Source organism: Oryctolagus cuniculus, chromosome 15 (genome assembly GCF_964237555.1).
Source record: "Oryctolagus cuniculus chromosome 15, mOryCun1.1, whole genome shotgun sequence".
Lineage (NCBI taxonomy): Eukaryota > Metazoa > Chordata > Mammalia > Lagomorpha > Leporidae > Oryctolagus > Oryctolagus cuniculus.
The window spans coordinates 65,865,391-66,152,934 of NC_091446.1; the positions used below are offsets into that span (position 1 = coordinate 65,865,391).

General features: G+C 44.6%; 4 protein-coding genes across 21 annotated transcripts in view; 2 read left to right on the forward strand and 2 right to left on the reverse strand.

Moving 5' to 3' along the window:
* Positions 1-15,022: 15,022 nt before the first annotated feature.
* Positions 15,023-219,026, forward strand: KAT6B (lysine acetyltransferase 6B). Of its 16 annotated transcripts, XM_051823155.2 has the most exons (19): positions 16,473-16,511; positions 28,150-28,219; positions 31,096-31,974; positions 109,233-109,318; positions 139,238-139,346; positions 152,912-153,027; positions 153,394-153,475; positions 156,203-156,335; positions 159,117-160,045; positions 161,029-161,150; positions 162,840-162,955; positions 166,018-166,159; positions 169,446-169,607; positions 172,929-173,022; positions 204,495-204,726; positions 205,028-205,187; positions 205,785-206,114; positions 210,072-210,363; positions 215,089-219,026. In XM_051823155.2, the coding sequence occupies exons 4-19, from the start codon at positions 109,307-109,309 to the stop codon at positions 217,644-217,646; spliced, it is 5,589 nt and encodes a 1,862-aa protein (XP_051679115.2). In that variant the 5' UTR covers positions 16,473-16,511; positions 28,150-28,219; positions 31,096-31,974; positions 109,233-109,306; the 3' UTR covers positions 217,647-219,026. The 16 variants fall into 16 exon arrangements, with proteins under 16 accessions (XP_051679112.2, XP_069913969.1, XP_008268147.2 ...); XM_051823152.2 differs by lacking the exons at positions 16,473-16,511; positions 109,233-109,318 and adding an exon at positions 15,023-15,409; XM_070057868.1 differs by lacking the exons at positions 16,473-16,511; positions 109,233-109,318 and adding an exon at positions 15,023-15,409 and having other exon boundaries at positions 159,117-159,499.
* A 5,384-nt stretch (positions 219,027-224,410) lies between these two features.
* On the reverse strand, positions 224,411-262,060 carry DUSP29 (dual specificity phosphatase 29). Its single transcript, XM_051823183.2, has 6 exons — positions 261,714-262,060; positions 256,783-256,909; positions 252,231-252,483; positions 250,763-250,996; positions 234,903-235,123; positions 224,411-224,994 (listed from the first exon to the last, which is right to left on the reverse strand). Exons 3-6 carry the CDS (start codon positions 252,452-252,454, stop codon positions 224,747-224,749), a joined length of 927 nt encoding a protein of 308 aa, XP_051679143.2. The 5' UTR covers positions 252,455-252,483; positions 256,783-256,909; positions 261,714-262,060; the 3' UTR covers positions 224,411-224,746.
* Positions 234,999-287,544, forward strand: part of SAMD8 (sterile alpha motif domain containing 8) — a 128,504-nt gene continuing 75,958 nt past the window's right edge. Inside the window, exon 1 of the mRNA XM_070057881.1 lies at positions 234,999-235,140. The gene's annotated coding sequence lies outside the window, so the exon portion shown is untranslated. The remainder of the gene's footprint in view (positions 235,141-287,544) is intronic.
* The window catches only part of DUSP13B (dual specificity phosphatase 13B), a 14,396-nt gene continuing 7,171 nt past the window's right edge, over positions 280,320-287,544 (reverse strand). For all 3 annotated transcript variants that reach the window (XM_017348694.3, XM_008269933.3, XM_008269931.4), the window contains 2 exons: positions 284,843-285,063; positions 280,320-284,176 (listed from right to left, as the gene is read on the reverse strand). In XM_017348694.3, the coding sequence (XP_017204183.1) occupies positions 283,974-284,176; positions 284,843-285,063 (424 nt within the window). In that variant the 3' untranslated portion in view covers positions 280,320-283,973. The remainder of the gene's footprint in view (positions 284,177-284,842; positions 285,064-287,544) is intronic.

Sequence of the window (287,544 nt, forward strand, 5' to 3'; positions counted from 1 at the left end):
AAAGAAGTTCGAAACAGGGAAACAGACAACCAAAGGCAACAAGTGACCCTGGAGGGGCTCAAAAGAGATGCTTATAAAACATTTTCATGGGACAGTTAGTAAAATTTGGATATGAATTTGGGATTAGATAGCAGCAATTTAAGAGCCTTAAGTGTTATACATTTCATAATTGTGCCATGATTATTTAAGTGGATGTCTATAACGTTAGCAGCAAAAATGTTAATAGTTAGGGGTGGAAATCTACAAATTGCTCTCAAATATGTTCCTTAAAAATATGATACTACTAGGCTGGCTTTGTGGCATAGTGGGTTAAGCGGCTACCTGTGACGCCGGCACTCTGTCCTGGCTGCCCCACTTCTGAGCCAGCTCCCTGCTACTGGCTTGGGAAAGCAGCAGAAGATGGCCCAAGTGCTTCGGCCCCTGCCACCCATGTGAGAGACCTGGAAGAAGCTCCTAGCTTAAGCCTGGCACAGCCCCAGCAGTTGCCACCACCTGGGGAGTGAATCTCTCTCTGATTTTCAAAATGAACAAAGACATCTTTTTCTAAAAAGGATGATAATGCAATATACTGTATCCAGAATGATGAAGTAAAAGTGGCAAAAAAAAAAGAACAATTGGTGAACCTACATGGGAGTTTTCTGATGGTTTTTGCAATTTTTCTGTAAACTTAACTTTTTAAAAAAAATAAAACAGTTGAAAAGAAGGAAAGTTTTTAAGACATGCAAAGGAATGGTAGGGCTGATTGTTAACAGTGTCTCCCTCATGCTCTCTGGGCAGAGGTATTGGATGCCTCAGCACAGCTTTCCTGATGCCACATTAACGTCCCTTGCCCCTGGATGTCCCTAGTGCCTCCCTGATGTCTCTGGCTCTTGGAATCTGTCTCTTAGAAGATGTTCCTGATGTCCAAGTTCCAAAATGAAATCCGTTTTAGGAAGGCAAAGTTTCATTTCTGCCCAAAGTTGCCCCTGAATTGCAAGCTGTGTCTGAGCCCCTGGCAGCAGTGGCTGGCCTAGCACCCACTGGGTAAGACACTGGGGCTTAGTCTGTGCCTTCTCCCTTCGCACGTTTCCCCCTCCTCCCAGTTTCTTCCTGGTGAGGGCAGGAATGCTCTGAAGGTTCCATAGATTAGAGTTAATCATTTGCATAACACAATCTGGGCCACCCTGTACTTTCCTGTTAGAGAGGAGCCTTCCTTTTCCTGCTCCGCCAGCAGCTGTGCATGGGGGGTCATTCCGGCAGCGCAGCCAGTGGGGCATCGGGAGCGCAGTGAGTCTGGGAGCTGCCAGGGGAGCGGGCGGATGTGGGGCTGCGCTGGCCCCGTGCTGGGGGTGAGCCTGTGTACACTGCCGTGCCTTTGAATGTTGAGGCTGCTCACCTGTGCAGCTGGGGTCATACCTTGGAAAATCACTCTCTGTTTGCTGCAAGTTGAACATGACTGTTTCGTGACACAACTTGATAGAACATGGGACTGTCTTTTCCTTGTGTACTTTGTAGATTTGCCACAAGTTCTTGGCACTCACATAGAGAAGAACAATAGTCACTGGAAAATATCTACTGAGTGCCTTTTTGGGGTTTAAGTCACGAATGAGTTAGAGTCACCGGCCCTGTCTTCCAGGATTTCGTAAAGAGAGCAATCACTGGGATGTCACTGTTGTAGCCTAGAACAGGAAGAGCGGCTACGGGGAGCCCACATGCGCGAGGGGTCTGCAGAAAAGTTCATGGAAAATGAGTATCATGAAAAAGCTGTGCATCAGTTTCAAATGTTTTGTGTTACACTACTTGTGTTTTAATTCCATTTTCCATGGACTTTTTGAAGTTCTCTTATTTGTAGCCTCAGTTTTTTTTTCTTGATTAAAAAAAAAAGGTTAATGGCAAAAACCACCTCAAAAAGTCAAAAGACAAGTGGAGGAAAAATATTTGCATATTTGTTAGCTGCAGGGCTAAGTCAAGGTACAAAAAGGCCCATTGGAAACTGAGGCCAGTGGTGCTTGAGTAGACAGTTCAATGAAAAGGAAATACAAATGGCTCTTAAACATATGAAAGGGAGCTCTGGCTCACTCATAAGAGAAATGCAAATCGAAATTTCAATGGGAGGCCACCTTCACATTGACTGAGAACAAAGCGTTGATGACACTTTGTGGAGGGCTTGCAAAGCTGGCTGTTCCCAGTCTCTGGTGCAAGCCTACATGGCAACCACCTCTATGCTGGGTTAGCGCTCCAGCGATCAAAATTAGAAATGCTCATCCTGGGGGCCGGTGTTATGGCACAGCAGATTGAGTCTCCACCTGTGATGCCAGCATCCCATATTGGCTCTGGTTCGAGTCCCGGCTACTCCACTTCCCACCCTGCTCCCTGCTGATGCTCCTCGGAAAGCAGCAGAAGATGGCCTAAGTCCTTGGGCCCCTGCAACCCTGTGGAGACCTGGATGGAGTTCCAGGCTTCTGGTTTTAGCCTGGCCAGCCCTGGCCTTCGTGCGCATTTGGGGAGTAAAGCAGCAGAAGGAAGTCTCTCTCCCCTCTTACCCTGTAACTTTGCCTTTAAAAAGCAAAACAACTCATTCTGTAACCCAACAGTTCCCCAGCTAGGGCTTTATCCTGCAGACACACTTACAGTTTGCAAACCATCACGCTGCTAAGTGAAAAAGCCAAAGTACAAGACAGTGTGTTTCCTAGGAGGGAGCTTCAAAAAGTTCATGGGAAATGTAATTTAAAATTTATGCATGAATTTCAATAATTTTATATACCAAAATAAGCATTTTTAAATTCAGTTTTTCCATGAACTTGGGGGAAATTATTTATTTATTTGAAAAACAGAACAAGAGAGAGAGATCTTCACTCCCCAAAATGACTGCAGCAGCCAAGGCTGGGCCGGGCTGAAGCCGGGAGCCCACCTGGGTCTCCAAACATTTGGGCTATCTTCACTTGTCTTTCCAGACTCATCATTAGGAAGCTGGATTGGAAGCAGAGAAGTACCTTAGCCAGCTTCCACTGCCAGACTGTCTACTCTGGTATGCTGTCACTTGAGTTTATATATACAATTCTGTGGCTGTGCCATAATTTTTCTGCTATTGTTGATATTGTATTGGCCCCATGTCTTTAAGATTATATCCTAATGCAGCAATAGATATCTTTTGTGGGTGAATTTTTGTCCACAACTCTGATTACTTTCTTGGGCTAGCCCAGAATACTGGGCCAAGGGGAAAGAAAAATGCATTTATGATAGCGGCTGTTACCGTTAAGCAATCTGTATGGTCTCTTCATTCTTATCGAAGTCCTGTGAGGGAGGGGGGAGTGCCCCCATCTTCTCCTTGGGGAGAGGGGTGCAGAGGAGGGGGGGTGACTTTGTGGGGAGGTGCACAGTAGGAATGCAGACATCAGACCAGCTCTGCTGTGGAGTCCCTCACCTCTCTGTCTGCCTGGGACAATTTTTAGGACTCTTGATGAACCCTGGCAAGCTGTTCTGGAGAAACCCAGCACCAGTTTGCACACCTTCCCCTCCCACGGAGAGAGCCAAACCTACTGTTCCCAGGCCACCTGGGCAGTGATAATATTTTCATTCTGCTAATAGGGGAAAAAATAGACTCTGGTTGCCATGTCTTCTAGAATGAGTGAATCCAAACAGTTTTCATACACTTATTAGATGTGTGTTTTCTTCTTTTGTTCATTGCTTATGTTGGACTAAATATCCTAGAAGTATATCACACATTGTTTAAAATGTACCCTGCCCGTTCTTAGTCTCAGGAAAGACTCGGCTCACGTGGGCCCAAGCATCAGCCAAGTCAACCAGAGGGATTGTTGCGCCACCAGGTTCTTGGCTTTTCTAAGTCCAAGAGGCCTCGGGTGCGTCTGGATTGAGAAAGGTGGCAGCAAGGAGTTGGGTTTGAGGCTTAGACAAAATCACGCAGGTGCTCCTGGCTGTAAGAGTAGCCAGTGTCTGCAGCCACCATCATGGGACGACCTGCCCCTTCTGCTCAGTTGTCAAGGCCAGGCTGGTGACGGCCTCGGGGCTCTCCGGCTGGGACCTGTGCCAGGAGCGAGCCCATCGGTTTCTAGAGCCTTCCCGGCCTCCTGCGCCTGCTCCTGCGCAGGCTGCTGCTGTAGCGTCTCCGGCCTGGCGGGGAGAAGGGAGGCTGAGGGCTTTGGCATCCGGACTGGCGTGCGGACGGCCCTGTTCAGTTCTGTGCGCCTGACAACGGCTCTGGAGCAAGGTGCATTTTTCTGTTTGCTTTGCGGAGAGGGGCTCGTGCTCTTGCTGCCAAGACGTCAGGGACCTATTCTTGAATGCACACCAAAATTTAAAGGAAAACAACAGGCTAGCTGATGTAGCCGCTGGGGAGGTGCTAGCGCTCCTTCCCTGCCCAGCCTTCCGGGCGCGGCCCGCCCCCGCCTCTGGGGCTTCCCGAGAGTTATTTTGTATCCTGCAGCTCTAGGCCTCATTGTGACAGCTGAGTGACTTAGCTGGCACCGTGGGACGCGGAATGACAAAAGGGGCAGAGCAAGGGGCGCCCCGTGGCCTGGCGGGGAATGGCGAGGGCAGGCCAAAGAGGGCCGCGGGGCTCTGTGGAGGTCTCGGTGGGGCTGGGGGAGACATAGGGGCGTCCTTGCTCGTTCGCTGCTCTGTAAAATTATTCAGTTAATTACGGGAGAGGCCTTTGTAGTGAGTGCTACCTGCATCATCCTCCCAGCCTGGAGGTGTTTGGGTCAGATCCCTCCTCCCCAGGCCTGGCCTCCGGATGGTTCTTTTGTCTGTCGCTGCCAGTTGCACCTTCTCTTTTCATCCATGAAGTGCCCGGACACCGTTCTGTCCTGAAAGCCATTTCACCTGCCTTGGCCTGCCCTCTCCTTGCCTCCCCGGCCCTGGTGGTGCCAGCTTCCTCCTCGCCCCATGGACTTCGTGTCTGTGTGAAGTCCTGGGTTTGTTCAGGTTGCCTCTGTCCCCTGGCCCTGTACTGGCAGTGCCCACCCTGCTCCTGAACAGTCCTGCTGGGGCCACCCTCAGAGTCCAGCTCCAGGCCTGGACTTTGAGTTCAGGCCTCACTGACGCAGGCAGAATGTAATGATGACTGGTCTGGCTGGGAATTCTGACCACCTGCCAACTGCTCAACACCTCAGGGCTACAGTTTTCTTGTCCTCTTGTAAGATGGGGATCACAGTAGCATTGAGAGAGGACTGTTGTGAGAATCTAACCAATGCAGGGACATCACTGACTGCTGAGTACTCTGTAAGTGTTAACTCTCATTAATCATACTGTTAGGGCAGCACTCCACAATCATGTCCTGCCAGCACGCTGCCTCAGTCCACTTCAGCATCCTGAGTTCCCACACTGTTTATCCGCAGAGGGTTTGAGTGGAGCCACAGAATGAGACACCATCATACCCAAATATTTGTTAGGAATAAAGTGTGCTTCCTCAGGCCACCTTGTAAATAAGCTCCCAGACCACTGCCATTTCTTAGAACTCCCGGACAGGCTGAGAAGCTGTGGCAAGGGCTCAGCGCAGAATTTCTTTTCATTCTTTCCGCCCTCCCTTCCTCCCTCCCTCCCTCCCTTCTTTCTCCCTCCCTCCCTCCCTCCCTTCCATCCTTCCTTCTTTTGAGAGCAGAATTTCTTTCTCTGAATGTGCAACTGTATTCCCAACATCAGCAATGGTGAGAATGCCAACAAACTGATTTCTTAGTCCATTTTGTGCTGCTTTAACAACATGGCAGAGAGAACAGAAATATTTCTCGTGGTTCTGGAGGCTAAGTCCAAGATCAAGACGGCTGCATTTGGTGAGAGAGGGCTGCTGTTTCTGAGACCGTGTGTTCCCCACCGCATTCTCAGAGGGGAGGAACCCTGTGCTTTCCTGTGGCCTAAGATGGAGGGTGAAGGGGTGTGTCTTTAAGAAAGCTGTTTGTAAAGTCTTGCCTTTAGGGAATATATTAATTTACAGCGTGATCTGCTGCAGTAGACAAACTTCAGCATCTCTGTGGCTTAACACAAGATTTAGTTCTCCTCTTAAGTAGAAAAGCAAGTGAGCACCGTCTGGTGCATCCGTTCCTCTGGGGTCCCGGCTGCTGGCAGCTCATCATCTGGAATGCGTGGTTTCTGAGATGCTGCGAGAGAGGAAGACAGAGGCCTTATTCTGGTTCTTCCTGAACCGGAAGTGACACCCATCACTTAGGTTTGCCGTTCAGCAGCTGAAGCTGGCCACGTAGTTGTAACCTAATGGAAAGGAAGGCTGAGAAACATGAGGGCAGCACAGGGTGCGCTTGGTGAACACTCATCTTTCCATTGCAGGGAGAGATACTACAAACTACAAATAAGTTGAACCTGGAGTTATTTCAGGTCAATGGTTATGATTCAGGAAACAAAATCTAGGAGTTATTACTGACTGTTTACTGAAGGTTATCACTGCATGTGAGGCATTGAAATTGAAAGGAAACAGATCCCAACCCCAGCAAGTAGGTATGCTGCGGGGTATCAGCCACCAAAGTGAGGTTCATGGGGCAGAGCAGTGGGCTGCAGACTCCGAAAGGGAGCAAACACAATATTGTGAGAGCAGAGAGGCTCCTCAAAATAGAGTGCTCTTGATCTTGGGAAGAAAATGTGAGACAGGAGCAGTTCCAAGTCCATGTACATACATGTAGCAAATACAGAATGGAGTGTAATAAAATAGGACACACCCATTGGTCACATGCTAAAATGTTAAGTGTTTAAAGACACTGCTCAGCAAACACTTAGAAAAAGTGGAGTTAGATAGGGTATCAGGAAGTCCTGCTGGACAGTGGTTAGGAAATGGATTCATCCAGCCTTCATACATTTAAGAATGCCTCCAATGTGCAAGACACATCTTTATGCTTATGAGGTTTATGGTCTTTAAAAATTATTGATTTATTTATTTCCATTTTTATTATTTGAAAGGCAGAGAGACAGATGGAAAGAGATCGTCTACCTGCTGGTTCACTCACCAAATGGACAGCCAGGGCTGGGCCAGGCAGAAGCCAGGAGCAGGGAACTTAATTTGATTTCCTGTATGAGCATCAGGGACTCTGGTACTTGAGCTACCCTGTGTTGCTTCCCAGGATTTGCATTCGCAGTCATGCTCTTTGGGACGGGATGTGGGTATCCAAGCAGCAATTTAACCACTGCACCACATGCCTGCCCTGAGATTTATAGTCTTCAATTTTTAAAAGGATTTGTCTTTTAAAATATTATTTATTTCAAAGTCAGAGTTACAGTGAGAGACACACACACAAAGAGATCGTTCATTTGCTGGTTCACTCCTCAGGAGCCCAGAGATTCTCTGGATCTCCCAAGTGGGTGCAGGAGCCCAAGGACTTGGACCATCCTCTGCTGCTTTCCCAAGCTATTAGCAGGGAGCTGGATTGGAAGTGGAGCTACTTGGACTCAACTAGCTCCCATATGGGATGCTGGAGCTGCAGGTGGCAGCCTAAACTGCACTGCCACAGAACTGGCTGCTAATGTGTGAATTTTAAAAATGTTTGTTTTCAACAAATGTTTGTTTTCTACTTGGAAGGCAGAGAGAGAGAGAGAGAGAGAGAATGAGAGAGAGATTTCTTTCATCCACTGGTTTACTCCCCAAATGCTGGCAATAGCCATGGTTGGTTCAGGCTGAAGCCAGGAGCCTGGAACTCCATCCAGGTCTCGCATGTGCATGGCAGGGCTGCAAGCAATTGAGCCATCATCTGATGTCTCTGAGATGTATTAGCAGGAAGCTGGATTAGAAGTGGAGTAGCTGGGTTTTGAACTGGCACTCTGATGCTTAGTGTTGCAAGCCAGGATTTAACCCACTATTCCACAACCCAGGTAGAGCTGGGTCATGCTGCAGCCAGAAGCCAGGAATCCCATCTGGATTTCCCATGTGGGTGGCAGGGATCCAGGTACTTGAGCCAGTATCTGCTGCTGCTGCCCAAGGTATGCCTTAATAGGAAGCTGGATCGGAAGTGGAGGCAGAACTTGAACCAGGCACTGTGATATGGGGTGCAAGTGTCCCAGGCGGCGGCTGTACCACAGTGCCTGCCCTCCAATGGAAATACTGAGGTAACAAAACTAGAAGAATATGTGCTAAAATATTATCTTTCATATATAACTAATCCCCCCTTTTTTCTCTTCTTATTATGCAAACTTTCTGTGATAAATGTGTCTGAGATTTTATACTAAAAATCATGGTAGGAAAAATGTTCTGAACCTCAGGAGTTCTTTTGTCAGTTCTTTAGGCATTTTACTTACAGGGTGAGTTAATACAAAGGTACTTCAAAAAGTTCATGGGAAGTGGAATTAAAAGATGACCTTATTTTGGTGCAAAAACTTTTTGAAATCCATTTAAGTTTTTATGAATACTGCTTGCATGCGTGGATTTTAATTTTGTTTTTATTCTCCAAAATAAACTTATTCTCTCTCTCTCTTTTTTAAAGATTTATTTTATTTATATGAAAGACAGAGTTACAGAGAGAGGTAGAGACAGAGAGAGAGGTCTTCCATCTGCTGGTTCACTCCCCAGATGGCCACAACGGCCGGAGCTATGCCGATCCGAAGCCAGGAGCCAGGAGCTTCTTCTGGGTCTCCCACATGGGTGCAGGGGAGGGGCCCAAAGACTTGGGCCATCTTCTTCTTTTTTTAAGATGTATTTATTTTTTTGAAAGAGTTACGGAGAGAGAGGGAGAGAGAGAGATCTTCCATCCACTGGTTCACTCGGCAAATGGCCGCAATGTCCGAAGCTGCTGTGATCCAAAGCCAGGAGCCAGGAGCTTCTTCTGGGTCTCCCAAGCAGGTGCAGGGGCCCAAGGACTTGGGCCATCTTCTGCTTTCCCAGGCCATAGCAGAGAGCTGGATTGGAAGAGGTGCAGCCGGGACTAGAACTGGTGCTCGTATGGGGTGCTGGCACTTCAGGCTAGGCCTTTGCTGTGCCACAGCCCCCAACTTATTCTCTTTTAATTCCATTTTTCATGACCCTTGTGAAGTACCCCTGTAAGTTACTCAGGGCAGAGTTCACTGTTTAAATAAGTTGTAGGATTTGAGGGCTGGCTGAGACTTTATAGAGGCTTTATTAAGCCTAATCGTTAATTTGTCAAATATTTCTTCATCATCTACTACATAACAGGAACTACCCCAGGCTCTGAAGATACAGTTTCCCATATTTTGGGTATGGTGTGAAAACTCAACACACGTACTTAGTATGCGAAGATCCAGCAAGGTTCATTAGCATTTCCATCTTAAATATTGTTTCTGAAAACATTTTTAACTAACACTTAACAATGACACATATTTATGGGGTAGAGCGTGACATTTCAATAAATGTACACAAGGTATGCTGACCATAGCAGGGTAATTAACATTTCACTCTCCTTGTCATTATTTATGATGGGAGACTTTGGGCTCCTGGAAACTCAGCTTCTAAGGTAAAGCCATCAGTGGTTTGCCTAACTCATTGGTTGCTGCCAGAGATGGATCAAAATCAATCTGGGTGTTCTACTCTTTGTTTGGTGCTCTCTCTTCTATGTCACTTTGCCATGGCTGTGTGAGGTATGTATTTTCCTTCTGCATTAAAGATAGAATAAGACGGCTCACTAGGCTAATCCTCTGCCTGCGGTGCCGGCATCCCGGGTTCTAGTCCCAGTTGGGGCACCGGATTCTGTCCCGGTTGCTCCTCTTTCAGTCCAGCTCTCTGCTGTGGCCCGGGAGTGCAGAGGAGGATGGCCCAGGTCCTTGGGCCCTGCACCCGCATGGGAGACCAGGAGGAAGCACAAGGCTCCTGGCTTCAGATCGGTGCAGTGCGCCAGCCGCAACGTGCCGGCCGTAGTGGCCACTTGGGGGGGTGAACCAATGGAAAAAAGGAAGTCCTTTCTCTCTGTCTCTCTCTCTCACTGTCTACTCTGCCTGTCCAAAAAAAAAAAAAAAGAATAAGAAAAAGCAAATCTTTTCAGTTAGATGAGCACACTGGGGAAAATTGTCAGTAGTTAAATTGAGCTTGACTTAGACTGATCTACCCTTGGAAAAGTATAAAGTAGTCCAGCGATTGGAGAGTATGTCTTATTTTGGGAGTTAAAATATCCTTTGTTCTATGAAATGATGTGAATGGGAGATGGCCATTAAAAATGTTCATAAAATCAAAATTAAAAGTTGGCAGGGTGGGCGTTTGGCCTGTGGTAAAGCTGTTACTTAGGGCACCTTCCTGGTGATGGCTCAGGTGGTTGGGTCCCTGCAACCCATGTGGGAAACCTGGACTGAGTTTCTGGCTCCCAGTTTCAGTATCAGCCCAGGCTTGGCCTCTATGAGCATGTGCAGAGGGTATTAGCAGATGGACTCTGTCTCTCCCTCTTTCTTTCAAATAAATTTAAAAGAGGGGCCGGCACTGTGGCATATGGGTTCATCTGCCACCTGCAATGGGTGGCATCCCATATGGGTGCCGTTGGAGTCCCAGCTGCTCCACTTCTGATCCAGCTCCCTGTTAATGGCCTGGGAAAGCAATGGAAGATGGCCCAAGTGCTTAGTCCCCTGCACCCATGTGGGAAACCTGGAGAAGCTGCTCCAGTTCCTTTTGAAGTTTTACAGGCCTACAAAATCCAAATTAAACATTGGGGTACTTAAACTTTGGTGCAGCCTCATGCTAAAAGCCAAATCTTTATTAAGACTACTTGATAATAATGATTACTGAAAGGTTACCTCATTTTTCAGTCTCAAACAAAAAAGATCCTTGAGAACTCCGTCCTGTCAGCAACATTTACCTAATCCTACAGCCTCTTACTGCCCTCTTGTCTTGCTTGGGGTCTCTCACTTGATGCCAAGCCTTCTCCCTGTCTTACAGAAATTGGTGGCTGTCCATTCTGACCACACTGGGCACTTGGAAGAATGCAGATAAATAATGGGCTCCGACCGCAGATGTTTTCATTTAATTGGCAATAGGTGGGACTTAGGTTCTAGGCTCTAGGTTTATTCAAAATCGGCTCAGGTGATACTCAGGTGTGGAGGGTATGTCTTTATTTAGTAGCACCTATGGCACTCCAGCAGTTACACAGAAGAACAAGCCCGTGTGCATTAGAAAATCTAATCAGGGCCGGCGCCACAGCTCACTAGGCTAATCCTCCGCCTAGCGGCGCCGGCACACCGGGTTCTAGTCCCGGTCGGGGTGCCGGATTCTGTCCCGGTTGCCCCTCTTCCAGGCCAGCCCTCTGCTGTGGCCAGGGAGTGCAGTGGAGGATGGCCCAGGTGCTTGGGCCCTACACCCCATGGGAGACCAGGAAAAGCACCTGGCTCCTGGCTCCTGCCATCGGATCAGCGCGGTGCGCCGGCCGCAGCGCGCCAGCCGTGGCGGCCATTGGAGGGTGAACCAATGGCAAAAGGAAGACCTTTCTCTCTGTCTCTCTCTCTCTCACTGTCCACTCTGCCTGTCATAAAAAAAAAAAAAAAATCTAATCAGGAAAATAGGCAGAATATGACGAGAGATCGAGACAAATGCTATTGTTCATTCTAGAATTCAACAGATACTAAGCACTTAGGCACCAGGGCATGCTCAAAAGTTCAGGCATGCTCAAAAGTGCTAAGAGCCACATGCAAAGACCAGGAAAACGGCATGGAGGAGCCCCCTGGGAGGTGCTCATCAGATAAGGGGTTGGGGGTGGGGGAGAGCCTGGCAGAGGGAACAGCCTGTGCTGGGCTTCACGGAGCACTGCGGGTTTGGAGAAGCCAGAGATGAGATACTGGCTGGGTGTGGATCTGCAGCCAGACTCAGGAGTGACTTGAGCCAGGATGCCTTTAGATGACAGTAGAGGTTTTTAAACAAGAACACAGAAGCAGGGCCTAAGTGCTGAATACTGATTTTCAAGATAACTCAGGTTGTTCCTACATGGAGACAGGGCTTGAATTTGCTAGCCCATTTCATGGTTTAACTAATGGTCCCCACTCCTCCTGCCCTTGACTGGAGGGACCAGGCACGGAGACTCAGGCTTGAGTCAGTGAAGGAAGAGGTAGGGAGGTGTAGGCTAACACTTTTTAAGTGACTAACTGTAAATTGTAAGGCAGCCACAAAACACACCAAATACCAGAGTAAGGGGAAGAGTTTATTGGGGGAAACTCAACGGACTGGAAGGAAGAGGTGAAGAAGGAAAAGAGGGAGAGGAGAGCGTAAGAGAGAGACAGAGACAGGGACAGAGAGAGAGGTCAGGAGACAGAGAGGAAGAGAGACAGAGAGAGAGACGCACATGCATGCACACACGTGTTCAAGAGCAGGTCCTTTTAAAACTTTCCTGGGGGGTGGGCAGGGAAGTAGGAACAGCGAATCCCATTAGGATGGGGGTGCGGCTGACACCGGTGGTTGGGCCATGTGGCCACCTGGCTTCCAGCAATGGCAGCGGGGGCTAGAGCCCAGGATGGTGTCAGGGTGTAGATCGCATCATAGATAAGACTGCACTGTTTGACTAACATAAATAGAATTCATCCTTGGGCAGGGCCCTGGAAAATAGGTTTAGGGTCCCTGCCTGCTGCCTTTCTACCCAGTTTCCTTCAGGACTTGTGAGTGTGTGCTCCCTCTTATCAGTCTGTTTGTCTGACTTGTCTCTGAGCAAGTAAACAAACTCTGAAGATCAAACCTTCTGGTCCCAGCTCTTCTGCACTCTTTCTTATGCTTACTCAACACTCAAGGACAAGTAGGTCAGAGCAGGAGCCATCCCAGTGCTGGGGACTGTAACCTTCTGGCCGGCCAGGCACTCACAAAAGGATCACTCAGCTTAGTCCAGTGGTTCTCAAATTCAGTGGCTGTTAATTTCAAGACGGATCATGGGCTGAAATGATGTAGACTGGGGGCCCTACTCTAGACTTAAGGAACCAGCGGTTCTGGGACTGGGCCAAGGAACCTGTGTTTTGAACATTCTTCCCGGATCACTGTGATTCCAGCGATCCCTAGATCACACTGAGCAGCAGCATGTGACAGCTCCCTGCTCCTGCTCGTGGAGTGGCAGGGCATGGGTGCCTCATTTGTAATCCTCCAACCTGGTCAGCTTGCAAAATTTTTCACCACGCTTGGTTTTCAATTCAAGTTATTTCTAGGAGCACTTCTTAATGGAGCTATTTAGCTCAGCAGAGGACCTGAGATAGCTCAGGTGAGAGGGAGATTGAGGAGTGGGCACTGAGCATCTCTGGCTGTGTCCCTGTTAGCCTTTGCAGTCCCACTTATCTGAATGCTGCATTTCTTAAAGGACGGGAAACCCTAGAGGGGAGTCTCACTGGCAGAGTCACAGATTGCTCTCCTCCTGACACCCCTGCTAGAGAACTATGTTTGTTAAGAACAGGACTTTAAAAAACATGAAGATGTTGGAAAGAGATTTGTCTGTAAGTCGCGCTCCTGGTAAGTTTAAGCAAACACGACCTATTTCTAAGGTGTCCCTTCACTTCTCGATGCCCTGGAAATCCTTGTCCATACGCATTCGATAATCAGCTTTCGATGCTCGGAAGTCCCCCAGAATTCATTGGCTGAAGACATCTTAAATGTGGGCAATCTGACTTTTTACTGTCTTTAGTTGCTCCTTTCACGTACTTTGAGTGTACAGATTTGGGGTTTTAGAACTTGCTTTTAATTACGACATAGTTTATTTTTATTGCTTGAGATAACATGCAGTCTGAGGGACTCCAATGTAATTTACAAAATAAACTGCATCCGAGCAGCCCATAAGAAAGAAAGAAAGAAAAGAACTTGAAGGGTAAAGTGCCTGCCAGGATGTTTACTTACTAACTTCTTGGAGAATAAAAATGCTGGCACTTGCATTATTAAAAAAAAAAAAAAAGCACACCTTATAAATGTCCTTCTCTTTGAAATACCTAAATGAACTAGACTGAATTATAAACTAATGGCTTGTAAAAATTCACCCTGAGCAACTTCTGAAGATACTAAACCAAAGAGGTAGGGAGCCACTCGGAAGCAACCCAACCTGCTGTTTGTTTGATCTGTAATGTAACTCAAAAGTAGCCAAGCAAGGGCAGAGAGCTTTCCTTGTGTTTCACTTCCCTGGGCTGAGCCCGTGAATGCCAAGATTTAATCTAAAGAGGTTTATGTTTTAAAAACTAACAACCAAGTAATAAAACACCTATAAAAGAGGTTTATAATGGAGCTGGTGACAGTTCTGAGTGCAGGGTTACACCTCTTCTGTTCCCCTCTCCCCTCTTCCATCCTTTCATCCAGCTCTGGGCCCTTTGTCTTAGCTCCTTTCTCACCTGGCTGCCAAGAAGCATGGGGGGGGGGCTCCATTCCCCAAGGGGCAAGACCTTCCTGAAAAAGCCAAGTGGGCCTGCACCCTGCGTCTGACTTGACCGCAGCAGGGCTGCTTGTTTTGTTCCCCCAAGATAGGAACCGAGATAAGTTGCCCTGGCTCACTCCCCACCTGGTTGTCCAGAGGTTTCTACTGCAGAGGCGGGAGATGCCCCCTGCAAGTGTCAGTGTCGAGAAGACGCCAGGGCCCCTGAGGGCAGGAAGCCTGGGGCTTCCTCTCCCGGGCACCTTGCACCTCCCCTTCAGGGCCCAGGGGCACGATTCAGGCAACAGGTGGTTCTCCACCCAAGGCCACCAGGCCTGAAACTTGGTTCTCTTTCAAAGCCACAGTTCTCCTCCCCCTCGCGAAGAAATGGCGCCTGGGAAGGGAAACTTCGGGCTCAAACTCTGCAGGAGCCATTTCTCCAGTCTACCGTTCCCGAAGTCCCCTGTGGCGGCATCCCACCCAACCTCCGGGAAGAACCAGGGACAGAGTCCGGAGGGCGCCGGGAAGCGTGTGGGCAGCGGCGGAGTGGCCTCCCCCGGGCGGCCAGCGGCGCCCCCCAGCCTCCCTCAAGCGGGCCTCAGGAACTCGGGGGGCCTAGGGGAAGCCTGGAAGCCCAAACTTCGCCATCAGCCTGCCTTAGAGCGCCGGCGAGGGGAGGGGAGGGCCCCCCAGCGGCCTCCCCCCGCCCCCGCCGCAGCACCTCTGCCACCCATCCGGCCGCACAGCCCGAGCAGGCGCTCAGCGCAGCCCAGCGCCCGCCCGCTGCTGCTCGCAGGCCAGGAGAGGGCATCCTGAGGGGCAGCGTCCCCCGCCAGCCCGAGTCTGACAGCCCCACTCCCACCCAAGGATGCCGCCGCCGTGCCCTGTCCGCAGTCGCTGAATGTCACTGCTCCCTCTTCCTCCTATCAGGGTAGACACAGCTCCCGAGGCGCCCCCCACCCCAAAACTGCCGCGGCCGCTCGAGGGCCCAAGGCCGGGGCGAAGGACGAAGTTTGGGGCCCACGGCGGCGGGAGGGGGGCGCGTTGGCGAGGATCGCACCTCAGTCCCAACCCTGGCGGGTACATTCCCCGCCCCAAACGGCCCAGGCGTCCCCATCCTCCCGCGGACACCGGCATCCCCGCCCTCCCCCGAGGGCGGCGAGTGGAGCCCCCCGGGGCGGAGGCAGGTACCCCCGGGGCGGAGACTGGGGCGGGCGGGGTCCGGGCTGCGCCCCCGGCCGGGCCGGGCGGGCTAGCGGGCGGCGCGGGGGGAGCGGGGCTGGGCGGCGCTGCCTCGGGCTCTGTGCGCTGCAGCCCGGAGCCGAGGAGGAGGAGGCGGAGGAGGAGAAGGAGGCGGCGGCGGTGGGTCCCGGGCGGGGGGAGCGCGGCGCTGCGGACCCGGGCGGCTGGCAAAGGACGAGGCGGAGGCTGAGGAAGGCAGCGGGGAGACCTGGGCTGCAGCAACAAAGGGCAGCGAGCGATTGGCCGGGCTGCAGGCGAGGTTAGCCGGGGACCGGGGTGGCCGGAGGCAGCAGCGAACGGTGCACGTGCTTGCAGACACGGGCGAGTGTGGAGCCGGGGGGTGCACGCCCGGCGGGTAGGGGCTCGCTCCCCCTCGGCACGGGATGGCGAGGAGGCTGCAGCGACATCATTCTGCTTGCACCCGACCTGGGGCTTGCAGGGTAGGGGATTGTGGGGGGTAAAGGATGCGAGCCAGGGGGCGGGCGAGTAGTCGCCCGGGACGGGACGGGAGAGAGGGTGGAGGAGGGGGCGGGATGGAACGCTCCGGGCGGCGCGCCCGTCCGCGCGCTCCACCGCGGGAGCCAGCGACTGAGAACCTCGAATTTTAACTTCGCGTGCCCGCCCGCGCGCGCCCGCCCGCGCCCACCCCTAAATCCTGCGGCCGCCGCCAGCGATCAGCTCTCACACAAACTTTAGCTGCGGGCTAGGGGGTTTGGGGTTGAGTGGGGGAGGGGAGAGGGAAAAGGCCTTCTGATTGGCGTTGCCTGCAGCCAATAAGGCCAAGCGCCTCCGCTGCGAGTAGACCCAATCCATTCCTAGAGGTAGAGGGGGCGGGTGAGTGGAAGTAGAGGTGGCGCGGTGTCTGGGAGAGAGAAAAAGGGCTGGACCAATAGGTGCCCGGAAGAGGCGGACCCAGCGGTCTGTTGATTGGTACTGGCAGTGGACCCTCCCCCGGGGTGGTGCCGGAGGGGGGATGATGGGTCGCGGGGCGTGTCTATGTGGAGGCAAGATGACCGGCAGGAACTTGCCCCAATGGGCTGCAGAATGGTTAGTGAGTGGGTGACGGACAGACCCGTAGGCCAACGAGTGGCCTTAAGTGTTTGTGGTCTCATCCAATGGAGCAGCGCCGGGGCGGGGCCGCGGCTCGGGTTTAATGAGACTCCATTGGGCTGTAATCAGTGTCATGTCGGATTCATGTCAACGACAACAACAGGGGGACACAAAATGGCGGCGGCTTAGCTCCTACCCCTGGCGGCGGCGGCAGCGGTGGCGGAGGCGAAGGCACCTCCTCCAGGCGGCAGCCGCGACTTTTTTCTTAGGCAGCGTCAGCGCCCTCGGCAGGCGCGGTGGCGGTGGCGCGCGGCCAGGTCTGTCACCCACCCCGCGCGTTCCCAGGGGGAGGAGACTGGGAGGGAGGGGGACAGGCGGGGGGGCATAAGGGGCTTGCGACGCCCCTCCCACAGGCCTCTGCGCGAGGGTCACCGCGGGGCCGCTCGGGGTCAGGCTGCCCCTGAGCGTGACGGTAGGGGGGCGGGGGATAGAGGAGGAGGGACAGGCCCCGCCCCTCGGCAGGGCCTCCAGGGCAAGGGGCGGGGCTCGAGGATGGAGGGGCGGGGCCCGGGGGTGGGGGCGGGATTCGGGGAGTTGGAAGGCGGGGGCTGGGAGGGGATTTCTGAGTGGGAGTGGACTGGTAGGAGCGGTGGGGGGCCAGCGAGGGTGTGAGGAGGATTGGTGAGGGGCGGCTGGAGGTGTAGAAGCAGGTGGAGGAGCGGAGAGGGATGCCGTGTGGCAGATGTGGAAGGGCAGCTGGGGTGTGTGTGAGGCAGAGTAAGGGTGGAATTGGGTGTGGTGGATGTGGATGTGGTGGAGTTGAGCCGGGAGTGAGTAGAAGGTGTTGGGTTGGGCGAAATAACGACCCACGTGAGGAGGAGGTAGAATTGCTGTGATGGCAAAGAGGTATCTGGCATGTAGGGATAGGAAGGTTTGCTAGCTCTGGAGTCTATGAATCATTAAAAAAAAACAACATGGAAACATGGGATGGTTGTGCTTGGAAGAGTCTGTGAAAGATGATGCTAAAACAGCAGGGCAGACTTGACTGTGAAGTGAGGGATGGTGAGCTTGCTTGCGAAATAGGTAACTTGTATCAGGAAATCTGAGGACAGGATTCAGGGAAGGGGAAAGGCAGGGGATGTGAAGAATGTGGGTGGACCTGGTCAAGGGTTGTTCCATGGGTGAGGATGTGACAAAAAAAAAGGTGTTAGTTTGCAAAGTTGTTTGGAAGCATCCATTTCTTGGGGGAAACTTGGGCTGGAGTTTGCAGCCAAGGCAGGAGGGGTGGCTGAGGTGTCCCAGGAAGAGGTGTTGAGTGTACTACCTTGGGAAAGCACATAGCATGTTTTTGAATTTGCTGGTGCTTTGGCAGAGTGCATGGAGTGGGAGGGGACAGGACAAAGGCAGAGGAATGGCTGGATTGCAGATGGCCCTTTCTGCTCCTTGAAGGAATGTAGGCCTGTAGTTCCAGGGTGTTGGGATGTGGGAAAGAGAATATCCGGCAGAGATTGTGGAGGGGTAGTGATAAAGAATTACAGATGTGACAATAAAGAAAAGAACCATTAAAACAAGTATATTTGGGCTGGAGGAACCCGGAAATTCAAGGTAAAAATTGTATGAAGATTGTTCATGTATGAAAGGAGGTAGAAGAAGCAAATGGGAATTAGTTGTTTGGGGCTAGTGTTCTGTGGTGCTCAGGAATTTTTTCTTCTTCAAGTACAATGTCTCTGTCTTACTTTTTATACCCTAGATTTTCTGACCTGAAACAAAACACTCCATCCTCTTATTTGCAAATTCTTCACATGTGTATCAAGTTGACATTAAGCATTATTTTATGTTTCTAAGGAGGAAAAGATAATATTGCCTGTTTTGGACAGAAATCTTTTCTTAAGATTTTATGTATTGGGGCTGGCACTGTGACATAGTAGGTAAAATCCACCATCTGCAACACTGGCATCCCATGTGGGCGCTGGTTTGTGTCCTGGCTGCTGCTCCACTTCCGATCCAGCTCCCTGCTAATGCACCTGGGAAAGCAGCCGAGGATAACCCAAGTCTTTGGGCCTCTGCATCCACATGGGAGACCCGGAGGAAGCTCCTGGCTTCCGATCAGCTCAGCTCCAGTCATTGCGGCCATTTGGGGAGTGAACTAGTGGATGGAAGATCTCATGCTCTCTCTCCGTCTCTCTTTGTAACTCTGACATTCAAAAAATAAGTAAATAAAAACTTTTCTTTTTAAAAGAGGAGGTCTTCCATCTGCTAGTTCACTCCCCAAATGGCCACAATGGCCAGGGCTGGACTGATCCAAAGCCAGGAGCCAGGAGCTTCTTCTGAGTCTCCCACGTGGGTGCAGGGGCCCAAGCACTTGGGCCATCTTCCACTGCTTTTCCAGGCCATCAGCAGGGAGCTGGATTGGAAGTGGAGCAGCCGGGACTCAAACCAGCAACCAAATGGGATGCCGGCACTGTAGATGGAGGCTTAATCTTCCATGCCACAGCACCATCACAGGACAGGATTCTTATCTGAGAAACTTCTGAGTAAGATAAAAGGTTGAGACGCATCAGGTTAAGCCATTCTGACACCAGCATCCCTTATCTGAGTGCTGTTTTAAGCTGCTCTGCTTCTGATTCAGCTCCCTGCTAATGTGCCAGGGAAGGCAGCAGAAGAAGGCCCAAATGCTTGATCTCCTGCCATCTACATGGGTTACCTGGTTGGAGTTTCTCACTTTCGGTTTTAGCCTGGCTCTGCCCCAGTTGTTCCAGCCATTTGAGGAGTGAACCAGAGGATGAAAGCTCTCTCTCTCTTTATCTCTCTGACACTCTGCCTTTCAAAAATATATTTAAAAAAAATCTTTAACTGTTGTAGTATAGTGATTAAAAAGAGAGAAGATAAAGAGGGAAGAAGATCTTAACATCACAGGAGGAACTTAGGAGATGCCTGACTGACAGTGATGACAGGGTAAGCAGAGATTCTGCCCGCCATCTGTGCGAGCATCTCTGAGTAGGGTGAATGTTACCGTTGGAGTTATACCTGTTCATTTCATGAACTACTTGTGAAGATTAAGGTGGAAACTGTCAGATGTAAGGGATAATTTGAATGGGAGATAAGTTGAGAAAGTTTGATAAGACATTTTAATGTGCTTCAGAAATTTTCATAGATTTTCATATACCAGTTAGGAGAAAGACAACGAAGTCATCTGGCTTTCCGTTTGTCAAGTAGTTCTCTGCACCATACCTTTGGTTTTCCATGTGCATATGCATGCCTGCATTTGTATTGAGAAAACAGGATTTTTTAAATGAAAGTATGGATATAGGCTGGCGCCGTGGCTCACTTGGCAGCGCCGGAAACCCCTGGTTCTAGTCCCGGTCGGGGCGCCGGATTCTGTCCCAGTTGCTCCTCTTCCAGTCCAGCTCTCTGCTGTGGCCCGGGAGGGCAGTGGAGGATGGCCCAAGTGCTTGGGCCCTGCACCTGCATGGGAGACCAGGAGGAAGCACCTGGCTCCTGGCTGCTGCGCCGGAAATGGCAGCCATTTAGGGGGTGAACCAACAGAAAGCAAGTCCTTTCTCTCTTTCACTGTCTAGCTCTGCCTGTCAAAAAAAAAAAAAAAAAAAAGTATGGGTATAGAGGCTAGTGTTGTGGCATGGTAAGTGATGCTTGAATTGGAGAAGTGGGGTAATGGGGGTATTCCTTTGCTGTGATGCTTTAGTTTGCATTTCCAAAGTCCTTTTTATAGGACTTCACCATCTTTTGATACTGTCTTCTAGTAGGCCTGAGACATACACTATAGTTTTTATATTGTCCCTTCTACTCTTGCTGGGTATTTGAATTGTTTCCAGTTGAGGGCAGTTGTGAACAGAGTTGCATTCAGCATATTGGGCCCCTTGCACAAGTTTCTCTAAGGTGTACACCCAGGAGTAAAATTGCTAGTTCATAGGTGGCCGTTTATGCTGATTTATGCCTGTTGTTTCAGTGCAAATGTAACCAACACCTTTAATTCCTAGAATTATTTGGTTTTGGATGATGAGTTGTATGGCTGCTGTAGTGACAGGGTGTGTTGGTCTTCCTGTTTACCACCTACCAAACTGTTTTCCAAAGTGTTCTATCAGGTTAACACTCCCTCCAGCCATATACGAGCATTCCCATTACTTCTCATCCTCTCCAACTGTTGGTCTTATTAACTTTTAAGATTTTAGCCAGTGTGGTAAGTTTTGCATTTGCTTGAGTAGTAGTCAGGCTGAAAGTCAGCTTTTCATTTACTTGTTAGCTATTCGGATTTCCTTCTTTGTAAAGTTCCTGTTCAAGTCTCCTACTTTTTTTTTTTTTTTTTTTAAACTAGCCCTTGTGTCTTTTATTGCCAATGGGAAGTTCTTTATTTACTGCCACTACAAGTCCTTTGTTGTGTGTATATGTTACAAATACAGTCTTCTGTTCTGTGGCTGGCCTTTTCACTCTTTATGGTGTCTTTTAATGAACAGAAGTTCTTAATTTTAATAGAGTCAAATTTATTGGTCTTTTCTTTATAGTTAGTGCTTTTTGTGTCTTATTTTAAGACTCTCTTCCTACCCTGAGGTCAGGGGGATTTTCTTCTATACAGTATTATCTTCTAAAAGCTTTATTGACCTTAAAAGATGTTTAACTGTGAGTAAAATATGTTCTTCTTGACCCCAATCTTGCCATTACAAATCTAGTTTTGCTATCCTTTCCTTTCCTTTCCTTTTTTCTCTTCTGTCTTGAATTTTTACTTGTCTGTAACTATCACGAACATTCGGGGGCTGATTTCCCTGTCTGTTAGGAGAAAATGGTCATATAGACAGAAGTTCAGCCAGATTAGATTTTACAGCTCTCCAGCTGACTGTATTGCCCTTTTTCCTTTTATGAGCTAGCATTTTATTGTGTCCCTATGTGTCTGCCACCATCCTAGCTTCTTTCATATTTGTTATCTCTTAACAGTTCTGTAAAACAGGCTTGTATTCTCATTTTCACACGTGAGAAACTAACAGACTTAGATTGATTTAGTAACATGTCTAATATCCCACAGCTTAGAAAGCTGGCGAAGTGGTGACTGGATCTCTGAACTCTCCTAAGATAATTCTATGATAGCACACCTACTTGTTGAATAAGACTTCAGAAGTCTATTAACGTGCTTACTTGTCATGTAACATGCCCTAATTAAACCACACAAAGATGACTGTTATGAAACTGGATAAGATACCTCTCTGTGCTGTTAAAGTCAAGTAGAGAAGCCAGTGGATGTTAAGAGCTCCGTGAATGGGTGATGGTTGAAAATGTGTGTGTATGCATGTGCTTATTTTTAAAGTAGGTACATCACTTTCCTGAGACTCTTAAAGGATAATGTTAATTTATTTTCAGATTCTACTGGATAGCTGGTATAAAGACATGAATTCTGAAATGATTTCTCTTTTCAAAATAATTTTAAAAATTTCAAGTGTTTATTACTTTTTTTCTTAGTACATTGTTCTCAGTTGATGTCATTAGAAACTGACTAATGCTAATTTGTAATTAGGGAGACATCTAGGATTGAATTTGAATTTTTAAATGCCAAAAAAAAAGACATTCTAAATTTACTTGATTATTTCTTAAGTGAAAGTGCTTAGTTATAATATCATTATTACTAATCAGTGTACCCTGGCTCTAAAGGCCTGATGACTTCAAATGACTTTTCATCTTGTCTCTAAAATCCTCTGTTTTACAAGGGATCAGATTTCCTGTGAGGTTCCTAACATTGTGATTAAATTTTAGACACTGAAACTATTGAGCACTTTGATGCAGGGATGACTATGCAAACCTAATTCATGGTTTTCACCAGGAGATTTGGGACATGTCTCTACTAATTTATGATGATGATGTTGAAACTAATCTTTGCTGGGGATTATGGAAGCCATAATAGTTTATTGATGGTTCAGTTATTGTTTGTTGAAGCAGATTTATACAATTATAGTTTAATGACATAACAGGGATATTGTCAACTAGGAGAGCATGACATGAAAAATTAAACTTCCAATTAATATAATATGTATTAGTTGAGATGATAATTTTCATGGTGATTTAGCCTCTTAGAAATCCTTGGAAAACATTATTAGCTTATGAATTTAAAACTTTCTGTGTTAATGAGTAGTGGAAAGAATTTAGTATTACTCTAAAAAGATGGGGAATTAAATATTCAATTCAGCTAACAGTAAATTTACTGAGTGCCTGCTCCAGGTTTGCTGCTCAGTTTGACTAATACGAGTTGTTCAAGATTGATGTTTGGAGAGATGAGATACTGGTTGCTTTTGTTTCTTCTTTCAGTCACTCTTTCCTCCAGTCTGTCTTGGATGGATATTGTTACCAGAATGAGTCAAGCATTCAGCAGATTGGTGCATGTATGTCTCTGTGTGGCATTGTGTCACCTGCTCCTGCTTGTCTGTAACTCCTGCTGGGGTTTCCTATTACTGCCTCTGTCCTGGTCCTGCACCACAGCCTGCTTTGTTTCGCATCCCTCTTTGACACATACCTGTCCCTTTTGTTTGACAGCTCATTCTTAGCTTCCATGCATTCTCCTCTGTTTCCATCATTGATTCACTTATGCCTTTATTTAATAAATAGGCATTAACCCTCTATTATGATCAACTTGTAATCCTGGAAAATCTTGAGGTACAAAGATGAATCAAGTGTAAATCCTGTTCTTAAGAATTTTGCAGTCAAGTAAGGGAGATGAAGTCAGCACCCATATAATCATAGTACACAGTGGGCAGTGAATACCTAAATAGTAAATAGTAAGGAGAGAAAGTAGTTAAAGAAAGCTGAAAACTTCCTGTTAGACAAAGAGATGCAGGACTTCGGAGGAGGTGTGATTGGCACTGGGCCATGAAGGTGTGCATGGAGGAATCGGGCAGTGATCCAAGTTCTGCATGGTCTTTTTTTTCTTAGATTTATTTATTTATTTATTTGAAAGAGAGACCTAGGGGTAAGGGAAGGAGGGGGAGAGAGAGAGAGCAATATTCCATCCAGTTGGTTCACTCTCCAAATGCCTGCAACACTCAGGTCTGGGTCAGGAGACAGGAACTCCATCTGGACTCCACATGTGTGACAGAAACCCAAGTACTTGGGCCATCATCCACTGCTTCCCAGTTACGTCAACAGGAAGCTGCTTTGGAATCCTGGCGTTTATGGGACTCAAATCAAGCATTCCAATATGGATGGCTTAACCTGCTCTGTCACAACACCTGTCCCCCGTGTTGTCTTTAAGCCCACTTGGAGTCCTGTCCATCTGAAGGATCTGTACCTATCCATGCTACATGTGGTTTCAGCAAGTGGTAGTCACAGTTTGTTTTCAAACTATTCGCCTCTGTACTCAAAGGAACGCTGTCTTTGAACGGGATCTTATGGGGAGACCCAGTATATACAGCAGTTAAAGTGGAGCCTCCTTTGGGTGCAAGGTGTTAGGGTGGCCCTAGAATTTAACCCACAAGGAGTAGCTGCATGTAATATCTCAGGTGCTTTTTTCTTTTTCTTTTTTTAAGATTTATTTATTTATCTGAAAGTCAGAGTCAGGCAGAGAGAGAGAGAGAGAGAGGGGTCATCCATCTGCTGATTCACTCCCTAACTGGCTGGAGCTGCGCCGATCTGAAGCCAGGAGCCTCCTCAGGGTCTCTCACATGGGTGCAGGGGCTCAGGCTCAAGGATTTTGGCCTTCTTTGGCTGCCTTCCCAGGTCATAGCAGAGGTGGAGCAGCTGGGACATGAACTGATGCCTTTATGGAATGCCCGCACTGTGGTGGCGGCTTGCTAGGCCACAGTGCTGGCCCCCTGAGGTGCTTTTTTCATGAGAGATCCAAAAAGCCTCATTTGAAAATCACTGGTGGGAGAAATAGGTATTTGGTGCAGTGGTTAAGATGCCAGTAGGGACACCTGTGTCCCATATCAGAATGCCCAGATTTGAGTCCCAGTTCCACTTCCAGTTCCAGCTTCTTGCTAATGTACACTCTGGGAGGCAGCAAGTGATGGTCAAATAGTTGGGTACCTGCCACCCATGTGGGATACCTGGATTGGGTTCCAAGCTACTGACTTTGGGCTGGCCCAGCCCTAGTTGTTGTGGGCATTTGGAGGGTGGTTGAACCAGCCAGCAGATACAATACCTCTTTCTGTCTGTCTCTGCCTTTCCAATAAAAATAAATTTTAAAAAAAGAAAGTACATTTTAAAAAATTTCAAAAAAAGAGAAATAAAACTGCTGGAGAGACATGAGTTTGGGTCTTGGGACTTGAATTAAAATCCATCATGACTTACTTGCTCAGAAATCTTGGCCAAGTAAAGCCTCAGTTCTCCTTTTGTAGAATGGGGTGATGATGCTACTTTATAGGATAGCTAAAAGTATTTCTAATAATCTATCAAGTACCTGGACCACAGTAGGTATCAGAAAATACTTGGTATTATTATTATTATACTTTAGTGCTTTGTTATTTCTTATTTAAAAAAGTTTACTGAGGTGAGTTTCACATAACGGTAAGGAAAATGAAACATTTGCACTTGCATTTACTACATTCAAAGTACTGTGACCGCTGCCTCTGTCTACTTCCAAAACATTCCTATCCAAAATAAGCCCTCATCCATTCAACTATTTTTCCTGTTTCCTTCTTCCCTTGGCTTCACCAATCTGTTTTGTTTGTGAATTTATCTTTTCTGGGTGTATCATATGATTTAAGTTATTATTATTTTTGACAGGCAGAATGGACAGTGAGAGAAAGACAGAGATAAAGGTCTTCCTTTTGCCATTGGTTCACCCTCCAATGGTCGCCGCGGCCGGCTCATTGCGCCAGGTGCCTCTCCTGGTCTCCCATGCGGGTGCAGGGCCCAAGGACCTGGGCCATCCTCCATTGCACTCCCTGGCCATAGCAGAGATCTGGCCTGGAAGAGGGGCAACTGGGACTAGAACCTGGTGTGCTGGCGCTGCAGGCGGAGGATTAGCCTATTGAGCCGCGGTGCCAGCCATGATTTAAATTATATGTAGTCTTTTGTGTCTGGCTTCTTTTATAACATAGTATTCATGTTGTAGTGGCATGTATCAGTACTTTGTTCCTTTCATGGCTGAGTAATATTCCATTGTATGGATATGCCATGTTTTCATCCATTTATTTGTTGGTGGACATTTGGACTGTTTCCACCTTTTGAGGGTTGTGATTAGTGTTGTTATTGAGTGTGTACACAAGCTTATTTGAGTAGTTTTGGTTTTTAGGGATGTGTACCCAGAAGTGGAATTGCAAAGTCCTATGTAGTTCTGTTCAACTTGTTCAGATACCACCGGAACAGGGGTTTGTTACTTAATTGCTTCTTGGGTGTCCTCTCTCTCCAGCTTTGCTTTGTATTTCCCAGAGTACTGCCCACAGGACTGGGTGTTGGGAACATCATCTCCCTAAATATCTATTTGTTGTTCTTTGATGAATATTTATAACTTCTCCCAATTGATGTATTTTGGGCCTCAATCATTAATTGTAGGGAAATAGATGCTATGTACTTGAAAGTTAGCAAATATTAATACATGGATGGTGTTTGATACTATTAGACAAGAGATACTGAGGATGCTGTTCTGAGCAATTGTCCAACAGGCTGTGCTCCGTGGTACCACAGGGAAGGGAAGTCATGGTTCCTCGCCTTCAAGCAGTTTATGTTGTGTTTCAGAAAATAGTATTCGGATTTGTGGGTGTTCACTCAGTCACACAGTGGGTTTTGAGAAAGTCCAGGAGCTTCTCAGAGAGCTAAAAATAACTTTGCAAGTACAACTCAGGATGACAAAAGAATAAACCCTATTATTAATCTTTATTTTTTCTACCACTGTTTTTGGCTTATCCATAATCTCATAACTTGAGTGTTATGACATTGATTTTGAGACAACACACAGCTTTAGTGAAAGCTTAGATTAGGCCTCACATCATGTTTATGATCCAGGATATTTTGACTCTTATGCTGACATGAATATTTTTGAATAGTGTTGATGTTTATATTATGTCAGTGAAGCTAAAAACTCAGTGTTGGACTAAGCGTTTCTCTACATCTGTTTAGAATAGTTTGTAATGAATGCTATAAACAGTGTTACAATGTAAGAAACAGCCATATAATTTACTAATATTTTGTAGTTAAAAACAAAATGATTCACAATCTTAGAAAATAGATTAATTTCATTTGGGTAACATGAATCCTCTGAATTAATTTAGAATGATTTGCTACCTTTTTGATAACTTTTTAGTCCAACTTTCAAGTTTTTGTAAAAAAATGATAAAAGAATAATGAATTTAGGGTTTTAGCTTGCGATTGAATATCGTGTATGTACATATGAAACCAATCCCAGTGCTCTAAAAAAGAGAAGTGGTGTGGATAATTCTGAATCATAGGAAAAAAAATCATTTGTATTTGGCTTTTGAATGAATTATGCATTTTTTTCCTGTAGGTGTCTTTCTAGTTGGGTACTGTTTAGACTACAGGGAAATTGGTTTTCAATCTATTCTGTTAGCTTATACAAATTTACACTGGGACCAGTGGGATGTTGGAAACAAATCAGCCCAAGACTAAAAAATTTGCAGTGGATAATGTACAAAGTGGATAATATATATGTGTTTAGTTGAGAATTGGCTATAGATAAGAGACTTCTGATTTTTTTCCTCTACTAGCTGTGGATTTTTTTTTTTAAACACTGTGATTCTGCTTGTAGCTAAGAGCTGCTGAGTTACATCTGCTTCTGCCTAATTAACTCTGTTGGTTGGTGTCAGATGAGAGCTAATTTTGAGATTAAATTGAGGAGTGGGGTGTGTGTTGGTGACTGGGGGAGGGGAGAAGGCGGATCTAAGGTTGTTGGTTGTTTTGTTTAAGACCAAAATGCAGGCATTGACAGCTGTTTGAAATCTGTCTTTTGAAGTAAATGTGATTACTACTATCCTAAAATGTGACCTGTGTCAATACATATTTACTATTGTGGAAACTGGTACATGCTTCTCTTAGGTAATTTGTTGGTCATACCTTGGTCCAATTAGTAGTATCTAGGTGCCAAGTGACCTTTGGGACAAATAATGAATGCTCCTTGGGAAAGTTAACACTGACCTTAAAACAATTTTTGGTTCCTTTTTATTTCCTCTCCCCAGATAAAAAGTTGTATCTCCCTGGCTATTTGAATAATAGTTGGGTTCTTCTCATGATGGGATTCTTTCTTAGGAATTTATCACAAACCTGATTTTTAAAATGTGGAGAACAAGTCTGGCCTTCAAGAAATGGAATTTACTTCTTTTTAAATTAACATTTGAAAGGCAGGCAAAGAGGGAGAGGGAGGGATCCTCACTGGTTTGCTTGGGATGCTGGTTTCCTAAGCCTAACCTGCTGTGCTCAGTGCTTGCCCCTGCAATTTACTTCCTCACTGCCTTCCTTGGAACTTCATTTTCTGTCATGAGTTTCTGGTTTATACATACTTTCTAGTGGAATCAGAGTTAAAATAGCACCAAAACGTGGTATGCTGACAAACTCGTTGCTGCTATTTGTGTTAGTTGTCGAGTTGTGCTTGCATTAGATGGTGATAGTTGGAGAGATTCATAGATGGTTGCTGAATTTAAGGGCTGTTCTTAAGCCTGAATGAACGTTTACTTTATTCTTTTGGCAGATTTACCTGAAGACCTGGGCAAGCCTAATTTTTGTCATGGACTGTTACTATGTTTGAAGTTCCAATTCTGGTAATTTTCCTTATTTTATTACATTTTCCACAAAATGTCAGTCTTATTGAAATCTGTTGGCAAAAGATACAAAAGATTATTTTTGATTGTGTGTAAAGATTGTGGTAAAAGCTTGTCCTGAGATATATTTTGGGTATTTATTAGTTATGAAATGCACTGTTTCAATGTATGTTCATTTGCTTGTGTAATCAAAACGCCTAAAAGCAACTTTACAGTATTGGACACTTTCCTATGACCTCTTCTGCTTCCTGCAGTTGTGTTTTATTCGATCAAATTAGATTAGTTGTGATTCATCCTGAATAAATGATGAAAGATGAAATAATTACTTGGATACAGTGAAATGTCTTCTAATGAAATTTTGCCCCAAACCATTTTACTTTGGAATGATCAGTTTCCTGTTCTAAACTTACTGACACAGAATGATTCCTGTGTTCTGTCCTGAAAGTGGTTATGCTGTGAAAGCCAACAATTTCATTCCTAAACACACTGTGTTCCAAGTCTAGCATTTTCGTCAGTGGTTTATAAAATGACACAAAAAAAGAGTGCTTATTAGATTTGCAGATGACAAAGATGACAGAATCAAGATTCAGAACACTCTTTAGCAGGTTGGAAGATAGACTCACACCAACAAGATGAAATTCAACTCTAATAAACTTTAAATCCCAGCATTTGAATTTGCACAAGGAAACGGATGGAAAAACTACGTTTGACAGCATTTTTGAAAAAAGGGTTTGCATATTTGGCTGAATTGCATGCTCAGAATGGCCGGTGTTGCAGGACTGTTAAGGAAGTTCTATAATTTTGGGTTGCACTTGTAATTGGATAATGCTGGGATTGTCAGATTTTAAGACAGGCATTGGCCAAACTAGTAAGCAACCAACAGGAGGTGGTGTCTGGAAGCCATGTGATATGTGGAGGGGTTAAGGAACTGGAATATTAGTGGCTCAATGGTGAGACAGAGGTAGAGTAGGATTTGGTGGTTGGTGGCTTTCTGAAGGTACCTATTTTCAGATATTTGAAGGCCTGTCATATTGAAGAAACAGTAAAATTGTCTTGAGATTGTTCCAGGGGAGCTAGGACTAGTGGGTAAAAGTTATGGAGAGATAGATTTTTGCTCCAATGAGCAAGAAGTGTATTATAGCCAGAGCTATCCAACCGCACACTGAGCTGCCTCAAAAAGTGACTAATTTTCAGTTACAAGAAGTATTTTAAGTAAAGATTTGATGGCTTATCTATTGGGAATATTGGACAGATATCTTTTACTGAGTAACTAGAGGTTGGACTGGATGACTTCTAAAGTCCCTTCAGCTGCAAGTTTCTGATCTGAGGTAAAAAATAAAACTGAATCTATAGTTTACTGGTCACAAAGGGGGCAGGACTGTTTATACTGCCTCTTTCTAGGTTCACTTAGTCCTCTCAGCAGTCCTATATGGGCTGCCTGCTAGTCTGCCCACATATCATGGGTTTGCTTCCCACTGTTTGAGTTACCTGTGCTCAGCTGCTGTCTAAAAATAGTAAATGGAAAATCCTGCAAATAATGTATGTTTTAAAGAACTTTTATTGCTATAATTGTTCTATTTCATTATTATTATTAATGTCTTACTGTGCCTAAGTTATAAAGTAAGCTTTATCACAGGTCGTACATTTGGAAAACAACATCATATTGTATGCATGGGGTTCTGTTCTGTCCATGATTCTTAGGCATCCCCTGAGGATCTTGGGGTGTGTCCTCTGTAGATAAGTGGGGACTGCTGTATTAGTTTTGACTAGAGGTAAATGATGGTCTTTCCTACCAGACATTCGTAGAGCTGAGGTTCAGACCCTGGTTCATCTGTCTACAGAGGCAGAACTAGAGCAGACGATTGAGGCTCATGTAAGGATGCTGAACTTGAGTTTTAAAATAATGGCTTTTGAGCCTTAAATCTACTACAGACCATTACCTTGGGTGAATTCCATCTTCCCCTGAACATCAGTTTACCCACAGAATTGTCCTACAGATTTAATGCAAGTTACATATGAGTACACTGTAAATTTTTAACTATAAAGAGTTAAGATCTATTATCATTTGAGAACAAAAGTAGAGCTTAGGTCTAATTCCCAGGCTAAGCTCTTTTTCCTGGGGTTCTTTGTAGGTATAGTCAATACCAGTTTGGAGATCTGGGGCAGTTTTTTGCATACATCCCAGGAGTCTCTCAAAGAGCAGTAACGTCACTGCCCTCCTGGAGTTAGATTTGAATGAACTTGCTTTCTACCGAGCTTTTTAAGGTACTAACTGGATGTTAAGGTAGCTAGAATGGTACATTAGTTAAAGGTGAAACATTACATTAGTATGTTAGTTTCATTTTCCAACCTGGGGGTTAGAGTGGATTACCCTTTGCAGAGGGGTGGGAAGATACAATTCTGTACAAGTGGCTAGATGGGAAATTTTCTTATGCATGAGACTTGGGAAACGCAATGCTTAGTTGAAACCAAGATTTTTGTTTTATTTTACTTAATTTTTTTTCTTAAGCTTAATGTGCTTCCATCAGATTTTTTTTTGTTATTGATTTTGTTTGCAGTACACATACCTTGAGGCACTTTTCATATAATTTTATTAATTTCAGTAAAGGTAATCCATTAAATATATGGCTTAGATATGATCTCTTAAATACCCCATAAGTGGCTTCATATAAATAAGAGAAAATTTGAGATAAAATTCCTTCTTAGACTGTGACCTAATTTCTGGTTGGAAAATACAGTGACTCTGGCTGTATTACATAATACCTGCCTGTTATTACTTCTTTGGTCATTTTGTATCTGAAAAAGCAGTACCAGAAATATTTTAATTTTTAAAAGTTCTATTACTAAGAGCCTTTTCCCCCTTTTTATCCTTTAAGGTCGTGGTTTCCTAGTTAAAGATGTTTTTCATCCAAATGCTGTCTTTCCTGTTGGTAAAATAAGACAACTATCAACATTGCCAGTTTGTCCTCCTTTGAATCTCTTAAGGATGGATGTTTGTAAGATGTTGCTTAACATGATCTGGAATACTCTGCCCATTTGTTAAATGGTAAATGACTTTCAAATGTGCAAGTCCTGTTAAATACAAGGAGAATCTCTATGGGTAACTTTTGTGTTGAAGAAGTCATTTGTCAACCATGGTAAAACTTGCAAACCCACTTTATACAGAGTGGATTCTTGAAGCTATACAGAAGATAAAAAAGCAAAAGCAAAGGCCCTCTGAAGAGAGAATCTGCCATGCGGTCAGTACTTCCCATGGTTTGGATAAGAAGACAGTCTCTGAGCAGCTGGAACTCAGTGTTCAGGATGGCTCAGTTCTCAAAGTCACCAACAAAGGCCTTGCCTCCTATAAGGACCCAGACAACCCTGGGCGCTTTTCAGCAGTTAAACCAGGCACTTTTCCTAAGTCAGCCAAGGGATCTAGAGGATCATGTAATGATCTCCGCAATGTGGATTGGAACAGACTCTTAAGGAGAGCGATTGAAGGACTTGAGGAGCCAAATGGCTCCTCCCTGAAGAACATAGAGAAGTATCTCAGAAATCAGAGTGATCTCGCAAGCACCACCAACAACCCAGCCTTTCAGCAGCGGCTGCGACTGGGGGCCAAACGCGCTGTGAACAATGGGAGGTTACTGAAAGATGGGCCGCAGTACAGGGTCAATTATGGGAGCTTGGATGGCAAAGGGGCACCCCAGTATCCCAGTGCTTTCCCATCCTCGCTCCCACCTGTCAGCCTTCTACCCCATGAGAAAGACCAGGTAAGTGAAGAAGGAATGTTAATACATTCTAAATATTATCCTTTTGACTTTGACAGTTTCCGTCAAGTTCTGTATGCATGAAAGCTTTAAGTAAAGTTTGATAAAAGTTACAGAAAGGGAGGGACACACACACAGAGAGAGAGAGCGCGCCTCTGTTTGCTGGTTCATTCCCCAAATAAATGAACCTGCCTGGAGTTGGAGCCTGGAGCCTTCTTTAGATCTCCCATGGGAGCTGGATTGGAAGTGGATCAGCCGGGTCTTGAACCAGCACCCACATGGGATGCTGGTGTCGCAGGCAGTGTCTTAACCCGCAATGCCACAACACTGGCTCTAGCTTTTATATTGTAAAATACATATATTGTCTTCTAGTATAAATTGTTTTATATTATGCAACATTGAGGGCTTTCTCATTGATTGGCTAAGGATTTAATGGGACAATCATATGGTTTGTTTTTTAAATTCTAATTGCTAATTGATGAATGCTTGAGGGGAACCAGGATAGATAACTATAATTCTTTCTCTATGCAGAATATATATATATATATATATATATATATATATATATATAACCTACTGTATATTTTTCTCTTTGTTTTGAAAAAGAAGAATCTGTAGACTTCTTGTTTTAATATTGGTAATCTATGCATTCCTGAAATTGTTTTAATGTGATCTAAATTCCTCCTGTTTACGTTTAGGGTCATTTTTTGTTGTCCAGTTTTTAATGATTATGGGTAAATGTTATTTTGTCTCATACAGTTGTCTTTTTTGTGTTTGGTTTCTCTGGGCCCTGTGTTATTTCTGTATTACTTAGAGATATATGATTGATTTCTTCGTAAGCTACTTTGGTTCAGTCTTTAATTGTAGCTGGGAGCTGTATGTAATCGAGCCCTCCAGTTTTAAGGCATGTCTTGTCCTTTGGGCCATTGAATTTAGTGTCAGTTAATTTTACATTTTGTAAACTGTTGAACTGTTGTTGATAAAAGAGGTGGTTGTGTCTGTTAACTACAGTTTTAGAAACAGTTGAAACCCGAGTATTGGGAAAAGTTGTGCTCTGATGGCTTGCTTTTCCTGTTTGGATTCCAAGAACCATTGAAGTTAACCCTGTTTTCCCTCTGTGCTTTAGCCCAGCTCTGGAAATTGGGGGGTAGGATCAAGTGGTTTGTCTTTCCATGGACTGATCTAAAGCCTAGTATGTATTTCTTCACTGTATTCTTATTTTATTAATCTTCCATAACATTTATTTAATCCTTTGGTGGTAGTTACATTTGTGTAATCAGCCCACAGTTCTTTGTAGGAGGGTGTGGGTGTAAAGAAAGACATAAACTTGGGAAATTTTCTTAGTAACATTGAAAAATATGTTTTTAAAAAGTACAGAAATTGACCCAAATCCTGATTCTTGTCTCTGACACAGCTACATTAAGCACTTCTGTTTCTCATTAAGTGTTTTTATAAAGCTTACATGTATCATGAAGAAAATCATAAAGGAGGTATAGCACCATCTTGATGGATTTGGATATCTTTGTTTTAAAAATATACACATTACCCTATATGTTCACGTTTTACAATTATCAATCAATATGCAAGTGAAATCAGGCGGTATTAGCCAACTTAATAGTATCTTTTGGTAGTTTTGTGATCCACTGTATAATTGTGCTTGCGATAGAGGAGTCACTACAGATTTCCTGGAGTCCCTTTCCTGGCCTTCTCTTTAACTTTGACCATCATTTGTTGCTAACTTTGTATTTTTTCCAGGCAGCTCCTGTACAGAAACATTTTTAGTCTAAAGGAAAATGCATGTCTGAAAGTGTCTAGGATTGAGAAAAGAGTAATTTAATGCTTAGCGTGCAATTGTTACTGCTCTTTTTATGATACTGATCTTTAAATTGTCAGCTATGATTGTCATAGAACAAGGAAAGCTGAGAACATGTGTCCTAGAATTTTTACCTCATGAAATTTGGAATTAGTAGTGTCAAGTAGTCATAATCTGATTCTTAAAAAAGAACAAATAAAATTAGTAAAAATCAGTTCAAACCAATTTGGCAGCATGTTTGTATTTGCAATAAAACTACATCATAATATGTTCCCTTTTGAGATTAAAAGTGATAGTTTAAAACCATGTAAACTTGTTAAATAAATGTAGTAGATATTCTTTACCTAGAATCTATGGGTGAACCTGGGTCATAGTCCATAAATTCTGTGATATCAAATGTAAAGTGCATTCACATGTTTTTTAAACATTTATTTATTTATTATTTGCAACAATGAGAGAGAGGGAGAGAGAGAGGGTGGGGGGTAAGATACATAGACAGAGAGAGATCTTCCATCTGCTGGTTCACTCCCCAAATGGCTGCAACAGCCAGGTCAGGGCCAGGCTGAAAACAAGAGCCGGGAATTCCTCCTCAGTCTCACACATGGGTGGCAAGAACCCAATTACTTGGCCCATCATCCACTGCCTTCCCAAGTGTGTTAGCAGGGAGCTGGATTGGAAGTGGGAGAACTGGGGCTTGAACCGGACTCCAGTATGGGATGTTGGCATCTCAAGCTGTGGCTTAATCCACTACACCACAACACCTGCTCAGTCCACATATTTTTGTAGGGTCAGGGCCTGTCGCTCTACCAGATTCTTGAAGGGATGTCAAATAGCCGAAGTGAACATTTTTTTGTACTTTAGGAAATATTAGAAGTCTTTTATACTTATAACCATAATAGGGAACATTGTTCACTTTGATTTTTCTTGCTTAGGCTGCTGAACTTAGATCCATATGTGTGTGTACATGCACTGTTGTCAAATAGCCAAAGTGAACATTTTTTGTACTTTAGGAAATATTATAAGTTTCTTATCATTATAACCATAATAGGGAACATTGTTCACTTTGATTATTCTTGCTTAGGCTGAACTTAGATCCATATGTGTGTGTACATGCACTGTTGTTTCACATATGTGGTATATGTGGAACTTCTTCCAGGATATTTGAAAGTAATTGTCCTTGATATGCTAGAATTTGCAGATTTTTCATTGTAGGAGAAAATTCAAGATATAAATGGGATGTTTATATAAATGATATAAATAAAGCCGGTGTTTAATACATTCACATCCCACATCAGAGTTCCTGGGTTGGATTTCTGGCTTTAACTCCTGACTACAGCTTTCTGCTCAATCAGATCCTGCAAGGCATCAGGGATGGCTCAAGTAATTTGGCTTCTGCCACCCACATGGGAGACTTGAATTTTGATCCTGTCTTCAGCCCTGACCCAGTTTCAGCCATTGTGGGCATCGGGGGAGTGAATGAGTACGTAGAAGTTCTCTCTGTCTCTCAAATAAATTAAAAGATTTTCTTTTTTAAAAGAAGTTGATATTCTGGTTACTTTTGAGCAGTTGTGCTTAATTGTAGAATAGTGAAATTATAGTTGTTAAATGTTGGTACTATTCTGAGTACTTACCATTTTATCTTCTGGAATCATCACAGTAACTTCATGGAAAGTACATTACTGTCCTTATTTACAAATGAAAAGCTTAAATTTTTTTTTTTTTTTTTTGAAAGGCAGAGTTACAGAGAGGCAGAGAGAGAGAGAGAGATATCTTCCATCCACTGGTTTACTCCCCAAATGGCTGCAATGGCCAGAATTGGGCCAATCTGAAGCCGGGAGCTGGGAGCTTCTGCTGGGTCTCCCACATGAGTGCAGGGGCCCAAGCACTTGGGCCATCTTCTACAGCTTTCCCAGGCTATAGAAGAGAGCCGAATCGGAAGTGGAGCAGCTGGGTCTGGAACTGGTGCCCATGTGGGATGCTGACACAACAGGCAGCACCTTTACCCGCTGTGGCACAGCACTGGCCCAGAAAACCTTAAATTTTAAGGCTCAGATCTTAGGTATTCAAAAATCACTTACTGAGCTGATAAGTGGTGAGGCCAAGATTTCAAGACATTGTGACTCAGAGCTTTTTACTGCTGGTCACTACATTGGTCAACAGTGGTGGAATGAGGCCGGCGCTGTGGCATAGTGCGTAAAGCCGTTGCCTGAAGTGCCGGCATTCCTTATGGGTGAGTCCTGGTTGCTCCTCTTCAATCCAGCTCTCTGCCATGGCCTGGGAAAGCAGTAGAAGATGGCCCAAGTCCTTGGGCCCCTGCACCAGCATGGGAGACCTGGAGGAAGCTCCTGGCTCCTGGCTTTGGATCAGCACAGCTCTGGCTGTTGCAGCCAACTGGGGAATGAACCAGCAGATGGAATACTCTCTCTCTCTCTCTCTCTCTCTCTCTCTCTCTTTCTCTCTCTCTCTCTCCCCCTCTCTTCTCTCTCTGTAATGCTGACTTTCAAATGAATAGATAAATCTTTTTTAAAAAAAGAACAGTGGTGGCTTTTCACTGGCAGTGAAAGTTTCCTTTAGTTCTTCAAACTGATTAGAAGCAATTTTCCCCCAACAAATGGACTCCCAGCATTTTAAATTGAGTGGTTGCAATGAGCTTATTACATTTTTTAAAGCAGGTACTATTTATAATATTAGGAGTTTGGGAATGCAGTAAGGAAAGTAGTAAATCTGTGTCTAATTAGATTTAACATCATCATCATTCCTGTGCATGACTGCAAGTTAAAATATAGAAGAGCTCCTTTCTGCAATGTAATTACATGTCTTCTAGAATTCAAATTGGGTATTACCACACTGGCTCCTTAGCGTGAATTCTTTGTATTTATTTTAAAAAGCTCTCTTTGGTGAGGTGATATGGAAATGAATTAGACCATTTACGATAAAACTTTATCTTTTACTTCGTGAGGAAACTCCTAAAGGATAGTATTAGTGTTTCTCATTAAAAGTGGTAAAGCTCAATTAGGTCAGATTATGCGGACTTTGGAAAGTCAAACATTCTAAGAGAGACTTCATTTATCACCATGTAGTTTGTAGCCTTAAGATTCCATTTGAACATTTGAGCTTTAGCATTTTTATAAGATCAGTTTAGTTGAATTTTAAACAGATTCCTTGGTATTTGATTTTATTGAATATTTTCCTAAAATTTATGAAATAGCAAGTCTGTGTTTCTAGTCCAGCTATAATGTAGGAACTGGTATAACTGGAACGTGGGGCACTGCTAATATCAAATAGGGCTTTTGATTTTTCTTTTTAAGATTTATTTATTTATTTGAAAGGCAGAGTTACAGAGAGGAAGAGGCAGAGAGAGAAAGAGATCTTCCATCTGCTGGTTCACTTCCTAGATGGCCACAATGGCCAGAGCTGTGCCAACCTGAAGTCAAGAGCCAGGAGCTTCCTATATATAGGTCTCCCACCTGGGTGCAAGGGCCCAAGCACTTGGGCCATCCACCACTGCTTTCCCAGACAGGCCATAGCAGAGAGCTGGCTTGGAAGTAGAGCAGCTGGTTTAAGTCCCAGTGCCCATATGGGATGCTGGCACTGCAGGTGGCGGGTTTACCCACTACGCCACAGCACCGTCCCTGATTTTCTTGAACAAATAACTGAAAATCTGGGGCCATTGTTATGGCACAGTTCCTGTCCATCTCACTGCTAATGTGCCTGGAAAAGCAGCAGAATAAGGCTTGAGTGCCTGGGCCCATGGCACCCACGTGGGAGAACTGAATGTAGTTCCAGGCTCCTGGCTTTGGCCTGGCCCAGCCCTGACCATTGGGCTGTTTGGGGAGTGAACCAGTGGATGGACGACCTCTCTCCGCCTCCCACCACCCCACTCCATAGTTCTGCTTTGCAAATAAATAAGTAAATCTTATAAAAGTTTTATGAAAAATCATCAAGCATAATTACAAGAATAGTAATTACTGTCAAGAAAAGAATGAAAATGAGTTTCAAAAAGAGCACAGGTGGTTTGAGATGGCGCTGAAAGACAGAAACTATGATAAAAATCACTTGTGGTCTTGGTTTGCAGTTTATTCTACTTGTTCCCACCCTCTTTTAGAGCGGTATTTTGTTGGACTTAGTGGTGATGTTATCAATATGATATATATATATATATATATTTAAAAAGATCTGTTTGTTTGAAAGTCAGATTTAGAGAGAGGGAGAAACAGAAATGTCTTCCATCTGCTGATTCACCCCCCAAGAGGTTACAACAGCCAAGAGCCAGGCTGCAGCCAGGATCCAGGAGCTTCATCCCAGTCTCCCATGTGGGTGCAGGAGCCCACGCACTTGGGCCAACTTTGCTGCTTCAGGCCATTAGCAGGAAGCTGGGTCAGAAGTGGAGCAGCTGAGACATGTCCTCTGTGCCCATATGGGATGCTGGTGTTGCAGGTGGCAGTTTAACCTGCTATTCCACAACGTCAGCCCCAATATAAAATATTTCTACAAATGGAAATATATATTCTGCATCAATTTCTTGTGTTGTGCAAATGCCATAAATTCAAAAACTTGTAGATTTTCCTTTCTTTTTCTGTGCTCTGCCTTCTCCTTTCCATCCCCATCATTCCTGACCTAGAGCCAGATCTTCCTCACCTGTACCTGGGACTTTTCCAATCACCTGCACTTTGTCCCTATTGTTCTTTGATGTGGTAGGCTTCCAGAAGTCTCTCAGTCCTTGGGGAATCATTCATGCTCTCAGATGACTAGATCTTTTGGGCAGAAATGCATATATTTAAAATTTTTTAAATGTACATAATTTATTTGAAAGAGAGAGTCAATGCAAGCTCTCCCATCTGCTTGTTCACTCCTAAGAGCCCACAACAGGCAGAGCTGGGCCAAACTGAAGTCAGGAGTCTGGAATTCAGTCCCCGTCATCCTTGGGGTGGCAGGGACCCAACTACTTGTCATCACCTGCTGCTTCCCAGGGTGCACATTAGTAGGAAGTGGGAGTGGAGCCAGGACTTGAACCCAGGCACTCTCCAGTATGGGATACGTGCGTCGCAACCAGTGTCTGAACCACTGTGCTAAACACCTGCCCCAACAGTGTGTTTATTTTTCATCTGCTAATTATGGAGTCTAAATGTTCTCCTGTTAGTTCACCTTCTTACCTTTGTATACGTGCTGCCGAAGCGAGCACATCACCTTCTTACCTTTGAATTGATGTCTGTTGTGTAGTAGATGTCACATTTCTCAGAGTGCTTAGTTAAGTATATTCAACTGAGAGTTGAATTAAGCTCTAAATATTGTATAGTCTGCAAAATAGCTTGAATTTTGGAATTGGTATGGTTAAAAGTCAATTTTAGGATCACTGATGTCAGACAGAAACCTGTTGTAATGTGAGAGACTAGATGGATCCAACACTTGCTGTTCCAGGGCAAGGAGGAAAGAAGGTAATGGTTCATGTTGTTCTTATGATTAAGCTTCAGAGGTTTTCAGAATAGCAGAGTGCTGAAGGACTGCTTTTGTGAGCAAGTAGTACCAGAGGTGGGAGCAGTGTTGAGAGAACACTTTGTCTCTGACTATTTAGTTGGGTCAAGGGAAAGATAAAATGAAGAGTGAATGAGTCTTTCTGTTGCACTCAGGCATGACAGCTTGTTCCACTTTGGAGCTTTTATCAAGATGGGACTTGTCTCGACTTCTAAAGAAATAGGCTTTGGGTAAAGCAGAAACATTGTGTCAGAGTATTTTGATTGTTAAAACAAATGTTAAACATTCCTTTTAACTCTTTGGATCTGACATATATTTGATAATTACAATACCATTTCTGCAACACGTGATCCTGTTGTGAATGACTGACAGCTTTCAGGGATTTACCATCTTATTCCATTTACCTGTTTGACTTATAGCAGCTACCTTTGGGATACTTTCATGCTGACATAGTCAAGTGCTGTTTGCTGATTCATTTTGATTGTATCTTGAATGGCAAAAATTTTATTTATCCTTTCCCTCCCAACTTTATTTAACTAACAGATGGGTGCATTTTGTCCCAGAATGGAAGCATATATGCATTTTACCTTTGTATATTATTCCTTTTTTTTTAAGATTTATTTTATTTATTTGAAAGACAGTTACAGAGAGAGGTAGAGACAGAGAGAGGTCTTCCATCTGCTGGTTCACTCCCCAGATGGCCGTAACGGCTGGAGCTGTGCCAATCAGGAGCCAGGAGCTTCTTCTGAGTCTGCCACTCAGGTGCAGGGGCCCAAGGACTTGGACCATCTTCTGCTGCTTTCCCAGGCTATAGCAGAGAGCTGGATTGGAAGAGGAGCAGTCAGGACTAGAACCGGCACCCATATGGGATGTCAGCGCTTCAGGCCAGGGCTTTAACCCACTGTGCTACATTGCTGGCCTTGGGTGGCTGTTATTCCTAAGACATAAGAAATGTGATTGTTTTGTCCTTGCATTAGCAAGTATTAATTCTAAAACTCATGACTTTTTGTTTATGTTATAAACTTCATTTTCTTGGTCCTGTGCATTAAACTACAGTAGATTTGGTGAAACTGTTCTCTAATCATACCGACATTCAAAATGTGAATGAGTCTTGGGTGCTTTGATCTCTCCAATCTATTATTTCTAAGTACATAAACATCAATTAGCTCACCAAATTAAAGTTAGCAGATGAGTCAGTCATGTAATTTGCTTTTGGCATTTTGAGTTAGTAGGGCTGTGAGGGAAGTATGTTTTTATTTGTGTGTGGGTGTTGTTATCTCACTGTCTTTCCGTGGGAATTTTATAAGTGTTACAAAAGGAGGAATAGCAATGTATACTGTGAAATGCTAAATATACTTAGGCTTCTGCTTGGGAGTGGACCACTTTCCCAGAGAAGTCTCTATGAGTTGTAAACTTATGTATAACTGTTTTTCTTATAAGTGAACCTTTTAATTCGTGGAATATAATGTAGTATGTACATTTTAAATTTTGTTTTATGAAAGGTAATGTTTTGAAAAATGAATGATTCAGAGTTCTAAAACAATGATACTACATTTAAACTGTGAGGTTGGTCTCTACGGTACAAAATAAATACTAATCAGTGGTCTAAGCAAAATCCAGGAAGGATTTGTGTTAATTTGACAAGTAGGTTTAAAATTCTTTAGCCACTATTTTCAGAGACCAGCTTTGTTCATACATCCTTTGTCTAATTTGCTTCACTTTTGATCTTTGATAAACCAGCTGCAATTTTGTTTCATTAACAAACTTAACTGGTTAACAGATGTTTGTTTTGGCTTGATTGTGTCCTTTCTATTAGAAACAGCATAGGCATGCATAGAAACCATGCTGGGCCTTTTCCTGTCTACCCTAGACAGACATTTCAGAAAAGCAACTTCATTGTATTTACAAGTTTGGGTTTTGTTCCTCAGTGTTATTGTTGAAGGTATACAAACATTTTAGCTCTTGTTCTCCCCATCAGGGAGGTCTCTTGCTAATCTTTAGTCTGGTAGTGCAATACATTTCCTCACTGCCCCCCTTTCCCTGACCCGGTGTTTAACATTACAGAATCTTAGCATGCAGGGTAGAAGGTGTTGCAGAGAGGTAATTGAGATATCTGTGACTTCCACAGTTGAAGGGAAGGAATAGGAGTGGGCTGGCGAATTTAGATACTTTCTTCCACCTTCTTTGATGTCATTAAGCTGCCATATGGAGAGCAGTGCGACCCTCTGGAAGGAGGTGAGCTTTGGTCTGTGCTGCCTGTGATGTTCAGAGTGATGTGGGCTGGGAGCCAGAGGTAGCACTTGATGAGTTTTGTAGTACTTTCTGATGTGGCCAGTCCTGCTTTTTGTCCGTGGTTTCCTGCCATGCTTATAACCCTCTCTGATCATAAATGCGAATGATGAAGTTCAAGAAACAGGGCATAGAAATTGTATTGGGTAGAAGAATGCATGAGCTCAAATCCAGTAATATGAACATCAGAAGACTATTCGTACTTAGTGTTTGACCTAGTTCCAGAATTGGTATTTTAATATCACATAGATGCTGCTATCTTACAACAAAACCCAACTGCAGGTCTTGAGCCTAGTTGTGGGTTAAAGCTGCAGAAGGTAAGATCTGCTGGTGGAAGATTATACTGAACTGTGTGAGGATTATCAGCTGTCCCTGTGGAGCTCCTGGTAGTGTGTGTAAGATCAGCAGAGACTGGCAGGGGAGGGAACCAGCAAACTGTTTTCCCCTTTGTAATTTACAGAATTATAATATTTCAGAAAAGTTGAAAGACTAATACAGTAAATGCTGTATTTTTTTTTTTTACTGTTAACACTTCATGGCATTTATTATTTTTCTCTTTTCCTGTATGTGTGTGTATATATGTGTGTATATACATATATACCTACATATATTCATGCTTTGTGGAAAATAAATGGCAGATATTGATGATATTGCAACCTTAAATATTTAATAATATGTGAAAAGCATTCTCATATACCATAATATTGTTATCTCATGGGAAAAATTCAGTAGTGAAATAAGGGTATTATCGAAAAGATAGTCTGCGGGGCTGGTGCTGTGGCGCAGAGGGTTAATGCCCTGGCCTGAAGTGCCAGCATCCCATATAGGCGCTGGTTCAAGACCCGGCTGCTCTGCTTCTGATCCAGCTCTTTGCTATGGCCTGGGAAAGCAGCAGAAGATAGCCCAAGTCCTTGGGTCCCTGCACCCACGTGGGAGACCTGGAAGAAGCTCCTGGCTCCTGGCTCTGGATTGGTGCAGTTCCGGCCATTGTGGCCAATTGGGGAGTGAACCATCAGATGGAAGACCTACCTCTCTCTCTCTCTCTCTCTCTCTCCCCCTCCCTCTCTCTCTCTCTCTCTCTGTCACTCCTCTCTCTGTGTAGCTCTGACTTTTGAATAAATAAATCTTTAAAAAAAAGATAGTCTATATTTTTCTGTCTCTGGAATGTCATAACTTTTGACTTTTGATGTTGGATGCGATCAGGTGTTGTGCATTGCATTTGGGTGCTAGGTCTCCTCTAACAGAGAGCAGTGTTCCCTTGTTTGTTGCTTCTGAAGACATTGCCGTTTTTGAAGAGTCCAGGCCAGTTGTGTTTGATAATCTGCATTGTTATTTGCCTGATTGTGTCCTCATGATTAGATTCAAAGTAAACATTTTTGGCAAGAATACTACATGGGTGATAGTGTGTATTTCCACTTGTATCATGCTAGGAGATAAACAATTTCAAGTTTCTCATTGTTTAGGTGGCATTGGCCGTATCTACTTTATAAAGGCACTTTCCCCTTTTATAATTGGTAGGTAATCTGTATACTTAAGACCATGTGAGTAACCTTTCAATCCAAAGTATATTGGTTTTCTGTTCTTACTGTATCAAATTATACAAACTTGGTGGCTTAAACCAACACAGATTTACTGTTTTTTATGTCAGAATTCCAACATGGATTTTAGTGGGTTAAAATGAAGGTGTCAGCAAGATTGCATTTTTTCCTGGAGGCTGTAGGAGAGAATTTGTTTATTCACCTCTTTTTGCCTTCTAGAGGCTACCCACATTCCTTGGCTCATGACCCCTTTCCTTCACCTTGAAAGTCCACAGTGTTATGTATCTCTGACCGTTTACCTGTAGTCACGTCTCCCTCTGTCCAGTCAAGCCCGGCTAACCTTCCTATCTCAAGATCTTTCACCTACTCAAACCTGGAAGGTTATTTTGCCATATGAGGGAACATATTCACAGGTTCTGGCCATTAGAAAGTGGTTGTTTCTGAGGGGCAACTATTCTGTTGGCCATACAGTGGTTTCAGCAGCCTTATATAATTGAAATTTTGCACTGGGGGTTGCAAATCTTTGATGATTCTTGATGTACCATGACCTAAATCTGCTTAGAAAGGTTTATGTGAGCAATAGGAATAAAGAGGTGAAGTCAAGAGGCCAAGGTTCTGGGTCTGGTGGTTCATCTGGATTGTTTCCAGAAGGGCAGGGGGAACAGGGGCTGCCTCCTGCCTGCCTGCACTCACAAACTGGAGAACTGAAGAGTGGATTTGCCAGGAGCAGCATCATGGTTTTTAGTGTAGGAGTTTAGATATGCAGAATGCCTTTTGAGAAATATATTTAAAAAGTAGAGAATAATTGTTTAAATACTTACAGAATACATGAAACAAAATAAGGCAATTTAATAAGATAGGCTTTCTGAATATTTCAAAGATTAAGTAGCATCTAAAGAATTTTTTTTAAAGATTTATTTATTTACTTGAAAGTCAGAGTTACACAGAGAGAGAAGTAGAGGTCTTCTTCCATCCGCTGGTTCATTCCCCTGTTGGTTGCAGCGACTAGAGCTGTGCCAGTCCAAAGCCAGGAGCCAGGAGCTTCTTCCAGGTCTCCTACACGGGTGCAGGGGCCCAAGGACTTGGGCCATCTTCCACTGCTTTCCCAGGCCATAGCAGAGAGCTGGATCAGAAGCGGAGCAGCCGGGTCTCAAACTGGCACCCATATGTGATGCTGGCACTGCAGGTGGCAGCTTTTCCTACTACGCCACAGCACTGGTCCCGCATCTAAAAAATTTTATGTCTATTATTTAATTTATAATCTTTCAATTAGAGGCTTCTTTTTTTTTAAATTTTATTTTATTTATTTGAGAGGTAGAGTTACAGACAGTGAGAGGGAAAGACAGAGAGAAAGGTCTTCTGTCCACTGGTTCACTCCCCAAAATGGCCGCAATGGCCAGAACTGTGCTGATCTGAAGCCAGGAGCCAGGAGCTTCTTCCTGGTCTCCCATGTGGGTACAAGGGCTCAAGGACTTGGGGGCCATCCTCCACTGCCTTTCCAGGCCATAGTGGAAAGTTGGATGGGAAGAGGAGCAGCCGGGACTAAAACCGGTGCCCAAACGGGATGCCGGCGCCGGGGGCAGAGGATTAACCTACTGGGCCACAGCACCGGCCCCTCGATTAGAGGCTCCTAAATGGACTGAAAAATAAACTGCCTTATTTTAAAAAGATAGAAGAATGGGATGGGCATTGTAGTGCAGCAGGTTAAGCTGCGTCTTACATTGGAGTGCTGGTTTGAGTCCCAGCCAAGCTGTAAGCTTCCTATTAATGTACACTCTGGGAGGAAGCAGATGATGGTTCAAATACTTGAGTACCTGCCACCCACATGAGAGACCTGGATGGAATTCTGGACTCCTGGCTTCAACCTGGCCCAGTCCTGGCTGTTGTAGGCATTTGGGGAATGAACCAGCAGATGGAATATTCCTGCACGCTTGCTCGCTTGCTCTCTCTCTTTCTTCTCTGCCTTTCAAGTAGATAAAGACAAATACACATTTACAAAAATCAGAAAAATAAGCTTGAAATGAAGGCAGCGAACCTCTGGAATCCTTAATTTCATAATGTTTTAGTAGAGTCTTAGGCAGTAGCCGCAGTTACTGAAATGCTTTGGAAATACTGACTGTCCCAGTTGTTACAGAAACACTATTTAGTTATCTGCCTATAAATGTGCTTTCTGAAGCTGTTAAAAAAGATGATCTTTTCATCTGATGAGTCCTGACCTTCTGTAAACCTTCCAACTTATCTCATTTCCCACCAGCCACTGAAAAGTAGCAAGATGCCAGCAATTACATCCTCACAAAGCATTTATACCAACTTACAAAATCACCTCTTTATTGGAAAATTGTGTAATATCTTGATTTCAATTTAGCATGGCATATTGGTTTGCAATAAATCTTGCTAGTGTGTGAACACGAGCCTGCAGGCAGTTGAGAACATTGATCAGGTGTAAATTGTATGTATTTTTCTAGCTTCTAAAAATTTCAGAGCAAAATGAAATAAATAGCTATCATTTAGAGCACTGCTTTTTAGGTTGGTTTTTATTTTGACATGTATCTTGCAAAAAAGTGCCTGGATAGTCCTGAAATCCATGATTGGGATACAAAACAAAAGGAGGCCGGCGCTGCTGCTCACTAGGCTAATCCTCCGGATTCTGTCCCGGTTGCCCCTCTTCGAGGCCAGCTCTCTTCTGTGGCCTGGGAGTGCAGTGGAGGATGGCCCAAGTTCTTGGGCCCTGCACCCCATGGGAGACTAGGATAAGTACCTGGCTCCTGCCATCGGATCAGCGCGGTGCGCTGGCCGCAGTGCGCCGGCCATGGCGGCCATTGAAGGGTGAACCAACGGCAATAGGAAGACCTTTCTCTCTGTCTCTCTCTCTCACTGTCCACTCTGCCTGTCAAAAAAAAAAAAAAAAAAAAAAAAAAAAAAAAAAAAAGCAAACATAGTTAAACATATATTTGCATTTTGCAAATTGTGCGTTATAAGCATTTCACATTATATTTGAAGGCTTATAGGAGATCTGCAGGAAGATTTTTTTAAAAAAATATTTATTTGTGTATTTATTTGAAAGGGAGAGCTGCAGAGAGTGAGGGGGAGAGAGAGAGAGAGAATGAGTCTTCCATCTACTGGTTTACTCCCCAGATGGCCACAACTGCCAGAGCTGAACCGATCTGAAGCCTAGGAGCTCCTTCCAGGTCTCCTACGCGGGTTCAGGGGCCCAAAGACTTTGGCCATCTTCCACTGCTTTCCCAGGCCGCAGCAGAGAGCTGCATCAGAAGTGGAGCATCTGAGAATCAAAACAACGCCCATATGGGATGTCGGCAATACAGGTGGAGGCTTACCCACTATGCCGTAGCGCCAGCTGCTGCAGGGAGATTTCAGTGTCACATACATTGTGCTATACCAGTTGATTTTGTAAGCATGTTATATATACAGAATAATTTGATATGAACCCTGAGATATATAATATTATTATTAGCTGAAATTTACAGTGAGGAAACGGGCCAAAGAAGGTGAATTGCCCAAGAATACTCAGGAAGTGTTGGAGTCAGTGTTTCAGACTTCGTACACGGGCTGTGTATAGTTTAGGCTCTTCATCACTCTCTATGTCTTTATATATTTGGATAAAATCGATGTGTATCTATTGAATTCTTGTAAAAGCACTGTATTAGACACTATGGAAGTTATAAAAACTAAACTATATTCAAATGGTAATGAAGATAACTGGTTGAGGGGCCGGCACCATGGCTCACTTGGTTAATCCTCTGGCTGCAGCGCTGGCATCCCATATGGGCACCAGGTTCTAGTCCTGGCTGCTCCTCTTCCAGTCCAGCTCTCTGCTGTAGCCTGGGAAGGCAGTGGAGGATGGCACTTCCCGAATGGGAGACCAGGAGGAAGCACCTGGCTCCTGGCTTCAGATCGGTGTAGCTCCAGCCATAGCGGCCATTTGGGGAGTGAACCAATGGAAGGAAGACCTTTCTTTGTCTCTGTCTCTCTCTCACTGTTTAACTCTTATCTGTCAAATTATAATTTTAAAAAAAGGAAAATAACTGGTTGAAATATGCTAAGACACATAGCTATGTGATCCCTCCCCTTCTCAATTGACTAGTGGGATGATCTTTGCTTTTAGAGTGATTGAAAATTTCTTTCTTTCTTTCTTTCTTTTTTTTTTTTTTTTTTTTTTGACAGGCAGAGTGGACAGTGAGAGAGAGAGACAGAGAGAAAGGTCTTCCTTTGCCGTTGGTTCACCCTCCAATGGCCGCCGCGGCCGGCGCACCGCGCTGATCCGATGGCAGGAGCCAGGAGCCAGGTGCTTTTCCTGGTCTCCCATGGGGTGCAGGGCCCAAGCACCTGGGCCATCCTCCACTGCACTCCCTGGCCACAGCAGAGGGCTGGCCTGGAAGAGGGGCAACCGGGACAGAATCCGGCGCCCCGACCGGGACTAGAACCCGGTGTGCCGGCGCCGCTAGGCGGAGGATTAGCCTAGTGAGCCGCGGCGCCGGCCGAAAATTTCTTTCTTTTAAGAGTGAATGATGGGGGACTGGCACTGTGACACTGTGGTGTCAGCATTACATATGGGCACAGGTTTGAATCCCAGCTGCTCTACTTCTGATCCAGCTCCCTGCTCATGTGCTTGGGAAAGCAGCAGAAGATGGCTCAAGTACTTGGTGCCCCTGTACCCATGTGGGAAACCTGGAAGAAGCTTCAGCCTGGCCGAGCCCTGGTCATTGCGGTCGTTTGGGGAGTGAACCAGCAGATGGAAGATCTCTCTCTCTCTCTCTCTCTTTCTGTCTCTCAATGTCTGCTTTTCAAGTGAATAAATAATTTTTAAAAGATTTATTTGAAAGGCAGTGTTGTATTTGTGTAATATTGTGTATATTTTCTAAATTTGTTTTTTTTTTTTTTTTTAAAGATTTATTTGAAATGCAGAGTGCCAGAGAGAAGGGGATAAAGGAAAAGGGGGTGGGGAGAGCGAGTGAGCTTCCATATACTGGTTCACTCCTCAGGTAGCTGCCATGACCTGGGCCAGGTCAACCCAAAGCAAGGAGCTAGGAACTCCATCCAAGTCTCTCACGTGGGTAACAGGGGCCATAGGGGCCTAGGTATTTGGGCCATCTTCTACTGCCTTCCCAGGCTCCTTAGCAGGGAGCTGGATCAGAAGCACAGTTTCCTGGACTTGAACCATTGCTCTAATTTGAGATGCCGTTGTTGTAGGTGGTTAAGGTGGCTTAACCTGCTGTGCCACAGTGCCAGGTGCTAAAGATAGAACTTTGGTTTGGTAGAAGATGTTTCTGGGGGCTGGTGGTGTTGCATAGTAGGCTGAGTTAGCCTTGGCCTGCAGCACCAACATGCCAAATGAGTACCAACCAGTTCCTGTCCCCGCTGCTCTTTTTCCAATCCAGCTCTCTACTTATGGCCTGGGAAGGCAGTGGAAAATGGCCCACATGCTTGGACCCCTGCATCCGCGTGGAGACCCAGAGGAAGCTCTTGGCTTCTGGCTTTAGATCAGCCCAGCTCTGGCTGTTGTAGCCAATTGGGGAGTGAACCAGCAGATGGAAGGCCTTTCTCTCTGTCTCTCCCTCTCCCTGTCTACTTCTCAAATAAGTAAATAAAATCCTTTAAAAAATAAAAATAAAAAAAGATGTTTCTGTGTCCTAAGATATTTGTTTCAAATGGAAGAATGTTTGATCTTTAGATTTGAAGGACATTAGTATTAGTAAATTGTATTATCGCTAGTACTTATAGAACTCACTGATTTAAGAAAGGGTTGGTAATAATTTCATCATCAGTATCACTGGATTTCTCAGTTATTTGATGCAATCTCTTACTTAGTCTTTAAAAGCAATTTAATAAAATATGTAGTTCCTTGGGGATGGGTGGTATGTTGCAGCAGGTTAAGCTGCCACTTGTTACACTGTCATCCCATTTTGAAGTGCTGGTCTGAGTCCTGGCTGCTGCATTCCTAATATAGCTCCTTGCTAATGCACCTGGGAAAGCATCAAAGTATGTCCCAAGTGCTTGGATCCCTGCCATCCATGTGGGAGACCAGGATGGAGTTCCTGGCTCCTGGCTCCTGGCTTCAGCCAGGCTCAGCCCGGCCCTGCCCTGACTTGCTGTCATTTGGGGAGTGAACCAGTGGATAGAAGATATCTCATCTTCCCTGCTCTCTCATCCCCCAGTCACTCTGCCTTTCAAACAAACAAATCCTTGAAAAAATACACAGCCTGGCCTTCATAGATATGTCAGTTCAGAAAAGATACTTGGAAGTCCAATCTAGAAGGATGCTCTGTAAGACCAGCGTGGACCTTCTCCATGGGGGCAGGGAAGTGTGGTGGAGGTCACACTGAGCAAAGGTTTAGAGAGCTGAGTTCTAAGGTAGATGCAGCTGAGCATCACCTTCCTCATTTGTAAAGAGAGCAGCAGGAATTTTGAGTCTATTACCTGGCTCCGTATTTTGTAATACTGAGCCCCTTGAGTAATGTTTAATATTGTTATTAATTGGGTTGAAAAAAAAATAGTGTTTGGACCTACAGAGCTGAGCCTTGACATAGAGATGTCTCTACAGATAGGATTCTTGGAGACACATACTTTCAAATGGTTCAGCAAAAATGTAGCCAAAGAGAGTGTGTATACCTGCACATGAATACATGTGTGGGTATAGATAGAAACTGGTATCGCTTAAGATATGAGGCAAGTGAACAAGGGGCTGGCACTGTGGCGCAGTGGGTTAAAGCCCTGGCCTGAAGCACTGGCATCCCATATGGGCGCCGGTTCTAGTCCTGGCTGCTCCTTTTCCAATTCAGCTCTCTGCTATGGCCTGAGAAAGCAGTAGAAAATGGCCCAAGTCCTTGGGCCCCTGCACTCACATGGGAGACCAGGAGGAAGCTCCTGGCTCCTGACTTTGGATCGGCTCAGCTCTGGCCATTGCAGTCATTTGGGGAGTGAACCAGCAGATGGAAGACCTCTCTTTCCCTCTCTGTCTCTGCCTCTCTCTGTAACTCTTTTAAATAAATAAAAATAAATCTTTAAAAAAAAAAAAAGAATTTGAACAGTTGGTGAATCTAGGTGAATGGTATACAAGTGTTTATTATACTACTTAAACTTTTCTGTAGAGGTGACTTTTTTTTCAAGCTGTAAAGTTGGAAAAATAAATGTAATTAGAGTTTTCATTAAAAATTTAGTTGGCCCACTTTCTTTACCTTGGTAGATTTCCTGAAAGAGGAGTTTGTATGATTACCATTAAGTGGCATTTCTTGCTATAAATAGAAGGTGACTAGTCTAAGAGTTTTTTTTTTTTTTTTTTAAGTTTTATTAAAATGTAGCTGGATACTGTTGTCTGCCAAGGCTCTGAGCCTGAGGCCTTGCTCTCTCAAAAGATTAGCAAGCATTAGAGAGGTGTTAAAGATGTATTAGCACCAAACTGAGACTTTCTCTTTGATTTAATGGGAGGGTATGAAAGAAAATTGAAAAAGGAACAACTTTCTCACTTTGTGTGATTCAGATCACCTCAGATCACCTCAAGTCTCACCTCAAAGCACCTTGAGTATTACTGGTGATAGAATCCCACACTTTGGGAAATCCTGCATCAGGTGATTTAAGTGTAATGTGTTAGCAAGAAAATAAACCTCTAGATTGAATTCTGTTTATAGTGCCTATTATGGCTTTCTTTTTTTTTTTTTTTTAACCTATGTTGAATTATCATCATTATTATTTGGTAGGTAAATGCACATTTAGTTGGGCAGTGTGTTCTGGCTTTGGGCACATGTAAGGTATTGCAATCTAAATTATTACTGGTTTCATGCTCTGCTGTTGCTGTTGTAGTTGGGGTTTTTTTCTTTCTTGTCTTTTCTTTCTTTCTTTTTTGTTTCCTGACCACATTGTTCTTGCTGTTATTTGGAAGGCACTAGGCTGCTTTGCCTCTTGAACAATGAAAGGATCCAGATCGTGTCTGTCTCACATTTTGTTATCCTGGTACAAGACCCAATTGAATAAAACATATTACCCATCTGGCCTGGAAATCTCAGTGGCACTCAAAATAACTTACTAACAAGTTGTTGGATCATGATATCTTCAGATTTTCTGAAAGTTCAGCTTCTTTTTAGCTGTTGCTAAGAGAAATTTCATTGACATGAGGGACACGAGGACATGTCTGCACACTGCCAGTTGTTTTATAGGCATTTGGCTCTGCCGCCTTGCAGATGGTTAGACTCTGGGTGGTGGGTAAATGTGTGCTGATTATCTTATTGAATTAAGGTAACCTTTTGTCGTTCATTGAATTCTGCAGACCAGTTGGTCAGTGAGCAGCTGCTCCGTGTGGCTTGGTTTGGGTTTTCAAGTACACAAAGACTATATTAAAGGGTGGTCAGTCTAATCCAGGTATTCAACAAAACAATATTGAAAGCCTTCTTCCTCTTTTGACACTGTTTTCTGTTCTGATGGAAGTGAATGAACAAAAATGTTTTTACTTTTTCTCAGTGAACTAAATTATTAAGGCAATGGTTTATTGACTGTTTTGCTGAGAGCTTGGGAATTTTTTTACCTAATGTTTTAAGTTGAAGGAAATGTACTTGGGTAATATTCAATGTCAGAAGCAAGGGTATGATAGAGTAGTAGAGGTTTTTTTTTTTGTTGTTTTTGTTTTTGTTTTTTTTTTTTAGTTTACTGTCACGAATATTCTAGAAATTAAAAGCATCCCTTAGTGGTATAAACTGTTGGCAAATTCCAGCTACCTAACTTTTTATTTGTAAGGTTGTTTTGTTTTTAAACTGTCATATTTCTATATGGATTCTATCATATACTAGAAACTTTCAGAAGGTTCATTTTAATAGAATTCTTAAATGTTTTTAGTAAATTGCTGAGATTGTGTGATTCATTTCTCCTGTAGGAGAATTTTTATTAAACTGATCCATTTGCTTTCACTCATGCTGTAGTGTAGGTGGCCTCAGAGAAGGTGACTGTAATCATTAGTGCTTTACTTATGGTGAGAAATCATTTAACGGTAGTTGAGAGAAACATTTAATGTTTTTAGGTTGGTCATCTTTTGGGGCTTAGAGATTTTTGATTCAAAGTTTACTTGTTAAATGTTTGGATTTTTATGGTAGGAGTGATAATGATGTCTACCGACATTCTATGCTGGGCACTGGACTTGCTGTTTTACATATGCTCTTTCATTTTGACCTCACAACAACAGCTTTATGAGGAAAGTCTCATTAGCTCTTAGAGATGATACAACAGCGTCTGAAGAGGTTCAGTAACTGGTCCAGTACCACACAGCCCACGGAGAGCTGGCTCAAGTTGAAGTCCAGGGCTCTCAGACTTCAGGGCCTATGTGCCATTCTGTCCTGCTGCTGTTTTATTATGAAGATTAGCCTTGTTACTGAACCACTGTTTTATAATCGAGCTTAAGAAGGAACCAAAAATTCCCAGGTTCTCCTTCAAACCTTCAGATTCTAAGTCTCTACTTGTCTTATTGATGGTTAAAATAATGTGATAACAGTAAAGAAAATTTTGAATGGTGAGACACTGTCTAGAATCTTGGTACTGTTTTTTTTTTTCCTTTCAGATTTGTCTACGTGTGTACCCTTTTATATAACTGAAGTCAAAGCAGATTTGTATCTATGCATTCTGTTTTTTATTTTTCTGCTTTTAAAAAGATGTGAGAGACAAACAAGAGAACTCTCATTTGCTGGTTCACTCCCCAAATGTCTACCACACCTGTGGCTGGGCCAGGCCCAGTCCAGGTCTCCCATGAGCTGCCGTCACCTGCTGCCTCATAGGGTGCATATTAGCAGAGAGCTGGAATGGGAGTGGCAGTGGTTCTCAAACCCAGGCACTCTGTTATGGGATGCAAGTGTCTTAACTTGTCTCTCTCTCTCTCTCTCTCTCTCTCTCTATATATATATATATATGTATGTATATATATATATTTATTTATTTGAAAGGCATAGTGATAGAGGGAGAGACAAACAGATACCTTTTATGTGTTGATTCATTCCCCAGATATCCATCATCGCAGAGACTGAGCCCGAAGCTGGGAGCCAGGAACGCCATCCTGGTCTCCCATATGGGTGGCTGGAATTTAAGTACTTAGACCGTCACCATCTGCCTTCTAGGCACAATAGCAGGAAGCTGGATCATAAGCTCAGAATAGCCAGGACTCACCATACACTCTGATCTGGGATGTGAGGCAACTTAACCTGTTGCTCCACAACACCCACCCTTAACTGGTATATTCCTGTGCTTTTGTTTGTTTACAGAAATTTGGGTTGCTTCATAAATGTTTTCCATTTTAAATGTCACTCTTTAAAATAAATCTTTCTTATTCTTTGAATCTCCCTTTAGTAATTCCCACGAAGTACTCTATGTGTTTTCTTTTTTTTTTTTAAGATGTATTTTTTAAAAGATTATTTATTTATTTATTTGAGAGGTAGAGTTACAGTGAGAAGGAGAGTCAGAGAGAAAGGTCTTCTGTCCGCTGGTTCACCCCCCAAATGGCTGCAATGGCTGGAGCTGCACCCATCCGAAGCCAGGAGCCAGGAGCTACCTCCGGGTCTTCCCAGCAGGTGCGGGGGCCCAAGGACTTGGTCCATCTTCTACTGCTTTCCCAGGCTATAGCAGAGAGCTGGATTGGAAGAGGAGCAGCCGGGACTAGAACCAGAGCCCATATGGGATGTCGGCGCTTCAGGCCAGGGCTTTAACCTGCTGGCCACAGCACTGACCCTATATGTTTTCTTATTAGTGCTTATTACAGTCTAAAGTTATGTGTTTATTTGTCTGGTTGTCTCCTCTTAATGGAAAACTCCACAGAGGTCTTAGGTCTTTGCACCTGTTAAGTGGATGGAAGTAATGTTATTTATTAGCTAAATTTAAGTTTGCTTGTCTTTTATTCAGATCCAATGTTTCAGAAAACTTGGAATTTTTATTCTTTTTTCAAATTATTTGAGAGGAGAGTGAGAGAGCATATCTACTGGTTTACTCTCCTTTAAAAGCCTGAAATGAAGCTGGAAGCCAGGAACTCAATCTAGGTCTCCCACGTGGGTGTTAGGGGCCCAATTATTTAAGCCATTATCTGCTGCCTTCCAGGGTGTGTATCAGCAAGAAAATGGAATCAATTATGATCAGAGCCAGAAATTGGACCCTGGTCCTCCAATATGGAATGTGGGCATCTTAGTTGGTGTCTCAACCACTAACCTAAATACCTGCATGACTTGGCAGGTTTTTGGTGGGTGTGTTTAGTAATATCCAGAGACAATTATTGTGTTTTTATGCCATACATACTTTATTTATTTATTTATTTTTTTGACAGGCAGAGTGGACAGTGAGAGAGAGAGAGAGACAGAGAGAAAGGTCTTCCTTTGCCGTTGGTTCACCCTCCAATGGCCACCACGGCTGGCGTGCTGCAGCCGGCGCACCGTGCTGATCCGATGGCAGGAGCCAGGTGCTTCCTCCTGGTGTCCCATGGGGTGCAGGGCCCAAGTACTTGGGCCATCCTCCACTGCACTCCCTGGCCACAGCAGAGAGCTGGCCTGGAAGAGGGGCAACCGGGACAGAATCCGGTGCCCCGACCGGGACTAGAACCCGGTGTGCCAGCGCCGCTAGGCGGAGGATTAGCCTATTGAGCCGCGGCGCCGGCCACATACTTTATTTTTTAAAGATTTATTCGTTTATTTGAAAGGCAAAGTTACAGTGAGACACACACACACGTGCATGCACATACACATACACACACAGATCTTACTTCCACTGTTTTACTCCCCAGATGGCCACAATAGCCAGGGCTGAATCAGGCCTGTTGCCTTCTCGGATTCTATTAAGAAGCTGGATTGGAAGTGTGGCAGCTGGGACTTGAACCATGCCAGTGTTGCAAGTAGAGGTTAACCTGCTATCCTACAACATTGGCCTCTGAAAGAGATCATTTTAACTACTGTTTTTTTTTTTTTTCCTGTGAAATGCTTTTGTGAGCTGCTAAAACAAACTAAATAATTCAAGTGTTTGTAGTGTAAGAGAAATGATTATGATCTGTCAGTGTCTGATGCTACAATATGGTTGAAAGAAGAGATTGTGTGTTGTGCCTACCCTGTGGGATATGTAGTGATTATCCAGAAGGTCTAAAATAAAATCAGGGACTGGTTTAAGGCATTTCAGGTGTTTAAGAAAGCTAACAGCTTGGTATTATAAAACTCTTAGCATAATCTATAGACATCTACAAATGGAGATAATCAAATAAAAGTAAGAGTCTGTTTTGATTTGTGACATTTTGAAAACTATTTGGAACTTACTGGGCGACTGGATCTTTGAACTTGGAGATCAAATGGAAAATGGAGTTACATAATTGTCCCCAGTTCATCTTTTTGCTTCTGCAGTCTTTGTTTCGTGCTCACAATGCTGTTTGTGCCTTTTTTGTTTTTTCTTTTAAATTTATATATATGTATGTATGTATACATTCACTTGAAAGACAGAGTGAAAGGGGGGGAGAGAGAGAGAGAGAGAGAGAGGGAGAGAGACCTTCCATCTGCCAGTTCACTCCCCAAATGGCTGCAACAACTAGGCCTAGGCCAGGAACTCCATCCTGGTTTCCTACAAAAGTGGAGTAGCTGGAACTTGAACCAGCACTTTGATATGGGATGTTGGTGTTCCAAACAGCTGCCTAACCCACTGCACCACATCACTGACCCTTCTTGGTTCCATCCTGTTTCTCCTGTTGTAGGTACACTCTTCTCTATACTCCATAGAGGGTTCTTCCAAAGTACCTTTCTTCCTGATGGTAAGAGGAAATGTGATTTTACCCTGTAAAGCAAGAGTGTTTGCCAAGTAGTCATAAGCTCTGCAACCTGTGCTGAACGTAAAACCAACATTAGTCATGCTTCCTGCCCTGGGTTTGTTATTGCATGGCTGTGTAAAAGGAGTCTTTAAAATGCTCATGGAAAATGCATATATATATATATATATATACATAACTAAACTATGTGTGGCTTTCCAAGTCCTTTTTGTACTGAAATAAAGCTTGTCTTTTAATTCCAGTTTCCACGAACTTTTTGAAGTCCCCTCATATATTGAGCTGACTACAAGAACCCATAGCTTGAAAAGGTTAATTAGCTAAACACTCCTTAAGGAGCTGTGTGCTACACAGCCTTTGGGTTGTAACAAACTTGTTACATTTCTATCTTCTGGTTCACTCCCCCAATGGCCTCAATGGCCAAGGCTGGGCCAGGCCAAAGCCAGGAGCATAGCTTGTTCTGGGTCTCCCATGCGGGGGCCCAAACACTTGAGCCATCCTCCACTACTTTCCCAGGCACATTGGCAGGAAGCTGGATCCTAAGTGGGGCTACCGGACTTGAAATGGCATCCAAATGGTGGCAGCTTAACCTGCTACACCACAACACCTGCCCCAGTTTGAATTTTTTTCTCAAAATAAAACCTTTTAGGTTACTCAGGCTGCTTTGGAGAGGAAGAGTGATGGGGGCCAAGAAGAGAGGAGGGGGGCCTGGGAGGAGGCTTTTAGGATGTCTCAGTGTAGTGGTAGCAATGGAGAGAAGATGATGGATGTGAAATATGTTTTGAAGGTGGAACTAGCAGAACTTGCTGATGAATTGGATGAGGTATGTGTGTTGTGTGTGTGTGTGAGAACATACAGATATTGCCCAATTGGCTGCCTGCTATTTGCAGACTGAATTCCAATTGACTCTTCTCTCCAAGGTGTTTTTATCCCCCTTCTCCTTCAATCAGCCGTTCTATGGATAGTTAATGCAGGTATTTATTTCACAGATGAAGTGAGACTCAGGGAGTGAGGTGACCAATTATTCAGAGTTATCAAGTTTAGGCATAAAAATCTGACTTTCTTTACCCAGAAAACCAAAATACAAGTATATGCTTGAAATCAATTTTTTTTTAAATGAATTCTGATTGTGAAGTCAACATAGTATGTTGCTACCAATATTAAAGGAAAAAGACAACCAAAAATATCATTATGCCTTGGGTAGAATGGGTAATGTTTTGTCAAACTCCTGTTTTACCTTAATATGTGCATATGTATGTACCAAATCCTGATGTAAAATGTTTTTTTTTAAGTTACCATCAAAAATTGGAACGCTAAATGTGCCTGGGAAAGCAGAAGATGGCCCGAAGATTTGGGCCCTTGCCACCCATTTGGGAGACCCAGATGGAATTCTGGGCTCGTGGCTTTGGCCTGGTTGTTTCAGCCATTTGGGAATCGAACCAGAAGATGTAAGATTCTCTCTCTCTCTCTCTTTTTCTCTCTCTCTCTGTAACTCAGCCTTTCAAATAAATCTTTTTTAAAAAATTGGAAAGCTACATACAGGATTATTATAGAAGAAGCTTCTTTCATCACAGAGGTCCTGCCGTCCCCATGGAAATAAGAAATCAAAAGACAGGGGCAGGCTTTCTGTGGCTTGGGAGACCTGCATCCCGTATTGGAATGTCTGTTGTTGAGTCTCACCTCTAGTTTTCATGCAGCTTTCTGCTAATGGCCCTAGGCAGTAATTGGGTCCCTGCTATCTATGAGGGAAACCAGAATAGAGTTCCTGGCTCCTAGTTTTGGCCTGGCCCAGCCTGGCTATTGTGAGTATTTGGGGGAATGAACCAGGGAAGGGTTCACTCTTGCTCTCTTTCCCCTCTCCCCCTCTGCCCTCCCACCTTGTCTCTCCTCTTCCTTCTCTTCCCTCCTTCAATAAGTAAATAACTGTTAAAAACAAACATTTTTTAAAAAAGCAAAACACAAACTCACTTTAATGACTACTGTTGGCTGTCTGGTATTCATTTCCTCAGTGACTGATGAGCTATAACTTAGTCTTCCTTCTCTCCCTCCCTCCCTCCCATATTTATATGAAAGACGGAGAAACAGAGAGCTGCAAAGATCTTAAATCTGTTGGTTCACTCACCAAATGACTACAGCGGCTGGGGCTGGGTCAGGTGAAAGCCAGGAGCCAGGAACTCCACCTGCATCTCCCATGTGGGTGTCGGGTAGCCCAGCTACTTGGGTAATCTGCTGCTTTCCCAGGCACATGGCAGAGCTGAATTGGAATCAGAGCAGCTGGGACTGGAACCCGCACTCCAGTATGGGATGCCAGCATTGCAAGCAGCAGCTTGACCTGTTGTGCCACAGTGTCTGCCCCTAATTTAGTGTTTTCTTATTGTTTTTGTAATCATCCTCTACTTAGTCTTGCAGTCAACAGATACTGAGTGCCTGCTCTGTAGAGGGCTAGGGAAGTTATTTATCTTGAGAAGTTACTTCTTTCTGATATGCACATTTGTATGTGTGTTTTAAATAACTTCAGAGTTTTGGAAAAGTTGTTAGTTTAACAGCAAAATTGACCAGAAGGGATAGAGATTTCACATGTACTCTGTGGTCCCTGCATGTGCTCTGCCTGTTCTGTTAACAATATCAAGTGGTATGTTTGCTACAACTGGTGAACCTGCATTGACACATCATTATCACCTAAAGCCCTTAGTTTACACTAGGGTTCACTGTTGGCGGTATGTATTCTAAAGGCTTGAAGTACATGTTTTTAAATTTAATAAATTTTTTGCTTGAGAAATGGGTGATATTAGTACTCATCTCAAAGACCTAAATGTTGAAGCACAGACTGCTTCATTCCCAGGACAAAATAGGAGCTGGTTGTTTGTGGTCGTGGTGGCTATTACAAGAAATCAATCAGGCTCAAGATCTAGATTCCAGATTAGTGCAGAAGTAAATAGTGGTAGCCCTGGCTGCCATCTGTATGTGTTATGTGATAATCAGTTTTGTTTAGCTAGTTCTTCTGAGTAGCACATTAAAGCAATCTTGAATAGTGAGGAGACCTCCTTACTAGATTACCGTTTAATGTTCATTTCAAGTGAGTTTAAATCAAAGTAATGGAAGATTTGTCTTCCTTTTTTTCAAACATTTAATTTGTTATTTCTTGATCACATATCATCCTTTCTTTCAAGATCCTGCAGGATAATTTTTGTTAGAGTGCTGCAGCTTCACGCAAATTATCATCTGAAAGACCTTCTTAGAATTTGACAAATGAAATCTCTTTTCATTCCCGAGAGGAACTTGTTAAGCCAATGAAACTCAAAATTCTAATTCCTGTTCCTTTCCAGTGTACACCATTTTACTCATCTCGAATAAACATATAACCTCAAGCATCCTGCCAGCCAAATAGATTCTTTTTCAATTAGTGGCTCTATATACAGAATTTTATCATCATGAAATTTATAAACCAAGAAGGGAACAAATATTTACACTTGAAACTTCATGTCAACATTGCCCACTGTTTGAAGAGCTCTGAAAATGTAAATGTAGCTTCCCCGTACCCCACACCCCCTTTAAAAAAATGCCTTTGCAGTAGAAAAATAGGCCTCAGTCTCCTAGGAGGGGATGTGGAAGAGATACATTAAGTGTCCTTTCTTTGTGATTGGCATTTCTTTTTTTTCACATGAAGATCTGTTCTGAAACCTAATCTTTTCCTCCCTTTTCATGCTTTTGTAGTAGTATTTCTCTTTCTTTCTTTCTGTCTTTCTGTCTGTCTTTCTGTCTGTCTGTCTGTCTTGACAGGCAGAGTTAGACAGTGAGAGAGACAGACAAAGAGAAAGGTCTTCCTTCCTTTAGTTCACCCCCCAAATGGCCGTTATGGCCAGCGCACTGTGCTGATCTGAAGCGAGGAGCCAGGTGCTTCCTCCTCATCTCTCATGTGGGTGCAGGGCCCAAGCACTTGGGCCATCCTCCACTGCACTCCCAGGCCACCGCAGAGAGCTGGACTGGAAGAGGAGCAACCGGGACAGAACCGGCCCCCCAACCGGGACTAGAACCAGAGTGCCGGCGCCGCAGGCGGAGGATTAGCCTAGTGAGCCGTGGCACCGGCCATAGTAGTATTTCTAAGACATCTCCAAGTACTAAGGCAAAATTCTGAGGAGTTGCTTTGGTAGTTATTATACAGAATTGTTCCTCAATTTAAGCAAGCCTTTTACTCCAATATAAAATTAAACTAACCACAGAGGTTTCTGGGACCAAATAATGAAGAGCTGAGATTTGTGTTTCAGTGTGGGCAGTATAATGCTTGACAAAAGAAGACTTTTGAAGATGCTTACATATGTGATGATTTTCAGACCACAGCTGAAGTTTCAAATGTATTGAAATAATTGGGGCTAGTGTTGTGGTGCATTGGGGCTAAGCTGCTACCTGTGACGCCAGCATGCCATATTGGACTCCCTGTTGCTCTGCTTCTGGCCCAACTTCCTGCCAGTGTACCTGGGAAAGCAGCAGATGATGGTTCAAGTACTTGGGCACCTGCCACCCACATGGAACATGTGGATGAACTTCCTGGCTCCTGGCTTCAGTGTGGCCCAGTCCTGACTTTTGAGGCTATTTGGAGAGTGAAGCAGCAGATGCATGATCCCTCCCTCTCTCCTTCCCTCCCTCCTTCTTCCTTTCCTCCTTTCCTCCCTCCCTTCCTCCTTTCCTCCCTCCCTTCCTCCTTTTCTCCTTTCCTCCCTCCCTTCCTCCTTTCCTCCCTCCCTTCCTCCCTCCCTCCTTCCTTCCGTCCATCCATCACTCTGCCTTTCAAATAAATAAAATAAATCTGAAACAAGAATAATTAAAAATGCATCGAAATAATTCAGAAAGGGGAGGGGCTTATTTTTCAAAAGTTTAGGGGAGGTGTGATTTTTTTTTTCCTAAGGCTTTATTACCATTGTGATGCTACACAAAGTGGCTCTGCCTAACTTCAGCTGTTGCAGGTGGTGATTACATTGTAGGTCACTTAGGTTATTAAAGTATGTTCAGTAGGCTAATCTTTCTACAGAGCTTCAAAAATAATTAAGATGAATGAACAGATAAGCCCTATGTGTAGAATGAATAATTTAGTCCTAAATATCCTGGAAGCTAGTGAGAAGAGAAAAAGATACTGGTTTATAAAATTCTTATGGTTTGTGGCACAGCAGGTTAAAGCCCTGGCCTTCAGTGCCAGCATCCCATCTGGGCACTGGTTTGAGTCCCAGCTGCTTCACTTCTAATCTAACTCCCTGCTAATGTGCCTGGTAAAGCAGTGGAGAATGGCCAAGTCCTTGTGGGAGACCAGAGGAAGCTCCTGGCTCCTGGCTTGGGATTGGCCCAGCTCCAACCATTGTGGCCAATTTTGGAGTGAATCAGCAGGTGGAGGACCTCTCTCTCTCTAACTTTCAAATAAATGTGTGTGTGTGTGTGTGTGTGTGTGTTTTAATTCTCATGGTCAGATAAAGAAACAGAATTTTTTCCTTTCTTTTTTTCTTTTTCATTCTGAGGGTGACTCATTTTGGATTCTGCTTTGCAGAGGATAGTAAGTTTTAGGTTAAGAATAGAGTCAGAGTTTACCCCCTAAAAATGGAAAAGGGAACAAAAAATAAAAAAAGTGAGGAAATAACATTCTAGGTAGAGGGAATAATTAATATTGTTAAATATTCTAAATCTTCTATTGTTAAATATTCTAGCATTCTTGGTAGAGGGAATAACTAATATTGTTAAAGTTTCCTCCTATTCTTCCTGTAACATGAAGGGGAAATGACTGACTATAAAAATACTCCATGTCGGTTATATAAAAAGACACATTTCAAACAAATCAGAAATACATGTATTAAAATAAAGTCTCCCAGAATAATAGTAAGGCCCTGTCTAAGTGGGTGTTTCTCATTTCTCAGCCCACAGAAAAGGATGATACTAAACCACAGGTCACTGGAGATTTTTCTTCTTCTTCTTTTTTTTTTTTTTTTTTTTAAGATTTATTTGTTTTTATATGAAAGGCAGAGTTACAGAGAAGGGGAGAGACAGAGGAGACATCTTCCCTTCTGCTGATTCACTCTCAAAATTGCCTCATTTGCTGGGGCTGGGCCAGGCCAAATCCAGGAACTCTGTACTCCATCTGGGTCTCCTAAGTGGGTGATAGGGGACCAAGCAGTTGGGCCATCTTCCACTGCTTTCCTAGGCACATTAACAGGAAGTGGAGCAGCCCAGATCCAAAGCAGCACACATGTGGGATGCCAGCAATGCAGGAGGCGGCTTAAGGGGCTATGATGATACTGAGTTTAATGAACATTAATCAGGCATAGCAGTTTTGCTGGTGATGATAATACTGTTGGTTCTCACAAGAAATCCAAAGATCAGTGAGGTTCACTTGTTCACCAATTTCATCAGATAGTTTGTTCTCATTTACTGAGTCCTATTGTAGGTAATATTGCAGAGTGATCATCCAGGGAGATACTAGTAGGTATATTCGTAACGTAGTTATATATGCAACCAGTGCTAATGTAGGCATAGGGCTTGGGAGCACAAAGAAGGAGAAATTTGTTTTCTACAGAAGGCTTTCCCAAAGGACGTAACTTTTAGGTTGAGATTTAGATTAAGAGTTTACTCAAAAATTGAGGAAGGAGAGGGGAAACAAAGTGAGGAAGGCATTCTAGGTCAAGGGAATAGCAAGCCCAGAGGATCAGAGAAGGGCTCCAGGGCACGTCCTTGGACAGTGGTAAGTAGTGTTTTGCCAGAGTGTGTGGCTCAGAGCAGCACAAAGGTGACGAACGATATAGCTATAAAGATGGCAGAGTTGTGTCCAGTAAAAGTATTTGAACTTTATTCTGAAGGGGGGAAAGATGAAAATTTAAATGCAAAATGTGTGCAAATGTGGGAAGCTGGTTATGGGGGAGTGAGATTGGGCACATGTTTTCAATCACTGGGTCTACAGGCAGATCATAATCTCATTTTTCAAGGAGACTGTGTATCTCTTCATCATCTCTGTTAGTTTCTTAGTTTGCTGACACTGAGCAGTTTTTTTTCCCCCAGTATTTGCGGTGGTGCCCCAAAATGTACCCAAAATGTATATCAGAGTTGGTCCAGTTGATCCCCACCACCCACCTTGGTTGCGGAATTCCTATGAGGTTTGCCTGAGCTACTTTTTTTTTTTTTTTTTTTTTTTTTTTTTAAGATTTATTTACTTATTTGAAAGGCAGAGTTACAGAGAGAAAGGGAGAGATAGAAAGAAACTTCTTTCTGCTAGTTCACTTCCCCAAATGGCCGTAACTGCTGGAACTAGGCCAGTCCAAAGCCAGGAGCCAGGAGCTTCTTCCAGTCTCCCATGAGGGTGCAGGGGCCCAAGCACTTGAGTCGTCCTCTGCTGATTTCCCAGGCACGTTAGCAGGGAGCTGGATCAAAAGAAGTAGAGCAGCCAGGACTCTCAACTGGTGCCCATATGGGCTGCAGGTGACAGCTTCACCTATTACTGCATAGCGCTGGCCCCTGAGCTATTCTTTGTAAAGTGAGTTGCTGACTCCACTTCACCTAGTCGTGCCCCTTTCATTGCCCTTAGGCTCTTGCCTTTGTATCTGGCAAACTTCAAATACCCCATAGCTTCTGTGGTCTGCCTTCTTTCCCTCTGTTAAAACACTAAAACCAGGCCGGCGCCGTGGCTCACTAGGCTAATCCTCCGCCTAGCGGCGCCGGCACACCAGGTTCTAGTCCCGGTCGGGGTGCTGAATTCTGTCCCGGTTGCCCCTCTTCCAGGCCAGCTCTCTGCTGTGGCCAGGGAGTGCAGTGGAGGATGGCCCATGTGCTTGGGCCCTGCACCCCATGGGAGACCAGGAGAAGTACCTGGCTCCTGCCATCAGATCAGCGCGGTGCGCTGGCCTTGCCGGCCGCCGCGGCCATTGGAGGGTGAACCAACGGCAAAGGAAGACCTTTCTCTCTCTCTCTCTCACACTGTCCACTCTGCCTGTCAAAACAAAAAACAAAAAAACCCCACTAAAACCAGATATCATTCACTGATACTTTTTGATTGATTATACTGCCTGCAGTTGTGTGTTACCTCTTGCATAATCCCCATGTTAAACCCCATGTTGGGGCCAGTGCTGTGGTATAGAAGGTTAAGCTGCTGCCTGCAGTGCCAGCATGCCATATGGGCACTGGTTTGAGCCCAGCTACTCTACTTCTTATTTATTTGAAAGTCAGAGTTACACAGAGAGATAAGGAGAGAAAAAGAGAGGTCTTTCATTTGCTGGTTAACTCCCCACATGGCTGTAACAGCCAGAGCTGGGCCGATCCAAAGCTAGGAGTCAGGAGCTTTTTCCAGGTTTCTCATGCTGGTGCAGGGGCCCAAGGACTTGGGCCATCTTCTACTGCTTTCCCAGGCCATAGCTGAGAGCTGGATCAGAAGTAGAGCAGCTGGGTCTCAAACCGGCACCAATATGGGATGCCGGCATTGCAGGTGGCGACTTATCCCGCTACGCCACAGCACCAGCCCCTACTCCACTTCTGATCCAGTTCTCTGCCTCTGCCTCTCAAAAAAAAAAAAAAAAAAAAAAAAAAAAACCAACAACAACAAACAAACAAAACAAAAAAAACACTATGTTGCAGGAAATCCACTAGCTATTGCATGAATGGGGTAGCATGTCAGATAGCAGAGGTTCTTGATGGCAGCCTTAAAGTAGATCATTGGTGGATGAGATGGGATTGGGGAGTAGGGTCAGAGGGAACCTGTCTTCCCCCTGCTGTCCTGCCTGAAGCTGAGACCTGCAGTAGAGGAATCTTCTGGGATTGCAGGAATCGGATCTGCAGTCCCAGTTTCTGCTCCTTCTTCAAGGTTTCCTCTGTTGTCTCTGCTTCCCTGCTGCAACAGATTCCTCTTAGTTTTTCTTTTATTATTACTGTTAATCTGACTCATTGCTTCTTGTCCTTGACCTCATCCCAAAACTGTCTGACACATAGTTTATATTTTCTTGTATGTTTGACTTTTAGTTAATATTTCATGGTAATTTCATTCTACAGCTATCTTTTTATCTAATACCCTGGAACTCATCCCTGTCCCTCACAATTCTGGCCTCTTGTAATTAACTTTTGTGAAAAAGAAGTATGACTTTCAGACATACTCTCTTATTAGTAAAGGAGTATTACTGAATGTGAAATTAATGCTGTGCATCTGTAACAAGTTGTTCCACCTTGTGAATACTAAAGCAATTTATAAAGAAACCTTTCTTTGTTAAAAAATTTCTCTACGTGGGCCACATATTTCCAGACCTATTTCATAGTAATTTGTGGTTTTTTAGGTATGTCAATAAAGATGCTGTGGCCAGCATGCCTGGATTCTGTCAGATAAACATTTTGTGAGATTGCTTACTTTTAAAAAATTGTCTTGGTTTAAAACTTAATTTCTTCCCTAATGTCTGAGTAAAGAAATTCTTAAGTATTTAATAGACCTGATAAATTATAGTTAAAACATTCTGTTTTGCTGTTTAAATGTGTTTTCAAAGCGTTGATATGTTAATGCTTGTTTCATCCACATACTTTGTTCTGAATTTTAAGAAATCTCTATCTGAATCAGTAACATGCTAACAGCATATTTTTGAGGATCATATGGATTTTCTTTATCAAAAACAGTTAAACGGAAATTTCAGTGTGCATGTGGGAATGTATTTGTCATCATTTATACTGTATGGGGAGAGTGACTCATGCACTGTTTGGAGTTTCTGATTGTATAAAGAGATTACAAACAATTTGCAGTGGAATTTAAGTAATGTGTATGTGAAAAAGAAGGGAAAGTATGTTGCTCCTTTATTCTTTTCTAACTTTGATGAAATTTTTACCATTAAAAGTTTTTTTGGTAGGGATGGGTATTGTGGCAGAGCAGGTTAATGAGCTTGGGATGCCCACAGCCCGTATCAGAGTGCCTGGGATAGAATCCGGCCTCTCCTTCTGATCCAGCTTCCTGCTAATGTACACCCTGGGAGGCAGCAGGTGATTAGCTCAAGAGCTTGAGTCCCTGCCACCCATGTGGGAGACTGAGATGGAGTTTCTGGCTCCTGACCAAGCCCTGACTCTTGCAAGGCGTTTGAAGAGTGAACCAATGGATGAAGGATCTCTGTCTCTCTCTCTGTCTCTCTCTCTCTCTCTGATTCTTCCTTTCATATAAATCAAAATAAATAAACTTAAAAAAATGGTGAAATATTGACTACTTAAAAAATGAAGTTCAAATTTATCCCCTTACAATTATTATTTTTTGTAAAGTGAAGTTGAGTTTCTGAGCACAGTGTGGTTCTGCTCATCTTGCTGAGGATTTCTTGTCTTATCACAGGAAATGTATGTTCCCAGAGGGGAAAATCCAGTTTGGTTTCAGGTTGACAAATAGCTTTTCAAGGACAGTATGTCAAGTATAAAAGGAATTTCACCATTTTAGTACTGTGAGATTGTTTGAAGGGGAAAAGATAAAATAATAGTTAACGTTGACATTATTGAATCCCTGTTGTTAGCTGCCCCTAGCATCTCCTGCTGCTCTCTTGGCAGTATTTTAGCGATGTGTTTCCTTTGACCTTTCCTTTAATAGGAAGCCTTAGGCCCTAGGATCTAGCAGAGAAAGTTGAGCCATTTGTGTCTGTTTTTGAGAAGTTCTTGGGGGAAAGCATATCTCGGAGAGAACTGATGCATGACTTTGGGCAATTAAAGCTCAGTTTATTATACAGTGTGACGGACAGCCCAGTGAGAACCTCACAGATATGTACTGTGAGTGTGTAGAAGTGAGACTCTAATGCATATTTTATACCCTGATACTGTTGAATGACTTATCTCCTGCCCCTAGGCCAGCCCCTTCTGCTCATCATTATCCACTTCTGTTTAGATCTCTGAAAATTATGCACTTACGAGCCCTCTCATTGCTTCACTATGAATGGAAAAGCTTTTCTGTTGAGTTGCTTAAGCTTTGTTGCCTGGGGCTTTTACCCACAAGCTGTTGAATGAGACTCAATATTTCTAGAAGTTTGTAAAAGGATAGAAGATCCCTTTTCTGTAACTTCCTTATGTATGTATTTTTTCTGTTACGGAAGCTTGGCATTCAGCACATATAGGTGAGAGAAAGAGACCCCATATTGACATGTCCTTTGTTCTGATCTGTATACTCAGTTAACATATTCTTGGTTGCCTTCTGCCTACCTTCAAATTCTGAACTCTTAGAAGACTTAGGTATTTTGATTGTCTGTGCATATATTTTGAAATCTCTGGATTGAAGCTTTTCTAGGTGTTGGCACACTGCTCATCCCAGGACATCAGGATTATATAAAGATTAGTTTTATAAGTGACTATTAACCAAAAATCTTACTCTCAGGGGAGAAGATTCATGGAACTCCAAGAATGCATTGCCCTTTGCATAACAATTAATTTAGGCAATTAAAGATAGATGAGACTTATGTTGCCTTTAAGTTTTTCATTGTAATGAGACAAATATATTATTATAAAAGCTCTATTCATCAGTTAGAGTGTCTCTTAATTATAGGAGTAGTATATTTTTAAGTTTAATTATGGTACTTTGATGATATGATACTTGCAAGCTAAGGATACTTCAAGTTGTCAAGATTTTTGGTGCATCTAGAACAGTGCTATCCAAAATAAAAATTTCTATGATGTTCAAAATGTTCTCCCTTTGCAGTGTCCAACGTGGTAGTCACTAACCACACATAGCTAGTGAGACTGAAAAACTTCATTTTAAACTTTCTTTAAATTGTAAACTGAAGTAAGGACTACATTTTAATGCAGTGGGTTAAGCCACCACTTTGAACCCTATAAGGGAGTGCTTGTTGGCATCCTGAGTGCTTTGCTTCCGATGCATATTTTTACCTGCCAGTATGCCTAGGAAAGCAGTGGAAGATGGCCCAAGTACTTGGGACCCTATCATCCATGTAGGAGACCAGGATGGAGTTCCTGACTCGTAGCTTCTGCCTGGTACCACACTGGCTGTTGCCATTTGGTGAGTGAACCAGTGGATGTAAGATTTCCCTGTCTCTGCTGTTCAAACGAAAATAAATTTTAAGAAGTCATTAAAAATATAAATTTTAATAGTCACAAGTGGTTAGTGGTTACTAGTTTGGACAGCACAGATCTAGAATATGTAGAAAATCTACATTTAGTAGTATAAAAGCATCTCAAGTTTCTTGTTTTTGGTTGGGAAGGTGAATCTGGTTAAATCTGAAATTGATAGTGGCCAATAATGCTGTTTGATCTAAAGAGAAACTTCTTTAATATGATGCAAACTTAAATGTGTGGGGTGAATGTTGTGGCACAGCAAGATAAGCCACTGTGTGAGATGCCTGCATCCCCTATCGAAATACTTGGGAATCAAGCCCTGCCCCTGCTTCTGATCCAACTTCCTGCTAATGTGCCTGGGAAGCTTCTCTAAACTCCCCTATCCCGCTCTTCACCATAGGTAAGTAGAAATTCTTGAAAACACTGAATTTTGTTCAATAACCAAGAGTATCTAATATAGAAAAATATTCCCTTAAATAGAAATATAGAGATTATTAGGCCAACCAGAGTTTTAAAGAGTCACAACAAAAAATTAAGCCCCCCCCTTTTTTTTCAGTTTTGTTTTCCCAGATTTTGCAGGACTCCACCTGAGCTCTGTGTTAAAAGTTAGAAATGTAGGGTCAAAGGAAACTAGGCTGTGTCTGCTCTGACTCTGCTGCCTGTTTACTTGCCCCTCAAGTGCTGTGTTCTTAGCTAATAAACCATGAATGTATAGCAGAGACATGAGTGTATACAGCCATCTTTGACCCAGTAACACCTGGCATCTTCCACTGATCTGGGAATCAGAACTCATTTAGCACTGCTTCGGGTCAGGGAACTCGGAACCTAACTGCCCTGGTCCCTCTTTGTGGCAGTTGGGTAAGTCCTGAGGGCTTGATGTGTGAAGCATAGATAGGTGGGAACAGCGGCTTATGGCATATTTTACAAGGGAGATTGTGTAAGCTGGGGAATGATAGGTTATGACATGTCTTTCAAGGGAGATTGTGTAAGCTATGGGGATCTAGATGCAGAGGAATTATTGAATCTGTCTCCTGGTGCAGATGTGGAGGGAGAAGGGCCAGCCATTCCCTCTTGACTCCTTGAGGTTGGGGACTGTCTCATATAGGCCGTGCGTGTCTTGGCAGATGGTCCTGTCAAACCTGGATCAGGTACCTAGTGTGCTAGAGTTTGTGCCAAGGTGGACTGTTAAATCTGATTCTAAGGAGAACAAGGCTGAGGTGGCAGTCTTTCTACAAGGCATTAGGACGCTCTTTTCGCGGCAACTGAGCCATGCATAAAGGTTGCTTACCTTTTCATGTAGTTGGTCTTTGGTCTCTTATCTTGAGCCACAGTGTCAGGTTGACAAGAGTGGACACAGGTAACCTGAAATGGGTTAGACTTCTGCTTCGTTAGGAAAGGGAACTGGGCAGCCCTCCCTGCAATGATGGCCACAGGTTGGCAGAGCACTGACTTACCAGCCCCTCTACTTGCTGGAGTCAGGATAGCTGTGTGGGTTGTGACGGTGTATCTCATATGCTTTACACACTGTAGTGTCAGACCCAGTGGAGTTTGCAACTAATGGGTTTCATATTAGAAGAGAATATTACTTGTTTGTAAGTAATCTTGAGTACAGATGGGAAATGCTGACTGAATTAGACTTTTCAAAGATTTGAAATGTCTGTATCACCAAAGAAGAATTGCTAATATAATGAAAAGACAAATAACAGACTAGGAGAAAGTAAGTCATGTATAGTATACAAAGGATAAACACAGAAAATGAGCATAGAGAATATTCTGCAAATTAATATGAAAATAATTAAGGAGAGAATGGGCAAATGATATAAAAAAGCATTTGGAAGAAAGGAAACATGACCAATAGATACATAAAAATGTATTTGGTATCATTAGTAATTAGGAAATTAGATATTAAAGCAATCAGATGTGCTTTTCTCCCATCAGGTTCATAGACATTAAAGAGAATAATATTATCTGTTAACAACAGTGAGGAAAAAAATAGGTGTATTTTTATATAGTGAGTGTATAAACTGTTAAGATCTTTTTGGAGAAGACAATTTGGCAGCCTCTATGAAAATAAAAACACATACCTGTGATTGAGTAATTTCATGTTAAGGAAGACATGGACTGCATTCCAGCATTGTTATTAAGGGTGAAACCTTGGGATGATTAAGTGCAAGTGATATGACCAAAACACAGAATTTTCTGCAGTTCCTAAAAAAGAGAGTGGTATGTAGCTAAAGTAGGAAGCTTTCTCAGGTATCTTTTTAGTGGGGAAAAAAAAAAGCTACAAAATTATCACATTCATGTTAAACTCAAAACTAGATTTTTATTTATTTATTTATTTATTTATTTATTTTTTTTGTGACAGGCAGAGTGGACAGTGAGAGAGAGAGACAGAGAGAAAGGTCTTCCTTTGCCATTGGTTCACCCTCCAATGGCCGTGGCAGCCGCTGATCTGAAGGCAGGAGCCAGGTGCTTCTCCTGGTCTCCCATGGGGTGCAGGGCCCAAGCACGTGGGCCATCCTCCACTGCACTCCCGGGGCCATAGCAGAGAGCTGGCCTGGAAGAGGGGCAACCGGGACAGAATCCGGTGCCCCGACCGGGACTAGAACCCGGTGTGCCGGCGCCGCTAGGCGGAGGATTAACCTGTTGAGCCGTGGCGCCGGCCTAAAAATTTTTTAAAGGTTTATTTGTTTACTTATTTGAAAGTCAGAATTACAGAGAAAGAGGTAGTGACAGAGACAGAGAGATATTTTCCATCCTCTGGTTCACTCCCCAAATGGCCACATCAGCCAGGACTGAGCAAGGGTTAGCAAGGAGCCAGGAGCTTCTTCTGTGTCTCTCTTGTGGGTGCAGGGACCCAAGCACTTGGGTCAACTTCTACTGCTTTCCCAGGCGCATTAGCAGGAAGCTGAATTAGAAATGCAGCAGCCCAAATGGGATGCTAGCACTGCAGATGGTAGCTTAACTTACTATGCCCCAGCACTGGCCTCAATTTATTTACAATTTTATTTATTGATATTCATTTTATTTGAAAGGTCAAGAGACAGTGACAAATGCAGAGATATTCTGTCTGCAGGTTCACAGCCCAAATGCCTGCAATAGCCAGGGCTGGGTTAGGTCAAAGCCAGGAGTTGAAACTTAATGTGAATCTCCCTTGTGGGTGGCAGGGACCCAACTTCTTGAGGCATCACATGCTGCCTCCCAGGATTCACAGCAGGAGGCTAGGTCCAAGTTGAAGCCAGGACTCAGTTCAGCCACTGTGATATGGGATGTAGGCAGCCCAAGCAAAATGTTTTTAATTTTCTTATTGAAAGATTTTAATTTAAATGAAAGGTAGAGTGGGAGAAGGTAGAATAATTACGGGGAGAGAGAGAATCTTCCATCTGTTCCCAAATGGCCTCTATGACTGGGCTCCATTCAGACCTCCTATGTGGGTGACAGAGGCCCAAATACTTAGGCCATCTTCTGCTGTCCTCCCTGGCACATTAGCATGGAGCTGGATTGGAACTGGAACATTAAGGAGCCAAACTGGCTTAACCTGCCGTGCTGCTACTTGGGCCTCCCAAGGGGTTTGTTAGCCACTGTGGCCAACACAGCCCCCCCCCCCCAACCCTAGATTTATTTCCGCATGCATTGTATTTTATAGATCCTTAATATATTGTACATATGAAGTCTATCTATAAAATAAGTTAATTTACATTGTACATATTAAGTCTGTAAAATAAGTTCATTTATATTCTATATGTATTTTATAGTTTCTAAAACATGCTTTTCAGATTTGGACATTTTTGAATTTAGTGTATTTAACAATTGGTGGCACATTTTAATAGTTTTAATAATTCTTGGTGAAGCAGTGACATTCTGAGTGATAAGATCTTAGATTTGATGGAAGATGAGGGGCAAATGCATTGATTAACACTCTAAGTAAGAAATAGAATGAGATTGAGGAGGTGTCTGTATCTGTATCATCTATTATTTGAACTCTTTACAGTGAGAATGTATTCAGTTATTGTGTGATGAAAATTTTAAAAGATATATTTTTGTGATAGAGAAGACAGGGTGGTCTGGGTGCCTGTGTGATCTGAGCCGTTTCTTCACATCGCTCTTAGGCTGATACTCAGCTGTGTCTGAGAACTTGAAGGCCTGGATGGCTGAGAGATTGTTCAGCTCCATTAAGAAGTTAAGTAGCTGTGAAGATTCAGTGGGAGAGAATTGAGGGCTGAGGGCCAACACAAGGGAGGTGCAGAACGCCAGAACCTAGAGCCAACTGCTCTGTTGCAACTGCTGCCTTTGTGTGGAGAGGTTGAAATTCTCCTACGGCAGTTACCCGTCCCAGACTGGGAGTTCCTCTGGGGCTAGCCCAGTCCATGGTGTGCTATCCACTGTTTCCATAAAGAAATCATATAGTGAGGTGGAAAATAGGTCAGACCAAGGGGCATTCCCATTGCCACTGAAAGGAAACACATTGGGTAAAGAATGAAGCTTTACTGGAAAAAAACCAAAGGAGTAAATGGGCTTTTAAATATGAGGAGCTTAACAAAGCAGACAGGAGGTGATGTGTCATAGGTTGGAAACAGGCTCTTTGTATTTGTAAGAGGCCTGTCCACGGGATCCTTAAATCCTTGAATTAACAGGGCACAGTGTGGGTGTCTCCCCATTAGGAATAGCTGCATTGTGAAGAGAACACAGAGTTATGACTATTAAATGAAGGGACAGAGAACTTATTGCAGAAGGGCAGAGGTAGAAGAGGAGGTGGTACCCCGGGAAATCAGGGGAAGCTTCTTGGCCAAGGTGTCAGCTTGTGGTGATGGATGGAGAAAGGCAGAATTTGGAGATGGATTTTTTTTTAAGCTTTGTTTTATTTATTTGAGAGCCAGAGTTACAGGAGAGAAGAAACAGAAAGAGAGGTCTTCTATCTGCTAGTTCACTCCCCAAATGGCCACAACAGCTGGGGCTAGGCCAGGCTCAAACCAGAAACCAGGTATTTCCTCTGGGTCTCCCACGTGGGTACAGGGGCCCAAGGACTTGGGCCATCCTCTTCTGCTTTCCTAGGTGATTAGCAGTGAACTTAATTGGAAGTGGAGCAGCAGAGTCTTGAGCTGGCCTGGGGTGGTGGTACAGGCTGTGGCTTTTAACTTGCTGAGCCATAGTGCTGGGCCCTGAACATAGGATTTTTAAGCGGGGATTTAGAATGAAAGAATGACAGGCTCACCACTACACAAAGGAGAACACGAGAACTGTGAGGGATACAGGTTTTTGGTGTGTGTGTTTTAATATTTCTTTGTTTATTTGAAAGACAGTTACAGAGGCAGAGAGAGAGAGAGGTGTCTTCCATCTGCTGGTTCATTCCCATGATGGCAGCAGTGGCTGGAGCTGGGCCGATCCAAAGCCAGGAGCCTGGAGCTTATTCCAGGTCTCCTATGTGGGTACAGGGACCCAAGGACTTGGATCATCTTCTTTTGCTTTCCCAGGCCATGGCAGAGAGCTGGATCGGAAGTGGAGCAGCCAGGACATGAACTGGCACCTATATGGGATGCTGGCACTGCAGGTGGTGGCTTTACCCACTCTGCCACAGCACCAGCCCCTGTTTTGTTTTTTTTTTTTTTTTTTTTTTTTTTTTTTTTTTTTTTTTTTTTTTTTTTTTTTTTGACAGGCAGAGTGGACAGTGAGAGAGAGAGACAGAGAGAAAGGTCTTCCTTTGCCGTTGGTTCACCCTCCAATGGCCGCCGCGGCCGGCGCGTTGCGGCCGGCGCACCGCGCTGATCCGATGGCAGGAGCCAGGAGCCAGGTGCTTTTCCTGGTCTCCCATGGGGTGCAGGGCCCAAGCACCTGGGCCATCCTCCACTGCACTCCCTGGCCACAGCAGAGGGCTGGCCTGGAAGAGGGGCAACCGGGACAGAATCCGGCGCCCTGACCGGGACTAGAACCCGGTGTGCCGGCGCCGCTAGGCGGAGGATTAGCCTAGTGAGCCGCGGCGCCGGCTCTGTTTTGTTTTTTAGAGAACAGTTTATGAAAGGAAAGAATGAGAAGTAGGATTTGAAAAGGTAAATTAGGGCTAGGATGTTAAGAGCTGAGCTTGACCTTGATTCATTAGGCTCATGCTTCACATATTTTTTTTCTTTTACCATTGTTGGAATCTTTTTGTTTTTTTTAAACCAATCACTTCAAGTTTATTTTCTAAAAATTTTATAATATATATTCAAATATGTATTAAAAGTATAAAGAGCACATTTGTGGTTTTTTTTTGCACATAAATGATTGAATTTCCAAATAACAAAATGTTCTACTAACTTTTTTACTCTATGCCTCCAGCATTTGCAAATGACCACTGTCTTTTAAAGGGCATCCTAGTGTTTATTCCCATTCAGTGAAACAAAGAGCTGAGCTGGATCTGAAAAATGAGGTGAAATTGAACATGACAGATTTCCTGAGCAAGATTAGTGGGGAATGAAAATGGGTGAACATTTTTTGGGGGAAATCTGTGATCCCTGTTCCTTTTTCTATAGTGCTATTTGGACTGGCTGATCTTTTTCTAGCAATTCCTTGCAGTCTTTCTTTTTAAATCTGGCCACCTTTCCATTGCCAGCCCAACCTTGATGTTAGCTGGTATTGCTACCTCAAGCTCTGCCTTTGGCAAGAAGCCTCCAGTTGACTTCCTGGATTCTGGCTTTGGATCCACAGATGTCTGGCTCAGCTGAACTAAGCTTAGAAATCTAAAATGTGGAGAATTGGTTTGGAAGAGGGAAATGTGGTGGCGACTCCTGCTTTTTCTGCCAGGATGTAACTTATGGTACAAAGGAGTGCACTGAAATGGTTATTCATCTGTGTCTGTGATGCTTTAAAAAATAATAATTTCACTAATGTGTCACAACATGTATTATTTATCATTTTAGTAAATGGATATTTTAACAAGAAATGATTTGCAAATTTAAACATGACAATTAACGTGCTCTGACATTAAAGAATTAAATAATCTCCTGCCATCTTTGTCATCAGCCTTGCATTAATGATTTTAGCCCTTCTGGGAGCTTTCATTTTTTGTTGACTCTGACTGATGATGGCAGCTTGTAGCAATGATCAGAGCTATGCTTTTATGAATTATTTTTTAGTTGGAACAGTATTGGCATGGAATGTGGACTGGCAGAAATAACATTGTTCATCATACCTGTCTTGTTTTGACACGTATTCTGTAGCAGGCACTGTAGGTGCCCAGTGGTAAGCCATGGTTTGGTTTACCTTCTTCTGTGGAGTCAGCACCCCTTACGTGGGCATTTCTTTTTCTTAACTCCTAGGAGTTACAAGGATGAACTCATTACTTAGGCTTAGCCTGTTTACTGCTTCTACACTTGAGTTTGAATCTGGACAGTGTTAAAAATGCAAGGATGGATAATAAATTTAAATTAAATATATAAATATATTAAAATTAAAATTAGCAAAATTTTCTTCCTTGATTCCTACTCATATGTCAGTGTTAATGCAGGTAGATTTGGTCTTGACGTGTGTACATTTTGAACTGATACCTCTAACTACCCTTTTTGTACATAATCAAAACTTTGAGCAATGGTTAACAGTCCAAGCTATGGCATGGTGATGCTGCTGACAGTCAGCAGTTTGGGTTCAGCAGTGTGAATTCATCTTTTTTTACAACAGCACTTATTTGTGCAATTAATTGAGTAATAGGGTTATATTTGAGACTCTTCTGTGAGGAATCTTAGAACTTGATGGAATCTCCTTGGGTATTTGGTGACAGGAGACTTCATTATCATGCTTAGCATGATATAGTCCTTGTCATTTTTCTGTCCTATCTCTATATGTGACAGGATGTTAAATGGGAATTTTCCTGTTGTCTAAAATTTTTACCAAAGTCCCAATGCTGCAGCCACATAATCTGATGAAAGAGTCTAGACCCTTCTGTCACAGGATTTGTGAAGAGGTAACCAAATGGATGTAGCAGCTATTATACCCCTTTCCCCATATCAAAGCTGTGTGAGAGATGACTAGAAATGGATTCTTTTCAAGGAACTCCCAGGAATAGAGAGTGTCCTTCCCTGGGGGAGGTAGGGGCTTCCCTCTCTGTTCTCTACCTAATCATTTGAGAGGGGTCTCAAGAGAATGACTGAGACATCTGGGTTAAATGCAAGAGGGTGTGGGTGGATGTTTGACATGGTAGTTAAGGCATCACTTGGGATGCCCACCTTCATATCAGTGTGCCTGGGTTCCAGTCTTGGCTCCACTCCTGATTTTAGCATCCTGCTAATGCATACTCTGGGAGGTAGCAGGGATAGCTCGCTTGCATAATTAAGTCCTTGCTACCTGTGTGGGAGACCAGCTCCCAGTCTTTGGCCTGGCCCAGCCTCTGCAGTTACAGGCATTTGGGGAGTGAATTAGCTGATGGGGGAGCTCTGTCTTGTTGTCTCTGTCTCTGCTTTTCAAATCAATTGATAAAAGTAGTGAGTGCAAGGGGGTAGACTGACATGTTATTGAGCTTCATGATTGCTAGCCAGCTGCCTCTAGGGGATTAGAATGGACTCCGAAGAGAGAAGAGTTCTTGAGAAGAGTGTTGTGTGTCCCTCCTGGAATCTGGGGATGGCTGTGAATGCAGAGACTGGTGCCTTGTTCTCATTGGAAGGCAGCTGTATGGCTGGAGCTGCCCAGGGGGCAATGTGTGAGGGCAGCCAAAAGTACTTGACGTGTCTTGGGGGCCAAGTGGTCTGCACGGAGGGCAGCACAAAGAGTTTCTGGGCAAACCACAGGGGCAGGTACTGAGAGCCTGGCCAAAAGGTCATTTGTGGCCTGCATCAAGCAGCATAGGGGGCCCGCTGAAGGGGTCTCGCTAGACATCTGGCATCTGCTTGCCTGCAAGTGACAGAAAATATTTTACAGCCTGAAGGACTGGACCACGGGGAAGCAGAGAGTTTTCCTTTTCTTCCCACTTGCTTTTCATTCCTCATCCAGCCCCTACCCTTTAACTCACTGCTGGTCTCAGGGGAAAAACTTCAAATTGGATAAAATTAGTTTTGATTTAGACTGGATTAGATTTTCTAATAACTGAAGTTTGGTTTTATTTATTTAACATAATCCCCCCCTTTTTTTAAACTGTAGAAATCAGTTCTGATTAAGTTCCTGAACCCTGAAGTAGCCTTTCATGATGGCACAATCAACAATCTCAGCACTAGTAGAATAGGGTTTTGTAACGTAGTGCTCTGTCACTTATTTTACCCTGAAGAGTTCATGCATGCAGTTTGCTAGCAATTACTGTGTTGACTGGGAAATTATGAAATTTCACTACAACCTGAACCCTGTAAATTTGCTAATTTAGGGGCCAGTGTAGCACAGTGGGTAAAGCTGCTGCCTGTGGCACCAGCATCCCATGTGGCACCAGTTCAAGTCCCAGCTGCTCTACTTCCGATCCATCTCTCTGCTAATGGCCTGGGAAAGCAGTGGAAGATGGCCCAAGTGCTTAGGCCTCTGCACCCACGTGGGAGATTCCCAGCTCCTGGCTTCAGTCTGGCCTGCCCTAGCTGTTGCGAGCATTTGGGAAGTGAACCAGCAAATGGAAGATCTCTCTCTCTCTCTGTGTGTCTCTTTCCCCTTCTCTCCATAATGCTGCCTTTCAAGTGATTAAAATAAGTGTTTAAGAAAAAAAAAAAAAAGTAGAGGCCAGTGTTGTGGTATAGAAGGTTAAGCTACCACCTACATAGGGGTGCTGGGAAGGCAGTGGAGGATGGCCCAAGTCCTTGGACTCCTGCCAACCTTGTGGGAGACCCAGAAGAAGCTCCTGGCCATTTGGGGAGTGAACCAGTGGATGGAACATCTTTCTCTCTCTCCCCGCTTCTCTTTCTTTGTATCTCTGCCTTTCAAATTTATTTTTTAAAAATTGTTAATTTAGTGTACAGCTTATAGTAAAAGTCATGTCCCCATAGTGGCATTAAGTATCCCTTATAAATTAGCCTGAAACTTTGCACTCTTTAATTATGCTTGGTTTTTTTTTTTTTTTTGCAGTTTGTTTGTTTATTGTATAAAAATACATACAGTTTGCCACCTTAACCATAAAACAGCGTTCTAAAGCTTTTTCATCTTGAAAACGTGAAGCACTATGCTCATTAAATCCTTCTCTTCCCTCCCACCCCTCAACCTCTGCCAGCCATTCTGCTTTCTACTTTTAAGAGTTAGGTTACTTAAGATTTCTCAAGTACGTGAATCATGTGGTATTTGTCTCTCCATCTGGCTTGTTATTAGCTTCATGTCTTTGGGGTTCATCTATGTTGTAGCATATGATAGGATTTTTTTTTCTGTTTTGAGGCTAATATCTCATTGTGTATCTACACCATAGTTTCTTTTACGTTAAAATCTGTTGATGTACATTTATATTGCTTTCACCTCTGGGTTACTGTGAATAATTTGGCAATGAATATGGGTGTGCAAATATTTCTTCAAGATGTTCTTTCTAATTCTTTTTTTTTCTTCTAAAAAAGACTTACTTACTTTATTTGAAAGTCAGAGTTACACAGAGAGATAAGAGGCAGAGAGAGAGAGAGGTCTTCCACCCACTGGTTCACTCCCTAGTTGACCGCAATTGCTGGAGCTGTGCCAATCCAAAGCTAGGATCCAGGAGCTTCTTCTAGGTCTCCCATTTTGGTTCAGGGAACCGAGGACTTGGGCCTTCTTCCACTGCTTTCCCAGGTCACAGCAGAGAGCTGGAATGGAAGTGGAGCAGCTGGAACCGGCGCCCATATGGGATGCCAGTAATGCAGGCGGTGGCCCTTACCTGCTAAGCCACAGTACCGGCCCCTTCTTTTCAATTCTTTTGGCTGTATAATCAGATGTGTGATTGCTGGGTTATGTGGTAAATCTACTATTTAAATTTTTTCCTATAGTGGTTCTGTACCATTTTACATTTCCAACAGTGCACAGAGCTCCAATTTTTCCATATCCTTGCCAACATTTATTTTCTGGCTTTTGATACTGGCATCCAAATGGGTCTTATATGGTATTTCATTTTGATTTTGATTTGCATTTCCCTAATGATTAGTGATATTGAATCACTTTCTATATGCTTGTTGACTGTTGGTATACCTTCTTTGTAAAAATCTGTTCAAGTCCTTTGCCTACTTTTAAATTAGTTTTTTTTTTCTTTTGAGTTGTGGGACACAAATTCTTGTTTGTATTTTTTGTGATTAAAACATTCATTATGAAATGCTTTGAAATACTGAAAAGTATAGGAAATAATGTGACAGGTTTTGCAGATGTTGATATTTTCACATTAGGAGCCATTGAGTAAATCATAAAGATTGAATTAACTCCATAGTTTGATCAAAATGCTCTTCTACCATGATCTATTTTTTAAACACCTTATTCAAATTTTTAAAAAGGATTTATTTATTTATTTATTTGAAAGAGTTACAGAGAGAGAGAGAGAGAAAGAGAGAGAGGTCTTCCACCTGCTGGTTCACTCTTCAAATGGCTACAACGGCTGGAGCTGGGCTGATCCCAAGCTTGGACCTTCTTCTGGGTTTCCCATGTGGCTGCAGGGGCCTAAGGATTTTGGCCATTTTCTAGTGCTTTCCCAGGGAGCTGGATCATTACTGGAGCAGCCAGGACTCGAACCAGCACCCATACGGGATGCCAGTCTTGCAGACAGCTGCTTTACCTGCCATGCCACAACTTACCAACTTTTCTAGCTCTAAGTCTCCTTTCATCATTCTTATCACCATTCTTCTGTCCACAGATTGCCTTATAGTATTAATATTCTAGGGGCTGGCACTGTGGTGCAGTGGGTTAATGCCCTGGCCTGAAACACTGGCATCCCATATGGGTGCCGGTTCGAGACCCGGCTACTCCACTTCTGATCTGGCTCTCTGCTGTGGCCTGGGAGGGCAGTAGAGGAGGATGGCTCAGGTCCTTGGGCCCCTGCACCCATGTGGGAGACCTGGAGGAGGCTCCTGGCTCCTGGCTTCAGATCGGCGCAGCTCTTGCCATTGCAGGCAGCTGGGGAGTGAGTGAACCAGTGATGGAGCCCCCCCCCCCCTCACTCTCTCACTGTGTATGTGTAGCTATGACTTTCAAATAAATAAATCTTAAAAAAAAATTCTAGCTCACGCTTGTATACTCTTTTACAACCTGTCCCCCCCCCCCCCCCCTTATTTAATTCATTGAAAGGCAGAGCATTCAGAGGAAAGGAAGAAGGAAGGAGGGATGGAGTGAAATACAGAGGGAGAGATATGTTCCATCCTTGGTTCATTTCCCCAAATGGCTGCAACAGTCAGGCATGAGCCAGGAAGAAGCCAGGAGCTGGGAAACTCCATCCTGGTCTCCCTGTGTAGCAGGGACCCAAATACTTAGGCCATATTCTCCAGGTACGTAAGCAGGACACTGGATCAGAAGCAGAGCACCTGGGTTCCGAACCCACCCTCCAGTATGGGATGCTGGTGTGTACCAAAGTGCTGCATCCGCCCTCACACACACACCTTTTTAGAGGGGGTGCTTGTGATATGGAATGACTCTTCCCTCTTGCTTGACCTTGTTTTTTCACATTCTTTTTTTTTTTTTTTTTTTTTAAATTCTCCTTAAAGACTCACCCCAAATGTGGTTTTAAGCTCCTTACCTGCAGCCCAGGTTAGAACACCTGACTGGAAACGTTGTGAGGATATTTTTATAGCCTTCCCAACCTTCACCCTAGCACTGTAAAAGCACTCATCTTAGTTTTGCTTTTTCACTCGTACGGACCCACTGCTTTATACAGCCCATGTTTGTATACTGTAAATGACTGTAGGTGGCAAGAAAAACAAGTCTTTTTAGAATTAAGATGAAATAACAGAACTTTGAACTGATTGTGCTTCCAAATATACTTTCTAATTTCATCTGGTAAAATTTTGTCAGCTAATTGTAGATTTTATGAACTTACATTGGATTCCCTTTGTCTTGTGCAATAAAAGCAATAATTAGAGGAAATGATCCTTTTGAGAGGTTGTTTAATGAATTCCACTTCTTTTAAATGTGCTGCTTTAAATCTTTTTTCAAGTAATGTGTAGTATGCTCAAATTATTTCAGTGTAAATCAGTATTGAATCAAAGTATTATGATTTCCTTCTATTAAATTCTATATGGTCTTTGGTGTGTGTGTGTAATGGAGGGGATCAACATTCAAAACAGACTTTACATTTAATATGATTTACTCTACTTGATTATATAATTCAAGTGAGAGTTAGTACCATATTGGAATTCTATTTTCTGTTAAATTGCTTTGAATTTTATTAACTACTAGTGTTTAAATTTAATGGTTTGAAGTTTCAGACAGCCCTTTTTTGAGTATTCAGAAGCATTTGTTATCCTAGGCCTGACCTTCTGATTTCACTGCACTCTTCTCCACCCTTGAAACAAACACAGGCACAGACACACACCTGGCACACACTCCCATGAGCTGTTCCTTTACCCTTTACCCTAACATGATAAGAAATGTCTTTTTTTTTTTTTTTAAAAAAAAGATTTATTTAATTTATTTGAAAAACAGAGTGACAGAGAGAAAGGTCTTCCATCCACTGGTTCACTCCCCAGATGGCCGCAACAGCCGGAGCTGTGCTGATCTGAAGCCAGGAGCCAGGAGCTTCTTCCGGGTCTCCTACGTGGGTGCAGGGACCCAAGGACTTGGGCCATCTTCTACTGCTTTCCCAGGCCATAGCAGAGAGCTGGATCGGAAGAGGAGCAGCCAGAACTAGAACCGGCACCCATATGGGATGCCAGTGTTTCAGGCCAGGGCTTTAACCTGCTGCACCATAGCGCAGAAGTGATTCAACTGTGTGTGTAGACCAATGCTGTTTTCTACAGGAGAAAGAAGGTATTTGTACACCCAGAGTAGTGGCCAAGTGCAGGGGCCATTGTGTTAGAACTTCCCCTTCCTGCTGTGAGGCCACAGTGATCCTTTTATCTGCATTAAGCTTTGTAGGCAGAGAAAATTCAGTAAATCACTACTACTAGGAGACTTTATTTTTTTTCCTCTTACCTCCTAGCCGGGCATGTTGCTTGTATCTTACAGAAAATAAAAGATGGGGCCAGCATATGTTTTTTGTCTTAGCCGCTAACTACATCCAGGATGGACTTGATTTTTAAATGCTTTGAATTTGCATCATGATTTAAATCACTAGTCTGAAAGTTTTATCTTTTCTTAAAAAAATGTCTTATTGAAAATTTAAATGTATTCATCACAGTTTACATTCAGTAAATTAAGACTAAGAACCTATAAGCAGGAATCTCTGTTGCTTTTCTGAGTCCCAGAGTTGAAAATTTGGGGGATATTTTGTTCCTTAGAACTTGAAAGAACTCCATAAGATATTAAGTATAATTTAGTTGCAGATATTTTTTACCATGTTAAGTTAGGATTTAACCATACTAAAAACATAACAGACAGATTATTTACAAAAATATTTTTTTGGGGGCGGGCGCCGTGGCTCACTTGGTTAATCCTCCACCTGCGGCGCCGGCATCCCATGTGGGCACTGGGTTCTAGTCCCAGTTGCTCCTCTTCCAGTCCAGCTCTCTGCTGTGGCCCGGGAAGGCAGTGGAGGATGGCCCAAGTGCTTGGGTTCCTGCACCCGCATGGGAGACTAGGAGGAGGCACCCGGCTCCTGGCTTCGGATTGGCACAGCGCTGGCCGTAGCAGCCATTTGGGGGGTGAACCAATGGAAGTAAGACCTTTCTCTCTGTCTCTCTCTCTCTCTCACTGTCTATGACTCTACTGTCAAATAAAAAAAAAAAAAGTATTTTTTTTTCCAACAGAATACTCCAGACTGTTAGATACGTTTGCTGGGCTTTTCTTTGTCAACAATATATCTATATGTTTGTTTAGTTAAAAAACCCCAAGGTGCTTATTACAGATTTATTTTTTTCACAAATATGAAATGTATTGGTAGGAAAAGGAAAAACCATCCAGGGTTTGGCTACTTAATAAACAAAGGTGTGTAGCTTCCTTGATCTTCTGTCACCAGAGGTGACAGTGTTGTGATGGGAAGGCTCTGGCTTTGGACTTGACTTTAGACTTGGTTCTTTTACCCACGCTGTGACTTGGGTAGTCACATTTTTCTTGAAAAGAAGCTTGAATATCTGAGTATTGTCAGTATTAGAATGAAATAGATTTTACAGGTAACATCAACGGCAGCATCATTGTTTTTTGGTTAAATATCACACAGCTAGAATTTGCCATCCTTATCCTAGTCCTGAACTAATTTAAAATACCTTACATTTAAGCAGCTTTTATTAGCTTAGTAGCGGCAAGATTATTAAAACTTTTAAATTGATTACACTTATGAAACAGTAAGAAAGCTACAAGATAAAATCTCTTAAGTGGTGTGTGCTGTAGATATTCTCAAGGTTTCTAGAAAAGAGAAAGGTTGGTAGAATTCTTTGAGGAAGTGTGAATTTAGCCTCACCTTGGGCTAAAATAGCTTTTTTTTTTTAAATGTCTTTTTGCTAACATCTAAGCAGATGTTAACATTAATTAATGTCTGACTTACCTAGAAACAACTAATGTTAGACACAGAAAGTAGAGGTAGAGGTCAAAAAAAAAAAGTAGAGGTAGATAAGGCTCAATTGGCACTATTTGCTCAGAGGATGTGGTCAGGGCTGTTTCGCTGCAGCGTGAGCTCTGTTCCCTCTGCATGTTTTGCATATTGTCTCTCCTCTTGGTGATGGGAAAATGGCTGCCCATACATACTGTCAGATGAATACTTCCAGGTCCAAAAGACTCTCTTCTCCCATCGAGCATGTAGACACAACCTATTTGAGGCATGTACCACCTGTTAGACCAGCCACTGTCACCAGGGTCATGGGGACTCTGAAGCACAGACAGGATCACCTGAGTGGCTGGTTGAGGGACCATGTTTGACAGCTCCTCAGGACTAATGGGGTTCCCCAGCTGCAAAGGAGTGATGCTCCAGAAGAGAAGGAGGGTGAGAAATGTGCACTTTAGCTCCAAATAGCAGCTATCACAACTTCACAGCACTGCAAAAGTTTCAAAATTGTTCCCTGGATACAGATATAGGAAGATGTGTGTTAAACATTGCAGAGAATTCTAGACTGTTTGTCCAGGTACTATTCCCTATTGCAAGTATTTTCAAAGCAGCAAATCTGGGGCCAGCGTTGTGGTGTAGTAGATAAAGCTGCAGCTGGCATCCCTTATGGGCACTAGTTCATGTTTCAGTTGCTCCACTTAGGATCCAGCTCCCTGCTAATGGCCTGAGAGAGAGCAGCAGAAGATGGCCCACGTTCTTGGGCCCCTGCACCTATGTGAGAGACCCAGATGACCCTCCTGGCTCTTGGCTTCAGCCTGGCCAAGCTCTGACTGTTGGAGCTGTCTGGGAAGTGACAGATCCCTCTCCCTCTCTCCCCTCCTCTCTCCCCTCCCCCGCTCCTTTCTCTCCTCTCCCCTCTCCTCTTCTCCTCTCTGTATCTCTGTCTTTCAACTAAATAAATGAATCTTTTTTAAAATAAAAGATCTCTGTCTCTCTTTCTTGCTCTGTAACTCTGACTTCCAAATAAATAAATCTTAAAAAAAAAGCAGCAAATCTTCAACTATTCTTTTACCCCATACACCATGAAAGCATATGCTCCAGGTGTCCCAAGTGTTTGTGTTTTGAAATATTTATCATACATACCTCTTATATTTTGCTTTTGTTAGAAATGTAGTCATGGTGACCATCTATTTAGTGGCAGTCACCATTATATAAATCAGTTGTTTTTGAATCAAAATTTTTGTTCAACTTATGCTATCGAGTTACCTATCAAAGCCAACTGAATGAATGATTAAAAGGTTCAAATCAAAACCAACTGGCTTAACTTCATGGAAGTTTTCATCCTTTAATTTAAAATGTATCTGTGTCTAACTGATTATCTCTCACATTTTATAAAGAAGTATTGACATCCTATAAAGTATGCAGTGACCTCACTTCTGGCTGTGTGGGCTGATTTCACTGCAGGCTCTGAAGCATTGATATTCCTGTAACCTTTGAGGCAAGATGTGTGTGTAGTTTATTAATGAGCTGGTTGAAGTGATGTACAGTAATTTCATCCTTGGGTAAAAACAGATGTGAAAGATTCTGTTTTAATATTTAATCAGGCTGCAAGCCTCTGTTGGCTTGTTTAAGTTGACCTGACAGCATTATACCTGGAAACACTTTGAATTAAACTCTGAGTGCTTGACCTTGTTCAAACAGTTGTAATTTAATAAGGCTGCTGTCTTGGTGGAGATAGCGTAGCTAATAGGCAAATCCTTTTCTGGTGGATTGTTCTGTTTTTGAATGCTGGAGGTAGGGATGTTGAGAGATTCCCACCAGTTTTGGGGAGGAACTGAGATTTGAAGAAGTTTTTAAAAATCTAAATTAAGAAATGACCTTTGAAACTTGTGTTTTGGTTTAATTTCTATTCTTATAGAAGTAATGGTTCCTTTAAAAAAAAAAAAAAGCTTTGAGAATCAGATGAGGTGGGAGAGCAGAGGAGGGGAAGCAAAAGCGTGAGAACTCCCATCCATCTTTTGGTTCACTCACCAGTGGCTGCAACAGGTGGAGCTGAAGCAAGGAGCCAGGCAAGCGGTCATGGTCTCCCACTTGATTGGCAGGGATCCATCACTATTTCCTTCCAGGGTCTGCACTAGCAGGAAGCTGGAGTCAGAAGCCAGAACAGGGAATTGAATCCAGGTACTCTGTTCTTAGATAAGGGGGTGTCTTAACTGCTAGGCTAATTGCCCTTTGCTGTGCCACCCCACCCCTACGCCCCACCCCCCATCCCTTTTTGAATGATTTTCTTTTCCTTTCAGCCAAAATTATCCTAATTTTTTTTTGTTTGTTTGTTTTTGACAGGCAGAGTGGACAGTGAGAGAGAGAGACAGAGAGAAAGGTCTTCCTTTGCCGTTGGTTCACCCTCCAATGGCCGCCGCGGCCGGCGCGCAGCACTGATCCGAAGCCAGGAGCCAGGTGCTTATCCTGGTCTCCCATGGGGTGCAGGGCCCAAGTACTCGGGCCATCCTCCACTGCACTCCAGCTGGCCTGGAAGAGGGGCAACTGGAACAGAATCCGGCGCCCTGACCGGGACTAGAACCCGGTGTGCCGGCCCCGCAAGGTGGAGGATTAGCCTAGTAAGCCGCAGCACTGGCCCAAAATTATCCTAATTAATATGACATTAAAAACATTACTTCTTGGGTGGCATAGTGGATAAAACCACCACCCATGGCACCTGCATCCTCTATGGGGTTGATTACTGGCTGCTCCACATCTGATCCAGCCCCCTGCTGATAGGCTGGGAAAGCAACAGAACATGACCCAAGTGCTTGGGCCCCTGCACCCACGTGGGAGACCCAGATGAAGCTCCTGGCTCCTGCCTCCAGCCTGGCCCCTTGCTGCCATTTGGGGAGTGAACCAGCAGGTGGAAAGATCTCTCTCTCTGTCTCTTACTCTCTCTATAACTGCCTTTCAAATAAGTAAAAATAAATCTTAAAAAAAATTTACTTTTCAAGAGGGCATTCAGTACTTGAGTTCAATTCTCTACTCTAGCACCTTTCTGCTAAAATAGACCTTGGGAGGATGTGGTGATGGCTCAAGTAACTGCATCCCCACTACCCACATAGGAGACCTATGTTGCGTTTTCCTGCCTGCTGACTGAAGCCTTAGCTATTGTGGACATCTGGGGAGTGCACTTATGGACTGGAGCTCTCTTTTTCTAGTTCTTAGCCTTTGGCTCTGTCTCTAGCTTTCTGCCTCTCAAAAATGATTATATAAAATGTTTTTGAAAAGGGAGCTGGTCAGAGTTTGACATTATAGCACAGCAGGTTAAGCCACTGCTTGGGATGTTACATATCCTATAACGGAGTGCTCAGATCAAGTCCCTTTTGTGCTCAGATCCAGCTTCCTGCTAATGCACCTGGAGGCAGCGGATAATGGTTCAAGTCTTGGGTTTCTGCCACCCCTGTGTGAGAGGAGACCCGGATGGAGCTCCTGGCTCCTGGCTTTTGCCGGGCTGAACCCTGGGTGTTGTAGGCATTTGGGGAGTGAGCCAGCAGATAGAACATTTCTCTCCCTTTCTCTCTCACTCTCTCTTTCTCTCTCCCTTTCAAATAAATGAATAAATCTGAATAAATAGAACTTTTTTTTTTTTTTAAAGAGGCCGGAATCAAAAAAGTACTATACGAACTGGGTGCTTGCTCTGGCTGTCTCTGTGCTTCTGTCCAGTCAGCCATCCATCATCCTGTCCATTTGTCCATCTCCTTGCTCTCACCCTGCCTGGTCTTTGTCTTCCTCTGCATGTAGACTGCTCTGCTCTTCTTTTCTTCTGTTGATTTTTCTCTCTGTATCCCCCCACCACATAGCTTCTGGGTGCGCTTCATTTCTGTTCTCTCATGCCATCCAGTTTGGTGGAGCCCTTTATAGTTTCAGGTCTTTGCATTCTTTTAGCTCTAGTTCTCGATATTAACAGGATTGTTTTCTTGTACAGATTCTAGGTAGCTGGGTTAGAGTGACTCAAATGATCTTTGGTGCCATGTCCGAACTGTGCTTTCCAGAGCAGGGGCCTGTGGACAGGGAAGTTTTTGATCTGAAAGAAAGATTTGTTGGGGGCACATACCATGACTTGCCAATATAAATGGTTATCAAAGTCCCATATGCTTACTGGAAAAATTAGAAAATAAGAAAACTAATTAAAATGTAATTAAAATCTCTTGTAATCTCACTACTCAAATAGTTAGCCATGTTGTTGTATTTCCTGTAATGTAATTTTTGTTGATAACATTAAAACTGTGTTTACATTAAATACCCTCAAAATCTAGAATAATCACAGAGTAATATTTTAAAGATCTTCATATCTATTTCATATCATGTTACCAGTGATTCTTTTAGTATTATTCTGGCTGGTAAACCTGTTTTAAAAACTGAACATTTTGTTGTAAATATTTTATTAATTCTCAGCCTTTTGGCTAATATTAAATGTGGCATCATTAATCACTTTATGTTATCTTCTCTTTGGCTTGCATTATTTATCAACTCCTTTGAGAGAAGTTAATATTATTTCCATTTTTCACTGTACTTAATATGGTGTCTCTAAGTTTAGCAAGTGTGTGGTCTATGCTATTTGCTTAATTCTGTGACACTTGATTTCTGTGAATACATGAAATGCATTGATAAGGTTCCAGTTCAGAAGTAGAAAAAGTACAATATGTAACACTAAGGATATAGGGCAGGAGCAGGGGAATGTCCACATTGCTTTAAGGTTGGTGGTAATTTTGATAACACATGTAGTGTTTGGGGTGTCTCTTGTAGGAAGTTTGCTGGTTCTTCTTTTTTAGGAGCCCTCCCAGGGTGGCATTCATTTCCTTGTTGGATTTGCCCCATTCCAGTATGGTTGGCAGAATTCTCAGACAAAATCTCCCTTGCCTTTGTGTGGTCCCTTCTGCTTTGAGTGTAAGTGAAACTTAACTGTGTTGAGATAGCACTCCTGTGATTACTTGGATTGGCATATGATATTAAAAAGTTTTCTCCAGGCGGTAGGAAGAAAGGGCGAACCAAAGCATGAGTAAGATTTGATTCAATGTAGTGGTAGTGAGAAGATGGCAGGGACCATATAACAAGGCATGTGGGTAGGCTCGATTAACTTGAGAATGAGCCCCAGCTGACAGCCAGCAAAGTAATGGAGACCTCGGACCTACAACTGACTACTGGAACTGAATTCTGCCAACAACCCACATGAACTTGAAAGTGGATTCTTCCTAAGAATCTCCAGATGAGACCACTGCCTGGCCCAACACCTTAATTTTGCCTGAGATGCTTAGCAAAGAACTCAGCTATGCCTGCCTGGGTTTTTGGCCCACAGAACTGTGAGCTAGTAAATGGATGTTGTTTTAAGCTGCTTTTTGTGGCAACAGGAAAGTAATATTGTACAGGGTCTGGCTAATTGTTAACTTTGTCAGATTTTTAACTTGATTTTCTCCAGATATCAAAGACAGCTCTCTCAGGGGCAGACTCACATTATCTAGCTGAAGAAACTGGTTATGGAGTCAAGAGGCCAGTATATTTATTTGTCTGTTTGCTTGAGAGTCAATTGTCCCACATACTGAGATACTTGGTTTGGATGCTCAGTACCTTACGTCACTGAAGGCAGACCTATATAGGTTAGCTAAGCTTGTCTTAGTGAGCTTGGCGTCTAAACAATGCGAGTTAGATGAATATAGCTTTTAACAGCCTCAAACGCCTACCTGTCTGATGGGGGATGGCCTTCCCTATGCGCTGCGTACTGTTCAGAGGGGCACTTGTAAGCTTAGTTGGAGACTCACCATGTGTAACAAACAGTCACAACAGTGTGGCTGAAAACAGCTTTTTATTTATAAGCCAGGGCTCACTAGGTTGAAATCAAGTGTCACTTCCGGCTGTGGTCTCATTTGAGGCTCAAGTTTCTCTTCCAAGCTCACTGGTTGGTGGCAGAATTCAGTGTCTGTGGTTTTTGGTCTACAGAACTATAGGACTGAGGTCCTCTGCTCCCAGAGGCTACCTTGCCACTTGATCTTCTCTGTAACCTAGCATTTTGCTTCTTTGTAGTCACCCAGATAATCACTTTCAAAATTCCAGTCTTTCCAATCTTTGACCCTCTAAAAGCCTGGTCTTTCCACGTTCCAAGGGAGGGGATTAAACAGTATATATGTACCAGGGGCCAAGATCTTGGAGACCATCTTAGAATTCTGCCTGCCACCCTTACATTACTCTGGAAATGCTGTCTGTTGGTACCTTTTTTTTTTTTTTTTTTTTTAATAGCTATGTTAGTACATCCAGTCTTACCTGGATGTCTAGGCTTGGAAGTTATTTCACAGAGTAACTACACAGGTCTACTCATATTTAGTACGTGTTGATTTTAAAGTATGAATTTGTGGGGCTGGTGTTGTGGTGTAAAGGCTAAAGCTGCTGCCTGTGATGCCAGCATCCCATTTGTGCGCTGGTTGAAGTCCTGTCTGCTCCACTCTGATCCATCTCCCTGCTAATGGCATGGGAACAAGCAGTGGAAGATGGCCCAAGTGCTTGGGTCCCTCCACAGTCGTGGGAGAACCTGAAGAAACTCCTGACTTCTGGTTTTGATCTGGTCTAGCCCTAGCCATTGTGGCCATTTGGGGAGTGAACTAGTGGATAAAAGATTCTCTCCCTCTCCAACTCTGCCTTTCAAATAAGTAAAATAATTTGTTTTTAAAAAGTATCAATTTGTGAAGGCAATTTTACTTCTCTGATCTTTCCCCCTTTAGTAGTTGGGATTGGGATATGGGGGAAGTTCTTCACTGTCACTTCCAGGGTCACAACAGTGACCTCTGTTGGCAGTTTTATAGTCTAAGGATTTTAGATCGTGAGAGCAATTCTACCTTCAGTGGAATTTTGAAAATTATGACTTAAAATTGTATTTACTAGATAGAGAAACTAGGGAGAGAAAATGTTGTTTGTACTATTAAAATTATAATGAAATATATTTGTTCCTTTTCTTTTTTAGAAAGATTTCTTTATTTTGAAAGGCAGAGTTACAGGGGTGGGGCGGAGAGAGAGTGAGAGGGAGAGACTGGGAGAACCTTCTATCTGCTGGTTCACTACCCAAATGGCCGCAACAGCCAGGGCCCAGGCCAGGCCAAAGCCAGGAGCTTCTTCCGGGTCTCCCACATGGGTGCAGGGGCCCGAGCACTTGGACCATCTTCCACTAGTTTCCCAGGCATTAGCAGGGAGCTGGATCCAAAGAGGACTTGAACTATTCTTGTGGGATGCTAGTGCTCCAGGTAGTGGCTTAACCTGTTAGGTCACATCACCCTTTGTTCATTACTTAAATATTTATTTACTGCATTATTTCAATATGATGACTTCCAGTAAAAGGCATAGTCTAAAATTAAAGCAATTAAGGAAAAATTCTATTATTGGAATTTTGACAGTACATGAAAACATAGCTGTCTTTGCCCATTAAAGTGAACACCAAGGAGCTCAAAATGTGTTCATGGGGTAGATTTTTATGGTTGCCTGTCCGTGTGAGAGATCTTTGCCTCAGGCCAGAGTGACTAGGTGTGCGGCAGAATTAACCTACCTGCTCTCTAGGGAAACTGTCAAATTTGGGCAGTAAATTAATAAGTAAAAAATGTCTCTTAGCTGTAGGCAGTCAGTTGTTGGTTGACTGATGGAAAATGTAGGAGGTAGCTAATGGAAGGTGACATCCAAACCCAGCCATTGACTGTCTCTGCTGAGTCAAAGTGAGGGTTTCTGCTGCCTTTTGCTCATTTTCCTTGATTGATTATAGTTTGTCGGTTAAACATGCAAACTTGGAAATTTGGAAATCAGGCTGCCTTGGGTCAGCACCATTTCTCCATTTAACTGAGTCTCCTTGAGCCTCTGTTTTCCTCTCTGTAAAATGTGGGTGAAGGGGTGGTGGTGGGAAGCATTTAATGTGATGCTGAGCATTGTGGTGGACGACGGAGAATGAGGCTATGGTGGGAGCTGTCACCCCAGCAGGCCAGGAGTTAGAATTGCCAGTGTGGGGTGGTAATAAAAAGCTGACTGAATCTTAATCAGTTTATTGGTAGTTTTAAGTTTTCCACACAGTTTTATCATTTGTCTGCATTCTTGGTAGACCCCTTCTGTTTATTCCTTGAAATGCTACTGTCTTGTTTGTAACTGCCCGAAGATGTCTACCGTCATTCCTCTTGTCACGTCTGAGCTGTGGCATATATTTTCATTAAGAGGAAATGCTAGGTGGACACAGTCTGATGATCTTGTGATGGAGAATTATGTAGAAAAAATTGGCTTAATAAAATGAGACTTTAAAATAATGGTTTATAGACTATTATGAGAGAAATGTGGCACAATCTGATCTGAAAAATTGGAGCAACAATTGATTAATCAAAAACTGTAGGTTTTGTTGTTGTTGTTGTTGTTCTGGATCCTAAATATTGTGATTTTTCAAACATGTGCATTTACTCTCAGCACATTCTGGTGGCTTTGACTGGTTCTGTCTGTAGTGAGTAGAAAAGCCAGGTCAGTTTGAAGGAATATATCTTGAAAACAGAATAGGACAAGAGAGATTCAGGAAGTGAAGAAAATGACCATTTCCACCCCTTTACTTAATTTGAAATTATCTGTTTTTGTACTTTGGTCTTCCATTTCATCTGTAACGTATACTTAAAAGACTAGAGCGAACAAGCTTCTTTGTGTAAACTTGAGCTTCGCAATAAGGTGCTTCAGTCGAGCCCTTAGTCCTTTTCCTGACTATCACCCCAGACTCCCTGTTCCAGCTGCACGCGCCGTCTTCTGCTTCTGCTGGGCCTGCTCTGGAGCCTCAGCCACTGGGGAGCCCTCCACTCTGTCTGTCCCCAGTGGTCTGTCCCTGTACCTCCCTGGTTGCAGTTTTGTAGTTTCAGTGTAGCTTAGTATGACTTTCCCGGACCCATTTACTGCCTTTAAGTGATGTAACAATGGCTTCCTTTAGATTTATGGCACGTGACTGTATCCCTCAGTCTGGTTAAGATTCCACTGTGATCAAGGCCTAGGTTCTTTTTTCTTTTTTTTTATATATAAAGCTTTTATTAAATAAATATAAATTTCATAGGTTCAGCTTTTGGAATATAGCTGTTCTTCCCCCCCATATCTACCCTCCCACCCCCACTCCTGTCCCACCTCCTATTCCCTCTCCCATCCCATTCTTTGTTAAGATTCATTTTTAATTATTTTTATATACAGAAGACCAACTGTATGCTAAGTAAAGATTTCAACAGTTTGCACCCACACAAACACACGAAGTATAAAGTACTGTTTGAAGACTAGCTTTACCATTAATTCCCATAGTACAACACATTAAGGACAGAGGTCCTACATGGGGAGCAAGTGCACAGTGACTCCTGTTGTTGATTTAACAATTGATACTCTTGGCCAGCGCCGCGGCTCACTAGGCTAATCCTCCGCCTTGTGGCACCGGCACACCGGGTTCTAGTCCCGGCCGGGGCGCCGGATTCTGTCCCGGTTGCCCCTCTTCCAGGCCAGCTCTCTGCTGTGGCCAGGGAGTGCAGTGGAGGATGGCCCAAGTGCTTGGGCCCTGCACCCCATGGGAGACCAGGAGAAGTACCTGGCTCCTGCCATCAGATCAGCGCGGTGTGCCGGCCGCGGCAGCCATTGGAGGGTGAACCAACGGCAAAGGAAGACTTTTCTCTCTGTCTTTCTCTCATTGTCCACTCTGCCTGCCCCCCCCGCCCCCCAAATTGACACTCTTATTTATGATGTCAGTGATCACGTGAGGCTCTTGTCCTGAGCTGCCAAGGCTATGGAAGCTTTTTGAGTCCCCAGACTCCGTCCAGTATTTAGACGTCGAGTATTTAGACAAGTCCATAAGCAAAGTGGAGTTGTCTCCTCCCTCCAGAGAAAGGTACCTTCTTCTTTGATGGCCCATTGTTTCCACTGGGATCTCATTCACAGAGATCTTTCATGTAGGCCATTTTTTGCCACAGTGTCTTGGCTTTCTCTAAGGCCTAGGTTCTAAGAAGGGTGGGCTACAGGTAGTAGAAATGGTCTTTTCTTGCCTTCCTGAATTTTTCATCCCATTCTCTTTTTAAGATGTAATCCTTCAAATCTACTTGTCTTCTCTGTACTTACTACAGACAGAACCAACCAAAGCTACCAGAATTTGCTGAGATTTGATAGACAGTAATTTGAAGGGCATTTTGAGAAGGGTCTTAGAGATCATTCAGTATAGGAAAGCACTTAAGAAGGGTTTATCCCATCCTCTTCACACACCTCCAGTTCCTGATTGGGCTAGTCTGTCTTTCAGAAGTGCCCATGCCTTCGTGGTGAGCTTAAACCTTCCATTCATTCTGGTGCTTTCCAGTGCAGTCACACTGAATAAGTCAGCCATTTGCTTCATGGAGGCTTCTCTAATGTAAAACATTGTGAAAGTTACGATAATTGAACATTTTTGATCTAAAAAAGTAGCAGTTTTATGTAGGCCAGCTTCATATAATCCTCTTGATTCATCAATTAAATGCTAATGTAAGTTATTAATTCCTTTTTTGTCATATATATGTGTATATATAAGCATATATGTGCTATAGAATATATATGCTTTATTATATATATGCCTCAAAATACATTTTAAAATACTCATAAATGTTTAGTGCTTCTATAGCATATTTATGCTTATCTGTATAGCATTATATATATATTTATATATATATATATATATATATATATATATATATAAAAATAAAGCTTTTGTTGCTTTATGTTTAGTTTTATTCTAGTAGGCCCCAGGAACTTGGCCTATTACAGCTCGAATTTTGCCTTGGCCTAAATCAACTCTAAATCAATCATTCTCTTCCTTCTCTCTCTGTTTGGTCTCTGAAATAAGATTACTTAATCACAATATCCACATGTCTACATGTGAAGATATTAGGGAGAAAGTAAGCAGTGGGGACATAAGAAATCTGAGAAGTAATGGTAAGAGGTGGTCACCTTGGCCTTATTAAAAGGTAAGTAAGGGCTGGGCTGGCTTTGTGGTGTGAATTAAGCCACTGTTTATGACGATGGCATTCCCTATGAGAGGGTGGGTTTGAGTCCTGGCTTCTCTGCTTCCCATCTGGTTCCCAGCTAATGCTCCTGGGAAGGTAGTTCAAGATGGCCCAAGTGCTTGGGCCCTTGCCACCCATATGGGAGACCCAGATAGAGTTCCTGGGTTTGGCCTAGCCTAGACCTGGGTGTTGGAGCCATTTGGAGAGTGAACCAGCAGGTGGAAGATCTGTGTCTCTCTCCCTCTCTCTGTTCTATGTTTGAGATATTAAATAACATTGTAAAAATATAAAATAAACCTAAAGGCAAAGACTTTTCCTAAAAGTAGTTTTAGAGTTATCCCCTTGGTCTTGCAAAATAATTGTTTTCTGTAGACAGAACTTCTTGGATTTGGGTTGACCTTGTAGAAACTGGACTCCAACATCTTTTTTTTTTTTTTTTTTAATTTTTTCCCTCACTTCCAAATAAGTATTTAGTGCTATATATATATGTGTGTGTGTGTGTGTGTGTGTGTGTGTGTGTGTGTATTTGAAAGAGTTAAAAGGAGAGAGAGAGAGAGAGATCTTCCATTCACTGGTTCACTTTCCTAATGGCCTCAACAGCCAGGGCTAAGCCAGGCTGAAGCCAAGAGCTGGGAACTTAATCTGTGTCTCCCATGTAGGGGGCAGAGACACAAGCACTTGGGCCATCTTCTGCTGCTTTCCTAGGCACGCTAGCAGGGAGCTGGATTGGAAGTGGAACAGCTGGTATTTGATCTGGCACCCATATGGGATGCCACTGTTGGCAGGCAGTGGCTTAACCCACCCTGCCTCGATGACAGCCAAGAAATAATCTTTTAATTATTTCTAAAAGTTTTTGCTGAGTAAGTATAGTATTTTCTTGATTTAAGTTCCCTTCTTCTTTTCCCTTCTTCTCTTGTGTCTTTTCTCTTCCTTTCCCTCCTCTTGCCCCCTCCCCATGCTGCCCCATTCCCCCTTTTCCTTTATTATGGTGTTTATCTTCATTTGTTCTCCATTAGTATCTGATTTTCCAACATAATGGACCATAGATCTGCAGCCTCCCTGGTAATTCCTTTTGGGTTTGAGAGGAAGTTTTTCTACACCTAGAAACTCTAAACTCCTATAAAGTAGATAGTACCCCCAGCTTTTTTGGGAAGAAGGCGTGGAGTAAGTACATATCCGGAAGCTCAGTGCTGTCTTACATTTCTTTTCTGATCCTGGGTTGAAGGTGTTTATTGAGGCTCCTTTGCCTTTTCAAAAAATTTTTTTCTTTGATTCTTGATAGAGAAGTGTATCTTATATATTTTTCTTCTTTCTTGAAAGAATATACTTTTTAAAAATGTATTTTGAGATTGAGTATTGTGAAACATCTTTCCTTTAAGATCCTCAAAGTAATTTTTTTCCTTTGATTTCCCTGGGTAGCCTAGCAGAGTATGCTATGTATGAGAATATTTGATAAAACTGTTTGCATTCCTTTGGAGTTTATGCTCTTATTTATTATTATGTTATTTAATTTATTTATTTATTTGAAAGAGGTACATACAACTAGGAGAGACATAGAAAAAGGTCTTTCATCCGCTGGTTCACTCCCTAAATGACCACAACCAATGGGGCTGGGCCAGGCTGAAGTCAGGAGTTAGGAGCTTCTTCTGGGTTTTGCACATGGGGTTCAGGGGCCCAAGTCCTGGGGCCATCCTCTGCTGCTTTCCCATGCACGTTAGCAGAGAGCTGGATCTGAAGTGGAGCTGCCAGGGATACTGGCACTGCAGGCAGCGACTTAACACCCTGCGCCACAGCAACAGCCCCTCTTATTTATTATTAATTTTCACTTTATTTGAGAGACAGAGAGAGAGAGATGCTCCATCTGCTGGTTCACTTACCAAATGGCTGCAACAACTAGGGATAGGCCAAGCCAAAGCCAATAGCTTGAAATTCAATTCAGATGTCCCACTGTGGGTGGTGGTACTTGAAATGTCATCTGCTGTCTCCCAAGGTGCACTTTAGCAGGAAGCTGGAATGAGAAGTGGAGGCAGCACTTGAACTCAGGAGCTCACATATGGGATGCAGATGTTCCAAGCAACATCTTAACTGCCATGCCAAACATATGCCTTGTTGGTTTTTCTTAATTTCTTCTTTGACTTCCTTCTCATTAAAAATATATCATTTTATAATATTTGGAGTTACATTTTAAGTTTTTTCTTGTAAATATTTTGATACAGTTTCTATTACTGAAGTATGTTCATGATTTGGAGAAAATATAACGCATGGAATTTATTTTTAAGAAACATTCTGCCATTTTCAAAAATTATACCCTATTCTCTTTGATATTAAAAGGAACTTTTAGACTTTTAGATTTCCTTTTAAGTATTTCTTTAATGGCTGGCAAATTTAATCTACAGATATCCTAGTTTCTAGGCTGCTTAGGAGTGTTGATTGGCTGTCTTACATATATACTGTATGTTTGAAAGTTGAAGTGTATACTTGGAAGAGGAATTCTAACCTTACAGTTAATCTTCTAATAAATAATCATGTAATATCTAACTTCCCATGTTGTGAATCTATTGATGCAGAAGTTCATCTGTGTTTTTTTTTTTATTTAAGCTTTCTTTCAGTATTATAGAAAGATTATTCGTTATGTGAGCATTTTGCTTTCTCCTGTTTCCTCTCTGTTTAACATCAGTTTTAACAGGTGGGAATATAGTTTATTTTGTGGGCAACTATATTGTTTTTAGGCTTTCAAAATCACAGGTATAATGGAGGACATTTTACATAGTCCTGGAGTTTTTATGCATATTGGGACATTTTACTTCATTTCTTATTCCATAACACTTGCTAATTACTATCAAGTTTGGTTAATTACTCATGTAGGTTTTATGTTGTACCTGATGTCTGTCCTTAAGTTAGAGAAGAGCAGTGGTGTTCCTTTGTGTTGGGCTGGTAGGTATAGCTCCTTGAGAGCCAGCAGCTGGCTATTATTTCTTCTTCTTTTTAAAGAGATTTATTTATTTATTTGAAAGGCAGAGAGAGAGATCTTACATCCACTGGTTAATTCTCCATATGGCTGCATCGGCCGCAGCTGGGCCAGTCTGAAACCAGGAGCCAGGAGCTTCATCCGGGTCTCCCATGTGGGTGCAGGGAGCCAAGCACTTCCGCTTCCTTCCCAGTCACTTTAGCAGGGAGGTGGATTGGAAGTGGAGCAGCTGGGACTCAAACAGGCACCCATTTGGGATGCCAGCACTGCAGGTGGAGGCCTTACCCACTGCTCTGCCACAGCGCTGGCCAGGAATATGTCTTTTGAAAGCAGAGTGTCCTTGTTGCCATTGATTGGATTTTTAGCAAATTGCAAAAAATGGATCTAACTGTAAATGGCAGTTATAGGATAATGCAGGACATATATAAAGTGTCAAGTGAAGTGTATCTTGAATTTAGGGCCTGAAGAAAGGGAAAATGGGTTTGATTAGTTGAGGGGGGAGGTTTGGTAAAACATCTTTTATATATGTTGTATAACTATGCAGAAATCACATGTTGGGGAAACCTGAAGTTAAGCATCCCCCTGATAAGCTTCAAAATACATTTTAAAATACTCTCATAAATGTTTAGTGCTTCTATAGTTCACAAAGGTCAAATTGGATTTGGGTCTTGCTAAGAAGTACATAACCTAGTGTTAGTCCAGCAGCAATTTGCATTTGAGAAATTTGTCCTTTTGAGAGACGCACAGAGATGAAAGAAAACGTGTATGCCCAAGGCCTATAACAGATAGGCTTCCAGAGATGCAGAGCAACGGGACCTGCAGGGGATCTGTCACCCAAGCCTTCTCCTTTGGAAGGTTATGCTGAGTGCCCTTGTCTAAGTAGACCTGTCCTTAGCCTTACCCGAGCCTTAGTGTTTATTTAGCAGCTCTGTAGCATTTTGTTCACACAGTATATCACTGTGCTTCATTACTGTTTCAAAGTGTGTATAATTAGTTAATCCCAAATTAAAAGTCCTGGGATAGAAAACAGACGCTGTTCTCACCAAATATAAGAAGTAAAATTCAATCTTACTGAAATTAATTCTTTTTATATGGAAGAATTGTTAATGTGAGTAGCTTTCAACATAATTTTTTCAACATTAGATACTTAGAAATAATATGGATTTAGTTAATTTAATATGTATCAGATTTAATTCTTATTTACTGCAAAGGTTAAAACAATTTATTTCTTCTGGAAAATTTAAGATCTTAATGAGTAGGGGAATTTTGCCAAACTTGGCAACTTTTCCAAGCAGCTGGCTCAAGAAATTAGGAATTTCTAATAATGAGCCTTCTTTTTTTGAATTCCAGAATTTAAAAGGCCTTTAGTGGTTTAAATATGATGCCAGTATACTCGGTGCAAATTGATGTTTTTTCTGTTGACACATTCTATTTTGTTTTCAAAGACTAGTTTATAATGTTTCCATAAAGGCAGAGAAAGCATCTTTTAAAAATGCAGTTTTCATTACAACTTGCCTTTTTTTTATGATTTATTTTATTTATTTGAAAGGCAGAGTTACAGAGAGAGAGAAGGATAGATAGAGAAAGAGAGATCTTCCACCCATTGGTTCACTCCTCAAATGGCTTCAAGGGCCAGAGCTGGGCCAGGTTGAAGCCAGGAGCCAGGATCTTCCAGGTCTCCCAAGATGGGTGTGTGCCATGGCAGATTAAGCCATGGCATTCATGGGCTGTTCACTGCTTTTCCAGGCCATAGCAGAGAGCTGGATCAGTAGGGGAGCAGCGGGGACTAGAACCGGTACCCACATGGGATGCTGCCACCACAGGTGGAGAATTAACCTACTGTGTCACAGCACTGGCCCTAAAATTCACTTCTTACTTGTGATGACGATACTCAAAACCCATAATTGTTATGCTTGTGTTGCCACTGTAGTAGCCTTGAGAGATGTCATAATGCTTTAATGGTAACTTGTAGATTACTTTAGCATTTTCACTCTTATCTTTTTTTTTCGTGAGTGTTTCATTTATTGGAATTGTTAAACCTACTTTCTCCCACATTTGTACTTGTAGAATCTCTGCAGTTCTGTCCTTGACTTACTTTGCTGTTCTATTCCATGGTATGGTACAGTGTACTACAGAGAGAATAGTTTCATGGCATTGATGTGTTGGAATGAAATGTCTGCCCAGTAGTGTTGAATAATACGTGTTATGATTTACATATTCTCCTGTATTTCACCAAGTTTCAAATAATCCAGAGAATGCTTCTAGTAGTGGCTGGAGTCATTTATCTTTATTAACTACACTAGCCATAGATGTGTTTGCAAGTGTATTAAATTTACTTCGTATACAACTTACTTGCTTGGCTTTATTCTTAATTAAACTTGATGCATGTATACATGAATTAATCCTTAGCAAAAATTCAGATGCTACAGATAATGACAGTGGTTCCTCTGACCCTTCATGTTGTTTGTTTACATTATATAACTTGTGAACTTTGTTTAAAACTGGACATTTCTTTGTGACATTTCTACAATTTGACAAAATCAAATTAGTAAGTATGTATGATGAGGCTTCATAAAGTTCATGGAAAAAGTATTACATCTCAATTCTATTTGTCCTTGAAAAAAAGTTTTTAAGCACTTATTTAATTGAAAGGCAGAATTAAAGAGAGAGAGATAGAGACAGATACAGAGACAGATCTTCCATCCACTGATTCACTCCCCAAATGACCATGTAAGCTGGGACTGGGCCAGGCAGACACCAGAGCCAGGAACTCCGTCTTGATCTCCCACGTTGGGGCAGGGGTCCAAGCACTTAGGCCATCTTCTGCTGCTTTCCCAGGCACATTATCAGGGAGCTGGATTAGTATGGTGACCATACTGAATGCTGACTGCAGGCAGTAGCTTTACCTGCTATGCCACAATACCAGCCCCATCTAAATGATTTTAGGTTGGCTTAAAAGTTGCAATAATGGTGTGATATTTATGTACTCTTGCTTAACTTTCCCTAATGTTAGCTACTTCATAACCATAATAGAGTTTTCAAAAAAAAATTATCAGGAAATTCACTGGTGAAATACTGTTTACTAAACTATTGCCCTTGTTTGACTTTCACCAGTTTTCCATCCACTGTTATTTTTTTTTCTGCCCTGGAATCCAATGCAGGATTCCACATTGACTTTAGTTGTTGTTTCTTCTTAGTTTCCTGGAATCTATTAAAGTTCTTGATTCTTCCTTTGTCTTTCAACCTTTTCTCTCTCTCAGCTTTCTCAGAATAATTTCTACTTGTTTCTCTTACTGTATTTAATCTACCATTAAAATCATTCTTTATGGGGCCAGTGCTGTGATGCAATGGGTTAAAGCCCCGCCCTGCAGCGCTGGCATCCCGTACCGGCGCCAGTTCAATTCCTGGCTGCTCCACTTCCAATCCAGCTCCCTGCTAATGTGTCTGGGAAAGCAGCAGAGGATGGCCCAAGTGCTTGGGCCCCTGCACCCACATGGGAGACCAGAAGAAGCTCCTGGCTCCTGGCTTCGGATTGGCTCAGCTCTGGCTATTCTGGCCATCTGGGGAGTGAACCAGTGGTTGGAAGACTACTCTCTCTGTCTCTAGCTCTCTCTGTAACTCTTTCAAATATATAAAATAAATTAAAAAAAATCTTTTAGATCCCATTTTTAGTTAATGTAAATTTCAGTTTTCAAGTTTGATAAAGTGCTATTTATTTTTTTATTTTCCTTGTAAGGGAGAGAGAGAGAGAGAGAAAGAGAGATGCCTTTTGTCTGTTGATTCCTTCTCTGAGTACCTGCAACAGCTAGGATAGATCAGGCCAAAGCCAGAGAGCAGGAGCTCAATCTAGGTCTCCAGTGTATGTGTGCCAGAGACCCAAATACATATGAACCATCAGCTGCTGCCTCCCAGGGTGCAATTGTCAGGAACCTGGAATTGAAGCAGAACTGAGATTTGAACCGAGGCACTCCAATACCTGAGGCAGGTGTCCAAGCAATGTCCTAACTACTCTGCCAATTGTCCATCTCCAGTTAGAGAGGTTTAAAGTTATTTTCCAGATTTCTCACATTTTAGTTTCCACTAAAGACCTTTAAGTTTTTAAAAATCTTTTTGAATATATTAAATATGGTAGTTTTAAACTCTGCCTATATATAATTTTTTTGGACAGGCAGAGTGGACAGTGAGAGAGAGAGAGACAAAGAGAAAGGTCTTCCTTTGCCGTTGGTTCACCCTCCAATGGCCCGTGCGGCCGGCGCGCTGTGGCCGGCACACTGCGCTGATCCGAAGGCAGGAGCCAGGTGCTTCTCCTGGTCTCCCATGGGGTGCAGGGCCCAAGCACTTGGGCCATCCTCCACTGCCTTTCCGGGCCACAGCAGAGAGCTGGCCTGGAAGAGGAGCAACTGGGACAGAATCCGGCGCCCCAACCGGGACTAGAACCTGGGGTGCTGGCACCGCTAGGCGGAGGATTAGCCTAGTGAGCCGCGGCGCTGGCCCGCCTACGTTTTCAATATCTGAAGTCTTTGGGCCTGGTTCTATAGTTTGTTCTTTCTGCTGGTTCTGACTTGTGGCTTTTGGTTTTCCTTTGCCCAGTTATATACTGGATGGTTTTGAAATAGTATTTATAGAAATAATTTGAGGTCTAAAGTTTTCTGATGGAGTTAGCCAGGTTCTTAATTGAGGTGTTGTGAGTTAAGCTGTAAATGTGTGTGTTAGCTGGTTATGTACAGTATACCTTGCTTTCCGCCTGTGTGTTGCCTGTTTTCTAGAGAGGTTGGCCTTCCAGTAATCCTACCTTCTTAGTCCTCAGAGGCCGAGAAAGTTTCGTTTCAGCTTCTCATCATGGATTGGTAAATAACTTTGGGATGCAAATGACTCCCAAGTGTTGGGCTTATCTCTCTAGCCTCCATTCCTTACCAGTTGTTGACTGATGATGATTCATCCCTCTCTTGTTAGCTGTTTGATACTTTCAAGTAGACATATTTAAATATATTGTTCAGCTTTTCAAAATGTTTTCAGCAGGAGGATTGATGTGAATCAATCTAGCTATAAGTAGAAGAATACTTCCAGCATTTACTGCCCAAATTGAGTAATTGAGTATTTCAGTTGGATTCTTTACCTTTTAAGAATATATTTTCAATCAGGTCATAATCTTTGTGGGTGAAGTCCTCATCTTATATTTCTTATCCATCTTATACAACATTTACTGCAATGGTAAGTGGTAATTCCTTCTCTACAACTATCTGTTGCTTGAGTGACTGATCAAATTGGGGATTTTCCAATTTGATATTTCTTCTCTGTTCACAAGTTTCATCCCCCAAAGAGAGATTTATTTTACATATATGTGTGTGTGTGTATACATAAGTTTTTTTCTTTGTAAAGATTTATTTATCTTTCAAATAAAGAGTTACACAGAGAGAGAAGGAGAGGCAAAGAGAGAGAGAGAAAGAGAGAAAGAGAGAGAGAGAGAGATCTTCCATCTGCTGGTTCACTCTTCAGTTGGCCACAATGGCCTGAGCTCTGTTGATCTGAAGCCGGGAGCTTCTTCTGGGTCTTCCCATGCGGGTGCAGGGGCCTACAGACTTGGGCCATCTTCTACTGCTTTCCCAGGCCATAGCAGAGAGCTGGATCAGAAGTGGAACAGCAGGGACTCGAACTGGCGCCCATATAGGACATTGGCACTGTAGGCGGCGGCTCCATCCGCTATGTTTTTAAATAGTTTATTTGAGTCAAAGTTACAGAGAGAGAGGTCTTCCATTCGCTGATTCACTCTCTAAATTGCCGCAATTGCTAGAGCTGGGCCAATTGAAAGCCAAGAGCCAGGAGCTTCTTCTAGGTCTCCCACATGGATATAGGGGCCTAAGCACTTGGGCCATCTTCCACTGCTTTCCCAGGCCATAAGTAGAGAGGTGGATTGGAAGAGGAGGAGCAGCCGGGACACGAACTGGTGCCTTTATGGGATGCTGGTGCCACAAGCAGAGGCTTATTTAGCCTACCATGCCACAGCACCGGCCCTTGTTATATATTTTTTAAATGATCATATTCTGTTTTTCTTCATTGCTGTCTACCCTGAGGTGGGATAACTCCATTTAAGTTAATCATTGAAATCCAGGATGTAAAATGATGTCCACTGAGCTTATTTGTTTTTAGAGGAAAGATTCTTTAGATTGCTTGGAAATCTAAAATTATAGTAATGAAAATACTCATGTAAGAGGTGGATTTGCTGTGAAAAATTTTTTTTATTTCTTTCATTGTATCTTTAGATTAATTGGTTTCCCAATATATATGGGTCACTATAATATGAATATTTTTAAACTTTACATTTTTTTTAATCAGTAAGTTCATGAAATTTTTTTTTTTTTGACAGGCAAAGTTAGACAGTGAGAGAGAAAGAGACACAGAGAGAAAGGTCTTCCTTCCGTTGGTTCATCCCCCCAAAATGGCTGCTAAGGCCGGCGCGCTGCGCCGATCCGAAGCCAGGAGCCAGGTGCTTCCTCCTGGTTTCCCACGTGGGTACAGGGACCCAAGCACTTGGGCCATCCTCCACTGCCTTCCCTGGCCACAGCAGAGAGCTGGACTGGAAAAGGAGCAATTGGGACAGAATCCGGCGCCCCAACCGGGACTAGAACCTGGGGTGCCAGCGCCGCAGGCGGAGGATTAGCCAAGTGAGCCGCGGCGCCAGCCAAATTCTACATTTTTAAAGATTATAATTCTTAAGTGTAAACTGTCCTTTGCTGAATCTTTTTCATCTGTGAGGTATGTTCCAAACGCTGAGTATGGTGCATATCACTTAGGGAGTTCTAGATGTGCCTTTCCTCTTTGTCTTTAATTAGTATGCTGTGACTACCTTGTTAGAAATGGACCTGTCTCACTCCAAGCTCACTGCTTTGGGTGGGTGTTTCCCCAAAACAAGATGGCAAGATCTTCATTACTCTCCCTCAACATTGGTTCTTGTGTACGTTTGGCAATTCTCTAGTGGCCGCCTGAACTATTGGTTGTCAGACTAACTTGATTTGTTTCACTTGTAAACAACATGCTTGAGCCACTGTCGATTTTTGTGGCAGCTCAGTTGCTTAGAGCAAGGTGCTAATGAGATGTGGGTCATGGGTTCAGGTTCTGAGTGGGATGGTAAGCTTTGCTCTTGCCCATGGTCATGGACCCTGACTCCCCCTTGCAGCTGTCTTGCACATGTGTCTGTGTGCGTATGCCATGGCTCATTATGGGGACAAAGCAGGGGGTGTAGATAAGACAAGGCAAATCTGTCATCTCTGCCAGGAAAGACGACTCCTACTGATAGGTCAGTAACCTTTTCACTGGAAGAACAACACATTAGTATTAGCTTCTGTGGACTTTTCTAGCTGAGACTTTTTCTTACTGTAACTCACGTGACTATATGGGTTGTCTGAAGCAAACTTAGAACACTGCTTATATTTGAAAGCATGTTTGAGTATAAGGCTGGCCTTTTAGTTTGTAAAAGATCACTGTTCTCAATCAGAAAATCTTTAATATTCTCTAAAATAGAAAAGGGGGCTTTAGAATTTAAATTTGATAGCATACTATAAAGACACTGCAAAATTTCTATTAGAGAGAAACCTGTTATATTTAAGAAATACCTCCTGAATTCCTTCTTCCCAACCAACCCCACCCTAAAAGAAAGAAAAACAGGTAGATGAAATAGTTCTTAGAAAAGGAACTTTCCCAGGAAAGCCTACAAATGTTCTCATTACCCGAGCATTTTAGTTTTTTCTTTTTTTTTTTTTAAAGATTTATTTATTTATTTGAAAGTCAGAGTTACACAGAGAAAGAAGTCTTCCATCCGATGGTTCACTCTCCAGTTGGCCGCAACAGCCTGAGCTGCACCGATCCAAAGCCAGGAGCTTCTTCTGGGTCTCCCACGTGGGTGCAGGGGCCCTGGTACTTGGGCCGTCTTCTGTTTTCCCGGGCCATAGCAGAGAACTGGATCAGAAGTGGAGCAATGGGTCTCTTTATTTGAGAAAGATGGACAAAACTCTTATGCGCTGATTTATTCCCTAATTTCCACAGTTGGTTGGGGCTGAGCTCCATCATAGCCAGAAACAATCTGGGCCTCCGCAGTTGGTTTCAGGCACCAGGTACTTGAGCTGTCACCTGCTGCCTCTAAAGCTGTGCGTTAGCAGGAACCTGGAATAAGGGGCAGAGCAAGGACTGAGACTCACACACTCCATTGTGTCTTAACTGCTGGTCTAAACTCCCACCTCTGGGACTGAGTTCTGATGCTCTAGCTTCACCTGACCAAGAATTTAGACACTTCTTCATGATTCATATCAAGTCCCTAGATCTAATTCTTTTGTGACTTGAATTCTTAACTCAGATGGTTGTGTGTGTGTGACTTTCTAAAGGTATTACTGGTCCCTTTGCTTATAGTGAATCCCAGAGTATCGTATATAAATATATAGCATCGATGGTGGAACTTAGGCCCATTTACCAATGAGGCTCCTGGCTCTTGGCTCTGACCTTGCCCAGCGCTGGTCGTTGTGCCCATTTGAGGAGTAAACCAGTGGATGGAAGATCTCGATCTCTGTCTGTCTCTCTCTTTCAAACTCTGACTTTCAAATAAATACATTTGTTTAAAAAATAAGTTATATGGAAAAGGAATGGGGGAACTAGAAGGAAGTCTGGCTTTCATTCATTTATTATTAATTAATTCCGCCTGAGCACCTGTTATCCGTCAGGCACTGTTCTAGGCATAGCAATTACAGCAAGGAACAAAGCAGACCTCTCTCTCTGCCCTCATGGAATTAATTTATATTCCAATTGTAAGAGACAGGTAATAAGTTAACTATATAACATATTGGATGGTGATAAATACTATGGAGGAAAAATAGAGTAATGCATTTACATAGTGATAAGGGTGAGAGACAGGATTGCTATTTTTAAATAAGTCCATTAGATAAGGCTTGCTTTCTTTCTTTCTTTCTTTCTTTCTTTCTTTCTCTCTCTCTCTCTCTCTCTCTCTCTCTCTCTTTAAAGATTTATTTATTTATTTATTTGAAAGCCAGAGTTACAGACAGGCAGAGGCAGAGGGAGAGAGAGAGAGAGGTCTTCCATCCGCTGGTTCACTCCCCAGACAGCTGGAACTGTGCCAATCGGAAGTCAGGAGCCAGGAGCTTCTTCCAGATCTCCCACACAGGTGCAGGGGCCCAAGCACTTGGGGCACCTTCTGCTTTCCCACGCCATAGCAGAGAACTGGATCTGAAGTGGAACAGTGGGGACTTGAACCAGCACTTATATGGGATGCCAGCACTGCAGGTAGAGGCTTTGCCTGCTATGCCACATTGCTGTCCCCGGTAAGGCCTTCCTGAGAAAGTGACATTTAATATGATTTCTGAAGGAAGTGAAGATGGTGTGTCATGTATGGAGAAGTGTTCTGAACGGAGGAAGCCACAGGTATAAAGACCATGGCAGCGGAAGCGTGCTGATGTATTGAGAAACAGATAGGAAGTCAGTGTGACTGGAGTGTAGTGAGAGGGGAGAGTTGAAGACAGAACAGAGACAGGGAAGAAGGCTCCAGTGCTTGCCAGGCCTTCTGAGTCCTGGTAGGAACTCTGGTTTGCTGAGAGATGAGACGCCTTTGCAGGATTTTAAGCAGAGGAGACACATAATTTGACTGACTTACTGTTTTAGCAAAATGTTTCCAACTTGTGTATTGAGAATAAACTAGGGGGACGGCGCTATGGCGCAGTGGATTAAAGCCCTGACCTGAAGCACCAGCATCCCAGGTGGGCGCTGGTTCGAGTCCTGGCGCTCCACTTCCAATCCAGCTCTCTGCTATGGCCTGGGAAAGCAGTAGAAGATGGTCCAAGTCCTTGGGCCCCTGCACCCACATGGGAGACCTGGAAGAAGCTCCTGGCTCCTGGCTTCAGATCGGCATAGCTCTGGCTGATGCGGCCAATTGGGGAGTGACCCATCAGATGGAATACCTCTCTCTCTTTCTCTCTGCTTCTCCTCTCTCTGTGTAACTCTGACTTTCAAAGAAATAAAGAAAACTTTAAAAAAATAAAAAGAGTAAACTACGACAGCACCAAGGAGATGGCTGGGAGGGTATTGATGTAAATCAAGCAAGAGGTGCTATAGGTTAGACCAGAGGTGATGGTGGAGAGAGTGTGAGAAGATGGCATATTCTGGATATATTTTGAAGACCATTCCTGAGATCAACAAGAGATAGTATTTGGAGAGGAAAGGGGAGAAATGGCACATAGTAGGAAGTAGACTGCCCTTTTAACTTTCATAAATATTTATTTATTTATTTATTTATTTATTTATTTATTTTTGACAGGCAGAGTGGACAGTGAGAGAGAGAGAAAGGTCTTCCTTTGCCGTTGGTTCACCCTCCAATGGCCGGTGCGGCCGGCGTGCTGTGGCCGGCGCACCACGCTGATCCGAAGGCAAGAGCCAGGTGCTTCTCCTGGTCTCCCATGGGGTGCAGGGCCCAAGCACTTGGGTCATCCTCCACTGCCTTTCCGGGCCACAGCAGAGAGCTGGCCTGGAAGAGGGGCAACTTGGGCCTATTTATTTATTTTTTAAATAGCCCTCCTCCCTGATCTAGTGTATATGCAAGATGTGATAACTTGCTTTTACTCTGAATACTGTAGATTTCCTGGAATTCTTCTTTGAAAACTATAAATGAAGTGGTCATAATCCAACTCCTTTTATTTAGTTTTTTTTTTTTTTTTTAACTTCCTTCATAAGCAGTTGGCTTCCAAATAGCAATGTGTGATGCCAGTTTGGTGACTAATTGGGTTAGAGGTTAATAGTAAAACATTCTTATAAACATTGATGGGAGTGGTGTTTCCAAATGAGAGCTTGTATTAGGCAGATTAAAAAAATAGGAATGACTAAAATCCATGTAATTGTAAGCCAAGTGAATATTAAGAGTTTTAGCTTTGAAAGGCAGAGACTTTACCCTTGGAAATAATTGTCTTGGGTGGGTGTTCCTTTCTCAATAGTTGTGTTTACTTTAAAATTGAATAATTTACCATCAGAACATTGCTTCTTAATCATGAAATTTACTAACTTGTTAAAACTGTAGATTCTGTGGCTTACTTCCTTCTAAACTGATTGGACGTGCCTTGTTTCAAAAAAGGAAAGAAACAGTAAACAGTAAAGTTGGTTTCTTCTGCCTGGCAGCCAAAAGAAAAACATTTCTGTATTTCCATAGGCCAGTTAAATGTTTCCTGCTGGTCTGTGATGAAATCAGATAGATGATGCACTCAATCAGTTTCCTCTATTGTATTTTTTTTTTTTTTCAATTTTGTTCTCATTGAGCCTTTGGAGCATAAACTGGAATTTGTGAGATGGTACGGAAGATCTTTTAGCCTCTCTATCCACACCAAAATGTAAAATCTCCTTTATTGTGAGATAATCACTCCATGCTTATCCTCCTATCTGTCCCCCTCCTCATTTTCAATGAAGAGAATTTCCCCAGCAGTTCTAGATTTGTTCTAATCCCAGTCTTGTTTTTTTTTTTTAAAGTAATGTTTCTTTTCCATAATTCTCACAAAGACATAGTGGTTAGTAGAGAACCAAATATTGTGTGAAAACTATACCTGGAATTTGAGTTACTTTTATTGTTTAAATTTTCTTCACAGAAAAACATTTTTGATGACTGTTTGTTGTAAAAGTAGATTATTAAGGGGTGGAAGCTGTCTATACAGGTAGATATGTAGAAGAGTAAATGAACTGGTTATTTGCTCCTTTATCTGTTTTCAAATCTCTTTAACAATAAGTTTTATAGCACTCATTACAGACTATCAACCTTGAGTGTTACGTGTCATTCTATTCTGCTAGACTGAGAATTCTTTTATAATACAGTGCCTGATATACATGAGGGACAGGGATCCAGTGAACAAGGAAGCACACAGACAACACCATTGTAATGCTGCTACATGGAGGGCACAGTAAGTGTATAACCTATTTATGTGTAGATAGGCCCAATAATGTATAGTTGCGAATCTTGTGAATGCTCAATAATTTTTGAATTTGTCTTTGAAATTAGACTCATTTGAGGTTTTAGACTAGTCAAAAGTTATTGTTTTGAACAAAAAACACCATTGAATATCTGTTGCCTGTAGTAGAAAGTGCAAATGACTTATGTGATTTGTTGACTCATCTAAACATTTTAAGATTTGTTTTATTAGAAAGAGAGACAGAGACAGAGAGCCCTCCCACTCACTGGTTCATTCTCCAAATACCTGAGGTCTGGGAGCTAGGTCCAGGTCTCCCATGTGGGTGGCGGGCACCAGACTGCCAGCACTGCTACCTCCCAGGGTCTGGATTAGCAGACCCCTGGAGTCAGGAGTGGAAGTGGACTGCAGACCCAGGCATTCTGATATGGGATGATGGGCATCATTTTCACCACTATGCCAAATGCCTGCTCCCCAAACTGTTGGCTGATTTTTAATAGCTTGACCCTGGTCCTTCTTCAAGTCATACCTCTGCGTGTGTTGTACAGGTTCTGGTAGACACCCACCCTTCAAAGATCCAACCTAAATGCCACCTGAATCACCTTCCACATGATCTCAGAACTTCCCCAGGGCAAGGACCATGTTATGCTGTGGAATTCTAGGCTTGATCTGCTGCTTTGCATGGACGCAGGGGACAGAGGTTTGTTTAATGAATGGATGCATCCATTTAGGTGCTTCCTTGGTGTACACTAGAGATCCTGGTTCTGGTTATGCCAGAAAATGTTTTTAGGAGTAATCTCTAGTTAAGCCAGCTTGTCCTCTTTCTTCATTTTGGGATATTTATTCTTCCCGTTCTCACATAGGGTTGTGAAAATGGAATGTGATAATGAAATAAGTTAAGTATATTCAATAAATGTAAGGCAGTGGAATCATAATATTCAACATTATTATCACTGTGCTACTATTGCTCTTTGGAGCACGCAGTATGCCACAGAAATATAATTATATTGCCAGTGTTCTAGGACTGACCTAGATTTTTGTGTAATGAACAGTTAATTGGCTAGCTTGTACAGGTACTTGAGTAGGCCCTCTCAGGCCCCTGTATGTTATTTCATGACCCCACACCACCCCAACCCAACACCCCTCCCCATCTGTGGTAGAGTCCACTAGGAAGGAAGAGTCCTATCTCTCACCTGGCAGGGAACTGTCTAGCCTCACTATTTCTGTGGATATAAAAGAACCTCCCAAGATAGTGGGAATGACTCAGGAAATCTGAATCTGGGAGCCAGAAGATCAGCAGGGTATGCCTCTGCTTGGGACCTACTGTAAGAAAACTTTTTTTTTGGCTCTGACAGATTTATTGGATAAATAGAAAAAAAATTTTTTTAAAGATTTATTTATTTATTTGAAAGGCAGAGTTACAGACAGGCAGAGGCAGAGAGAGAGAGAAAAAGAGAGAGGTCTTCTATCCTCTGGTTCACTCCCCAGTTGGCCGCAATGGCCAGAGCTGGACCGATCCGAAGCCAAGAGCTTCTTCCAGGTCTCCCATGTGGGTGCAGGGGCCCAAGGACTTGGGCCATCTTCAACTGCTTTCCCAGGCCATAGCAGAGAGCTGGATCAGAAGTGGAGCAGCCAGGACTCGAACCAGCGCCCATATGGGATGCTGGCACTTCAGGTGGTGGCTTTACCTGCTACGCCACAGCACCAGCCCCCAAAAATCTTCTTTTTAAAAAGATAATTTAAAATTAGTTCTGATTCAGAATCTTAGCAAGTAGTGTAGGTGGGTTATTGCTTGGGGGAAGGGGAAGCCTAGTGGTTCTGAGTTATCCCCAAAGCCCATCTCTCTAGGTCCTCAACCTTCTTCAGGTTTCCTTCTCTTACTGGCTTGGAGTAGATGATGTCTTCCCTGCCAGTTGCCCTTCTTGATATCCTTTGCCATTTACAGGCATCCACCATCTCAGGAGACTGCAGCTTCCATAGTGATCTTTGTCCTTGGCCCCTAATGCTTTCCAGCCTAGGAAACATTCACACCGAAGAAGGGATCATGTTCTGCTTTCCAGTGCTTCTATGGGCAGTAAACCTCTGAGCTGCCTGAAACTCATAGGGCAGTACTCTGCAGTACTAAGGTAACCCAGCTCGTGAGTCAGACATCTAAATTCATCGTCAAAGAGAGCTTGAAAATAAAATGGGCTACCTGGCCTTCATTATTTGGAAATTTCTTTTAACTGGCAGTCCTCTATTCTTTCAAGGATAATAATGATCAGTGTATCATACAAAACTCAAAGAAAAGTAAATTGCACTTTGTATGATTATCATGTCATATTTTTGCTTTTCTCAAAATTTTTGAATGTTTGATCCTACCTATAAGATAAACTTTTATTTGTGCCAGATACAAGAATTTACTTTCTCTTTTCATGGTTAAATGATTGCTTACTTGTTAGGTAAGTAATTTTTTGAAACTCTGTTAATAGCCTGATGGTACATTAGGCCCTGAAAAAGGATGTAAAAAGTATTTTCCCTCATGAAACTAGGGTTGTGATAGACTGGTTAGGATTTATGCACATGAAACAGAGAATGCTAGACATTTTTGGTGGTAATAAAGTGTAATATAGTGTATGATTTCAGTTTTAAGTATGATAAATTCAGGAAGGAAGAGAGATGGAAAATAAATATCAGTAAAATCTGCCACTGCAGAAGAAATAAAGAGTTGTACTATTTCCTATTTTCCTGTCAGAAAGAACAATTTGAATCGCTTTCAATTGCTGGTTGGTAGTCTGGTTTTTAGTGTGTACCTTAAAATTCTTAGCTCATTTATGTCATTTGTCTTATGAGCTCAACCTTTTGGAGAAAGAAATCTTTAGCTCTCCTATATTGTTGTTAAAACTTTAAAGGTTTTATAGCCCCTTTCTTGAAAAATTAAGACATCGAGTCAACAAGTATTTATTGAGCTCTGACCTTGGGCCAGTGTATGTACATTTTTAAGTTTTTAGACAACAGTAAAGTAACCCTGGAATAATGCCTCTGAAGATGACTTTTATAAGTACAAGATGGTGAGTTGAGCTTCTAGCCAAGAACCTTTGTTTTCCTTTGCTGAATATTTTTCACTCTTGTTATGTGGTAAAACTTAAGAGTTTGAAATGTTCAGACTGTTTCTGACCAAGTAGCAGTCTCACTACTATAGGGGTTTGTTTGGTGACTTATAATTATTAAATAAAAATTTGCAAAGTGTTTTGAGCTCCATACTGAGGAATGCTGTGTATTATTAGGCAGGAGGTATTTGGGCCTTATATCTGACGTGCCTTTTGTGATTTTATGCCTGTCTCTACCAGAGATTCTTTTCCTCTTAATGAATTTTAAAGTAGCCATTTATCTTGAAGGAAATTATCTTCTTCTACCAATTACTGGTAGTTTAGTTTTCTACCCAGAATGTCTGATCTATTTCATATGCCTGCCAAAAAACATCCCAAAATACTGGCCGCCTGAGTTCTGGTTAGTGTTTCCAGGCACTGTGTTTTGAAAATATTCCGTTTCTACCCCGTGTTACAGATGCTCTTGCATACAGTGAAATCTGTGATAAATATTTTTCAGTGAACATAAAGTATTTAAAAAATAAACGAGTGGCAGTGTTATCATTAGTCATACATCGAGTGAGTGTCACCAGTGTGTTCATCATCATGTGTAAGACATAGTCCAAGACACAATCCCTATTTAGTGGTTTCATAGTCTAATTATCTGTGAAATGGTCATGTCAAAAAAACCAGGGAACTAGCAGTTGGGCAAATTGTTTGCAATTATGATTAATAACCTGCTATGGGTAATTAATGGGAATATATTTATGGCTGTTAGTGGGCTGCTGATTTCAGATATACGAGATTCACATGAAATAAAAGAATCCATATTATTATTATATTTATTATATATAATAATATTCATTATTATTATAATCCTTGTTATTGATCACCTGGGTTAGTTTTTACATATGTTTTAACCCATTCATCGTAAGTAGATGATATCCATCATTCTTTATGGCAGTATTATTTAGGTCTTTAGATCAGTCATTGAAAATTATATTACTTGAAAAGTGATTGCTTTTGGCCAGTGCCGCGGCTCACTAGGCTAATCCTCCGCCTGTGGCGCCGGCGCCCCGGGTTCTAGTCCCGGTGGGGGCGCCCGATTCTGTCCCGGTTGCTCTTCTTCCAGTCTAGCTCTGCTGTGGCCGGGGAAGGCAGTGGAGGATGGCCCAAGTCCTTTGGCCCTGCACCTGCATGGGAGACCAGAAGGAGGCACCTGGTTCCTGGCTTCGGATCGGTGCAGCACACTGGCTGTAGTGGCCATTTGGGGGGTGAACCAACAGAAGGAAGACCTTTCTGTCTCTCTCACTGTCTAACTCTGCCTGTCAAAAAAGAAAAGAAAAGAAAAGTGATTGCTTTTGGGGCCGGCACTGTGGTGCAGTGGGTTAAGGCCCTGGCCTGAAGTGCCAGCCATCCATTTGGGTGCCGGTTCTAGTCCCGGCTGCTTCTTTTCTGATTCAGCTCTCTGTGGCCTGGGAAAGGAGTAGAAGATGGCCCAAGTCCTTGGGCCCTTGCACCCACGTGGGAGACCCAGAAGAAGCTCCTGGCTCCTGGCTTCGGATCAGCGCAGCTCCAGCCGTTGCGGCCATCTGGGGAGTGAACCAACAGATGGAAGACCTCTCTCTCTGTCTCTGCTTCTCTCTTTAACTCTGTCTTTCAAATAAATAAAATAAATCTTTCCAAAAAAAAAAAAAAAAAGGGAAAATGATTGCTTTTCACAGACTACATTATCCTCATGGGATTTGTGTGTTCTTATTTATTATTTTTTTAATTTGTTTTCATTTCGTTTTGAAGGCAGAAGAGATAGAAGTTGTGCCGCATCTGTTGGTTCATAGCTGGGACTGGCTGAAGCTGGGAGCCAGTAACTCAATTTAGGTCTCCCACATGGGTGACAGAGACCAATTATCTGAGCCATCTCTGCTACCTCCCATGGTCTTTATCAGGAGGAAGCTTGACTCATGGGCCGGAGCTGCATAATCCAATCCAGGCACTTTGATGTCGGCATCCTAACTGGCTTCCTAACTGCTAGATCCAGCAGGATTCCTAGATTTTCCTTCTTTTTGTCAGTAGTTTCTAAGTCTGTTTCTTTATAGGCACTTAGGAAGCATTCTGAATACAGAATTCTTCTAGATTGTAGTGTCCTCCCCAATCTTTTACAGTTATGTTTCACTATTAATCAAATCTGTCTAAAAACATTCAACTATGTGTCTGTGGAGACTACAACTCTTTTTGTGCTTGTAATTTATTTGATGTTGAACAGCAGCATTTAATTAAGGTACTTAGTTGCAGTAACAGGCATAACTGACATACATAGTTTTGAGAACAAACACAATTAGCACAGAACTCAGCAGGTGGAAGCAGAAGTGCCTGGGTGTCCTAGACAGTAGCTTACAAACTGCCAGGATTGGGCTCTCTATGGGAAATCCATAGCTCTGAACTGGTGAGGCTATTCTGTAGTGGCATTGTTTTTTGATTTGATGAACTTGCCAAGTTTGCTCTCCATCGAAAGGACCTTCTTTCTTTCCCTGCCTGTACATCAGTCTATCTCAAGTCCATGTATTTTAATCATCATAGACACCACCTCTCCCTTTTCCATCTATGTCTGTTGCCTTATGTGATTTGTTTCTGACTGAAATCTTTCTCAGCGTTCATTGAAAATTTGCATCAAATCTCACCTCCATAAAGAAGTACTGGGGATCACTTCAATGCAGCTTTCAAACTTTTATTGGTAATTTATGTTTTGTCCATGTAGATTTAATAAAATATGAAATGAAAAACATGGTTGCATTATCAAATTAGTGTCCTGCATATAATAAATGCCATAGAAACTCACAAAAGACAATAGTATAACTTTATGAAAAGATTTATGTATTCATTTGAAAGAGAGAGAGAGAATATCTATCTTCCTTTCTCTACTTCACTCCCCAGATGGCAGCAATAACCAGGATTGGACCAAGCTAAACCAGGAGCCAGGAACTCCATTCTGGTTTCCCTCATGGGTGGCAGAGGCCCAAGTACTTGGGCCATATTCTGCTAACTTCCCAAGTGCATTAGCAGGAAACTGGATCAGAAGTATAGTAGCTGGTGCTCTTAGATGGGATGCTGGCATCCCAAGTGGTGGTTTAACCTACTGTGTGTGCCACAACAGTGTCCCTGGGATAATTCTTGAGATACTTAATTTTTAAAACTATTTTACCGTACTTTTCATTTAAATGGGTAGAGAAATTGACTTTCTAGATTTGACTTGCCAGGGCTGGAGCTGTGGCATAGCAGGTACAGCCTGCCTGTGGTGCCAGCATCCCATAACGGTGCTGTTTTGGGACCCAGCCGCTCCACTTCTGATCCAGCTCTCTGCTATGGCCTGGGAAAACAGTAGAAAGAAGATAGCCCAAGTCCACTATTGAAGGAAAGCAGAAACATGTTTGTAGGGTTGTCTGAAAGTATGTTCTTGAATTGTGCAACTCTCTCCCCACGTCATTTGTAAACCCTCCAAAGTGTGGGTCACACATTCTCATTATTTGAATCTTTTATGTCATAGTGGATAGCCTGTGCTCTTGTACATTGAAGTAAATTTGAAAAATGATGGTTTGGCCAAAATATCTACATCAATTACAGTAATGACTTGTACCTACTAACATCTTTGGAGCAATTACCACATGCTACACACTGCCTTATGGACTTTATAATCTCATGTAATTCCCACAACATTTTACAGATGTAGGAACTAAAGCTTAAGAGTAGAAAATGGTTGAATCTGAATCCTGTGTCCTTAATTTCTTTCCTGCATTGTAGGACAGTAACCTTTTAGAAACTTTTTGTAATGAGTTCTGAAAACTTAGATGCAATATGAATTTTCCCAAAACCAAACTAAATGGAGAAATAAAATATAATCCTTGGGTGGCGATTTTTGCTAACTGGGAAGCCTTCAGAGGGCCTTATTACAAAGTGAGAGAGAATGAGGGGCAAGCATGGTACTGTGTGCTAGCCAGGGAGAAAAATACCTCCTTGAGCTGTGAACCCTTTTATTTCATGCATGTGCCACCTGAATGAGGAGGGTGTCTATCGTGCTCGCACATCTCATTGCTAGGCGCCATCAGGGAGCTCTTTTTTAGGATAGCTGTCCATCTGTTCTCCTCCAGGAACTCCTGGATCCCTGCCACTGCCACTTGGCTGCTGGCTTCAAAAGAGCCTGAATCAGTGAGATGCTCACACCAGGGAGAACAAACAGGCTCTTCTCCTTAAAGTGTCTATAATTATAAGACCGTAATTAGAAATAAACCCTTCTTTATACACTTTGCAGCTCACAAGGAAGGACTTTCTGCTTACACACCAGTTTTTCCTGTTGTTTCACATGCTCATCAGGAAATAGGTCTATTGGCCTAATCACCAGCTCTTTAATAAAGTGGGGAGAGCATCTCTTGAGTTTGTGGTATGGCCTCGGGGTAACCCTCTGCCGTTTCTGAGCATTTGGTTTGTGACTTTGTAAGCTGAAGCTGGTACTACCGTATCACAAGTGTTGCCTGTGAGAACCTTAGTTCCTTGGGAAAAAACGAGATGACTTGGAAATAAATAAGTCATGAGAGCAGACTACCACTTTTGGTGCTTGCAGTTTGGATTTGAGTTTGTTATTGTTATTATGAATGAAAACTTTGTTTGGGTGGTTTTATAGTTTTCAAAATCTTGCTTTTTGCCTGATCTTTTTGGGTTTGAGTAGATGTTGATTAATTCATGAGCCCCAACTGCAAGGTAGATGTTCAGTATTGATTAGACATATGCCCCTGGTTGTATGATGTTAAAAAGGACTCAGTTGTGAAATACTCCTAAAGCTAAATCAATACACTACTGAAGTTGCTTCTTTACCCATAAATGTTTGTATTTTATCCCTCTGACTAAATGAGAAAGACTCCTAGGAATTTCTGTGATCTGACCTGTTAAGAAAACCAGCTGTATCTTTCAGTATGCTCATATGTTAACCATTCCAGGTGAGTATACATTATTCATTTGTATGTGTATCGTAGCTGAGCATAACTCTGGCTTAATGGTGGAGAAAAGATAACAGTTTTTATTGAAAAATTATCGTGTTTATTCTGATGGCATGGGTAGTGAACTCTCCTTAGAGTATATGTAAATACTAAAAATTTCAAGGGGTTTGAGACATTGATCCTCATGGTGTAAGAGTTGAAAAAACACCTATAATCTCTGTTAAGTTTATGGCTGGTAACTGCTTAGCAGTTAATGGTACTGAGTCACTAGGATGTTTTCTGCTTTGGCAATTTTGTCTTACTTTTTGAAGTCAAAACAATTTCTGACTGCCTTTTTTCCCTCAACGTACAGATCTGTCCAGGATATACCAGTATTTATGAAATCATCATGAAGTCTACTAACCTCAGAGGCTTCTGGGTCCTTTTCCCTTTGCCTTCTCTTACAACTTCCTAGAATGGGCTGTGTGAACTTCTGACTAGGCCAACCTGTTCCCTTACGTCTTCACATTGGCTTCTCTTATCTTCTTCTTTTTTTTAAAGATTAATTAATTTGTTTGAAAATCAGGGTTACACAGAGAGAAGGAGAGACAGAGAGATCTTCCATTTGCTGGTTCACTCCCCAGATGACTGCCACGGCTGGGGCTGAGCCAGGCTGAAACCAGGAGCTTCTTCTGGATCTCCCACATGGGTGGCACGTGCCCAAGCACAGTGGTCCAAGCATTTGAGCCATCTCTGGTGCTTTTCCCACGCCATTAGCAGAGAGCTGGATCAGCAGTGGAGCAGCAGGGACACAAACCAGTGCCCATATGGGATGATGTGGTGGCTTTACTTGCGCCACAGTACCTGCCCTTTCTCCTATCCTTTTGCATCTACTGTAGCTACTGTTCATCCTGCGTCAGTCACCATCAGACTCTTCATCTTTCCTCTTCTGCTTCAGTCACAGCCTTCTCTCTCTGTTTCCATTCATTTCTAGGTAGCAACTTCAAAAAAAATTGTTTTTAACAGGGAGCTGGATTGGAAGTGGAAGTGTCACCCATATAGGATGCCAGTACTGCAGGTGGCCCCGCTATACCACAGCACCAGCCCCTAAAATTTTTTTTTTTATTTGAAAGATAGAATAACAGAAAGAAGGAAGGAGAGGGAGAGAGTTCTTATACCTGGTTCTGTTCCCCAACATCTGCAACAGCGGGAGCTAGGCCAGGAGCCAGAAACTCCATCTGTTCTTCCCATGTGGATAGCAGAAACCTAGTATTTAGTTATCATCTGCTGTCTCTCAGGTGCATTAGCAGGATGCTGGATGTTAAGTGGAAGCAGGACTCAATACCAGGCTCTCGGATATGGGATGCAGGCATACCATGCAGTAGCTTAATCTGTTGTACCGTAGTGCTCACCCTAGTACCACCTTGTTTGTTGACTTGTTACTTTAGTGTTTGAGCCTTCTCTCAGGTGCTACCATTTTCTTACAGTCTGTTCTCAACAGATTGGGTTTTTTTCTTTTCTTTTTTTTTTTTTTTTAAAGATATTTATTTATTTGAGAGACACAGACAGTAAGAGGGAGAGACAGAGAGAAAGGTCCTCCATCTGCTGGTTCACTCCCCAAATAGCCATAATGGCTGGAGCTGAGCTGATCCGGAAACAGGGGCCTCTTCTGGGTCTCCCATGTGAGTGCAGGGGCCCAAGTGTTCGGGCCGTCTTCCACTGCTTTCCCAGGCCGTATCAGAGGAGCAGCCACGACTCAAATCAGTGCCATATGGGATGCCAGCGCCACAGGCAGAGATCAACCTACTGGGCCACAGTGCTGGTCCCCCTTTTTTTCCCCTGTCCTAAATAATTTACCTCATCCATCTTCCTTAAGGTCCTTTTGAATTACATAGAATATTGCTGCTCTTTTCCTGTTCCTCTTCTGTGACAATAGACCTCCCTTAGCTTCTTCCTCTAATATCCACCCCAGTTAAAAACTAACCTCTTCTTTCTACTTCCAAAATGAACCTTACTCTTTGCTTATGTGTAATGACGGTATCCTGTCTCTGTTCTGGTTACTGTTCCTAATTAGAGATTCTCAGAAGGGTGAAGAAAGCATGTTGTGAGGTCAGCTGCATGTGTTGGAATCTGAGCTCTGTTACTTGCAGTTAAGCTTTTTGGGCCCATTATTTAACCTTTCTGTGCTGTGGTTTTCAACTTAATATAACTGTGACAGTAACACCTACTTCGTAGGACTGTTGAAATAATTTAAGCCATTGACTTAGTACCTTCCAAATAGAGTGCAACAAATATTAAGTATTATTATTTATTAGTTGGTGATCAGATAATAAAGAGCATGCCCCCATATTATATGCATGAACGTACATATGCCTACATAAATGTGAGGGCTCTTCAAAAAGTTCATAGGAAATGTATATTAGGAAAGGTCTATGTATAGATTTAAAACATTTTTTACTGAAATAAACACCTTTCAGTTCCATTTTTCACAAACTTTTTATACAAAGATGTATTTCTGGAGCTAGTGCTATGGCACAGTAAGTTAATCCTACTCCTGCAGCGCCAGCATCCCATATGGGCGCCAGTTCTAGTCCTGGCTGCTCCTCTTCCAGTCCAGCTCTCTGCTGTGGCCTGAGAAAGCAGCAGAAGATGGCCCAAGTCCTTGGGCCCCTGCACCCACGTGGGAGACCCAGAAGAAGCTCCTGGCTCCTGGCTTCACATCTGCCCAGCTCCTGCTGTTGCTGCCACTTGGGGAGTGAACCAGTGGATAGAGGACCCTCACTGTCTGTAACTCTACCTCTCAAATAAATAAATAAAAACCTTTTTATTAAAAGAAATATGTATTTCTTTAAAGAAAAAGGTTAAAATGTATATTTATTTTAGAAACAGAGCATGCCTGCGTGAGAACATGCTCCCATCTGCTGGCTCATTGTCTGAATGCTCACAACAGCTTGGACTGGGCTGGGCTGAGCTGGGCTAAAGCCAAGAGCTGTGAACTCAATGCAGATCTCCTGCGCAGGTGGTAGGAAGCCCAGTGACTTGCAGCGTCACTGCAGTATCCAAGGGTCTGTATTGGTGGGCAGCTGGGAATCTAGCTTAGGTCCAAAAAAAATGAGACCCAGGTGTTCAAACTGGCATCTTAACTGCTAGTCCAAGTGCCCACCCCCCACCCTGCCCATTGCCATGAAATTTTTGAAGTCCCCTTGTATATGCATATATGTGTGTATGCACATATCTGCATATGCTACTTTTTAGAAAATGAATAAATATGTATTTTAAAGATGGAAAATGTGGGGAGCAACTCGGACTAGACTAAGTTACTGGAATTAAGACTTATTCTATGCATCTGCTCTCCCACAATATGGCGCTGGGAGAGGAGGAAACAGCTTCTACACAGCTGCCTCCAGTTCAACCAATAAACAGCAGGACCTGCTCCTGATTGGAGGAGAGCAGCGTACTCGGCGTGTGGGTAGCAGAGTTGGGATTGGTGGAAGAGGACTATAAAGGAGGAGAGAGACGGCATGCACTAGGAACATCTAAGGGAACAGCTAAGAGGAACACCTGTGCAGCCCCCGAGAGAGCCGGCCGGCGGTGTGCCGCTCCCCCGTGGAAGTGGGGAAAGTGGCAGGGGGAACCGCCCTTCCACGGAGGTGGAAGGGTCGGTAGCCAACCCAGGAAGGACCAGCAGCCAACCCGGGAAGAACCAGTAGCCAACCCGGGAAGAACCAGCAGCAAACCCGGGGAGGGCCAAGCAGACAAAAGAACAGCACAGGGTTCTGTGTCGTTCCTCCACGAAGACGGGGAACGACAGGAAAACACAGAAAATAAATTTTAGTAAAATCCTGACTAGTGACACAAGAGTTTGATCAAAGTTGGGAGCCCCTGTGCCAGTTGTTTCTACATGACTAGGAAAGACCTGGTATTAATGGTCTGATCTTGTTTAAATACAGTAGAGTGCCATGTAGTTATGTGGGTACTTGCATTCTTTTGGGTGGTGATGATTGGGAGATAGATTTTCCATAGGAAAATTTCAAAAAGCAGGCACTTGTCCTCTTAATTTTAAGTAAATGCAAGGTAACTTAATATTGTTTTTAAAAGGATAGCTTGAAAGAGAACATCTTTAGCAGGAGTGTGATTTATTACTTTTGTTTTCCTAGTTTTGTTGCCTGTATATATTCTGTTAAGAAATAATATAAACATGCCGAAGGTAATCCTAGTCTAATGGGTGTTTTTTTTTTTTTTTTTAAGATTTATTTATTTATTTGAGTTAGAGAGAGAAGAACCAGAAAAAGAGAGAGATCTTCCATTCCTCAAATGGGCCAGGCCAAAGCCAGGAGACAGGAACTTCTTCCTGGGTCTCCCACATGGGTGCAGGGGCCCAAGCACTTGGGTCATCTTCCACTGCTTTCTCAGGCCATTAGCAGGGAGCTGGATTAGCAGTGGAGCAGCTGGTACTCAAACCGGCACCCATGTGGGATGCCAGCATTGCAAATGGTGGTTTAACTATTGCGCCACAGTGCCGGCCCTTGATGAGTATGGTTTTTTTTTTTATGACACTAACCAGGCTAATGTTGATTTACTTATATTTGAAAATGTTAATCACTGAATCCTAATTTACCAGAGTTGTATCAATGACATATTTAGATTTACAAAGCAATTTTAGAAAGCAAAATAGAATTTGTAAAAAAAAAAATGGTAATAACTATTTTAGTATGCTACTATGTGTTTGTGTGTGTGCATGCATGTTTAATATTGGAGAATCCAGGAGTGTTCAGTGTGCACATGACTTGATTATATATTTTTGTAGTGCCACTACTTGAATCATAGAAGCCACCCGTTTTGTAGGTATAAAAATTACTTAGATTTCCTTATTTTTATTTTATAACCTATATAGTTTTAAATGGTTTAATTAGCTGGTTTTGTAAAATAAAATCATTAGAGAAATTATGAGAGGGTGAAATAAGAGAGGTGACCAGAGTTTCACTGTTTTGTATTTTTAACTTTTATTTCTTCTCAAGTATAGATTTATTCCTGGTGATACAAATTGCTGTTTTCTTTGGCAGGCATTATAAGCAAGTCTATGTGAAATTATGTAATGTCTGAAAAGTTATATTCATGATTAATTGGCCTATCCTAGAATGGTATTTGTGTGTGGAATAAGGCGATCATGCTTTTATTTGGCAGTGAGTTAAAGCGCCCCTGCTCAGATTGAGTTACTCTACAGGACATTTTGACTGAGAATTGTATGTTTAGCCTGATCTCTAAAAAGTATAAAATGTAGCATGAAAACCAAATAGGCTGGAATTCATATTGTAACCAAAGTGAGTCTTAACTTCAAAGGCAGGCTGTTCCACTGTCACACCTTGGTTAAAAAAGAGCCACAAGGTTTAAAACAGCAGCATCATTATCTCAATAGCTTCTGAAAGCACAGCCAGTTATTACCCAAGGGTAGATTGTCCATTTTGTCAAATATTGGTTTAAGATTCTTCCGGATCTTTACCCCAACAGATCAGATATAATGATCTGTTTATTTATCTAAACTGGAATTTACAGGAGCTCAAAAAGGAAGGCCTTTAAACAATCGCTTCCTCCTGTGTGTCAGCCTGAGAAATGGTGACATCTGTTACTAACAATACTAGGACAGTTGGCCCTGGGTTTCCAGGGGTTTCCTGGGGGTTTCTATGAGTTCTGCATCTGGGCATCCAACCAACTGCACATTGAAAATATTTGGGGGAAAAAAAAAAAGCTGTGTCTGTATTGAATATGTATAGACTTTTTCCCCCGTCATTATTCCCTCATCAATACAGTATAACTATTTTCATAGCGTTTACACAATACAGAGATGATTTGAAGTATACAGGAGGACATTGTGTAGGTTATATGCCTGTAAACCACTATTTTATATAGGATTCTTCAGCACTCCTAGGTTTTGGTACCCACAGTGGTCCTGGATCCAATCCCCTGCCTGTCCTCAGGGACAGCTGTAAAGTGATGGTGAATGTGATAGCGGGAGACAGGGTAATGTAATGGCCTGCAGCTGATGGTTGGGAAAGTTCACTTCAGTTTTCTCACTGGTAAAGTAAAGATAATAAATAGCTACCCTCTGGCATTTTAAAGATTAAATGTTTACCTGAATATCTGTTCATATTAAGTGCTCTTTAAATATTTGCCGCTGGGGCCAATGCTGTCGTGTAGCAGGTTAAGCTGCTGCCTTCAGCGCCAGCATCCCATATGGTTTCTAGTTCAAGTCCCATCTGCTCTACTTCTGATAACTCCCTGGTAGTGTGCCTGGGAAAGCAGCAGAAGATGGCCCAAGTGCTTGGGCCCCTGGCTCCTGGCTTCAGCCTGGCCCAGCCTTAGCCATTACGGCCATTTGGAGAATGAACCAGTGGATGGAAGATCTCTTTCCCTCTCCTTCTCTGTAACTCTGCCTTTCAAATTAATAAATCTCTTTAAAGAAGTAAATGTTTGCTGTCATTAAATTTTGGGTTTTTTTTTTTTTAAAGGCATATGTATTCTTACTACTAAAAAGTGTAGAACATAGATCAGCCCCATCAGTATTACTGTGAAGCTTGATAGAAATGCAGAATTTCAGGTCCCATCCCAGAACCACTGAACCAGCATCTCCTTTTTAACAAGGTCTCCAGCTGTTTTGTTTGCATACTGAAATTTGAGAACCAGTGATCATCTTCCCAACCCCGTAACTATCCCCCAAAACCCATTAATAACTTAGAGATGGCTCTGTGCAGTGGACTAGCAGTGGTGTTATCAGTGGGCCAGGCCCTCAGAACAAACACATGGCAGATAACTGGAAAGAAGGAGGAGGGAGAGAGGAAGAAAAGTCTAGTCTGCAGTACTGGTGTTTACTTCTGTAAATAAATGGGTTTATTAGGGTCCCTGATTATTCTTTGATTCTGTAGATTATTCTTTGTTGTGACACTGAATGTGGAAAGAATACTGAAACTTATGAACTGGTGAAAAAAAATCTATGACCTCAAAGTTTCATTGATCTGTCAAACTCACATGGGGAGATTTCTTATAACAAACGGTCTTAGATAAAAGTATTATGCACTCTTATTATTTTCATAACAATTACACCCTGCTGTCTCCCTGTAATCAGGCTTTAATTATGTTTTTAGTGTGAAGTTGCCGCACTGGGTGTCATGATACTGACAGATCACTGGGTAGGAGAGCAGAATTCGGTTTGCCCATCTCCGTGCTGGCTACTGCTTTACCTCTGTGTGATCTGTTTCCTCCAGTGTAGTGGTTGTAACAATGTAATGAGAACACTGTTCTTTGATTAACCGTGAGTTATGGTTGGTGGTGGATGCACAGCTTTATCTGTATTGTCATACACTAGGGGATAAGGTAAATTATTCCTTTTTTGTTTAAAATATAAGCTGTGAGTCAGATTTTTAAAAACTTCAAGTTGATGTGAAACATGCGTTTCTGTTAAAATATAGTACAATTTAAAATAATTTAATCGGCAAAGGAAAGAATCTGATAAAATACGTTAGTGGTACAGTTCTCTCCAGTTAAAAATGGCCGTGTTTTTGTTCCCCAGCTTCCCTTGCAGGAATTTATCCTTCAGGCTTATTTGTACATGTAATTGCATATTTCTACATTTTTGCAGAAGCAAGAGAGCGGTAATAACCTCAGTATCTGTTAGAATGGGAATGGGTTGCTTTAATTTGTGTTTGTGCTAGGTCTGTTAATACAAGCATCTCAACAAACGTGGGGATTGAGGGCCTCAGAGTTAGACAAGAGGGGGAGACTTACTTTCTATTTTTTATGCCTTTGTAATATTTGGAATTAAGAAAGAACATACATATGTGATTATTTTCAAGTCAACAAAGTAGTTAGCCCTTTCACTGAGGAGATTTAAGCTTGCAAATATGCCCATGTGTTCACTGCCCTGCCTCCTTGGAGCTTGTAAAAAATTAAGATGTCTAAGTGAATTGCATATCTACTAAATCAAAATCTGTTTTTGTGGCTTAGGTACAGAACAGTTTTAAAGTTTTTTGTTTGTTTTATTTTTTAATTTATCTATTTGAGAGACGCACAGAGTGAGCTCTCATCTGCCAGTTCACTACCCAGATGCCTGCAGTGGCTGGGGCTGGGCCAGGGTCATGCTGGAGGCAGGAAACTCAGTCTAGGTTTACCACATGGTGCCAGGAGCTCAACTACTTCAGCTATTTCTGCTGCCTCCCAGGGCCTGCATTAACAGGAAGCTGGCATGGATTCAGTGGGACATCTTAACTGCTAGGCTAAATGCTTGCCCTGCATCTTTAAAAAGCTCTGTAGGTGAGCCTTATGTTAGCATCTGGGTAAGAACCGCATCTAGAGAGCAATTCTCCTAGTATTCTTTCCCTAAAACATGAAGTATGTGTGGCACCAGGGTTGAATGACCCACAGCATTCAAGGAAGAGAGTGTCACATGGCTTTCTCTTTTGAATTAGATACTAATATTAAATTATAGCAATCAGGTTTCTGTATTAGAATTAACATTTTCTACAAAAAAAAGAACACAAAATAAATAAAAGAAATCAAAAGTTGGTCCTTTAAAAACACCAGAATTCAGAAATCTCTAGCTAGGTTGATCCATTTTATTTTATTTTATTTTTTTTTCACAGGCAGAGTGGACAGTGAGAGAGAGAGAGACAGAGAGAAAGGTCTTCCTTTTGCCGTTGGTTCATCCTCCAATGGCTGCTGCGGCCGCACCACCCAGTGCACCGCGCTGATCTGAAGGCAGGAGCCAGGTACTTCTCCTGGTGTCCCATGGGGTGCAGGGCCCAAGCACTTGGGCCATCCTCCACTGCACTCCCTGGCCATAGCAGAGAGCTGGCCTGGAAGAGGGACAACCGGGACAGAATCCGGTGCCCCGACCGGGACTAGAACCTGGTCTGCCGGCGCCGCAAGGCGGAGGATTAGCCTAGTGAGCCACGGCGCTGGCTTGATCCATTATTTTTAAGTTGGGATACATTAAGGAACTTCCATCTCCTGGCTCACTCCCCAAATGTCTCAAACGGCCAGGGCTGAGCGAAGGCAGAAGATAGAAGCAGGGAGCTCAGTTCCGGTCTCACACGCGTTATTGGAGCTATCACCACTGCCTCTCGTGGTCTGCATCAGCAGGAAGCTGGAGTCTAGAGCTGGAATTGGGAACCTGCTTTAGGCATGTGGGTGTGGGACTGATTACCTTAATCAGTGTCTTAACTGCTAAACTAACCCTCTGGCTGATCTGTAATCCCTACAAATGATTCCAGGTCCAGATGACTTTACTGGTGACTGCATTGAAAGATTTAAGAATATAGCTCCAATTCTAATTATTTATATGATTTAGAGAAAAAATATTTCTTAATTTTAGGCTGCCAAAATAATTCAGTTACCAAATCAAAGATGTTGCTAGAAAGGAAATTTAAAGAGCAGTTAGTGTCTCTCATGAACTTAAATCCCGTTTTAAAAAAAGTGACCATTTCTGAGGTGCAGTTAACATAATACAATGTACCTTCATCCAGTTTGGACAAACTCGTATATCCATATAATTATCATGGCAGTTAAAAACCCAAATACCTGGATCATCATCTGCTGCCTCGCCAGGCGCTTTAGCAGGAAATGGGATTAGAAGTGGAGTGGTGGGATTCCAGCAGCCACTCTGCTGTGGGATGCAGGCATCCCAAGTGGCTGCTTAACCTGCAATGCCACAGTGCCAGAAGGCACCAGAAGTGAAAGTTCTAAATCAGTGATTTTTAAGATGTATATTTCCCCCATAAACATGTGCTATTCTAGTATTTCTTTACCATGTATATGCTAAGAACAAAATTCAGAAATTGATGAGAAAGTACCAGCTATAAGAAATACTGTTACGTTATTATATTTAACAAATGTTTATCAAGCATTTACAGTGCATGTAGTTCTTTATTATATATGGTAATTAAGATAAGCCCAACAAGGGTCTCCTTCACTGAGCTCTCACAGTACATTGTTGACCTAAACTACGCAGACTTTTACTGATTTCACACAAGTAATGAGCTTTCTTCTTCCTGTTGTAAACCCTTAGTAGCTTTCTGTAGACTGTTAAAGTTCTAGGAAATTGAGCTTAAACAAATCCTTGCCCTGCGGGGAAAGCCCATCAAGCTTCCTGTCCTTATGAGCAGTGCCTGGCCTCAAGCGTTGGGAGATCTAGAACCTCTGCCACAAAAGGAGCCTAGTCTTCTGCTGCAGAGAACAAACTCTGCGAAACAAGGTTAGAGGTCTTCACACTGAGACAGTAATTACGCAAGCAATCCTCTTTTCCTACTGCTTATGAATACAGTAATTGAAAGGGTGGGAGGTAGTGAGAAATGAGGAAAACAAAAGTAAAAGATCGGGGCATGGACATTCTGTATGCCAGATGGTTTGTGTGCCCTCAGGGCAATTGAGAATTAAGTGTGGTAATGGAATTACACTTCTTTTATTGGTTCTGTGAGGACAAGCGCATGGAATACCAGTTATATCCTGCTTGGCATCCTTCGGGTACTGAGTAAATAGTCTAAGTAACTTACTGACTAGTGCGTAGCTCTCCACTGCCAGGTGAATCTCTGGGAAGGCAGCACATTCTCGTGGCTGGTGGTAGTGGTGATGATATTGAGAAAGTGACTAATGTGCAACTTTTCTAGCTTTTTATTTGTCTACCTATGTCTTGTTTGCATTCTCCTTCGACATTTGGATCTAATTAAATTCAGTGTTGCCTGTGTATTCCTCTGAGCAGTTAGTGCAGGTTTCTCCAGGCAGGGTGAATAATGAGAAAGTGTCTCTTCCCATTGTGCCTAGGCAGGGTTGTAGGCACCATGTCTGGATTAAAATGGTTCCCTTGGGTAACTGTAGAAGCCAGCTGCCTTTTTCTGTAGCTGAAATACAGTTTTGCTAAGTAGCAGCCATTGTTTGCCTCTCTTGTAAGTTGCTGTTATGCCTGTCCTTTAAGCATTGCCACCGTACTTGCTACCAAGTCACATAGATGACTTAGAACCAATAGCACCATTTGCATTTTCAAAATCTGGTGCCAGAGATTTCTTACTTCCTTTGTTTTTCCTGCTATCTTTAAGGTAGAATTTCTGTTTATATCCAGGTCGGTTTTCTTATCCTTCAAAGAATAATGGTTTCAAAGTTTAGTCCTGCTTCACTCATGGTTTTTGTAGCACCGGAGGTTGAATAACTTGAGAAGTATTTTGTGATTTTTTTTTAAATAAAAAGGAATCACTATAGATTTTAATGAGTTAATTTTAAAATTACATTTTCTTCAATCTAGGATAGGGTTTATATTGCTAGTATTTGACAAGCCTGCCAAAGAGAATAGTTTGTAAATCCTAAACAGACTTTAGGCAACCATGTGTTGCATTTCCAGCTGTGTTGAATCAGCCTTTGATCGCTCTTAAGAAGATAAATGCAATATCTGCTGATTCTAATGGCAGGGGTGTGTGAAAGACTTTCAGATGAAATCTTGAAAGCAAAGTCCCTGTCCAGATAAGAAATAGAAGCCCTGGAGGCAAATAATTGCTTCATTGCCCACCCCCTCCACCCCACCAAATTTGTAGATTTCAGCTCGCTCCTGCTCTCACCCCCAAAAAGAACGAATGAGATTGCTTTGTTAAACAGCAGTGTGCAGGGTTAGATTTGTTTCCTTCCAGTAGAATCTCTTTCCTTAATCAGCATGCTTATAAATGGCACACCTGCCTAATTAGAACAAGTTCTAGACTACAGGATACAAAGTGAGCATTTCAATTAACGCCACACAATTGAAACTGTTGTGGCTGATGTTCTTAGAAAGCCTTTTTTTCCTTTGTGACCTTTGTGCCTAAGCTTTTATTATTATTTTTTTTTTACTTCCAAATTAGCCTTTGATCATGGGAATTTCACAGTATGTGATCATTGAATTTTCAGTTTCTAAATTGTTTTTTAAATGAAAAAAGAAGTGACATTCTACAGCTATGGGTAGGGATGCTTTTAAAAATTTTTATTTTACTAGATTTTATGTATTTACTAACACTTAAAATACACAGACCCCTCATCAGCGTGACAGGGAGGTAAAATACAGCAGCACATTCAGGATCTCCATACATTAACAATAATAAATCCTTTTGCTCAGAGCAATATAGAAACTCAATCCACAGAGCCGGTGGGGATGATATAGTGCGCACTTGCAGAATCAATTACCCACAGAGAAGTATAATGAGCAGGGGAGGTGATATAATAAAAATCTATACAGCGAGAAAAAATTATGGTAAAATTGTTGCCTGTGTTAAGTCTTATTGTAAGTGTGTCTCCAATTATCTTCTGGAAGAAATTATTTAGTGTCTACTCAGGTCTGAAATTATGATGGAATTGTAAGAATAGCCTTATAATAAAACAAAAGAGTCCATGAGTGTAGAGAAAATGGCGACAAGCACATCTTGAATAGAGTTGCATTTTGCCCCAGAGGATCGGAAATAGACCCGGGGCTACTCTGAGGCAGAGCTGGGCACTGAACCTCCCTGCTGAGGAGTGACTGCAATGACCGAAGTTACTGCTGCTGCCCATGGGAGCAAGTTAACGCTTAGAAAAAATAAGGCAATTTAGATCATCATAGGATATCCACACTGTTAGAGTGGGTGTGTTTCTGAAGACCACATCTTGAACAGATTGCTGTAAAAGAAAATCCTTGGTGTCCATGGTCTGTCTCCCAATTAGCAGTGGGCTTGATCTGTTCAGACAGACTTCAGTTGAGTAGGTGGGTTAAATGGCAATAACTGATAAATGTCATATAGATTGCCCAAGTGGAAAAAGGAAAATAATATTGCATGTTACTCTAGAAACAACCAGAGTGGTTCTCTGCCTCTGTTGTCGCGGTGCTGTCAGTTACGAAGTTTGTGGACAGTAACATTGGCAAAGCACTGAAGTTTGTAGAAATACTTTTTTAAATACATCGAGCCAATCTATACTCTTGTTATAATTTTGTCACTCTCATTGCAGTATACTCATCATACCTGGCTTCTTCCCTTTTTATCTTTCTATTTGTGTTCTTTCTTGAGAGGGAAGAAACAGGTCAATGGGGAGAGAGTGTCACCCATGGCAACTAGTCATGGCCCCAAATCTATTTTATGTACAACACATACTATTTCTGAACGACCACTGGAAGTTAATGTTTATGGTAGTGGGGAGATAATTTTCTTCCTAGCTCATTTTCTTTTTTAAGGATTCTTTGTTTTGTTTTGTTTTAAATTAAAATTTATTTATTTGAAAGGTAGGGTTACAGAGGGAGAGGGAGAGAGGCAGAGACAGAAATCTTCCATCTGCTGGTTCACTCATGAAATGGCTAGGCTGATCCAAAGGCAGGGGCCGGAGCTTCTTCCAGGTCTCTCACCTAGATGCAGGGGCACAAGCACTTGGGGCATCTTTTGCTGCTTTCTCTGGTGAATTAGCAGGGAGCTGGATTGGAAGTGGAGCAGTTGGGACTTGAACTGGTACCCATATGGGATGCTGGCACTGCAGGCAGTGGCTTTACCCAATATACTACAGTACTGGTCTCCCAGCTGATTTTTAAGTCTTGATTCTGTCTTGTCAGATAATGCCCAGGGAGGTATGTAGCAAACATAAATGTAATTGATTATGTGTGTCTTAATAAAATAAAGCCTTCAAATTAGACAGTAATGGAATTAATCCACTTTGCCATTGATGGTTGCTTTACATGTCATATTTGTTGTCATTAAGGATTTATGTGAAATAAAGGATAGTTGTCAGTTTTGGGGGTCTTGTTGAACTAGAGGGACTTATTCCCATCCTCAGAGTAGTTTGTTCATTCATTTATTTAACAAATGTACTTTGATACTGTCCGCTACAGCAATGAACAGAGTCTTATAGTTTAGTAAGACAAACAAAATAGACACATTTTAAATAATATAATGGATAGTGATGTGTTATGAAAAAAATTGAGTAAGCTATGGAGATTCTAGAGTACTGGGGGTAGGTTAAAGTTTCAAGGAGGATGATCCAGTTTAACCAACCTTTCCTATAAGGCAGTGTCAGAATCAAGCTGCAAGCAACATGAAGGACAAAACACAAAAAAAGTGAAAGCAAAAGGTCTGGAGTCAGCCGACTGGGGTCCCTTTTTCTTACTAGCTATGTTTCCACAGGGAGACACTTAACCTACCTGTAAAATGGAGATGAAAGAAGCTGCCAGCTCTTGTCTCACAGAGTTTGCATTGAGCACAAGTGAAACACTTGAGAAGTAAAGCATTACCTAAACTTCAAATTTCAGTACAGTAGAACAAAGGGCTGTAAATTCTTTTTAAGGATTTTATTTATTTATTTGAGAAGTAGAGTTACAGACAGTGAGAGGGAGAAACAGAGAGAAAGGTCTTCTGTCTGTTGGTTCACTCCCCAAATGGCTGCAATGGCCGTAGCTGTGCCGATCCGAAGCCAGGAGCCGGGTGCTTCTTCCTGGTCTCCCATGCGGGTGCAGGGGCCCAAGTACTCGGGCCATCCTCCACTGCTTTCTCAGGCCATAGCAGAGAGCTGGACTGGAAGAGGAGCAGCCAGGACTAGAACTGGAGCCCATATGGAATGCTGGCGCCACAGCTGGAGGCTTAACCTACTGCACCACAGCGCCAGCCCCAGGGCTGTAAATTAAAGAGATACAGAAGAGCCCTTCCACTCAACTTGTTTTGGAGCTACGTGAGCTAAAGTGTAGACACTGTCTAGTGGTGAACTGTTAGATTCTTTGGGATTATGAGTTTATATATTTATCTTTGTTTGCTTGGTGGTGACACCCCCTGCGGCCCCTTCCCCCGCCTCCACGCACCAAGATTCATTTATTTATTTTAAAGTCAGAGTTACAGAGAGGGAATTGGGGGAAGATATCTTTCACCTGCTGCTTCACTTCCTAGATGGCCACAATAGCCAGGGCTGAGCCAGGCTGGAGCCAGAGAAGCCAGGGGCCTTCTCTAGTTCTCCCTCGGTGGTTTCAGGGGCTCACGTATTTGGACCGTCTTCTGCTGCTTTTCCTAGGCCATTAGCAGGGAGCTGGATCAGAAGTGGAGCAGCCGGGACTGGCAACCATATGGGATGCTCATGTCACAGGTGGCAGCTTCACCCACTATGCCACAGCACCGGCCCCTGTTGTGGTGTTTATTTAAGATTTTGTATTTGTTGCTTTTCCTCCTTTGACATATTTTATTCATTTTCTTTTAATTTTCCCCTTAGATTGTTTTAGGCTCTTGGCTCACAATTAAGACATTTTTCTAGCTTATTGCTATATTCTTGATTAATTATCTTTTAATGTTTATTCATTTTTGTTTATTTAAGAGACAGAGAAAGATATTGCATCTGTTGATTCACTCTGTAACAGCTCAGGCTGGGCCAGGCTAAAGACAGGAGTCAGGAACTCGAACCAAGTCACAACATGAGCGATGGAGGCTCAGGCACCTGAGCCATCCCCCACTGTCTGCCAGGGTGTACTTTAGCAGAAAGTTGGTTTGGAAGTGGAATAGCTAGGACTTGAACCAGCACTTAGATGTTGGATTCAGGCAGCTCGAGCAACTGCTTAACCTACTGCACCACAACACTCTCCCAACTAAATTTTTTTTAATCCTCTAGGATTATTATTCCTGACAAGGGCTCAGAATCAGTCTTTCATGGAATAAATCTAAACTCAAAAACGATTTATTTGTGCTGATGTTTATTAAGGACTTGAAGTTGTTTGTTTGGTCTCTTTGTTTTTGTAGCCAAAGTGGATTTTGCAATAATTGTAACAATATTTGAACAGAGCTTCATAGTTTTACAAATACTTTCCGTACTCACTTGACATCTGAACTTTAGCAACCCTAAACCTAGACAACACAGACATAGGCATGGAAACCTGAGTATAAATCCTGGTCTTTCTGTGATGCAAGTATGTATGAATGTGTTAGGAAAAAGTGCTAAATGGGTTTGTTTTTAACACTTGGAATTACTAATTTTTTTCAGATAATATAAATGAAATTTAATAAGGCAGATGTATCCATAAGGGATTATGGAAAGAAGGTGTGTCCTTGATCATTGTAGACTGAGATCATAGAAGTGTCCTACAGAGCTCTTTTTTTGGTTCACTATCAGGAAGAGGATGTGAGCCTGGCTATCCCTGGCTCTGATACAGTGCATGAGCTTTTGTTTGTCTTTGTCTGGTTACTTGGACTAACAAGACTTAAGAGACATATTGTTTCTTTCAAAACAGAAATGAATCAATAAAACTTCTCAAAAATGCATTGTTGTATTGGGCATGGCACCACTTGGGATCCTCACATCTTGTGTCACAGTGCCTGGGTTCAAGTCCTGGCTCTGTTACCATTTCCAGCTTCCTGGTAGTGTGTATCCTGAGGGACAGCAGGTGATTGCTCAGATACTTGGTTCTCTGCCATTCACGTGGAAACCTGGATTGAGTTCCTGGCTTATGGCTCCTGGCTTTGGTCTGGCCCAGCCCTAGCCACAGATGTTGCAGGCATTTGGGAAATGACCTCGTGGGTGAAAGATCTCTTTCTCTCTCCCTTTTTGTCATTCTGTCCCTGTGCCTTTAAAAAGAGAATTGGCCTGGATTTCAAGACTGTTTGATCAGAAAAGTTTATTTCGGGATCAGGGTCCTGAAGACACTTTAAAATTCTAAGTTTGACAGAATCAATGAAAAATTAGAGCTAGGAAGGACCTTAAGGATGATCTAGTTATAGAACTGTTGAAACATGTGATCTGGAAAGGACCTTGGAAGAGGCTTGGATGCCCAGAGTGAGTAGGGGGACGTAGTGCTCTGTTGTGCTTTGACCGCCCTGGTGAGGCTCATCCAGTTGCTCCTTGATCTCTCCTGGTTACAAGGACCTTTTTCACCTCAAGAATAATCCATGCCACAAATGCTGTGTGTTTCCGCTTATTTGAGTGCCTGCAGTACTCAAACTCATAGAGAACAGGATGAAGAATAGAGATTGCTGGGGGCTAGGGGGATGGGAAATGGAGAGTTACCATTTCATGCGAAATAGTCCTAGCTTCCTTCACTGTGTCACAATTTTTTTTTTTTTTTTTTTTTTTTTGCTTTACTTTTGAATCATGATCAAGATCGGTCCACACATTGTGGTGGACTGATAGGCCTTTTAAATATTTCTTAATCTGTTGATTCTGCTTCTGTGTGTATTTCCTACTGTTTCTCCCTTTTATTTTATATGTTGAAGAAACAGGGTTATTTATCTTCTAGAATTTTGGTACTGAAATTTCCTTGTTCTACAGAAAACAATAGTCCTCTCTCTCCTCTGTCCTGTGTATTTTGGTTGAGTCAGTAATTGGATTGAAATCTTGTGTTTTATAAATGCTTATAATCCAACCATAAAATAATTCATTCTAGATCTCTTTTGAGAATGAAGCGGTGAGTGCTGTTTGGTTTTTCTTTAGTTTTCTGTTTTGAAAGGTTATAAACATGCAATGTAAAAAAAATCAAAAGAATAGTATAATAAACACCTATATACCCTCACATAGATTCACTATTAATATTTTATCATGTTTGCTTCCTATGTCCCTCTGCACATTCACATACAGACACACTTAAGGTTTTTTTCCTTGACTTATTTGAAAGTTACAGTAACATGACACTTTACATCTAAATATTTCAGCAGATACCTCCAAAGAACATACATCTTCTATATAATCTCAATTATGTTCCCTCAAGAAATTTGTATTTTGTTTAGTTTGTAAATGGTCTAATATTTAGTGTATCTTCCCCTAATTATCCTAATAATATCATTTACAGATGAGTGGCTTTTAAAATCCATAAATTGTATTTAGGTTTTATGACCCTTTAGTTGCCCAAACTGATTCTGGCATTTTTTGGGTCTTACATGATATGGACAAAATCTCTCTGAAAGGCTGAGTGACAAAGGAGAGAGAGGGGGGTGGGGATCTATCTTCCATCTGCTTGTTTAATTTGCAAATGACTGCAACAGTCAGGGCTGGCCCAAGTTAAAGGCAGGAGCCAGACCTCCATCCTGGTCTCCCACAAGGGTGGCAGGGGCCTAAGCTCTTGGTCCATCTTCTATTGCCTTCCTAGGTGCATTGGCAGGAAGCTGGATCAGACAGGAGCAGCTAGAACTCAAACCAGCACTGACATGGCAGGTAGGCATGGAAAGTGGCAATGTAACACTTTGTGCCACAACAGCTCCAAGACTGACATTTTTTGAAGAGGCCAGACAAATTGTTTTACAAAATTTCCTCAGTTTGGATTTGCCTGATTTCTTTGTGACTAGATTCCCAGGAAGTGTCCAGCAAAGAATGCCGTGTAGCTAGTGAGTCCTTTGGGGAAGCACACAATGTCAGTTTGTCCTGTATTGATTGGTTAAGGAAATATCTATTAGGTTTCTCCATTGTAAAGGTATCTTCTCGCCATTGTAATGAATCATCTGTGGAATGTTAGCAGTTGCCTTTTTCAGTAGTTTAAAAAATATTGCCAAGAGATTATGAGCACATTAGTACATAGTTATTGCCACTGAGGAGATAGTTTTTTTTTTTTTTTTTTTTTTTTTTTTTTTTTTTAAATTTTTTGACAGGCAGAGTGGACAGTGAGAGAGAGACAGAGAGGAAGGTCTTCCTTTTGCCGTTGGTTCACCCGGCAATGGCCGCTGCGGCCGGCACACCGCGCTGATCTGAAGGCAGGAGCCAGGTACTTCTCCTGGTCTCCCATATGGGTGCAGGGCCCAAGGACCTGGGCCATCCTCCACTGTACTCCCGGGCCAGAGCAGAGAGCTGGACAGGAAGAGGAGCAACCGGGACAGAATCCGGTGCCCCGACCGGGACTAGAACCTGGTGTGCTGGTGCCGCAGGTGGAGGATTAGCCTAGTGAGCCGTGGCGCCGGCCGAGGAGAGAGTATTTTAACATTTATTTTTCTGAGAGGAATAGAATGGAGATAGCAAAGGCGAGATGTAGACTTCAGTGTAAGCAGACGTGTGTGTGTCCTAACTCCTCACTTGAGCCTGGTAACTGTAGAATAGTTACCTTGAAGCAGGCATGTCTCATGTTGGAGCCCTGAGGTTTGATTCCTGGCTCTGACTTCTGTCTCTAGCTTCTCACTAATGCAGACTCTGGAAGGCAGTGGTGATAGCTCAAGTAGTTGGGTTCCTGCCACCCGTGGGGGAGACATGGAATGAATCCCCAGCTCCTAGCTCTGGCCCCAGCCCAGTTACAGCTGTTGCAGTCATGTGGTGGTGGGATCTGTGTTTCTTTCTGCCTCTAAAATAAATAAGTAAATTGTCTAACTTCTTAGATTCTCAGTTTTGTCCCTAAAATGGAGACAAACCAAACAAATTATTGGCAAGGTTGTTAGATGATTAAATGACATATAATGCAAGAATGACCTGTAGCCCAGAAGCAGCCCCAGGTCCATTGTGTATGAGACGAGGAGGTGTTCCCAGGGCAGAGCTTGCTGAATATTTTCATTTTAGATTACTCATGAGCATTCATGCTTAAGATTAGTTTTAAAGTAAAATATGTTGATGTGAAAATGTGATCAACAGGTTAGGTGCCTCTGAGATTTCAAAGAAAGGACTTAGAAATTTTGAGATTTGGTGTTTTATTTTCAGACCTCATAAATTTCATTTGTCTGCGATAGACTTGTATAGAAACACGTTGTCATTTACTCAGACCTCTTTTCTGACTGTAATCCATTTTACTTTATTACAAGGGATTATTTTTCTTAAACAGTTTATATGTAGTCTGATGGGGAGTAGTGAGTCATAATAATTCTGTGACCCATATACATACATTACTGTAAAAGTTTCATTTCATACAAGTGACAATTTTTTGAAGTTAATTAGACTTGGCTACACTGAGGTTAGCAAAAAGTGCTTTGAATTATCAATAATTCAGCAGGGCAGACATTTCTGTATAATGCAGTGGTTTTATAGAGTATTGTGAGATAGTTATCCTTAAAATAAATGGTTGCAAGCATACATCAGTGTGGTAGGGCTCACTTGAATGCAGCGTTAAGTGATAGCATCTATGCTTTCTATTATTGGGTAGATTGTGTGACATCAGTCTTTCTGGCCATGAACTACTAGCAACCTTTGTCCTTTGTGTTACCTTTAGTTAAAAACGAAAAATGAGCATGAATGCTGGCTGATGGCCATGTCTCTCTTACAGCTAAAAATTCATCTGGGAAAGAAAAATGGGATAGTTTCATTGCATGAATGATATGTGACATTTTGTAAATTATTTATCACTGCAAGGATGGCAGCGGTGGCTTGAACATTGTTATATCAAATGAAAGCAGGAATCCCATTAGTACAAGGACTGGGTTTTAGCTAGAATCTATCAGGGGAATGTTGTCACTTTAAAACCAGATTGTTCTTTTAATTGCTATTTAAAGGAACAAAAGTGTTCCCAAGGTACTGCAGTAGAGCGGTTGCAAGTAATAACTGTGGATCCATAATTATGCAGTGCTGATTATCTGGCATTTAAAAAACTGTGGCTGGAGTCAGTGACCAATTTGTTGTAGCTTGTATTTTGGTTTCCAAAAGACAACCAGAAACAGTACAGAATGTTTTAATACTCTGCTTTTTAACTGGGGCCACAAAAATACATTTGCATAGCTACCACAGGAAGTAAAAAACTGTGCATATTAAAGAAATTAAGCTGAAAATAAGGGCAAGACAGTGAAATGCTCACAACAGAAAATAAAATTGACAGCCGCATTAAACAGTTTTGCAAATGCTTGGTCATAGGATGGATTTTTGACTTTGATGAGATGTCACAAGAATCGAGATATTTATTGGAATCATTTAATTTTAAAAGTTTAAAAATTGGCATATTTAAACATTTATTTAGTTAGCAAATATTTTGAGTGCCTCCTGTGTACCACTCAATGTATTAAGCATTTGGAATACCGTGGCTGAACCTACAGTTTATTCTATGTTGATATGTATTTTGAGAATTAGACCTAGCAAAAGCTTATATTTAATTTACATAAAACATTTCTAATTATGTCATGTTGTCTTGTTCTGTATTTTTGATTATGAGATTCAAATATAAAGACATCAATCAGTTGACTAGCAGATGAGTGAAGGCTGAGAATGTACAATAAAATTTTAGTTTTCATAGTTTTAGCTGTTCAAAACAATGTGACCAGGTCTGTAGATACAGTCAACTATTTATATAGATAGGAATACCAGCTCCTAGCAAGTAGCAGTGGAGACACTGAAATACATGTAGATTTATACATTGTTAAAAGAATTTCCATAGTGACAGTTACAGGGTGCTAGAGGGTTAGACAAATGTTTGGTGTTTCTTTTATAATGTGGGAATTTATAAGAGATTGAGGGTTTATTTTTGAAGACTGGTGCAGGAAACCCTGTTAATGGTCATTTATCTTTTCAGGTAATCTCACAGGGCTTTAGTTCTCATTCCAATTCTTTTATGTCACTTAAGAACATACCAATATTTCATGTCTGATATTTAATAGTAGTAACCAGCATTTGATAAACTGTTAGTTAAATAATCTACTTTCACTGGGTAATATTCATGGACTATATTACTGAATAGATGAGTCATTTTATTATAGACATGGATTTTGGGAGTAGAAATTTCACATGAATATATATGAATATATATATATATAATATATAGTAAGTATGTAAAATATATATAAGTCTTAGATTTCATTGTTTTAGTAAAAATTACTTCTGAGTTTTATATTAAACAATTTCACAAGTTTTTTTTATCATAGTACTCTATAATTCAGATAATACTGTAGTCAAATAATTTAAGAGGTTTTTCATTAGCAGAACATAGGATTTGAATATCTAATTTGCTTGGTTTTCTTATTTTGAAATGAAAGCAAACAATGTTTTTTGTTTTAATTTTGCCATAGCCCCGTGCCGATCCCATTCCAATATGTAGCTTCTGTTTGGGGACTAAAGAATCAAATCGTGAAAAGAAACCAGAAGAACTCCTGTCCTGTGCAGATTGTGGCAGTAGTGGTAAGTTGTGGTTGTTTTTTGTTTTGTTTTGTTTTTGTTGTTGTTGTTGTTGTTAGATGTAGTGGTCAGTGGCTTCCCATTACTGTAGTCATAGCTTCATGCTGTTTATCTGGCTATCAAAACCTCATGGCTTTTGTTATTTAGAGCAATTATTTGGTAATAGTGTAAGTTTTAAATGTAAAAAGTAAACAGGAAAAAAATTTTAGCACTGACAGTTTATACATGTTTATATATTACTATTTGTTAATGTTTACAATTAAACTTTGATATCATACCAACATTGGCATTCAACATGGACACCTACACTGTAGATAAATTCAGTGAAGAGAATTCTAGACTTTGAAGCTGAATACAATTGGGGTCATTTTTGTTTCCTGTAACGTAAGAGATCTTTGAGCTGGCATCTATAGTGTTTCAGGTCGTGACACCTACTGGTGAAATGTAATATTGCAGCCCAGCTCTGTATTTCTCGGAATGATAGGTTTTGAAGAGTTTTCTGAAAATTGCAGTGATAGAATCTTGAAATCATGAGGCATGAAGATTGCGTGGGATAATTTAGAAAAAGGATGTGCAAAAGATTTTGTTGGAACCAAGGAATTGCTGGGTAGGTACTCCAGGCCATTAGCAAATTGTGAGATCCAAAATGCTCTCAAGGTAGATGTTACCTCTACCTTTTCCTTACCATAAGATTTTAAGACTAGACATCCAGTTTTATAATGAGAACTGGAAAGCAAATTGTGCTTACATTCAAAAAGTGTGTTTTATTAACCAGTCTTCTTTTTTGAAATAGTTGCCTAGGTTACCACATATACGTACACACTCATTCACACACACAGACTGATAGATTAAGGGGTAATAATCAGATTTTTTTAAATTAATCTTTTTGTGTTCATCTTTTTTTCTTTCAGCTTTTCCTCATAAATGGTTTTTTTTTTTTTTCATTTTTTGAAAAGATTTATTTTTTATTTATTTGAAAGGCAGAGTTACAGAGAGAAGAGGAGAAATAGAGACAGAGAGAGAGATATCTTCCATCCACTGGTTCATTCCCCAAATGGCTGCATTGTCTGGGGCTGGGCCAGACTAAAGCTGGGAGCCTGAAGCTTCTTCCAGGTTTCCCAAGTGGGTACAGGGGCCCGAGGATTTGGGCCATCCTCTGCTGCTTTCTCAGGCGCAGTAGCAGCGAACTGGAACAGAAGTGGAGTAGCTGGGTGTTGAACACTGGCCCCCTTAAATGTTATTTTAAAGTTGATGACCGAGTATGACAGTTTCTCTGTATCTTCTTGCAGTTATCTTAACATACAACAAACCTGCAAAACACTGTGGTGTATTCTTACTGAACAAGTCATGTGGTATGGTAGGTAAGAGGAAAAACTCAAGAGCCAGCCATAGCTCAGTTTCCTAATTAGAAAACTGGGTATAATGGTAGTAACTACCTCGGATTTTTTTGGGAATTGGTTGAGAGAACACAAATAAATAGACTAGCACAGAGTCCATAAGAACTGTGGTAAGTATACTGTAAATGTCCAAGTCATTGTTGTGATTTGGCATGTTTGATTGCTGTAAGAATCTAAAATCTTACCACCACATCTGACGGCTGGTTGATGGCTGGATAGGGGAAATGTTCCATACTGAGAAATGACAGTGTTGTGTAATGATCTTTACTCCTTGTGTGAAGGTTTCACTCGATAGGCCCTTTGTGGTTCAGTAGCTTTCAGGACTGGGCTAAGAAGAGAGAGACTTCGAAGTAAGACATTTCAAACCCTGCTTGAAAAATGCATTCTGACAGTCTTTTTGATGGGCTTTACAGATTTCATTAAAATTCCTTTACCTGGCCACAGTATCATGGATAGTGACAAAAGGGCATGGAAACATTATCTGTATGTTCAGTTTAATAAATTTCAACCCTGCCATCTCTCTGTTTTATGCTGCTGAGGTAGCGCCTCACTCATCAGTTCTGACTCTCTCGTTATCTTTTGGGTTTTCTACAAGGCTCATTCTCAATGAATTATTCTTTTGTGTAACCACCTGATCAATTTAGTGGTGTTTATGTGTGTTTATGTTTACTGTTTGTGATTTTTAAGGAAGTACTTTAAAAATACCCTTCTCTGTTTTATTTCTTTAATATGTATTTATCTGGGCACCTAGACAAATTAAAGATGTACTTAAATGTGGAAGAAAAATTTCCTTCATATAACTCTTTACCTCTGGTGCTACACTTAATTGAGTTGATAAGGAATTTGAGATCATTATCTTCTAGATCCTAACTTCAGGGTTTCCTTCACTGAGGATAAAGACTTAATTTCTCAACAGGTACATCTTAGATTTTCTGGTGTAATCAGTCTCCCTTGGTTTTTCCCAAATGGAAGACCTGCTAGAAAGGGATTTCATCTCCTTTATTAAACTTTGAGGTCACTGGAAATTTTTTTCCCATGGAGTTCCTTACTTTTTGTACTTTTTAGGGTCAAGTTGGTGGTATGTAGATACAGTGTTATGTTTTCTTTTTTTCAAAAATACTCTGTTGTTCTCTCTCTGAACAAATGGAGCAAAGTGGCTGGAGAATACTGTTTAGAAGGTCTGTAACTGGAGTTGTTTTGTGAGCCCTTCTTCCTCTCTGCCTTCAGGTGGAGAGGGCCAGAGGTGCTGGAGTCAAGATGTATATGGCTTATCCAGAAATGTCAGACCTAGGTAGTACTTGGATGGGAGAAGTTCAAGCACTGGGGTCATCACTGGTCTTGTGTGCCATAGAAGGTGCCTGGGAGGGCTTCACAGTGGGATCCAGCTTTTGCTTTGAAGGTCACTTACTCCTCCATTTAGTGTGCTTCTACTGGCATGGATTTGGCTACTTCAGCCAAAAAAAAAAAAAAACAAAAAAACAAAAAAAACACTAATGTTCCCCTTTTTTTTTACCCTTAAGATCTGTTTATTTATTTGAAAGGCGGAATGGCAGAGAGAGATATTCAGTCCCTGGTTCACTTCCCCATGTCATCAGGGGCTCAGCCAGGCTGTGAAGCCAGTAACCTGGAACTCAGTCTGGGTCTCCCAGTGTAGGCTGGTAGGGGCTCAAGTACTTGGGCCATCTTCTGCTGCTCTCCCAGGCACATTAACAGGAAACTGGATGGGAAGTGGAACAGCCAGTGTTCATATGGACGGCAGGTATTCATAGGTGGTTGCTTACCTGCTGTGCCATAACACTGGCCCCAAAACTGTTGTTCCTTACTCAGAGAAATATCTTGTAGACATTTACTTAATCTGTTAGATCAGATGAGTGCACTTTTTTGTTTGCTCTCCTTTAAATTGATGGATAAAAACAAAATATGGTTTGCATTAGGGAGCTTAGGGGTTCTTGTAGTTCTAATGCTTGGTTGTGACACCGTGGTATAATAAGGAGAAAAGACTATAGCAGGCCAGCCTGCCTGAACAGTACCCTCTGATCATGGTGAGAGCCTTCTCCTCGCAGTGCAGTCTAGAAGCTCATGTGGGAATTACAGATCCATTTGGACCCCTGGTTAACCTTGTGGAAGTAGCTGCTCTCTCACATCCAGAAGAGTCTGTCAGTTTGGGATTGAATTGAGACTGTTTATAATGATCAAAGGGATCACTAACGTAAGATGTTTATGTGAAAAAAAAAATGCCCTTCTCTGTATAAAAGCGGAAAAAGGAAATATAGATGGCAATTCATAAGGAGGACCATTCTTAAATGTGTTTCCCATATGTGCCCGGTGCTTTTGAGTCTTCTCAATCTCAAGTACCATTTGTATGATGTCACATTTAGACTCTGCTTAGATTTCATAGACGTGAGTAATAAATGTTTCCTTCTGCTTACATCATAAAATAAATCCAATTAGAAATTTCTCTATTTTTAAATGGCTCAGTGCTGCAAATGGGCAGGTTTTTCTTTAATATCTCCTTATGCTCGAAGTTCTTTTTAAAAAACTATTCTGGTTTATATGTTTGTAGTAAAAATGTGAGATGTGAGGTCCGCAGTCTAAGGAGGCCCAAGTGTGGTGTGCGCAGCCCCGTGAGTTCTCTGCAGCTGCAGTTTCCCGGATCTGTTCTGTGTAGAGGGTGAAGTCTGCAGTCTGCATGCACAGAGCTGTTGTGAGGCTCCAACGAAATACTGCTATGAAGATGATGAGTGACTAAAACACGAGACAAACATAGAAGATGATTGTAACCATTAGTGTGGACTTGGGAATCCTCAGATAGTCCTCAGGTCTGTGGAAGTGTTGAGACTGGGAAGTGATTTTACTTGACTTTCATGGATCAGCCTACTTTGAAATTAACACTGTTATATTCTCTTTGCCTCATTAAGACCAAATTATCTTTAATTAGCTTCACATAAGTATTAGATATTATACCAAATGAAATTTTGTGTCTGCTGCTCAGATTGCTGGGTGGTTAAATCTTACTTACAGATGAGTTGTATGCATGTGTGTTTTCAAATTAGCAAATCTAAGATAAGTGTACAGTTCAAAATTACAGCATCATTCTAAGTGGAAGCTCATTGAAATGGGAGACAGAAGAAGGGCTGCCGTGGTGCAGCTGGGAGAGTGAGAAAAATCCCCTTTGTCCAGTGATGAGAGCAATGCTGAGGGACAGAGCCCTGGAGAGACTGAAAGTCCTCGCTGGGGTTGTTTTTATTTGTGTGTTAACCGTGAACAAAACTTTGGTGCGTTCTGTTCCTAGAGGGAGCCAATAGTTGTAGTATATGGATATAAGATATATAAGAAAGATCAGTACTTTTGTGTCTCTCTTGTCTCTCTCTCTCTTTCTCTTCATTTTAAACCTACAAAGCAAAAATTGTAAGTTAGTAATATGAGTTACCAAACACTCCTCACCCTTTTTCTCCTGCTAACATCTTATATTAATATATTTGTCAGAATTAAGCACACCATTTTCCTCTCTTTTTTAATGCAAACTCCTTTTATATCTCCCACCCCTCCCAGCCTGTAGTAATCAATGTTCTTGGTTCACCTTGAGGGTTTCTTTTTTTGTTTGTTTTAATGTTAACTCTTACATATAAGGGAGTACATAGGGTATTTATCTTTCTGTGGTTAATTTTAGTCAACAATAATGACCCCCAGTTGCATCCATTTTCTGCAAAGGACTGGGTTTCTTTCTTTTTTTGCCTGAGTAGTATTCCACTGTGTTTGTACCATGTTTTCTTTATCCATTCATGTGATGATGGACACCCTGGTTGATTCTATATTTTGACTGTTGTGAACAGTGCTGCTATAAACAGTGCTGGAACAGGTATCACTTTGATACAGTGAGTTCAAGTCCTTTGGGTGTAAACCCAGTAGTGGGATCACTGGATCATATGTACTTGTCTGTTTGTGGTTTTTAAGAAATCACCACACTGTTTTCCACAGTGGCTGCTCTAATTTATTCCCACCAACAGTGTGTAGGAGTTCCCCTTTCTCCACATCCTCACCAGCATTTGTTGTCATTTGGATAATAGCCATTCTTGCAGTGGTGAAGTCATACCTCCTTGTGGTTTTGATTTACATTTCCTTGATGGCTAGTGATAGCATTTTTTCAATTATTTATTTGAGAACTTTCATTTCAGGTCCTTTGCCCAGTTCTTAACTGGATTGATTTTTTTTTTGTTGTTAAATTTTTTAATTTGCTGATATATTCTTTTTAAAAATTTAATTCATTTATTTGAAAGACAGAGTTACAGAGAGAGGAAGAGAGAGGTCTTCTATCCACTGGTTCACTCCCCAGTTGTCCTCAATAGCCAAAGATGAGCTAATCCGAGGCCAGGAGCCAGGAGCTTCTTCCAGGTCTCCTACATGAGTACAGGGACCCAAGGACTTGGGCGGTCCTCCGCTGATTTCCCCGGGCACATTAGCAGGGAGCTGGATCAGAAGTGGAGCAGCTGGGACTTGAACCGTTGCCCATATGGAATGCTGGTGCTGCAGGCCAGGGCTTTAACCCACTGTACCACAACATCAACCCTGATATATTCTTGATAAAATCTTTTTGTCAGATAAGTAGTTTGCAAATATTTTTTCCCATTCTATGAGCTGTCTCTTCATTGTTTTCTTGCTTGATTCTTTAGCTGTGCAGAAACTTCTGAGTTTGATATTATCCCATTTGTCTAGTTTTGCTTTTGTTGCTTGTGCTTTTGGAGTCTTATCCAAGTAGTCATCACCTACACCAGCATCTTGAAATGTGTCCCCAGGGCTGGTGCTGTGATGTAGCAAGTAGAGCCATTGCATGCAGCACTGGCATCCCATTTGAGTACTGGTTCAAGTCCCAGCTGCTCCATTGCCAACCCAGCTCCCTGCTAATGTGCCTGGGAGAGCAACAGAAGTAGATCCAAGCCATTTGGGCCCCTGTACCCACATGGGAGATGGAAAGAAGCTCCTGGCTCCTGGCTTCAGACTCGCCTAGTTCTGGCTGCTGTAGCCATTTGGGGAGTGAACCAGCAGATGAAAGATCTCTCTCTCTCTTTCTGTCTGTAACTCTGTCTTAAAAAAAAAAAAAGAAGAAGAAGAAGAAGAAGAAGAAGAAGAAGAAGAAGAAGAAGGGGGCTGGCACTATGGTGCGCTAGGTTAACCCTCCACCTAAGGCACCAGCATCCCATTTGGGCGCCAATTCTAGTCCTGGTTACTCCTCTTCCAGTCCAGCTCTCTGCTATGGCCTGAGAAAGCAGTGGAGGATGGCCCAGGTGCTTGGGCCCCTGCAGCTGCATGGGAGACCAGGAAGAGGCTCCTGGCTCCTGGCTTTGGATAGGCGCAGCTCCGTCCTTTGCAGCCATTTGGGGAGTGAACCAATGGGAGGAAGACCTTTCTCTCTGTCTCTCTTTCACTGTCTGTAACTCTACCTCTCAAATAAATAAATAAAATCTTTAAAAAAAAAAAAGAAGAAGAAAGAAATGTTTCCCCTATACTTTCTTATAACAGTTTCATAGTTTCCAGTCTTACATTTAGATCTTTAATCCACTTTGAGTTGATTTTTGTTTATGGTGAGAGATAGGGATCTAATTTCATTCTTATCCATATGTATGAAGATTTCTAGTTTCTTAAGGTCACTGTGAGGAAATGCCCCTGGCATGGACAGTTATTCATCCAATTTTACACTGAATGGATACAGATCGCTTCAGTAGAATGGAAAGGAGACCTTTGATTGGAAGGAAACCTAAAGATAGGTTCCAAATAGGAATAAATAGGGAAGGGAGCAGGATGTGAGTCCCATTCTCTAACAAGCAGAATTGACTATCCAAAGGGGAAAAACAGGAAACAGAAATCTTGCTTCTCACCTGTTAGTTCTCTACGGTTGTGCTTGTCATGGTCAACACAGTGACTCCACATCACACAATCTAATGGCTTTAGCCAGTGCCTTAAAAAAAAGTTTATTGGTGTGTTTGAAAGGCTGAGCTAAATAGAAAGATAGAGAGAGAGGGATCTCCCATCCATTGGTTCATTCTCCAGTTGGCTGCAACGGGTAGGGTTCAGCAAGGCTGAAACCAGGAGCCAGGAACTTCTGGATCTCCCTTGCTGGTGGCAGGAACCCATGCACTTGGGCCATCATCTGCTGATTTCCCAGGCTCATCAGCAGGGAGCTGAATCTGAAGTGGAGCAGCTGGGACTCGAACGGCACCCATAACAGTATACCAGTGTCATAGATACCACAATGTTGGTCCCTGGCCAACACCTTTTAGCTCAACCCCAGATACTCTTCTCTGTCATGTTTGGCCTTGTTGAGCATGTTTTTTTTTCCTGAGATATTTTTCTCTTTGGTTCCTGTGATTCTGTATTCTCTGTGTGTTCTCCCTACTGCCTTTTTTTTTGTAAACACATTGGAGAATTTTTTTTTTTTTTAAGATTTATTTATTTATTTGAAAGAGTTACAGAGAGAGCGGAGAAGCAGAGAGAGAGGTCTTCCATCTGCTGGTTCATTCCCCAAATGGCCGCAATGGCTGGAGCTGCGCCAATCCAAAGCCAGGAGCCGGGAGCTTCTTCCGGGTCTTCCATGTGGGTACAGGGGCTCAAAGACTTGGGCCATCTTCTACTGCTATCCCAGACCATAGCAAAGAGCTGGATCGGAAGAGGAGCAGCCAGTACTAGAACCAGCGCCCACGTGGGATGCCGGCACTTCAGGCCAGGGCATTAACCCACTGTGCCACAGTACCAGCCCTTCTTCCTACTGCTTTCTACATCTTTTGTTAGCTCCTTGTACTGTTTACATAGCTTAAATGTTTCTGCAGACTTCTGTCTTTGACACTTTATTCTCCTAAACTCCTGATGCTTTTAGATATAAATGCCTGCAGTACTTCTCTACATATCCATCCCATTGGTTTCTCAAATTTTATTTCCAGAATAGCTTATCAACGTTGTATTGCTTCCCCCACCCAAAAACAGTAACCATACAATAACAGAGATCTGAGGAAGCAAGCAATACCCTGCTTCTAGTACACCACTGGCCACTCAGTTTTGAACTGGAAATTTGGAGCTACCCTCTGTTCTATTATCTCACACCAAGATTCAACAAAAATGTGTATTTTCCACCCTAAATATATTCATACACCTCCACCAATCCCACTCAGATCTGTTATTACAATAACCTAAATCTAATCTTGACCCTCTTTTCTTTCATCTGTTTTTTTATACTGCAACCTAAGTTAGCTTTTAAAATTACAAATGTGATTACAGCATTTTTCACTGGATGTAGGAAAAACTCTAAATGATTCTTCTTAAAAGGATTATTTATTTGAATGGCAGAAAGAGAGAGAGAGAGATCTTGCAGTAGTTTATTCTCCAAGTGGTCACACATTCAGATCTGGACCAGAGCAAAGCTGGGATCCAGGAATTTCATCAAAATCTCCCACATTGGTGGCAAAGACTCAAGTATCTGGACCATCGTCTATTGCCTTCTCAGGTGCATTAACAGGAAGCTAGTTTGGAAGCAGAGTAGCTGAGACTCAAATCAGCACTCTGATGGGGCATGCCAGTGTTGCAAGCAGTAGCTTAAACCTGCTGTGCTGCAATGCCAGCCCTTAAATTCTTTAATATAACACAAAGTGCATGTCTGCATTGGAGCTCTGTCAACCCTACCCTACACTCCTAATACCCTTTGTTGTCTGCACATCAGTTTTATTTAACAACTCCTCCCTCCTGGGAATTTCTGTGTTCTTTTCTCCCTCTGCCCGTGCCGGCTTCTCCCAACTTGTCCCTCCTTTGGTCCTATCTAATCTGCTAGTCTTTTAGTTCTCTTTAGGGAGGTCTTCCTCTAACCTACCATGTCTCTCTCAAGGGAGCCACCCTATCATCATGCATTAACTTTAATTCTTTAGATCTGTATTTCCTTCTAGACTCCATGATCTGAATGTGTGGGATCATGGCTATCCTTTTTCTTCCAGTATCTCCAGTGCTCATTAAATATTAGAAGAGAGGACAGATAAACTGATGGATGGTCAGGATAACTAGTCAGAGGGGCCCAGTATCTACATCTTTATTAGTTTTCCTTTGCTGCTGTGACACATGATCACAAATTTGTGGCTTAAAACAACACATTTATTATTTTATAGCTGTCAGTTGAAGTCCAACCTGGGTAAAATAGTATCAGCAGCACTGGGCCTCTTGAATTTGGAGGCTCCGGGAGAGGATCCGTACTCGTTTGCTACATTGATAGAATGTAGTTCCTAATATTTGTGGGACTGTCAAGTGAAGGTGGCTCCCAGCTTTACAAACCACCCACTCTCCTCGGCTTATAGCCCCCTCCTCCATCTTCATAGGTTATAACCACAGGTGGGGTCTTACTCTCGTGCTTTGAACCTCTCTTCCTCCTTCTGTTATTTAGTAAAAAATGTCATCTGCATTTAAGGACCCATGCGATTAGACTGGTCCTAGTCAATAATAATCCAAGATAATGTCTTTGTCTCAAGGTCTTGTACCCTGAGTTCCATCTGCAAAGCTGCTTTTCCCACATTAGGTAATGTGTTTACAGTTTATAGGAATTAGAGCATAGACACCTTCGTAGGTCGTTATTCTGTCTGGTATAAAGCCCATATTTTGTTCTTCTACAGTAGTTCTTCCAAAAATCATTTCCACTGGTTTGTGGAAAAGTTTGTGGTCCCAGACTTTTTAATTTTAAGCAGTATTCCTTTGATTTTGTTAGATAAAACTGTTGTAATCTGCAAATGCTTAATTTGTGTTTGTGCAAGAATAAATGAGTGAATGAATACATATTATGACTCTAATCTGATAAATTGCAAACCACAAGTAAAACAAGTTCCAGAAAGACAAACAACCATGAATTGTGTAATCAGAAAGAACAGGAATTTTGGAAAAAATTATTGAGTTTTTAGAATGGCTAAATGGAAGTTAAGGAATTGTGTTATCATATACCCATATTTTCCTGTGTGTTACTACTATGGATTGTGTAACATCATATCAAGACTCAGTTACAGTCTTTTGTGTTATTTTAAAATTTATCAGGAGAAAATAAAATAGGAGTGTTTCTTTGCTCCTCAGTATCTGTTACAAAATCATGGAAATTTAGGGCTGAAAGGTATGTATGGCCAATTTGCTTGAGCTACATAAAGGTAAGATTGCCGCTTTAAGGAAAGGTAGGCCGAAGATTTTGGAATTTGATAGGGTAGCTTGAATTGTAGCCATTAAGATATAATATTGCTTAAATTGAGAGATGCTTTGGAAACCAATTTCTTGCTCCTGATTGAAAATGGCAGAAATCCATTAATTTTCAAAACATATAATTATTAAGAACTCCATCTTACATGGAGTATCTGTGAGAATGAATACTAGGCTATCCTATGATGTGAATCACCTTAGTTACTGAATATTAAGCTACAAAGTACAAAAGCTGATTTTAATGTGGAGAAAAATTCAATGCATGAAATTGAGGTCATATGTGCCAGTGATGTATGACTTACAGGAAGTAATAAAAAAAAAGTAGGGGAAAAAGAAATAAATGGTGTACTTTTAAGCTGATGGGACCCATTTTAAGGGTGGAATTTAAATTGCCGTTCTTTAAAAGTTGAGTTTTTGCCCTCAGTTTTGGAGGAGGCAACTCCCATCAAAGTCGGCCCCTCCCTTCCCCCTGTAGAGTACTGCTGCTTAAAATCCCCAGGCAAGCTGTCAGTTTGCTGTTGTTGAGGAGAAAGAGGTGATTGATACCAGTTTTATATATTAAACTTTTCCCTCACATTCATCTGATTGAGAGAAGCCCTTGTAAAAGAATGGGGTCAGAGGTTAAATGCATCTGCCTGGGTGTTTCTCCTGCCTTAGATCATAATCCTGCAACAGCATTTTATTTTCTCAACATCTTAGATACAGATGTTTAGGTTTTTTTTTTTTTTTTAACTCAGGAATAGTTTGCTTTTATTAACAGTATTGATGATTGATTTTGAATGTTTTTACTTCAAAAAGCCAAATCTCCTGGTGGGTGGAATTTTATGAAGCACCTGTTAAGCTTTAGCAAGAAGGACCTTTTTGGCAGCAACCCAAAATACATATTTAAACAATGAGCCTGCCAAAGTCAGGAAATTATAAAACAGTTTTGAAATTGCAGAATCTGCTTTTTTTATTACCCCTCAGGTTTCTTTTGCAGCTCGGTTATATGTTCTTTCCAATGGGATTTACTAATGTTCTTACTATTTAAAGATGAGATTTAGAGAAAATCAAGTTTGAAACTCTTCTTGGTGTTATGTGATAAAAGAACGTTAGATTTTAAATTGAGCCACCCTTCAGTCTGGGCGCCTGCTGCCCCTACCTTGTGAAGGAGCCTCTCACTCAGGGGAGCCTGGCAGGCTCCTTTGCATGGCGTTGCTGCTCAGGCTGTCCAGCTTTCCTTTGTAAAAGGAATAGTTTGGTTTGGGGAATACTGCTAGATGAAAAGTGCCCAAGAAGCAGAAATAAGCTCAATGTGAAGGAAAAGGGGAAACCTGATGAGGGTGCTTTAAAAAAAAAGATTTATTTATTTATTTGAGAGGTAGAGTTACAGAGAGGGAGACAGACAGAAAAATCTTCCATCTGCTGGTTCATTCCCCAAATGGCTACGGCAACTAGAGTTTGACTGATCAGGAGCTAGGAGCTTCTTCTTCCGGGTCTCCCACATGGGTGCAGGGGCCCACGGACCTGGGCCATCTTCTGCTGCTTTCCCAAGCCATAATAGAGAGCTGGATTGGAAGTAGAGCGGCTGGGACTTGAACCAGTGCCCAAATGGGATGCCAGCACTGCAGGTGGTGTCTTTACCCACTATGCACAGTGCCGGCACCAAGGGTGCTTCTTGTCATATTCCACTTGACCTGGGCCTATCAGCTTCTTTTAAATTCACTGTTGCTTCTCCTATTTTCAGAATTTAAATTCAAGGAGCCACGGGCAGGATGTCAGTGGAATCCTCTTTCTGTATCCCAGTAATGGGATATTCTTTGTATTCTTTTGAGATTGGGGGCTAGGGAGTGATGTCATTTGTAGTTGTATTATATTAAGTAGCCTCAATTTTCTCTTTAGCCATCTGTTGTGTTAAGTTTTACGATTTCATTATACACAGAGTGCAGGAGATGTTTGAACTGTGTAGCACCCCACTCCCTATTCACCGTTCAGCAAACCAGGAATCTCCTGAGTGCATGGTGATTGTTGAAAATAGCGGGTACAGGCCGGCGCCGCGGCTCACTAGGCTAATCCTCCGCCTAGCGGCGCCGGCACACCGGGTTCTAGTCCCGGTTGGGGCGCCGGATTCTGTCCCGGTTGCCCCTCTTCCAGGCCAGCTCTCTGCTGTGGCCCGGGAGTGCAGTGGAGGATGGCCCAGGTGCTTGGGCCCTGCACCCCATGGGAGACCAGGAAAAGCACCTGGCTCCTGGCTCCTGCCTTCGGATCAGCGCGGTGTGCCGGCCGCAGCGCACCGGCCGTGGCGGCCATTGGAGGGTGAACCAACGGCAAAAGGAAGACCTTTCTCTCTGTCTCTCTCTCACTGTCCACTCTACCTGTCAAAAAAAAGAAAAAAAAAAAAAAAGAAAATAGCGGGTACAGAATTTTTTTTTTTTGGGGGGGGGGGGAGGCAGAGTTACAGACACAGAGAGGGAAGAGACAGAGAGAAAGGTCTTCCAACCAATGGTTCACTTCCCAGATGGCCACAACGGCTAGAACTGAGCCCATCTGAAGCCAGGTGACCAAGCATTTGGCCATCTTCCACTGCTTTCCCAAGTCATAAACGGAGAGCTGGATCAGAAGAGGTGCAGCAGGGACATGAACCAGTACCCATATAGGATAATAGCACCACAAGCTGAGGTTTAGCTGTTGCACGCTCTGCCCCAATACAGGAAACTTAGCAGAAGGCCCAGGAGTGAGACCCCCGGCTGGGCATATATGATCTTCAAGTTTGCAAAGACTTGTGATTGGAACCGGTATAAATTTCCTATAGAAGGAAAAAAAGTCAGTAAGGGAAATTTGCAATTCTGTTCTTTGATTTTTTGTATTTTCAAGTCCCTTAGGTTCTTTAGCTGACATCATCACCTATCTATTAAATATTATGGAATGGGAATTTTAAAAAATTTAAAGCCCAATTCCTATAAGTTAATTCGTACTTTATTCTTGTAGGACACCCATCCTGTTTGAAATTTTGTCCTGAATTGACGACAAATGTAAAGGCCTTACGGTGGCAGTGCATTGAATGCAAGACATGCAGTGCATGTAGAATCCAAGGCAAAAATGCAGTAAGTATGGCTCTCGATATTCCATTTCCCAGTAAATTATTAATGTTCAATGTTAACTTTTTCCTTTTTATAGGATGTTGCTATTTTGTTTGTTTTTAAAAACATATAATGTCAAATCACAGGCTGAATCTTGTTCTTTTGTTAAACAGGGAAACTTAAAAAATTCATGGAAAAGTAGAATTGAAAGATAAGTACATTTTGGTGTAAAAATATGGAAATTCATGCGTAATTCCTCATAATACACATTTTCCATGAGTTTTTTTGAATGCCCCTCATGTTTTATTGTTGTTAATTTAGTAGTGTAAGAATTTTTGGTCTTTTACATAGGTTTCAATGTCAGTTAGTCTCTTATATGTTGTATTACAGGATAATATGCTTTTTTGTGACTCCTGTGATAGAGGATTCCATATGGAGTGCTGTGACCCACCACTTTCCAGAATGCCAAAAGGTGAACTTTTAAACCATATGAAAAGTATGTTTTGTTACATACTCGTTAACCTTGTCTTGATGTCTGGAAGTATGCAGGTTCCTTAAAAATTTCTCTTGCCTTCCCTATAATTTGCATATTGGAAATAGGTTGTGAACAGAAACATATAAAAGTATTTATTTGGGGGATTTTATATATGTATATTATATGGAAACTCTAATTCAGATGCAAGAGTGAGAAAGATTGTCCTTTCCCCACACCAATCCCCATTAGGATTACATTTGGAAAATGCATGTGAACAGTTTAGAGCACTCCCCATATTACCCAGTATATGGTTGAGAGGTATGAAAATTGATATTTTCAATAATGTTGGTAATGATGGCTCCAAAGTCCTATGACGTGAAGCAATCACCATTTTCAAAACGGGGGTGGGGGGGACCATGAGGTCACATTTTGCACATGAACTGTTTCATAGGTGATTGTATCTGATGGACTATGGGTTTTCTTTGTTCATTGTGGGAAGTACGCCTAGCTCTCAGCCTCCCTCCCTCCTTCCCCATTTTGCAACATATTAAACGCTTTAAAATAACCTTGCACTTTTATTGTAAAATTCATATATTCATATGGTGGAAGATTTATAAAATACAGATAGGGAGAAAAGGAATTTAAAAAATATAACTAGAAATTCATTCCTTGTCGCCATTACACCCTTTAAAAACAAACGGAACATTATGTTCATGCTTTTGTAGACCTATTTTCCACCCTCTTAATAATAGATTGTAAACATTCCTACATCATTAAATGTTTTCTTGAGCACTTTCTATTGAGTGTGTAAAAATCCATAGTATAAAGCAAGGGTCACAAACTTGGATAAACTAGGGGGCACAGATGGGCTTTGTTGAGACCATATTTTTAAAATTTTGATTTTGAGTTCTCTAGGCCTCATTTTAACATACATGCTCCAGTTTACCACTGAATCACCACTGCCTGCAGTCTCATGGTCACACATTTTATACAATCTAGGTGCTTTCTGAAGTTACTTGGTTTTGCAAACTTATGTATTAACAAACCATAATTTCTTTAACCTGTGCTCTATGGTGGACATTGAAAATGTTTCCAGTTTTTTGCATCCACAATTATTTCCTTAAGATAAACTCCTAGAGCAGGAATTTCTGGATCAAAGACTATACACATGAAAGGCTTTACCAGTTTTCAGACAGACCACCAGTATCTGACAATATCTGTATCCCTGAATATTGGCCAACACTGACCATGGAGTATTATATTTGACTGAGTCTGTGACACAGTTGTAATACGTTTTAACATCTTTAAAAATCAGAGACATGTTGTAAAATATTGTGTCTTACATATTGTGAAATAGTGTTATTTTAAAAATTTTTATCTATTTGATAACAATACCTGCTAAATTTTTAATAAAGATTTGTTTATTTATTTGAAAGGCAGAGTTACAGAGGGAGGGAGAGAGAGAGAGAGAGAGAGAGAGAGAGAGAGAAAGGATCTTCCATCCACTGGTTTACTCTCCAAATGGCTGCAAGGGCCAGAGCTGTGCCGATCCGAAGCCAGGAGCCAGGAGCTTCTTCCAGGTCTCCCATGTGGTTGCAGGGGCCCAAGGAGTTGGGCTGTCCTCTGCTGCTTTCCCAGGCCATACATAGTAGAGAGCTGGTTTGGAAGCAGAGCAACCAAGACTAAACCGGTACCCATATGGGATGCCGGCACTGCAGGCAGTGGTTTTTCTCATTGCACCACGGCACTGGGCCCTCCTGAATTTTTTAATTAGTAAGATTGAACATGTTTTGTGTTTGATTTAGTTGCTTGTATATCATCTTTTGTGAAGTATATGTTTTTATCCATTAATCATTTTTCTATTGGAGTTTTAACTTTTTACTCCAGATTTGAAGAGCTCTTTAATTTTTTATGTAGTCAAATTCATGAATCTTTTTATTTATGACTTGTTTTAAATGTCAGTCATGCTTACATTATATTAATGGCCACTCTCTTTTTCCTAGTACTCGTAACATTTTATTTTCTTTTATTATAATTTTTTGTGTGTGAATGATAGGAAGTAATCCTTTTCTGTCCAGATAGAGAACTGTTTGTTCTGTCACCTCTTGTGGACTCACTTCATCCTTTCCCCACTGACTTCAAATATGACCATTTGGATATGCTAAACTTTTCCATAGGCTTCAGTTGTTCTGGTCTTAGAGTTTTTACTGATTGATCTATTCCACTATGCCAGATATATAGTTTTAATTATTGTAGCTACACAGAACATAAAATTTTTTGAAGTTTTAAAGCGATATTTGTTTTTGGTATTAAAAATTTCCAGAAAGAGCTAATAAGGCAAATATATTCTTTTCTAGTAGTTCCTAAAATGGATTGGCTTGAAAATGTCTGCCTCAAAGTGAAAGATATATGGTATCTGACACGAGCACACTGTCACGTGTAGAGTTTATATGGTGGTGGGAGGCTTAGTGACATGTTTGGAACAGCTTTATGGAAGGATTCCGAGATAGGGGCAACCTCTGCTCTCACCACCTTGACCCCCGGGAAACTGACCTTTAGTAATAGCTTCCTGAGCAGAATGACAGATGGGAATGACCCACTTTCTGGAGTAACGTTCTGTATACAGGCATCCTTTGGCAGCTTATTATAGCTGCAGTTTATATTTAATATCTTCTCCTAAAATGAAACATTAAAATATTTTTTCTCATATATATATTAATTCAGGGATGTGGATTTGCCAAGTCTGCAGACCAAAGAAAAAGGGAAGAAAACTACTTCATGAGAAAGCTGCACAAATAAAACGACGATATGCAAAACCCATTGGACGACCGAAAAATAAATTAAAGCAACGATTGTTGTAGGTTGAGATCTTATCAAAAGAAATCTTTTATGTTGTGCTTTAAAATATAGGTGATTGTAACCCCCTTAGTTCCATTAGACTTTTCTGGCATCATTTTTTCCAACTCAAGGAATGAAGAATATTTCTTCTTTTGCATAAGCTATAGAAATAAATTTTTGAAAATAACATTTGTAATTATAATTGGCATTTTGGGGTCTTCTGTTGGCAGTAACTGTGATACTAAGTGACATTTTTCAAGCAGCAGGATAGAAGCAGAATATAGGAATTGGAAACATTCTGCCTACTTTTTAACTGGCTGAGCATTGGAAGAGCTTAATTATATAAATATTTTCATAGGAATTTTAAAACAAGAGCAGGATTTGTCCATGTCTGTAATGAATCTCTTTTGGCCCTCTAGATAACATTGTAGAAAAATACCTCTCTCTGCTGATGTTAATTTAGTATTACCAGTTTTTAGGATTCTTTTATTAAATAGAAGCACTTGAGAAAACTGCAAATGACTGTTTGATCCCAAAGGGTTAGACAGGACCTTTTGTCAAGTGCACACATGTGCTAACGTACATATAAAACATATATTTACAGTGACCTTTAGCTCTGCTGTGATAACCCTCTTCTCCCTGTCCTGTTACCGTCTGATTGCTGTTAAAGCTCAATAAAACGTTTAACAGGAATCAGTAGAGAAGTAGAGAAATGTAGGAAGTTAGAGAAATGATAAGAAATGAAACGAATGTATTTTTAACCTGTGTGGAGGATATATTTGGCTATCAGCATTCAGTAAGGTGTTTACAAATGAAATTGGTAGTTTCTATCAATAGATTGTTACCTTCTTTTTCAGCTTAGTGAAAGGGCCATTGTGACTTAGAAATGAATAGGTGTTCTGCACACACCTTGAACAAACACCAAGGATCATACTCAACTTGCTGACTGTTTTGCCCTAATTTTTGTCTGAAGCATTTCACTGTCTTACTTGTTCCCAGAAAAACAGTACCTTCCAGAGCCTTTATCTCACAAAGGAGAGATAGAAATCACGGAATCTAGAGTTTTCAATGAAGCTTGATGAAAACTCTTTAATCAGTAGATATTTTCTAAATGGATTTTATGGGTTAGTTTCTAGAGGCAAACACGAAACATTTATTAATAAAATCTTCCATATTAGTATCATTTGAAGTAGAAATTCTGTGTTTTTACATTTATCCTGTGTATGAATTGTTCTTAAAATGGGACTGTATCCCCAGGGTGCAATTTAAAAACCAAATTAGGATATAAACTTTTTAAACAAAGGACACAGTTGAAAATTGCATCTGGCATCAGTCCTAACTTTTTGTTTGTCCAGAGCTGTCCTTTGAGCTTAGGAATTTTTAAGACCGTCTAGGGAGTTTTCCTTTTTCACCTGCTTTATATGCATAGTATCCTTTCTGGGCAAGTGGATTCCAGAGTCCATCCAAATGCAGGCTTCGGTCTGATGTCAAACAGTTTAGCCCAGATGAATCGTTTGTTGGTAACTCTTCTTGTGTTGTCTGGTGACACCAGAGATTTCCAACATTGACCTGATTGGGCTGAACTAGTGGCTCCAGGCAAGATTCCTGGCAGCTGAGCCATCTCAATGGAGCCTAATAGCTTTCCTCAGTCTGCACCAACCTCCCCTTCGCCTGACCACTGAAGTTTGTTGACTTAATCTCTATGTCCAAGATGACCATAAAAATGCGTCCTGTTTATAATTAATGAAGATATTTTTATAATTCAGTGTCATACCATTTTCAGGCTTCCATTTCTTCATTATTAGCCATCAACTAAATTGATAAGCTTAAAAGTGCATTTTTAGCCCTAGCATTGACATGATTCGCATTGAAATGTTTCTGTTGCATAAAATTGTTCTGTAAACTGGGTAGCTTCGCAAGCTGTGGCCTGGGGTGAAGGCAGTCAGCTGCTGTTCACATCGGCAGCTGTGTGAGTGGAGCTGCCTCCTGTGCCTGTTGCACAGTGGTATGGGCTGAACCCGAGTGTACAGATTCTGATGCCAAGTGTCTGATAATGACCATGGTAAATGTGCTGCTTCTTCACCAGACCTTCCATGTCATGTCTGACCCGCTGTAGCTTTTCTTTAATCATTTCTTCAGTTTTTTGCTATTGTTGTCCTTTTTCCAGCAATATTTTATGCTGTAACTAGTTGTCTTCTCTCCTAAGAGAGTATTATTTGCTCTCCTACCATCTTAAATGTAAACTGTTGAGTGGAAGAGGGTATCTTTTTGCCTTTTTTTAAAAGACAAATTTATAGGCATAATCAAATTCTACTTATAAAAAATTTTCAGGTTGATTGCTTTTAAATAGGGATTAGCTAAGCTTATTCTTTTGCTTCTGGATAACACATATAACATTTCTTCTAATACTTCAAAAGTGATATTTTAATAAATCATAATTATTTGTGACAATGCAAGGATAGCTTATTTTTATTTAATTTTATAATGCAAGCATTGGGTCTTATTTTAATCTCTTCAAAATTTTTCTTATTTCTGTTGTCCGTGGGTGCACATGGATTCTTTCTGTACCCGTGGGATGGTCCATGGGGGAATCATGACAGGCGAATGCAGTTGCTGCTACCTTTTTCAACAGAGAATTTTCTAGGTGGTGGCACACATACAAAATCAGTTTTCTAGGGTTGCAATTCCATTTCTTAAGTTGAAGCAACATTGAATGCATCTAGTTGCTATAAATTTGTTTTTCAGTACCTTCATAATTCTATTATTAATTGCTGATACTATTCTCTAAATTTTTGCCTAGGTCTGTAACCAGTGATGAAGGATCCATGAATGCATTCACAGGAAGGGGGTCACCTGGTAGGGGTCAAAAGACTAAAGTCTGTACCACACCTTCATCTGGTCATGCTGCATCTGGGAAGGACTCACGCAGCAGATTGGCTGTTACAGACCCCACTCGGCCTGGTGCCACCACCAAAATCACCACCACCTCCACCTCCATTTCTGCCTCTACACTTAAAGTTAACAAGAAAACCAAAGGGCTCATTGATGGCCTTACTAAGTTTTTTACACCATCACCTGATGGTCGCAGATCACGAGGTGAAATAATAGACTTTTCAAAGCACTATCGTCCAAGGAAAAAGGTCTCTCAGAAACAGTCATGCACTTCTCATGTGTTGGCTACAGGTACCACACAAAAGCTAAAACCTCCACCTTCTTCACTTCCACCCCCAACCCCCATCTCTGGTCAGAGCCCCAGTTCACAAAAGTCCAGCACTTCCACTTCTTCTACCTCTCCCCAGAGTTCTTCCAGCCAGTCCAGTGCGCCCTCCTTTAGCAGTCTTACTAATAACAGCCAGCTGAAGGCACTCTTTGATGGACTTTCCCATATCTATACCACTCAGGGACAGTCTCGAATAAAGGGACACCCAAGTTACGCACCACCCAAACGTATGCGTCGTAAAACTGAACTTTCTTCCACGTCAAAATCTAAAGCCCATTTCTTTGGAAAAAGAGCTATTAGAAGTAGGTTTATTTCTCACTCCTCCTCTAGCTGGGGGATGGCGAGAGGACGTATCTTTAAAGCGATTGCTCACTTCAAGCGAACAACCTTCCTTAAAAAGCACAGGCTGCTAGGCAGATTAAAATGTAAAGTGACCCCTCAGATGGGGACCCCCTCACCAGGGAAGGGGAGCTTGACAGACGGAAGGATTAACCCTGATCAGGATGATGGTAAGCAAAAGGTCAAAGCTCCAACCAAACCTGCGTCCCGTCCCTTTCTCCCCAACCTCCCCCAAAGACAAACAAATGAGTTCCTATTTGTCACATAGGTCTTAGCTATTTCTCTTGTTCTCACTTCACTGTCATACAGAAGTAGTGAACTTTGACCTTTTTCTAATGCTGACTAAATCTCCAAAATGTTGTTTCTCCAACTAATACCTTCCCCCTTTTATGATTTATTTCCATTCGTAGTGACTTAGGACCCCCAGATGCCTCCATAGCGTTGCTTATGGCTTTTTAGTCCCGCATGAGTAGCCGCTGTCATGCTTCTGCCTTGTTTTCCCCGCGCCGCCTCTTCAGCCACAGTGCTGATAGGTCCTGTGCCGTCAGCGCTTCCAGCAGGGGGCGTTTCAGCTCTGCTGTCCCTCTGCTCCATTGCTTTCTCACGACAGAGTCCATCCTGCTTCCGTATCCATCAAGCCTGATCTGTGGTTCTGTGGAATGTTTCTGGTTGTGAGTGTGTCTGTGTGTGTATCCACCTCAGGGAGGAAACACATTTCATTGAACAAATTGGCCATTACATTTGCCACCCTTTACAAAACAAAAATCAATAATATGTTGTTTGGACAAAAGTGGTAGATTTTATTTTCTCGAAACTGATAATGGGAAGTTTGTAACTAGACATTATTATAACTTCTAATCTCGGTTGAAAATATGATTTTGTTTTGTATTACTCTTTCCCTTGTATATTTACTAAACCTATAAAAAGAAGAAAGTGATCAATTCACATAATTTGGGTATAGCAGGGAAAGGGTACTGCTGGATCTGTGAGCGGTGCTTAGATGTAAAAGCTTATAAAGCCTCCTCACCCACCCCCCACCCCCCAAAAAATCCCTATTTGCCTGCTATGCTAATTGGGTACCATTTTGGTAATATATGATGGTTATCATGATTCAAAGACAGTGAATGCACTTTTTGCTGGTTTTAAATGACAGATACTGAAATAAAAATAAGCATCAAACAAGAAAGTACAGATGTAAATGTGATTGGAAACAAGGATGTCGTTACGGAAGAAGACTTGGATGTTTTTAAGCAGGCCCAGGAACTTTCTTGGGAGGTAAGGCCAGGATACCAAGTTGTAGTAACAGAATAATGTGTGGCTTCCAACTCTTAACATGAAAACTGTGTTGCTTTTATAGAAAGTTCCCCCTCAAAGACTTTAACTCTTACCATGCCCTGTTTTTGTTATCTGTATATTTGGAAGCAATGACTGTAGAATTGTCTCCACTCTTAAAGGTAGGAAAAGGAGAGCAGAGTAGGACTGGTTGATGCAGATGTTGAAAAGTACTTCTAGGTATGAAGGATGGATTCTGACTTGGGCCATCTTCTACTGCTTTCCCAGGCCACAGCAGAGAGCTGGATTGGAAGTGGAGCAGCTGGGTCTAGAACTGGCACCCACATGGGATACTGCTGACGCAGGTGGAGGAGTAACCTATTGCGCCACGGTGCTGGCCCTCAAGTGTTTACTTTTTTTAGTAGCCATTTGTGATTAGCGTTAAAAATGGAAGAGAAAAGAGGCCAGTGTTGTGGCGTAGCAGGTGAAGATACTAAATTTCCCTAAATTTGGGAAATAATTTTAAATGTTAACCAAAAGAACATCGCTTTTAAATTTACTGATGCTTCTTCCAACGCAGATGGCCAACCATATGAAAAATGTCTATTTTTAACTCATTGGCATTGATGAAAGCAATACTGTATTGTCTATTGTATTTTAGGATTGGTTGTTGTCACTTGCAGTTTCATTGTCCAGTAGATGCTTTAGATGATACCACTTACACTGTTAACTCTGATTAGTCTTGACACTAAAATGTTGAAAGGTGAAGCCATTGGACTTCTCAAAGAATAATGTGTTATGAAGTGTGAATTTTTGGGTCAGGAGAGTACATTCCCTTTCTTTGACCAGCATTGCCAGGTAGATTCCGCTCCTCGCCCACTTCCTGTTTTGTGGAAATGGTTTGTCTTTGGCTCTTAAGCTTTAATTTTAGTAGCAACCAGTTAGGCTGAATACTTGTGATAGTTTGTACTTTAGAAGCTGGGGAGCATTTCTGTGCCTCTGTCTGTCAGTATCGAATGGTTTGTAATGGTTGTCCTTTGGAAAAGATAAATGTCCAGTCATTAAATATGTGAAGTCCTCAGTGTTACCATTTTTTCAGCCTACTTCTGATACTTGTGTGCTGAACAAGAGGCCATTTCCCAAGAGATAGAGCTAAGTTTAAAGCCATTCATTCCAAGATGGTAAAAGTGACTTTTTCATGCCAGAAATATTTCTTGTATTTCTTTTGTATTACTAGACACTGAGGATACCACAGTGAATTTGGGTCTCTTCTGGTGGGAAGGAGTAAGGGGAGTAGAGGACAGGAATAGTGAACTGGAAATTTCATGAATGATTATTTAATTATGGTTGGGATAAATATTATTTAGTGGAGAAACAGGGAACTGTAATTGTGTAGTAGCTGCATCATCTATATTTTCAGTTTTAATGCATTGTAATAGATTAAATCTAGTTCAGTAGATATTTTTATATATCATACCTGTTTCCTATCTAATTCATAATATTTCATGGAGTGTTTGTTTATGAATCTCAACACAAGCATTATTTCACATGGGTCTAAAATTAGAAATCAAGATTACTCTTTTGGTTTTCATAGGATTTGATAGCCACTGGTGAAAGTACAAGAATGTAAATAAAGTATATCATCTTGTAAGAATTATATCCTGTTATTTTCTTTTGCCTTTTCCATGACAGAAAATAGAATGTGAAAGTGGAGTGGAAGACTGTGGCCGGTACCCTTCTGTGATAGAATTTGGCAAATATGAAATCCAAACCTGGTATTCCTCGCCTTACCCACAGGAATATGCAAGGTAATGGAATAAGCCAAGCAGATATATAACTTCAATGTCAATGTGCGAGAAAAGAAAATTTTCCACTCTAAAGCGGGAATCGGATGATTTTTGGAAGTTGATTTTGGTAGTCTTTTTCTGGGTTCTTCCCAAACAATACTTTGCCAACACTTTTTTGTAGAATTATTTGTGCTGTATAAATTTTGCCTCTTAGCTTCTAGATCATACTTTTAAAAAATATTTTTTGTATTATTTTTAATTTGTTTGGAAGATAAAGAGACAGAGACAGGTAGACATGTAGTATCCTGCAGTTCATTCCCCAAATGCCTGCCAGTACCTGGGACTAGGCCAGGCTTAAGCCAGAAGCCTGGATTTCAGTCTGGGTACAGTGCTTGCTTATTTTGGGCAGTTGGGCAGATGTAGGTTTTGCAGTAAGCCAAATCAGGAAGGAAATAGTTAGCCATTGAAAAATGCTATCATTGTTTTGTTTTTCTTAATTAGGCCTGTTAATTCTATCTCTTGAATTCTGGTATTTTTCAGGTTTTTAATAGAAATTTTAGAAAAAGAAGAAAAGTTAGAGAAACTAGGAGGGTGGATAGTCTTAAGATATTCTTCTTCAAGTCGTTAGTTTTTTTTTTTTTTTAAGATTTTTATTTATTTATTAGAGAGATAGAGTTACAGACAGAGAGTCTTCCTTCTGTTGCTTCACTCCCCAAATGGCCACAATGGCTGGAGCTGCCCCGATCCGAAGCCAGGTGCCAGATGCTTTTTCCCAGTCTCCCAGCAGGTGCAGGAGCCCAAGGACTTGGGCCATCTTCTACTGTGTCCCAGGCCATAGCAGAGAGCTGGATTGGAAGTGGAGCAGCCGGGACTAGAACTGGTACCCATATGGGATGCTGGCGGCACAGGCAGAGGATTAACCTATGGCACCACAACGCCGGCCCCCAAGTCTTTACTTTTATAGCCATTTGTGATTAATGTTAAAAATGGAAGATAAAAGAGGCCAGTGTTGTGGCGTAGCAGGTGAAGATATGCCTGCAATACTAGTATCCCATATGGACACTGGTTCAAGTCCTGGCTGTTCCACTTTGACCCAACTCTCTGCTAATGTGCCTAGTAAGGCAACAGAAGATGACTCAGTGCTTGGGCCCATGGGGCTTCTGGGAGACCCAGAAGAAGCCCCTGGCTTCTGGCTGTGGCCTGACCCAGCCCCACTCAGTGTGGCCGTTTGGGGAGTGAATCACCGACCTCTCTCTTGGTCCCTCCCTTTCTCTCTCTCTAACTGTGCCTTTCATATAAACAAAATTTTTTAAAGGGGTGGGGGGCAGTGTTGTGGCATAGTGCTTGAAATGCTGGCGTCCTGTATGGGAGCCTATTGAAGACCCAGCTGCTTCACTCCGCATCTAGCTCCCTGCTAATGGCCTGGGAAAAGCAGTGGAAGATGACCTGAGTGCTTAAGCCCCTGTTACCGACATGGGAGACCTGGAAGAAGCCCCTGGCTCCGGGCTTCTGCTAGGCCATTGCAGCCATCTGGGGAGTGAATCAGCAGCTGGAAGATCACTCTGTCTTTCCCTCTCTGTAACCCTTACTTTCAAATAAAATAAATAAATTTTAAAAATTATTGAAGAGAAAATAATAGTGTCAGAATTTTCATGTCTTGAAGTAAGATTAGCTGTGACCTTGCCTTTAACTAATATATCCTAAAACAGATATATTATGGATAGATATCTTCCATTAAGTACATCATTATACCTTTTATTAGAATCTTCAAATTTTTTAGGCTACAAGGGTTTTGGTAATTACGAATTTACTTTTCTTCAAGGATAGGTATTATCTTATTAACCAGTCATGTGACTTGAGAAAATGAGACGTGTGTTTCAGAAATTAAGTAGCAGACCTGAGTCCATGATCTTGTTTTCTCTTTGCTGATTACTCCACTTGACTGTGTGTTCTTAAACCATTTTTCAAAAATGCCTATGAGAGGCTGGCATTGCAGAGCAGCAGGTTAAGGCTCTGCTTGCAGCATCAGCATCTCATATCCATGTTGCCAGTTCAGGTCCCTACCAATCCACTTCCACTCTGGCTTCCTGCTAATGCATCTGGAAAGGCAGTGGAATTTGGGCCAAGCTCTTGGCTCCTGGCTTCCACCTGGCCATTTGGGGAGTGAACTAGCAGACAGAAGATCTCTCTCCCTCTCTTTCAGTCACTCTACCTTCATATAAATAAATTTTTATAAAATGCATTTAGCTTTGATTTGTGGGTAATTTTGTCATTTGCTCTGAGAACTTCAAATGAAATTTGGACATAAGTGCAAGATTTGAAGTTAAATATACCGTATGTGTCATTGTATCTTTCCCCAAAACAGTTTTTCCCATACTTGTACCCCCAAAGACCTTGTTGGTGATTCTAAACTTTATTTTGTGAGTACTCCAGTGCCTGTTCATGTTTTTAAGGTGGAGAACAAGTCAGGAGGGCAGAGAAAGCTTTTAGTTTGTTATTCAAAGAGACAGTGGAATTGATAGAGAACAAATTAGATCATTTGACTTTAAATGCTACATATACTGCTTTAGACCATATATAAACCTATGGTAATGAAAGTTACTCATCCAAAAGTAGAAATGGAAGCAATTAATTTCTGGGACTTCTTTGCTTCAAAAGTATTCTGACTATTAAAATATAATAATAAATTCACTTCATTCTAAGTAAAAGATTATTAGTTACACCAGTGATCATATATACTATTGGAAATATCACATTAAATCTGAATTTTGAGAAATATGCATGGCTACCTAATAAGATAGCTTGCTGTTGATATTTTAGGGTGGTTTTCATAGTACATTTCTAAGGAAACAAATGATTTGTGCACAAAGTAAAGGTAGTGTGTATTATGGATTATGTTGAAAAAATAAATGTAAAGCTGTTTTTATATTCACTTTACTACTGACTTTTTCTTATTTATGGGAAACAATTTCAGATATTGTTAGGTAGCCTTTTTCTGACTTAGACAAAATTGAATAATATTTAATTTTCCCCTGGAACAGTATAATGAATCTCATAGATTCTTGATTTTTAACCCTTAACAGATTACCAAAGCTTTACCTGTGTGAATTCTGTCTTAAATATATGAAAAGCAAGAATATTTTACTAAGACATTCAAAGAAGTGTGGATGGTTTCATCCTCCAGCAAATGAAATTTACCGAAGGAAAGACCTTTCAGTGTTTGAGGTAAGAGCGTATAAATTAAAAACTCCAGTTTTGAAGCCTCATACTTCTAGTTGTTGATTGTGTACTGATTTGTGACTAGAAGGTACAAAGTATATTTAATTTTTGGCACTGAAATTCAGACTGCCCTTTAAAATGTCTCCATGTTTGGGATATTTATCTAACCATATTAAGCAACCATTTAGATTGATGAAGAATCCCTGGTTCATCACATGGACTTTTTTGTCTTCCCTCAAATTCCTGTCTACACCAGATATATTCACCAGTGAATTTATGATCTCAGTTCTTTGTAAATTCCACTTTCTTTGGCAGGAGAAATTAGCTTTGTTCGGCAGCTCCAGCCAATGTCTGGCAGGTGCTCACTCTTCCAGGGAATTGAGCAGCTGTACATGGCTGCTCGATACACAACCACCTGTGTTTCCATCCGTTTCTTGGCAGGATGGATAATCCTTCTGGTGAGACTCCACCAGATGTTGGGACTCCCCCTGATTTGGGTGGACTGCCACCCCTGGAGAACACTGGTTTTCACAGGAACCCCTGTGGCCATATGTCTGTCATTGTGAGTTTCTTGAAGACATTTTGAGTTTTCAGGGTTGATTTAGTAGCAGAAGGTCTTTGCCTTTCTGAAGTTTCATTGTTGAATCATGTTTCTCTTGTCAGTTTCAGGGATCCAGTTTAGCTGAGTCAGTTGTCCTTTCAGAACAAACCTTTCTTTCACAGAACTTCTTAATTCTCTTCATACTCTTCTCCTGCCCAGCTTTGTTCTCTTCTCTGTTACCCGTCCTGGTACATTGTTTTTCATTTCTGGGTGCTCAGAATAAGCCTTCTTTGTGCAGCAGACATACTATCTTCTTTCTCTGAAATTCAGTTTCACTTTGGGATTCCTTTTTTTGTGAATTGTTCAAGCTCAAAATTTATTGTCCTGCCCACAATTTTCTGTTTATTCCTGTCCTGCCATGTCTTACTGCCGTATTTAGCAAAGGGCAGGGAATGACATGAACCAGGCTCCTTCTGTCAGACATGTTTGGGCCCAGTAGTTTCTCCCAGGACTGATCAAGCTGTCTTGGAATTTCCTAAAATTTGTCCTTCTGATTGTGTCAAACTCTTGGCAAGCTTGAAGGAAGAAAGTAGTGTTGTTGATAATATGTTAGTTCTCACTACAGGTCAGGCACGTAGCTTTCTCAACCTTCACATTTCAAGCTGGGTAATTTATTGTAAGGACTGTGCTGTGTGTTGTTGGATGTTGAGTTGCATCCCAGACCTCTGTCTGCTAGATATGAGTAGCATGGCCATCCTCTCTGGGTCTGACAACTGAAAGTGTCTCCATACATAGTCAAATATCCCATCAGGGACAAAAATCACCCCCAGTGAGAACCACTGGGCTAGAGAAAAGTCAAGCACACATTGCCTGACCTTCATGTTGTTAGTATTTGGCTGTTACCCAGCAGCTCCCACCATTGAGACATCAAAGTTGCCTTCACTAATGTCACAAGTTCACTGTGCTATTGGCTCTTTCCTTGATGTCTTAGATCCTTTATTCTAACCAAAATAAAATAGAAATTACTATTTCATTGTTTCCCAAAGGGTAAAACACATTGTTGGCCTTAAGTAATTATTAAATGTCAGCATGAGTAAGCCTGTTGGGTGGAAGCTCTCATCAATCCAAGGAGGCTCTTCTGGGCAAAAAACCTCAGGCTTATTAGGCTCAGGAGAATGGTCTGCTCTTCCAGGCCATGTGATTTCGGGCAAGACCATGCACAGATGAGAGGGAAACTATCAGCAGCACTTCTATAATTTATTCATACAAATAAAGAGTTGGATTTGATGAGTACCAAGACCCCTACTCTAGAATGTGAGTTAGTACTTCACAGTATAGTGTGTAGAAAACTTTCCTCAGCAGTTTACTAATGGGGTCATAAAATGAAGAATAATTACAGAGTTCCATTTTCATACCCCTCATATATAGACCGTACACAACTGATCAGAATTCACATAGTCATCTCTATTTTTCTGGTATATATGCATAAATATAAATATAAATATAAATATATATTTCCTTTTTGTAATGTGCTGCCATTTCCAGAAGGATCATACTCTCAATGCATAAAAATTTGCTTTAATTAAAGAGAGAATTGTATCCTCTGTGCCTGTTACCCATGTTTGATTATGTTGCTATGTGTGGGATCTGGGTTTCATCCAAGGGAAATAGTTATATAAAGTCTAAAAATAATTTTTTAATATGAGAACCTGTATGGTCCACAGGAGACATGAGAATGGTCAAGTTCATTGTTAAAGAGCTCTGGTTAGCAGATATCTGCTTCCTCTAAGGAAAGTACTAGGGAAATTCCTCTTAAATCTGCTGTGCTTTCTGTTTTCAACAAGTAATGATGTTTGATAAAATATATTGGCATCTGTTCCTAGCCTCCTGTCTATGGCCATCAGTATCACAGCTTAAAACTTTTATTTTGAAGAGCAGTAGATTGTCATCATGGTAGTTATTGTAGGCTGAAACTCATCTCACTCTTCTCTGTACATATTCGCAACACAGAAATTTCATCTTTTCCAGTTATATTTAAAATGCTTGGGGTAAAGCCAAAATGGAAGTCTCTTTTGCTAATCCACACTTCAGGGGAATCAGAATAGTGCAGCTCATTTATTTTATTTTTATTTGAATTCTCTTAGAAAACAAAATAAAGCTTAACTATCTGGAGAGGTATTTTGATTTCTTTGCAAAGGCAAAACTCTAACCAAGAAATACTTGATTCCAATAAGGAAGACATCCCTGATAATCTTTTTTGGAATAATGCACAGCACAGTCCCTACAATAAATTACCCAGTTTGAAAAGTAGAGAATATCCAGGTTGAGAAGCCACGTGCCTAACCTGTAGTGAGAATTCACATATTATCAGCAATACTACCCTCTTCCTTCAAGCTTGCCAAAAGAGCTTGACACAGTCAGAAAGATGAACAGCTAGTTTTTAACTTGTAATAAATTACAAATAAAAATTATTCTGTTGCTAATGATTATTCTTTCTGTACATGGCTTACAGAGAATTATAACCTACCTTAAATTTATTCGTTCACTCTGATTTAAGAGAAAAGTGGAATTCTGATTTGCCTGGTGGCAGCTTTTTTTGGTCAACTCTGTACTTGTTTAATGGAGTGTTTTAATCTCTCAGTTTAGGATTTGGAAATAAAATTAAATACTTTATGAAATGCTGTATAGAAGAAACAATGTTATTGAGTGCTATTTTTATGTTAAATAATGTTGTCTGCTTCTTTTTGCTAGGTTGATGGGAATATGAGCAAAATTTATTGCCAAAACCTTTGCTTGTTAGCCAAGCTCTTCCTGGACCACAAAACGTTGTATTATGATGTCGAGCCATTCCTTTTTTATGTCCTTACAAAAAATGATGAAAAAGGCTGTCATCTGGTTGGATACTTCTCTAAGGTAAAACAAGAGCCAGCATGACCTTCATTTTCTTTTTCAAAATGTTTTTGGTAGAGCCCAGTTTTTTGAACAGGGTTTTTTTCTATGACTATAATTTGAATAAGTGGCATATGTTTCTGAAAAGCTTGTGTTCATGTTCAGAGCTTATTTAAAAAGACAGAAACAGAAACATGGTGCCTAGGAAGTGTGTAAAGCACCTCTTGACTGCCAGCATCCCCAAAATACTATGATTGCTGCCTTGCGACCACGTAGCCTCTTTGATTTTTCTTAATCTTATTTCCCTATTCTTCCCAAGTGGTGTCAACATGAAGGTTTCAGTGTAATGTAGGATTTAGTAGATAATTCTTTCTCTTTGGTGTCTTCCCAGTATCAGCAATATCTCAGTGAGCTAGAACATTGGCAGTTGCACAGTAAAGCTAATATATTGACTGTTGTTATCCTTTCATCTCTTAATCTCTGTGCTATTGGTGTTTTGTTTTGTTTTGTTTTGTTTTGCCAGGCAGAGTTAGATAGTGAGAGAGAGATAGAGAGAAAGGTCTTCCTTCCGTTGGTTCACTCCCTTAATGGCCACTATGGGCGGCGCTGCACCGATCCAAAGCCAGGAGCCGGGTGCTTCCTTCCAGTCTCCCTTGCGGGTGCAGGGACCCTAGCACTTGGGCCACCCTCTGCTGCCCTCCCAGGCCACTGCAGAGAGCTGGACTGGAAGAGGAGCAACCGGGGCTAGAACCTGGGGTGCGGGCACCACAGGCGGAGGATTAGCCAAGTAAGCCACGGCGCCGGCTCTGTGCTGTTGTTTTAACTTCTAAAACAACCTAACCTTTAGAAGCCCATGCACCTCTGCAGTTGTTAGCATAGGGAAGATCCTGACATGATAAGATGATATAGTTTGTCTTTTTCACTGGTTCGTAGCAGTTCTGTCGCATTCTTCTGCTCAAAGGTTGCTGTGAAGAAAAAAAATACTCATATGCAATAAAGGAAAACTTTGTTTGAAAATATTTACCAGGTAATGACCTTACTTTTTCTTAGGTAACTAAGGAAATAGTTAAATTTATAGATGGTATATAAACAGTGACAGTAATTATAAGATTTTAAAGCAGAAGGTAAATTAACCCAAACCCTGTATTTTATGGTATATTGTTTCATGTGAGGTGATAAGTGAATTTTAATTCAACTATTGTCATTTATTGTGAACGGAATGCTTTATAGAAGTACCATTTTCATTGAGGATTGCAAGATAGCTGAATTACTATAGGTATTTTGCAAAGTGTTGTTAAATTTAAGAATCATCCCAGAGACCTGAAGCAAAAATAAATAACACCAGTCATGGAAAAATGCCTCAATGTTTTCTTCCACTTATTTAATAAAACTTTACAGTGAAAATGAAGTAAGTTAATTTATATATATATATATATATAGATAGATAGATAGATATAGATTTAAAAGTTAGTGGGCATAACTGCCTTTTCTGTTAAAAAATCGTGTTTCTTTTACATATACATGAGTTTAAATGTAGGGCTTAATGGTGCCTGACTACCTTGTGTTGTGCCTGTCCTATTCCTGCATCTTTGGCCTTTTGAGAAGTAGCCATATATATGTACAGGTGATGGTGACTTCTGAAGTTTTAAGCTCCACGTCTCTTCCTCCCAGGTTGCCAACATTTTACTGAAAACAATTCAGCTTTTCTCATTTCGTCGGAGTTTCTTCTGTAATATGCCAGCACCTAGTGTCATTTCTTAGTGTTCTGCAACTCTTATTTTCTTTGGCAATATAGCAAAACAAAAAAATTAGTCATTTTAAAAGACCAAATGCAAATTAAGCCCTATTCTGATGTTTTAAATGGAATGTGGACATCTTTGGTCCTGTGGGGTTATAGTAAACCAAATCCTGGGAGTGATTAGAAAGGTCATTCAAGAATAGCCAGAGGATGGCCAGGGTGCTCTTGGAGGGTTTCATGCAGACCATTACATGCATGTGAGTTTCTAAACAGGAAGGATAGAAGAAGCACTTACTTCAACCATAGTTTAGAATTTAGCCACAGTAACATGTGTTAAGTGGGGTGGTGGGGAATCAGCAGTTTTGGGTCTCAGAAAAACTCCTGAAGGTGGGAATAGTTCTTGACAAAGAAAGGAATGGCATCTAGGATAAATCCTTTTAACCCAGAGTACATCTCTTTTTAGATGGAGTGACTCATTTGTCTTAATTTTGCAAAGTAGACCATTTTGAACCTTTGCCACCTGCATGAACTTTAGTGATGGACAACACCATCTTAGGAAAGCTCACACCCATTATTGCTTCTTCCTCATTTTGTAGAGGCTTCACAGACAACTACAAATGTGCAAAAGTTGAGAACTCATCTTTTTCACAAAGAAATCTTTAATTCTGCCCTGTAGGGTTTTTTCCACAACCATTTCCTGTGATCTTTCAAATAGGTTCATTAAAGATCTGGGTGTTCTAAAGTAATTCTTTGATGTGGTTGGTACCATTTGTGGTCAATCTCATTTGTGGTTTATATTTGGCTAGAGTCTTCACAACCTCAAAAGCCTTTTCCAGATCTTTTTTGTGTAGGTTTTGGCAGCTTCTTTGTACTCTGAATAAAATATTGCTGCTCTGATGCCATATCCCATGAAAACTGCAAATTCTTCTTTAACTATCAGAACTCTTGCATAGTGTACTTTACCCTGTCTTCCTCTTGGTTTCAGACTGTTGATAATATTTAGGTCTCACTTTTGTTTGGAGCCTTTGAGTTTTCTTCTTGTTGTCAAATTTTTTGTTTGTTTTGTTTTCCTAGTTTGAAATGCAGGTTAGTTCTCTACCTTTCACTGCAGCAGAACCCTATTTGTGCACAGGTACCCATGTGTGTACTATTTTAGTTTCACTGGGGCATTGGCTCAAAGGCAGAATCCAGATGGCTGCTGCAGAGTTGTAAATTATTGTTTAGCAAAGTTAGTCCGATAAACCCTTACTTACAACACGGGGTAACTCTCTGGATGTTATTTTCTCAATCTCCCACATTGTTTGAACAAGGAAAGCATTTCTTTCTCACTGCCTTTATTTTCTTTCCTTTTGTTTGTGTTTCATTGGGTTCTTCATATTTTACAGTACTGACTTAGGAATAAAGACATATTGAGAGGCATTTCTGGAATGGATGGTTTGTTGTTAGTTGCTAGTTTGGTTAACACAGTAGGGTTATTTTGCTTGATCCTAACCTAACCCATTGGCTCACCTTAGTGGACTGTTTTGTTACAAGGACAGTGGCAGGTGCGGGGAATTGCCCACTTCAGCAGAGCTCTGACATACTTGATCTGTTTCTCCTTCCCTCAGGAAAAGCTTTGCCAGCAGAAGTATAATGTCTCCTGCATAATGATCATGCCCCAGCACCAAAGGCAAGGATTTGGACGGTTTCTCATTGATTTCAGTAAGTGAAGCGCTTTATTTACTTTCATGATCCAGGGAGCCGATGGCTGTTACAGGAAGCAGTAACACATAAAACTTTATTTAACCTACTTTGTTGTTTTATCAATAGATAATGGGTTTTCTATTTATATTTACATAGATTACAAAATCTTCCTCAAGTGAAAAATTTACTGCTGCTCAGTTATTGTACTCTAGGAAATTGAGACTGGGGATCTGAGAAGTCTCAGTAGCTCGCAAAGCCATTACCCTGAATGAACTGGCAGAATTACATTCCATTCTCTGTTGCTCATGCTCATTAGCACAAAAAGAGGCAATTATTCGCGATTAAAGCTAAAGGAAGTGTTATTTAAAAGGATTTTCAGCTTTCTAAAATTTTACCTATTATCTTGTACAGTATGGAACAGGGAAGGGCTATATCCATTTCAAAAACAATTCTTTTAGTGAGCCTTTCCTGTGCCTCACTAGTAGAAATAAGTCTTATCTTGTTTTGTTAAATTCTCTTGCCTGGTATGGAAATTATTAGTGTTTGTATCTAGAGGTTTTCCAAGAAATACTTGTTTTATATACACTTGTATTCTGAGCCTCCTCAATTAAAACTGGGATAATATGTTAACAGTGTGTATAGGATAATCTATTTTAAAGAATGGTATTTTTTTCTTCTCATTTATATTATATTGGATATATACATGGAGTTTTAACACTGTATTTTAAGAAATGATTTAGAAGACTGTTAACATGAAGGCCAGATTTCTCATAATAATAATCATGTCTAGTCATGTAAAAATTTGTCACAAGAAACACCATGCTTTTTGATTACCAGACTGTAGCTTGTCTAATTATTCAGAAGGTACATCAAATGCAGAAACCACAGTGTAACTTTGCTCACAGAAAATGGTGATAAAATATGTTGAATATAAATCTTTATTAGTAGGTATTAAAATACTTACATCTGAATATAAAATAACCAGTATAGCAGTTATTCATGTAATTTGTTTGCATTGAAAGTTATGATTCTTTTTAAAGTTCTTAAAATTATTTTTAGGTAACATTTCCAGTTGTTAATAAATCATTACACTAGTCTTACCTATTCTTTCCTGACCTAGATATTCCAAGGAAGGCTACCTTACCAGGAGTTCATCATTTTTATTTAGCGAGTCCTAGCTGTAATCAACTCTGAGGGCAAAACTAGTTGTCTTAGGCTGGTGTTTTTTGTGGCCACCATTCATTAAGTTGTTCATAAATAAGATAATCTGTGGTATGCGTAACTGTTATTTTCACTTTGAACTTGTGATTCTATCTGTATGCCTATAGAATAAGGCTCGCTTCTTGACTAAGTAGTCCAGATCTTCCAGTACTAGTTCCAGCCTGTCTTTCAGGCTTCCTCATCTACTAATCTTCTTTTCCTCTTGTATTCTAAATATGCTACTTGACCTTCATTCTTTGATAATGCATTCCCTTCCTTGAAATGACCTCTCCTTCCTTTGCCTGCTTCTCTGTTCAAAATCCTAGTCGTTGTTAGCAGCCTGGTCAAACCTCTTGTTTGTGATTCTGCATCCTGGAATTTTATCTCATCCCCTTCTGGGCTCCCTAATCTCTGGTATCACACTTAGACTCTATCCTTTTGTAGTCATTATCAGTTAAGTGTCATACTCCAACCTACCATAAACTTGTATACCTTCTTCTTTGTTCCCAGTGTGACAGTTCTCCCAGAAATCTGCATTAGATTTTTTTTTAATATGAATTGAATCTCCAAAGTGATGTGATTGCTGCCCATGATAATTTTCTAACTAAAATTAAAAAGAGACTGGTAATTACCAGTAAAATTCTGGCTGTGAATAGTCACATATCGGTACAGCATGATCCGGCACTAAGGGCTTCCAAATAAGAGAAAATCCAGGTAACAAAGACATTCTCTTCAAATGCTGCATCCATACTTTAACTATTTTAGTGAAAACTGTCTACCATGTATTTTCACACATGAACTTTAAACACGATAGACTCTTTTCTGGATGGGTTTGGACCAACAGGAGGAAGGCCACCCTTCAGGGTAGAATGAGGCAACGTGGTGCTGAGGATGTGGTTTCAGATTTCCTTTCCTATACTCTTGGCGTTGACCCTACACTGAAGTGGCTGAAGGACTGTGCTGAAAGATTTGAGTAAAGTCGAAAGAGGATGGCCAAAAAAAAAAAAATTAATGGCATCTCCCTCTTAGGAGTTACTTAAAATAATGGTGGGTAAATATCTTTCCAGAACCATTTGGATCTAGTGTTTTTCTGAGTGGAGGGATGAATTCCAAAATCTCTCATAAACATGTTTGGCCTCATAATTCAGAGCTCAGAACAAGAAACACAACTAGGGTTGTAGGGTTTCCAAAATCTGCTCTGATATTTTAAGGGATCTTTCCATAATTAGATTTATTTTATTTCTATTTGTGCCTGAACCTGGGGTCATTTGGTCGGTGGGTTAATATTCAGTTAGTCAAATAAACTTGTAAATCAAGAAAATCTTGATTTTTGTCTATGATAATAACTGTTTTAGCGAGTTGAAATGAGACAGCAGCAGGGAGCACTGTCATGCAGTACTTTGCAGCAGTTTGGACATTGTTCACTAGGGATCACCCACGAGGTGTTTGTCTCTGGCTTCCTGGGACAGTTTGTTCAGGAATCATTTGCAGAACTTGGCCACAATGACTAAAGAGCATCAACACCTGGCTTGCTGTTAAACCATTTCTTGGGTTTTGTAAAGCTGCACCAAACAAGTAGGTGGGGGAGGCAATGACTGTCATAAGCCAAAGTTGACAACACATTCCTTTTTCCTGGATTCCCAGACTCCTTGTCTTTATCAGAAAATGTTGAAATCCTCCCACCTTTGTACACACACACACACACACATTCTACTCATCCTACTCTCTGTCCCCAGCAGACATCTGAAAAACCTCAAAGAAGGCCCCTTATAATAAAACTTTAGCAATTCCTGCTTCAGCAACTCCCTCAGGCAAGGCAGTTAGCTGTTCTTCCTCCCAGGGCACTGACAGGCTGCCAGGGGACTGCACCGTATGCCAGAGTGTTCCCCTCCCAAGCCCCAACCTGCTCCTGTTGCCAAAGCTACCCAGCAATGCTTTATCCATCTCACTATTTTTTCATTAATTTCAAAATAATTTCAATCTTAGAGAAAAGCTTCAAAAAATAATGCCAAGAATTCCCACAAGTTCTTTATGCAGACTATCCACAAGTTAATATGTTATTGCGTATGATATGCTTTCTGCTTTATTATTCTTTGATCATTTTTTTTCTCAGTCATTTGAGACTAAGTGGACAATGTGTGTATCTTTTTTTTTTTTTTAAGATTTATTTATTTATTTGAAAGCAAGAGTTACAGACAGGCAGAGGCAGAGAGAAAGAGAGGTCTTCCATCTACTGATTCACTCCCCAAATGGCTGCAGTGGCTAGAGCTATGCCAGTCTGAAGCCAAGAGTCAGGAGCTTCTTCTAGGTCTCCCATGTGGGTGCAAGGGCCCGAAGACTTGGGCCATCTTCCACTGCCTTCCCAGACTATAGCAGAGAGCTTGATCAGAATAGAGCAGCTGGGACTCTAACTGGCACCCATATGGGATGCTGGCACTGCAGTCAGTGGCTTTACCCGCTATGCCACAGTGCCAGCCCTTGTATCTTTATCCCTAAATATTAATAGTATGTTTTCTATGAGCAAAGATGCTCTGATGCATAACTACATTAGAGATTATCAAAATCAAGATATTAATAATGATTCAGCACTGTAATCTAGCCTGTACACCTTACTCAAATTCCAGATTTTGCGTTTTTCACTAATGTCCTTTCTAGGGGGTGAAGTTCAGAATCCAGTCAGGATTGCTTGTCATACTTGGTTATTGTATCTCCTTTTATCTGAAATAGTGTGTAGTCTTGCTATGTTTTGGTTTTCATTACTTAGACATTTTTTAAGCGTATAGTCCACTTAGTTTGTATAGTGTACCTCAGTTTAGGCTTATCTGATGTTTGCTCATGATTGTACTTGGATGATACCTTTTTTAAAAATTTATTTATTTATTTTGAAAGGCAGAGTTACAGAGAGACAGGGCAGAGAGATTAGAGGTCTTCCATCCTCTGGTTCACTGCCCAGATGGCCGCAACGGTCAGAGCTGCGCCAATCCGAAGGCAGGGGCCAGGAAATTCTTCCGGGTCTCCCACGTGGGTGCAGGGGCCCAAGGACTTGGGCCATCTTCTACTGCTTTCCCAGGCCATAATTGAAAGCTGGATTGGAAGTGGAGCATCCAGGACTCAAACCAGTGCCCATATGGGATGCCAGCACTGCAGGCAGCTGCTTTGCCCACTGCACCACAGTGCCAGCCTGGATGTTATATTTTTTGGCAGGAATATCACAAAAGTGATGTTGTGTCCTCCTGACTGCATCTTATGAGGTTCGCACAATAACATATTTGCTCCATTACTGGGTTAAAGTAGTACTTGCCAGGTTCCTTCACTTTAAAATTACCATTTTTCCCTTTGTTATCTGCAAAAGTTTGGTGAGAAGATACTTGGGATTATATAAATGTGCTGTTTCTCATACAGATTTTACCTACTAGTTTTTAGCATTTATTTATGATTCTTGTCTAAAGTAATTTTTAATATAGTAGTTACCAAATGGTAATTTTAATTCCACTGTTTGTCTTAATAATTGGCATTTGTTAAAGGAAGCCATCTCTTCTACCTATATTTAATCTTTTATTTTTATTTTATAGTTATGGACTCTCAGGTTTTAATTATTCTGTGGATTATAACTTGTTGCTACCATCGCTGGTCCCCTAGACATAATTGGATTCATATTTATGTGATGAGAGCTTCTTCAAACTGGTACTTGTACCCTCTTGACATGTTCCCACCTACTGAGCAATTCCTTACTTTCTAGTATGTGGTGTTCCAGGTTCATCTTATTTTTTTCTACCTCCGTTTCCCCTCAGAGCCTTGGTTCCTTACACTGCAGAACAATGGTTGGAAACTAAAATCTGGGTACTTGGTGTGCTGATTATCACCAGGGTGTCATTGCTTCAGGGCCCTCTCTGAGGACAGAGCTAAGAAAGAATGAATATTTCTGTATACCTGTATAGCTCCCCTTTCTGAGAGTGGAACGCTGGCTTCCATTTTCCACATTATATTTATGTATGTGCTCTGCCCCAGACTACACTTTAAGTAATTTCAGAATTGCTAACTCAAACCGCTGAGAAAAACTAACCTCGTTAACTAGAGGTCAGTCTTTGTGTATAGTTGTGTTGCTGTACCGAGTATAGTCAAAGTACTGTGTTTCCATGTCACTTGAGTTAGTTCTCTGTAGTTTTTTTCTCTTCGGTGTAGTTATATTAGTCATTGAAATACAGTTAGGCTTGTTTGTTTTCCATTTTGATTTTTTATCTTTTCCAAATTAGAATGTGAAACATTAATATGAGTTTTTAAAGGTGGAACTATATTAAAGGCTATACGCAGAGAAGCATTATCTGCTTTCAGTGTTTCAGCTACACGAAAGGCATTGATGCTCCGCTCCGTTCATCCCCATTCCCTGAGCCTTCCCGCAGGTTGCTGATCTCACTGTTTCTGTTTGTTCTTCTTGTACTTATTTTTGCACAAATGAGCAAGTAGATGTATTTTTCTAGTTTTTCTTCCTTGCTTACACAAAAAGTAGCATGCTTTAGGTAATATTTTGTTCTTATTGTTCCCCCATTTAACTGTATATCTTAGAAATCACTCCACAGAGATTTCTTACTCTCGTTTGCAGCTGCTTTTCTCTTCAACATGTGGATGTCCATAGTTTATTCACATGCTTTCCTTTGTATGGGCATGTAGGTTATTTGAAATATTTTGTAATTTTAAAAGTGCTGAAGTAAGTAATCTTAGGCATATTTTGGCTGATACACTATACTTATGTAGCAATTATAGTATGCTTTACATAATTTCAACTGTTTAGGACTTTGCTTGGCTGGGTGATGAGTGAGCAGAAAATGAGCTATCTTTTACTCAGGCCTGCTGAGCCAGAACCCTGCTTGGTGAGTGGCGTGCAAAACCTATCCTCAGTTCTGACCCAGGAGAGGCCCAAGGAAAACCAGTTGGTGGAGCGTAGCTAGGAGAACATTGTGCCAGGTGGTGGTGAGTGAGGTTGGCGTCATCACTCATATACGTAAATGCATACATACAAATGGGAGAATGACAAGAATCACTTCCTTCATTTTTGAAGGAAGTCACTTTAATTCAACCTTGGTGAATCGTGGTGCCCAGTGTAAACTGTACTAGACTTCACTGATGATAGTGAAGAAGACATATAGCTATTGCTGGGTAGTCAGAATTACTGGAAATTCAACAACTGTTGGATAGACTGCACGGTATGCATTAAGAGCTCACAAGAAGTTAATTAAAGCATTCCAGGCTGAGGGAATTGGTATACTCCAAAGCATAACTGTGTGAAGAACCATGGTAGGCATTTGAGTAACTAGACAAGAAACTGTAGGCAGCTTGAAGACTTAGATGATTAAAAAACAAACACGAGGGGCTGGCACTGTGCTGTAGCAGGTAAAGCCATTGCCTGCAGTGCTGGCATCCCATATGGGCATCCCTCCGAGTCCTGGCAGTTTCACTTCTGATCCAGCTCTCTGCTATGGCCTGAGAAAGCAGTAGAAGATGCCCCCAGAGCTGGGGCCCCTGCACCCGTGTGGGAGACCCAGAAGAAGCTCCTGGCTCCTGGCTTTGGACCAGCCCAGCTTAGCTTCTTCTGTTGTGGCCATTTGGTAAGTGAACCATCGGATGGAAGACCTCCCTCTCTCCCTCTTCCTCTGCTTCTCTGTAATTCTGCCTTTCAAATAAAATAAATCTTAAAACAAAAATCACACAAAGGCATTAACAAGTGAGAAGATAAGTTGTAATTCTCTGTCTGATCTTTGGATAGTCAAGGACATCCTAGGCATCAAAGTGATAGAAGAAATGATGAAAGAATATGCAGGTGGATTGACCATCTAAAAATGTAAAGCTTGTTTCAGTGGGAAGTACAACAACAGAGATGCTAGGCAGAGGTTCGATATCTGTTTAAATTTTTTTTTTTTTTTTGTTAGTGGGAGGTAAAAGTAGCAAAGTTTATTAGGGAAGGGACATCCGTAAGAACGGATGGGCACCTCTCCAGACAGGACCTAAGAGAGAGTGCCCAGTCGCTCGGACTCGGGGCGGGGGGGTGGGGTGGGGGAAGGAGCGAGGTTACATAGTTGAGTGCAGAGATTACGCCTGGCCAGACCAGGCAGGCGACTCAGCAGAGAGGCAGAGGGCTGAGCGTCTGTTTAATATTTTTATGAACAAATAATAAAAGAAAGATTTGACTGCATTGAAACAAACTCTTAATAGAAAAATGGACAGAGGCTCTGAGCACAGGATGGACAGAAGAGGAAAATCACTGGTGGCGACAGTGTTGCCGGCACTGCCTGAGTGACCAGTGCGTGCCACTTTGCCGAGAGCCCTGCGAGTGTTGCTTCATTGACTCCTCACAATCACAGGTGAGGTGTGTGCTAACCCATCCCTGGGTGACGAAACAGAGGCACAGTCACACAGAGAAACTCACAGCTGCAATTTGAACCCAAGCTCAAATGACTAACTCAATTGAATAAAAGTGCTAGTACTTTACAAATACAAATTTAAGTAACCAAAATCACAATTTGTTGCTTATCAAACAGTAAAAACTTTAAAATGTACCCACATCTAAAAAATTGGCACAAAGGGCACTGGAACAAGTTTAACATTTTCTAGAACTTTGGTGGTATGTATCAAAAATGTCTTACCAGTTATTTTTTAAAGAAATTTATTCTGATGATACCAGCATTTCAATTGTCTGTCTTGCATTAATTTCATTCTTAGTATAGAAACTTTTTTCACAATATTATTTTTTAAATATTGGGTTTCCTTCTTTGTGTTCCTCCCCTAGTTATAACAATGTAAATTCATCATAGAAAGTTGGAGGTGCAAAGATAAACTAGTAAAATGTAATTTCTCACAGTCCATCACTCAAAGAATTAATAATTTGGTGCATTTGTCCCTCTGAGTGTCATTACTTGCCGTAAGAACAAAACTGATATAGCCTTGATAATTTAGAGGTAAGAGAGAACCATTCCCCTGAGAAAATAATGGTACATCCAGGAATATTATTAGCCATTAAGAATTAATTCTGAAGGATTTTTAGTAAAATAGGAGCACGCTTGTGATCCATAAATGGCTTTTTAAAAATATTTATTTGAGAGGCAGAGACAGAGAGAGCTCCCATCCACTATTTCGAGCCCTGAAAGATGTGAGAAGAAAATAATCTTAAAAAACAGGAGCTGTTGAAGGCCTGATCTAGCACAGCGGTGATGAGGATGAATGAAAACGAGGCATGTCTTTTCCTGTTTGCTGTACAGCAGGTAGAACCCTGCCTGGCGCTGAGTGGAGCTCAGTAAACACTGGTTGATGAACGAAGGGAGTGAGTGCAGCTTTGTTCCTGTTGCCTTCACCGTGTATTTGGACATCCATGGAGTTCAGAGCTCAGCGGGGAACTGCATGAGAGGGACTAACGAAGAGTCAAGGGCATGCAGTGATGGTTAAAACCATAGGTAGGAGTGAGGACAACCAGAGGAGAGTGTGTAGGGAAACAGGGCTGAGGATGCGGATCTCTGGCTTCCAACACCTAAGAAGCTAATAGAAAATGAGGCGCTCATCAAGGAAATTGACTCAGGTCTGAGAGCCAGAAGAAAATCAGGAGAGAATGGTGTCAGGAAAACTAAAAGAGGCCAGCATGTCAACAGCAACAGCTGCAAAGATCATGAACGTAGCTGATAGATACTTCCAGAGCCCTGCTGTGTGCCAAGCACTGTCACCTGAACTACACACTTCACTTAATCGCCACAAAGGCCTCATCTCTTTTGTGGCACAGAGACATCCCCCAGCCAATGTTCAGTACCTCAGAGAACAGTATAAAGCATAAGAGGTATGGATATATTGCAGAGGGCTATGGTTTAAGTAGAGTCAGAAAGCTCGACCCTCGGGGCCAGCCCTGTGGCATAGTGGGATAAGTCTCCACCTGCAGCACTGGCATACCATATGGGTGCTGGTGGTTCATATCCCAGCTGCTCCTCTTCTGATCTAGCTTCCTGCTAATGGCCTGGGAAAGCAGAGGAAGATGGCCCAAGTGTACCCATGTGGAAGAACCGAAAGAAGTGCTAACTCTTAACTTCAGATTGGCCTTGCTCTGGCCATTGTGGCCATCTGGGGAGTGAACCAGTGGATGGAAGACCCCTCTCTCTGTGTCACCCTCTCTATCTGTAACTCTGCCTCTCAGATAAATAAATAAATTTAAAACAAACAACAAATAAACAAAACACAACCTTCAATGGCTGAGAGCACAGAAATCAGTCTGATTTTGTTTTTGGTGTTTTTTTTTTTTTTTTAAGATTTATTTACTCATTTTTCTTTTTGAAAGGCAGAGTTGTAGAGGAGGGAAAGACAGAGAGAGAGAGAGAGAGAGAGAGAGAGAGATTGATCTTCCATCTGCATATTGATTCATTCCCCAAATGACTGCAACTGCCAAGACCAAGATAGGCCAAAGCCAGGACCCTGGAACTCCATCCCGGTTTCCCACGTGGGTGCTGGCCCCAAGTCCTTGGGTCATCTACTGCTGCTCTCCCAGGCTCATTAGCAGGGAGGTGGATCAGAAGTGGAGCAGCTGGACTTGAACCAGTGCTTATGTGGCATGCTGGCCTTGCAGCATGGCTTAACCTGCTATGCCTCTGGTTTTGTTTTTAAGCTAAAAGAGATGAACTGTTTTCAGCATTTCTTTTTCTTTTCTTTTTCTTTTTTTTTTTTTTTTTTGACAGGCAGAGTGGACAGAGAGAAAGGCCGGCACACCGCACCTATCTGAAGGCAGGAGCCAGGTACTTATCCTGGTCTCCCATGGGGTGCAGGGCCCAAGGACTTGGGCCATCCTCCACTGCACTCCCGGGCCACAGCAGAGAGCCGGCCTGGAAGAAGGGCAACCGGGACAGAATCCGGCGCCCCGACCGGGACTAGAACCCGGTGTGCAGGCGCCGCAAGGTTGAGGATTAGCCTAGTGAGCTGCGGCGCCGTCCATTTATTACACTTTTAGAAAAAACATTTAGTGAAATTTAACATTCTTTGCTCATCTGAAACACTTAAACCTGCTAATTAGAACTGTAAAGAGTTTAAATTTTAACTTTTCCTCTTTCACTTCAGCCTTTAAGTAAATGGGGGCAAGGGGCGATGTCACTAAAACTGCGAGGAGTGGGTGGCGGTTGGGTCCGTAAGTCCCCAGGCTAGTTTCGGAGATTTGTGTTCACGCGGGGACTTCATCAAGGGCTGAACATTCAGTTAACTGTGTATTCAGGCTTTTTTTTTTTTTTTTTAATGAGAAATTGTAGTCAGGTTTAGTCTTTCAGTTCCCAGGTGATGATTATTGTCATTTTTAAAAAGATTTATTTAAAAGTCAGAGTTACAGAGAGAGAGAGAGGTCTTCCATGTGATGGTTCATTCCCCAGTTGGCCACAGTGGCCTGAGCTGTGTTGATCCGAAGCCAGGAGCTTCTTCAGGGTCTCCAACGAGGGTGCAGGGACCCAAGGACTTGGGCCATCTTTTCCTGCTTTCCCAGACCATTAGCAGAGAGGCAGATGGGAAGTAGAGCAGCCAGGTCTCAAACCAGCACCCAGAGGGGATGCCAGTGCTTCAGGCCAGGGCGTTAACCCGCTGCACCACAGCGCTGGCCCCATAATCAGGCATTTTTAAAGTTAGAATTTATTTACAGAATAAAATTGAAGTCTTGGCTTTCTTAATTTACTATGAAAGTAGCATGAGTGTTCCAGGATTGTCCTTCATGTAACATGACTATAACCATGGGAATAAGAGTGTTGAATGAATTAGGCAGTGGCTTCAGGAAACTCCCTTTGCTGGCATTTTCTGTTATATTAAACATGTTGAGGGTTTCACCTTGGCTTTTTGTGAGGTGTGTATACTTCAAAGGAGGGTCCTTCATTTTTAAAACCAAGTCTGTAATTTTTGTATGCTTCTGGAAGATGGGTGCAGGGGACTAACTTTCGTGCCTCTGGCTTGTGAGCTGGTTCATGTCTTAAGCATGGTTAGCCATGTAATTCTGCTTGTTCTCTTTATATAAATGTTTTATAGTCAACCTTTTATATAAATTTGTTCCTTTTATGTAAATTTTTTTAAGTTAAAAAAAAAAACTCTCCATCACTATTCCCCAACCCTGAGCACACATATAACTCAATTTAAGAAAAATAGGAAATAAAAATAAACTTTTAAGGAAAGATGCTCTCGTGTACAATCTTTAGTGTCTTAGTCTGTTTCTCACTGAGTGTTAACTGGCGTAATTTTCCTTCCTTCCTTCCTTTCCTCCTTTCTGGTTCCAGTGACAGAAATCTCTTACTCCTTATGTATTATAGCCACCTGTGTCCATGGAGAGTCCCAGGCTCATCTTTCCTTTAGCATCTCGGTAGCTATTGAATGATTTCCTGAGAAGGCACCATGAATTAAGAGAAAACCATCCTCTCCATGGTTTTCTGCTTCCCTGCTCTCCTGGGTCTAAAAGCAGAATTTGAAAGAAAAGTCACATATTTCATCTGCCTAGAAGGATGTGCTGTCAGGAGACCAATCATGTCCACATTCTTAAAGAGTAAACTTCTTCCCTTGTATCTTGAATGCTAACTGCTGGTTTCAGTGGTGTACTAGATGATGTCTAAACACAGGAATACATTTCATCGTAGTTCTACCTACCAGTTTTAACAGTCTGGCTTCCAGACTATTCTGTTTAAAAGAGCTTCTACTTAAAAGCTTTTCAGTGTTTCTGTCTCCTTGGAAAGGAGGTGTGTCCATTTAGGAATTGAGTTGGCTGGGTTCCGGTAAGCCATCCATCTGGGAGTGGGTAAGCCCCAAGGACCCAGAACTCTGTGGGCATCACCAAGCCTCTCTGAGAGGGCAAGTGGAGTGTAAGATCCTGGCATACAGATTCCTCCGAGCACTCGCATCCTGGCCCCGATAGGCTTTGATGAAACAGCACACTTCTCAAGCAAGGTCTTCAGTCCTGTTTGGGACTTGCACATCTCAACAGGCTGCCTGAGAATTAGTACAGTTGAGCAGAGATATTGTTTCTGTAAGCCTCAGTGTGGCCAAAACTCTGGGGCTTGTCTGCTTATTGCAGGAAGCCTCATTCCTTTATCCTGGGAAGCCACATGCATTCTTTCCTATCTGATGGCGTGGAGATTGTGAAGCAAGCATTTGGGATGTGAAATCTCTGAGAGGTAGGTTGCAGGACAAATTTTTCACTTTCTCCATTTTTTTCACCCACAAGCAAAGCATCTAAGTTAACTTTTAGGCACCATGCCAGTGACTCTTAGGGATATGTTAATATAATAGAAAGCATGTTTACTTCCTGTGAGGAGTTAAGCAATTGAATGAATAAACTATTTATTTGATATATAGTGTTTACTTACTCATACATTTGTATTTAATGGTTATGTTTCTTTTTAAAGAAATGTTTATTTGATTGAGAAGCAGAGAATAGTGACAGAGAGATGTCTTATCCATTGGTTAACTCCTCAAATGCTTGCCATGGCCAGGGCTTGGCTGGGGTGGAACCTAGGAACGCAGTCCAGATCTCCCATGTGGATGGCAGGAACCTGATTACTTGAGCCATCATTGCTTCCTCCCAGAATCTGCACTGGCAGGAAACTGGAGTCTGGGGCCCAGAACTGGATCTCAAACCCAGGTTCTATGTTGTGGGACCTGGGCATCTTAACAACTAGGCTAAAAGCTTGCTCCAGTTATACCTCATTCTGTCTCCATGTCTCTCTTCTTAGTGGCACCCTAGGCTGAGCAAGTACAAAATCATTTAGAAAGTTACGTGAGGAGCTGTGGCATGGCAGGTGGTGCCATCTCCTGCAGTGCCAGCATCCCATATGGGTGCCAGTTCCGGTCCCAGCTGCTTCACTTCCAATCCAGCTCTCTGCTGTGGCCTAGGAGGGTGGTGGAGGATGGCCCAAGTCCTTGGGCCCCTGCACCCGTGTGGAAGACCTGAAAGAATCTCCTGGCTTCTGATTGGCTCAGCTCCAGCCGTTGTGGCCAACTGGGGGTGAACCAGCAAATGGAGAACCTCTCTCTCTCTCTCTCTCTCTCTGCCTCTCCTTCTCTCTATATGTAACTCTGACTTTCAAATAAATACATAAATCTCTCTAAAAAAAAAAAAGTTATGCAAGTCTTTTAAAAATACGTTTATTGCGGCCTGCGCCTTGACTCACTGGTTAATCCTTCACCTGTGGCGCCGGCATCTCATATGGGCATCGGGTTCTAGTCCCAGTTGCTCCTCTTCCAGTCCAGCTCTCTGCTGTGGCCCAGGAGGTCAGTGGAGGATGGGCCAAGTGCTTGGGCCCCTGCACCCACATGGGAGACCAGGAAGAATCACCTGGCTCCTGGCTTCAGATCGGCACAGTGCCGGCCATGGCAGCCATATGGGGAGTGAACCAACAGAAGGAAGACCTTTCTCTCTGTCTCTCCCTCTCACTGTCTATACCTCTATCTGTCAAATAAAAAAAGAAAAGAATACGTATATTTATTTGAAAGTCAAAGTTAGACAGAAAGAGGGAGAGAGAGATCTTCCATATGCTGGTTCACTCCCAAGATGGCCACAGTGGCCATGGCTGGGCCAGGCTGAAGACAGGAGCCTCATCCGGGTTTCCCACGTGGGTAGCAGAAGCTCAGAGTCATCTTTTGCTTTTCCCAGGCCATTAGCAGGGAGCTGGATTGGAAGTGGAACAGCTGGGATGCTAAGTGGCACCCATATGGTATGCTAGCATCCCAGGTCATGACTTTACCTGCCATGGCTTGTCTTTCCTGTCGGCTTGTCTTTTCGTATTTATTGTTTTTTGTCCATATCTTTTCCAGAAGTAAGCTTCATGACGGTGTAGATTTTGTTCTCCCTAAGAGAGCCTGATCCTTTGTAGATCCTTATTGTTTGTTGAAGAGGTGCTAAATGAATTACCATGGGAAGAACTTTGCTAATGTCCTGACTCTTAGCATATGTGGTTTTTAGGAAGGAGATTTTCAGTTTATTAGAACATACTCAGCACTGATTTACTTACTTCCAAATGATGTCAGGTGTGCCCTGCCTTCTTCTGTGGTCTGATGTTTTCATTGGAGTATCTTGAGATCATTAAAGTTGCAATAGAAACAGATTGTTGTTATCTACTGTAAACCCTAGGCAGAGAAGGGAGACCTGTGACATGATTCACGTCCACACACAGTTGGTTGATGAGCTACTTAATCTTTCCCGTACTTTGCTCTTATCGGAGACTTCATTTCTTGACACATTTATTTTGGAAGGAAAATTCCAACTTAGAAGAAGTTGTCAAGAACATTTCTCTCTTTGCTCAGCTTTTCCAGCACCTGTGCTCCCTGGGTGCGCACAGTCAAGGCAATCATAGAAGAATACTAAGTTATGCTTTTGAAATGGTGCTCAAGTCTTTTGTAAAATGGAGGCCCCTCCCCCACCACAGTCCCAGCACCTGCTGGATGGTCCTGGATCGTCAGCTGTATCCTTGGGCTTTTGCTGGGTTTGGGAATACATGTCTTGACCCATGTAATCCAGTATAACAAATATCTTAATAGGATTCTGATCTATAATATAATAAAGAAATGGCTGTTTTTCTTTATTTTCTCATTATAAGATGCTACACTAAAAGCTTTTGCCATTACTCCTTTATTACATTGGCCTGAAGTATGATATATTTTAATATGCTAAAGATAACATCAAGGTTGAAAATTGAACTCTCAGCGATTTGTTCAGAGGTTGACTATTACTGAATGGCATTGAAATGAGTTGCGTGAGGCAGTGCAGCTAACGATTTATTTATGTATCTTTTTTTTAAAACTAAGCTTGTCATAAATAAGAGCAAATAAATAGCTCTTATAGAATGGTTTGTATTCATTGCTTCAATGAAAACATTGTAAATATGAAACATATGGTCTACAGTCTCTCATTTTTTTCTGAAAGCTACTGTTTTGCCTTTCATAGCTCAGAATTTTTTTTGAGTTTTGGCATGCAGGTGGATTTTTTTTAAAGACTACATCTTTTGTCTGGATTTTTAACATTAATTACTGAGTGACATTAAAAGTCACTGCTAGACAAATTCTATTCAGATCATCAGTGTGAAAATAACCTAATCTCCATCAATAAATGGGACCTGAACAGCACACTGTAAAGGCAGGGACTTGTTCACTCCTGAAGTCCAAGCCGTGAACACCATGCCTAGCACAGTGTGTATAACAATACAAGTGCTTAATCTCCAGTCTCCTCTTGGTCTTTGTTTTTCACTCATTTATCCCTCCCTCCTTTCCTTTAGTGAACATGTTGTACATAGACTGTGCCAGGGTGGCCTAGGAGATGAGGATGTAAGGGTGTATGATCTATTCCTTACCTGCAGGTAGCAAAGGCTCAACACACAGAGGATCCATCGTAGCTCTGTGCTTCCTGGCTGTGAGAAGTACACACAAATCTGGTAATATCAAGCAAAAAAATGCTTCCAACTCTTTGCCATTTTGTTATTTAAGGTGTATACAAGGAAAGCATTTTTCTGCTGTTTAACAGGATCAAGCTTGTAGTAGAAGCATTATGTTTGATGTAGAATCTTCTAAAATAAAAATTTGCTAAACTGCCTCTCATTATAGCATTTCTAAACAACACATTTACAAGTCAGCTGGTTGTAAGGTAGTTCTTTGTTTGGGTTTTAAAAATATATATCAGTTTGTTTTGGGTGAAGCAAAAGATTTTCTTTGACTTGTTTAGAATTTTGTTAGGAAAATAGTACTTGGACTTTTTTTTTACTCCACTACCCATAGGATTGTAGTTAATATGTTTTTACTCTAATATTCATGCTGTGTTCTTATGTTTACAATAAAAAAAAAAACTTCTGATCTTTAATTATTTATGTTGAGTCCTGCTTTCAGTTAACATCATAGAGGAGGCTTTTTTCAACACAGTTGTTTTAAATTGATGTTTCTTTAGTACACAAAAATAGTTGAGTGGCTAAGGTGGGTATTGGGGCACACAATGGATTAAGCCACCACTTCGGACACCAAATAGCCTATCAGAGTGCCAGTTCAAGTCCCAGATCCTCTGCTTCTAGTCCAGTACCCTATCGATGCATCCTGGGAGGGGATAGCTGATTGAGTTCTGGGCTCCTGGCTTCAACAATTCTGGCTGTTGCATACATTTGGGAAGTGAGCTAGCAGATAAAAGTTCTCTGTCTCTTTTCCCTCTGTCTCTGTCATTCTGCTTGTCAAGTAGATGAAAATAAACAAACATTGTAAGAAAAATAGTTGAGTGGGTTAAAGGCAATTCAGTTAGGCATTTAACCATTTGTCTACATTTAAAGAGAAACCTGGTGGGGTGAGGGTCAGCACTGTGGCCAGCATCCTTTATGGGCACCAGTTCGAGTCCCAGCTGCTCCATTTCTCATCCAGCTCTCAGCTAATATGCCTGGGAAAGCAGCAGAGGATGGTCCAAGTCCTTGGGCTCCTGCACCCACGTGAGAGACCCATAAGAATCCCCTGGCTCCTGTCTTTGGATCTGCTCATTTGGGGAGTGAACCAGCAGGTGGAAGACCTTTCTCTCTGTCTATTCCTCTCATATAAGTGAGTTAAAAAGTCTTAAAAAAGAAAGAAAAAAGATACCCAGTACAATTTCATACCAGAATGGACTCAAAAAAGTGCTGCTGAAATCTCTAGAAAATGTAAGACAAGTTAACTGCTTCCCAGACACATTAACAAGGAGATGGATAAGAAATGGGCTAGCTGGCACTCAAACTGCCACTCCTATATGGCAGATGCAGGGGCCCAGGTGGTGACTTAAGCTGGTTTGAAGCAGGTTATCGGGTTCATCATTTCAAATGGGAGTATGAAAATAGTGTTTCTTCTTCTTTCTTATCATACTAGCAGCAGTCATGCAAGACTTACTTGGGTCGTGTCTAAAGGACTGAGCTAGCAACTAGAAGAGGCTCCCACCAGCAATAAATATAATAATAAAGATAATGGCTGCAGGTGTTTGAAACTCACAAAATGTTTAAACTCCCAAGTTCGTAATGATAGTTGGAAACAAACTAATTTGGAGCATAACGGGAGCCAGTTCATTTTCTTGAAAACTACTTTTTTAAAGACTTTAGTTCTAATATTTTCTTTTAGCTCATCAAATTGCATTAAACCTAATTTATTTTTTCTTAAAGATGTATTTATTTGTTTGAAAGGCAGAGTTACAGAGAGGCAGAGGCAGAGAAAGAGATTTCCCATCCACTGATTCATACCCAGATGGCCAGAACTGTAGCAATCCGAAACCAGGAGCTTCTTCCGGGTCTCCCACGTGGGTACAGGGACCCAAGGATTTAGGTCGTCTTCCTCAGCTTTCCCAGGCTATAAGCAGAAAGCTGGATCAGAAGTGGAGCAGCCGGAACTTGAACTGGCACCCATGTGGGTGCCAGCGCTGCAGGAGTCAGCTTTACCTACTGTGCCATAACACCGGCCTCTCTTGAAAACTATTAACTAAAGCTTTTGTCCTGCCTTTCCTATATGAAGTTTACCACCAGGTAACCAATTAATAAATGAGAAGAAGCTTCTTTTTCTGTATATATTCTGGCTAACAAATGAAATTAATAACATGATATTAAGTAAATTATTACCAATTTTCAGTCTTTCCCCAGTGCATGAATGGACTTTAAAAATCAGTAGTTACAAACATTACAAAAAGAGAGGTAACCAGAAATGATGTACCTCCTGATCAAAGAGATTATACTTTTATAAAAACTACGGTCATATTAGGCCTCTGGATCCAGCTTCCTTTTGCAGGCGGTAATATAGAGGGGGAAAGAGCACATTGAACTGTATTACTAGTGTCCTATCAGCAAAATTCAGACTTGAAAAACTCTGTAAGCCAAATGATCCCAGATTATGAGCCGATAAATTCTAAAGAAAGGAAAGGGTTAAAGGGGATCCCATAGATTAAAATAGATATTTCCTTCTCTTTTCATTCTTTCTTAGAAACATAATTAAAGGTATTATGTTAACAGAATGGTGATGATGTGAAGGATTTGGACAAAGAATGACAGTGCAGACCAGGGTGGAGTGAAAAGAAAAATATGCAGCTGTAAGACCCAAGAGATACAAGTTCTACCAGATTAGGCCTTTTTGTGTGTTTTGTTTATTTTCAGTTTTTTCCTTTCTTCTACTTTTAAAATGAGAGAAAGTAGTCCTGGCAGCCACTGAAAGCATGAACAGGAAATTGTCCTCCCTCTTCCTAAAACACGCTAGGTATTAGCAGTTCTAAAATTTGCAGCAGATTTTAGGCATTAGGAACAGTGCTTAAAAAGAGAAAAGATGTTAAATGTTAGCTTTTAAGAAAGGGAAAGAAAAGGTCTAAAATGCCTTAAAATGTGCTGAAACAGGGTTCTGTTGGTGATTCATTGCGAGACAGGCTTTCTTCTTAAGGAGAAGATGATTCTGTATTCCTGGATCAGAAGTCCTGCCCAGTGGTTTGCCCGGTGTGGGAGCTTTTCCCTGTGAATTTGGGGAAGTTAATGAGATTTTCCCCTACAAAGCAGAAGATGTGTCTGAGGACTCTGACAGGCTTTCCCCCTGCAGCTTTTCAGTTGCATCCAGTTAAAAACTCGCAAACCACAGCGAATGTTTTCAGAGAGGAAAAAATGAATGATGCCCAGGAATTTGTTTTAAACATTGTTTATTTTACCAAATAATTTAGATCAATCTTTCTTAAAGAGGAAACCACCAAATTTCATTAATAATCTGGAGCTTTTCAACAGATTTACTTTGAAACACCTCCCTGCCAATTTTTCATAAATTAAGGATAAACTTTCTTTGACCTTATCACATGTAATTAAATAGCTGTTGAAGGGTTAATACCAACCAAAAAGCAATTCTGTATCACGATCTCCATTCCCCGGCAAAATTATACAGGAAGTTTGTTTCAGTTCTGAAGCAGGGTAATTACAAGAGACAGTTAACATAATTTACAGTTTCAATCTGCTCCAATCTACTTGTCCATAATCACACACTTCCACCTAGTTGTATATATCCCCTAGAGTATCCAAGTTGTGCTTTGATTTGCAAATGATGATTGTCATTTGATTGATTGCTTGTGATGTAGCATATTGAATTGATTTTTTAAAAATGAACTTTAGTTGTTAACATGACTATTTGAGTTCCTGTTATTTTACGTAGTTTGTGGTTCTTGGGGTTAGCAGTTGCATACTAGTTACCAATTTAAACTCTGAAAGCTTTTTTCCTCATTAAATTTTCAGACTAGAAAGGTTGTGTACAACCAAACTAAAAAGTGCCTAGCATGTAGAACACATTACTAAACAATCCTAATCCTTTGAAGGCTTAATTAACACTGATATGCACAAAATAAAGGGCCATGGGGATAGTATTAGTGTATTGTGGTTGAAGCTGTGCTAATATTAATATATTGTTACTGAAGTCTTCACTATAACCACTGCTGTTATGAGACAAGTCACTCTAACAGCAGATTGAATAGCAGCTCATTCCAGAGGTAGAGACATGTGTCACATACTAGCTGATGGGGTAGTAAATGATGTCTTTTGACATGTTTTTCTCCTAACATCTAACATCCAATTTGAACTTTAAGATTTCTATAAGATTAAAGGCTACTTAGATGACACCAGACGTACTGACAGACCCATCAATCACTTAACTGGATGCCCATCCCAGCCTCACACTCAGACAGCCTGTGTACTCGGCAAATGGGCTCTGCAGTAACCCTTAGACCTGACCATTTATTATTCCAGAGGCTTTTTACCTCAACTTATGTTTGAAAATGTTCAGGAGATAAGTGAAAGGTAAGTGGGGAAAAAAAAAAAGTAGACCAGTGGAGTGGGATTGTTTGTCTAGATAAACCAGTAGAGAAGACCAGTAGAGAGAGTTCTTTTGCCTCCATTTTCTTCAGTAGTGGATCAGTGAGATTGGATGATGAGCTCTGCTTTGATTTTGGAAAGTAATCTTGAAGACTGGCAGATTCCCTTCTGAAATGTACTTTGATAAAATTTTTTGAAGGTTTGTTGTTGTTTTTTTGTTTTTTGTTTGTTTGTTTTTCTCACTTGAAAGGCAGTTGGGGTTGAGGGGGATGATTGTCCATCCACCGGTTCACTCCCAAAATAGCTGCAATGGCCAGGCCAAAGCCAGGAGTGTGGAACTGCATCTGAGTCTCCCATGTGGGTGCAGAGGCCCAAGCACTTGGGCCATCCTCCACTGCCTTCCAAGGTGCATTAATGGGGAGCTGGATCACAAGTGGAGCAGCCTGGACTCAAACCAGCACTCAAGGGGATGCCAGCACTGCAGGCGGCAGCTTAACCCACCGTGTCACAGTGCTGGCCTCCTCCAAAATTTAAAGACCTTTGTGTTCCCATTTTTTTCTTTCTTTAGTCTTACTGTAATTTTGTGTTTGCTGGGAAAACTCATGATCCAGGATTGGGTTTCTAGCAGACATTTGCCACACACACACACACACTCTCTCTCTCTCTCTCTCTCTCTCTCACACACACACACACACTATTTTAGAGAGCTTGAGAAAGAGAATATGGAAAGGAAAGTCACTCTTACAGCCATCTTATCTCCCAAAGCCTGGTCCTGCAGTGAGTGGCACTGTTGACAATGTTGTAAATATGCCTTGCCCTGTCCATCTGTGGGGTGCAGGTCGGCTGCATGTGTTGGTATTAGAATGGGCTATCTCAGTTGCCCCAGAGAATCTCAGAGCTCTAAAACTGGGAACAAGAAACCCCAGCTTTTGCTTCCAGTGATTTACATAGGAAACATCTAATTACACTGTTTTCACAGCAGATGAGGCATTGTAAGAACATGCAGTCATCTGCTGAGAGCGTGTGCTTTAAGTGTGTATGTTTTTAACAGAGTTTAAAATCTTACAACTTTTCAAGGATACTTTTAAGAGTTATTTATTTATTTGAAAGGCAGAACCACAGAGAGGCAGAGGCAGAGAGAGAGAGAGAGGTCTTCCATCTGCTGGCCCATTTCAGAGATGGCCACAATGGCTGAAGCTGTGCCAATCCAAAGCCAAGAGCCAGGAGCCTCTTCTGTGCTCCCTACCCAGGGACCTGGGCCATCCTCTACTGCTTTCCTAGGCCATAGCAGAGAGCTGGATCAGAAGTAGAGCAGCTGGGACTGGAACTGGTGCGCTATGGGACGCAAGATTTATTTACCAAGGCCAGCTCTATGGCGTAGCGAGTAAAGCTGCCACCTGCAGTGCCAGCATCCTGTATGGGTGCCAGTTCGAGACCCGACTGCTCCATTTCCGATCCAGCTCTCTGCTATGGCATAGGAAAGCAGTTGAAGATGGCCCAAGTCCTTAGGCCCTTGCACCCGCGTGGAAGACCAGGAAGAAGCTCCTGGCTCCTGACTTCGGATCAGCACAGCTCCAGCTGTTGCAGCCAACTGGAGAGTGAAGCAGCAGATGGAAGACCTCTGCCTCTGCTTCTCTCTGTGTGTAACTCTGCCTTTCAAATACATAAATAAGTCTTAAAAAAGAAAAGATTTATTTACCTGAAAATCAGAGTGAAAGAGAGAGTCTTCCATCCACTGGTTCATTCCTCAAATGGCCACAACAGCTAGGTCTGGGCCAGGCCAAAGCCAGGAGCTTCATCTGGGTCTCCCACTTGGGTGCATGGGCCAAAAGAGTTGGGCCATCCTCCACGCCTTTTCCAGGCCATTAGCAGGTAGCGGGATCGGAAGTGGAGTAGCTGAAACTTGAACCCATGCCCACATGGGATGCCAGCAGTGCAGGCGGCATAACTCTTAATCTTAAAAATCCCAGACCCTCCTTAATCTTAAAAATTATTTTTGTGAACTTGTTTTTCCTAAAACATTCCAGAATTTAAAAGTGACTCGAACTGTGGAAAATCAAGTGTCAAAGAGGAAGACATTATTCTGATATGCCTAATTTCAGCCATGTCTAAGGCCTTGGCACTGGTACTGTACTTTAACTTAATGTAAATGCCTTGGAATAATGAATCAGAACTTTGCTCAGATTTATGACGTGTAATGGGCTTCATGAACAGCTTGGTTACTTCCAAAAAATATATCTGTGTATGTGAAACCATGCTCTTTTCAAAAATTATTTATTTTATTTGAAAGACAGTGAGACAGGGAAGAAAAGGAGAAACATACGGACAGAGAGACTGCTGTCATCTGCTGGTCCAGTCCTAGTTGCCCACAGTAGCTGCGGCTGGACCAGACTGAAGCCAGAAGCCCCAGCCTCAATCTGGGTCTCCCATGTGGGAGGCAGGGAACCAAACCTGAAACTAAGCTGCTGCCTCCTAAGATATACGTTAATTGGAAGCTGGAATGGAACGTAGAGGCAGGGCTTGAACCCAGGTCTTACAATTTGGAATATGAGTATGAGTATCCCATTAAGCAGTTTACTTGCTATCCCAAAAGCTCCCCTCCCCCTATATATTTCAGTAAGTATGTGTATGTGTGTATATGTATGTATATATATATATAATTTTTTAAAGATTTTATTTATTTATTTGAAAGGCAGAGTTATAGAGAAGCAGAGGCAGAGAGAGAGAGAGAGAGGTTTTCCATCTGCTGGTTCATTCCCCAGATGGCCACAATGGTTGGAGCTGGGCTGATCCAGAGCCAGGAGCCAAGAGCTTCTTCCAGGTCTCCCATGAGGGCATAGGGGCCCAAGGACTTGGGCCATCCTCTGCTGCTTCCCCAGGCCACAGCAGAGAGCTGGATCGGAAGTGGAGCAGCCAGGACTTGAACTGGCACCCATATGGGATGCTGGCACTGCAGGCAGCGGCTTTACCCATTATGCCACAGCACCGGCCTCTAGTAAATATATATTTTAAATATTCATTTGTTTAAAAGGCAGAGAGAGGGAACCTGCTGGTTCATCCCCACATGGGTGGCAGGGATACAAGTACTTGGCCTTCATTCACCACCTTCCTGGGGGCATTAGCAGGAAGCTGAGCAGCTATGACATGAACCAGCACTCCGGCATAGAATACCACCATCACAAACGGCAGCTTAACCCACTGTGCCACAACACCAGCTCCTCAGTAAACATATTTCTAAACATTCTTGCCTTTCTCAAATAGTTTAAATTGGGTATAAGTGATCTGTCATTGTATGATTGTTTTATCCTGAGTCCCAGGTAGCTTTTTAAAATTAATTTATTTGTTTGAAAGACAGTGAAGCAGTTACAGAGAGAGAGAGAGAGAGAGAGAGAGAGAGAGAGAGAGAGAGATCCATCCGCTAGTTCATTCCCCAAATGGCTGCAAACAGGCAGGGCTGGGCCAGGCCAAAGCTGGGAGGTGGGAACTTCATTCAGGTCTCCCACTTTGGTGGTAAGGACCCAAGTAAAGCATCTTTTGTTGCTTTCCCAGGCTCATTAGCAGGGTGCTGGGTCAGAAGTGGAGCAGCAGGGACTGGAACTGGTACCCATATGGGATGCAGGCATTGCAGACAGTGGCTTAACCCACTGTACCACAGTGCCAATCCTAGCTTGTTTTCTTCTCAAGGAGCTCATGCCTGCACAGCTAGTTCTAAATTTATCATCTTCTTAGAAAAACTATTCTTGTCATAGACTAGACCAGGGCCTTGTATGAGGTAACACACCATATACTGACAAGTAAGTACTCCTCAGTTGAATGTTGAACCTGAATAGAAACTTTGTGAAGTATATCACACAGTGCTCATGAATGAAAGGCCATCCTGCTCCTAGCCTCAGCTTTGACTCTACATTCCCCCAAAGATTTACCTGTACCTAGAATTTCTCATTTGGCACCCCCACTACCATCGCAGCCTTTTGGCATGCTGCCGGAGCAGGGTTAGTGCTGTACTGCCTTTAATATTCTGGCCCAACCATAATCTCCAGGCCCTTTCCTTAATGTAACCCATAGTGTATCGGAAATCGGGTTGGATTATGTTGGGTGAGAATGTGAGAGTTGATGCTGGGTGAGACACAGACATCTCTAGTTTTTTCAAAGCCCCCAAGTGATTTTAATATGCAACCAGGGTAGTAAGAGGATTCAAAAAGGAGCAAAAAAGAGAGGTATTCTCCCTGGTTATCAGTTAGAAAAAATACTGCTGGCTCATCCTTGGTCGTGGCTGTCTCACAGGCGTTTGTTGGTGGCCATCAGCTTGCTTCCACTGCTGTTCACCCTCCTCAACACAGGGGCCCTGCCACGGGAGCAGAATGCCCTATTCAGTGTGATTGGCCAGAGGTTCCCTCCTCCATCCAGCTCAACACTGGAGTGGTCTGCCAAAGGGATTGTGGGATCTTTACAAAGAGAACTATAAGAGGGGAACTTAGGAAAACAGACTGAGATATGACCCAGGGGGGGCAGCTTTCCTTCCCCAAAGACCTACTGTCTCCGCTCCCTGGACTTCACTCACTCAGGCATTTTCCCAGAGACACATTTGAGTCTCCTCAAACATTTAGGTCTTTGTTTAATGTGTCCTGGGACTGTCTCTGGGTTATGCTGAAGTCCTTAGCGGTCTTTGTTTTTGTGGTTTGATGGGCTTGCTGTTTCCTAAGGGTAGTCCTTGAAGTTAAGGACTTAAAGGCCAAAGAGAATTTGGGATCCTGGAACCGTGCTTGCTGGGACTTTTCACTCGCCAGTTTCTTGACTCTTCCTGAGGCAGAAATGTTTTTTTCATAGCCTTTTCCTTTAATTCGATTTGTATTTGAGTGGTTAGCTATGAAAAGAAGGGGATGGCTGGAGAGCTTCTGTCAGGGACATTGGAATGGTTCTCAGGTGCCTGGGGCAAAAGTAGGGAAAGAAAGAAAGGTAGCTCTTCTCAGTGTGACTGTAAAACAGTCTGTCTCCTTCCTTCTGTCCAAATGTTATTTCTTTTAATGTTACCTAATTATAGGAACATTAAGGATCTGTAGTCACCCAAATGACCACCCTGAAATTTCATTTATTCAGTTGAGTAATAATAGTTAATACTTACATAGGGTAACTGTAATGTGCCAAGCATTGTTCTGTAGCCTTTGTAGTAACTCATTTAATTCTTAGAACCGTTAAGAGATATATAGGCAAATTTTATTTTAATTATCTGGGAGGCAGAGAGACAGACAAAGTGAGCTCCCAGCTACTGGATTACTACCCAAATGCTTGCAACAGGTGTGGCTAAGCCAAGCTGAAACCAGGAGCTGGGAACTCAATCCAAGTCTCTCTTGTGTGTGGCAGGGACCAATTACCTGAGCCATCACTGTTGCCTCTCAGGGTGCACATTAATTAGCAGGAAGCTGGAATCAGAATCCAAGCTGGGACTTGAACCCAAGCACTCCAAGAGCACATGTGGCTGCCCAAAGTGGTGTCTTAACCACTAGATCAAACACCCACCTCTATTATTTGCATACTTTGGGTGAAGAATCTGAAGTAAAGGAAGTTAAATAAGTTGCCTAAGGTCACAGAGCTGCACATGGTGGAACAGTTCCTGCTAGGAACTGTGGCTCCAGAGCCCATGCTCTTAACCAGCCTGTACTGCCTCCTGTTATCTGTCACACTGTATTTAATATTTGTCATGCTGTGGTAAAATACTTGTGGCCCAATTGTCCAACTTGTCAAAATTTTTGTCCTCTTATATTGAATGTAAGTGGTCTCAGAGTATGATCCAGCAAATCTTCACAGTCATAACTATTTTCAAAATAATACTAATATGTTATTTTTCCATTTTACTCTCATTCTTTCATGAATGTTCAGTGGAGTTTTCCACAGATTTTGTAACCCATGACACCACAGCAGATTGAATACCAGATGTGAGAAGACATGAGCAGATATGAGAAGCTTGCTTTCTTCTCGTAAGCCAGACACTGGAGAGATTTGCAAAAATGTAACTTCTCACAATTTTGTTTATATATTAGAAGATATAATTACTCTTTTCATAAAAATTTATGTTATACATAAGGGACTTATTGTTAGTCTTTAAATGAATTAATAAATATCTGTCAGTGATACAACTTCTCAGTAAAATCTGCAAGTATAGCTCTTATAAACCAAAACTCTTTGGAGTCCTAAGTAACTTTTTTAAATGTAAAGTTGTCCTGAGACCAAATTATTTGAGAGCCACAGATTTAATGTACAAACCTTTGCTGTTTAATTGTGGGTCATGGTATTGGTACTTGTTAAAAATGCAGCATCTGGATCAGGATCCATGCAGTAACAAAAGTGATTTATTGGCACAGTAAAGGTTCTATCAGAAGGGCAACGTGACTGGGTAGCTTAGTGACCTCTAGCTAAATTTCAGGCAGGTGGGGCTTCAGGGAGGCCGTTCTCCAGTTCTCTTCCAGCAAGGGCTGAGTGGGGTCTCACCCATTTGAGTTTCTTCAGTACCACTGTCTACTCTGTCAGTCACTCTGCCTACTTCACAAGGAGGTTTCCACATCTTCAGCAAGACCAACAGTTCCAGAAGAGAGTAAACAGAGTATATAAAGTACTGGTCCTCAAACACTGCGTCAGAATCACCTGGGTGCTAGGGAAGCCCAGGTACTGAGCTGCCCCTAAAGATTTGGATTCGGTAGGTCTGAGAAGCTGCAGTCCAGCAGTTCCTAGATGATGCTGTAGGTGTGGAGCCACACTTGGGGATCTTGGGCATTTAGGGAGTGACAGCAGTTGATGGGAGTTCTCTGTCTTCTCTCTGCTCTTCAAATCATTAAATAAAAGAATAATGTTTTATACATAAGTAAAACACTGGTATCATCTTAAGCTGATGTGAACACTGAGGCTCAGCTTCTTCCGACACTAATTGCCAAATCACCACAAAAATTAAAGGAAGAGACACAGCACGCCATTCATGCAGTTGATCAAGTTGATCACAGTGCTGCCCACCCCTGAGAACCGTAACAGGCAAACAGTGAGTTGCCGTCATGAGAACAGATATACAGTCAGAATCATCACATCTTCCTCTGCAGGAGAGCTGTCATAAATCCTGGCCTGGCGTCAGTTCCCACGCTTGCAAACTCTGTACAGTCTTCTCTTGTGGACCTTTCAGCAGAGTTTGCAGAGCTAAACAGGTGTCTGATGAAAGGTGTGTAATCCTCAAAGATTATCTTCCCCTAAAAGCAGCCAGTGACCCTGAACTCACATAATCCAGACAGATGGGAGTTGGGAGTGAGTAGCTCGCCAGAGTTTATAGGAAGTGTTTGAGGAAGTTCATATGGTTTGGTGTCAGGTGGAGAAGATGGAGGTATACAAGGGTGAGGGATGGCTGGCTGCCTCTGTGGGGGGAGACCCTTACTCACTGCCCTCCCCTTGCTTCAGAAAAGTATTCCATTGCACTTCTGGTCCAGTCTGCAATATATTTTTTTTTTTTTGAGAAAGTTATAGATAGAGAGGGAGAGACGGACAGAAGCTGGGTAGATCCGAAGCCAGGAGCCAGGAACTTCCGGCTCTCCCACACGGGTGCAGGGGCCCAAACACTTGGACCGTCTTCCACTGCTTTCCCAGCCTATATCAGAGAGCTAGATCAGAAGAACAGCCAGGACACAAACCCGTGCCCTTACGGGATACCAGCATCACAGGTGGAGGCTTAGCCTACTACGCCACAGCACTGGTCCCCAGTCTGCCATCTTGAAGATCAGTCATTTAAAAGGAATGAATTTTCATAGTAAATTAGAGTTAACCTTGCAATTACTATGCTCTTATTTTGGGAATTTGAGTGCAAAAACAAATCTTGACCTTATCTGGAGGATTCTTTCTTCAGCCTAATGGGTTTGTCTACCTGGAGGCAGCACTCTGCCATTTGAGTTAACCATTTCAGCCCCCAGGAGGATTAGGGCTGGTCAACCTGAGAACTGATTCTCTCACTACAGTGGGTAACAGAGGTGAAGTATCCTCAGGTCCCACACAGTATAGCTTAGAAAGGCATACTTTTTGTAGACATCACATGTTTTTCCTTTGCCTTTTAGCAGATACCTTGATAATCTTATGAATTAAGTGTGTGGCCCATACACTGACTCAGACCTTACCTTCCCCAGGGTAAGTGGGTTCCAGTGACGTAAATGATGCAGTCAGCTCTTGCTAACATGAGGATAGTTGTTGTGGGTGAGGGGTTTTGGGCCTCTTGGTTTTCAATTATATGGCTCCCACTCACAGAATAAGTGCTATTCACCAGCAGCTCTGGCTCACAGACAAGTTCAAGGGAATAATTTCACCAGCGATTAATTATACTGCAGCTCCTGGGATTTCTCCTCCAAACATCACTTTGTTTTCCTTCTGAAACAGCTAGGTTTCCCCAGGGATAGCTGAGGTTTTCTGATTGAAAATATCCTGAGTTAGGAAGAGGAGTCAGAGCATCATGGGAATCTATTCACCAGAGGTGTATTGTACTTGTTTCAGATGCCTCAGGATAATACACCGGCTTCCAAGATAAGTGCTTTTTATTTCCCTGCATCTTAGATCAATTATTTGGAATCTTTTTGGTAAGTTAAATTTAAGAGCTGTAACTTAAACCACCACATCTGTAATTAGTCAATAATGAAAATGTTCTTAGCAAAGATTATTCTGTCGATGGGCTATATTGTAATTATGCTTTGAAGAGCCTGGAAAACATAGAAACAAAAAGTGGCAAGATCTGCCTTACTGAAAACACCCTGTGCTGTGAAGGTCAGCAGAGGGAAGTGCCTGCTGCAGGGGACATTGGGATTCTGTCTTCCATCAACCTAGTGCACGACAGCATAGACAAGGGTTTCCTCTGAGCTCTGTAGTTGAACGTGTTACAAGTGATTTCACGTAACTAGTGAGGAATCAGAAGTATATCCTTGATCATTTTGAGTAGTGTTCTGATAGATTCTACTTAAATCTGAAACTTCCTCCTTCAGGAAGAGGTTTGTGAACTTCCAGATGGCTCTCGGCATAAGTACCCATCCCTTCCACCCTTGTTGTAAGTTCCCTGAGAGTCTTATGAGTCGGAGGGAAGAGGCCATGCAGAGTGCCTTGGGACCAAGTGGCCTTTTGTGCCCTGCAGTGTTGGTGCATGACATCCCTGAAAACCTGCTTGATGTACTCTGATTGGAGCTCTGGTTTGCACTTCTTTCCTCCTAGCCACTCTGAGGCAGGTGGCAGCAGCCACCCTGTCTCCTCCTGGCCGTTGCTAGCACAGTCTGAGGGTATGCTCCTGCTTGTTGGGCTTGTCACCCTTCTGCCTCCTTAGGCCCCAGGACACTTCGGTGGCATTATCAATCAGACTGCAGTTGGTGTCCATGGCAGTGTCCCAAGAGACACCTACTTGATGTGGTGGGGTTAGCAGGTGCACAACTGTTTACGGCTAAATGCTCCCCATGCCTCACTGCCTGCCGGTTTTGAGTGGCCTAATCTGTTTAGGCTCAGAACTTTGTAAGGTGTAACTGTACTACCTCAGGGTATGACTACATGAACGCTGGGTAAATTGTGCTTTTTCAGGATTCTGGCCTTCTCTTAGTCCAGAGTAGGGATGTGGGAAGAGAAGATGGAACAAAGAAGAGCCTGGGCCACCTGGCAAGGAGGCCCATCGCAGTAGGGAGCATAGGTTAGGGAGCACCTGTATTGCATTCCGAGCACTTTGGTTGACAGATCTTTCTGCCAGGCTAATGGGGGAGGGTTTTGTCCTCGACTGGGGGGTTCAGATAAGAGCCAGTGAAAGCCCGGGGACTTCACAGTCACTGCAGGGGACTTTTAATTGTGGGATCTCATGGACAAAAGGGGGTGGTTCAAATCCATGGTGCTGCGGTTGTCTCCGTTGTCTCCCCCCCGTGGGAGCGCAGAGCTGGACCTCCAGCCGACTGAGTAAATGTCTCAGCGTGTGCCAGGCACTTAGCAGGCAGGTGACGGATGTGCCAATTATCTGTGTTCTGAGGTTTGGGCTCCCTTGGTGGAGAGCTCTTCCCTCTGTTGACAGGACATGATGTGGGCTGGCTCCGCACAGCGGCCACCAGTGTTAGCATTCCCGACACACTGCTACTGAAAGCCTCAGTCTGCAGCCGAATGACATGTCGGCAGTGATGTGACTGGAAAAGGTTGTGCAGCTTGTTTGCGTTCAGTCAAATACTGTGAATAAATGTGAATTAAACAGATAAATAAGTCACAAGACTTCAGCAAAACCTAAAGTTAAATTTATACCTTTATTTTAGTGTCCAAATTAATGCCAGCAAAATGCAAATTGCTGAGATTATACCCCCATAGGGTTTGGACTTCCTTCTTTCATATTTCTGCATTGTTTGCAGTGAATATGAAGGGTAGGAAAAGGCATCAGAGGCATTGATTTCTGCTTGTAAAAAAAAAACCTAAAATTGAAAAAATTCTTGAGAATGCAGCCATTTTGGAAATGAGATAAAGAAGACCGCTGAAGATATGGGTGGTTTGCAGAGCGGCATGATTTTGTAATTGCTGCCACCTACTGTATGTGGTTGATGTTTGTTTAAATTTAGGAAGTTCATGAAGGTAAGGCTGTTGAAGTAGTTAATTAGAGCAAGGTAGACATCATTAGTTTATAGCATTTCTTCTCTACTCTGCAAGTGGCTCTTAATTACCGAGACAGCCGCCAGCTTTCATTCATTACCTTCAAGTGGGTTAAAGTTTTCCCCTTTCTCAAGTTCCTCTGCCAAGGAGCGATCACAGTAATGCTGGAGAATGCGTTCAGCTCAACGTGCGTGGGAATTTTCTCAGTGTACATGACATAGTTTGTTTTAAGGAATTTTCTTCTACTTTGCAGGAGCAACATGCTGGGGTTGGATTATAAATTAATTTCCATGAAAGAGATGAAAACAGAACTGGTGGACCTTACAGAAGTTGCAGCAGGTTGACATGAAAGACATTCTTTCATGAGTCCTAAAACAAAGCTTCAGATCAGCCCGCTAGTTAGCTGTAACGAGCGGTGTGGACTCAGTCAACAGAGGCCCTTGTCTTTTATTAACACCCGCTGTCAAAGGGTCATTTGGTCCTTCCTGTGGAAAACAGCTTGCCCATTAATGTGTGGGGTGGTCCCTCAACAGGATTTCTAGTGAGAGCCCAGCATTTAGTTTCTGAGAACATCTGACGCTGATGGGATAGTTGTATGGTGAGACTTACCAGAAGTACTGTCTCGAACCGTAGCTTTCAGTTTTTGTTACATAAGCCATGATAGATGTTTGGAATGCTACTCCTAACTGCGTGAGTTGACTGATGGTGCCACTGTAAAAGATTCAGAAGCATGAACTTCCTGGAGATCAAATGACTAACTGATAAGAGGCTCCATAAAACAATGCACTCCTCTGATGCGATGTCTTTAGCTTGTTGCTACTTAAATTATTTCTAGTGGCTCCTGTCCAAGCTCTGGAAATGACACAGTGAGATGGACTTTTGGTTTTTCTGCCCTAGGCTATTTGCTTTCTAGAAGAGAAGGCCAGGCCGGGTCACCTGAAAAGCCACTCTCTGATCTGGGCCGCCTCTCCTACCTGGCCTATTGGAAAAGCGTCATCTTAGAATATCTCTACCAGCACCACGAGAGGCACATCAGCATCAAGGCCATCAGCAGGGCTACGGGCATGTGCCCACACGACATCGCCACCACGCTGCAGCATCTGCACATGATCGACAAGAGAGACGGCAGGTGAGCACCAGGCCCCTGGGTGGCACCACTGCCTCCCAGACGTCTCACACCAGGGATGGTTCCTGGAAGTTAAGCACATTCCTTCCATAAGATTCTCTCATGGAGCTTTCAAAACCCTCCCCATAAAAAGAAAATATGAAATGTTACCTTTTTGCTGGTTGAATTTTAATTTGCCATGCCCTTTGATTGACGATGTTTATGATTTTTCCTAACCCAGTTAATGGTAGCGCTAGCATATTGCCATTGTGAGAAAGTAAAATGAAATTTCAGCTTTTGATTGCACTTTGTTGTCACATTACAGATTTGTCATTATTCGACGGGAAAAGTTGATATTGGGCCACATGGAAAAGCTGAAGACCTGTTCCCGAACCAATGAACTTGACCCAGAAAGTCTGAGGTGGACCCCAATTTTAATTTCTAATGCTGCAGTTTCTGAAGAAGAGCGAGAAGCTGAGAAAGAGGTAATGATTGGCTTCGTCATCCTGAGCTGTATAACTTGAATCTTGTAACTTTCTTAAGCTAAGAAAGTCATTAAAATCATTGTCAAAAGCTTGCTTATGTAGAGAGAACTTGTGAAATGATATGGCACTAATTTATACTAACTGAGGTTGCATGGTAAGACATGATAATTTTATTGAATTGAGTATGAAAAATGAAACATTTATCATTGATCATAAAGCAACATTTTTCACTGCTGACAGCATGTAATCAGATCAAATTTGGTGCTGAGCTCCAAGGCTGCAATGTCAATCGATTCTTTGTGTTTATGAACTTGCTTAAAGTGCTCCATGCCAGTGAGCATGTACTGTAGTGATAAAGAACTCAAATCAATTCGCTGCATCATTAATACCACTAAATATCCCATGAAACCCAATCTTCTTTGATTTGTTATCCTAACTGACGCTAAAGGGTCCTGAGATGATACAGCTGGCATTTGCATGACTGGCTGGCTGTCCTGCTCAGAACTGACATAGAAGCCCTTTGCCACTGATCCTGTTAGAGGTTCTGGCTGCATAACTGCCCTCTCACTAGCCCACCATTTGTACCCCTCCCCTTAGGCTGAGCGGCTGATGGAACAAGCTAGCTGCTGGGAAAAGGAGGAGCAAGAAATCCTGTCATCTAGAGCTAACAGTAGGCAATCACCTGCAAAAGTACAATCGAAAAATAAATATCTGCATTCCCCGGAGAGCCGGCCAATGGCAGGGGAGCGAGGGCAGCTGTTGGAGCTGTCAAAAGAGAGCAGTGAAGAAGAGGAGGAGGAAGAGGAGGAAGAAGAGGAGGAGGAGGAAGAGGAGGAAGAAGAAGAAGAGGAGGAGGAGGAAGAAGAGAATATTCAGAGCTCTCCCCCACGATTAACTAAGCCACAGTCAGTTGCCATAAAGAGAAAGGTGTGTGTCTCTTTAGATTTTCAGTCTGTGAGTCGCTTTCACTTGTCGTTGCAAACATTCTATGGATCAGTATTTGTTTCACTCTCTGTTCTTTGGCTGTACTTGATGTTGCTGTGTACCCAGTCTCCCACTGATGATACCTCGTCATGCATCTCACCATTGTGATCGTGTTTACTTTTTGAGGTTTGTTACTGCTGTGACAGGAATCCAGGGACAGGCTGGATTCCTAATCTAGCACTCTCTGCCACCTGCTGGTAACTAAGAGTACAGTCAGTCAGGTTATAGAAAGCGAAAGGGGCCACAGAGAGCACTTAAACCTCCCTTGGAGGCCTAGAGAAGCCAGGAGACTTATTCAGGGTCACACAGCTCGTTAGAGACTGCTCCAGAACCAGATAAGTGCTCAAGTCCAGTGCTTTTGAAGTGGTTTCTTTCTCTTGTCTTTGGCGTACAGTTGTTGGAAGGTATTTGAGATACCTCACTGATGGGGATATTTTGCATTTCTGGCTGATTACACATCACTGAAATTTTTTATATTCTTAGTAGCCTGGTGGTTTATATACCGTATCCTCTCCATTGGTACAGAAAATAAAAAAATTGATTTTGTCTTTAGGTAATTTTTTACCCAAGATATAACATCTTTGTTGGCAGTATCTGTCTGTGACATAAACAGGGAACAGATGCTGTTAGCATGTTAGCAACCACTACAATGAAATACCTGAGGCAACTTAGTTTATGAGGAAAAGGTCTGTTTAGCTCACCGTGTTGAAGGTTCCAAGTGCAAGTTCTGGCAGCCCCATTCTTTGACCTCTGCAGTGGGTGGGTTGGTGGAGCATCTGTGGAGGGAGGATCATATGGCAAGCCAGGAAGCAGAGAGACTGGTTGGGCTCAAATTTAAGCTTTTATAACCTACTCTCTCATGAAAACTACAGTCTAAGGCCACGCCACTAATGACTTAAGAATCTCCCATTTGGTCTATGCCCCTATTAAACACCATAATTGGATCAAGTTTCCACCTTTTTAACTACCATTAACTTAGGACTTTGGGTTTTAAAGTCCTGTATGAGTCTGGGGGGCAAATTCATATTCAGACCATAGCATTTATCATAGATAAGACTTAATACAAGGCAAAGCTCTGACTCCAGGCCACCCTTTGTAGTATCTGGCAAAGAACTTGCTGTTCTTCCAGCTCAATGATCCTTCTTCTAAGCATGGCAGTCAGTGGAAGGGTGGCCGCAGGGAGGTAGTAAGCCCAGGAGCTTGGGCCCCTGCACCTGCTTGGAGACCTGGAAAACACTCCTGGCTCCTAGCTTTGAATCAGCCCAGCTCCAGCTGTTGGCGGCCATTTGGGGAATGAACCAGCAGATGGAAATTCTCTGTCTCTCCCCCCCCTCTCTCTGTAACATCAAATAAATAAATACATATTAAAAAAAAAAAAAAAAAAGAGTATCCTGTAAGTGGATTCAGGCTTCTGAATAAAATATAATTTTGTACAAGGGGAGTATATTTGTGTATTATGACTATAATGAAAGAAACCAGCTCTTAAGACATCAAAACAAAAACAAAAACATGGGGCTGGTGCTGTGGTGTAGTAGGTTAAGCCTTCACCTGCGGCTCTGGCATCCCATATGGGTGCTGCTTCAAGTTCTGGCTGTTGCACTTCTGATTCAGCTCCCTTGGAGAAGCAGTGGAGGATGGCTCAAGTGCTTGGGTCCCTGCACCCACATGGGAGACCTGGAAGAAGCTCCTGGCTCCGGGTCCGCCCAGCTTCTGCCATTGCAGCCATTTAGGGAGTAAACCAGCGGATAGAAGACCTCTCTCTCTTTCTCTGTCCATGCCTCTGACTCTCAAATAAATGAGTCAATCTTAAAAAAAAAAAATAATAATAATCCGAGCATGACAGGGACTACTGTCATATAAATGGACTCTTAACAAAAACTAGCTCTTTATATTGGCCACACTCACGTTTGAGCAAATTCTAATGGTTTATATAGGACAGCAGACTTAATGACCACAAATGTTGAATCACAGAATATAGTTAACAGGTCTGTGTGTGTTCTTTGGTGAACGTCAGCGTTATTAAAAATGTAAGACAGGGGGCCTGTATTGTGGCATAATGGGTTAAGCTGCCATTTGCAGCACCAGCATCCCTTAATGGCACTGGTTCGAGTTCCAGCTGCTCTACTTCCCATCCAGCTCCCTGCTAATGCGCCTGGGAAAGCAATGGAAAATGTTCCAGGTGCTTGGGCCCCTGCACCCACGTTGGGGACCCAAATGAAGCTCCTGGCTCCTGGCTTCTGGCTTCTGCCTGGCTCAGCCGTGGCCCTTGTGGCTGTTTGGGGAGTAAACCAGCGGATGGAAGCTCTCTCTGTCTCTCTGCCTCTCAAAGAATAAAATACTAAGGAAAAAAAAAAATCTAAGATACTACAACTCTTAGACACAGTTTACCTGGAAGTTGCCATTTAATAAAGCATATTGAACTTGTTTTTACAGTGTGTTTTCAACAATTTGTTAGGCTCATTACTGACAGATTACATCAGATTTACCTGTTACTCCTCATTTGGATTTCGTGTCATTAAGTACATTTTTGCTTGGGGAAGAAATTATAATTGCAATTATGGAGAGTCATTAGTGCCAAACTTCAGTGGAACTAGAAAAAATATTTTTATATCTTAAATAAGAGATATTCTGTGTCTTTTAAAGTTTCTTTAATTTTAAGGAGAGTAATGGGGAAATGGGTAAATATTTGTATACAGATGTACAGAGAGTGAGAGTGAAAGAGTTACACAGAGAGAAGGAGAGGCAGAGAGAGAGAGGTCTTCCTCCCATCCTCTGGTTCCTCTGGTTCAACTCCCCAAATGGCTGCAACGGCCAGAGCTGCCCCAGTCCTAAGCCAGGAGCCTCCCCAGGGTGTCTCACGCGGGTGCAGGGACTCAAGGACCCGGGCCATCCCCTACTGCTTTCCCAGGCCACAGCAGAAAGCCGAGTCAGAAGTGGAGCAGCCAGGACTCGAACCAGCGCCCACATGGGATGCCAGCACTCTAGGCAGCGGCCCCATCCACTGGATCACTGCTCAAGTGGCCACATCAGCCAAGACTGAGCCAGGCTGAAGCCAGGAGCCTAGAACTCCATCTGGGTCTCCCATGTGGGTGGCACAGACCCAAGTACATGGACCATCATGCTGAATTCTCAGATGCATTAGAAGCAAACTGGATCAGAAGCAGAGGAGATAGGACTTGAACTTGCACTCCTCCAGCAGCTCAACCTGCTGTGCACAATGCCTGCCCGAGACCTTAATTTCTTTTAACCTTTGTACATGCCTTCTGTATTAAAATACTTTGCAAAATTATTTGCTTAGATTCCAGCAGCCAGTAATACATGCCTGCTGATAATTCAAACGTAGAGTTGTCTATTCTTAAGGTATTTTCTCCTTCTTTTCTTTTTCGGGTTCCTGAAGTTCAGAGAGGTAGGTGTAAATAGGTCAGCCTTTACATCATCAGGGTCCCTGTAATACTTTGGGTATTTTAGGTCCTCTTTAAACAGTTCCCAAGTGTGAAATGAGTGGCCTGATGGCTAGTTAATTATTGTAACAGTTAAAGAAACACTGAGGTCTGTGGTGACCTTAATGCCTATGATGTGTGGGATATTGAAGCCAGACACTTGGAAAACGTGTGCCAGAAAAGCAAAGCTTAGCCTTTAAAATCTACAGTCAGGCTGTTAGGATGTTCCCTCTCAAAGCATCTGCTTGAGTAAACAACTGTTTTATTTGGAAAACACTTGCCTGTGTAGTTGGTGCCTGAGAGGGATGTTAAGCATCACACGGAAGGTTAGCTACAAAGACTCTACAGAAGTCTTTACATGTACATTCTCAGACACGTTCAGCACACGTTTGCCGCTTATCGACCCACCCATTTAATTGCTCATGAGCTCTTAATGTATTATGTTTGGAATTAATTTCAGAGGCCTTTTATACTAAAGAAGAAAAGGGGTCGTAAACGCAGGAGGATCAACAGCAGTGTAACAACTGAGACCATTTCTGAGACGACAGAAGTGCTGAATGAGCCCTTTGACAACTCAGATGAAGAGAGGCCAATGCCACAGCTGGAGCCTACCTGTGAGATTGAAGTGGAGGAAGACGGCAGGAAGCCAGTCCTGAGAAAAGCATTCCAACACCAATCTGGGAAGAAAAAATCAACAGAGGAAGAGGAAGGAAAAGACAATCATTGCTTTAAGAATACCGATACTTGTAGAAGTAAGTAGCAGAACTGTAAGCCCTGTGAATGTCTCAGTGTGACACGCTGCCAAAGAGCAGGCTCCTACAGCTAGACACAAAGGCATTTGTGAGGTTTGCCTACACACCTGAGGCAAGAGCTGCTCTGTTCTTTCTCATTCGTAAAAGGTTCTAGCTCTGTCTTCCTGGAATTGAATTCTCTGTTGCAACAGCTTCAAAAGCCAGAACGTTTCTATAGGTGGGTTCATTGTTCATCCTAGAAATTAGCTTTTCCCCAAAAACTTGGAAGTCTATCAGTAAGAAACACATTGCATTTGCTTAGTTATAACTTGTGATGTTTTTCACATTTAATATTTCTGAAATCAGAGTGTGTTATCATCAATATGAGCATAGAATGTGATAGTTTCTTTTTTCCTGGAGAACAAATATTAGTGCATTGATGGTGCGTGTCAGTAGGCACGAAGGTCTGAGGATGCAGCACTATCTATCGAGTCATCCAAGGGCAGGCATGGAGCAGCAGCGTAAGCTCCGGTGGGGACACTTGCATCCCACGTCGGAGTGCCAGTTTGCATTGCAGCTCCCCCACTTCCCATCCAGCCCCCTGCTAATGGGACAGGGAAACAACAGATGATGGCTCGCTTACTTGAGTCCCTGCTTGCCCACTGGGAGACCAGGACAGAGTTCCTTGCTCCTGGCTTTAGCCTGGCCGAGCCCCTGCTGTTGCAGCCATTTGTGATGTGAACCAGTAAATGTAAGTTCTCTCTCTTTCTCTGTCTCTGTCAATCTGCCTTTAAAATCAGTCTTTAAAAAAAAAAGATTCATCATCATCATCTAGGCTTATCCATACCGTCAGTATTACTTTTTTTTTTTTTTTTTTTTGGACAGGCAGAGTGGACAGTGAGAGACAGAGAGAAAGGTCTTCCTTTGCCGTTGGTTCACCCTCCAGTGGCTGCTGCGGCTGGCGCACTGCACTGATCCGATGGCAGGAGCCAGGTACTTCTCCTGGTCTCCCATGGGGTACAGGGCCCAAGCACTTGGGCCATCCTCCACTGCACTCCCTGGCCACAGCAGAGAGCTGGCCTGGAAGAGGGGCAACTGAGACAGAATCCGGTGCTCCGACCAGGACTAGAACCCGGTGTGGCGGTGCCGGCCGTCAGTATTACTTTTAATGATACAGAAAAAATTTAGGAAATTGTCCTTCCTCTTAACCTGAAAGGAACACCCAGTACTCCTCTTGGGGAGGGGGGGCATTAAACACCAGTGAATTTTCTTTGATACCTAATTTAAAAGTAACCATCCCTTGCCCGTCAGGCTAGGAACTGTGCAGTCCCTCTCCAGATGAAATGACTATTGGGAACTTACTCCATTCTAGGGAAACAGGCTGTCTTATTTCCCTGGAAAGCAGAAGTATTACTATAGCTTTTGAAAAGCCAGTTTTTAAGAACATAAGCATGCTGGGCCGGTGCCGCGGCTCACTAGGCTAATCCTCCACGTAGCGGTGCCGGCACCCCAGGTTCTAGTCCCAGTCAGGGCGCCGGATTCTGTCCCGGTTGCCCCTCTTCCAGGCCAGCTCTCTGCTGTGGCCAGGGAGTGCAGTGGAGGATGGCCCAAGTGCTTGGGCCCTGCACCCGCGTGGGAGACCAGGAGAAGCACCTGGCTCCTGGCTTTGGATCAGCACAGTGCGCTGGCCGCAGCGGCCATTGGAGGGTGAACCAACAGTAAAGGAAGACCTTTCTCCCTGTCTCTCTCTCTCACTGTCTACTCTGCCTGTCCAAAAAAAAAAAAAAAAAAAAAAAAAAAACATAAGCATGCATCTTGACTTCTTTTTGTTTTTAATAAAAACCAGAGTCACGACAGAGGAGACAGAGACAAAGAATCTTCTATTCACTGGTTCACTCCCTAAATTGCTGCAGTGGCCAAGGTTAGGCCAGGTCAAAGCCAACAACCTGAAACTTCATCAGGGTCCCTTACATGGGTGCAGGGACCCAAGCACTTGGCCCAGTTTCCACTGCTTCCTGCTTTCCCAGGCACATTAGCAGGGAGCTGGATTGGAACTGGAGCAGCTGGGATTGCAGCCAGCACTCACATGCAATGCACCACAGCCAGCGCACATCTTGACTTTCCTAATGAACAGAAACACTGTTGCTGCGAACTGTAGTATTTTGCTAAGGGAATGACATCTTATCCTGGGTATAGAGAAAGCGAGCCTTGTTCTTTGGTTTCTTTAACCAAACATAGAAATGACAGCAGACTGCAGTGAGAGATCTCTTTTTGTGTGGAAATTGAGCATTATTATTGGCTTTCTGCTCTGCAGCCTGTAAACGGATTGTCACTGTTTTTCTTCCCCACTTCATGACATTTACCTTTAAACATTCCTAGTGGCTGTATTAACTTGACTCCTTTCAGTTTCTTCTTTCTTAAAAATAATTTGAAAGAGGGTTGGCACTGTGGCATAGCAAGTAAAGCTGCCACCTGCAGTGCCATTATCCCACATGCATGCTGGTTTGAGTCCTGGCTGCTCCACTTCCAATCCTCCTCTCCACTAATGGCCTGGGAAAACAGTGGAAGATGGCCCGAATTCCTGGGCCTCTGCACCCATGTAGGAGACCCGGATGAAGTTCCTGGCTCCTGGCGTCAGTCTCGCCCAACACTGGCTGTTGCAGCCATCTAGGGAGTGAACCAGTAGATAAAAGATTAACCGATCTCTCTTTCTTTCTCTTCCTCTCTCTCTAAACCTAGCTTTCAAATAAATAAATAAATCATAAAAAAATAATAATTTGAAAACATCTCCCAATTTAGGGAAGTGTCCCTACAGAAGCTGGGAGGCCCTGTGGCCCGTAGAATAAGAATATGGACTCCAGGGGCGTTGCTTGGCTACTGCCTGCCACTGTGACTAGAAGGGAACCAGTTTGAACATCTCGAGATGACTGTTAACTAGGGCTTCGGTGTGGGTACCTCTGAGGGAATCAGTCCATCACATATGCCTAACTCTGAAATGTGAGGTCTTCAGGTAAATGTATCTGTGGTTCTTTTATTATGTAAATAAGCTAAAGCTTGCATGCCAGGTGCATGCTGGATTAGAAATCATTTCATTCTGGCAAAAAGGGTATCTGTTCCAGCGTGATTGTTAGATCTACTTTTGCTCTTCAACACACTGTTTGCAATAGCGTTATTACACTCTTTATAAAGCTTTTCCTTTAAATTTACTGACTCTCAGAGACTGGTGTGGTCCTTAATTTTCTGAAGATCTTGAGACTTGAATATTTTATTTTATTTTATTTTATTTTATTTTATTTTATTTTTATTATTATTTTTTTTTTGACAGGCAGAGTGGACAGTGAGAGAGAGAGACAGAGAGAAAGGTCTTCCTTTTTTTGCTGTTGGTTCACCGCAGCCAGTGCGCTGCAGCCGGCACATCGCACTGATCCGATGGCAGGAGCCAGGTGCTTCTCCTGGTCTCCCATGGGGTGCAGGGCCCAAGCCCTTGGGCCGTCCTCCACTGCACTCCCGGGCCACAGCAGAGAGCTGGCCTGGAAGAGGAACGACCGGGACAGAATCCGGCGCCCTGACCAGGACTAGAATGTGGGTGCTGGCGCCGCAGGTGGAGGATTAGCCTGTTGAGCCGCAGCACCGGCCGAGACTTGAATATTTTATACAAATATTTTATTCATATATTTATTTGTTCCCAAGTAGTATGTGTGTGCATGTGTGTCTGTGTGTGCAGATTCACATGTACGTATACGTATAATAAAAATGAGGTTAGGGGCCCACGTTGTGGCACAGTGGGTCAGGCTGCCTCCTACAATGCCTATATACTATAGCGGTGCTGGTTCAAGACCCGGCTGCTCCACTTCCCATCCGGCTGCCTGCTAAGGTGCTTGGGAAAGCGGGAAATGATGTCCTTAGTGCCTCAGCCCCTGCCACTCATGTTATTGATCCCAGTGGAGTTCCAGGCTCCTGGCTTCAGCCTTGCCCAACCCCAGCCATTTGGGAGTGAGTCAGCACATGGAAGATCTCTGTTTTTCCCTCTCTCTCCCTGCACTCTGCCTTTCAAATACATAAAATAAATCTTAAAAACAAGGTTGGCTGAACTGAAGTGGACTTTATAATTATTATTTATTTTTAACTGTCTTTAATATTCAAATCTTGCATATCAGCAGCAAACTGATTTAAAACACAGTGTAGACAGAATTAAAGAATACTTATGTTTTAAAAAGTCATTTCATTGTTGTTTGTTTCATGTAGAAATGGTGATCCAAGAAATTTATGTTCTGGGCATTTAATTATTTGTTCATTTATTTTTAGAGGTATAGGATTTATTTTTATGCCAAACAGCACATTCAGATTGAAGTGAATGTCATTTGAGATCATTTAAATCCAGTAAATGTCTGCAACCCAACAGTTCACATTTGGCTAGTACAGCGGTACCTTGGACAGAAGTTAGCATTAAGCCGTTTCTCCATATTGCCTGATTTCTAAATGCTCAAATTCAATTTTTTAATACATTTTGGAACTCTGGGCTTTTGCACCTGAGAATATAATCTTTGATAAATTCAAATATTTTCCAAAAGGCCTAGGTTATTCACTTGGGTTATGCCACAATATTATGTTACTTTACTCTTGGTTTTATCTTGATCACCAACTCTTAAAATGTAAACAAAAGCAATGTTTGGTAATTGTTATAGAGTAATGAATTCAAGTTGTCTAAGACTCTTTCTTCCTCCCCCCTTCTGTCTTTTCATTAAGATAATACGGACTATGAAGCAAGTAACTTGAAAGAAGGCAGCAAAGACAATCCTGAACCTCTAAAGTGCAAGCAAGTATGGCCAAAAGGAACGAAGCATGGGCTTTCTAAGTGGAGACAAAACAAAGAGAGGAAGACTGGATTTAAACTGAATTTGTACACGCCACCAGAAACGCCCATGGAACCTGATGACCAGGTGACGAGCGAAGAACTGAAGGAGACGTCAGGAGACGGAGGCAGCCCCGCTCCCGGCGGGACGGAGCAGGAGGTCAAGGAGACTCCGGAAGCTCTGCTGCCTCGGGATGAAGGCAGGAGAGAAGAAACTTGTGCACCTGCGAGTCCAACTAAGTCACCAGGAGAAAAACCGGACAGTGAGCTGATCAAACCCGAGGAGGAGGAGGAGGAGGAGGAAGAGGAGGAAGAAGAGGAAGAGGAAGAAGAGGAGGAGGAGGAGGAGGAAGATGAAGAAGTAAATATAGAAAAAGACCCAGGTGGTGCTAAGAGTCAGGCAAAGGAGGACCCAGAAGTCTCCATGGAGAAGGACGGCCCTGTGCACTTGGACGATCAGGAAGAGGAGGAGGAAGAGGAGGAAGAGCCGTCTCACAATGAGGATCATGATGCGGACGACGAGGATGACAGTCACATGGAGTCTGCTGACGTGGAGAAGGAAGAACTCCCAAGAGAACCTTTCAAAGAAGAACTGGAAAACCAGGAGGCTTTTTTAGACCTTAGTGTTCAGCCTGGCCATTCAAACCCAGAGGTTTTGATGGACTGTGGCGTTGACCTTGCTCCATGTAACAGTGAGCCTAAGGAGCTTGCTGGGGACACTGAAACTGCACCTGAATCTGATGAGGAGCCCTCAGAAGAACAGGTACAGAAGCAGGACCCAAAGAGCAGCGAAGAAGTAGATCCTGAGTTCAAAGAGGGAAACACAGCCCCGGTGGAAATCGACTCTGAGACGGTCCAGGCAGTTCAGTCTTTGACGCAGCAGAACAGGGAACAGGACGACACCTTTCAGGATTGTGCCGAGACTCAAGAAGCCTGTAGAAGCCTACAGAACTACACCCACGCAGACCAAAGTCCACAAATTGCCACCACTCTGGATGACTGCCAACAATCAGACCACAGTAGCCCAGTTTCCTCTGTCCATTCCCATCCTGGCCAGTCAGTACGCTCTGTCAATAGCCCAAGTGTCCCTGCCCTGGAAAACAGCTATGCCCAAATCAGCCCAGATCAAAGTGCCATCTCCGTGCCGTCTTTGCAGAACATGGAAACCAGTCCAATGATGGATGTTCCCTCAGTTTCAGATCATTCGCAGCAAGTCGTGGACAGCGGATTTAGTGATCTGGGTAGCATCGAGAGCACAACGGAGAACTATGAAAATCCGAGCAGCTATGATTCTACTATGGGTGGCAGCATTTGTGGAAACAGTTCTTCACAGAACAGCTGCTCCTATAGCAACCTCACCTCCAGCAATCTGACGCAGAGCAGCTGTGCTGTCACCCAGCAGATGTCCAACATCAGCGGGAGCTGCAGCATGCTGCAGCAAACCAGCATCAGCTCCCCCCCGACCTGCAGCGTCAAGTCTCCTCAAGGCTGTGTGGTGGAGAGGCCTCCCAGTAGCAGTCAGCAACTGGCTCAGTGTAGCATGGCTGCTAACTTCACCCCCCCAATGCAGCTGGCTGAAATCCCCGAGACAGGCAACGCCAACATTGGCTTATATGAGCGCATGGGTCAAAGTGATTTTGGGGCTGGGCATTACCCACAGCCGTCTGCCACCTTCAGCCTTGCCAAACTACAGCAGTTAACTAACACACTTATTGATCATTCATTGCCTTACAGCCATTCCGCTGCTGTGACTTCCTATGCAAACAGTGCCTCTTTGTCTGCACCATTAAGTAACACAGGGCTTGTTCAGCTTTCTCAGTCTCCACACTCCGTCCCTGGGGGACCCCAAGCACAAGCTACCATGACCCCACCCCCCAACCTGACTCCTCCTCCAATGAATCTGCCGCCACCTCTTTTGCAACGAAACATGGCTGCATCAAATATTGGCATCTCCCACAGCCAAAGACTGCAAACCCAGATTGCCAGCAAGAGCCACGTGTCCATGAGAACCAAGTCGGCCTCTCTGTCACCAGGCACTGCCCCCCATCAGTCACAGATCTACGGGCGCTCCCAGACTGTAGCCATGCAGGGTCCTGCACGGACTTTAACAATGCAAAGAGGCATGAACATGAGTGTGAACCTGATGCCAGCCCCAGCCTACAATGTCAACTCTGTGAACATGAACATGAACACTCTCAATGCCATGAATGGGTACAGCATGTCCCAGCCAATGATGAACAGTGGCTACCACAGCAATCATGGCTACATGAATCAAACACCCCAATACCCTATGCAGATGCAGATGGGCATGATGGGAACCCAGCCATATGCCCAGCAGCCAATGCAGACCCCGCCCCACGGGAACATGATGTACACAGCCCCCGGACATCACGGCTACATGAACACAGGCATGTCCAAGCAATCTCTCAATGGGTCCTACATGAGAAGGTAGACAATGTGGGCGGTCCACAGAGCCCACTGGGCATCACTATTGGATTGATCTGCACAAATACCTTTGAAGAGTACGATTTCAAAACCAGCAATTGGTGTGAATGCAAAAACATTTGTTGGCACCATTTATTTAAAAAAAAAAAAAAGCTGTATGCAGCAGAAAGCCTTATACAAGTTGTTTTTCTTTCTTTCTTTTTTTCTTCTTCTTTTTTTTTTTTTTTTGGTACTTTTGTTTCTGTTACTAACTTTTATATGAAATTCTCTGCAAAGAAAGGCCTCTCTTTGGACTACAGTTTGGAGGCAGCCACTTGTTGTGCCTGCTTCCATTAAAAATGTGGATATCCAGCCCCCCCCCCCCATTCTCTGTTTTAATATGGAACCTAGAGCTTTTTTTTCCTTCCCCGTCCACTCCATGTAAATGCCTTTAGCCTTTCAGTTATTGTATATTTTGTTTAAGGTGACACTTCAGCATGCCGCTAATGTCTTTGTTAGTGACAGTGCATTTTGTAGTACTGTACAAGTGTTGTGCTAACAGTAAGCCATTTCTTAAGTTTTTTGCCTTGATTAGGGTGCCCTAATTTGAGGGTTTAAAAAAAACTATATTTTTGTTAATTATAAAACTGTAAAGAGCTATAAAAGCTATTCCCATTTGGTTAGTTAAAAGGGTTTTATTGCTAAATGTTTGGTGTAAAGTTGAGACCCTTTTCCATTTTGGTGACAGATTTCTTTGGGGAAAAAAGGCAGCTTTCTGTTTTATAAATGCAGACTTCTGTTTATTGAATGAAGCATATCTCAGTGTTTATCTGTCAGGTTTTGAAACATTTCATATATGTCCAAATACTTGGCAGGATTTAAAAAAAATAGTGAATTTGGTGTAAAGTTGCTATTTTATGGAAATGCCTCTAACTTTACATTTTCATTCCATCTGTAGATTTTTCTATCTTTATAAAATATTGGAGTTATTTTTTAAGGAAAAATAGAGAAGTAGCTTGTGAATAGCTCAAACTAAGCTTACAAATCGCATGTAAAAAAGCAAAAAAGTTATTTGTGTCTGTTTATATTGCTTCCTTTTTTGTAGCCTTTGTACCTGTACAGGGTGACAGTAAGGGCCAAGCAGGAGAGGCGTAATCCTTGTATAAAATAGGAGCCAGCGACACTCTTGTATTTATCTGTTCTCTTTTTAGTCAGTTACTTCAAAAAAAACAAAAACAAAAACAAAAAAAAGCTGTACATTTTAACATAAAATAAATTATGATGAGCCATTTTTAGCCTCTTGTGTCCTGTCATATTATGATTGATAGAGAATGACCAGTTGAACTGTATCATGTGTCACATCTCAAAACACATACACATTTTGGGAAAATAAATTATTTAGTGTAAATTGGAGTTATGAGATTTTTCTGATTTGTTTTGACTTTGGGGGAGGGGTTGGCAATAAATAAGAGTAATATCTAATAAAACCATCACATATACCAAATACCTATTTAATAAATTAATTTATAATGGATTTTAATGCTTTTCATGAAAGTTTATTTTATGCTAGTGCATACCTTCTGTATGCCAATCATTGTCTTTAAAATAAAGTGAATTTGTTTTTTTTCTTTTTGACTTTGATCTTCATTTCCAAAGAGATCCCGCACAAATACCCATTTCCCTCATTTGCATAGTTCGTATAAACACCCTAGTACCGTGGTAGCAAACTTCATTTTTATAAAAATGAATACCAAAAAATAAAGCACCCAATTTGGGATGATACATTTGAAAAATCACTTTCTTAAAAGGTATGAAAGTTTTGCTTTGTTGTGAATGATTGATTGTAGGTTTTCTTTAGCATCTAAAGTTTAGACAAGGAAAAAAATGAGTGTTCACAAATACTCTGGCCTCCAGAGAGTTCTGTCTGAGTGTGAAGGCATTTGATTACTCAAGCAACAAGCCTAGGAGCAAATGCCTAACGTGGCACCCACGTGAAATCGGCCTGCTGAGCTCTCCATGTCTCCACGTGGGTGCTCCACCTCTCTCGTTAAGCAGGTCACCACTTTTATACCTCTTGGAGGAAGACAAGATGGCTTTTCCGTTCTTGGTTTAACACACACCATAGACTTCAAAGTGGACTCCGAATTCTGAAATGACAGATAGTTGGTGCTTGCACACCCATGAGAGTCAGAGACCACATGCAGAGAGAGGGCAAATGCGCAGTGGAGTTTGGTCTCATCCCTACCATCACTTTCTCTCACTGTTTGGGTTTAGAATGAAGTGCATTGAGTTGTTTTGAGTTGTTTTGTTTTGCCTTTTAGTCCCTGTAGTGGCTGAGGGTGGGCTTCCAAGAAGACACTTCTACAAGGGCCTGTCCTGCAAAGAACCTTTAAGGCCCTGTGTCCGTAGGAAAGGAGACCACAGTCCGTCCTCAGTGATGGTGTACTGCTTCAGGTCAGGAGTGGCTCGGGACCTGGGCGCCCCAGCAGGCTGCACAGGCAAGAGGCTGTACAGCCCTGGTGGCGGGGTGGAGTCTGGCAGTCTGCGCTGGAGAGACTACAAGAGCCTTGAGATGCAGGTATTCAGTTGCTTTTGTCTTTGGGGGGGTCAAGATTCTCCTCCCTGTTCTCTTTTAACAGTGGCCTGGGGTTTGTGGGGTGTCTGATGGCACCTGCTGCTGCCTGCCTCACGGTCACACTGCCTTAGACCCACCAGACCAGAATCTTAAGAACAGCACTGGGGATACCTCGTGTCTCGGATTCCAAAGGGGCCGCAGTGTGGCCAGGTTGGGTCTCCTCTGTAGGCCCCACGTGCTAATATTGCTTGATGGGACAGGAGGACTTAGCAGAGCGGAGAAACTGCAGATCTAAGAGCTTCAGCAGCTGCACACCCCTCACTCAGGCTCTCACTAGAGAAGTCAGACCTGCACGTGACCTCTAGTGTCCTGGGAAACAAACAGGCTCGCCAGAACTGCAGTAGAGTCACTGTTGGGTTGGTTTCGTTAACAGGCACGTCTTCTAAAACCAGTAATGTATTCTTTTACTAGCTTTCAGAGTTGTCGTCAAGCCTCGTGTTTTCATAGCTCAGGTGGTGCCTTCCCAGCTGTGAAGGAACTGGCCTCTCTGGCCGACCTTCTGCTTTAGAAATAATGACTCACAATGTTGTTTTCAAAAGCAGTCCTTCCACACACTCACCCTGTGCAGCAAGTGGGACATTGATTCCAAGTTACAGATCAGGAGACTGAGCCTTCAAGGAAGCTAACTTAATGGCCAAAACACCCAGCTAAAAATCTAAGAGAAAGCAAAGCCAGGTCTTTCCAAATCACAGCTCGTTTTCCTAAAACACTGCTCTCTGGGACGAGGCCTGATCTTGTCACCTCCCTGATTCAAAGGCTTAGCTAGTAAATACAGGATGCTGTAGACTGTTAAGTGCTTTGTGAATGTAAGCTCCTTTGTTGTTGCACCAAGCTTTGGCAAATACCCAAAGCACAAGTGCTGTTATATTAGGAAGCAGTATCTTCCATTTCTTTGTATTCGGTTTCTATAATTCCTTCTACATACCTGTTCCCTTTCCTGGGCCTTCCTCCACCCAGGCCCAGCTCTGCAGGGGTCAGGCCTGCAGCGGCTTCTCCCTCCTCCTGTCGCACCTGGTATGATGGCTTCAAACCCCATCCTCTCTAGGGTCTCACCAGACTCACATCTGCAGGTTCCCCACATTCCCTGCACATTCCCCAGCTCGAGGTTCCCGATCAGCTTTTTGTGTGCCTTAGGCATCTGACGGGACCACACCGTTGATGTCTTGTTCTTCCCATTCCCACTCAGGTAAATCCTATCTCAGGTTTAAGGCACCACCAAGAATCCCATCAGTTTATCTTTCAGTTGTCCCTCCCTCTCAGCAGGTCCTGTCCATTTTCCAGAGAAACTGCACACTCCTCTTGAATACTAACGCTGGCAGTCAAGGCCGTGTTCCCCTTTCCTCTCAACCATCCTAACTGCCTCCCACCTGGTCTCTCCTCCCTTCTTCATTCCCTACCACCCATCCATTCCCCATGCTTTGGCCAAAGTGAGTTCTTTGCAGTGTGATCTTGAAACAGTTCATCCCACTCCCCTGCTTAGAATTCTTTGGTGGTTTTTCTGTGCGCTTGGAATACAGTTGAGTCTCTCCACTGCTTTCCTCACTCTCCACCCATCCGTACACACATAAGGTCCAGCCTCACTGATGGGCAGCTTCTCACAGGTGGGCTGCTTCAGGTCCAAGCTTACCCTGTCTCCTCTGGGAGGTCTTCCTCAACCACTCCATCCACAGTGGGCTCCTCCATTGTTCTGCTCAGTACCTGTTTCCCGCATCACATTCTTCTCTTTGTTTCCAGTCGTCCCACTCAGCTGTTGCCACATGGCAGGATCTCAATAGCTACCCATTGGCCAGATGAACCTTTGACTTCTGAAGAAGCTTTTGCAAACACTTGTATTCCTTCTTTCTCCTATCCTTGGACCTCAGGAATCATGTTGGAGACAGTAGGCCCCTGACCGACATTCTTTGCTTCCGCTGTCCCCAGCAGGACTCAACTCAGCCCACCAAGAGATGGGCACAAGGGGGAGTGGGAGTGTGGGCAAGCTCAAGATAACACCAGCAGTGACCCATGGCCATTGTCCTTCCTGCTTGTGAAGCCTTAGTAAATGTAAGTACCTCGTCAAAACAGAAACCTCGGGGCCGGCGCCACGGCTCACTAGGCTAATCCTCCGCCTTGGGGCGCCGGCACACCGGGTTCTAGTCCCGGTCGGGGCGCCGGATTCTGTCCCGGTTGCCCCTCTTCCAGGCCAGCCCTCTGCTGTGGCCCGGGAGTGCAGTGGAGGATGGCCCAGGTGTTTGGGCCCTGCACCCCATGGGAGACCAGGAGAAGCACCTGGCTCCTGCCATCGGATCAGCGCAGCGCGCCAGCCGCAGCGGCCATTGGAGGGTGAACCAAAGGAAGACCTTTCTCTCTGTCTCTCTCTCTCACTGTCCACTCTGCCTGTCAAAAAAAAAAAAAAAAAAAAAAAAAAAAAAAAAAACCACCAGAAACCTCTTCTCCCTGGACATGGGATAGGCCGGACCTGAGACACCAGGATGGGAGAACCTGGTAGGAAGCAGCACAACCCCAAGTCCCTTTTGTCTGCCCCTCTCCCAGGACCCTGGGGACGGCCCGCACACTCAGATGTGAGTCGGGAGGTGGTTCTGCTCTCTGTGGCCCTCAGACGCCTGTGGTGGTGGTCTCTGCAGCAGACGAGCCTGCTCTCTGTCCAGCTCTGCACGGTCACCTCCTTTTCTGGTAGTTTAGCACACTTTGAAATTTCCATCTCGGCCGGCGCCGCGGCTCACTAGGCTAATCCTCCGCCTAGCGGCGCCGGCACACCGGGTTCTAGTCCCGGTTGGGGCGCCGGATTCTGTCCCGGTTGCCCCTCTTCCAGGCCAGCCCTCTGCTGTGGCCAGGGAGTGCAGTGGAGGATGGCCCAAGTGCTTGGGCCCTGCACCCCATGGGAGACCAGGAGAAGCACCTGGCTCCTGGCTCCTGCCATCGGATCAGCGCGGTGCGCCGGCCGCAGCGCGCCGGCCGCGGAGGCCATTGGAGGGTGAACCAACGGCAAAGGAAGACCTTTCTCTCTCTCTCTCTCTCACTGTCCACTCTGCCTGTCAAAAAAAAAAAAAAAAAAAAAAAAAGAAAAGAAATTTCCATCTCATCTCCGCCTTTTTGCTTTGCAGCACTTAGTGCAATGGCTCCCGCGCCATCATTTATCAGAACAGCGATGGCAGCCTCACCGGGAGGCCACTGGGCGCAGTCCGCGTCCCGTAGGTGGTCCAGCAGGCCCCAGCTCCAAGGCTCTGGCACAAAAGCGCCTGAAAGCCACAGGGTGACCGCTGCCCCTGCGCTCTCCGCTGCCCCCGCGCTCTCCGCTGCCCCCTCTCCCTCCTTCCCTCAAGAACTTCCCCTCTGGTGGGCTGAAACACCACAGCCGAACTCCCTGGGCCCTGCCGGTGAGCCCCAGGCGGCCTGGCCTTCTACGGTGTTGGCTGCACTGCCTGCCTGTGCCTGTTGCTGTTTTCTCAAGACCCAAAATCCCGACACGACAAGAGGCTCAGCACCCAAGCAGGTGCCTCCGCCCCAGGCTCCCATCCCACAGCAAGCCCTGCACACACTGCCTGCGGTGACCGGCACATCCAGCCCGGGGCTCCGACTGCGATCCCCGAAACAGCGGCTCTTCCCACGGCAAACTCCTCCTTGGCCACATTTGCCTTGTTCCGGGAAGCGGGGAAGCGAGGGCAGGGGTCTCTGTGCAGAGCCAGGATCCCACTTCTCTCTCTCTCTCTCTCTCTTTGACAGGCAGAGTGGACAGTGAGAGAGACAGGGAGAAAGGTCTTCCTTCCATTGGTTCACCCCCTAAATGGCTGCTACGGCCGGCGCGCTGCACCGATCCGAAGCCAGGAGCCAGGTGCTTCCTCCTCGTCTCCCATGTGGGTGCAGGGCCCAAACAGTTGGCCATCCTCCACTGCCTTCCCGGGCCACAGCAGAGAGCTGGACTGGAAGAGGAGCAACCAGGACAGAACCGGCACCCCAACTGGGACTAGAACCCGGAGTACCAGCGCCGCAGGTGGAGGATTAGCCTAGTGAGCCCGGCGCCGGCCAGATCCCACGTCTTTAGATGGTGACCCTGCCTGGGATCCCAGGGTACAGACCGACCGCATGCTCGCCTTGGTACTCTTCTGGGGGTTAGGAAACCACCTCCTATTTCACAATTAGTTTTATATGAACGTGACTTTAAAACAAAGCCAGATGTTTAATCAGAGCACAATGCCCACACATTGTATAATCCGTGCCTGTTTCCATCTTACTAAAAATAAACACACAGGAGGCCGGGTGAGGGAGTGAGCGCGCGCGGGCAGGAGACCACGCAGGCGGCCAGGCCCCGACTCAGCTGCTGGTGCCCAGCCCGCTCCGCTCCCTGCGCTCTCGGGAAGCAGCCGAGCACGCGCGGAGAGGCCCGGCCAGGCCCTTGCGTCTCTGCTCCGAGACCAGCCAGGCCCTCGGCCTCCTCGGCCTTCGCCTCCCGCGTCCGTCCCCAGAGTCCCGGCGCAGCGCCCGCGTCGAGGGCCCTACTGCGCGCCGTCCTGGGCCTCCTCACCGTCGCCTTCGCCGCGCTGGGCCTGTCGCCTCTGCTGCACCAGCTGCCTGTCCAGTTCTCGGAGCTGCTTCAGGAAGCCCCGGTTGGGGAGGACACAGCGGTTCTTGGCCACTTGTTGGATGGCGTCCACCAGGGTCATGTTCCTGTGGATCATCAGGTAGGCCAGGACCAGGGTGGCCGAGCGGCTGCGGCCCATGGCGCAGTGAACCAGGATCTTATCTGCGGACAGAATGAAGAGAGGGAAAACCCGCGCTGAAGAGGGGGTGGCAGCAGGAACGGGGCTGCTGGCCTCGGCTTTGCCCCGCTTTCCCTCGCCACAGCCCACAGGTTTAAGTGGGGAGCCTGCCAGCATTGGCGGCCCTGGGTGGCTGGGAGGGGGCACGGGGGCGGGCGGCAGGTGACATTAGCAAGGCCGCCCCTCCTCCCTGCCCAGTGCCTACAGATGGAAATGCTGGACACGGGCGTTTAGGCTCGGCTTTGTTTCTTAGAGCCTTCCTTGTGTGTGTTCAAGGAGGCAGCCACTGGGACTCCAGTCACAGAAGGTACCAAAGGTACCCAATGAAGAGCCCCCCACCCCCACCGCCCCTGCAGTTCCCAGAAGCGGGGAGCGGTTCCAGTCTCTTCCGGGAAGAAACCCCTGTCTGTGCTGCAGCCGGAACATCTTGTCTCCTTCCTTGCCTCAATGGTAGTGAGTTCTACCTAGTTTCCTAGACCTGGATTTTTTCCCGTAACCATACATCTTGGAACTCTGTTCACTGCTGGACAAAGAGTTCTCTAGTTTTTATTTTATTTCTTGGGGCTGCATAGAGATTCTGTGCCGGGAGGACCCACCCAGCCCTTGGGAGACCACAGGGTGACCCATGCCCCCCCCCCCCGCCCCGGGTGGAACAGCCAGGCAGGGATGGTTTCTGCACTATAGCAGTGCTCCTGGATTTGACCTCACGTGATGAGAGTGCTCCCTCAGACAGAGGGCGTCTCGTGCCCGCCATGCAGCCCAGCAGCATCCGCATGGCCTCGGAGCCTTCAGAACCCGGGCCCACCCTCCTGCAGACTGGGGTTCCAGGCTGGGTCCTGTTCCTCAGCACCAGCCGGGTGATGCGCGAGTCCTCCCTCAGCCCCTGGACCCTCACTTGTCTCACCGCCGAATAGCAGAGCGAAGGCTGATCGGCACTGAGCGAAAACGAGTCAGTAAAAATCCCACGGTCCGGAGTTTGTTGTTGTTTTTAAAGACAAGGTCCTCCGTGTCATGACTGTTCCTGCACTTGGCGTTAGCTACATCATAACCTAGACTGGTGCTTCTCCAAGTGTGATCCAGGTCCCCTGGGAGTTCCCTTGGGAGACTCCAGGGTGGCTCCTGTTGCCATAGCAGTGCCCGGTGATGTTTGGCTCTCTGACTGTGCTGACTTTGGTGCTGACGGCACAGAGGCAGCAGTGGGCAGCGCTGGTGCCCCAGCATGAATCACGGCACAGACACCAGGCTGTAACAGTGATCACCATGTTGTCTACCACCCCACATCCAGGGGGTGGTGCCAGTGTCAACTTCCCTTAAGAATATCCTCGATGAAAATAATTTCAACCCTTCAGTACACTTCTTAATGTTCCATAGATTGCAATGGGCAACATACACGCTACACTTTGGCTATCTACCAAAATGTAATGGTTTCTCAAGCAAAAGCACGTGGGAGTCTGAGATGCAAACTTAAACTAGCTGCTTCCAGGAAATACTATTCTTACCTGAATGAACAAATGACAGAAAAGTGAAGGTTATTCCTGTTTGGGCACTTGGCAGACTTTTTCTCAAAAGTGAACAAGGTAAGCCTGTCACTTGAAAGAAAATGACTGACAGATTTGTGGCCACTGTTAAAATGCAAGCTTTCAAGCAAAAATTAAGAATTTTGAGGGGCCAATGCTGTAGCTCAGTGGGTTAACGCCCTGGCCTGAAGTGCCGGCATCCTATGTGGGCACTGGTTCGAGACCCGGCTGCTCCACTTCCAATCCAGCTCTCTACTATGGCCTGGGAAAGCAGCAGAAGACGGCCCAGGTCCTTGGGCCCCTGCACCCACGTGGGAGACCCGGAAGAAACTCCTGGCTCCTGACTTCCGATCAGTGCAGCTCTGGCTGTTGCGGCCAATTGGGGGAATGAACCAGCAGATGGAAGACCTCTCTCTCCCTCTCTTTCTCTCTGCCTGTCCTCTCTCTGTGTGGCTCTGACTTTCAAATAAATAAATAAATCTTTAAAAAAAAAAAAGAATTTCGGAAAACTTGTATCCATCACTGTGAGACTGACAGTTTTCCAACACCTGAAGATTTCTGTTAAGATCAATGGTGTTACTGGGGCCTGGCGCCGTGGCTCACTTGGTTAATACTCTGCCTGCAGTGCCGTCATCCCATGTGGGCGCCGGGTTCTACTCCTGGTTGCTCCTCTTCCAGTCCAGCTCTCTGCTGTGGCCGGGGAGAGCAGTGGAGGATGGCCCAAGTGCTTGGGCGCCTGCACCCGCATGGGAGATTAGGAGGAAGCTCCTGGCTTCGGATCGGCGCAGTGCCGGCTGTAGCAGCCATTTGGGGAGTGAACCAATGGAAGGAAGACCTTTCTCTCTCTCTCTCTCACTCTCTCACTGTCTGTAACTCTACCTGTCAAATAAATTTTTAAAAATCTTTAAAAAAAATCAATGGTGTTATTAACAACTGTGATTTTGTGATAATATATTAATGAAGTTTCAGCATTTGGAAGATGTACATAACTTGGTGAAACATATTCTCCAAGTGACTAATGCAGGCTACTACAGAATTATGCATGGGGAAGAGATACATTCAAAATACAAGACAGACCGATGGATTTTACTGTTACCGACAATGAATGCCACTGATATGGCTTCACATTCCACAACCAACCTTTATTGCTTTAAGTTAAAACATATTTATTTATTTGAGAGAAACAGAGGGAATGACACAGATTGATGGAGAGAATGCAGCTATTTGCTGGTTCACTCCCCAAATGTCCACAATGGCTGGGACAAGCCAGGCCGAAGCTGGGAGCTGGGAACTGAATCCAGGTCTTCCACGTGTATAGCAGGAACCTAACCAATTGAGCCATCACCAGCTGCCTCCCAGGGTCTGCACTGGCAGGAAGCTGGAGTCCGAAGCTGAAGCTGGAAACCAAGCAGACATCCCAACCAACAGCTTAACCAGTAGGCCAAACGCCCACTTTAAAAATGCCCTTTAAAAAGCTATCACTTGGGCAGGTGCTGTGGCATAGTGAGTAAAGCTACTGCCTGCAGTGCCAATATCCCATAATGGTGCCAGTTTAAATCCTGGCTGCTTCACTTCCAATCTAGCTTCTAGAAGATGGTCCAAGTGCTTGGGCCCCTGCACCCATGTGGGAGACCCAGAAGAAGCATCTGGCTCCTGGCTTTTGATCGGCTCAGCTCCAGCCACTGCAGCCATTTGGGGAGTGAACCAGTGGGTGAAAGACCTTTCTTTCTGTCTCTCCCTCTCTCTCTCTCTCTCTAACTCTGCCTCTCAAATACATAAATAAAACCTTTTTAAAAAGTTATCACTTGTAAAGAATATCTACAATTATTGGAAAATGCTATTAAAACATTCCTCCCTTCTCCAATACATATCTGAATGACACTGGATTTTCTTCATACACTTCAATGAAAACAACCTATCACAACAGACTGAATACAGAAGCAGATAAGAGAATCCAACTCAATTCTATTAAGCTTAACATTAAAAAGATCTGCAAAAAAAAAAATCTAGGAGCCACTCTCCTTAATTTTATTTTTGAAAGTACAATTTTTCATTAAAATGTTATTACATGGCTATGCAATGGTTTATTATTTTAGATGAGTATTTCTAAATGTTTAGGTTTTTATTTCTAATACACTAAAGATCTTTGAGATCCTCAATATTTTTTAAGCATATAAAAGAGGCTTGAGAGCCAGAGCTCTAGAGGAATAAAGCTGTCTTCGGCCACTACCGTGTCCACTGGTAGGCGGAGCTGAGAAGCTCCGTGAGTGAGAGGCTTTGCCCTGCTTCTGGGTCCCATTTGGGGGCACTCTGGGGCTCACCCCGTCCCCCTGACTTCATGGCCTTCTTCCTTGAAAGGATCTTCAAGGTTGCGTTGCCATCAGCCCTACTTTACAGCCAGGGAAACAGGCCTCGTGAGGTCAACTGACTTGCCGGAGATCACCCAGAAAGCAGATGGCAGCAGGAGAAACAGTTTGGTGCAACATGTTGTAGAGGTCCTACTGTGTGCTACGCATTGGCCCCTGTGCTCTAGGGACAGAAGCCATGAGGTCAGGCTGTGTGGCTCTCCCAGCCGGTCACCGCCACCACCAGCACCCTGCCAGGCCTTGCTGTCGTCGTGCAGCCTCTCCACTGGGCCTGAGCTGGCTGGGGCAGCCTGAGCTGTGCTGCTCCACGGCTGTGTTCCTGCGCCTGAGGCCTGGCAGATGACGGAGGTGCTTATGGATGCCGGTGGGTTTCTGATGGGAGAACATGGCAAAGAGCCCTACTGTGTGGACATGACTCCCTGATCGCCTCTCCACCCGAGCCGTGACCTCCCTCGTGGGGCCGTCCGTGCAGGACAGTGGCTGTGGTCAGAGGCTGGGGCAGCTTGAGAAACAAGGGATCCCAGACACCAGGCTGGGGAGGTCTGTGCATCCTGAGGCTGGACAGTGACGACCCCCCCCCACACACACGCAGAGCCTGGCAGAGGAAGGTAACCCTCAGTTCTACCATAGTTCAAGTCATCATAAGCGAACCAGGCGGCCCCCAAACCCCAGCTGTCCAGGTCACTGAGTATCCCGAGCAAGCCATTGTACCCTGTTCACCTGGGCCCGAAAGGAGGGCTAGAAGCAGGGGCCCCTTGTTGAGTGCAGTGTCGGGTTGGGGGCTGTGGGTACATGCAGCCGGATGAGTGTCTGCTCTGGCCCTCTGATCCCCACAGACTGTTCCAGAGGCTGCCTGGCTGCTGGCCAGCTCTGCTGACAACTAAAGCGTTTCTTCCTCTCCCGGCAGAGAAAAAAAAAAGGAAGGTAATTCTTTCTGTCAGGGCTAAATACTTGAAACAGACGAAAGCTGTAGTTCATTAAGCCTTTTGGGGGGAGCCTGAAGTCTGTTAAGTGGGATGGGGGAGGGGAGGAGGAAGGGACAGGAGATGGAGGGGTTGGAGGTGAAGGGGGAGAGTGGCGTGGGCGCTCGGCCCTAGCAAGAGCCCCTGCGGCTCGATCTGACTTTCAGGACTGCACCCTGGGTGCGGGCAGCCAGGAAGGCTGTTGGGCCTGCTGCTCCCGGGAGGCCTCAGGTGCTGACCAGGCCCAGCCACCCTCCTCCTGGCGCCTGTCCGCAGACTCAGGGCCTGGCTCCCTCTTAGCTCTGTGGCTCTGCCAATGGCTGCCCTTTGCAGCCCAGTCCCAGGCCAAGGGACGCTGCGCTCGGGGAAGCTGAGAAGACGTGGGCCAGGAAGGCCTTGTGCCTCCACAGACCGCAGCAGGGTGGCCAGGAGGCTCCCTGGGGCCGGCGCCAGCTGGGCTAGGCCTGAGCGAAGGCGCTGTGTCGGAGCTGCCATTTTCTAGATCCGTGGCTTTTGGAAAGCCCAGCAGGGCTGGGCTCCCAAGCCTCACCCCGACTGCATGGTTTGCTGAGCGCTTTTTGTATGTGGCTGCTGTCAGTTCTCACAGCAACCCAGAGATGTCTGTGAAACTGTTACCCCCATTTGGCAGATAAGGCAGCTGGAGGGCAGAGCGGTGACTTGTCAGTCGCCCCTCTAGGAAGTGGCAGGCACTTGATCAGCCGCCAGAGCTCCCCCGCCCTCCGTGCTCTGCGGCATTGCGAGTATGTGAGTCAGAGGAGACTCACAGGAAAATATGGACTTGGAGTTGGCAGCTCAGTGCGTGCTGACATTTTCTTCTCTTACCTTATTTTCAGGGAAATGCTGGCCGCACCACCAGATTGGTTTATGACCCACTGTTAGGTTGCAGTCTTTGAAGAATGCGGGTTTCAGTGAAAAATTTCCCCTTTGGCCTTTACCGAAAGGTGAATTCCCCAGTCTCACGAAGAAACCCAAATCCTGAATCACAGCTGCTCCTTAGCTGCCCGTTTTCTGAGGTGATGGGCAGGTGGGTTTCTGTCACTCACATCATCAGAACCAGGCCCAGCTGGCATCCCATGCATGCCCCCACTTAGGGGCACCCTGGTGAGCAACTGCCTTGCCTGGGGCAGGGGATGCCCTTGGCCAGTCTCCCACACACTCTGTTAGAACCCGGCTTTCTCAGCAATGTGTTAAAAAAAAAAAAAGTCCGAGTTCCTCCTTCTTTCAAAATAGTTCTGAGTGTATGGGCACCCCCAGAGAAATGGTGCAAAGTGTGTTACAAAGGGCAGGGGTGAGGCAGCATGTGTGTGTGTGCCACAGGAGGGCAGGGACCCTAAAACACTCGCTGACAATGCGGTCTGGGGCAAGCTCAGGAAGCTTAGGAAGCAGACTTTGTCCTTTTTTTTTTTTAAATTTTTGACAGGCAGAGTGGACAGTGAGAGAGAGAGAGAGAGAGAGAGAGAGAGAGAAAGGTCTTCCTTTGCCATTGGTTCACCCTCCAATGGCCGCCGCGGCCGGCGCACCGCGCTGATCCGAAGGCAGGAGCCAGGTGCTTCTCCTGGTCTCCCATGGGGTGCAGGGCCCAAGCACTTGGGCCATCCTCCCCTGCACTCCCTGGCCACAGCAGAGAGCTGGCCTGGAAGAGGGGCAACTGGGACAGAATCCGGCACCCCGACCGGGACTAGAACCCGGTGTGCCGGCGCTGCTAGGCGGAGGATTAGCCTAGTGAGCCGCGGCGCCGGCCCGTCCATTTCTTTATACCTACTTCATGCAAAGTAGATTTTCAGATGGCTTCCTGTTTCAGGAAAAGGATGACAAAATGCAGCTTCTTAGAAGATCTCACTGAATTGAAGCCACAGTGGGGCATGCCCGGGGACGCAGTGTCCGGCAGGGCAGTCCCTGTGTGCTGTCACCGCTTCTCCTGATGAGGAGTGACCAGGTCACTTGTTTCTTAGCCTGTAAGCAGCTGGCAGCCTTTCCTTCCACGATACCTGGCGACCTCGCCTACAGCAGAGCCACCAGACGCTCAAGATAAGTGCGCCAGACTCTTCCGTGAGGCCTGACGGGCAGGAGGAGTCCCCGCTGGCAGTGTCCTGACTATGCCTCCAGTCAGCTCGGTGACCCTGGCTTCTGGGGCCTCCCTTTCCCCAGCTGTCACACTAGGCCAGTGGTCTGGATCGTGGTTTAGGTTTTTCAGGAGCAGCTGAGCTAACTGGAGCCGTTCTGGAAGGGTCAAAGTGCTGAAAGGTGGGGGTAGAGTGGGCCCCAGGAGCTTATTACAGACCCCGCACTCAGCGCCTCAGCACCACAAGGAATAAAAAGAGTGACTGAGACTGACCGTGAGAGTCGTGGGCAGCTGTGTACACTTAGCTGAAGCTAGCCAATGGAGGGCAGGAAAGACAAGAGGGAGCAAAGAGATGAGGCCGTGTCTCTGGGCCACACTGTCCATCAGCACCTCTCTTGGAAATGGACTTGTAGGTCTGGCTCTAAGATGCCCCAGCAGGGTCCTTGGTGTTCTAGCGCAGGACCAGACCCCACCATCCACTTCGCCTGGAGCCCATGGCAAAGCTGCTGCTAACGAGCCTTTTGTTCAGACCACTCAGGGCACAGGCGACAAACTCGTGGCCCCTGGGTTGCGTCTGTTTGCCCCTGGTAGCGTTTTAAGAAATTTCAGTTTGTCGCCATTGCTTAAAAATGAAGTGTCTTTCCAGAAGATTCAAGATCGGGGGCTTTTCTTGACAAGTGAGGAGATCTTCCCCGTTTGTGCTCATTCTCTGAGTCACAGCTGCTCTCTCAAGGGGGTCCTGGGCTCTGTGGCGCCACAACAGCCGCTGCGCATGCCTGCATGCCCGGGGCCTCCCATTCAGCCAGCCTCATGTTTACACTCTGCCTGAAGAACCAGGGTCCGTCTTCGAACCCCTGCCTCGAGGAAGTCTTTAGCTAAAGCGGATTCACAGGGCCCTGAGAACAGAGCCGGCCTCCACCTAGCAGCGCAGTCTAGTCCTGTCCCCACCCCATTCAGCTGGTCTGGCCCCCACAGCCCAGCTGTGCAGTCTGCGCCCTGCACGTCCCTGACCTGTGCCTATACTTCCCGTCTTGACCCTCGCTTTCTTTGCTAGGCGCTCTTGGCCACCTGACACCTCCTCATCCAGGCCCGTGGCCTGCCCAGGCCAGCACATGTGACTTGAGAGCCTGATGCTCTTCTGATTTGGCAGGAGGGCTCAGACTCCCAAGTGGCGCGCCAGGGCCCTAAACCAAGCTTTCATGTGAGTGCATCCCACTAGTTCAAAGCTGGAATGGAATGTGTTTTTTTTTTTTTTTTTTCTTTTTCCCTTTCTTTTAGGCTTGGGAGCTTTACGATGCCGGCCTGCACGGGCTGGTGTGGTTGCATGGCTGCATGCTCCAGAGCACACGAAGCCTCTTTATCAAACACATCCGAGAGCCTGCTGTGCGCCAGGTCCTCGGCTAAGTGCTGTGCGTGTTTCGCTGCTGATCCTCATTACAGCCTTGTGAGGTAAATATTTGCGCCACCAGATGGAGAAACCAAGGCTGGGGGAATGCACATGCTTCGGAAGTTGTGTGATGGGAGTTTGAACCCAGCCCTGTCCTCTGCCAAGTCTGCCCAGCGCCTCCCCTGGGAGCAGGGTCTGCGAGCTGATGCGGGCAAGTGAGCACAGTAAGCAGAAACTCAAGGACTGGGCAGCTGTAGGGGTTTTGGGTGTGTGTTGCTGGGGAAGGGGAAGGGGAGGGAGGTTTCACGTCCAGGATGTTTTCAGTTAACTTCAAATACTCTGGGGCAAATTTGACTTCATGGGGATGAGTCACAGTCCAGTTGCTTTTTTGATCCTGCTTGGAACCCAGAAAGCACAAAAGATAAAATATGGTCCTAAAAGGATGGCCTACACAGGAGGCCCTCCAGCACAACACCGGCTCTGTGGGCTTTCCCCATGATGACCTTGCCTTCTGAACCAAAACCCTGACAAACTGGCGGTGGCCATGGGTGGCTCTGCAGTCAGAGCCACTTTGGGATGGCCACCAAGGCCGGAGACTACCCGGCAAACCTGGCCCAGGCCCAGACTCAGGCTGCAGGTTCCTAAGCAGGTCAGTCGGTCAGTCTGCAAGGCTTTCAATTCCAAACTCTTGTGGGGAGAAAGGCTGTCAGCAGTGGGGTACCCTGCATTGTGCCTTGGCCCCGCAGAGGGGTGTGACACGTGGGGCTGAAGTCAGCAGGGATCGGGGAGCTGAGGGCCCTCTGTGGAATGGCCCGAAGTACAGCCTGCAGCCGTCACAGCACATTGTCTCACCCTGACACACACCTAAGCTGTGCCCTTCTCTCCAAAGTAGCCTTGTCGTCTTTCCCGGATCGGGCAGCTTAAACTGCATGTGAAGTCCAAGGACTAGCTGTGTGAGCCGAGAGACGGTCATTAATGCTCATGTTGCCCACTGTGGGTGCTGAACCCGGATTCTCACAACAGTCCAGTCAAGGTCGCCTGCTTTCTGAGGGAGAGCCTCACTAGGCTGGGAAGGAGGGAGGGCAGCCCGGGACCCGGCTGGCAGGACATGGACAGTCTCCCGCAAAACTTAAAGGATTCCCACTCAAGTCAGCTCCCCGAGGGCTTTCCGGCATCTAAGGCCTTTGCTATAGTGGTATTCGGGCCCAAGCACAATTAGCGCGTCAGGCGCAGAACCAGCGTTGAGGGCGCTGGAAGGATGGCTGATGCTCCTTGGGGAAGACAAAATCAGACTGAAAGGCCTTTCCTGTTAACCCTAGATTCTGAGTCCCCCCCGCCATGGCAATCAAGGCCAGCGCCCCACTAGCAGCGCGCTCCACGCGGCGGGGCAGGTCCTCAAACCCCAGCCACCCCCCGCACCTCGCGCACGGCCTCCTGGGCCTCGCGCACCCCAGCGCGCCGCGTGCAGAGTGCCGTGCGCAGCTCGGCTTCCGGCCCGGACGTCGCGCAGGGGCGGGGCCTTGCGGCAGGTCCGGACTGTGGGGTGGGCGGGGCCGTGCGGGCCGCGGCGCGCTTACTGTGGTCGTCGCGGAGCGCGGAGTCGATGAAGGCGGCTGCCGAGTAGAAGAAGACACTGAGGTCGAAGGTCGGCAGGTCGTCGGCCTCCACGCCGTGGTACTCGATGGGCATGTCGCGGTAGTAGTCGGGCCCGGTGTCTACGTTCCAGCGGCCGTGGGCGGCGTTCAGCACGTGCGTGAAGCCCGCCTTCTGCAGTCCATAGCGGTCCAGCGCCGTCGCCCTGGGAAAGGGAGAGAGGTGAGTTGGCTGTGTGGCGCCTTGGCCTGAACCCGGATTCGGGCTCGAATTTGGGGGCCAGTTACTGCTTTGATGGAAGTTCCCAAAGGAGTCGCCCCTGCAGGTGGAAGTCGCAAAGCCCTGCCCTTCCCGAACCATAGACCGCAGCGCCATTTCGTCTTTGTGCTAGCCCGGCTGCAAGTTAGGGTAGGTGAGCCACTCACTCGCCCCGTTCCTTCTTTCATAATTCCCCAGAGGCCACCAGAGTAACCTGTCCATCAGGGCCGCCCCCATGGAGTCCCAGGAGACCCTTCTCGGTGAGCCTCGTTTGAGCCCTCTGGAACCTGGTAGGGTCTGGAGCAGAGTCTCGGCTGGAATATGTGGTGTAACGCAGGCCTTTCTGTGCAGATTTGATTGTGTTGAGTTTGAAGGATGGGTGGACACGTGTCAGTGTGAAGCCGGCGCTCTGGTTGGTGAGTCTCTCGCCCAGTTGGGCAAAGCATTGTTCTGAGAAGGGCTGTTTGGGCAGCCTGTTGTCTGAATTGATACTGGAGAAGCTCTGAGCCACCAGTGGCATTAATGATTTTTTCTAAGCAAGGGTTTCCAGGAATGAAGAGTGAAGTCCTGTTGAGGTAGATGGCCTTGGGACTTGAGGACACTAAAGGCAGCTTGGTAAGCCCAGGCAGGGCTGGGCTGCCAGAGGAGTTATTTCTGTCTGGAGGTGGGAGTGGAGGACTTTACGGGAGAGGGGCCTTTGAGTCAGCCTTAGGACAGGTGTCAACACTTGGTGATGGAAGGCAAGAGAGAGGCGGAGCCAAGGAAATAGCACAGTGGGAGGTCTGCAGGCAGTGATGGCCTTTGAGAAAGCATTTATTTTTTTCCTGTAACCAATCATTTGTCACCACATAATGATCTAAGGTCCTCTGTGTGTCAGCCACCAGCCTGGGTGATGATGATTCAGGGTCCCTCAGAAGAAACTTGGCGCCCAGTGTGGCTGGGAAACAAACAAACGTACAAACAAGGTAACTGCGGGGAGCACTGGGAGCTGTGAAGGAATTAAAACTGTGATACAATCCAGGGTGACTGTGGTCATGGTGTATTTAGGTAAGGCGATGTAAGTGGCCTTAGGCTAAGACTGGGGGATGAGAAGGGGCAAGGCCAGGGAGGAGTTGGAGGAGCAGTGTTTCATCCAGGCAGAGGGAGCAGCATGTACTAAGAACAGGAAACCGTGTGGCTTAGTAACAGAGAGGACAGTAGCATAAGAGCAAGCTGGAAGGGTGGGCAAGGGCTGGCTGCTCGGGGACCCTTTAGACCACTGGAAGAATCTGGGTTGTGTTGTGCGTGTGAGAGAATACTGTTGGAGGGTTTTAAGGAAGGAATGAGCATTGTTTGCTTTTTTTAAAAATCAATGTGGCGGGTAAGTGCACGTGTCTGGGAATGCAGTGGGACTGCCAAGAGCAGGGGTGGGCCTGGGCTAGAGTGATGGCACAGCTGGGCTTGCTGTGAGTATGACTGGGAAGGGCTGAATCCTGTGGGGACAGTTGGGAAGGGCTGGTTTGGCCAGAGGTGAGGATGTGAGAGATCAGCTGTGGGTGTCTCCTTGGACCCCACTTGGGTGGCAAGATCTGTACCTGGGAGTCAAGGAGAGCAATAGTTAGTGTTTGAGGAGGGCTGACCCAGTCTGGGCGTTAAGATGTCACCTCCCTTGATGGCACAAGTCCCAGTTCTGTAGCTCAGGGAAGAAGTGGTAAGGGGCTAGAACTCTAACAGAGGGCGAAAGTGGCCTTGTGTTCCAGCTGAGGACTGGAAGGACAAGGCTGCTGGAAAAGAGATGTGGACAGAGATGACCATCTGGGGTGCCATCAGGGACCCCTGGACTAAGAGCAGCCCTGCTCTTAAAAAGATACACCCCACAGCTCCTGGGCCGGGGTGCCCTGTCTCTTGCTGGGCTCCTGGAGCTCCTTGTTTGCCACTAGAGGAACCACAATGATGTCTGATTTTGGGCAGAGAGAGGCCTGAACGCAGGTACCGTGCATTTAGAAACATTTGCTTGTAGCCCATTGGAGCTGTGGGAGCTGTGGGGTCTCTCCAAGCCCCTGCTCCCCAGCTGGCTGTTGGTGCTGTCAGCCTATGTTATATATTAAAACTTTTTTTTTTTTTTGACAGGCAGAGTGGACAGTGAGAGAGAGAGAGAGAGAGAGAGAAAGGTCTTCCTTTGCCGTTGGTTCACCCTCCAATGGCCGCTGTGGCCGGCGTGCTGCGGCTGGCGCACCACGCCTATCTGAAGGCAGGAGCCAGGTGCTTCTCCTGGTCTCCCATGGGGTGCAGGGCCCAAGGACTTGGGCCATCCTCCACTGCACTCCCGGGCCACAGCAGAGAGCTGGCCTGGAAGAGGGGCAACCGGGACAGAATCCGGCGCCCCGACCGGGACTAGAACCCGGTGTGCCGGCGCCGCAAGGTAGAGGATTAGCCTACTGAGCCGCGGCGCTGGCCACCAGCCTGACTATGGAGCACATTCAACTTTCAATTTTGCCTTAAGAAGCTCTACTTTTCATTTTCCTTCTTGTCCCGAAGTACGTATACAGCAAACATTGTGCTTTGGGGACCCAGATCCACGCTCCATTAAAGCCTCAGCTGAGGCAGCCCATCTTGCTGAGTAGCAGTCAGCCTTACTTTGAGTTGGAGCTCAGTGGAAAAATTAGAATTAACTGTCCTTGGCTGGCGCCGCGGCTCAGTAGGCTAATCCTCCACCTGCGGCACCGGCACACCGGGTTCTAGTCCCGGTTGGGGCGCCGGATTCTGTCCCGGTTGCCCCTCTTCCAGGCCAGCTCTCTGCTGTGGCCCGGGAGTGCAGTGGAGGATGGCCCAGGTGCTTGGGCCCTGCACCCCATGGGAGACCAGGAGAAGCACCTGGCTCCTGCCTTCGGATGGGTGTGGTGCACTGGCTGCTGCGCGCCGGCCACGGCAGCCATTGGAGGGTGAACCAACGGCAAAGGAAGACCTTTCTCTCTCTCTCTCTCTCTCTCTCTCTCACTGTCCACTCTGCCTGTCAAAAAAAAAAAAAAAAAAAAAAGAATTAACTGTTCTTGTCAGGCTATTCCTACCCACCATCAAGCCTGGGTGCAGCAGCTGGAGTCTACGTTGTCCAATGGCAGCTGGAATAACAGTTTGCGCTGAGCTGCTCTGAGGGTTAAAGATTGGGGCAGATACGCGACAAGACTCAGTGTGGGACAGCTCCACGTTCACCCCCTAGGCTGGCTCTGGCTGTGTCTGAGAGAAAGGAAAGGCTCACCGGGAGGGTTCCAGGTGGCGGGTACCTGAGGCCTGCCACCAGTTTCAGAACTCAGCTCCCCTCGCTGCTGGCAAGGTGGCGTCCTCACCCACCGCTGGGGTCTTTCCCAGCTCGGTCTGCTCAGTGTCCAGTTGAGCACTCGGGAAGCGTTGCAGCGGATGGGCATCTGCAAGTGAGCAGGGCCTGTTCCAGCAGAGACACCCTTCCTCCAGCCTCACTTGGGCCAGACGCCCAGCTCAGCAGTTACTGGGAGGGGGTGCCTGGCGCTGGAGTGTTTTGTTTTCAAAATTTCAGATGGGCCAGATGTATTGTCTGCACAGATAAATTATGGGGGAAAAGGACCAAGGAATGTAGGGGTGTTTTGAGTTGCTGGGCACAGAGAGAGGCTGTTCACCTCTCTCCTGAGGCCATGTACCTGTGTCTGCTGAGCGAGAAAAGACTCCTGGAAAAAAACAAAAACTCATTTAGAACTTTACTTCTGGAATCTGGATGATGGAGGGCCCTAGTTTCTGGTTGTTTAAGAAAGCCCTAGATATGATCAATCTGTTCATTTTTAAAAAAGACTGTGTCATCTCACTATAAAAGTAGCACATGCTCAATGCAGACTGTGGAAAAGGTTACATGGCTCCCCATCACCATGCAAAAGGTCAGCTTGTTCCTGCCCCTTAGAAGAAAGAATGTAGATTGGCTTTTAGATGTAAGGTCTTTCGGTTTGTGTTTTATGCATAGATTTGAGTGTTCTGTAGCAAAGTGTGGTTTGTTGGGGTACAGTGCTATAGTTTTGAAACTTTGACATGGTGATATATAGTAAACGTCTCCTGTGTCAACATGAAGCTTGCAGTAGCTGCTTGCTATTCCATTCCTGAAGTCAGTCCCAATTTCACCTCACCAAGCACTTCCCTGTGTTTCTTTGGGCACAACTCTTATAGTATGTCCTCCAGAGAGATTTTTTTTTTTTTTTTTTTTTTTTTTGACAGGCAGAGTGGACAGTGAGAGAGAGAGACAGAGAGAAAGGTCTTCCTTTGCCGTTGGTTCACCCTCCAATGGCCGCCGCGGCCGGCGCGCTGCGGCCAGCGCACCGCGCTGATCCGATGGCAGGAGCCAGGAGCCAGGTGCTTTTCCTGGTCTCCCATGGGGTGCAGGGCCCAAGCACTTGGGCCATCCTCCACTGCACTCCCTGGCCACAGCAGAGGGCTGGCCTGGAAGAGGGGCAACCGGGACAGAATCCGGCGCCCCGACCGGGACTAGAACCCGGTGTGCCGGCGCCGCTAGGCGGAGGATTAGCCTACTGAGCCGCGGCGCCGGCCCTCCAGAGAGATTTAAAACAAGTGGAATGACTGGGTTGGTAGGTATGGACATTCTTAAATACATTTGCTACCCACTAGAAAGCTTGCTCAAATTTACATCCTGATTTTTAGTCTTTGTGATTTCTAGGCAAAAGAGAGAGAGAGAAAGAAACCATCTTGTTTTCATTGACCTTTTTTTAAAAAATATTTATTTATTTGAAAGTCAGAACTACACGGAGAGAGGCGAGGCAGAGAGAAAGAGAAAGAGGTCTTCAATCCGCTGGTTCACTTCCCAATTGACCACAATGGCTGGAGCTGCACCGATCCAAAGCCAGGAGCCAGGAACTTCTTCCTGGTCTCCCACGTGGGTGAGGGGCCCAAGGACTTGGCCCATCTTGTACTGCTTTCCCAGGCCATAGCAGAGAACTGGATTGGAAGTGGAGCAGCTGGGTCTCGAACTGGTGCCCATATGGGATGCAGACACTTCAAGCCAGGGAGTAACCCTTTAGGCCACAGCGTGGGCCCCTCATTGACTTGTTTTAGCAATGAAATTGGATGCTTGTTCACATGCGAATGGGATTTGTGGAGGTTTTTTTTTTTTTTTTTAAAGATTTATCTATTTATTTGAAAGGCAGAGTTGCACATAGAGAGAGAGGGAGATCTTCCATGCCTCAAATGGCTGCAAACGCTGGGACTGGGCTAAGCCAAAGCCAAGAGCCAGGAGCTTCTTCCAGGAGCTATCTTCCCACATAGCTTTAGGGACCCAAGCACTTGGGCCATCTTCCGCTGCTTTCCCAGGCCATTAGCAGGGAGCTGGATCAGAAGTGGAGCAGCTGAGACTCAAACCATCGCCTGTATGGGATGCTGGCATTGCAGACAGTGGCTTTACTTGCTATGCCACAGCGCCAGCCCCTGCAGTTTACTTTTTTTTTTTTTTTTTTTTGATAGGCAGAGTTAGACAGTGAGAGAGAGAGACAGAGAGAAAGGTCTTCCTTCCGTTGGTTCACCCCCGAAATGGCCACTACGGCCGACGCACTGTGCTGATCCGAAGCCAGGAGCCAGGTGCTTCCTCCTGGTCTCCCATGGGGTGTAGGGCCCAAGCACTTGGGCCATCCTCCACTGCCCTCCTGGGCCACAGCAGAGAGCTGGCCTGGAAGAGGAGCAACTGGGACAGAATCTGGCGCCCCAACCTGGACTCGAACCCGGAGTACTGGCACCACAGGTGGAGGATTAGCCTAGGGAGCCGCGGTGCCGGCCTGAAGTTTACTTTTGAAGAGCTTTGTTATAACCCTGGTTTTGATCCAGTTCTCTTTAGCTCTTCTGTCTTCCCAGAAACGTCTGGCGTAGTTCTGGAGTCTGACTCCAGATTGCAGTCATGAGGAAGCAACTTCTTTCCCACAGGGCCCTGTTCCCTCATTCAGAGCCCTTCCCTCTCTCCCTCCTCTGTGGCTGGCCCAGCCTCCTGCCAGCCTCTTTTGACTTGCTCCCAGGAAGCTTGCTTCCAACCCCTCCGCAGCCAGTGCGCTGACATTCCGCTTGGTGAGATCCCTTGGTGCCCTTGGGCTCAGCCCAAATCCCTCAGCCTGTGCCTGCGAGGGATTTCCCCAGGTGTGCGCCCCTGCACAGAGGGGAGGAGGCTCAAGCCCTGAGACATACATGTGTGCAAACCCTCCTGCAGCTTCCTTCCCATGGAAAATGAGCTGCTCCACTTGCAGGATTCTCCATGGGACCTTGAAGCAAGTCCTTTTGTGACCAGGCACACTGTCCCTGACCTGGGCTGTGTGGGGGACTTGCTGCTTGCCTGCACAGGGTCGTGGACTCCTGTTGCTGATTGTCTGTATCCTGCTTACTCTGGTGGTCACGTGTCATTTCACAGCCATAGCCACTGATCTGCACATGTCCACCTCATTTGTGAGTTCAGTTCGGTGGCCTTCTCGGTCTTGGTGTCCTTGTTCCTTGTCTGTGTTGGCTGTCTTCGGTATTGAGCCCCTGAGGGTGGACAGCTTCTACTGCTGCATGACCTAAAACAGTGGGAGCTCCAGGAACCTCCGTATCTGGTACTTGCTGTGTAGAACCAATTACACTGGCAGTATTTCCCTTACAGGATTGTTTTTGAAGTCCAGTGAAGCAAAATTTAAGCTGCTTTAAAAGGTTAATAGATAAATTCAGAGGAAAAAAGCAATAGACAGATGTATATCAAAACGTAGCCATCCCCCCTGTGGTAGGTTTCCCAGGGAATTTAAATTTTCTTCTTTTTGTCTCTGTGTTTTATGGATTTGTGGTAGTGAACGTGTCGTACAGTCATTTAGGATGTGAATATGTTCTGTGATTTTTATTGATGTTCTTTCCTTACACAGTTTATGGACAATGGATTTTAAAATATGAGCTTATTTTGGTGCAGATTTTTTTCATAATACCTGGAAAATGCATATCATGAAAAAGCTAAGTGTGGGTTTCAGAATTTTTTGGTACCAAAGTAAACTCATACTTTTAATTCCATTTTTCAGTGAAATATTTTTCAAGTACCCTCAAAATTCTCAGAGACAGACTATACCAAAGACAGGGATGCCTGGGGATGTTTAACCCCTCTGAGGCCTTGCTCCCCCAAAATTCTAGTCCTCCAAAAGATGGAGGCGTGGTTTTGAGAACCAGAGCAGTAGTGGTGTTGGATTGGGCCGACATCTGGCTGACTGGGTTTGAGGCCTTGACTGAGAAGGCACAGCCAGGCCAGGGCCTGGGCATCTCTCCCTGGCAGCCCTGCCTACAAATGATGTCCACTTGTGCCCCAAGCAGCTTCAGTGGTTGGAGATTCAGGGTCCAGATTTCCTAGTTCCTAGATGGCATGCAGCACATTAAGCTGTCAACTTTGGTATGTGTTTGTTGCGTCCTAAACTAGCCGTGGCGCCCCTTGAGGTAGGTCAGCTTTTACCTCTGCTGGGCATGTTGAGGCTGAATTCATTGTTTTTTCAGGAAGGGGTCGCAGCTGTCCCAGTGCACCAGTGGGAGGCCCAGCTGCCACTGAGGATATCTTAGCTGATTGACAGGCCTTCAGCTCACAAAGCAGGCCAGCCCTGGAGCAGAAAAGCAGAAAGGGCAAGATAGACCCCTAAAAACATACCTGGGCTCGGAGGGTGGCCAGTGGTATTTGAGAGGAGTCAGGCGCTGTGGGGAGAACAGTGGGTTTTGGGGGGCAGCCGTAGTTTTAATAAAAATGGGCAGCTGCTTAGGGCCCTGGCCATTGAAGTAGAGGAACATCTTTACAGCCCCCTGGTGCTGGCTCCTGAGGACGCCCACTCTGAGCAGAGGGAAGAGAGATTTTGCAATTATCCTGTTCCGGCTGAGCCTTATCATTGGAGGCTGCCCTGCCTAGGAATTTGCAATCACTTTGACAGTAGCTAGGATATTTCCCCTCCTGCTGACTATAGGGAAAAAAAGAAAGAGAAAAGATTTTGCTAAGCAAATGAAAGATGTGAATGAGATTAAAGTAAGAATATTTAAATTACAGAAACTTAGTGCTTTCAAGCATACTCAAGCATTTTTGAAGCACCCATTTAGGGACTGCTGATTGATAAGAGCCCATGAATTATTCTTATCTCAGAGTCCCTAGCTCTCTGGAGGGCAACACTTGGTTAACCTAATTTGAATCTAATTTGAATGACTTAAAAGTAATAAAACAAGTGTGTGCTTGAACCTAATAAAGCCTAATTTATTTAATAGGCCATTTCTTAAAGAATCTTATTTTAGAGCTGGAAAGGATCTTAGAAATCATCCTTTATTTTACAAATAAAGAAACTGAGTCCTAGAACAGTAAGATGTTTTGCAGGAGGTCACACGTGGTTGGTGGCTGCACATACTAGGAGCACTTGAACTCTGTCCTTAGTCATGCCTGAACAGTGCCTGCAATTCCCACCTGTGGTAGATTCAGACCCCTCCCCAGTTTGGGGAAATGGTCAGGGGTGGGGCTTGCTTATTTCGAGCAGGGAAGACTTTCCCACGGCAACACTCGCAGGGTGGCCAACTGGCCAGACTCCTGCGATTGACGGGCACACACAGGGCTTCGCCCACACCTCCTTCTGCAGCTTCTTCAGCTGCTTCTTCTTTTTTTAAGATCTATTTTATTTATTTGAAAGCCAGAGTTACAGAGAGAGATAAGAGACAGAGAAAGATCTTCCATCCACTGGTTCACTCCCCAGATGGCCACAACGGCCAGAGCTGCGTCAATCAGAAGCCAGGAGCTTCCTCCAGGTCTCCCTTGTGGATGCAGGGGCCCAAGCACTTGGGCCATCTTCTACTGCTTTCCCAGGCCACAGCAGAGAGCTGGATCAGAAGAGGGGCAGCCAGGACTAGAACTGGTGCCCATATGGGATGCCGGCGCCTCAAGCCAGGGCTTTAACCTGCTGCACCACAGCGCCGGCCCCCTGCAGCTTCTAACTAGAGCTGGCTCTACCCTCCCCTGGCAGGTGAGTGACAGGGACTTGATGAATTCCCCCGGGGTCATCTGGGATTGAGAAAATGCTTTAGAAATTCTGAAACTCACAGGACACAGGCCTTGATGTGGCACCACTTCCTCAGGACTCTTGTGTGCCTGGCAGACCAGGGAAGTATTGGGGAGAATGAGCTGGAGGCCTATGTGGGAGGTGGGCAGCAGCTCTCCATGAACTCTGCCTTGGATTGGTGGTGAGATCCAGAGGCGATTGGCATGGCCCTTCGTGGCAGATTGTAATGACGGTCCCTTCTTTTCCATGCATACTGTGAGGCAGGTGTTTATAGGCCGTCATATCCACCGCAGTTCACACCTGCTGAGTGCCCAGGTGTCTTAGCTGTGTTCGCTCGCTGCATCCACGATTTACACTGGTGCAGAAACTGAGCTCAGAAAGCTCCATGGCTTCCCCAAGGGCGAGCAAAAGCCAGAATTTGGCCTTGGCACTGCACTGAGGAGCAGACAGTCTGTTCTGCCTCTTTCCATAGAGTGCCTCAGGGAGAGAGGACAGGAAAGAGGGACTGATCCCAGGAGCTGCTGGCCTGGGTTCCAGGAGCCGATGGGGGCTCTGGCTGCCTCAGGACATAAATCTTCACTCCTAGGTTTAGACTGTTTACTTCCAAAGCATGGATAGTCAGCTTTCAGAAATCTTGGGTGCTTTTACAGAAAATAAAAAACTCAACTCAATGCAAATGTCAAACTGCAACTGAGGCTTTTTGCATCAGGAGCCAGTTCTAAGCTTTTTGCTACTTTGGGCAATACCTACAAAGCGACCAAGGAACACGGGCGGCCTGGCCTGCTCCCCACCCACGTTATAGCCTCCATGTGTTTGCTCTGGCAGTGGGATTAATTGCACTTACGTAAGCCTCTATGAGTCTGCTTGACCTTGTTGAATGGGTGTTGTAGGAGGGAGCCCGGAACTCGAGGCTGAGATGAGGGGCAGGCTTGCTCACCAACCTGGGCATACCATTCACACACATGTGACCTTGGAGACCACCTGGACTGTGTATGTGTGTGTTTGGGATTCGTCTAGGCAGAGCTGCATTGATTTGAAAGAGCAGTGACATTTTGTTGGTTGAAAGACACAAGATTATGGTCCAAGATCAAGGAGGCAAGCGTATCTCATGTGGCATTCTGTTAACTGGTCCATTCTGCTCAGACACTGTTCGTGGCTTCCTTGGCTGGTGTCCAGCATCTGCAAGGTGGTGTGACCCACCTTTCTGAATATCTTTTTCACGAAGTAACAGTATTTGCGTATGCCTATTATTATTATTATTTTTGAGAGAAAGAGACAGAGACAAAGAGAGACTGAGAGCAAGAGTATGTGCAAGCTAGTTTACTCTTCAGTGCCTACAATAGCCAGCGCTGGGCTGGAACCAGAAGCCCAGAACACAGTTCAAATCTCCCATATGGGTGGCAGGAATCCAACTACTTTGGTTTGTTACCTGCTGCCTCCCAAGGTCTCCAACCCAGGTGCTCCAGCATGCCTTCTGGCTCGGCTGGCTCAGCCTTCGCTGTTGAGACCCTCTGGGGAGTGAAATAGCAAATGGAAGAGCGCTCTCTCTCTTTCTCCCCCTCCCTATCCCTCTCTTTCTCTCACTCCCTTTCTCCCTCTCCCTCTCCCCACCTCCACCCCTACCCCCGTAATGAACTTTCAAATAAATAAATGAATCTTCAGAAAAAAAAAAATAGAACATGGGGTGGGTGTTTGGCACAGCAGTTGGGACGCTTCTTGGGATGCCTGCATACCGTATCAGAGTCCTGAGTTTGAGTCCTGGCTCTGCTCTTAATTCCCGCTTCTTGCTAATGTGTACTTCAGGAAGCGGCAAGTTACGGCTCAAGTAGTCGGGTGCCTGCTATCCATGTGGGAGATCTGTGTTGAGTTCCAGGCTCCTGGCTTTATCTGTCCCCACCCCTGCTGTTTTGGGCATTTGAGGAGTAAATCAGCAGATGTGACATCTCTGTTTGCCTGCCTTTCAAATAAATAGAACAAAGAGGGGAAAATGAGTCCAGGAGGAAGTATTCTAAAGTGTTACTAGGAGTGGCTTTGGGGTCAGGAGTTAAGGCTTTCTTCTGTTAATCACTGTTGGATTGTTATCACTCACCTTTATTGAGTGCTTACTGTGTGCTGGCACTGCACTGTTTTCCATGTATTGTCTGGGTCCATACAACCATGTGAGGAAGTTTCTCTTATTGCTCTGTCACAGACTCTATACAGTGGGTACAGATTACTTTAAAATAGGAAATATATATTTACTAAGTTTACTAAATATTTCATTATTATGAGAAGAAATTCAAGTCTTTTTTTGGCTACTTCAAACAATGTTATAATAAATATTGTACATGTTTCCTTGTGTCTTGGTACTCTTGTTTCTCTAAATTAAATTTCTTATAGTGATATTTTGGTTCAAAGTTACTTTTTCTCCTAAAAGCTAATTTTATGCTTACAGAAAAGCTGCAGTAATGGTGCAGGGATTGTTCAGTAATAAAAAGGAATAAAATTTTGACTGCAACTTGTATGAACTCTGAAAACCTGGGAAATGGGAGAAAGCCAGCCACAGGGGCCATGTCTTGTAGGATTCCCGTTATATACAATGTCCAGAGGGCCGGTGTTGTGACACAGCAGGTAAAGCTGCTGACTTCAACACCACCATCCCTGCTAATGGCCTGGGAAAGCAGCAGGGGATGGCCCAAGTGCATCCATATGCGAGACCGGAAGAAGCGCCTGGTTCCTGCCTTCAGCCTAGCCCCAGCCCTGACCTATGTGGCCTTCTGGGGAGTGAACCAGTGGATTGAAGACCTCTCTGTCTCTCTGTTTCTCCCTCCCTCCCTCCCTCCCTCCCTCTCTCTCTCTCTCCCTCTCTCTCTCTCTCTCTCTCTAACTCTGCCCTTTGTATAAATAAAACAAAGGGGAAAACATGTCTAGAATAGGTAAATCCAGACACAGAAAGTAGATTGTTGGTTGCCAAGGGCTAGAGGAATATAGAAGTGAGGAGTAACTGTTGAATGGATTTGAAGTTTTCTCTCGAGAAGATAAAAGAAAATGGTGCCGCTTGTACAACTCTGTGGATGTGATAAAACCACTGAGTTGTGTGTTTTAAAAAGGCAAATTTTCAGCCGGCGCCGCGGCTCAATAGACTAATCCTCCACCTAGCGGCGCCGGCACATCGGGTTCTAGTCCCGGTCGGGGCGCCGGATTCTGTCCCGGTTGCCCCTCTTCCAGGCCAGCTCTCTGCTGTGGCCAGGGAGTGCAGTGGAGGAGGGCCCAAGTACTTGGGCCCCGCACCCCATGGGAGACCAGGATAAGCACCTGGCTCCTGGCTCCTGCCTTCGGATAGGCGTGGTGCGCCGGCTGCAGCGCGCCAGCCGTGTCGGCCATTGGAGGGTGAACCAATGGCAAAAAGGAAGACCTCTCTCTCTCTCTCTCTCTCTCACTCTCTCACTGTCCACTCTGCCTGTAAAAAAAATAAATAAATAAAAAATAAAAAAAAAACAAATTTTATAGTATTTGAATTATATCCCATTAAAGCTGAAATCAAAAAAGAAAACAGGACAGAGTCCTTCTAATGTTCACAACTGGGAGATATTTGGAGAAGTTGAGGCATAGTTATGCTATGAAATACTTAAAATGTAGAATGGTGGGGGCGGTGCTGTGGTGTAGCAGGTAAAGCCACCACCTGTGGTGCTGTCATCCCATATGGCTAACGGTTTGAGTCCCGGCTGCTGCACTTCCGATCCAACTCTCACTTTCCCAGCTGTGGCCTGGGAAAGTGGAAGATGGCCCAAGTCCTTAGGCCCACGCATGGGAGATCTAGAAGAAGCTCCAGGCTCCTGGCTTCAGATTGGCACAGCTCCGGCTGTTGCGGCCATTTGGAGAGTGAACCAATGGATGGAAGACCTCCTTCTCTCTGTCTGCCTCTGCCTCTCTGTAACTCTGCCTTTCAAATAAATAAATAAATCTTAAAAAAAAAATGGTGTGTAAAGTATGATTCCTTTTCTTCTCCCATTAAAATTGCTAAAAAGGAATGGAAACCCTTTCTATGTTTGCATATGTTCATGTTTCCTGATGTTAGCAGTAGCACAGAAGAAGCAGTAGAAGTGTGCAAGTCACTTACTGTGAAGTCAGTGGCAGAATTAGAAGGGGACAGGGGGAATTATGCAGTTTGTTTATTACAGCCATCTACTTAGCTAAATTTAGTATACAAAAGCATGTAACTTTTTCAATTAAAAAAAATTGGGACCAGCGCTGTGGCATAGCGGGTAAAGCACGCCTGCAGTGCTGGCATCCCATATGGGCATTGGTTCGAGTCCCGGATGCTCCCCTTCCGATCCAGCTCTCTGTTATGGCCTGGGAAAGCAGTAAAAGATGGCCCAAGTCCTTGGGCCCCTGTACCCATGTGGGAGACCTGGAAGAAGCTCCTGGCTCCTGCCTTTGGATCAACCCAGCTCTGGTTGCTGTAGCCATTTGGGAGTGAATCAGCGGATGGAAGATCTCTCTCTTTCTCTCTGCCTCTGCCTCTCTGTAACTCTGCCTTTCAAATAAATAAGTCTTTTATTTATTTATTTATTTGACAGGTAGAGTTATAGACAGTGAGAAAGAGAGACAGAGAGAAAGGTCTTCCCTCTGTTGGTTCACTCCCCAAATGGCTGTTACGGCCAGCATTGCACCAATCCGAAGCCAGGAGCCAGGTGCTTCCTCCTGTCTCCCGTGCGTGTGCAGGTCCCCAAGCACTTGGGCCATCCTCCACTGCTCTCCCGGGCCACAGCAGAGAGCTGGACTGTAAGAGGAGCAACCGGGACTAGAACCTGGTACCCATATGGGATGCCGGTGCCGCAGGTGGAGGATTAACCAAGTGAGCCATGGCACCAGCCCTCAAATAAATAAATCTTAAAAAAAATTAAGGGCATGGGGCCAGCCCAGTGGCATAGTAGGTTAATCCTCCGCCTGTGGGGCTGGCATCCCATATGGGTGCCGGTTCTAGTCCCGGCTGTTCGTCTTCCAGTTCAGCTCTCCGCTATAGCCTGTGAAAGTAGCAGAAGATGTCCCAAGTGCTCGGGCCCCTGCGCCCTGCATGGGAGACCAGAAAGAAACTCCTGGCTCCTGGCTTCGGATCAACACAGCTCCGGCCGTTTCGGCCAGTTGGGGAGTGAACCAGCAGATGGAAGACCTCTCTCTCTCTGCCTCTCCTTCTCTCTGTGTGTAACTCTGGCTTTCAAATAAAATAAATAAATCTTAAAAAAAAAATAGTCTGGCACTGTGGCCCAGTAGGTTAATCCTCCACCTACAGCACCAGCATTGCATATGGGCGCCGGTTCTAGTTCCAGCTGCTCCTCTTCCAGTCCAGCTCTCTGCTGTGGCCCGGGAGTGCAGTGGAGGTTGGCCCAGGTGCTTTGGCCCCTGCACCCACATAGGAGACCAGGAGGAAGCACCTGGCTCCTGGCTTCAGATGGGCACAGCGCCGGCTCTTGCGGCCATTTGGTGAGTGAACCAATGGAAGGAAGACCTTTCTCTCTGTCTCTCCCTCTCATTGTCTGTAACTCTACCTCTCAAATAAGTAAATAAAATCTTTAAAAAGAATTAAGGGCAAAATAAAAATCAAGAGATGCTGTGCTTGGGATTTCCCATGATCAGACGATGCATGTGCAGGTTTTGAGCATCAGGATGCACATTAAAGTCACACACACACAGGCCTTTCACGCCGTCTGCTCCTTGGAGAGAGGGAGCATGCACTGGAGGGCTGGCGCTCCTGGAAGGGGGAGTGATGACCACCATCAAGGCTTCTGGGCTGGACAGAGCTGCTCCTAGCTCTCTGCCACCAAGCTGCAAGTCCTTGGGGCACTTATATATGCTCTGGCCTCAGTTTCCTTATTTGTAAAATAATTAGATAACTTCTTTCATTGGGTTATCTTGACAAAATCAGATCGTGCATGCACAGTGGCTAACTTTTCATGTTTAACCATTGACAGCTGTTATTATCATCATTTATAATAAGCAGGTCTCATTTGCATCAAGAATGGGAACGGTAGATGGAAAAACCTGGAGCAGGGGGGAAGGTCACCTTAATTTAGGTCAACCAGCCTTCAGGACATGCGCTGTCAATCTGAGCACTGCTCTTGTTCTTGCTGGTATTATACCCAGCTAGAGTAAAAGACTACATTTCCTAGCTTCCCTTGCAGCTATTAGTGGGGGAAGACTTGGGTGGGACTTGTTTTCAGAAAACTGCCCTTTTACCCTTCCTTTCCCTCTTTTTACGGCCTGAATCCTATGGTTGGTGCCTGGTGCCCACTCAGCACTCTGTCTCCCAGCAGCAACCTTGAGGAAGCCATGGCCTCAAGATGTTGAAGCCTGACTCCCTGCTGGGCCTGCAGTCACTGCCCCAGCCCCAGCCCGTCTTTCTCTGGACTTGGAGGCAGCAGAGAAACCTGTCTGGCTTTCACCCCTTTTCTGGGCTTTCTGGGATATGAAGATCAACTGGCCCTGACAGTTCTCCCAGAACAGCTAACCTAAAGGCCCAAGCGCATGGCTAGGAGGAGGTTGGGGGTGACTGGGGAGAGGCCAAAGCGAGGCTGGCCCCAGGTACTTACTCATCGCCGATGTAGAGCTGGGGCCAGACCTCGTTGACGTGGGTGTACTGGGGACTGCCCTTCCAGAAGAGCCGCTCCAGCTCGAAGGCCCCGGGGGTGCAGTAGTCGGCCTCCGCCTCTCCCTCTTCTGCCTTGGGGAACAGCTTCTTGGCAGTCGGGTAGGCATTCTTGAGGCTTGTCTTAGCTTCTCCGGATGCCATTTTAGAGCCGAGGGATTTTCTCTCCTTTCTGCAGCTGCTCGTGAGAGAGGGTCAGGGTGGGAGTTAGCAGGGGACACCCAGGTAGGGAACTAGCTTTACGAGAAGAGGTGCCAATTAGCCGATCCTACACTTTGGCAAGTGCTTTCCTCTCATGCCGTGCTCCCACCTGCGCTTCCCAGGCCACACAGGTGAATGAGGAAGGCTGTGATGGCAAGTTAACCTCACTTCCCCAGATTCCAGCTCCCCGGGGTGCGTGTGCTGGAGCACGGGCATGTGGGCAGCCCCGAGTTGGGCTCTGGGCCTGAGAAGCCCTTCCTGCGGCCAGTGCCTCCCCCCTTCGTTCTTCATTGCACCCTCTCCCTTGTCTGACTGGAACCTGAAATGGAAGGCGATCCCTGACGTGGGTCTGCGGCTCTCTCAGCACAAACGGGGAGCCGTGGCTAGCAGGAAGGGCAGGTGAAGTGTGGAGCTGGCCGGGGCTAGGCAGCCATGCACGTGAGCGTGGAGCCTTGGGGCTGCCTGAGGGTTAGCGAGCGTGAGGACGGTTGGAATGAGGCCAACTGTTGCTGTGGTGACTTTCCAGGGGTCAGAAGGGCAGTTCTAAGCTGGAAAGCTGTGCCTGCAGAGGGAAATGTGTATCTGGAGAGCTTGCCAGGCTCTGCAAGTGGAATGTGGGTGGAGAGTTTCCCTTGTCCCCAGGGAAGTGAATTCTCTGTGGAACTGGGCCGCGAGTGCCCCTGAGCTGAGCTCACGATGTGCCTGAGGCCTGCAGCCCGGGTGGGGATCTTGTTCCGGTGGACTGTCTGGAAAGCAGGGCTGTGAGAGCTGGGGAGGGCATGCTCGTGGTTCCACGGCATGTGCAGTCGGCCCCGCTGTTGCCACTTCTGGGGGCTTGTCTGTGTGCAGCGTGAGGTGGGCAGGCCTCTTACAGAGAACGTAAGACCACCAGGAGCACGTTAGAGCACTCAGAGTACAGTAGAAGAGGCTCCCACTTATCACAGACGGGACAGTTTGAACATCAGTAATACACACAGTGCCAGTGGATTGAAGCACATGAAACACAGCGTAATGATACTTAAAGCAATTATTCACTGTTGGGAGGTGCCAGGGAGGCAGCTTTTCATTTTGAAGACAGCTATATCCAGGGAAAGAGTCTAGCACTTTCTGTTCCTTTCAGACACAAACTGTACTCCCGGTAGATGAGGGAGAGTCTCTTTTATAGCATACTCCAGATAATAGAGGAGGAAGGGCGCAGTGCTTTTCTACACCTGGGGAGCTGCTGAGTCCTCACTGAGCCCCGGCTGCTGACAACTGAGGCGACACACAAGCGACTGCTTTGTGGTGGAAGAGCAAGCGTGGTGGCCGTCGCCATCTGTCCGAAGCAGGGCCCGCAGCTTCTCAGAGTGCTCAGAGTGTAGATCCAACAGCAGATGTGCAGCAGAGGCAGAGGACGATTACATTTTCTTTTAGAGATGTGGCCTGGAGTGTTCATTGATGAATTGCTCTAGTACCTGGAGTTTGCTTCAAGAATAGCATAATTTGAAAAGCACAGTATTGTAGTGTTGGGACGAGTATTGATAGAGGCGTGAATGAGCCAGACATGGCTGTGGGTGACGGTGGTTGGAGTTGGATGGTGATACAAAGGAAGTTACTGTTTTCTCTCTCCGTCTCTTTGTCTCCCCTCCCCTTGCCCCACCTTGCTTCACTCTGGTGTGGGTGTGAATGCTCCGTAAGAACCAATTTTATAAGAGTGTTAATTGTGAAATCAACAACAGGAGTCACTGTGCACTTGCTCCCCATGTAGGACCTCTGTCCTTAATGAGTTGTACTACAAAAATTAACAGTAAAACTTGTCTTCAAACAGTGCTGTATATTTGTGTGTTTGTGTGGGTGCAAACTATTGAAATCTCTACTTAGTATAGAGTTGGTCTTCTGTACATAAAATCAATTAAAAATGAATCTTAATGAAGAATGGGATGGGAGAGGGAGTAGGAGGTGAGTTGGGAGTGGGGGTGGAAGGGCGGGAATTGGGGGAAGAACTGCTATAATCCTAAAAGCTGTACATATGAAATTTGTATTCATTTAATAAAAATCTTCTAAAAAAAAAAAAGAACCAATTTTAAAAGGAAAGTGGAAATTACTGCCTTGGAGAATTTGGTAGCTGAAGTAAAGGTTCCCCAGCTAGCAGTGTGAGTATGGGGATGGTGGGAAGCCAGGGCGTGGGACTTCTGTAATATCCTGCTTCCTGGGGTGGGACAGAGACAAAGAGGAGCAGAGAGAACCTTTCTTTGGAGTCTCTCAAGTTGTAACCTAAAGACCACCTCCATCAGAATCATCTGGCCTGGCTGAAAACCCAGATTCCTGGGCTGCACACTGGCCTGCTGGCAGATGCCGAGGACTCTCGTATTTTAACAGGCTCCCAGGCGAGTCTGCTGCCCACCAAAACGTGCTGAGAGTTGCCCGGGATGTGGCTGAGGAGGCAAGAGGAGGGCAGTACTGGAGCTCAGTCAGAATCCTCTCACCTTGTCCTCCAGAAAGGGATCGGATCTGGGGCCCAGCATACAGGAGCAGGCCTGGCTGGAGAGGGCACAGAGGCCTCGCTCTGGGCTCCCTCCGCGGTGGTTTACTTTTTAGGCTCAGTTTCTGGTACAAGAAATTGTTGGTTGAATGGGGCAGTGTCTTGGTGAATGGATGGCATGAGTGAATGAATGAGAAGTGAATGAATGATAAAGGCCTGTGAGTCCATGCCAGGGACTCAGGTAGAGCTGCAGATGTAGGTAGGGGAGGGAGGTTACAGCGTTGGGGGTGGGGGCAGGGAAAGGAGGGAAGGGCAAAGTGCAGCATGGACCCAGCTGCCTAGCCTTCAGCTCTCAGGCCCCCCTGCGGTGAGTGTTTCCAGGCATGGCCTGCAGCCTCTGGTGGAAAACAGCACAGCCGCTGGGTCTCCTGAGCACAAGATAAAGCCTCGGGCCCACAGGGACCTGTGAGAGATGAAAACTTGGCCCACCTCTGGCACCCCCGTTTCTTGTTTGGCGGTGGTACAGGCTGGGTACCATGCATCTAAAAGGGGGTGGTTGAGGCCCTCTTGAACCCCACCTGCCACTAATGGAGGCTTCAGAAGAGGAGAAGAGGTGACTGCTGGGAGACACTCGGGTCAATTCCATCCTGAAACCCTGTCTGCCTCCTTTGATCACTGAAGCTGACCTCACCCTCCGTGAAGCTGCTCCTCCTCCATTACACGGCAGAGGGAACCATCGTGAAAGCCCCGGCTGGATTTCCAGACAGAAGAGGAAGTGGTGCGGTCTGCCCAGAGCAGCTTGGCACGCACAGGGAGCTCTGGGATCTATTATCCTCCGGCATGCAGATTTGATGGGGGAAGAGAACAAAGCGTGGAGCCGTCCAGAACCCACAGACCTGGAATCTTTCCAGATCCTGAAGGCGGCTGCGTGCGTCCCTCCCTGCGCGGCTCCCAGATCTCTAATTCTCAGAGAGGCCAGCAGCGTCTGTTTCCCAGATCACAGCCAAAGTGGAAGGGGGAGACAGATCTGTTCTGTTTGGTTACTATAGATTCGACCCAGAGATTAACTGCCAAGGTCTCAGTGACACACACAATATCAATCACAGGCGAAATGTCATAATGAGAGCTGGGCAGACTGTCAAGAGAGGCCTCCAGGTTCCTGTTACAGCTTCGCATTTAAAGATGTGGTCCCAGGAAATCAAATGCCAGCTCTGAAAGCTGCTTGGCCTGTGTGTAGCCATCTTTCTCCTCCTCTAAGAACAGTGAACTAAGTCTCCTTATAAAGGACCAGACAGGGCCTGGTATTGTGCTGCAGCAAGTTAAGCCACCCACTGTGACACCAGCGTCCAACATGGGCACCGGTTCCCAACTGCTCCACTTCCGATCCAGCTCCCCACTAATGTGCCTGGGAAAGCAGCAGAGGATGGCCCAGGCACTTGTGCCCCTGCCACTCACATGGGATACCACCAACCATAAGGGAAACCTGGATGGAGTTGCAGGCTTCTGGCTTTTGCCTGGCCTGGCCCTGGCCATTGTGGCCATTTGGGAAGTAAACCAGTACGTGGAAGATTCTCTCTCCTCTCTCTGTAATTCTGCCTTTCAAATAAATAAATTTTTTTTTTTTTTTTTTTTTTTTTTTTTTTTTTTTAGAGGGGAGCCAGACAGGTAACATAGAGGAGGGAAGAGAGTTGGCTGTTGAAAAAGAAACAGAACCTGGCACACTGGCCTTAGTAGGTATGAGACATTAGGGAGTAGAGGGGACTGTGCACTCTGAAGGGCAAATGACGTCCCCCTGAAGGGGCCACAGTTGCTGTTCCATGTGGCAATGCAAGCCCAAATTTTCTCATACTTTGTTTTATTTTTTATTTTTATTTTTTATTTGACAGAGTTATAGACAGTGAGACAGAGAGAAAGGTCTTCCTTCCGTTGGTTCACTCCCCAAATGGCGGATCCGAAGCCAGGAGCCAGGTGTTTCTTCCAGATAAAGGTACTAGGAAAGCAGAGGGAGCTGGGGGCCTAGCAGTGTTGACCACGAAGGCCCAGGGTGCCATTGCCTTTCACAAAGTCGTGACCTGCATGGGCAGCACAGGCACCCCTCTGCTTTACTGGCTTGCTTGTAGTTAAAGGATTCCTTTGTCCAAAGAGGAGAGGAAAGGGTTGGATCCAGATTCACAGCTGTAATTTTTACACCATAGTTTCACTTTATGCAAACACACACACACACACATATACATACATACTTTTTTTCACATATACACTTTATGTAGATTTTTTGCTTTTGATACTAGAAAAAAAGTATACCAGAGTTTCAGTACTGTGGGTAAGAGGCAGGGCTGAAGGAGGTTTTTTCTGTTTTCTGTTTTGGGATTCTTATAATAAATCACATTTGATGATAAGTAACCATGTCTGTATTTTTTTTTTTTAAACAGGCAGAGTGGACAGTGAGAGAGAGAGACAGAGAGAAAGGTCTTCCTTTGCTGTTGGTTCACCCTCCAATGGCCGGTGTGCTGCGGCCGGCACACCGCGCTGATCCAATGGCAGGAGCCAGGAGCCAGGTGCTTTTCCTGGTCTCCCATGGGGTGCAGGGCCCAAGCACCTGGGCCATCCTCCACTGCACTCCCTGGCCACAGCAGAGAGCCGGCCTGGAAGAGGGGCAACCGGGACAGAATCCGGCGCCCCAACCGGGACTAGAACCTGGTGTGCCGGCGCCGCTAGGCGGAGGATTAGCCTAGTGAGCCGCGGCACCGGCCTCCATGTCTGTATTTTTTTAACTGTTCTGGCCAAACAGAGCAGTCTGGCAGAAAGTTGCTTGTCACTTGTCACTTGTGATTTCTACCCTAACTTCCTCCTGTGCCCTCACAGCCCCAGTGGTCACTGAGGGCTCTCAGAGCCACACATGTCCCCCTCCATGAACTCCAGCTTCTCTTCTGATAAAATGGAGCTGGAACCAGAGTGGTGAGTAAGTGAACAAAAATACCAGCCTGGGGCTGGCGTTGTGATACAGTGAGTAAGTCACCGCCTATGATTCTAGCATCACATATGGGTGCTGGTTCAAGCCTTGGCTGCTTCACTTTCAATTCAGCCCCTTGCTAATGTCCTGGGAAGAGCAGCAGAAGATGGCTCAAGTGCTTGGGCCCTAGCACCCCTGTGGAAGACCTGAATGAAGCCCTGGCCTCAACGTGACCCAGCCCCAGCCATTGCAACCATCTGGGGACTGACCTAGCAGATGGGAGATCTCTATATAACTCTGACTTTCAAATAAATCAGTTAGTCTTAGTAATAATTGAAAACAAAATACCAACCTGAACTGTTTTGCTGTCTAAGTTGGCAAATTGGAGAAGCAGGGGGAGGGATGCACAGTTCCCTTCAGTGGGGAATTAAATCTCGATGGAACCCTTGAGCCTGTGAAGATTGTCCGGGGAGCCAGGCCTAGGAATAAGAGCAAATAAGCAAAGTCAGTCATACAGACGTGCCATGCAGTCCTCTATCTGAACAGAAAAAATGTGGCGACTCAAAGGTCCTTTCAATGGAAGCAAGGTAAATCCCTCAGCATGGCCTGGAACGTGGTGGACCAAAGCAAAGAGAATTGTTGGGCTGTTGAGTACAATGAAGCAGGAGAGTTCTGAGTTCCTTAGAACATTCCAGAAAAGAGATGAGATGCCCTGTGGTGGAGTGGGGAAGGGGAGGGCTTGGGCCCAGGAGTTTCCAGGGCAGAGAAAAGGGAATCCCAGTGTTCAGCGTGAGATCACCGCAGCAGCCCTCACACTGGCATAATCTCCAGCGATAACCCTGCAGCAGCCATGCTTGTACTTCCAAGAAGTCACAGCAAAAGAGGTAGAGAGGAGAGCAGTTCAGGAGCAGGAGAGTCAGTGTGATCCCATCGTCAAATCGCAGTACACACCACCAAAACCTCATCTTAACACTGGTGATGAATTTACAGGTGGTTTTTCTTCCCTTTTCTTTTTCTTTTATTTTTTTTTAATATTTATTTATTTATTTGAAAGGAGGAGTTACAGAAAAGCAGATGTAGAGAGAGACAGAAAGGTCTTCCACCCGCTGGTTCACTCCCCAGATGGCCACAACGGCTGGAGCTGCACCAATCCAAAGCCAGGAGCCAGGAACTTCCTCTGGGTCTTCCATATGGGTGCAGGGGCCCAAGGACTTGGGCCATCTTCTACTGCTTTCCCAGGCCATAGCAGAGAGGTGGATCGGAAGAAGAGCAGCCAGGACTCGAACCAACACCCACATGGGATGCCATTGCTGTAGACTGGAGCTTTAACTCATTGAGCCACAGTGCCAGCCCTAGTTTTTGTTATGTTTAAGTAACAATCTTTCTTAAATTTTCTGTGATAAGCCATGTATTATTGGAGCATATAGCAAGAAAAGAATTCGTGTGGCATCTCGTTTAGAATTGGTGCCTGTAGGTGATGCTCACCCTAATTGTAGGCCTAAGGACGAGGCCTGCAAACAGTGTTCCTCCCATCCATCCCAAGGCCCTGACTGCCCTCCTGTAACACGGGAGTCCGTCAAAGGAAGGTCGGAGTCCTGGAAGCCTGTGATGGCAGTAGCCAGGCCTGGGCTGACACAGAAGGTCTCTCAGCTCCCTGGTGATACCTGGGAAACCGGGGAACATCCGGGTGCTGTGGTTCCAGAAGCTTACACTATTTCCTTACAAAACACGAAACCAAGTCGGTCAAGGGCTTTAGAAGAAGTTGGGGTGCATCCACACTGAGGGAACCTGGCACCCCTCCCTGCCCCCACCTTGTGGCATCAGAGCCAGTGTCCTCAACTCCCTTAGCCTGTACTGAGTGTAGTCTAAGTCAGCTGACATCAGGGGCCCTCCCAGGGGTCAGTGTGGTTTCATCCTCAGCTTCACAAATTGGGCCTGGTGCTGCCTCCCCAAAGCCGTACTCATGTGTCACCACTGTGTGCGACACAAGCAGGGCTGGGCTGGCCCACGGCGGGACGAGGGGAGTGGGCAGGGATGGGGTGACCTGTGTTGCGAGCTCATTGGGATTGTGGGGCAAGTTAGTCTGTGTTTAAATGCACGCATACCACCTTTCTTCCTTGACACCACCCAAGTTGGGCTTGGAATGTGCTTTGAAAGAAGGGAGAGAGTAAAAATGTTATTGTGGTTGGGTAAATGGTTCTGTTAGAGGAGTGATACCTCCTGCCGGTATGTAGGGGCGTGGAATTTGGCAGCAGGGTCTGTGTATAAATACGACATATTTCTAATTTACTACAAGTCAGTGCCTGTTCTCATGCATTTTAAATATACCCAAATGATCCCAAGGAGGAAACAAAAGTTGGGGATCTTTAAAAAATTAAAACTTGGATGTGAAAACCTACGAATTTTTTTGTTGCCTATAATTTCATTCGTAAAGTTTAACAGACTTTTTTTTCTTTTTGGATTCTGGCAAATATGTTAACAGGAGGCAATCATGTGAATTAATATAAAATCCTTTTATTAAAAAAAACAGAAAAGCCTTCATTTAAGAGGTAATTTGATATTCCTTCTCGATGGTGTTGATGTCATGAACTTGTATGATTAACTCCTCGAAGGGCTCCAGAGTGCTTTGGGGTGCTAATTGATGAACTCCTAATTGACGTCTCCAAGCTTGGTTTGGCAGAAGTGGGCCGCCCGGAAACCATGAGGAGGCTGGAGGCCCATACTGAGCTTCCTTCTCAGACCAGGCAGCCAGCTGGGATGGCCTTGACCAGGCGGCCAAGGGGGAGCTCTGGCGTGGGAGACAAGAGGCCGTGATGTCCGACCAGACTGGCTGTGGTTCCTCTGCGTCCTCTGAAGCTGTGTGGAAGCACTGCGGGCGGTTTCTCAGCCCTCGCCCGCGGCCCAGCACCTCTGGACACACACTCCTCGTGTGGGGACGTCACGCTGGGGCGGGGGGTGCGGCTCTCCCTGTGGACCACTTCCAGTGCAGGCTGCTGTTCCTCTCTGGGCCTGTCTGTCACATGCCCTGCAGAGGGGCTCTGGGCCTGTGGAAGTCTGGGGGTCAAGGCTGCCACTTTTAAAGCCCCAGCAGAAACTCGGCAAGGGATCAAGGCCGTGGCTGGCCCCAGGGAGTCATCTACTCTGAACACTTGCCAGGCTGGGGCATAGCCCCCCTGCCCACTTAAAGGAATGCAACAAGCTAGTAATTGGGGCTCCATCCAGGCATCCTTGTGTGTCGCCAGACCCTTCTCTGTGGTCCTGGTTCCTGCGGCCGGGCCTTGACTGTTCAGCTGGGGACATTCCCTCCCTGTGGTGAAGTGCAAAGTGGTGTGGAGTTGTGACAAGAGCTCTCACTGGCCTTGCAGCCTCACATCCCTGGACTCAAGCTTCCTCACCTGTAAAATGGGGATAATGCTCGCCTCACTGGTGGTTGGATTAAGCTCTGGCACACCAGCATGGGCTCAGAGAGTGATGGAGCACGGGGATGGTGGGTGGAGAATTCCCTCCTGTGCTAGACACTGTTCTGAGCCAAGAATAAGGAGAAGGGAATACAGCACTGGGGCCAGGGCAGAGGGTCTGCGTGGGGCGCAGTGGCTCCAATGTGAAACGCCAGCTGCAAGAAAGGGCTCTTCATGTCTGGGGACTGGGTCAGGCTCGGCACCAGGAAGGGTGACTGGAAGCAAAAATGCAGACCGTGTCTACTCTGGCCACAGACTGAGAAGACAAACAGCTCTGACCCTTAACCCCAGGTAGGCGTCTCTTGGAGAAGAACCTCAGTTTGGAGAGAGAACCCGCTGCTGCCACCTTACTGAGGGGCACCAGGCCATCAGACGGAAGCCGCACACTGGGCATAGCCTCTGTCCAGCACGTGTGACCTTGGCCAGACCACTCAGCTCTGCATCTCAGCTTGTCGCCTGCAAGTGGAGACCAGTGTGGCCCTGTTTGCCGAGCCTTTGCAGAGGGGAGAGAAGCCAGTCGAGACCTAGGAGGATGAGGCAAGTGTTCAGGGTGGTGCTGGACCTGCGGTCAGTGCCTGGGAATGCTGCCAGCTCCCACGGTTGTGCAGTGTCTGGGGAAAGCCACCCTGGCTCTATGGCTGGGGGAGGGCAGTGCACCCCCTCCCCAAGTGAACCCCACTGGGCTTGGTTTGTCAGAAAACGCTGACAACCCTTCCTTTGTTCTCAGCACCTCTGAGCTGCTCCTCTTCTGCCCACCACAGCCTTAGGATCGCCACCCGTAGGCAGGACCCAGATTCCCTTCCTGCCCACCATCACCTCAGGACTGAGATGTCCCAGTGCCAGCTGCCAGCTTCTCAGGTGGCAGGGGCCCAGCCTCCCCTCGCAGCCTCAGCACAGATCTGCAATTGCCCCTGGAGCCGGCTGACCACCCCTAGCTGTCCTCCGCCCCTCCCAGCCCTGGCCCCACCCCACTCCCAAGGTTCTTCCTTGTTAGGGACTCAGCTCAGAAAGCCCCAGATTTGTCTGGGTGGGAGCAGGGAACCAAAATGACCAGCAGGGGACACAGAAGAAGCACCGAGGACCAGGGCCCCTCAGGAGTGCTGCTGGCCTCTCCAGACCTCTCCCCCACAGCCCCTCCCCTCTAAAGCGGGGGTTTTCCCTTGGGAATATTTTTAGTTTTTCTGAACAGTTAGAGCCCCTACCCCAGTCCCAACAGCTTAGGGGGTCTAAGCCCATGAGGGGCCACTGGGGCCACAGCCTGGAACGCCGGGGTCTGTTGAAAAAGCCCTGGCCTGAGACACAGGACACCTTGCCCCATCCTGCCATGCGCAAGGCTGCCGGGTGAGGGGGCCCTGGCCTCTATGACTCAGCCGCCCCCGTCCCACCTCCCCCCAGAACTGGGAAGGCTTCCACAGCAACCACACTGTCACCATCATGCCTTGCATTGCTCCCCACTGACGTTTTTGCGCCCCCGCCTGGGGTTTTCTTCCCTAGTGGCTTAGTGGGCATGCATAGGACCTTGCGGGAGATGTGAAGTGCAGCGCAGCACAGTGGGAGCCCAATGAGTTGCCTTGAGAGCTGTCACCCACCCCGTGGTCCCTTAGGATTGGACGTGTAACTGGAAGCTCTGATTAGAGAGGGGAAAGTGCAGAGACTTCCATGAGGTTTCTAGGAAAAGGGGGGACAGGAAAGCTTTCACGCGATGCCAGCTGCCCTGCACAGCCCCAGAAAACAGAGCATGGACTTTTCATGCCCACAGCCAGGTGCTGGGAGAAACACTGGGCCGAACCCGAGAGATGCCGGCCTCCCCACCGCAGGGCCTTACCTGTGTGCGTGGGGCCCGTCCGGCTCAGGAGGTGCTGGTCAGTGGGGCATGTGGCGGCTATACACCCTGACTGGCAGCACAGAGCCTATTTTTAGGGTCAGATCTGCTGACACTGACCTTGCCTGCTGTCCAGCGTGAGAGGAGACCCATGGCATCTGCTTGCAGAGTGATTTGATTCGCCAGGGTGACCTAAACCCTGGACTTGGGAAGTCCCATACCTGGAGCCCACATGCTTGTCCCTGCCTGGTCACAGCGGCAGGACATGTGGCTGCCAGGGCTGGGGCAGGCGGAAATTTCCTAGCTTTGTTTTTGTGGATGGACGAGGCCAGGTGTCTGTGAGGCTGTGCCCTCAGCCCTGGCCCAGAACAACTGGAGCAGGGGAGGTTTGCCCACTGGCGCAGAGCCCGGGAGGGCCAGGGTGCACAACATGGAGGAGGACGCTCTCGTCCAGTCTCAGCTGAGCTTGTGGTGCCATCATTTGGGGGGGTGGAGGGGGTGATGAGATAATTGCCCTGTCACAAGTCATAGGTGACTGATGAAACCTGGCACTGCTGTAAGCTTGGGGTGGTTGGCATTATGCTACTTCCTGTGAGACCCCCCCCCCCCCCCCCCGCCCAGTGCCCAGCCTCTCCGTGCTGCAGTGGGGAAAATTGTTGTACCAGCCTGTTAAGTTGTTGTGAGGACTGAGTGGGAAAATGTCCGGAAAAGCCTCTGCCTGGCACGTGGAAGCATGTTAAGTGCTGGAGAGTGTTAGTATGCCCCCCCACGCCCAGTCCAGCAGCCTTCCCAGCTCTCCCTTTTCTCGGCGTCCCTCTTTGTTGGCTGCAGCCCTCTTTGCTCCGCCACCCCCTGACTGAGCCCTGCCAGTGCGCCCTGCTTTTGTATAGTGCCGGATGTGTGTGTGTGTGTGTGTTCCTCCCCTGTCTCTAGTAAGATCTTCTCAGGGCTTCCCACGGTTCTTTCTAATGAATAATGCTGTGTGGGTGAAGGATTGAGAGGAGGGAGTCACTAGTCTTGCCCCATCCCTCACTGAATGGGGTCTTCTGTGCTGGGGTCGTTGTATTGTCCTCTGCAACTTTTTTTTTTTGCAGAGTGGACAGTGAGAGAGAGAGACAGAGAGAAAGGTCTTCCTTTGCCGTTGGTTCACCCTCCAATGGCCGCCGCTGCAGCCGGCGCACCGCGCTGATCCGATGGCAGGAGCCAGGTGCTTTTCCTGGTCTCCCATGGGGTGCAGGGCCCAAGCACCTGGGCCATCCTCCACTGCACTCCCTGGCCACAGCAGAGGGCTGGCCTGGAAGAGGGGCAACCGGGACAGAATCCGGCGCCCCAACCGGGACTAGAACCCGGTGTGCCGGCGCCGCAAGGTGGAGGATTAGCCTATTGAGCCACGGCGCCGGCTATCCTCTGCAACTTTTGCAAACCCAAGTCCTTCCTCTCAGTTGGCTGGCTTAGCTGCTGCCAATTTTATTGATACTGATTGTTTCTACCAGTATGTTTCACAGTGAAACTGCTAAATGATTTAGCTTTTATTGATGTCCTGGTGCAAATAATATTCCCAAGGCGAAGGCATGGAATCTGAATGTACAGCAAGGTGAGAATGTCAGGCTCCAGGTGTTCCTGCTGTTAAGGGTGGAGTCAGAGCAGCAGAGTTTAAAAGGCCCTCTGCAGTCGCCCCAGGACTGAAGGGGTCAGGGATGCTGCAACTGGCAGGCCACAGAAAATTTCTTTTTGGCTGGGAACCTGATGGGGCAGCCGCAGCCCTAGCACAAGTCAAGGGCCAAGGAGGCAAGAGGGGCCTCAGAAGATAAAGGGTCAAGTAGGAAGCAGACATAAAATATCTAAAGAAATCTGAGGCAGCCTGCTAGACGTTAGACAAATAGTTGATGGAACTGGCACTGTGGCATAGCAGGTAAAAGCCGCTGCCTGCAGTACCAGCATCCCATATAGGTGCTGGCTTGAGTCCTGGCTGCTCCACTTTCTGTCCGGCTCTCTGCTTATGGCCTGGGAAAGCAGTGGAAGATGGCCCAAGTCCTTGGGCTCCTGTACCATGTGGAAGACCTTCAAGAAGCTCCTGGCTTCGGATCAACACAACTCTGGCAGTAACAGCCATTTGGGGAGTGAACCAGTGGATGGAAGACCTCTCTCTCTGCCTCTGCCTCTCTGTAACTCTGCCTTTCAAATAAATTACTAAGTCTTAATAAAAAAAAAAAAAAAAGTAGATGAGAGATAATGAGGCCATTTCATATCACCTGGAAGGTGTTCAAGAAAAGAACTTGGTGGGTTGCTGGATTTTCACCTCCATTACAATAGACCCTAACTGTGGTTGACCAGAAGACCTGTGACCTCTTCCTCTGCTTTTTTTTTTTTTTTTTTTTGATAGAGTTGGACAGAGAGAGAGACAGAAAGGTCTTCCTTCCATTGGTTCACTCCCCAAATGGCCACTACGGCCAGAGCTACGCCAGAGACAGGTGCTTCCTCCCAGTCTCCCATGCAGGTGCAGGCCCCCAAGCACTTGGGCCATCCTCCACTGCCTTCCTGGGCCACAGCAGAGAGCTGGACTGGAAGAGGAACAGCTGGAACTAGAACTGGTGCCCATATGGGATGCCGGCGCCGCAGGCAGAGGATTAACCAAGTAAGCCACAGCACCGGCCCTTCCTCAGTTTTTGTTACTTTAGAATATGCCCCAGGCCGGCGCCGCGGCTCACTAGCCTAATCCTCCGCCTTGCGGCGCCGGCACACCAGGTTCTAGTCCCGGTTGGGGCGCTGGATTCTGTCCCGGTTGCCCCTTTTCCAGGCTAGCTCTCTGCTGTGGCCAGGGAGTGCAGGGGAGGATGGACCGAGTACTTGGGCCCTGCACCCCATGGGAGACCAGGATAAGTACCTGGCTCCTGCCATCGGATAGGCGCGGTGCGCCGGCCTCAGCACGCCGGCCGCGGCAGCCATTGGAGGGTGAACCAATGGCAAAGGAAGACCTTTCTCTCTGTCTCTCTCTCTCTCACTGTCCACTCTGCCTGTCAAAAAAATAAATAAATAAATAAAATAAAAAATACATTTAAAAAAGGAATATGCCCCAAAGAGTGGGCAGTATGGCACAGTCATTAAGTCACCCTTTGGGACACCTGCATCCCAAATCAGAGTGCATGTTCAAATCCTGGCTCCTCTGCTTCTAATCCAGCTGCCTTCTAATGTGCCTGAGCAGTCGACAGATAATGGCCCAAGTGCTTGGGTCCCTGCCACCCACATGGCAGACGTGAATGGAGTTGCTGGCTCTTGGCTTCTGCCTGGCCAAGGCCTGACTGTTGCAGGAATTTGGGTCCTCTCCCTCTCCTTCTCCCTCTGCCTAATTAGTTAATTAAATCTTTTTTTAAAAATGTGCCAAAGAGGATGGCAAAGAAGAATGGATAACAGCAGCATTCCATGCAGGAGACATGGATGGAGTTCCAGGCTCCCGGTTTTGGCCTGGACTAGCCCTGGCCTTTGTGGCCTTTTGGGGGGTGAACCAATATATGGAAGACCTCTCTTTCTCTCTCTCTGTCTCTGTCTCTCTCTCTCCTCTCTCCGCCTTTCAAATAAATAAAATGAGTCTTGATAACCACAGCATTTATTACAGGGGCTAAAGGAAGCCCTTGAAGATTTTTTTAAAAAAGACTGGTGGTGCTGGCAGGGGACGCTCTTCTGCTTCCTAAGAGCAGGAAGGCCGGCCTGTGAGACACAGCAGTGTCTCTCTAAAGGCAGAACTCCGACCATGGGAAGAAATTCCAAGAGTTGTTTCATGTGCATGAAGCAGACACAGCCTCTTGCCAGGACAGGGGCAAGCCAGGAACTCTGCTGCATTCAGAGATGTATCCAGCTACTCCCAAGTCCAAGAAAAGTCCCACTGGATTCTGTGCAAAGCAATCTCCACCGAGGCAGGCAAGGTGTGAACCTGTAGAAGCAAATGCTCCTTTCCTGTAGCTTCTTAGGAGCTTACCTACGTCAGTGTTTGGCTTGGGTGCCAGCACCTCCTCCCTGACCTCTGTCGTTCTTGTTAAAGACACTTTTCCCGTCGGTGATGTCATCTCACAGCAGGTTACGCCACTGCTTGGGATGCCAGCATCCTGTTACAGAGCACAGGTTCGGGTCCCATCTGCTCCACTTCAAGTGCTTGAGCCCTTGCTGCCCATGTGGGAGACCCAGGCTACTGGATTTGGCCTGGTCCAGCCCTGGCTGTTGTAGCCATTTGGGGAGTGGACCAGCAGATGGAAGGTATCTCTCACTCTGTCTCTTTCTCTCTCTCTGTCACTCTGCCTTTCAAATACATACATACACTTGATCCTAGCCAAAAGGCCAAGAAGCGATCAAATACATACATACATACAGTTTCCCCTAGAACCTCTTTTACTCTCCATTTTCAGATAGGCAGGGAGGTTGGCGCTGTGGCGTAGTGGGTAAAGCCACCACATGCAGTGCCAGCATCCCATATGGGCGCCGGTTTGAGACCCAGCTGCTCTACTTCCGATCCAGCTCTCTGCTGTAGCCTGGCAAAGCAATAGAAGATGGCCCAAGTCCTTGGGCCCCTGCACCCGTGTGGGAACCCGGAAGAGTCTCCTGGATCCTGGCTTCGGATTGGCACAGCTCCGGCTGTTGCAGCCAATGGAGAGTGAACTATTGGATGGAAGACCTCTCTCTCCCCCTCCCCCTCTGTCTCTTCCTCCCCCCCCCCCCGCCCCCGCCTCTCCTCTGTGTGTAACTCTGACTTTCAAATAAATAAATAAACCTTTAAAAAAAAAAAAAAAGGAGAGCGAGATAGGCAGATCCGGGTCTCCATCCTGGCTTCTCTGGAAGGAATCCTACTTGGGTCCTGTGACGCAGTGTGGGAGGCAGGATAATGCTCCCCTCTCCAAGGATGCCCACATCCTAATCTCTGAGACCTGTGACTATATTATGTTACAAGGCAATGGGGAATTAGGTTGCTAATCATCTGACCTTAAACTAGGGAGATTATCCTGATTATCCAGATGAGTCCAATATAATTGCATAGGTTCATGAAAATGAGAGAGGGAAATAGAAGAGGTCAGAGCAATGTGATCTGTTGCTGGTTTTGAAGACTAAAAAAGGGATCAGCAGCCACAGGACGGCTTCTAGAGGCTGGAATAAGCAAGGAGATGGTTTCTGCTTCGGAACACCGAGAAGGAAACCTCTCTGCTGATGTCTCGGTTTTAGCCCAGTGCGTCACTGATCAGCGCAGGCTGCCATTACAAATACAATAGGAGTTTATTTCTCACCGTTCCAGAGGCTGGACGAAGAACAGAGTCCCAGCAGGGTTTAATTGTGCTGAGGGCTCTTTTCCCTGTGTGCAGGTGGCTGCCTTCTAGCTCTGTACTCCCATGGCATGTCCTGTGTGCACCTGAGGAGGGTGGGCGAGCAAGAGAGGATGCGGGTGGCTCCCACACCTGTTGTTTCAAGTCATGAAACTTGCAGTCTTTTGTGGGAGGAGCAGTAGGAAAGTAATTCATGAAATGTGCCATCCTGGACCCAAACTTCTCTGAGTCCTAAAGATCCATAGGCTTTTAGCACCCTGCGGACATACGGATGAGCCCAGCTAGAACCCAGTGCACAGGGTTCAAGACTGGAAGTCCTCGGCTCTCCTGGTCATATCTCTCTCAAATTAAAAACAGAACAAAGCGAAAGAAACTGAGGCCCATATTCTGCAGAAAGCCCAGAGCCCTCCCCACCCACCCATTCAGAGGCTTATTTCCCCCAGGAGAGGGTGGGGAGGATGGCTCTCATCTGCTGATTTGGCTCTGTTGTGGCTTCCTTGACAGTCGCCCTCACTGGCACCCTCCAGCCCTCACTCCCACACCCTGTAAGCCCCACTCCATCCTCCAGGCTGCTCTTCCAAAGCACCACTCCCCGCAGGCCCTGGCGTGGGCCAGAAGGGACCACAGCACAGGGTGGGAGATAACTCCACATTCAACATGCAGCCACCTGGGCTTTAAAAAATGGTTGGCTGGGTCCCGGCCCTAGGAAAGTGCTCCGTCCAGAGCCTTCTGCTTTGCCCTGCTCTGTTCTTGGGCTCCTCCCTGAGTGTCCCTTCACCACTTCTTACCATGCTTTTCAGAGGTGCTCCATTCCCCTTCAGCCATCAGAGCAGTTTGGCTCCCAGTGAGCCTCACCCTCCCAGGCGCGTTATGCCCAGGGCCCCGCTTTCTCATTTAAAAAGCCCACCATAGTGTTTTCCCAGAGAAGTTACCTCTCCAGGAGGGGAATGCTTGGCGTTCCTAAATCATACCCTCCGCGGACCCCGGAAGCAGCAGCCCCTGTCCTGAACTTTTTTTACTTTGTAGATTGCCCTGCATATCACACACAGGTACACCCCACATTGAGCTGCTGCTACCCACCTATTAGAATGGCCAAAACAACAGAAAATTGGCAATAGAGAGTGTTGCTCAGAATTTTGGGAGACGCTAGAACTGCTCGCTCTGTGTGTGGGCTGTGGCTGTGGTTGCACAACTGCTCGTATCTGTCAGTAGAACTGTCTGCCCAGAGAGGGGGGTTTGGCTGTGGGTAGGTGAAGATCAGGACACGGGTGCCTTCTGGCAAAGTGTGACCCTCGATTCTGTCCACCTCGGCGACCAACACTGTTCAGGCCGCGGAGTATGCTCCCCCTCCCCACCTTGTTCTGTGAACTCAAGACAGAAGAGTGACTTGCATGGTGGTAGGTGTGCTTTATTGCCCTGACCGTGCACGTAGACATGTAGACGCGCTATGGCCTGGGGGAGGCGGATGGGTTTGGGCTGCTGAAGTGCTTCGGTGCAAGAGCAAACAGCTTATTCTGCTTGTAAAGTCTGCTCGCTCAGAGTGGAGAATCTGGGAGTGCGGAGTGGCCCTGGGGCTGTATTCTCCTGACTCTGGGCGTGCTGCAGAGTGAGCTTCATAGTCTCACAGTGGCACAGCCGCCGTGGAGTATTTGGTACAGTAAACAATTCTAATATTCTTCAAAGCATATATATGAGGATACTTTAAAAATTTTGTGGGAGGACTGGTGTTGTGGTGAACTGGGTAAAGCCATTGCCTGTGACCCCAGCATCCTGTATGGACACTGGTTTGTGTGCTGGCTGCTCCACTTCTGATCCAGCTTCCTGCTGATGGCCTGGTAAAGGCAGCAGAGGATGGCCCAAGTGCTTGGGCCCCTGATAGCCATGTGGGAGACCTGGTAGAGGCTCCTGGCTCTTGGCTTTGTCCTGGCCCAGCCCTGGCTGTTGTGGCTGTCTGGGAAGTGAACCAGCAGATGGAATATTCTCTCTTTCTCTCTCTCTCTTCCTCTCTGTCTCTGTAATTTTGACTTTAAAATAAACAAATCTTTAAAAAAAATTATGGGAAATGAAATTAAAGGATAATTTTTAAAGTTTATTTATTTGAGAGAGACAGAAATAGAGAGCTTCCATCCTCTGGCTCAGTCCCCAAATGCCCACAACTGCTGGGGCTGAGCTAGGCTGAAGTTGGGATCTGGGTACTAGTAATCCAGGTCTCCCACATGGGTGGCAGGAGCCCAGTCATGTGAGCCATTGCCACTGCCTCCCAAAGTCTGCAGTGGCAGGAGGCTGGAGTCAGGTGTCCCACCTCTCAACTGGTGTCTTCACCTCAAAAGGTAAGTTTATTTGGGGGCAAAAAAAATTTGAAATCCATGTCTAGTTTTTTCATAATATGAATATTTTTGTGAACTTTTGAAGATTACATGCATGGATTTCAAAAAATTTTTGCACTAAAATAAACATCTTTTAATTTTATTTTCCGTGAACTTTTTGAAGTCTCCTCTCATTCATAGGTCCAATGTAGTAAGTATGGTGCATGATGCTAGTTCCTTACATTGGCTACTTGACTTGCAAATAGTTTTAATTTTATAACAGTATTTGATTTAGTAAAATTTTCTGAAAACAGGTGAAGATTTTTAGATTCATTTAGATCATTATTTAAAACTTTATATTTAATTATGTGTTCACTTGTATTTTTAATAGAAACTTGGATATTTTAGAAAAGAACTCTTGAAAATAAACATTTTTAACATTTTTCATTTATCTCCATTTTGATAAAAATATATTCATATTTTTGTCACTTTGTGTTCAATAAATTCTTGTATTTCTGATCCTTCAGAGCAGCACTGTCCAATAAAAGGTAATGTGAGGCGGGTAGGCAATGTAAAAGTATTTTACTAGCTATACTAAAAAGTATAAAGAGAAACTGGTGAAGTTAATTTTAATAATGTATTTTATTGAACTGAACATGCCCGAAATATTGTTTCAACATGTAATCAACATGAAAAGTATTTAATGAGACATTTGACATCATCCTTTTTTACATACTAAGCTTTGCAAGTCTGTGAGTGCTTGACTTTGTACACCTTGGCTCAGATCCAGCACATCTCAAGTGCTCAGTAGCCCCACTAGGTCTGGGGGCCCCATACTGGACAGATCTAGATCATTGCCAATGGGGTCTGTCAGTGTGGAGACGGGAATATGGGCTGGAGGCTTCCACATGTGTCCTGCCCAGGCCTCACCTGCCTGGCTCCTCCCAGAGGCCAGATTTCCTCGAATGAGCACAAACCTTCCTCCTTGTCCAGCCTCGGTTATCCCCAGTTCCTAAAACCTGGCATGTGGGTGCCTCTGGCGGTGTCTGAGGCCTGCCGCAAGCTGGCTGGCAGCTAGCCAGGCCACATTTGCTGTGGAGCTGTCACTCTTGACTCTCCAATGAGTGAGCTGTGTGAGGACTTGGTGTTGGGGAGAAGACCCCAAGGCCAACGAGATCTCTGGAAGTGATGCCTCTGTTTATCTCCCTGGTTGTCAAAACACTGGGGAGCCCTGCTGCTGGCCTTCTGTGGGGCTCCAGAGCTCCAGGACCCAGGGCTTGGGCTGTGGGCCCGGGTCCACCATGACTCCCCCATTTCCCAAGAGATGGCTGCCTTCTGAGCCCCGCTGGAGCCTGTCAGTGATCTCAGTAAATCAGTAAGTAGTGTCTCTATTAGCGCCTTTGTCTGTGTGTCAGGACTTGTTTATTTTACCGATAGATAGCTGTTTCCTCTTCACAGCCTCTTAGTGCCTCAAAGTGACATTGATGGGGCCTGACAGGGTGATTGCTGCATGGGGGAGGTAGGAAGACACAGGCGCGAAGGACGTATACTCTCACAACCTAAGGAATCAAGTTCAAGTCCTGCCTCTGCCACTTATTGCTGAGCTGGTGCAAGACCCTTCCCACCTCCAGGATTATTTCTCTTATCTTTTGGGAAAAATTAACTCCTACAGGGTTAATGTGAGGATTGAAAGCCATCATGTAAAGCTCTTGGCTGTCACAAGCTGTCGGTACCTCCTAATGATCACTACTTCTCAGTCTCCCCTAGCCCCAGTTAATTGTCTTAACTCCCATTGGACAGATGAAGAAATTCCCAAAGAGAACCAAGTTCACCACTATTGGGGGCTGGCATCTTCCTGTGCAGTCGGCATTTACCGAGGTGAGGTCCTGCCCCGTGACCAGGTCTGTTCTGGAAGTGGGCAGCAGAACAGGGCGGCAGGAAATCAAGACCAGCCTCAGGGCCGGCGCCGCGGCTCACTAGGCTAATCCTCCGCCTTGCGGCGCCGGCACACCGGGTTCTAGTCCCGGTCGGGGCGCCGGATTCTGTCCCGGTTGCCCCTCTTCCAGGCCAGCCCTCTGCTGTGGCCAGGGAGTGCAGTGGAGGATGGCCCAGGTGCTTGGGCCCTGCACCCCATGGGAGACCAGGAAAAGCACCTGGCTCCTGGCTCCTGCCATCGGATCAGCGCGGTGCGCCGGCCGCAGCGCGCCGGCCGCGGCAGCCATTGGAGGGTGAACCAACGGCAAAGGAAGACCTTTCTCTCTGTCTCTCTCTCTCACTGTCCACTCTGCCTGTCAAAAAAAAAAAAAAAAAAAAAAAAAAAGACCAGCCTCAGGTGCACTCCCCGTCCAGTGGGGAAGCATTCTGGCAGCCCAGTGGGTAAGGGCTGCCCAGGAGAACTGAGAGACTGTGGGGGATTTTTAGAGGGGGCCAGCTCTGGCACAGGGGAACGAAGGGCGGAAAGAGTGTCATGTGATAATTTACTGCCATTCACAAACCCAGTATGCACTCAAAAATCACTTGTTGGCCAGCGCCGCAACTCACTAGGCTAATCCTCCGCCTTGCGGCGCCGGCACACCGGGTTCTAGTCCCGGTTAGGGCGCCGGATTCTGTCCCGGTTGCCCCTCTTCCAGGCCAGCTCTCTGCTGTGGCCCGGGGGTGCAGTGGAGGATGGCCCAAGTGCTTGGGCCCTGCACCCCATGGGAGACCAGGAGAAGTACCTGGCTCCTGCCATCGGATCAGCGCGGTGCGCCGGCCGTAGCGTGCCGGCCGTAGCGTGCCGGCCGCGGCGGCCATTGGAGGGTGAACCAATGGCAAAGGAAGACCTTTCTCTCTGTCTCTCTCTCTCACTGTCCACTCTGCCTGTCAAAAAAAAAAAAAAAAATCACTTGTTGCATGGAAAGTCATGTGATTACAAAGTGCCATGGACATTTTAATAAAAGGATAGGCATTCACCAACCCATGCTCGTTTAGTCCCAACAGATACCTTGAGCCAATTCCAGTTAAATCTTGGGAGCTGTCTGGGAGGGGGAAAATGGCATTGTATCGTGAGACTGAGGTCAGTTTTGGGAAGACATCGACTTTGATGCATTGTGCAATGGGTCCTGTATTGGCCAGGAACTAACAAGGAATGCATGTTGTAGCCTCCAGCTTTTCATCGCTAGAATGAAGATCTGAGATAGGGTAGCTTTGTAAAGTGAAGAGGTTGATGTAGCTCACGGTTTGGTGGCTGGAAGTCCAAACATCATGGCACAGGCTCTGGCAGGGGCCTCATGGCAGATAGCAAGAGTGTATGCAGAGGCAGAAACTGATCTCAAAACAGGCATCCAGAGAGACTGGCTGGGGCCAGACTCAGGCTTGTATAATAGTCCCCTCATGAGAACTAACCAGGGTCCCAGGAAGAATACCTTAATCCCTTTCCAGGGAACACCCCCAGATGACCTAAGGACCTCCCACTAGACTCCATCCCTTAAAGATACACCTGTCAGCCTTGCCACACTGAGGACCAAGGTCCCAGCACATGGGCCCTTGGAGATAAACCACATCCAAACCATAGCAGATTGGTTAATGCTAAATTAAGGGAATGGATGAGCCCAGATGTGAGCAGGGTCAGAGAGCAAGCAAGGATGCTACCCAGGAAGTAGCAACAGTGGAAGGGATGCAGGGTGATTGTGGCCCAGCTTCAGGCCTCACTCTTGGGCATGGCAGAGCAGTGAGGTGGAGGGGAGCTGGGTTGTCACCTGACTTGTCTCGGACTGCCCACCCACCTCTGTATAGTGAGTCAAGAGAGAAATAAACAGATGTCTATTAAAGCCACTGAATTTGGACTTACTGTTACAGCAGCCTAGCCTGGACCACAATGCATCCCAAGGCCAGTGTGGCTGGAATACATTAAATAAGGGAGGGGGTGTTAGATAAGAGCTGAGATCCCATAGGGCCTCATGGGTAGAGATTTTGGGCTTTAGTCTAGGGGCAGGGGGTGGTTATATGATCTAATTTGCATTTTAAGAACACTGTGACTGGTGTGTGCAAGGTAGAATACAGCAGACACAAGTAGAAGCTGGGAGATCCGTGAAGAGGCTACTGTAGAGGTCCAGCCAGGAGACACTGGATGCCTTAGTTGTGCGTGGCAGCAGAGGTTGTGAGAAGTGGATCAGGTTCTGGATGTGTTTTCGTGGTAGCTTACAGAGAACTATCTGATGATCTGGCTGGATTATAGGTTCAGGAATAAATTAGATAATACAAAGTGCTTGTCATAGGCCTTGCACAGAACTCTTGTGTTTTGTTTTTAAGTGTTTTGTTTATTGAAAGAGTTACACAGAGAGGAGAGACAGAGAAAGAGATCTTCCATCCTCTGGTTCATTCCCCAGTTGGCCGCAATGAAGCTAGGAGCCTGGAATTCCATCCAGGTCTCCCACATGGGTACAGGGGCCCAAACACGTGAGCCATCTTCTGCTGTTTTCCCAGGCACATTAGCAGGAATCTGGATCAGAAGTGGAGCAGCCGGGCTATGAAGCAGTGCTCAGTGGGGCTGCCAGCATCACAGGAGGCAGCTTAACCCACTGTGCCACAGTGCCAGCCCCAAAACACTTGTGTTCATGAAGCCTTTCTGATCTTGAGGGTGTAGCCATTCCCTCTGCTGGACAGTGGTGGATTGGGTTAGGAAAGCGACTGATGACTATGCTGAGTGTGGGGTCTCAGGCTGTGGCTGAGGCCAATCCCAGGGTGGGGGCCTGTCAGCAAGCGTGACCCTCCTGGCTGCACTCAGTCTGGCTTGGAAGGGGTCAAAAATTTAGTCACTCTGCATATCCCTGTACAGCAAATAATGACAGCTTCCAGCACAAGCTAGGAAGTATTCTAGAAGCCAAGGGAAAATACCCACAAGACACTTGGTGTCCCTGTCTGCTGCCACTCTTTATCCTGGGATACACAAGTCAGGCCTCTTGATCTTCCCTGAGCTCCTCTGACCTGTCCCACACCCCGCCACCCTGTGCTGCTGGGCACGGAAGACTCTGATGTTGCTTACTGACGACACTGGGATCTTTTCCCAGTTAAGAGCTCAAGCTCTCCCAGTTCCCCTTTCTTGTTCAGGGTGGATCATGGATGCTCATCAGGGTTTGTGACAAGAGGCAAGGTAGGAAGGGGCCTTGAAGCTGCAGGGCTCCTTGAGCCCATCTGCTGCTCACCTGTGTTGGTGCGAAGTGGTCTCCTGCCAGAGGCCTCAGTGGGCCAGAGCAAAGGCCCCTTCCTTGTCCGAGTTTCCCTCAGCCCCTGTGTCTGGGACGTCATCCTGGAGAGGTGAAGCGCCACCAGGAGGCCTCCCTGCCAGCCAGCCCCTCAGCCATCTGCTTTCTTTGCCTGTCCTTCCAGAACATCCTCTTCACCTCCTCCCGTGGATTTGGCCTCCTTTCCCCATTTCTCTGGGATCATAAGGGCGAAATGACTTCCAGGTAGGGCTGGCAGATATACAAATAAATTTTTAGTATAAATATATCTTGTGCAATATTTGGGACACGCTTATGTTACAACATTATTTGTTGCTTATCTGGAAGTCGAATTTAACTGGCTGTCCTGTATTTTATTTGGCAGCTGTACTTTTAGGAACTTGATTATGGGAGATAAGAATGATAGAGTCTTTTAGTGTTTTTGAAAATAGGTGTGGGGCAGGCATTTAGCCAAATGGTGAAGCTGTTGATGTCCTGTATTGGAGTGCCTAGGGTTGTTTCCCCACTCTGGTTCCTGACTCCAGCTTCCTGCTAATGCAGAACCTGGGAGGCATCTGTGGTGACTAAGGTAATTGAATTCCTGCTACCCACATGGGAGGCCTGGATTGAGTTTCTACCTCTTGGCTTTGGTCCCACCCAGCCTAGCCATTTCAGACATTTGAAGATTGAACCAGTAGATGAGGGCTAGATTGCTCTCTCTCAAATAAAATTTTAAAAAAATAAATTATACAGGGCCAGTGTCATGGTGTAGCAGGTAAAGCCACTGCCTATGACACTGCCATTCCACATGCGCTCCAGTTCATGTCCTGGCTACTGCAGTTCTGACCCAGCTCCCTGCTAATGGCCTGGGGAAAGCAGTGGAAGATGGGCCCTTGCCACCCCCAAGGGAGACCTGATGAAGCTCCTGGCTCCTGGCTTCTGCCTGGCCCAGCCCCGGCCATTGAGGCCATTTGAGGAGTAAATCAGTGGTTGGAGGATCTCTCTCTCTCTTTCCTCCACCCTCCCGTGTTTCAAATAAATACATAAATAAATAAATCTTAAAAAAAAAAAAAAAAAACACTACTATACCTGATACAGGGCTGATCCTCTCCGGGTCCCTTGGCGGGACAGACTTATTCAGGCTTCAGGAAGGAGGATGCCCCTCCCCTCTAGCATAGGCTGTTCCCAGTTCCCTAGAGGAGCCCACTGTGTGCACTGTGTGCAGGTGTTGGGGGTGGGGGGTTGAAGGAACCAACCTGGCTCCCTGCCCTTCCCCATCACCCCAGTCAGGCTTCCCTGGGCTGTGGTAGCCCTGTCCTGCTGGCAAAGCGATTGCTTACCTAGGACTTTTATGAGGACATTTTTATTGAGCTGTAATTGAAAAGAAAAAACCCTCCAAGACACTCCAGATTGTTCTCCTCAGCTGCTGAAGGCCTGGATGCGCGTGCGCGCCCGTGTGTGTGTGTGTGTGTGTGCGCACACTCAGAGACCTTGGTCAGACCACACCAGGATTCTGTTGGGAAAGTGAGGAGGTTTTTGTGTCAGACATTTACTTTCTGACCTCTCCTTTAAATTAAAGACCAGGGCGAAGATCAGGTGCGAGTCTGGAGAGCCTGTCAGACTCTTCATGGAGCAGATACCATAGTAGTTGGGGAAGTGGTGTTGTACGTAGGAGGCCGCATTTGTCATGACACCCAGTCTCCTAGCATATCTGTACAGCTCTGATGTAAGGAACCTGTAATAGAAGGCAGAGCATGTTGTGGGTGTGAAATTGCTTGGGGGAAAATGTGGATCATATACATGTATTTAAATGAATGTGAAATAAACCTAGAGATGGCCTATGAGCAACAGAGCAATGGTGACCACCCTGTCATGCCCCGCCACCCCTACTCAGGATGGTTGAAGGTGCAGACCCTCCTAACAAGTCTTGTTTTTCCCACATCAAGGAAAGAAGCTCAGCCTTTTATTGAACACCTGCTATGTGCCAGGCACCAAGCTGCTGCTCTAGTTCCATCCTCACAACAGACCTACCCAATGCACCTCTTCTGTCTTCTTACTTGTGCTTCAGAGGAGTTCAGCATCTGCTGGGACTCCCACAGCTGGTTAAGGGGGGAGTCTGCTTGTGGACCTGAGTCCACAAGGTGGCTGTTGGGTGCATTGGTTGAGATACTGCTTGGGATGCCCACATCCCATATGAGACAGCCTCAGTTTGAGCCCCAGCTCCTCTGCTTTGATTCCATCTCCCTGCTGATGTGCTCCCTGGGGGACAGCAGATAAAGGCCAAGTGTTTGAGTCCCTGCACCCACCTGGGAGCCCTAGATTGAGTTCCTCGCTTCTGAAGCCCAGCCCAGCCCTAGCTGTTGAGCACATCTAGGGAGTGAACCGGCAGATGGGAGCTGTCTCTCTACCTTGCACATAGAATACATAAATAAACATTTTTGAAGACCCCAAGTCCATGTGCCTGCAAGGCTCTTGATCTTCCTGCCGTTCTGTTCCCAGCCCCTGCAGCAGCCCATAATGGCCATGGTGGTATGTGGGTGGTGGGGTATGTTATGACCTCCTTGCTAGAGACATGGTGCCACTTCTCTGGAGGGGCGAAGCTGGGATGCAGAGTGAGACAGGCCAGGCCCCATGCCTCTCTGTGGTACCTTTCCAGGGCCCGGCCTGACCCTGCTGTTCCGTTGTCCTCCACTCACTCAACGTCTGATGGTGCCTGTGCTCTGATTGGAATTCAAGGAATGAAAGCATGGGGTTCTGTCAGGTGCCGAGAGATGTACTCCCACCCAGGTGCCCTCAGACTCATTGTCAGAACACAGCTGATGAGGGCTCCGCTGGAGAGTAGGTGTGTCTCCCAGGACGTGGCGTGACTCTGGTCCCCAGGTCGGCGTGGTTCTCCGGTGCAGGCTGCTGTGTATTCCAGGGCTTCACTTCTTCTTCTTCTTTTTCTTTTCTTTTTTTTTTTTTTTTTTTTTTTTGACAGGCAGAGTGGACAGTGAGAGAGAGACAGAGAGAAAGGTCTTCCTTTTGCCGTTGGTTCACCCTCCAATGACCGACACGGCCGGCGCACCATGTTGATCCGATGGCAGGAGCCAGGTGCTTCTCCGGGTCTTCCATGGGGTGCAGGGCCCAAGCACTTGGGCCATCCTCCACTGCACTCCCTGGCCACAGCAGAGAGCTGGACTGGAAGAGGGGCAACCGGGACAGAATCCGGTGCCCCGACCGGGACTAGAACCCGGTGTGCCGGCGCCGCAAGGCAGAGGATTAGCCTATTGAGCCATGCCGCCAGCCCAGGGCTTCACTTCTGATGGTCCTGTTGCTGGCAGCTGACCCCTCTGCTTGTTCACTCTGACTCCACCTGCCTCATGCTCGTGTTCCCGAGACCTCCCCACCAGTCTTGCTGCTCTTGCGCTACATACATCCCCATTCAAACTCCCCGCGAGAGAGGACCTCTTTGGGATGGCAGGCTTCCCCAAGGCTCTGGCTGTGGAGTCTGTACTCCAGGTGCCCTCTCCTGCCCCAGTCAGGGAGGGAATAGAAGCAGCAGATGTCAGGGCCAGGCTCTGAGCTGGAGCCCTGCGGAGTACCCTGCTGTGGAAATGTGTGCAGGCAGTCTGGGGCCTCTCCACACCAAGCTGTTGGCCTGGAAAGAAGGTGGGGTGACTGGAGCTTTGGACAGAGCTGGGGGGTCTCCACCCTGCCCACCCAAGGCCTTTGCCACCAGTGTTCCTCCTGGCCATAGACACGTCTCTTGATCTCAGGTAGGCTCTGGGCAGAGGCAAGCCTGGGCTGTACGCTCCCCATGCTTCCTGCAGACACGGCCTCATCTCCATGCACTGGCACAGGGGTGCATGATGTGGCCGCTCTGCCCTTTCACCAGCTGCTCATTCCTCCAAAGGTTCATTTAAAGCCAGAGCTGCTAGTCAGACCCGGCTCTGTCCGTGTGCTGGTTACCTACTGACGCGTGACAGATGACTCACATTGAGTCACTCAAGACAAGGGCATTTTCTTATATCTTATTCATAGGTTACTAATTCAGGCAGGCACAGATGAACAATCCTCTGTTCCCTGTGGCATTGGCAGAAGTCCCTTGGGATTGAGCTGGCTGATGTAGTGATCTAGAGAGTTCAAGGAGGGCTCCCTTAAATGTCCAGCATCTGCGATCAGCTGAGACTAGCGAGCAGCTAGCTCACACAGGAGCATGGCAGCACGATGGTCTCAGGGTGGGGTCAGACGTTGTGCACGGTGGTTCACAGTTCCTGAGTGAGCTGGAAGTTTCACAGTGTCTTATGACTCAGCCTCAGAAGTCCCAGAAAGTTACTCTGCTGTCTCCTTTTAGCAAACAAGTCACTAAGGCCAGCTCAGAGTGTGGGCGCAGGAAGCATTTAAGCACGTAGATTTGCTGCCTGAGTTGGGAGTATGATGTGGCTACGTTAGCCGTGTGACCTTGGGAGAGGTTGGGTAAGCTTTTTGAGCTTCATACTTCTCGTCTGTAACATGAGAGTAACAATAGCTACCCCTTAGGGCTTATGAGTGTTGAATTGTATATATAACTTATCAGTATCATGAAATTTATAAATAGGAGCTGGTGTTGTGGTATAGTGGATTGAACTCCCACTTGCAATGTTGGCATCCCATATCAGTGCCAGTTTGAGTCCAGCTGCTCTGCTTCTGACCCAGCTCCCTGCTAATGTGCCTGGGAGGCAGCAGATGATGGCTCAAGTACTTGGGCCCCTGACGCTTACATGGGAGACCAGGATAGAGTTCCTGACTCCTGGCCCAAATCTGGCTGTTGTGGCCTTTTGTAGAGTAAAGCAGTGGATGGAATATCTGTCTCTCCCTCTGTGTCTGTCATTCTGCCTTCCTATAATAAATATTATACATATGTATATATACTTATCTTCCCCAGTGGCTACTGTGGAAGGTCTGCTCAGGATCCCCACTGTCTGCAGTGCCATCTTCTTTCCAGGCAGCATCCCAGACTATTTCCCAGCCTCCCCTGCAGTTGTTGTGACCACGTGACCCAGTACTTCCATGTGGAGCCAGAGAGAAGGGGGACGTATAGCCTCTGCGGCCTCCATGCTCACTGCCCCGGCCCCTGTCAGCCTGTGTTATGAGCATGACATGCAACTCGCTTGAGTTTGGGCTCTGAGGCTTTGGGGTTGTCCATCAGAGTCGTCAGCCTGGCCTCGTGGTTGCCCTGGCGCGTGGGCTGCCCTGGCTCAGCTCCCTGCTCCTGTGCGCCTGTCTGTAAGGCGGGGATAATAGGATCTACCCGGCAGGGTCAGGAGGAGGGCGGGAAGTGATGGATGGTTTGTCTCACTGGCTTAGCAGCTCCTCAGCCACAGTTCTTTCCCCTAAATCCTGGAAACTGGGTCATCATTAGCTTTTTTTTTTTTTTTTTTTGAAGCAAGATTATCCATAACAAAGCCTCTTGGAGGTTTTGGAAGGATAACATTTGAATTCTCAGTATTCCATGCCTGAAGGCTAGTAGTAATGGTCCAGTTTTAATTCAGAACACTTCCTGAAATCCATTTGACTCGCTAGCTTTCAAAATCTAAATATATAGAATAAGCTGTTTCTAAATTAGCAGTTAGTTGATTTGTTTATTTTTACTTTTAAAATTATGCAATATCTAATCATACAAAAAAAGAAGCAACAAAAATTCATATTTCTACAACTCAGTATGGCCAAGTCTTAACATTTTGCTGTATTGGATCCATGTTCTTTCTAAAGAAATAAAACATATGGATAAGACTCGAAGAAAAAAAAAAAGAAATTACATACCTAGAGCACTGCATGGCAGTTGGTAATTGTTAGATCATTTTTATTTTAAAACAAATTTAGGTTTACAGCAGGCTTATAAAGATAGCAGATATTTTTTATATACTCTCACCTTGCTTTCCCTGATGTTAGCTTTGTACATGACCATGCTGCATGTATCAAAGACATTAACACTGATAGAACACTACAAGTATTAACTAAACCACAAACTTTATTCTGATTTCCCCAGTTTTTCACCTCTGTCCTTTCCAGCATCCATTGTGAGATACCGTGTCACATTAAGGTCAGCCAACTTTTAGTCATCTGTGCCCTCAATAAACACACAGAGAACACTGCCAGCTTTTAGCCTGAGACTGGGGTGCGGATCCTCAAAGCTGTCATATGAGCTCCAACAAAACCTCTTGCAGAGCACCTTCTGCTCTAGGCCGCACTCAAGCCAGCCAGCAGTCCTGTGTGGTGCTGGCTGTGATTAATCCCATGTTACCAAAAGGGAAACTGAGGCAGGGGACGATTAACTGAGGGCACACATCTGTTAAGGGGCTGGGGCAGGATTTGAACCGACGGAGTCTGGCTTCCCAGGTACACTGTTAGTCATGCTTCCTGCCTCCTCTCATGAGGCTGCTCTTGGGCAGAGGGAGAGGGGACCCACTGCCACAGACTTCCCCCAGCGAGGGTGGCAGGCAGGAGGGCATCTGGGGAGGTGCCAGCCTGGAGCATGGCATCTGCTTGCTGTGCTGCTTGGAGAATGTGTGACTTTCCTCATACCTGCTTCCTCATGGCTTCCCTCCCTTCCTCCCTGCAGCCCCAGATTCTGAGCACAGTCCGCTGAGCCCCAGGTTGGCGACCTGCTAAAACCCAGCTACAGGGGCAGGCTGCCCGCTAGCAGAGACCAGGATAATGACTTAGATCCTGACTCCTGGAGCCAGTGTTTTGGGGTCCACTGATGGTGCATGAGCAAGAAACAGCAACCATGACTGAGTTGTCAGGCAGGCCCTGGGTGTAGATCCCAGGGAACAGGGGATGGGCAGGAGGGGCTGCTGAGCTTTGCTCTGCAGAGTGACAGGCCCTGTAGGCCTGGGGATGGAAGGAGATAACTTTCCGCCCCTGGGGTGAGAGGAGCCCTGGCTGTCTAGAGCTGGGCCCTGCCACTAAGCTGCTGTCCTCCAGCTGGGATGTCTATGCATCCTTGGGAAAGGAACAGCCAGCAGCCAGCTGGCGTTGGGCCAAGTGCAGCAGGCAGAGGGGCTGGCTGGGCCTAGAACCAGACCCAGAAGAGCCAGCCCTGTCTCCTCTTCTCTGAGCATCTGTGTGTGCACCTGTAAAATGGGTCTTTAAATCCCTCCCAGGCAGGCAGCATCCATTTGTGCATCTTGTGAATCACAGAAGGGATGGATGGGAGCTGAAACCCAGCCAGCAATCAGCTCACCCAGCTGGGCACTCTGACTTGGGGCTGTGTCCACTCAGGAGGAAGGGAAACTTTTCCTTCAGTAAGCTGCTTGCCCAGGGTTGCTTCTGCCTCAAAAGCTGGTTTGCTCAGAGGTGCATGTTTGTCCTATTTGTCCAAAGGGAAAGCACTGGCTCTCCGGAAGGACTGCAGAGAAGGCAAAAGCCCTCAGTCCGAAGGAGGGCAGAGCTGGAGGGAGAAGGGAGGAGCTCCAGGGGATAGGAAATGCTAGGAAGAGGGCATTAGGGGGAGCCAGATTGTGAGAGGCTGACAGCTGGTGGAGCTAGCTGGAGAGGAGGTGCACCCTGGGATCCCTTCCCCCTGGTGGCATCTGGAGAGAAGACCAAGTACCTGAGGGTGGAGTCCAAGCAGAGAGCATGGCAGCTGTGGGACCCTGTGCCTTCCCTGGTCAGACACAGCCAACTGGGAGGGATGACGGTACAGGGTGGTTGTAGTGACACTTTCACAGTGAAAGGTGGTGTCACAGCAAGGGGGACATTTTGGTAGCCCTGGGAGGAGCACTTCCCCTAGGCTGGGGGGCTCTGGGTGGGCTTCCCAGAAGTGCCATCTAAACTGAGACCTCAGGGAGATTCTGGGGTTAGCCCAGTGAAGCAGGGTGGGGTGGTGCATTCCTGGTGGTGCTGCCTGTGGCACATGCAGCACAGGGCTAAGAGCGGTGCATCCGGGTAGAGTCACCGTTTCTTACTTGCACAGAGAGCTTGGGGACAGAGCTGCAATATGGCTGGAGATATGGGAGGCACCTTCATCCTGTGTGAAGGTGTTCGTACTTTGGGGGCTTTCAGCGGAAGGGTGCATGATGAGGTTTTTTCCTGTTAGTAAAGTGTCCATCTCAGACCAGTGAGGCTGGGGGCGGAGAGATGGCAAGGGCAGCATAGCAAGAATCTGGGTGAGAGCCAAGGATAGTTTGAACTTCAATGGTTACAACCAACGTACAGTTTAGTGAGCAGATCTGGGGGTAGTTAGGAGGCGTCCAGGATGACACCTGCCATTAACTTGGGAACAGCGGCTGTCAAAACCCTTCACTGAAACAGGAAGCTAGGAACAGGAGTGGATCTGGGTGTGGGGAGGTGCAAAGTCCAGGTGAGTCTGAAGTTCAAGTCCAGTACTCACATGGAGGTGGCCAGTGGGATGCAGAAGACTGGAGCTCAGGGAAGAGATCTGAGCCATCCGTATCTGCCTGGGAGGCATTAGCCTAGAGCCTGTGGAGCAAGATCGTGCCCAGGGGAGCGGCGACGCCAAGGAAGAGAAAAGGCCAAGGGTGGGACTCAGAAACCTTGGCGTTCGAGGGGCAATAAGAGGAGGCAGGGCCCAGATGGGAGTTGCCAGAGGCTGAAGGAGACCCAGTGCTCATGCTCATGTACGCCCTGGGTGTGTACCACTCTGGGGAGCTTTCTGTGCCTGCTGTTTCGTTAGAGCATAAGAACTTAGAAACACAAAGCAAAATGGCTTATCCCAGCACAGAATGCCCTTCAAGCAGGACTTCTGGTATGTCTCCTCACCAGTCCCTGTCCTTTTGTTGAAGGCCTGTGTCTTTAGGTGACTGTCCTCGTTAAGTAGGCCTTTTAGAAGTGGAGTGCAGGTGAAAAGATTGGCTGGTTCTGAGAGATGCTGTTTGTGCACAGCAAGTGTTGATTATCAGCTTTGGGCAGTGTGGGCATGGAGAGCATGGTGATGCGTCAAACGCTGGTCTCAGTCAGACCGCCTGACTGCTGCAGGGTTACAAGAGGACAAGGAGGACGAGAGGAGGAAGAGGTCATCTTGCCCTCAGCATTTGTAGCTCAAGGCAGACATCACTAATTGATCCCCACCTGCCCTTCTTCTGCACTAAGCCTTAGAATGGACTAAGACTCTCTCCTTATTAAAGCTGCCATCATGCTAAATTAGCAAAGCCATCTGCTACCTGGTGGCCATCCTGAGATTAAGCCAATGCCTCAGAAACCACCAGAAATCTCCTATCTTAATAATGATGAACCTTTTATTATAGAGAAAGAATCAACTCTCTTGCATAAAGAATCTCTGGATTGGGTTAGGGAAATCCACCTGCTAAAGGTCACTGCCAGCGTTCTCTGCCTCTGCTTCAGCTAAGCCCCCACTTGCTGTTTGTATCTCAGGGTCACTGGAGACAGCAGAGGCTGTTGCCCCCAGGCCAGGCTGGTTGAGTTGGGCCATGCTGGTGGGAGGATCAGGCCGCTGCGCTGCTTGTAACATCAGAGCCGCCCCGTCTCCCGGCCCAGCCGGTTGTCCAGGACCTGGAGCTGACGGAGGAAGCCCGAGTTGGGGCAGATATCGCGGTGGGCCTGCACTGTCTGGATGGCTTCAACCAGTGTCAGGTTCTCGCAGATCATGAGGAAAGCCAGGACAAGCGTGGCAGAGCGGCTGACCCCCATGGCACAGTGGACCAGCACACGGCCTGTGGGGAGACCAACCTGGTGTCAGCCACCTGCTCTCAAGCCACCCATTTCACTGGGAGAAAGTGGCCAGCCTGCAGCCCACCCATCATAGCCTCTTGGAATACTGACACTGTCCTCACTGTCAGATATGGCAACTGAGACACAGAGAGGGAAGGTGGCAGGCTCAAGATCACACAGCATGTGAGTGGCAGAGTGATGGTCATCCCCGGGGTTCCTTTTTCATGGCCCAAGGTGCCTTCCTCTGGCCTCCGTTGCAACTTGAGGGGGCTGCTGAGCTCCCAAGGTCCCTTGGTTCGCCTCAGATTAAAGAGGATGCCACTTGCTTTCCTTCGCCCCAGTTCTGTCTCTGTCCAGCAGCCTATGCCATGGCCTCATCTCAGAGGAGTCTGTCTCGAGCCTTTGCTAGGTCCTGCTCAAGCCTGCCCTCTTGCTGAAGGAGACAGTTACACTGATGGCCCCATGGATCTTAGTGATGGCTCTGACTGTTCCAGGTGGCCTTGAATGGGACATCATCAAATGGCTTTAGTTCTTTACTTCACAGAGTGGGAAGGCTGCTGGAGAGATTTGGGGCTCTAGACCCCCCCCACCCCTCAGTGCTACTGAAAAATGCATGGCCCCAGCGCACATCCCATCCCCCACCCCCCACAGCCGCCCCGGGAGCTCACCCTGGGGAGCATTGAGGGCAGCTCGGATGTACTGAGCAACGGGCAGAAAGTAGACGCTGAGGTCGAAGAAGGGGTTGTCATCGGCCTCGATGCCGTAGTACTCCAGGGGCATTCCTCGGTAGAACTTGGCACCCGTGTCCACTTGAAACTTGCCTGCGGCCGCATTCACAATATGGGTAATGCGCAGCTGCATCAGCTGGCTCTTGTCCCGGGCTGTGTACCTGCAGTGGAAGGTGGGTGTGGATCTCACCAGGTCACACGTGCTGTGTGACGGGTTGGAAGTCGCTTCCCCAACCTGCACTGTTCCCCTCGGAGGGGAGCCACTGGAGCCAGTGAATGGGGGGGGGGGGGGACCCGAGGAGGAGCTCTTCTAGTTGGCATTTCACACTCACTTTCATCGAGGCCAGCTTTCTGGAGGGCAGTTGGGCCACATGCATCAGAAGCCTTAAAAATGTATGTGTACTTTGGGGCCGGCGCTGTGGCTCACTTGGCTAATCCTCTGCCTGAGACGCCAGCATCCCATATGGGTACCGGGTTCTAGTCACGGCTGCTCCTCTTCCAGTCCAGCTCTCTGCTGTGGCCCGGGAGGGCAGTGGAGGATGGCCCAAGTGCTTGGGCCCTGCACCCCATGGGAGACCAGGAGAAGTACCTGGCTCCTGGCTTCGGATCGGCGTAGTTCCGACTGTAGTGGCCATTTGGGGGTGAACCAATGGGAGGAAGACCTTTCTCTCTGTTTCTCCCTCACACTGTCTGTGACTCTACCTCTTAAATAAATAAATAAAATCTTTAAAAAAAATGTATGTGTACTTTGCCCCTAGCAGGTCTCCTAACATCAATCAGAACTATGCCCAGAGGTGCAGATGCTGTGGCACAGTGGGCTAAGCCACTGTTGGAAATGCAAGCATCCCATATCAGAACCTCAGTCAAGGCCGGCGCCGCAGCTCAATAGGCTAATCCTCCGCCTGCGGCGCTGGAACCCCAGGTTCTAGTCCCGGTTGGGGCGCCGGATTCTGTCCCAGTTGCCCCTCTTCCAGGCCAGCTCTCTGCTGTGGCCCGGGAGTGCAGTGGAGGATGGCCCAAGTATTTGGGCCCTGCACCTGCATGGGAGACCAGGATAAGCACCTGGCTCCTGCCTTCAGATCAGCATGGTGCGCCGGCCGTGGCAGCCATTGGAGGGTGAACCAACGGCAAAAGGAAGACCTTTCTCTCTGTCTCTCTCTCACTGTCCACTCTGCCTGTCAAAAAAATAAATAAATAAAAATAAAAAAACTTACTTCTCTTCGTAATCGATAGATTATCTAAAAATACAACAGGAACATAAATGTTGTAAATAGCTCTATTTTCAATGTGTGTCTATGAGAAATACAAAAACAGCTCTCTCTCTCTCTCACTGTCCACTCTGTGGGACACCTGGATGGAATTGCTGGCTCCTGACTTAGCCTGGCCCAGTCCTGGCTAATAGAAGATCCCTTTCTCTCTTTGTCATTTGCTATTCAAATAAATAGATCAATAAATCTTAAAGAGAAAAATAAAATGTGCCCACAGACATATGTGAACTGAGGGTAGTAATATTAAAAATAATGACAAGTTAGGGGCCAGCACTGTGGCGCAACGGGTTAACGCCCTGGCCTGAAGCGCCAGCATCCCATACAGGCACCAGTTCTAGTCCCGGCTGTTCCACTTCCCATCCAGCTCTCTGCTATGGCCTGGGAAAGCAGTAGAAGATGGCCCAAGCCCTTGAGCCCCTGTACCCGCATGGGAGACCTGGAAGAAGCTCCTGGCTTCGGATCGGCGCAGTTTCGGCTGTTGCAGCCAATTGGGGAGTGAACCATCGGATGGAAGAACTCTCGCTCTCTCTGCCTCTCTTTCTCTCTCTGTGTAACTCTGACTTTCAAATAAATAAAATGACAAATGAGGGAAAACCCTCCCAAGTATCCTATTATGGGAGCTTAAATGTGGCACAGTAGTCTTCCCCCATCTCTGGTTTTGCTTTGTGTCGTGGTTGGCCACGGTCTGAAAATACTGAATGGAAAATCCCAGAAATACACAATTCATGTGTTTTAAATGGGGTGCTGTTGTGAAATCTTTGGCCATCCTGCCATGTCCAGCCCAGCCTCGGGTCGCCCCTCTGTTCCACGCAGGCTGTGTACACTGCAGCCCTGTGGACACTTGGAGCCCTCTAGGTTGTCAGAGGGACCACGCTGCTTGTGTTCCTGTGACCCTTAGTCTGCCTAACACCGTAGCTGTTCTGGTCTGCTCTTATGTTGTTCATCTCTTCCTGTGCCTAACTTATGAATTAAAGGCTCATTGAAAAGTGCACGGGAGAAAATATGCATAGGGTTTGGTACTGTGTGTTGTTTCTGGCACCCGCTGGAGGTCTTGGATATGTTTCCTGTGTATCTCAGTGAGGAAACACTGTGCAGTCACCGAAATGTCCCTCATGCTGCTGAGAGGGGAAAGCTGTTCACGCTACGCTGAGAACCTGAGGAGAATATACAATACAAACCAGATGTTTTAATATATGGAGTATGACTCCATTTAAAAAAAGCTTTCTATAAAAGCAGCTCACAAAATGGGATTATCAAATGATACCATTTTTGTGAAAAAAAAAAAAAAAACATGTATGTGCATTTTTTTAAAAGTCCACAAAAATTTGTTACTAGTTATCTGCAAAATCCATATATTTTGGTTCATTTTTCTTT

Bases quoted from the DNA above. Each gene is read 5' to 3' on its own strand.
- KAT6B (XM_051823152.2), top strand. From the start codon at position 31,354: ATGGTAAAACTTGCAAACCCACTTTATACAGAGTGGATTCTTGAAGCT. The intron at 205,188-205,784 runs GTAATGATTGGC...CCCTCCCCTTAG, and splicing joins AGCGAGAAGCTGAGAAAGAG to GCTGAGCGGCTGATGGAACA. The intron at 210,364-215,088 runs GTAAGTAGCAGA...CTTTTCATTAAG, and splicing joins GAATACCGATACTTGTAGAA to ATAATACGGACTATGAAGCA.
- DUSP29 (XM_051823183.2), bottom strand. From the start codon at position 252,454: ATGAACACTCCAGGCCACATCTCTAAAAGAAAATGTAATCGTCCTCTG. The intron at 235,124-250,762 runs GTAAGTACCTGG...TCCCTTTCCCAG, and splicing joins CAGCTCTACATCGGCGATGA to GGCGACGGCGCTGGACCGCT. The intron at 224,995-234,902 runs GTAAGCGCGCCG...TTCTGTCCGCAG, and splicing joins CGCGCTCCGCGACGACCACA to ATAAGATCCTGGTTCACTGC.